Source organism: Ptychodera flava, chromosome 4 (genome assembly GCF_041260155.1).
Source record: "Ptychodera flava strain L36383 chromosome 4, AS_Pfla_20210202, whole genome shotgun sequence".
In the NCBI taxonomy this organism is placed as follows: domain Eukaryota; kingdom Metazoa; phylum Hemichordata; class Enteropneusta; family Ptychoderidae; genus Ptychodera; species Ptychodera flava.
Genome location: NC_091931.1, coordinates 30,976,212 through 31,241,597, shown reverse-complemented (window position 1 = coordinate 31,241,597; position 265,386 = coordinate 30,976,212). Strand labels below are relative to the sequence as shown.

The 265,386-nt window shown below is 38.6% G+C and overlaps 11 protein-coding genes and 1 long non-coding RNA gene across 21 annotated transcripts in view; 5 read left to right on the top strand and 7 right to left on the bottom strand.

Moving 5' to 3' along the window:
* LOC139131481 (uncharacterized) overlaps positions 1–13,227 on the bottom strand; it is a 13,928-nt gene extending 701 nt beyond the window's left edge. Inside the window, exons 1-3 of the mRNA XM_070697541.1 lie at positions 13,067–13,227; positions 5,835–6,316; positions 1–5,208 (exon numbers count right to left, since the gene is read on the bottom strand). The exon at positions 1–5,208 is cut by the window's left edge and continues 701 nt beyond it. Coding sequence (XP_070553642.1) covers positions 977–5,208; positions 5,835–6,297 — 4,695 coding nt within the window. The 5' untranslated portion in view covers positions 6,298–6,316; positions 13,067–13,227 and the 3' untranslated portion in view covers positions 1–976. The remainder of the gene's footprint in view (positions 5,209–5,834; positions 6,317–13,066) is intronic.
* Positions 13,228–22,134: 8,907 nt separating this feature from the next.
* On the top strand, positions 22,135–96,564 carry LOC139131480 (E3 ubiquitin-protein ligase HERC2-like). 4 transcript variants are annotated; one of them, XM_070697538.1, is made up of 76 exons: positions 22,135–22,241; positions 22,388–22,593; positions 23,340–23,457; positions 24,728–24,928; positions 27,576–27,792; positions 31,077–31,337; positions 31,971–32,256; positions 32,709–32,873; positions 35,245–35,457; positions 36,413–36,564; positions 36,937–37,082; positions 37,582–37,695; positions 38,079–38,250; positions 39,176–39,449; positions 40,040–40,240; positions 41,531–41,759; positions 42,377–42,701; positions 43,501–43,688; positions 44,071–44,226; positions 44,673–44,858; positions 45,460–45,645; positions 46,098–46,189; positions 46,520–47,170; positions 47,501–47,696; positions 47,976–48,094; positions 51,417–51,590; positions 52,840–52,976; positions 53,465–53,790; positions 54,186–54,361; positions 55,054–55,246; positions 55,727–55,909; positions 56,699–56,880; positions 57,245–57,395; positions 58,120–58,331; positions 58,985–59,209; positions 59,737–59,905; positions 60,667–60,914; positions 61,550–61,880; positions 62,333–62,508; positions 63,227–63,388; positions 64,783–65,008; positions 66,635–66,743; positions 69,018–69,154; positions 69,727–69,914; positions 70,564–70,761; positions 71,375–71,662; positions 72,099–72,180; positions 72,694–72,837; positions 73,154–73,244; positions 73,900–74,077; positions 74,697–74,950; positions 75,427–75,571; positions 76,068–76,293; positions 76,770–76,938; positions 77,663–77,927; positions 78,335–78,526; positions 78,911–79,064; positions 79,531–79,638; positions 80,312–80,602; positions 81,114–81,298; positions 81,796–81,921; positions 82,993–83,264; positions 83,951–84,149; positions 84,670–84,884; positions 85,294–85,471; positions 85,905–86,158; positions 86,423–86,562; positions 87,299–87,394; positions 87,827–88,116; positions 89,787–90,012; positions 90,512–90,706; positions 91,109–91,243; positions 91,511–91,673; positions 92,639–92,744; positions 93,171–93,383; positions 94,161–96,564. In XM_070697538.1, exons 2-76 carry the CDS (start codon positions 22,516–22,518, stop codon positions 94,422–94,424), a joined length of 14,673 nt encoding a protein of 4,890 aa, XP_070553639.1. In that variant the 5' UTR covers positions 22,135–22,241; positions 22,388–22,515; the 3' UTR covers positions 94,425–96,564. The 4 variants fall into 4 exon arrangements, with proteins under 4 accessions (XP_070553639.1, XP_070553640.1, XP_070553641.1 ...); XM_070697539.1 differs by having other exon boundaries at positions 22,146–22,241; positions 22,354–22,593; positions 55,730–55,909; XM_070697540.1 differs by having other exon boundaries at positions 22,146–22,241; positions 22,354–22,593; positions 81,114–81,247.
* A 5,733-nt stretch (positions 96,565–102,297) lies between these two features.
* LOC139130495 (uncharacterized) lies at positions 102,298–106,782 on the bottom strand. Its single transcript, XM_070696274.1, has 3 exons — positions 106,349–106,782; positions 105,651–105,701; positions 102,298–105,316 (listed from the first exon to the last, which is right to left on the bottom strand). Exons 1-3 carry the CDS (start codon positions 106,514–106,516, stop codon positions 105,188–105,190), a joined length of 348 nt encoding a protein of 115 aa, XP_070552375.1. The 5' UTR covers positions 106,517–106,782; the 3' UTR covers positions 102,298–105,187.
* Positions 102,639–103,520, bottom strand: LOC139132234 (forkhead box protein G1-like). The gene has a single exon (XM_070698624.1). The coding sequence runs from the start codon at positions 103,518–103,520 to the stop codon at positions 102,639–102,641; it is 882 nt and encodes a 293-aa protein (XP_070554725.1).
* A 1,294-nt stretch (positions 106,783–108,076) lies between the features above and the next one.
* Positions 108,077–131,691, top strand: LOC139131479 (coiled-coil domain-containing protein 158-like). 2 transcript variants are annotated; one of them, XM_070697534.1, is made up of 22 exons: positions 108,077–108,530; positions 111,073–111,188; positions 111,560–111,646; positions 111,950–112,044; positions 115,585–115,791; positions 116,378–116,447; positions 116,770–116,879; positions 117,431–117,521; positions 118,091–118,407; positions 119,727–119,837; positions 120,739–120,973; positions 121,870–122,067; positions 122,675–123,539; positions 124,002–124,114; positions 124,557–124,715; positions 125,071–125,163; positions 125,430–125,756; positions 126,076–126,260; positions 126,956–127,140; positions 128,019–128,354; positions 128,649–128,755; positions 130,278–131,691. In XM_070697534.1, the coding sequence occupies exons 1-22, from the start codon at positions 108,311–108,313 to the stop codon at positions 130,290–130,292; spliced, it is 4,242 nt and encodes a 1,413-aa protein (XP_070553635.1). In that variant the 5' UTR covers positions 108,077–108,310; the 3' UTR covers positions 130,293–131,691. The 2 variants fall into 2 exon arrangements, with proteins under 2 accessions (XP_070553635.1, XP_070553636.1); XM_070697535.1 differs by lacking the exon at positions 111,560–111,646 and having other exon boundaries at positions 108,129–108,530.
* Positions 131,692–132,195: 504 nt separating this feature from the next.
* On the top strand, positions 132,196–145,149 carry LOC139131476 (dolichyl pyrophosphate Glc1Man9GlcNAc2 alpha-1,3-glucosyltransferase-like). 2 transcript variants are annotated; one of them, XM_070697530.1, is made up of 13 exons: positions 132,196–132,293; positions 134,292–134,370; positions 135,266–135,459; positions 136,523–136,644; positions 136,979–137,046; positions 137,577–137,703; positions 138,163–138,266; positions 138,841–138,961; positions 139,525–139,664; positions 142,988–143,127; positions 143,773–143,870; positions 144,218–144,290; positions 144,616–145,149. In XM_070697530.1, exons 1-13 carry the CDS (start codon positions 132,220–132,222, stop codon positions 144,890–144,892), a joined length of 1,617 nt encoding a protein of 538 aa, XP_070553631.1. In that variant the 5' UTR covers positions 132,196–132,219; the 3' UTR covers positions 144,893–145,149. The 2 variants fall into 2 exon arrangements, with proteins under 2 accessions (XP_070553631.1, XP_070553632.1); XM_070697531.1 differs by lacking the exon at positions 132,196–132,293 and adding an exon at positions 132,430–132,537.
* A 767-nt stretch (positions 145,150–145,916) lies between these two features.
* Positions 145,917–161,700, bottom strand: LOC139131477 (amine oxidase [flavin-containing] A-like). Of its 2 annotated transcripts, none has more exons than XM_070697532.1 (15): positions 161,638–161,700; positions 159,311–159,529; positions 158,691–158,785; positions 157,514–157,654; positions 156,648–156,749; positions 155,781–155,872; positions 155,271–155,424; positions 154,624–154,773; positions 153,887–154,046; positions 151,186–151,282; positions 149,883–149,936; positions 149,267–149,324; positions 148,373–148,470; positions 147,613–147,727; positions 145,917–147,130 (listed from the first exon to the last, which is right to left on the bottom strand). In XM_070697532.1, the coding sequence occupies exons 2-15, from the start codon at positions 159,366–159,368 to the stop codon at positions 146,927–146,929; spliced, it is 1,578 nt and encodes a 525-aa protein (XP_070553633.1). In that variant the 5' UTR covers positions 159,369–159,529; positions 161,638–161,700; the 3' UTR covers positions 145,917–146,926. The 2 variants fall into 2 exon arrangements, with proteins under 2 accessions (XP_070553633.1, XP_070553634.1); XM_070697533.1 differs by having other exon boundaries at positions 161,250–161,663.
* A 1,092-nt stretch (positions 161,701–162,792) lies between these two features.
* Positions 162,793–172,059, bottom strand: LOC139131475 (uncharacterized). Its single transcript, XM_070697529.1, has 6 exons — positions 171,902–172,059; positions 170,494–170,669; positions 169,885–169,951; positions 165,947–166,011; positions 165,041–165,262; positions 162,793–163,930 (listed from the first exon to the last, which is right to left on the bottom strand). Exons 1-6 carry the CDS (start codon positions 171,993–171,995, stop codon positions 163,478–163,480), a joined length of 1,077 nt encoding a protein of 358 aa, XP_070553630.1. The 5' UTR covers positions 171,996–172,059; the 3' UTR covers positions 162,793–163,477.
* Positions 172,060–176,174: 4,115 nt separating this feature from the next.
* On the bottom strand, positions 176,175–185,253 carry LOC139131474 (E3 ubiquitin ligase Rnf121-like). Its single transcript, XM_070697528.1, has 8 exons — positions 185,112–185,253; positions 184,329–184,369; positions 183,057–183,198; positions 182,077–182,231; positions 180,452–180,680; positions 178,553–178,686; positions 177,473–177,574; positions 176,175–176,439 (listed from the first exon to the last, which is right to left on the bottom strand). The coding sequence occupies exons 1-8, from the start codon at positions 185,184–185,186 to the stop codon at positions 176,319–176,321; spliced, it is 999 nt and encodes a 332-aa protein (XP_070553629.1). The 5' UTR covers positions 185,187–185,253; the 3' UTR covers positions 176,175–176,318.
* A 4,961-nt stretch (positions 185,254–190,214) lies between these two features.
* On the top strand, positions 190,215–207,553 carry LOC139131473 (sucrase-isomaltase, intestinal-like). 2 transcript variants are annotated; one of them, XM_070697527.1, is made up of 27 exons: positions 190,215–190,305; positions 191,293–191,425; positions 192,020–192,239; positions 192,785–193,081; positions 193,573–193,842; positions 194,082–194,215; positions 194,451–194,599; positions 194,874–195,042; positions 196,930–197,026; positions 197,305–197,417; positions 198,514–198,639; positions 198,952–199,083; positions 199,483–199,596; positions 200,054–200,170; positions 200,473–200,557; positions 201,127–201,244; positions 201,686–201,819; positions 202,161–202,195; positions 202,464–202,580; positions 203,379–203,527; positions 204,209–204,293; positions 204,545–204,601; positions 204,796–204,926; positions 205,105–205,193; positions 205,750–205,799; positions 206,386–206,541; positions 207,397–207,553. In XM_070697527.1, exons 4-27 carry the CDS (start codon positions 192,934–192,936, stop codon positions 207,457–207,459), a joined length of 2,838 nt encoding a protein of 945 aa, XP_070553628.1. In that variant the 5' UTR covers positions 190,215–190,305; positions 191,293–191,425; positions 192,020–192,239; positions 192,785–192,933; the 3' UTR covers positions 207,460–207,553. The 2 variants fall into 2 exon arrangements, with proteins under 2 accessions (XP_070553628.1, XP_070553627.1); XM_070697526.1 differs by lacking the exon at positions 190,215–190,305 and having other exon boundaries at positions 191,239–191,425; positions 207,397–207,552.
* Positions 207,554–210,215: 2,662 nt separating this feature from the next.
* LOC139131472 (small ribosomal subunit protein uS3A) lies at positions 210,216–217,081 on the top strand. Its single transcript, XM_070697525.1, has 6 exons — positions 210,216–210,310; positions 210,607–210,831; positions 211,065–211,159; positions 212,797–212,984; positions 215,969–216,252; positions 216,963–217,081. Exons 1-5 carry the CDS (start codon positions 210,281–210,283, stop codon positions 216,235–216,237), a joined length of 807 nt encoding a protein of 268 aa, XP_070553626.1. The 5' UTR covers positions 210,216–210,280; the 3' UTR covers positions 216,238–216,252; positions 216,963–217,081.
* Positions 217,082–248,974: 31,893 nt separating this feature from the next.
* LOC139131471 (uncharacterized) lies at positions 248,975–254,779 on the bottom strand. Of its 3 annotated transcripts, none has more exons than XR_011552131.1 (6): positions 254,459–254,779; positions 253,399–253,500; positions 252,987–253,071; positions 252,154–252,298; positions 250,723–250,895; positions 248,975–249,305 (listed from the first exon to the last, which is right to left on the bottom strand). It is a non-coding gene; the product is annotated as an uncharacterized lncRNA (long non-coding RNA). The 3 variants fall into 3 exon arrangements; XR_011552132.1 differs by having other exon boundaries at positions 250,723–250,887; XR_011552133.1 differs by lacking the exon at positions 252,987–253,071 and having other exon boundaries at positions 254,459–254,778.
* Between the last annotated feature and the right edge of the window lie 10,607 nt (positions 254,780–265,386).

Genomic DNA, 265,386 nt, shown 5'->3' with positions numbered 1-265,386 from the left:
TCAGTCCCCTAATGACGTCACCACACAGCAATCACCACAATAATCATAACGTCACCGTCGGCAATATTGCCACCACCATATTATTATCATCGTCGCTTATTTTATCAACATTATTTAATACATACCTTACCATAAATAAACCTAAAATATCAAAGCATTTTTCACGAATGCTGCAAGGGTTTGCACTGATTTCAGTCCCTGGTACATTACAGTAAATAAATGCTTTAAATTTCACCGTTTCTGAAGTACAAACCGTTTCGATTTAAGCCCGCACAAACGTGACTACAGCCACAAGTTCTCTATCGAATACTGGTACGAAACTTGGCGCCTTTTACGAAATTTAAATGACAAAACAATCGTCAATACCCCCCTCCGAAACTATCAATAATAATACCCAATAGATTTGTAATTCATGCAGAGATGGTAACAATGTCAACGACCCTCATTTGATAATTTGAGAAAATTGTCAATAAAGGTTGAAGTTTACATTTAAATAGGACGGGCTGTCACTTGTCATAAAGATTAGCACTTTTCTGAAATATGACGAGCTGAAAATTCTAGACATTTTTATCAAATTACTCAGCCACTGCGCTTAATCGTGTTAAAATCATAGATTACATAAATTTGATAACGACTGTTCCAGTGTTGGTAAACCACACCGTTGATAATGGACAAGATACGGCAATATAATATAATGTTATATAATTATTGTCACAAAAATTTACACCAAGCTGCATATACATATTTGGAAAATTTCGGTATTGTTCCTTTGGGATACGTCGACTGCGGACTAACGGTGACTGCCTCATCCACAAAATCTTGACTGGCGAAATGATTATCACATCCATAAGCAAATACAGATCTGCATTCACGACATAATCACACGGTGCTGTTGATTGAAATTCGGTTATTATCTGGACGGAATATCAATGGTTTAAAATATGGACGGAAATTTCCGAGCGCCATTTATCTGTTCCTAAGAAGAATCGGTGTCTCCCTCGCTGCTGTCCCCTCCGTCGTCCTCTCTCACAAACGCTTCCTCGAAAAAATCCTTTGCCTTATCGTGGTCTCCAAGGTTCTCCCAGACAAGGCCAAGACTGTGGAGGGCGCTCAACACCAGAGGGTGCTCAGTCTTTTCTCCAAAGACCTCTCTTCCCATCGCCAGCGCTTCTTCGTAGTAAGGCAGGGCTTTCCTGAAATCCCCCGCTTCGTCGTGTGCCGAACCGGCGTTGTAGAGGGCCGAAGCGATGTCGGCGTGGCGGGTGTCCTCGCCATAGATATTGCGATACATTTGCAACGCCCGCTCCTGATACGCGATGGCCGATTGATTGTCACCCAATGCCTCCGCCACGTTTCCGATATTCCCGAGTGACGATGCGATGTCGACGTGGTCGATGTCGCCGTGAATATCCTTATAGAGTTCCAGTGCTTGTTTGTGAAATTCTATCGCCTTTTCGTAATCACCGTAGGAGTCCCAGGCATTGCCGATGTTATTCAAAGTGGACGCTATGTCCAGGTGAGCGCTTTCATCCTGGTGGCATTTCCTAAAAATTTCCAAGGCCTGCATGTGGTATTCTATCGCCTTCTCGTAGCGGTCCATAGATGCATAGTCATTTCCTAGATTACCCAGCGAGTTCGCTATGTCGGTTTTGGCGTCGTCGTCTCCGGCGAGCTGCATGTACATGTTCAGGGCCATCTCGTGGTACGACACGGCTTTGTGGTGGTCCTCTAAGGAACCCCAGCTGTTTCCAAGGTTGGTCAGGACGGCCGCGATGTCGGGATGCACTTCTTCGTCCCGGTACACTTTCTTGTAGACGTTCAGCGCAGCATCGTGGAAACCGATCGCCATAGTGTGCTCGCCCAGCGCATCCCACATATTGCCGACATTCACATTCGACAAAGCCAGGTCGGCGTTAGCGGCTTCGTCGCCGTATAGACGCTTTCTGATCCGTAGCGCCTGTTCATAGTAACTAACGGCTTTCCTGTACTCCCCCAGACAGGTGTAAGTGCTCCCTAAGTTGTTGTACGTCGTTGCTAGATCGGGATGAGTGGACTCCTCGCCATACGACAGTCTGTAGACTTCCAGAGCCTCGAGGAAGTGCTCGATAGCCTTTTCGTACTCACTTATAGAGTCAAAGGCATTGCCAAGATTATTCAAGGTCACACCAATGTCAGGGTGACTCAGGTGCCTCTTGTAGCACTCCCGCTTCATCAAAAGGGCTTGCTCGTAATAACTAATCGCAATTTCGTAATTCCCGGAAAACTCGTGAACGTTCCCCATACTGTTGAGACAAGATGCGATGCTCGGGTGAGAAGCCCCCTCTCCGTACAACATCTTGTACATGGTCATGGCCTGGCTGAGGTAACCTGTGGCTAGTTCGTTCTCGCCCATGGCGGCTTTCACGTTGCCCATGTTGCACAGAGACTCCGCTATGTGTGGATGAGGCGTCTGTGAACCGTAGTACATGTTCTTCGTGTCGAACGAATGGCTGTAGTGCTCGAAAGCACAGTTGAGATCTCCGACTGCCTCCAGGGCGATGCCGAGGTTGTGGAGGGAAGAGGCGATGTCTGGATGAGGGAGGCCTCCGTTGTAGATCTTCTTCTTCACTTCGAGCGCTTTCCTGTGGAAGTGGATGGCTTTCCTGTGGTACCCCGCGACGTTCCACGCGTTTGCGGCGTTGTTGAAGGAAGCTGCAGTCCTGAGATGGGCCGCGTTGGGCCCATAAATGTCGCGATACATATTCATGGCCAGGACGTGATAAGCAAGTGCTTTTTTGCTGCTGTCCCCAGAAGCTGCGTACACGTTTCCGATGTTAGTCATAACCGATGCGATATCCGGACTCTTTGCGTCTTCGCCATGGATCTGGTGGTACATTTTCAAAGCTTGATTTAAGTAATTCAGCGATTTTTCCTTCTCTTCCATAGCTTCGTAGGCAAGACCTATTTTATCGTACACGTAGGCAACGTCGACGCAAGCGTTCTTCTCACCGCAATCCGATTTCCAGATCATCAGGGCGTTTCCGAACCAACCGAGCGCTGGCTGCATTTTGCCGAGATTGTAGTAGCACAGACCCAGACTTGCCATCGAATTAGTGACATGGCTCGGTAGGGAGCTCTCGAAGTCTTCATCCCTTTTGGCGAGGTGAACTTTGAGAATTTTGTCGGTGTAAGACAACAGCTCCAGCAGGCCCTCCTGCGTTTTCGCGTCTTCCCCGAGCTGTTCGAGGGGAGACAGCGACGAGCCCCTCACCACCGTCGGTTTGTGGTTGTCGTTGATCTCCCTTTTCCTCCAGACGTTGGCAATGTTCTGCAGCTGGAGTGCTGGGATAGATGTCGGTGGTTCGAAAATCTTTGCTGGGCTTCTTGACTCGTCTCTGCTGTCCATGATCGTTCCGTCCGCTATGTGATTGGCCTGGAATTCTGTCGACTGTATGGTCTCCGATACAAAGTCTAAAATTGCACTGTGGTCAGACGCATCATCCTTTATTCGTCCCTCGAGTATCTTTTCAATCTTGTCGTGTTTCTGCAGTATGAAACACACGTGCAACCTGTTGCTGATGCTGTCGTCATAGAAACGCTTTCCGGAGAACATGTGGTCGTTGGCGATGCCGTCGCCGTACAGCACTGTCTCGACGAGAACTTCGCTCAGAGGTAGCATAGTGAAGTAAAATCTGAATAGAACTTCGTCGCTGATTCGATGGTTTGCCTTTGTGGTGGGCCGTTTCCCGATGTGCTTCAGATACCTTGACGACGGTCTCTTCGGGGGCTGTCTCTCCTGAAGCGACATCCTCATCTGGAGTTCAAATGCAGCGCTCGTGGCCACCCTAAGGTTGTTGGCAGCCTCATTGTCGAGGACTTTCCGGCCCTGCATCTCGTCGATGACATCCCAGGGCGTTTGCGACGACATACTGAAAAACTGCGTCAACGCTGCCATCACAGAACTCGTGAAATTGCACATGTCACTTTTGATGTCGAGCTCGTTCCTTTCGGGACCATGGCCGACGCGCCTCTTGCAAAACGTGCTCAAAACAGGGGCGGCTATTTTCTTGGCAAGATCTTTCCCGACCGTCTTCTGTTCGAATCGGATGCCTCGAGGCCCCGGCGTTGGCTGTCTCATTCCTTTCAGTCGCGGACCACCAACAATCGCCTTCAGCTTACTTTTGTAAGTTTCCACCAATGTCTGGTCTCCAGACAGGTAACTGCTGGCCAATAGGGTTTCCGCTAGACAACGCCCTCTATCAGAGTTTGAGATCTCAGCCACCAGTGTGGCCATCTCCGTCGGCGTCATGATCAACATGCTGCGGGAACCGTTTGTGTCCTTTCGCTTTGGTTTAGAATCAACAGTGGGAAAATCATAGCGAATTTCGAGCCCGCTTTCGGTCACGGAATCGTAGAACCAGTTCGATGTATTGTCCGTTGGGTCGTTCAGCGATTTTACCATCATTCGGTGAACGGGAGTTTCTCCCATGTGAATAATTTTCAGTTGCAGCAAATGGAGCAGGCTGACAGCGAATTCTTTGTTTTCCGAAGTCTCGTCCTCGCTGTCGATCAGTACGCCGATCTGCACGGGAGAGTACGGCGTTATTTCTTCCCTGGCAAGCTGCCCGAGTGCGACAACAGCGAATGAACACGGTGCATCCCCCAACGCCCGCCCGCATTCATCCAAGAGAAGACCGAGAAATCTTTTCAGCCTATCGGCAAAATTATGATAGAGGCCGCGGATCGCGTGAGCACGCTTGATGGATATTCTCTCTGCCCAGTCCGCGTTCCCGCCAGTTACTTCAGGGTCGCAGTTTCTGTCGATTTCCACCAGTTCTTTCGTACACTCCTTCCGCATTCTGTCTAGCATTGCTTTCAGGCCCTTGTCAGTCTCGTATTCACACACCATCTCGGACCCGACTTCTCCGAACAGCATCTTCAGCAGGGACGTTTCCACGTCCTTGATACGCTCGATGGAACTGTCCACCTGGGACTGGTTATTCAGCTTCTTGTTTCTGTTGAGGGCGGCGTTGTACAGCGCCGAGGCTTTCATGAAGTCTCCCCCGTCGCTCGTCAGCTTCCCTCTCTCCAGGTACACACGACCGAGTGACGTTAAGAGACGGGCCTCGCCCTCCAAGTCGTCCACATCGGCCAAGTTGTTCAGTTCCTCAGCCAGGTTTCTCTCCATATCCCACAATGGCGGTTTTCGCGTGTCTCTCTCGCCAGAACCTATTGCATGACAAAGACAAACGCGCTTGTTAGTATCATGCTTAAAACTTTCTTTGAAAGCGTATTACAGTTCATTGGATTTCACTCACAGTGACTTACATCTAATTGAAACAAATTTAGTAAATCTCAGCTCGCATTTGGTTGTACGTTGGTATCGCTTTTATATCCACTGTACAAATTTGAAAGATCCTTGACAAGTTTTTAGACAGTGCCACATAAAATGCGGGCATTGCGGGGGGGGATAGAAAGCTGTCGTTTCCACGGCGAAATTTAAAATCCCACTTGAATCTAATTTCTATATAAAGGTATATAGTATGCGCCTCGAAATGATCAAAGACTTGAAATTTGCTAAAACTTCCCTCCTTCCCTTACGAAATCAAGAATAAATATCACCACCCAGCTAAAGTTGACACTAAAAGAACAAATTACATCATATTTATCGACACCTTAAAATTCCAAGTGACCGCCATCTATGTTTTTAGCTCTCTGGGGAAAATTATATATTTGATGTTTATAGAACTGGACACACCTCAGCCTCACTCGGTTGGCCATTTTGACACGACCTGTGGCATTGTTGTGTTTCATTCCCAAATTACCACAAATATGTAACATAACTCCGATGTTACCTGATATTCCGCGTTTCTTTCTTGACTTCCACGTTGACGACCCCACGGAATTAGCACTATCGCCCCTCTTCCCGGAGTAGAACCGGAGATTCTCCGCCTCCTCCGACTGCGAAGGGTGCTTGAAACGAACAGCGCCCTCAGACTCGCTCTCGCCTTTAGCAAATCCCTGCGACTCTCGCCGGCGAACATTGGCCGACGTGGGTCTGGACTCCCGGAAAGACTCATCCAGCTGGTGCAGCGGTATTTTCATATCGTCGATGAAATCGTCCTTTATGCTAAACATCAAATTCCCGTGTCCACCGACTGAACTATTGAAAACATCCTCATCTTCCTCCTCCGCCGATTCGATGTCATCATAATCTTCGTCCATGTCATTATTGTATGCCATGACGTCATCTATTGCGTCATTGATTATGACCGCCTCCTGGGCATGCTGGAAATTTACTTGTTTTGTAGCCGCCATATAGCTGGTACTGTTGGTCCTGTGGCGAAAGAACATACAGTTCTGTCAGATTTTATACAGCAACATCAGAGTTGCCCTCTCTGATTTTTATGCATTATTTCAAACAGAAAATCATTAACAGTTATTCTTTCTGTACGCCCTAATCAAAGGAGGATAGATCGACTGGTATTGTAAATTTATTGGAAAGTGTACTGAAAGCATGCGTGCTTCAAAAATAATGCTTGCAGCCGAGCGCATTGAAAACTTCAACTTTAATGCAAAAGGTCTTATTAATTTTGTTTTACACAGCTTTTAAATAACAGGAAATATTGTATATGGACAGACAAGCGACATTTTTCGCTGGATGTAGCACACCGTTATGTATCTCCCATTTCCCGGGTTTAAATTCTAAATTCTTTCGGGAAAATAACGATTTCATCCGCAACGAGGATACTTGCAGTCATACTGGAAAATTCGTGACGTTTCCCTGTGCTTGGAATGGAAAAGCTACAATCTGCACCCATTCACACCGGTGCATGTAGCTGTACTTGATCGCTCAATGACTAATAAAAATCCGCCATCATCCCAATCCAAATACACCAAATGCAACGTCATACAAAGTGATTCGCAACGCCTTTCACCCTGCGGCAGTGTGCTTGTACTGTTTCGAAGTAAACAGTCGAACCACAGTTACAGTAAATCTCTCGTCTGTTTTCTCAAGAGCTTACTCCTTTGCCCGAGAAAGCTTCTTTCACACCACGGATCTCTGTCATAGTTTTATTTGTAACGCAAGGTGAACGTGCCAGGAGGGACAACTTACTGGTTTTGTCTGTCATATTGACACAGCAAACAGTGAGATATTTTTAGATAATTCCACTCAATTTGGGACAATTTTATCGTTTTAAGCGGTTATTCGGTAAACCATATAGACTTAGCTTCTGACGGAAAATATACCCAGATATCGATAGTCATTACGCACGGTCTCGATTTTTTGTACTTTCGATGCAATTCTGAGGATTATAATGAATAAGACAATTATGTGTTATAGTCATAATTGCTGACAACTGGCCGGTTGCAGTATTTTTTGTTTCTTCGACGCATGAAACTTTCTTCTCGTTTATATAATTACTGCAGTCCACTTTCGCAAAGAAAGACATGCGCGGTGAGTCAACACACAAGCATTGTTCGTACTCAGTTGCTCCGGACTTCGGCATTTTTGGAGCGTGTTACAGAGGAGAGTCGAGGCGGAGACGACAATCGTGACTGTCAAATCTGGAATGTCAACTATTTTCACACCGTTGTATGAAAGAAAGCTTTCCTTCACTACATGGAATTAGAGCCAATCGGCTGGTGAACAAATAAAAGTAAGCAAAACAAAAACAAAAAAATCCCCCACCAGACAAAAGCACACCGGCAGTCTTTGCTATCCGACTTTCCGTTCATTCCAACAGGATCACTCCATAACATCTGTAAAATTTTGGTTCTTTTCCGCAAATCACTTAAAAGGTGTTACATTGCCTGGACAGACCCTTGTACGGGCATAGAATAAGCATCAGTGGAGAAAAAAAAAGTGAGAGAAAAAAGTGAATCACAGTGCTTGACTTTGCATTCATATTCATTGAGTCTGTCCATGGTTGGACGAGCTGCGACCTTGCACCGTGACTGAAACTGTTAAGTCACATCTGTGTGTGTAATATTAGATATAGCGCCATTTCAAAGATTTAAAGCAAAACCTGCGTGTGATTGCCTTTTGCAGAATCCGAAAGAGAAGTGAATAGATTTACACGCAGAATGGCCAATCGGGTCGAGATCACTCAATCGCAGCTCATCACTACCGTTTTCAAAGTCAACGTTTGAGGTGGTCATGTTGAATCGAAAGTTCAATAAACTTCAAATGACAATGAAACACTTTTGCTCTGAAATTTTGAGATTATCGAGCATAATGCAGTTTCACACCGCTGAATTGTTTTACATCCGATGATTTTATTGCCTTTTTGACCCCGAAAATGGGAGATTGACTTGGACAAGCGGGCTGCGGCGTACCTGTTGTGTTGTGGGGGATCGGTGTGTTTGTATTTGTCTTGCATACCGATCGATCGTAACCTAGTGGCGGTATCAGCTCCACGGTGCTTGATGGCCCTGAGTTGGCAACGCCCTTTCATATATCATTGTACAGTTTGAAAGCCAGAACACAGTTATGGAGGTGCCGTAATTTTAAGGAAATAATGTACGACTAGCGAATTAAAGGATTTCGGTATATTCAGAGGTATTTTGTGTTTCACTGAGTACGTGGCTTTATTTTGACGACTGGCAGGGGTGTTTAAATTGCATATATGTGAATGATGCAGACTGAAGGCAAACACATGTTTAAAAAGTTCGCACTCAATATTTATCCTTTTTCTGTCAACGCGAGTCGAAGACTGCATTCAGATTTATTCTGTCAACAACAAGCAGTGCGTACAATATGTATGGATGGGGTACCAATGTACTGGTTAACTCTGAACAGAAGGTATTTACTACACAAGCAGGAATAGTGATATCAACGCCATTTATGTTTATACGGCGTATACGTGTGCAATTTCGCGCAGGTCTGGGCGAGTTCTAATTCGAAGTTTGACCTTTATCGCTGATTATATTACCATGCCCTGCCCGTCGCATTTTGATTGGTCGAGCTGAACCACGTGACTGACCACAAATACACAGTAATGGTCTGTTTACATGCCCGTGAATATGAATAATAAGATTAACAACTCAAAGTATCGTAACTTTACAGCTCAAATGTAAATCATAATCAATAACAAAATAAAATGGAGCACTTGTAGGTCAAGTTGAGATACTTTTTTCTGAAAACATCCCCAGATTTGCCAATTTTTACAGCGCGCGTGACAGTGCGTCGCGTATTGCTCAGTTTCTGGGGCCTAGTTGTCATTCGCTCCGGAAATTTTTGCAATTTTTGACGTTTTTCTCGGGTTCGCTGATAATATAATGGAAATAACAGACTCCGCTCTGACCATTAACGTTTATTTGTGGGCGCGGGCTCGAGGAAAGCCAAATTAACGGGCTCGGCAAGCCTCGCCCGTTAATTTTGGGCTTTCCTCTCGCCCTTGCCCACAAATAAACGTTAATGGTCAGCGCGTCGCCCGTTATTTCTATAATAACGCGTGGGTCATGCAGAACAAATGGCACTTACGGGCGATGGCCGGTCATATATAAATTATTCAATGTATTCATATTTTACAGCTGGTTATATGTACACATAATATGACACTGTCAATAGGGCGCTGATCGTATCAATGATTCCATGTGCTAATATTGGTACTTCGGAAGCACAAAACAATCGAATATTTTTTTTTCAAACGTGACAATCTCTGTACTTTATAGGCATTGTTTCAGAATGCTAAGTATTTAATTTGACTCTATATGAATAGTACGTTTTAACCATATGGCCAATTTAACTTTTATTTCAGTCAAGTAAACTCTGCTTGGATCATTAGCTATTCACAGCTTGTCGAATAGGGATCGGTAATTCCTTGGTACGTCGTGTAAGCTTGTTCGTCAGCGACGGAGGTACTGTACAGCGTTTCTTCCGAAAGAGAACGGCGATGCGAGACAACGATCATAATTGCATATCACCAACGATGGAGAAAGGCTGCGCGAGCATCATTGCCAAAGAATCTTCGACTGTGTTACCAGTATTTCTGTATACAGTTCACGGGACCGATTACGTGCGTGGAACAGGCGGTAGGGTTATGTTTGCCAGTAATTAATGAAGTGACAGGGCAGAAGATCTCTTTGAGTCTTCGGACGACAAAAGGTGGATGAACATAATGGGTAAATGACCTGAGCATGCCTGTACATGCTCAATAGGCCGCAACTCTCTCTCTGACGACACAATGTGTAATTTGTGTCTCATTTCATCAGGACGGTCCAAGCTATACTGTGCACACAGGAATCATGGCGCAGTTTTTTTGCCGCTAAAAGAGGACTGGACAAACAGTAAAATGAGATTACGAAACCCCCTTCCGAACAGCAGCACACATCGAAATGTTTTCTTCGTTGACGAAAGCCGCAGCGGCTTTAAAGCGCTTTACATACGTTCTCAAATAAAATTGAAATACCGACGAATTAACGAGAAAGTAACCCGGGTATTATACCTCGGGCAGTGCTTCAGGCGTAGGTAGAAGATACAGCTTACGATAAAATGGCGCTAGCAGTGTGTCTGTCGTCAACTATTTACAGTCATCAAACAGAGCGATTTTAGGTCGCTCATTCCTTCTGTTGATGTTTCACTCTTACGAATGAAGGAATCAAAAAACGGTAAAATATAATGTTATCTGTGGTCGATCAACAGGTGTCAAAAACCACTACCGAAGTTCTCTAGATTCTACGATTGAGGTATCCATTTTTCTGGACTCCCAAAATGTTTTATTTATTTTTCCCGCAATATTCGCTTGTTCTTGTCGGTTAAGTTCTCAAAAATTCGGACCGTTTATGCTAGATAGACGTTAGAGGAAAGAAAGGGAGTAAGCCAAGCGACTGTAGCGGCCGAAATCATCACAAAGCCCTCGAATAAGGTCCAAAGTTTATCCGTGTCACAACGTATGTTATTATTATCCCATGTCTCACAAACAAACATGTACGGCAAGAATGTCACGGTATATCTGTATCCATCACAGTTGCCTTGGCCAAAAGTTGAAATATAAGAGCGATTTTAAAGTCCCACAATTCAGTGCGGAAGTGAAAGCTCCGTTAGGCATTCAGTGATTTTCGCTTATATGTCTTTCAATATTCGAAAGTAAATGGACACCGAATTCTGAGGTTGGATTGGAGCATTACGTCATAATGGTACAGTCTTATAGCGAATCATTGTTTGAAATGCGAATGATGTATTGGCATATATTTGAAACACACGGGTAAACGGCCGGGAAATGTTGATACTTTACCTATATTCCGTTTGGGCATTATTTATGTTATGTACCAAAGAGCGCGTTGCTATGGACAATGGCAGAAATTTTTGAAAAAAATCTCAGACAGAATAAGAGACAGCCTCGGTGACTTTACACAAATATACCACAAATTGGCGTGTATCCAAAATTTGCGGGTTTCATACTTCATTGTAATGTCAACAATATTGGGTTTGGTCTTAAACGCTCAAGGCTGTCGTTTCGGGTTAAAAGGGGCTTGCTTGGGGCACCTGAACATTCGGAAAGTAAGCTGTGCTAATCCTACCAACCCGAACGAGAAGTTTTGGCTACCGTTCCTCCGCAGGGAGAGTATGAGTGCCTTTATATGCGGAGGTTAATCCAAGCTCAGGGATAAGCTTTGAGTTGATCGCATCGGTTAGAAGCTGGTTTTAAAGTGTACACAGCAGCGGGTTCACGACCTGTACGTCGCACAGTGGCACGGATAGACGACATTATTCGCATACAAATCAACACTTGACAGAATAAGATATTCGAATGCAAAGCAAACATTGTCCAGCCATTTTAGCTTTACTTAAACAACCAACAAAAACTAGATGTCGGTAGGTAAATTGAAAGTATTAAGTTATAGCCTGGACACAGACAGACGAACTTCAAAGTTCCCCGCGATTTAGTCTCTGTTTCCACTGTTCGATGGCAGGGCACATCAAAAAACTTGGGTAGATAAAACGTTTTCGACAAAAATGTTTCAGGCGAACTTTGTAATTCGGGCAATGCTTGCTCTAAAATTTCCTGAATGACGATCCAAAGTGATCGCATTTCGTCAGAGGATCTTGTGGAGAGGAGATAAACTACTGCGCTCTACGATAAGTCGCATGGTCTGCAGTTCGTCTGTCGTGACCATGCCCGCATGTTGCCCTAAGCATGCACTCTCAAGTACGGATGGAGCGGCAGCAACCCGTTTATGCTCGTAAAAGCGGTGAAGGCGATCACGAATCACTTCTGCAATGGTTTCCTTTTGTCTGTCGTAATCTGCCGCTTTGTCACGCAACAGCAATAAAAATGCGCGGACACAAAGTTTAATTAAACGCCAGCGAACGAAGACTCCCTCGCTTTTATTTTCTGAAGTAAACCTGCTGCCGTCACCGACACGCATCTGTAACCCTCGGTGTTGATATAGATACGTATATGGAAAAAGGGAGTTTTGTCTCTGGAATAATTGCCACCGTCGGTGTACCCTGTACAACCATAGAATTGGTATCGCAGATGGTTAAAGCACCTCTAATAAATTTACCTTTCAAATTTCGGCGTCACAACGGACGTTCTTGTACTAGTAAGTATCATCCTGATACACGAATATTTTAGAACCGACAATGCAACTGCCCAATAAAATCACTTTGTTTTTTCTTATGTTACCGGAACCTCGACGTTTGTGATCGAACGGAGAGTGGTGATCAAATCGTTGGGGAAAACTGTTGTGGATTCTTTACCTGATAGCGGAAAACCCATGGCACGGCAACTAGCGGCCAACATTACACGGCCAGCAAGGTTACACATGCAGGCGGCCAACGCAATGTTTCGCTGTGTTTAGCTCGGGTTGTTGGCAACCGACTTCAGTTTACCGAGTTAAAGTAATTGCCGCATGTGCAGCCTTCGATACGGCGGAATTGCTTATCCATATACCTCATTGTTTGCCAGCGGATACTGGCTACCGTTCGATATAGCTATTTCGGATGTGTGTGGATCTAGGTCACGCAAGCTACAGCCTGGGTATATTTGCCATTCCTCCCGTTTGACGCAAATTTGACACCACACCCCCTCCCTACCAAGCAGTCGGAATGGATGGACAACAGTCTTTTGAAACTCACCTTCGCAGGTAAAAAGACTCCCAGACGGGATTCGATCTTCAACTGGGACGACAGGGCTACTTTTTTAAGTCCACGGACGAACAGGTAAAGGTGCGCGACTCGGTCTCCAGCGTTCTATTTACATGACTCGTGGTTGCTAATGGCCAGTGTCCAGCTTGAATGAACCTACTCGTCCCTTCGGCGCAGGTGAGGAGGTCAAAGTGCAGAGCAACCGACAAAAGGATATGCAAATAGGAGAAAACAACTTCAGTGCCGTGCAGTGCACTGATTTTCTACGCCCCTCTCAAGGAGAACAACTGTCGTCATGGCAACGTGACGCCAAAGGTCAATCTGAGGGGCAAGGAGACAACAGACACAGGGCAACTTAATTCGCCTTCAATCCGTGCATGCAGAAAAGTTTATGAGAGTTTGTTCAGAGCAGACACTGCCGTCAACAGCCATATTATTATTCGCCTAACTTCCCTGAAGACGCTTCTATATAAAGCATGAGTGTAAGTGCTTGTTGCTCGGCCATGTGGACAATGTATACACGTACGTAGTTGCCTTGGATGACAAGACATGAATCGAGGGCGTCCTACAGCGGACAGGAACCACATATGAAATGAAATTAGACGGGATGAAATTGGTTAATTAGAGCGAAACTAATTAGATGACAATTAATATAATAAAGAAATGTGCTGATGAGTAATATTTTATTATGTGTCGCAAAATATTTTTTATTATCTTTCCAATTTTCTGCACTGTTTACTCAAAAGTGCATCTATTATATTATATCCAGGAACGTTTGTACTGAAATGAAGAATTTTTAGGGGCGGAAGTACTAACTGTTTAGCAAAAGTGGGAGTGTTCGATTGGACCAAGGCTTGGATTGGACCAAAGATCAGGTTTTTCTCGAGGGTCTATGATCAGTCCTGATGATTGGACATGGATGATGAAATGGAGAGCGCCCTCGGCGGTTAGAGAAGCAAGATTTTCTTTTGAGGATGCGTGTTTATTTTTTTTTCGAAATTTCCTGTTCCACCATCATCCAAGTCAAGTGTCTTTACCCCTCATAGTGCATTTTGAATAAACTGACAAATAGCATAACATATACCATCTCATCAAGGCCCATATATTCATAGTTTTAAATCATGGGTTTTACGTTACTCAACACTGAACACTCCATTCACCTGAGCTGTAACCTGCACCGTAGACGTCTATACCTTCACCTATATTTCGACAAACGTAATTGTTTACACGGCGCTTCAGTACGAATATGTTTGCAGCCGAACACGTTTCAAAACGCTACCATACAAAATCGACTGAATGTAAATTCTAAATGAGCACATTTGCTACCCCTATACAGTAGGGCCTACAAGAGGTAACAAGCAGTACATTTCATCAATTTCGCAAAATCATCACCAACTATACTTTGAGGGCTGATACACCGATTTTAATTCTTCACCTTGACCTAAAATTTGGAGGGGAAAGTAGAGCTGTTCGTAACTGGCCTCCCACTGGCATATACGGAAAATGTGCCCTCCCATTGAATTTTGATGCCCACTGTCCTCGAGTATCCATGGTCTGCCCGATCCCCACTCCCCACAACAATTCAAGCTCCCCACTGCCCTCTCTCCACTACTGAAATTCCCCAATTGTCAAAGATGTCAACTAGGCGATCCAGATCAACGCAAAGATGTGCAAGCAATTATACATTTTGTACCTTACAACAGTGCTCCTCTATAAGCAGTATAAGTTAGGCAAGTAATTTGTTCCCCCAAGTTCTATCAACCACGGCATTCCCCTTCCTCTACGTGTTTTCCGGTACCCACTGTCAAAAATGTTCTACCCGCCCACTGAAAAAAAGAAACTTTCTTCCCCGCCCATAGTAAATATATATTTTTTCTCTCTGCCCGCTAATTAGTTTTCAAATTTGCCCGCCCGCTGAAAAACTGCGCACGAACACTTTTTGTGCTCGAATACCTCAGTTGGCGGCACCTGAACAAGTCACCATGTTGCAGTATAAGTTCTATTAGTGCAAGATGTGGGGTATAATGATATTCAAATATGCAGATTACATTAATGAGCATTGTTTCGGTATTAAAATTCTATGCTAATGACCCTTAATCAATGTGGAATATTCATGTACCTCGGATCTTGCATTGTATATATAAGTTACAGGCAAATTTCAACATTACTACACTATATCGTACAAGTTCCATCCCGTCGTCCCTGTGTGTTCGTCTTTATAAGCATGTGACCTAAAATGTAGCGATAGCGATATTAAAGAAAAAAGATAGGGTCACCATGTTCAATTTTCTAAATTTTCATACTCACGTAATAAAATAATACAAGTAAAACTTTGAACAGTAAAGACTAAATGAAAACGCGTGACTAAATGGAATTATTTATTTCTTAACCAAATTTGCCATTATTACACCCAAAATTTCAGAGATTAAAACATTTATTTGATGGAATATTTTAACCTTCCAGGATTGTCAATTTCGAGTAGCATTTAATTCATATATGTCTTGTACTTTTGAAACACATTTTTGGTGGGTCACTGTACTCAGTTTTTTACAATATGGCAATTAGCCAGAATTAACAATTTGCATACTCTCTCATGATCGTCATTTTGTGTGCTCTTCGGCAGGAGCAATTGACCAGCCAGAGTTGGATTCACTCAAGTTGGCTTAGACTGATAAATCCAAAAAGTTCACTTGATGCGTTTAAAAATGAATCAATTTAAGAACTTGCCTTAGAAATATGACTTTACAAAATACTAATAACAGGTAATGCGCACATCCTTTACAAATATGCGTGCTTGTCATAGTTTGGGGGGGACTTGAAAAATTTTGATCATGTAGAGGGGGGCATTTGAAATTTTTTTAGGGTATTGAGGGGGGATCTGAAAAAAAAAAATTCAATCGCAATTCCTCCAGCCCCCTAATCATTATTTGTGAACGCAGCCTAACATTTATGTGACAGTTTTACGGGAATTCGATTCAACGGCCGAATGAAACTTGAAGAATGACATTACAGCAGGGTCTATATTATCGCAAGATGAGAACTTTGTCCGTTTTAGGAAAAAAATAATCAGCAGGGAATAAAATCTCGCGTACAATCAGTAATGACACATCCAGTATTCATTGTCTTAAAAAGCACTCCAGTGCGTCACATTTTCTGCTAGGTCGGCGTTTTCTATGACCTTTCTTGATATTGCTATTGATATTGAGTTTATTTAAACACAGGGCCTCTGTCCATTGTACAGAGTATTTACAGAGAATATACTTGTAAGCGATGGTCAGTGAAGTTATAAGCTGCACATAAGCAAAGAAAAAGTACACTCAACAGCGACATACGGAGAAAAGAGAATGTGCAGTTTAACAAGAGAGTATTGCAGTGGTACTATTAATGTAATGAAATCACGTTCCGCTCAGGTCGGGAACATATCATCTCGCCGTTTAAAAGCTGACCATAAGGCTACGTTCACGTAAAATGGTTGGGGGTGGAGGAATTCAGGGGGATTCGAAAATTTTTGGGGTAGTAGAGGGGGGACTTGAAAATTTTGCTCTACCTGTAGGGGGGACTTGAAAATTTTTTTGGTTCCCTTTTATGTTTTACATTTTCCAATTCCAAGTTTTTGTAGGTAATTCAATGAAAAATGAATACTATTTTTATGTCATCCAATTGTTTAATGTTAGTAACAATTTAAAAAATCTAGAACCATTTTGCCATATTTCATTTCTTTTATTTTGAAAAAATCTCAACGTGTGATTTGTTGTAAAAAAACAAACTTGAGCCTTGTAACAGGGTAGAAGCTGCAACTGCTGATGATTTTTGCAATATTTCTATGTAATATATCAACTACAGTTTCTTGCTGTCTCCTTACAGCATGCTCAAACACACGATCTATTCAGTTTGTCGAAAAATCCTGTATATATAAATATGTATTAGGTGATAATTTAATTAGAGTCCAGACTGACAGTCAGTTGTCAGTGATACAAATGCATGGTACAAAAACACAGGCTTTGATAGCAAGCTGAATACTGGACAGTTCAACATGCTTTAGGGAGTAGAACAAGAACACAGTTGTATAAACTGAACAAAAATATTGCCAAGATTATCAAAGTTAATACAGCTACTCCCTACGGGCAGTGTCACTATCAGGTACAGCCCTGCTACTGCAGTGTCACTGTCACTGCATACCTGAGCAGTGACGGATATAGCTCTGACCCTGATGTACATGGTAGTTGAAGAAAGAGATTGGGTCAAATGACACGAGCGGAACGGTGCAATGCGTGTTTATTTTTTCTGTGGATACATCCTTTACAAATATGCGGACTTGTGATAGTTTGGGGGACTTGAACAATTTTGATCATATAGAGGGGTGTATTTGACATTTTTTAGGGTATTGAGGGGGGATCTGAAAAAAACATTGGATTTCAATCGCGATTCCGCCAGCGCCCTCTAATTATTATTTGTGAACGCAGCCTAAATACTTAGAAAATTGGCAACTTATGTGTGTACGCGTTTTGAGATGATAAAATAAATTTATCATTTGATGGATTTAATTTGAGAGACCTGGGTATGTACTCTAATATATTCATAAAGTGGACAGATAATTACAAAATGGAATTCATTTCCGACAGCTCGAATATCGTTTATATTTTTATAATACATAGTAGTATTTATTTATTATTGTGACCTGCAACTCTCAAGTTGCCCAGCCCGATAGACTTATAAGTCACCATTTACATCTTAACAAGTACAATAACAGAAAGTGAGGAATTGATAGATAATCTATACAAGTGAACCATATCAAAATTAAACATACAAAATCTCACTCCTTCTATAAAACGCCTTTTCAACAAAATTTGCAAGCTGTCTTACTGGACCAGAAAAAAAGATATTCCAGCTTCTCTTCATTTTGCATCCCTTGAATAGTCGTCAATATTTGACCAAGATGTTGTTGACGTATTTCATCATATTGGTGACAATCAAAGACAAAATGACTTTCATCCTCAATAGCATTCATGTTACAAAATCTACAAAGTCGATCATTTAGTGGTTCACGTCTAAATCTACCTGTTTCAATACGAAGTGGTATAGGATACCCATACGCAACTGAACAATTAAAGACCGTTGATTTCCTGACCTTTCCTGATACGGGATCTTGAAATGCCGTCCTGTTTCAAGTTCAACATTGAGTTTGTGGCAAGAACACAGGGAAAAATCGACAGCACAAATATATACCTCTGATTCAGAATATACCAGTATCTTTCAGGTTCAAGTAAAGAATTAAATTTAAAACATACAGTGTTACTATAATTTTGATGAGTATGTGATCTCTTGATGCCATTCTTGTCTATAACAATCCCTGATCCTCTAAGTACATATACTCAAGAAAATATCTGGATTTCCAACTTGTTTTTCAATCCAGCCAATACCAAAATCATATGTATGGAATGAATTTTTAATTTGAGCTGCCAATGTTTCTCTACCGGCATCATCTATGCTTTCTCTTCTCCGTATAGTTGAAAATTTCATCACGACGACCCAAGGACATTGTTACCCCTGTGTCCGGCGAGGAAATTAATTTTTCTCTCCATTGTAAGCTGCAATTATGGGAATTGTCTTGCGGCTCCCATTCACACAATTAAGTATTCTGATTGAATGTCAGAAATCACATTTTGTAACAATATAAAACATGGTGTCAACGATATAAGCAGTTTACCTCTGTGCGGATTTTATTGCAGTCCCTTTTAATAAATTATTCAATCTAAAAGTCAACCAATTATGTGAATCAAGGCAGTGTTCCACAAAGGAGGCAGAAAACACTGAAATTGCCACCATTGCCAACAGGCTTCACATTTGGACTTTGAAACTGTCGTTGGTGGTCCGGGTACCACCATGACCTCCCATCGATTTTTATCCAACATTATGCAGTACAAGGCCTTTGTATTTAAGGTTTTTGGAAGTGTCGCCCAGGATTTTGCGTTGGATCTACATACGGTTGAAAACTCAAAGTAGAGACCATCTAAGATCGAAGTCAAATTAAGGGAGCTATATTCTTACCAACTCTGATCCCATAAGGAACTGTACGAGTGACACGGTTGTAAATTGTTTAGAATTATTCGAATTTCATCGTTACTATTTTTGTGAGGCCGAGATGTGAGCCGGTACAATGACCTACAGAGGAACCAGTGCCCCACTGAGCGAGCATGAATTCTTGAAATGAAATTTTAACCCAAATATTCTTTCCATCTTCAACAGCTCGTGGGATACTTTTCCACAAATGTTATACTTACGTTATTTGACATAGTACGGGTTCCAAGGTTACGGAGACAATGTTACAAGGATTTCGACGGACAACAATCGTGGGTTCGTGCGAAGCGGGGTCAGTGTTCGAACGACCAAGAGTTGACATTCCAAATAAACAAAATAACTTCGAACAAGAAAGCAGCGATTGTAATAATTTCACAACAATACACAATGCGTAATCGATGCATGGAGGAGAGCGTTATGCTAAAAAACCACCGTTTGTCCGTTGTTCTTCTAGCAGCTCAGAGAACCCGGACAAAGCATGCAACGAATTCGTCAGCTGATGCATCCTTTATCGTGACGTCACGTGCAATTTTAGATTCAAAATGTCGTTTTACAGACAACACTGAATTTATTTGTAAAAAAGCAGAGCCACGCTTATTCCTCCTTAGGAAACTGAGAGGCTTTAATGTCAGCAAGAATACTTCAGTTAATGTGTACTGTTTCCTCGTTGAGAGCATTTTAACGTTTAATATTGTCTCATGGTACGGGAACCTCTCAAAAAAGATTTACACAAGTCGTCAGTCTGGCAGGAAAGATTGTGGATATTACCAATCTTTGAAGAGGAAAGCCATTCAGATTCATGATCAAACACATACACTCAGCACAGTATTCAAAATCCTCCCGTCAGGTCGACTACGTTGAATTAACACCGCTTTCTTGTCAGCACTACTTCTTATGAAAGGTTTGCTCTACAATTCATGGAAAAAGAAAAGTTAAAGAACAAAATAAAAATTGCCATTCCACTTTTCTGACCAAGTAACGACATTCACGATACATTTTACTGGGTCCATACTATACAATCAAATGTTTTCAAGAGTTCAAAACGTTACACTGACTTCGCACTTTGCGAAATTTAACGTAGCTATGTCAGGCCAAAAAAAATAAATTGTGCTGTTCCGATAACATGGTTTTCAAAAATATGGTAGGTAGGTTGGCAGGAATTTTTTTCCAAAATATTTTTATTTTTAAATATGCATTTTAGGGGTTCAGGGCGGTCAAACACTGGCCACATTTCCAGAAAAAACGTATCATACATATAAATGGAAAAAACAAAAGACATCTTCGTTCAAGCAAACATCAAATGCCATATAACGAACGCGTGATTTTACGGTTTTTTTCTTTTTTTTTTTTACTTCCGTGTTTACGTAGCTCTAAAAAGTTAAGGATCGGCAAGTAAAAATAGGGTAGGTCGGGTTATCGAAACAGCACAATTTTTTTCGTTCGGTCTAATAAAGGGATACAGTCGTCGGAACTGAGGGAGTTAAAAGGTCGTATGGGACCCATGCGACCAATGTAAACACTTTATCCAAGGTACAATGGTGATTGATGACAGTTAAAACATGTCTGTCATAATCTACATCGTATAACTTAAATGTTGCAGCTATGATGATGAGGTGCATCTAGATAGCATACACTAAATAATATTGTTTGTAAACAAGAAACTCGCACAGGCGCAGTTCCGACGACTGTTTCCTTTTAATACACCTTCGGATATGTGTGCAATTTTCAAACAGCTCAGGTTATCCACTGTTTTACGGAGAAAAATATTGCTTTGACACATATTTCGTCTTTCATACACAAGCATACCGCGACGTGTTCAGTCATGAATAGGCAACCATTACAATGATAATAGAAGATGATCCCAGGGTAAACATCAAATTGTTTTAATCCTTTCAATGGCAATCATAGAATACATGAAGAAAAACGTAGTAGTGGCCTCGGTACTTCTTTATGAAAAGGCGTTAATGATTCGGCGGATTGCCGGAAAATACCGATTACTAGCTGAGTTTTTTTTCATCAATATTAACGTTTTTGTTTTACGAAATGCTTGATGATGTTTTCGGCTATGCTTTCGTAACAGGGTTCCATAATCTGTGAACAAAAATGTAAGGGAAAAATGTAAGGGATAAATGGAATTTTCCGACAATGCTAAAAGTTTATCTTATACCAGAATGTAACTGTCTGAAACAGGCAAGACTTTGATATCAGCACACGAATACAACTTATTTCCTCGATTATTTTCTCGTTTGTTATCGATAGCTACATTTGTCGTAGTTGTCTTCGTCTATTTGCCTTTCAGTTTGATTCATGTCAAACTCTCACTGTAGGGAGTATATTTTTTTCTCAGACAGACACATTTGCACTAGCTGCGTTTGCAATACAACAAATAAAGAGAGCTTAAAAAACTCTTTCAAGCTCTTTTCCCAGGAACTATGGCGCATATTGTTTTACTAGAGCAGCAAAGTACCTTTTAATTCATGGTGATCGTTTTCTCTAAACAATTCTATCGTGCGTAAGTGTATCTCTTGCAGTGATGTCTTTGCTGAATTTTCTCCAACCTGTCACGAATTCTCCGATGTGACCTAATTCTTTTTTTTTGTGTAAGCAAACTCGAAGACAGTCTTTCTCGCGTATTTTGAAAATTTCTGCAATTACCAATGCAGCAAGCCTATGCCCTTCTTGTTGACTGGTATCTGTAGCCTACACTTTTCCATTTCTTAGTCTCTCGCGTAGACTTCCAGTTGCATCCTATCCATTATGCACATCTTTAATATCACGTTACGTTTCCTATTTCACAGCGCATAGTTGTGAAGTAGCCTCGCCCAATTAAAAGACTTATGACGGAAGTTCAATTTCCATGACCACATGCTCCCCCCCCCCCCCCCAACGATCGTAGTGAAACCTAAACCAGCAACTTCCTCGAACTCGTGGGCTGCCGCTCAATTAGTCTAGCTAGCGCCCTCAACTTGCCCAGTTAGGTTACCCAAGATTCAAGATCTAAGTCGCCATTTTGTTTGAATATAATCGCATAGTAGAAGCTAATAATATCGTCAAAATGGGAAGAATGAAGTAGATTTTACTAAACCAGGTAAGTGGGCGCCGTAATATTCAGCCAACTTCAACTCAATATATTCATTTACCGTAACTTTCATTTTTATGCTGTCAGACCCTAAGGCCATGCATTCATTCTCACATTACAGTGATATATAATTTCGCTCCGTCATTTATGTACAGTCGGAGAGAGGTCCTCTTAGTCATCGAGGGTGAAATTCGTGCTCCGTTGTTGGACATTGACCGAGGCGACGATATCCTGTCAAATGCGCCCGTCAAGTAAAAATAGTTAGTTGCTACATTGGTACAACATGGCTTCGACGACTATTAGACCAACGCTCCGAACACAATTACGTCTGGATTCGAAATGGCTCAAAACAGATTTGCAGGTATGTAGGGTAATACTTCATAAACCAGGCAGCAGTGACAGCCTGTTTCAATGCCTGCACACGATTTGCTTGTGCCTAGATAGGCATTCAGTGAAACATTGGGATCTCCCTCTTGCGCAGACATGTACTGAATACTTTCTATTGTTGGTTTTCACAAAGGTTACATATAAAGTTTGGTTTGTGAAAAAAAAGACATGTGTTAGCTCACAAGCACCACCTTTCGTTTTTGGCTCAGTACAGCTGGCTTGGGTAGGGAAATGGGCTGAATTTTAAAAAGATGTTAATTTGGTTCAAACTCTTTTAAACTGAATAGTGAGGATTCGTTTTGGGGGCCCAAGTTGCGATACGTGAATGTAAACATTTGTATACGAGCTAAAACATGTTTCCTTGGGAGCCCTCGGCTAGTAATCTGTGCCTATCCGGTATCCCTTTCGCTAATGACTCCCTAGGTCACTAATGAGTAAGATGGAACGATTTCCGTGTCCACTAATCTTTACTCTAACCAACCAGCAGGACAACGGTTTTTGCTTTCATGTATGAGGACTTTGACTCTGAGACAAATATAAAGATACACAGTTGAGCTATGTTAAATCTCGTGTGTTTGTTGCACTGAGTGTGTATAGTATTTGAAGCGTTGTAACTACCAACTTTTCCTGCCAAGTCATAGTGATCAAACAGTTTTCAGAAATCTGTCCAGTATCTCCTCCATCGCCATTAAAACTATTTTCGTTGATTTCTTATTTCAGGCTGCATTTACAAAAGATGGCCTGAGTCGCCTGTGGAACGAACTGGTGAAGGATGGGGAAATTGCCACTGGTAACTCTGATTCTGTCATCAACTGTGTCGGAGTTCCAGCCCGCAAAGGTACACTCGATGCCATAGTTCAAAGATGGCATAAATTTTACAGCTTGCATGCACATAGATGTAGTAATGAGCTCATTTATGGGGTGATAAATGTCTTTGTGTTTTTTTTTTAATGCCATGATTGTTTTTCTTTACTTACCAACCAGCAGGACAACGATTGAATTAATGGAAAAACTTTGAAATTGGTGTGCCAGATTTATAAGCAGTCTTCTATATTAGGTGTAGTTTTCTACTGATTAATTACAATGGAATTGAATACATTATATGTAATAATAATGATAATCATTTATTTCTATAGCGTCTAAATCCACATAAAAACAGTGATCATAGATGCTTAAAATACACTTTAAAAAAGTAAATGAACAAAAGCAATTTTAAAAATGTCTACAAAATTGAAAATTCAGGTATTAAAAAAATTAAAATCAAACACAACCTAAAAATCGAATTTAAAAATGTAAAAATCTAATTCTGAAAGTGAAATTACTAAGAAAATGGGGTTTGAAATTGGCTTTTTTTAATATGGTAGTCCAGTTGGAGTACAGTTCCTGGAAATTTTGGGTCCCCAAAGTGACCAGGGACTGCAGCTAACCTAATTTCATACAGGTTTTGGCTGAATACCACTATTTGCTGACTCAGCAGATGGGGGAAGTGATAGGCCTGGTAGGACAAAGGTTATTTTGTAGTCCTGCCAGGACGCGTGAAATGGAAAACATTCACAAAGGGAGGGCTAATATTTATCATGTAGGTGAAAGAAGTGTCTCTTTCACTTCTGTGATTTGATCCAAGCCAATTGTCCTCAATGAGCTGGGTTGTGACCCACATAAAGAACAAAGGGAGTTCAAAAGGTCAAAATGTTATCTTTTAGGCAAAGGACCTTTTGACATCTTGCTTTGGTCGGCTGATTACTAAAGACGTTGAGGAATGGCTATCAGGGAATAACATCGTTTGGGGGTGAAGTTTATTGTGGCATAGAAAGTCAAAGCTTCTTTTATCAAGAGGAGTTTTATTGAATGTGTTATTGACACCCATGATGTCTCCCAAAGTGTGAGTTCAGAATGAGTTCTGATAAGTACTTTTTATATCGGAATATTGTAGAAGATAGTTTGACCTGCATATTCATTGAAAATATATTTGTACATGTAGTTTTAAGTAGATTTACCAAGTCTGGAATCATGAACTGTGACACTCATGGGAGAAAAGGAACTGAGATGTGTTTAATTGTTGGTGTTCTGAGTCATTGATATGTTTTCCTTTGTTGTATGACTTGTAGGGGAGACTGGCCACTATTACTGTGGCATGCGAGTGCTGTCCTGCAGCTGCTGTGACGGTCACTGTGGTCCCGACAATGGCTGTAACTGTCCACCGTGCCAGAAGCTGGACAAAGAAGAAAAAGACCGCAAAGAGGAAGACGAGAGCAGACCGCCATCGGCACTTTCTCTTATTGAGTCTTGGACTTGGGGAAAACAACCAGGTACTTCTTGACTAATCACCCTGCAAGTTTTGTAAATCTTTTCGAAAGGAAATTGAAAAAGAAAAAAAAGCATACCAACGTGCTACCTCAGTCAGTTTAATGTGCCACTGACTCAAAGTTTTCTCTTCGAAGCACAGAGATGATACATTTTGTATTTATTCTCAAGGAAAATTCAAGAAAATCCAGAAGTCTTTTCAGAGCTCAGAAAGTTAAGACTTTCGAGGACACATTGGTGTTTCTGCCATTCCATACTGAGCTATGTCATTGTCATTTCGAGTCAGTAACTGCAGAAACGCTTAAGTTAGGCAAATTTAAGAAATTTCTGCCTGAAACATGCATATGAAAGTACGCTATTGTCAACACTGCAGGGGGCAGTAGAACTTAGGCAAGTTTAAGAAATTTCTGCCTGAAACATGCATATGAAAGTACGCTATTCAGTGTTCTCACCAGAAAAAAAATTTTGTGGGACATTTTGTCCCGCTTACCAAAAAAAAGCGGGACAATGGATGATTTTTGTGAGACAATATATAAATATGTTAAAAAAGTCAAACTGCAAATACGAACCTTATTCTATGCATGGAAAAAATAAAGGACTCAACAACTCATTCAACTTAACAACTTTTTTGTAAACATTCGGTGAAAATATCAACTGATATTGAATATCAGTGCCTTTTAATGAAAAGTCTATGGGACTTTCGTTCTTTCCAGTGTGAAAGTCCATTTCAGGGCCCTCTACAATAACAGTAGTTGCTGGAGTGTCCAGTCGTTCAGCTCCCAGTTGATTCCTGTCATTAGTTACTTTTTTTTCGCACACTAAACCCCCTTTCACAACCAGCAGAAGGAATAGGCCAAGTCAGCATTTATTTAGATCAGGAAACATATCCCTATGATGTTTGTAAACAATCATCAACTTTTGACGTGAAATTTTGGTCGCCAGCCAAGGCTACAAATTTTGTCAATTGATTGAAGCATGGAAAAAAGACGCCCATGTTCTCACGTATAAGTTCGCCAGGAATAATATACTTATCACATGCGCAAGCCAAGAATTGATAATTGTTTGCATAATAAGAGAACTTTCCTCCAACTATTCCACATTTAAACTTCGGAACTACTTTTGGAATAATATCATCAATCGGCAGTGGGCCAGTTGTCGATCATTTCCAGTCGTAGGTACTAGGTCACGTGCCGAGGAACGGAGCAAATGCCTGATAACATCACACAACACGTATCTCCCGCGAAGTTTATACATGATTCCAAACATAGCAAAGAGCTAAAAATTATCTCAGACAAAGTTGCGTTATTTTTCGAGAACAAAAATTCACTGAATCTCAACGGCACGAACACTATAACGTCGTTCCCGTCAAGACCCTGGTTGCCATGCGGAACTCACAGTATAATGCTACCAGCTTCGAATTCGTTGTTTTCGAAAAATGTTCATGTAATTCCTTAGGGATATACAAGCTTTACATTCTTGTGTTTTCGTAGTTCGGATTATCGTTGTCGTAGCCTATGAAAATATTTATCATGCCCATGACGCCTCCAGCTTCCGCGAATTCCGTGGACATGTACCGGTATGCATGCAAGGCGAACACCACGTCCAGTGCGTCAGACTACCACAGTCTCGTGTGGTTCAATACACGACGGCCGCTGTGTGGTATACGTAATGATAATGCATCCACACATCGGCCATCATGTATCGAATCACAAGTGACTGTGGCTTAAGTACGCCCTCTGACGGGTATTGCCTCCAGATTGCCTCGGTTTCAACCAGGAAGTGTAATTACTCGCGTCAATCATTTACGTCCATGGTGAGAAGTATTGGCTGTATGATACGGCCGGCCGCGCCGCGCCGTACGGCTGGCATCACGAAAGTTTATAATTTCAAAGGCGCGCCACTATTGGCGCGCACGCCCAAGAAATCCGCGACAAAACAGAATAATACGCGAGAATGTCGCGGAATCGCGGCCTGGTGAGAACGCTGGCTATTGTCAACACTGCAGGGGGCAGTAGAACTTAGGCAAGTTTAAGAAATTTCTGCCTGAAACATGCATATGAAAGTACGCTATTGTCAACACTAAAAGGGACCGTAGAAGTTTTATCACATAAGAAATAGGGAAGTAACTATATTGTTATATTTCAATTTCAAATTAGTTTGTCATCTTTTGTGTTTGGTTCACCATGCACAATTTTAGGCCACTTATCTTTGTCATTGTCAATATCAGTTGATTTGCATACTCAAAAATTGCTCATAAACCCCTATCCTGCTAAGTTCATACGTCACTGGGTCAAGATGGCTAAAACTAAAACTAGTGAAGCATAACATGTCCCATATGTTGTATTTGGTCAAAGACTTGAATATTCGAAGTTCCTAAAAACAGAGATACTGTAAACAGATATTTTTAATAACAAAACCTGCTGTAACCACACCAAGTAGGTTATAATATGTATAGGTCTTGTTCAACACAACTCTTTGCTGACCTAGCAGAGATGGGAGAGTGATAGGCCTGGCATGATAAGGATAAGCACACTCTGTATAAATGAGAACCACCTTTTCAGTATTAAATTTGTTGTGAAATATACAATACAGCCCTCTGTCAGTTAACCACTTTGCTCAATTTTTTTCCTCTGTCACTCTTTCTCTACAAAGATGTGAGCCAGTTGCAAGGGTGCCTCCACTCACTGGTCTATGAGCAGCAACAGTTAGCCTCTGAGGCAGCCACTACCACCTTGTCATCGACAAGACTGCAGCAGAGACTCACAGTCTTGGAGAGGTATTTCATTGCACTGGCAAGACACAACCCAGAACAGAAACGTGCAGCTTTGAAGAAGAAACTGGAATGTCCCATCATGAAGAGCAGCAAGAGGTAGGAAGCACTGTTCCTCACGGTTTGGAAAAAAAAAGTCTTGTTTATATAACAATGCATAATTTGCATATTCTTTTGTTGGGAAAGTATACTTGTTGCAAAAACAGGGTAGCTGGTTTACATAACAATGCACAATTTGCATATTCTTTTGTCATGAAAGTGTATTCTTTTGTGGATATATTAACATACAAACAGATTGCTCAAAAGACAGAAAGGGGCTGACCCCTTAAAATTCACTTGTTGACAGTCATGAGGAAGTTAAAATTTAAATTGTAAAGGACACAAAGGGTATGCATAAGTGGTACAAGTCAACATATCCCATGACAATTCTGTAAGATTGGTGTAACAACAAGGGTTCATGCTCTCAATTGAGCATTTTCATACTTTTAACCAGCTTTATTTTATAGTGTGTTTGCAACACTCCTTTTATCCTATAAATTAGATACCATCAAGGGACATAATGGTTAACCGTGCCACCATACTAACAAGTGGAAATACTGTAGAGGAGGAAATTATTCAAGGGGTTAAATTTTCGCGCTTTTCGCGCGGCGGCAAGTGCGCGAAATTAAAACTCCGCCAATATTGTTTACACTGCTGCCGTGAGCTTGAGTAGGGGTCATTTGGGGGTCACACCTCACTACGCACACTCATAACAAGCACTACACAACACATGCAACTTCGCAAGCAGGACGACACAAAGAAAATGAAATTAAACATCTTGCTCTTTATTTATTACACATTAAAAATTGTTATTTCACAGAGAAATACAGACTAAATAGAGATAAAAACAAAAAGTAAGGCAGACAACAAGCTATCACTAAAGTGTACCGATATTGTAAAAACACTGCAGAACTTGCTCACTCACAGACAGTTCACATTTATGAAAACAAGACATCGTTTTACAATGTTATCAAATCTGGCAAAAATTCTTCAAGGAAACTCGAGAACTGATGATAAAAATAAAATATCAGATACAGATAACAAGCACTCGCACTTTTCAAAGAAAAAAATCAATACATCGGCGATTTCAATTTTCATGCAATCTCTGTTACATGTGTTACACACAATTTCTAAACGAAACAGTCAAGAATGCCTGCCTTCGAAAAACCCTCCACAAGTTCATCACGGCGCTGAGATACATTCTGGACGGCGGACACCAACCATTTCGCGTGGAGAAGTTTAACTTCCGATAGACGCAAATCTAAGGTCGGATCTTCATCACCATTTTGCATCGCTGTACACATTCGATCGCTATACCAATGCTGAAATTCGTGCTTCATGATGTCCTTGAAAACTTTGTTGGCAGCTAAATCCATAGGCTGAAGGCGATCAGTACAAGATGCTTGGACGTAGACGACGGAAATGTTGTGGTTGTTGAGTTCTTTCAACAATTCTTCACTGCGATGTGCCTTGTATACGTCGAATATGGCGATGGCTTGCTGGTTGGAAGGGAGTTCTAGCAGAGATCGAGTAGCGTCGACATACGGGATGAACACCTTGTTGATGTAGCGCATCATGGAAGCGTGATTCGACCAGTGGCTTTCTGTGTGGAAAATGTCCCAAGAGTCCGGAAACGCGTAAGTGGGGTGACAGCGATCAGTCTTGCCCTGATATAGAAGTTGCGGCGGAAGAAAATCACCAGCTGCAGACGAAGCAAAAACGGCCGTAATTTGACGCTTGTCATCCAAACCCACGATGGAAACTTGACGACTTCCTTCTTCTTCCATAGTCCACTGGCCGACAGGAATGATGGACACACCAGTCTGGTCCCAGTTTATGACGAGCTGTGGGGGTACGCGATGCTGCTGAATGACATTCCGTATGCGCTGAAGAAAAGTTTCTTTGATTGATGGAAAGTCGTCGACGTTCGCCTTGACAGCTTTCGTTCCCTTCCGCTTCACATACCCCATGCGGCCTAGCAAAGACATTGCCCAGTCCACAGTCAGAGTCATGTGTCCGCCAAACTCTGCTAATGAACTACGGTTGGTGTGGAGAAGCAGACCTCGAGCAATGGCGATGCAGACTGATGAATTAACGACACCGCCCTTGATTCGAATCTGCCGAACGTATGACTGAACTTTCGAATCAAGGTCACCACCGAGCATGACAGGACGACCACGTGATGATGCTAACTCGTCTATGTTTTCTTTACCGCTTCTCACTGCCCGGATGTACGCTTTTTTCATGCCGCGAACGGTACTCTCACTGATCGGCGTGGCCAGTTCTTTCGTGAATTTACGAGCTGCGTTCATCACACCGTTGTCGATGGCAAACTTTGCGATCTTTGCTCTTGTACCATTGTCGTAATGTTGATAATTACCGCGCTTTCATTTCCTACTACTCGATGCGGTGATTTCTTCGTTGACAGCAGCGATGGCTTCAGGTAACAGATCACACATCTTTACGTCTACAACATCGTTAGGGTCAGGCAAACCGGGTTGGGTTGGAGTCGGCAAGGGAGCCTTCTTCAACCATTTCAGCAGACCAGTAGACATCGTGACGTTTGTAGAATACAAGTACAGTAGTTGATCTGACAGCGAGAGATGTGACACAAGCGACGGCTAGACGTGTACTGACTTCTAGTCAAAAATTGTTCATCATTTATAGAGAATTTTACTTTCATCTTGCGGTTGTGAAAGACCTATCCTTTGACGGTCCTGGCAGTTTTGGTTTGTTTACAGGAAAAATATCCTTTGTAACCCGCAGGGTGTGAGCGTTGTTTTGTCATTTCAGTCAATGTGAAAAAGGTGTCAACAACATGCCTATTAGTGGAACTGCGTATGACAGCGTAGCTTACCAGTATGCTTATTACAATAAAAACATCGTCTTTGTCGGCACGGTCGGTTTCTTTGTTCAAAGGAAAAGTTACAAGTATGTGACAACGCTGATGAACTAGTGCTGAGCGCGAATTTAAAACACCGCCAATCGACGCGATCGTGTGAGTGCGCGAAATATTAACCCTGCGATTATTCCCCTCTTTACAGTATGCATTTTATCATATGCGCTATCTGATCAGGCTGGATTTAGCTACTCTACTGCCCAGCTTTGAATCATGTAATTTGCATATCAGAATTGTGTACATTGTCACATCACTGTACTCTAATTGACATCCTTTAGTGGATCTGTATTGCAGTCTGCAAATGAAGCCAGCAAAATTCAAAAATTGCAAATTTACCTTATTGATTGTTCTAAATCAGATATATTATATCATATCATACAACTGACTTAATTAAATGAAAATACCGGTATTCTCTTTCCTCACAATGCCCTTGTATTCATTGCAGTGCAAGTCATATTGGTGAGAAAGCAACAACAGGTCTAGCAAGGGTTGGATCACGAGCCGCTCTGTCCTTTGCGTTCGCGTTCCTACGACGGGCGTGGAGAACTGGTGAAGACGCTGACCTTTGCAGTGAACTCTTACAAGAATCTCTGGAGGCAATGAGATCTCTTCCAGAAGCCACCTTGTTTGATGAAGCCTCAGTGTCAAAAGTTTGGCTGGAAGTTGTTGAAAGAGCATCCAAATTTCTGAGATCAGTGGTTCTTGGGTAAGTTTGGTGTTACTATTGCTGTACTCTTAATCGGACATATCCAATCTGATAAATTGGACTGAAGAGTTACTATTTCATTCCATATTCTGTACATATACATAACACATGTCTGAAGGAGCATTTTTGAAATGCCACCAGGATGATATTTTCAAATATTTCCTGTGGGTGCATGACTGCTGAAATAAGTTGATGGAAATATTGATCCAAGTACAGAAACATCTCTTTTTAGTACCAACCGGTTTGCCCACCTACTTTTGGTCAAAACAGTGAATGCATTCTCTCAGGGTAAGCCTGTCTTGACAGGTGGTGTAACTTAGAAAATTCCAACCTTTGTGTGCGTGCCAGAGATGATAGGCCCTATCAAGGTATAAGTGTTAAATCTGATGGATTTGATGAATTAAAGTACAACTACAAGTCAATGGTTTATCTCCTTACTATGGTTTGGTATATCCTCAACTTGTTGATGTGTTAATATAGTAACTTCCATTTCTTATTGAAAGGAACAAAACAAAGTTGCACTTTTCAGGAGTCATATGTGACTCACTGACACTACAAGCCCTATTATTTTAAACATTTCATCTAGATTATGGTACTTCTAGTGAATAAACTTTGTCTTTTTCTTCCAACCAGGGATTTAAATGCAGGTGCCACAGCCAAGGGGGCCAACACGATACCGGTGAAGGACCAACACACTGCACTGGCATTGCTACTAGAACTAGCCGTACAGAGAGGAACTCTCAGTGAACTGCTCAGCTCTGTGCTGCTTCTACTGCAACTGTGGGAGTACGGACAGCAGGAGACTGACAACCGTAGCAACTCTGCCGGTACCAGTGCTCCCATAGTGCCGCTGGTCAGGAGATTTCAGGACATCTCAAAAAGTAAATCCAAAGGGTCAGAAAGTCCAAAACTGGAAGAGGTAGGGAACTGATATAATTTCCCATATTATTGTCACAGTTTGAGAAAATATAAACTTGTGTGAAGATTAATCCCCTTCCAACCGCACTCCATAGACAAACCATAGAAATAAATACAACTTAGGAGAAAAAGAATTAACATCCTATATTTTGTGAGAATGTTTTTTAAAGTAGTTATCTGTACAGAGATTACTTGGTAGCTGTGTCAGTTAAAAGCTATGTGGTCTTTTCCTAGGCCTTTTAGAAAATACAGTAAAGGTCATTCTGGACATTGTGTTATTTTGAAAGATTAAAATGCATTCACACATTTATTGGAAGTCTGTTTCTTTCCTCTGTTTTGCCAATTAAACTACATGTCTCTGATGCAATTTCTTCTGGTTTTCCAGTTTTCACCTGTGCTGATTGTGCTAAAAGATTGCCTCAATAATCATGAAATGGTAATTTTCTTGTTCAGTCGACAGGAAGTGTGAAAGTTAGTCCAACAGAGTGTTTTCTTAGATACTTACAACTTCCCCAAGATGATGAAGCGTCTGTAGATCTACGACAAACAGCAGTGGTTATCATGTCACATCTTGATAGATTGTCTGTGCCCTATGCACCACCTTCATATGCTCACAAGGTAGGTTCAGAAATCCACAATGCTAGAGCACTGTCATACAGTATGCGTTGGTAGTTGGTGTAATAATTGAGATGAAACATAGTTGAATATTATGTAGAAGGTTCCAAATCATGTGAGAGCTCTATCACTAATGTGCATAAATAAATGTATACATTTGTCCAAGGGTTTTGAAAGAACTTTATGAAATGATGTGCACAAAGTTGGCCGTAACAGTGAATTTTTACCGCCATTGTTGTGATGAACACCGATGAAAAACACGTCAATCGCTCCAACCGCAAGCATCAGAAAGTAACTCGGGCACCGTATGGACAAACTTTCTCCAAATTTTGTTACCAGTGATGTATTTAACAAGAAAACAACTACAAACCTATTTTAAACTGCCGTACATAATTAACTGATGACCTCATTCCCAGGGATCACTTTGGGGCGCGATAACGCGATATTTACGCTCAAAAATCAGAAAAATCGCATTCAGAAAAAGCAATTGGGCAAAAAAGTCGCGCCGATCATTCAAATAGCGCGTACGTGATACCTTTACGCGATCTAAATTCATCGGTAACATTTGGCAGGTTTTCAGTACAGAACCACTCATTGTGTCGCCGTAGAGAGCGCTATAATTACACTAGAAAAAAGCTGTTGCAGAGTTACCCGTTTCAACAGCGTTTGTGATTGGTTGCCAACAGGAAGTTTTGCGTTCATTGACAAATCATTGGAGTCGATACAGCAAGTGTTCATTGCTGATGTACAGTGTATTGTCGTCGCTCAAAATGGCGCTTTCGAAGGAATATTCGTGTCCAGTACGAGTGGTAGTGCGAAGAAAAAACGAAAATGCACTATTCTGGACTACTGTACTTCTGTAACTCCCGCACCAGAAAGTATGGATTCGATCGCCTCTGATTACAACTACACTCAGTGTGACAGTTTTCTGACAGGGTAGTGAATTTCGCCCAAAGCCGTTTCATAAATGACGAGCACAACGAAATCTTATTATCATACGGTACCTTTAGAAACTTTATTGTGTTTATCCTCAAACTGTTAACACCAACAGAAGTGGCATTTAGGGGGTCAAAGTTGCCAAATTTTTGCCCCCATGTTGAGTGCGTGTAATCGGACTGCTATCGCAGTATAAATTGGACGTCGTATTTTGAATGTGATAAGGGGCTAAATATTGATATTTTGAAACTTCGAACCCCGATTTTAAATTTCGATTTGTTTAGAAAACTATATGGAAATGTTTCGTGATAATTAGTTATGTTTAATCCATGGATGACGCAACTATATTTCAACGTGTATAGCGCTTAGATATCGGACACGGGCTGTCCCTGTGTGTTGCGTTCGACACCTCGTATCGTAAGCTTACGGTGTGGCTAACTTCACCAAGTTTGTAGCGCCTGAAATAGCTTCAACCAAAAGAAAAATCCAAAACAGGACGGCAGCGTCACCTGACTTAATATGCTGTAGCATGACTTGTAAAACGCTATCAAAACGGAGCGAAGGGCGTATAACGAACAGCATGTCATTAAGTGTCTGAAAACTGAGGTCATCCAAAAACTCTCACTGAGTGTATTGTTATGCAAATTAACCAATATGCAGAAAATCAGGGAAAGTTAGGTCCGGTTCGCACAGACTTTGAAATTCTCCCACAGTTTTTATTTATGTGCGATTTTATCTCGTGTCGTTCTTGAGCCAGGGTAATCCCTGCATTCCAAAACCCAACCACTACAGGGAAGGCTGGTTATTTGATATCACCTCTTTAACAATGATGAGGAATGTAACATTTGGATATGCTACTGGCAACAGAGTTTTGCTTTACACAGCCACTTTATTGCAATAAAGCATCCTTGTGTTACCAGTATTGTAGAAAATAGGCATGAACTGGCCAAGCTAGCATCTAGCTGAGATATTTGTCATCTTATCACTTATTAGTTTTTGAATGCTTGTTGGTGTCATACACCCTGCCATGGCACTATGAATTCAAATCTAAATTACTTAGATTTTCCAAAACAAATATTGATGAAAAACTTCTTATAGGAATTTGATTACTTCTGGTAGGAATTTGATTACTTCACATAGGAATTTGATGACTTCTGATAGGAATTTGATTTTCTATTAGCAAAACACAGAACCTACAGGGGTGGTGTGAAAGCTTCAAGGACACCCCTGGACACTTAATACCCACCAGACAACCTATTGCTAGCCTTTACTAATGGATGGGAAATGTCAGGCGGTGACTGACCATCCACATACCATCTTTAACGATATGTTCATGGAGTATTGGACCCATGTTTGATTAAAATTCTACAAATAAAGCACAGACTGTAAATCTCTTGTAGGACAAGGATAACCACACTGCCTCTTTCGTTTTCTCTAGCTATCGGCATCCGCAGGATCAACGACATCCCAGGAAGTGTTAGGCTGGGGATGGATTGCCTGGGCTGGAGGTAGCACTGCTCCCTATGGTCCCTACCCAATAGATGCCCTGAGTGAACTAGGTGTAACACAGATATGCTGTGCAGAAAGATGTCTGCTGGCACTAACCAGTACTGGCAGGGTGTACATGCATTACTACAGCTCAGAAACACAGGTAGGCTCTCCTTCACACACTGCATGTTTTCCACACAGACAGAAGAAGGCAATACATTCTGGTCAACTCCATCCAAAATAATTTAGTTTGAGTAACTTCACAGCGGAACTGCTGCCGAGTTTGAAATCTGTCATTCTTTGAGTAAATTTCCATACCTTTCAGAGATTATCTGCTGAATATTTAATGTGACTATCAAGAGAATTTATGTGTTCTTGAGTGTCAGAAGTGTGATATGCTGACCTTAAGGGGCTGCTTGGTGACACTTTATGCATTGTTGTGTTTCTGGTAGGGTATTTTCACATGGGTATATCAAGTAGTCACGGAGCATCTGGAACATTTCTACATTATGATTGCTTACATAGACTAATTTTAACTAACTTGTGTATTTTTGGTGCAACAATAAGATGAGAATAAAAGAACTAATGTAATTTACATTAGCTTACTGTGCCATAAACACTCTTATTAGCTCATATTTGGTATGTATATATATACCATAAAAGAGCTTGTATGGTGAGTTGGTGGCATCTGTATGTATGTATGTATGTGTGGATGTATGTCCATCACACGAAAAAGCTCCCAAACCGCCACACCTACCATCTCAGTATTTGGTGTACTGATAGACCCAGGGGTTGAGATGTGACATTGTTCAAATGAACATGTCAGTTTCAAAAATATGCAAATGAGTTAAGAAAAAGGGGAAATCCTGTATATGTGCAGGAGTGGTGGCGTTAACTGAAACAGCCCATCTGAATCAGAGTTTCTATGATCTCAAACCTATTTTATATCTGTAGTGTTTGTGAAATTCATTGCTGTACATCAAAAAAAAATTACCGATATATTGAAATATCTGTATGAATATGATCAGAAAAAGTCCCATGTTAAAGGTTGTTAGAAAAGTGCCCCTAGCAGTAATTGATGTAATCCTTCATCTTGTCTGTTTTGATTGTCTTGCCAGGGTCCACAGTTGATGGAAAATCTCATAGACAAGGAAGTAGTGAAGATAGCGGCCCATCCAGAAGGCAAGCACTACCTGGCAATGACGTCAGATGGTGAGGTGTATTCCTGGGGAAACGGAGATGGAGGCAGACTGGGACATGGAGATACTAAGTAAGTTGTGTGTGGAATTGAATAAAACTTATGTGGTGAATTTTTTCAGCTTGTGTGAAAGAGCTTGTTGAAATCCATAAGATAAGATATACATGTGATGGATGGACTTGATATCTCATCCTTGGAGCATAATGTAACAGTATTCACGTGTGCAAAGTACTGTACATTGAAGAGTATTGTGTAAGACTTGAAATCTAATGATGGTGACACATTTATCAATATTGAATATTCATATATCAGAGTTTGTGAGCTTATATAATCTGATAGATAATTATGTCAAGTATAGTGTTTTTCAAGCAATCATGTACTAACACACATTTCAAACCAGAAAGCTCTGGTGGTTGTGTTCACATTTGTTATTTTGTCCCGCAGTGCCAGAGAAGAACCGACACTAGTGGTGGCGCTGTCCGGCAGACATGTGATTCATATCTCCTGTGGAAGTACCTATTCAGCTGCAATCACTGCACAGGGTGAACTCTTCTCATGGGGCAGAGGAAACTATGGCAGGCTAGGACATGGTAAGTATGGACTGATTATAGCTTTAACAATGTACAGACTCAATTTGTTTCTTTCATCCTGTGCGATAGGCAAATGTTGAAATGGAGATATGTGTAGATCGTAAATTTTCTACTTATCCCCTTGATCATTGACTCGATCATGAAATATTGATATTATTTCATTGTAAGCTTGTTTGTAGCACTTGTCATGTTCACTGTCTTAATTTCATTATTTTCACTAGTCAGAAGCCTCTGCTTAATTTTACAGTCTAGCAAATATGTAGTGCTATTATAGCTCATTAGAGCTATTTTTGTGTCACTAGCAGTTGTGTTTATGGTAAATCACTACAGGTTAAACAGACTACCACAGCAACTCGGGGACAGTTCCTTTGTTATAAGCAAGGTTTTGAACCAAGATTGTTAAATTTTCAATCACTTAGCTACCTCTGTGTGGAAAAACTTCATATATTTGTCAACCGTAATATTTGTAAGCCCGATGTGTTGATTTCTTGCCATACAGGAAGTAGTGAAGACCACAGCACCCCAACCATGGTGATTGGATTGAAAGGTCAAAGGGTCATTGACATTGCGTGTGGTAGTGGTGATGCGCAGACTTTGGCAGTCACAGAAGATGGTGAGTGGGCGGAATATATTGTTTGACGTATACCGAGATGTCAGACTTGTTTGAAGTACTACGTTTTCACAACATCTTAAACAAGAATATTTACTCTGCTAGCAGAGAATAGGTGCTTTGCTACCACTGCATACTTTGCCACAATGCAGTCAACAGCTTGTATACAAGATACAGCATTGATCACTTTATTGTATGTTTTTTTCTGTTTTCTTGAAAAAGCTTGCAATTGCCTTTCACCAGTGGCCGAAAGTTCACATGGCGAGTGGTTTAGGAATAATGTTAAAAGTGAGAGAAGAGTCTTTTCCAAGAATTCATATTAATCTTTTTCATTTATAAATGAACCAACGGTAAAGAAAAGATACTTATGTTTATCTATTTACCAGGTTCTGTATGGTCATGGGGTGATGGTGATTATGGCAAGCTGGGCCGCGGTGGAAGTGATGGCTGCAAGACCCCCAAAGTAATGGAGAAACTCAATGGTCATGATATCATCCGTGTCTACTGTGGAGCTCAGTTTTCAACTGCATTGTCTAAATCTGGAAATATCTGGACATGGTTAGTTTGGTGGACCGCTCACTCTGTCTGCTGGCACAAGACCACTAATTCATTTCCCATAGGCCACCACAGTAGCGTTGAGCTCGATTTTCCTATTTTAAAACATTCAGTGGCACGAATCCTCTTAACAGGTGTTAGGTCAATGTCAGCTTGACTACTGATTAATTTTTCGTGTGGACAAGTCCATGGAAATTTTGAGATAGCGATGAAAATAGCGCCCTCAGTGGTGTTTTTGACAAATTTCAGGCTTATTGTTATGATTTCTATTAGCCCTAGAACTCCTCATATTACCACCAAATGCTTCAGCCATTATTCACAACAGTCTGCATTTTGATTCAGGCAGAAAAATATCTTTACAAAAATTCTTGACGTTAAAGTTCAAACTAAACAAGCATCCATGCAGATATCAAAACTTCAAGGTCTGCACTATTTTTCTTCCGAACTATCTTCGTGGGTAACGAACCCGGAAGTGAATTAGTGATCTTGTGCCATTTTTCTGAGAGAGAGTTTCAAGATTTATTGATTATATGATGTAACTCAGGACACAGGGCAAGAAATCAGGATATTGTACAAATATGAAAGTCATGAATGTTCATGTGTATTAGTTTGTTATATATCTGTCTTTCTCATATCAAAGGTACATGAGTATGACCAATATAATTTTGATTTTGAAATGCATCAGACAAAGTCAAAGTATCTGCCATTGTTGTAGGAAGCCTGTCCGAAGTTCCTTGGAGCATTTTCCATAGGATATTCACCACTGCACCATAACTTTTTGACTCAGCAAGTACCTCACTGTTATTTGCGCTCTACATAGGGAAGCTGGATGAAAGTGTTGAAATAGAGCTTGGTATATTTACCCTTGGACTTCATTCAGCCAAATTTTATCACCGAATGAAAACATGTCTCATCGTCTTCGTAACAGGGGCAAAGGAGATGGTTTCCGACTTGGCCATGGTAACGAGGAACATGTGCGCTATCCCAAACTGATAGAGTTGCTGCAAGGCAAGAAGATAGCCGACGTCCAGGTTGGGTCAATGCACTGTTTAGCAAGGACTGAAGATGGGGAAGTGTACTGCTGGGGCAGAAATGACCAGGGACAGCTGGGTGACAACAGTCTGAGTACCAAGACAGAACCAACGTTGATGAGTGCCCTGGAAGGCAAGAGTATCACAGGGATTGCATGTGGACCATCACAGGTAATGGTTTTCTATGGTGGTGTGATGATTTCTGTCAGTGCCACCTTTTACCCATCATTGCAGTATTCCTGTAGGAATCCTTGTCCATGCTAGCTGCGTGTGTAGTTATTATTTTCCTTGTATGTTATGTATATTAGAACATTTTTATACATGTACAGCAAGAAAGTTCTCTTTAGAAGCTTTTGTTCTGTGTGATTGACTTAATGTGGCTGTCTGACTGATACCTACATGATGTTACTTTGAAGTTATCTGCCCTGGATTTCCTCCTGTGTTGTTTTAGTCAGCTAGCCAGTGACTCAGAGCTAAAGGGTTTGGTATATTTTTACCCAGGGTTTTAAAATCAGGAATTTATCGAAACTGAAGTAAACCATTTTGAAGTCAGAAAAGTGGAGAACAATCGCAAATTTTTTTTGTTAGAAGTTATTGTCTTAACTAAAGTTTCCCCAGCACAGATTTGACATTGTTTGGTGTTTATTACTATATTCAAATTCCTAGCTTCCCTGTTCCATTTTAACTGTTGTTGTACAGATTCTTATCGCTCATAGGAAAATAATTTGCATTTCACACATTGCTTTCATCTCATCTTTCAGAGTTTTGCCTGGTCATCAAGTGGACACTGGACCGTAAACCTCAGAGTACCATTCTGCGTAGATGTGTGCAAGACAACGTTTGATTACCTTAACCAACTCCTAGAGCAAGTGTGTGGTGATTTAGACGGGCGTAGTGATTGGCCGCCCCCACAGGAGAAAGAATGCATGGCTGTGGCTGGTTTGAATTTGCTTAGGTTACAGGTGAGACTTGCTTTGTCTGTGTTTTTATCTCTGCCACTATTTCATGTATAAAATATTGTTGGTTTAAGTCTGCCTTTGAATTTTAATGAACTTTGACCCTCTGAGTGCTGTAATTTTTCCCACCAAAATTTTGGTGCAACATTTTACCGTGTTTTGTGAATTTTTCTGTCATTCTAATTTGATAATTTTGGACCAGATGGACATCACATTTCATTGGCTACAGATTTTTATCAAAATTTTGGCAAAAGTATGAAAAATTGACTGGGCTACATTTTATAAAGGCGTTCAAAGGCCTAACAGCTTGTTTCACCACTACTACAGCATGAAAACATTATCTGAATGTTATCATTTAACGTTATCTTTCGATAGTGCTGTTTTTCATCATCTGTCACAGCGCCCATTGTTCTTCAATCCCAGTATCAACAGAAATGCATAAAACCAGCCACTAGGTGTCATTTAAGTATAGCATTAAAACTCACAGGGAGAAATTGTAAAGATTTCAGGTTTTTGGTGCTATTATTTGTTTCGACTTCAGTTCTGTAGAATAAAACCTTTTGCAATACAAAATTCATTGTTTGTGGAACTGTGAAGTGGATGATGTACCATGTACTACAAAATGCTCTACTTCAAGTATATGTATGTATACAACTTGGAAGTACTTTGGTATCCAGCTCTGCCAGACTTCTCTTTTTAAGAACAGATTCAACATTGCTTAATGTCTCTAACAATATTTAAATTCATAGCTTACTTATTCCTTTTTAACTTTTTGAAAAGGCATGTTCACATCCTGCCTTTATTTGTACAGGTATATCCCTTTTCCTGCCAAGTCCATATTTCACCACCAGGTCAAAATGGTTAAACTTAATGAAACACAACGTATTCCATATGATGTATTTTAACATTATACTGTACATTTGAAGGCTGTTGAAAACATTATACTGTAAAGTTGATTTTTTGTGGACAAAAGATGCTATAACATACCAAGCCAAGTGGGTGAAAATACGTCATTTTTTGGCTCAATACCGCTTTTTACTGACTTGGCTGATGGGGAAGTGATACAGTTACTACTGTCTGGCAGGAAAAGGGATATTGAACTGTGATGCATGATTAATTATTGCATCATTGATGGCCATTTAATTGATTGATGGAACATAGAGATGTGATACCTAAAAAAATTTCAGTGCAAAACACTGAAGGAAGTGATAGTTTGTATGAGGAATGTCACAGGTTTGGGGTTTTGATTATTTTTTAAACTATTCAGTAAAGTAAACATTTCTCTTTACCTTTCAGTTGCATGCAGCAATTATTCAAAATGAAAACTCTGAAGATTTAGGCCTAGGTTTAGGAGGCTCATTGCTGTCAAGCCTCAAGCAGCGTGTGGTGGAACTTGCCAGCAATGCAGGTGTCTTATCAACAGTACAGTCGGCAGCCCAAGCCACCCTTCAGAGTGGATGGTCCATACTACTACCCACCGCCGAGGAAAGGGCAAGGGCATTATCATCATTACTACCAACTGCCGGTAAGACAGGGCTGTCAGCTACAAGTTCTATCAGAATTTTAGAAAAGTGTATTTAGGTGTGAATATGTTGGTGACTGTATTGTAAAGCACCCTCCATCATGAAGAGTGATATATGGAAGTGAAAAAGGAATGTTGTCAGTAATTCTTCTGGAACATTGTACTGCAGGAACAGAACAAGAATGTTGAATATCAGTAACAAAAGTCAGCCATTTTGACTTTGTGTATATTAGATGATAGAGGGCGCTGTTGACTTGTTTCACTCCGAGAGCCAGTAATGTTTTCAAGTGTGTTGATGCTGATGAAAGAGATAGACTTATCTAAGATCAACAGGATCAATGTCTTCACTCTTGCAAAAGACCTACCATAAAACCAGAAACCTGAAGCACTGTGGTCACGTATTGATGATTAACTTTATTATCTACAAAATTTTAACAGAGAGTCTGTGTTGACTTTTATGCTAGAGGGAATTGTCACAAATCTGACCAGCAAGATGATTGTATGTCTTGTCAAAGTACCATTAAGTATGCACCAGCTCTACAGGTTTAGATGAGTAAGAACACTGATAATTGAGTGTTTGCTGAACAAAAATTTCAAATTATGCTGCCTTCCATGCACAGCCGGTGAAAACGTGACAATGACTCCGGGAAGGAGGTTCATGATGGATCTACTAGTAAGCAGTCTCATGGCTGATGGGGGACTGGAGTCTGCACTGCAAGCTGCCATCAAGACGGAAGTCAAAGACATCGAGGGAAAGAAAGAAAAAGACACAGAAGAACAAGGCAGTGATAAGGAGAATGGAGACGGACCAGGACTGCCGTCAGCTCAGAAATCTGACGAGAAAAAGAAAGAAACTAAAACAAAAGCAAAGACGGAAGCTTCCAAGAAAGAAGTGACCAAGATTACTAGTATCCCATTGCTTCAATTAGTCCAACAGTTACTGAGGTAAGCAACCTGTGCAGCTTGTACAGACATTTTTGTTCATTTTAGATTCATATCTGAAAATTTACCAATGTGAGATGCTGAGTCACTTTAAGTGTTTCTGTGACTGCTTGTCCAGGCAAGTGCTGATAGTTCATAGTTTCTGTCGTTCATTAATTTTACATATATGTAGGTGCCACAGTTTGTTTGAACTCAGTTTTTAAGCTGTAAAGAAATTGATTATTTAACCTTATTTTCGTGAAAAGTAACCAGTCAATTTTTACCACAGTAGACAAGGATGCAAATATTGCTCTTAGTGCAAGGGGCTGATGTGCAGCGTCTCGGAAGCTGATGTCCAGTCGGGAGGCAGAATCTTACTGTTATAATTAAAAAATATCACAAAAGACTCACTAAGTTGCTGTGAATAATGACAATCGACCAATGACATATAACCTTCCGAGCACGCTGCACATCAGCAGGGTGCAAGATGTTGGATTAGTATTCATTTATGCAAATTACATTAATGAGCATTGTTTTAGTATTAAAGTTTTATGCAAATGATTCTTTATCAATGTTGAATATTCATGTACCTTGCATCTTGCATTTTATAAATAACTGATGTACATTAAAGCAGAGCAGCTCAAGTACTGGCATTGACTGAGAAAACTGTAGTGTGGAACCATATGTATCTCATAATTTTTAAATGGAAACCTGTAGAGTTTCTTCATGCAAACATGGGCAACATTTTTAGACTTTTGTTTTGAATTGTGTATTTCACGGAAAAGATTTGCACTCAATGAAATTTTTATTTCACTTGCCATAGGAATGCTGCCAGTACAACGCTGACCAAGCTGCAAGACTTGACCTTCGGCAGCCCCACTGAAGAGAAACCCAGATCGGTGAGGGTTGAGAGATCAGCATCGCTAGAACTCTTACTCCGATTCCAGCGTCTTCTTGTTGGTGAACTCTTCCCTGCAGAAGATGAGAAGACAAAAGCTGGTTCCACATCAGGTAGCTGTTCGATTTCGGGAGATACTGGAAATTTTATTGGATACCTACAACCTGGCATTCAACATGATGTTTTATTTCAGCCCTTTTGTTTCTTTCTGATTAAGTGAAATGGTGAAATTGATGAAATTTTTGTGATATTTGTTCTCTTTTACTCAAGAAAATGGTAATATTACATGTATTGGTATAGGGCAAACTCAGAGAAATGTAAGGAAGTTCCCACACTGATTCAAAGAGTTCTCAGGAATCTCAAGATGTCAGACTGTATACTGAATGGTAGTTTATGTCACCTGAAGAGTTGTAGATGTCAAATATGAAAAAACTCAAGTAACAGAGAAAAATGGACTGTTGTCTGAATACACTTGTGTTAATTTGTGACTTTCAGATCCAGAACTGCAAGGGGCAGCTTCTCTGCTGTGCAAGTACATCTCTCTTCTATGTTCTCATGTCAGTGATGTTCTGCTGGTTGCCGTCAGCTTGGCAGACTCAAGCTCCAAACACTTTGCTGCAGTGGCTCACCTTATAGAGTCTGACATATCAGGTCAGTCCATAAAGAGGCCCTGTTTTTGTAAAACTTTTATGATTCTTGGTGTTATAATTCATAAGTGTTTGTGAATTTCAAGGGGTCACCTGTTTCAACAGAATATTTCGTTTCCTGTCGATTGCTTGCCCGATTCCCAGTGTTTGTGATTGTTAATTTGATGACTTTTTTTCGTACAGTATATGATAAAATGTATACTGGTTTTATACAATGTGTAATAATTTAAATTTGATCTGTTGATGACGCATAGATATATTTCAAAAGAAATTTATAATGATGCAGCAAATTTTTCAGGCTGTCCAGAAGTTTTTTCATCTGAAGTGGGTATCCCTCCTTTAATTTTCCATTGAGAAAGCATAGCTTTAAAGGTGTCTTACAGTATGCCTTCCTGATCAATAAGTTTAGCTGTCCTCATCACATTGAAATACATGTGTCTCCCCTTTTAGGTGTTCTCTTGCCTGAGCTAGTGGTGTGCATGGTGATTCTTCAAGTGAAGGCGTCATCTATCATGCAATCGTGTCTTGCCATACCCATGTTAGGCAACCTGTTGGAGCTACTGGACAGATTCAATAAACTGGCACCAGGGTTAGAGAAGGAGGACTCTGAAGACCTGGCATGGCCAGGTATCATTGGTAAGGGGAAGTCTCATTCAGACATTTGTGTCTGGTGTTACGATATTATATGTATGTATGCTCCGTAAACGTATTCCTGTATGAACATTTGTCTGTGTGTACATATGTAAGCTTAATCTTCTTTTTTCAGCTTGCCGAAGTTTGTTTGACATCACTTTCCAGCATTTCACTTCAAAAATGTTACAACTTCAAAGGAACTCAAAATTTACATGAGTGTTTTTGTGTTTCAAAAATATGAGTTTACAGTTGCACAATCGATTGGGCACTGAATAGATAAATTGTCAAAGATGGTCAAAAAGAAGATCTAGTGGATAGTTTTGATTTAAAGTTCAGTGAAAGTCTGTCTGACTTTCAACTTTATTTTGGTTGTGAACTGTAACCCCCAGGTGAAAGATGGCCAATGATTTAGTTTTCTTAGAAAATGGTGATAAAAGAAAGAAGAGGCTGGATACAATGGTAGAGAAAAGGGTTACAGCCATAGAATATCCAACAACTCCGATTGACCTAGGACTGACTGATGCTGCATGAAAATTGCTGCAGTGCATATTTTATTTACAGTTCAAGCTGAAACTCTTCTGTTTGTCCTATTCTATTTCTATAGGAGGGAGCAACATTTGTAATGCATCTCACAGAGGAAATGACGATGTTCCACTCATCCGTAAAGCTGATCTGGAAAACCACAATAAAGATGGCGGACTGTGGATTGTCATCCACGGAAAAGTGTACGATGTGAAGGATTTCCAATCTCAGGCACCCTGTGGCAGTGATAGACTCCTGCAGTTTGCTGGTAATTGTTCAATGAATGCATGTACTATGTGGACTATGAGAAAAAAACAAAAAATTCACTGACTGTTGGCTTTAACCTATTCATCCTCAACTTTTGAATCAGACTCATTCTTGTCCATGGCAAAGACAGACTCTGGGAAATTGGTGACAGGGTGAAAGCTTCTGACCCCAAAGTTTGGTACACAATGTTCGCAAAATTACCAAAATCGTAAAGAAATGTGCATCGCTTTTACTGTTGGTACCAACGATACTTTTAATTTAATCTTCATGTCTTATTTCATAGTAAAAACATTTCCCATACTTTTGAAAACAATGTGTTTTGACAAAAAGTGACAGTTATTTTGTTTGAGCTTGTATTCCACAAAAAAGTACTAAAAATTGTAATAGTATTTGAAGGTTTCAATGAATATAGTCTTGGTAACCAACAATATTTCATCCTGTATTTTTTTTCAGCTCGTGATGGCACTGAAGCATTTGAGCAAGCCCAGCATTCAGCAGAAGCCAGGGAGATGATGCAGGCTTTCTTTGTTGGAGTCTATGTGGAGGTAAAGGACTGGTTTCTCTTGCCATTCTCCATTTGTGTACCTGATGTTGTATTGCTTAGACTCTACTGTGTTCATGAAATGGTATACAGCTGGTGGATGATGATTGTAAAAATCATTTGATTCTGTCAGAAGTTCTTTTGTAGTGTATATATGGTTTACAGTTGAGGATTTTATAAGAAAATGATGAACCTGCAGTTAGTGGGTAAACCGCAGGCCTTTTGTGCATGATTTGAAAAATGTATATATCAGAGAGCTTTATTACTGTTCCTGTAGAATGTCGATTCTGTTTTTAAAAATATGTAATGCTTTTCTCTGTTTTCCGTGTTACAGCCTGAACAGGACATGGTTGTTTCCATAGATACCAGCAGTGTGTCATCCCCATTGATTGATGCAGAGCGTGGTCTAGGACTGTTGCTTGGTCTCCATGCCAACCACCAAGCCCAAAGCTTGCCTGTGTCAGGCGTTGAGGAGGAGTGTGAGGTCTGGCTGAAGTCTGAACTCTTTGCTGGCGGGCTGCAACCCCCTCAGCTGTTGAGCCCCTGTGATGAGGTCAAAGGTGAACCCAAGGCCTCGGCTACGTGCTCGGCAACGAAACATGAAGAGAATCAAAAACTGTTTGCCCGACAGGTCTCGCAGGCAGACGCCGCTGGCCCCTTCCTGCAGGCCATCGTTGACGGCAAGCTGCATGAACCCCACGTGAAGACGTTTCTCTCCTACTGCGAGAGATACTGCAAGCATCACAACCTGGTCATGCCCATTGACTTTGCAAGTGACCATCCCGTTGAGGAGGTCGGTCGCCTCTTGATGACCTGCCTGATGAAACACCTTGATTTGGGCCATGCAGCACTGGCACTGGTCGAGCACGGCGGTCAGGGGGACATTGGCGGCATTTCTGGAGGACACCACAGACACATCACCTTGCCCAGGTCCATCGTTGAAATGTGTAAAGTTGTATACCAGGCAAAATGTTCCTTGATCAAGGTATGCATTGCTGTTGTTTTCCGTATGTTGCGATAATATGTGATAACCACTGAACTGCATGTACTATGAAACACGCTTAACTCACAAACTTTTAACTCTTGATTTTATTGAACAAAGACTTGAATAAAAACATTCAAAAGTGTTTCGAGAATAATAGAGTTGTCACAGCTTTTAAACGAATCATATAACACAGTCTAGTCACAAACTGCAAAAGTAATGTGTTAGTGCATATGTACAAAATGTGAAATTTTCTAAAGTAAGCAAATTTTGTTGAAGACAGCTCTACATTACAACACTTCATGTAATGTATGAAACCTATTTCTATTACAGGCTCATCAAGACTTAGGTAGATCATACAAGGAAGTGTGTGCACCAGCATTTGAGCGCTGCCTGTTCATCTTCAATGAATTGAGACCTGCTGTCGGCAATGAGGTATCGGCAGTCTCCAGGCTGAAAATACTGAGTACTCCACCACGGTGGAAGAAGATCACACACAACATGATTAGAGATAAACGCATCGCAAAAGGTAATAAACAACCCCTTTTAATTTAACCCTTTCACCACCATGGTTTGGCCCAAAGTCATTGTTAGCAATGGTGACTCTGGACCTGTTTACAGGGAATTGGGGGTGAACAGGTTAAGATTGTTTAAGTTAGATTAAGATTTTGTTTTGACTCTCAAACTTTTGCAATGGAGCTCATTGAGTCAATAAAAGTTTTCGCAGGCTTATTTTTATGATATTGAAAATTTTATTTTGACCGATAGAGTTAACACAGATGACTTGGAATTTTTTTGCACTGTACAGGATCAAGCAAGAGTGACAAGAGCAGTGCTGAATCCACTGAAGGAAAAGCAGACAGTGGTATGGTAGTCAAGGTGCTTGCCAAACAACCTGCAAAACATGAAAAACCTGCAAAGGATAAGGTAACGCTCGTTTTGCTTTGCTTATAAAGTTGTCTGTTCACGGTGACATTGGTAATATCTATTGCTGGTCAGAATAGCTTCCCCTACTGCACATTGCAAGCTTTGTCCATTTCCTTGTCAGGTTCATATAACTATCACATCAAGTTGGTTCAGGTGATGTGGGCTTTGAAACTGATAGACAGAGTTTAATCTCTACAAAATCTTTCCTTAAGGGAACTTCAAACCATTCACTTTCACAATGAACAATAAAAATCAGGGGTCACCATGGCCATGCAGAGTCCAGGATTAACTGAACAAATTGCCTTTGTTGAGATCAATACTAGGTATAGCAGGTATACAGTGTGCAAGACATAAACTATTAGGGCATATACTATTCAGCTTTGCTAGGCAACTTTTTAGCTCCCATAGCCATATGTATATATGGCAATGGAAGCTATTCTTATAGGCTAGGAAAATGTCTGTATGTCTGTATGTCTGTATGTCTGTACGTCTGTATGTCTGTATGTCTGTATGTCTGTATGTCTGTCCGTCAACATCAAAAACTCCAAAACCGCTGTACATTTCATCTTGATATTTGGTTTGTACATGGATGATGGGCTGTAGATGAGATTTTGTTCAAATGAAGTTGTCATTGCCAAAAATATGCAAATTAAGTGAAAAAATGTAAAAACAGTCAAAATTGAAAAAACTCAATAACCACTGAGCAGATTACATGAAAAATTAGCATGTAAGTACTTTGGGCTGACATGAAATGATTGTGCACATCTTGGGTCAGTATCTTGGACTTGCTATTTTTCATGAATTTTTTTGTAATTTTCTCCCATTTTTGGTCAAAAAATCTCCTGCTCTGAAACCACAAGTCCGATTGATTTGAAACTTGGTATGGAAGTGCATAGGAGTGACCTTTCTCAAATTTGGGCAAATCGTGGTGAAATTTGCATATTTTTAGTTTACACGTCCATAGACTCCCATGTATAAGGCAGATCCATAGACTCCCATGTATAAGGCCACAAAAAATAAAAATTTAGTTTCTCATCATATTCATATTGCAAAAAGGATGCAGTGACACAATTTTTAGTCCCCACGGATGAAGTCCAGTGAGCTTATAGATTTGGTCATGTCCGTCTGTTCGTCCATCCGTGAGTCCATCCGTTCACGCAGATATCTCGGATATTTTGACAAAATGTCATGTGACCTTGATGACCTTTGATCTCAAATATACATATTTGTCCATAACTCAGTAACCACAAGTGCAACCACCCTTCATATATGGTATGATGGGACAGCTTATGACGCCACAAATTGTACCTCATTAATTATGCACATATCTAATTTTGAGCGAGCCAATATAGCTAGAGGTCTGATTTTTGGTATATAGGGATAACTTAGCAAAACAATTTTTTTGACAAAATGTCATGTGACCTCAGTGACCTTTGACCTCAAATATACATATTTGTCCATAACTCAGTAACCACAAGTGCTACAGCCTTCATGTATGGTATGATGGGACACCTTATGACGCCACATATTGTACCTCATTAATTATGCGCATATCTAATTTTGATCGAGCCAATAGAGCTAGAGGTCTGATTTTTGGTATATAGGGATAACTTAGCAATACAATTTTTTTGACAAAATGTCACGTGACCTCGGTGACCTTTGACCTCAAATATACATATTTGTCCATAACTCAGTAACCACAAGTGCTACTCCCTTCATGTATGGTATGATGGGACAGCTTATGACGCCACATATTGTACCTCATTAATTATGCACATATCTAATTTTGAGCGAGCCAATAGAGCTAGAGGTCTGATTTTTGGTATATAGGGATAACTTAGCAAAACAATTTTTTTGACAAAATGTCACGTGACCTCGGTGACCTTTGACCTCAAATATACATATTTTTCCATAACTCGGTAACCACAAGTGCTACACCCTTCATGTTTGGTATGATTGGACACCTTATGACGCCACATACTGTACCTCAATAATTATGTGCATATCTCATTCTGAGCGAGCCAATAGAGCTGGATGTCTGATTTTTGGTATATAGGGATAACTATAGGAGAGAAATTTTTTGACCAAATGTCATGTGATCTCGATGACCTTTTACCTAAAATATATGTTTATGTCAATAAATAAGTAACCACAAGTGCTATGTCCTTTGTATTTAGTAGGATGGGAGACCTTATGACAACACACGCTTTACCTCATTAATTATGTACACATCTAATTCTGGGCAAGCGAATAGAGCTAGAGATCTGAGTTTTTGGCATATAGGGATTAATTAGCAATATAATTTTTTTTTTCAAAATGTCATGTGACCTCGATGACCTTTGACCTTGATTATACATATATATGCATATTTCAGTAACCACAAGTTCTATACCCTGCAATTTTGATAGGATATTAGACCTTAAGATGTCACATCTTGTACCTCATTTATAATGCGCATATGTATTTCTTGGCTGGCCAATACTGCTAGAGGTCTGATCTTTTTTCCCGATTTAGAACCATAACTTAGACATGCCTCATGTGTTTCAAATTGGGAACAACGACATAGACCTATGTGCCCATAGATCTCAACATATACACTCCAGTGATACTTCTTAATGACCACATTTTCCTGCCCCATCAAGACTAATACTCCTATTACAAGTGGGGACTATGTCATTGTAAATGACTTGTTGAGTTAATGGTTGTATCACAGTATTCGATATATCTAATTCTGTATTTTTTCCATTTTATATTCTGAATAATTACATTAAACATATTTCACTGTCTCCAGTACATTTCATTTAAGTATTTTCACTTCATGTACTTTATCCCTTTCACACATGTTCAAATATCTGACCAGAGAACAAACACTAAATAGTCCAGGATGGGAGCTACAGTGTCATTGAGGCTATTTTTAAAGTTATCTGCCCAGATGCCTGGTGATTACTTTACACAAGTTTCAAGCTACTTTAATTTTTATGACTTTGCTAGAGAAAGGTTGATGATGTCAACATGATGCAGAAAATTGTGTGAAGTTTGTCATCTAGACTGTTATTGACAAAAATCAAAAACACCCAAGATAATGTACAGTTTTTCTTTGTCATATGTAACTCACCAGATTTCGAGACTCCCATCATCCACGAAAACAGAGAAATTTTCATCAGCACCCTGAATTGTGTGTTTGATATGGGCAGCTTTTGACTGCAAAGAGAACATTTTCTTTTTGCTTGATTACCATACAGGATGAGAGCATACTGGGTGACAGCTAGCTGTTAGGAGTGATCAATTCACTTCAATTTTATTTTCCATTTCCTTTGCACAGGATTCATGGAAGTCAGTACTGAGTGCAATCACCAGTGCCAGAAAATTCAAATGGCTGAGACAACGCATGACTGGGGCATCTACTGAGATGGCCCTGATGCAGAAGATTGTTGAATTTGTCATCCAGACCGATCCTTTCAATGTGGAGAGTCTAAGAAAAGCACTGCACACTCAGGTAATGTGCCGATAAATGGTGACTTGTTGTATTGATGTTGAAAGGTCATACAAAGTACAGTACAGTGTTCTCCCTGAATAAGGTAACAGGGGCGTGGCGCCCTCTTGTAAATTCCGAGCGCCCCCTCGCCAGAAATGAAAAATATTTATTTTTTTTGAAAAATAAAACAATAAAATGTAAGGGAAAAAAAGTTGACAGTGATTTACAAGCAAAATGGAAGCATGATCGTCGATCCTGCAGGCTGCAAACGTAATTCTCATCGATCTTGCAAATCTTGCGAGTTTGCGATGTCATCCGAGATCATAAGCCCATGTGCAACTCATCGATGGCAGCCATATTTGCATGGCTCAGGCCGTAACGTATCGTTAGCCATGGTCCCTATGGCATTAGGTAACCGACTTAGCTGAGTAAACATGCCAAGGAGCTTAAGCCGAACCAAGGACAGCAGAGTACACTGAAGTTTTTATAGGAGGTTAGAATTTCGCTTGTGTATTCCTTCCCAAAGCAAAACGACCTATTTTTAGGCTCGGCCAGAGGATGAGAACACGTGAGTGCTATGGTAATAATTTTGACATCGATGAATAAATGTATGTCTGTCGCTATGTTTTCGTTTTCAAAAAATGTAATCTTCATTGAAATCAGTGAACTGGAATAAAAGTTGTTGAACACTGTCTCAGATTTCTTTTCCTTTGAGTTTTTTATACGAAAAAAATCTGAAAAAAATACTCCCCAAGTGCCACCAAATAACACCATTTTAATCTCTGTTTTTCAAAAGCTCCAACGGCAGGAGGGGGGACACCCCCCTCCTGACCTCCCCCCGCGACCACTTCACACCACGTCTTCGCCCTCTTGTAAAAAAATCCTGGGGAGAACACTGACAGTATGTGTGACTTTACTGACTGTATCATAAAGCAGGTGTAGAGAAAGAGTCACACTTAATTTCAAGATGTTATTTTCAGAGTGGGCTACCCTGCAGATATTAAAGAAGTGAAATAAATGAAAAAAATTAGATGGTATGACATTTCTGTCATCATACATAGTTCTGAATGTCCCTTGTTAGGCATGTGAATTACATGAAACAATGAAACGTGGACCATTGTAAATTGTTTTGAAAGGAACCAAAATTAGAACAATCATTTTGTGCAAATGATCATGGCAATTCGCTGATTGCAAAAGATGTTGTGTTATGTGTGGTACCACATACCAACACTTAGTTGTGTCTCTTCAATCTTGCATTTCTACACACCAGGTTGAAAGAGCCCAGATCAGACAGAAAGGAGTTGAAGCAATGCTTGGACTGGTAGAGAAGGATTTCTTGATTCCCTCAGTCAGATACAACATTCTGTGTGGCTGGCAGGGACTGCTACCTTTGACAAAGTCATTCAGGTGAGAATCTGATAAGAAAAAATGACTGAAAATTTTACAACGAAAGATGTAAATACATTATCTGATGTTACTTATAAATCATGTTGATTGTATGCTTCAAATGTATCAGGACAAAAAGAACGAATACAGTCACCATGGTTTGTACATTGTAATCTGTCTGTCATGGTGATAATCATATCTAAGATATTAGACACAAGACAGGACACTTTGTAAGACGACCATTGAGCATTTACGACAGTAAGTGGCTGTTTGGTTCATAAACATCTTATGTAGTATTTGCTATTCCAGTCTTTGAGAATCTGCTTGGAGCAAGCATTACCTAGAGCCACTTTGATGCATTTTGAATTAAAGTATTCAATGTACATTTGTCAATAGGTAAGATGTTCCTGTATCTTATTTTCAAATTAAAAATTATTATAATTATCTTCTAGAATTTGAAATGTTTTAACTAAAGTCTAGCCTGATGATGTTGCAATGCTATATTTCAGTGAACCACTTCCTCACTGTCTGGAACACATCTCACTCATTCCCACCTACAACCGCATGATCATGGAAATCACCTTTGCCAAGCTCTACACCTGGGCCATCAACACTCTCAGAGAAGCGGTGCTCAACGCCGACTACCTCTTCAAGACGTCCGGCATCAACCCAAGCAGGGCTTTCAACAACGGTAACAGCCTGGGCACTCTGCCTCAAGCCAGGTTCTTGCTGGCTATGTTGACCATGCTGACGTCTGAACACCAGGCTAACAGCCTGAGTCTGCTCTTGAATTCTGGTGTGTTGGGCCTGACTCAGACAGTACTAAGACTAGCAGGTATGCATTATACCATCTCTTATCATGTCATTGTGGTGAAGGTGACACATGATCTTATTTTACTATGCTAAAAATGTCTGACAAAATATTTGTGTCCATCTAGTGACTGACCTACCATGATATGATGTGAAAAGAATCACTTTGCCAGCTTTGCAACATCAATGTTAAAAGTGCTATTTTTACCCAGATATTATATAAATATTATTGCAAGGTAGTGCAGTATCAAAAAATAGCTCTTCTTGGTCGTCCATCACCATAGCATGTCAACATTTAGACAAACTGTAAATAACTAGCAATCAATATTTACATTGAGTCCAGAGGTAATTGACAGGTTTCAACAGCTTTGTCTTATCTATTGTTATCTGAGCCTCTTTCATCACTCACTTTCTGTGCAGGCCCTAACCCTGAATACCGTGAAGAAGATGAAGAACCGCACGTGGCCGCCGTGGTGGAAGAGACCAAATCGCAGCCTCAGCCAGCACCCCTGCCAACCAGTGGGCCAGACCTGGCTGCGATGATGAAGATAGGTACCAGGGTGGTCAGAGGACAGGACTGGAAGTGGGGTGATCAGGTAGGCGCTGTACAGGGAGTTAGAAATATTTCAGAAAAATACTGTGAAATCTGTTACTATTTAAGGTAGAACGCACCTCGGGGACAGACGTTCGGACTCTCAAACTTTTACAGTTCTCTTCTGATATACCACATGTGGGGGTTCATTTTAAAGCTCTTGGTGAAAGAAAACTTTTCACCGGTTTAGTTTTTTGAAATTCGAAAATTTTTATTTTTCGCCATAGAGTTAACACAGGGATGGCGGCCATTTTGAATTTCTAATATCGGTAAATCTTGGGTTATTTGTTTCTCTAGCACCAAAATTTGCATGGTGACCCCCCATTTTTATTCTTGATTTTGAAAGAGAATGATTGAAAGATTCCTTGAGGAAAGTTAGAGCAAAAGTTTAAGTCTTTCACTTTCGAGGTGCATATTACCTTAATGTGAGTAACAATGTAGAAGTTTTGTCTGTAATTGAGTTCCCTGGTCGAGATACCAGAAAAATTGAGAATTTCTCTGCTATCACTTGTCTCTGCGGTAGACACCACCTCCATCTATGTTAACATGTTCTAGAACATGCTCACACCTTGACCAGGCTTTCAAAAAGTCTGTCAACAGTTATCTGAACTTTAAACAGAATAAAAGTTACAGAAACTCTTGAGTGCAATGAAGATGGAATCTTACCTCCTCTTACATTTCATTTTCTGGTTCTAGGATGGTCCTCCACCAAGTGAAGGCAGGGTGATCGGTGAGCTGGGTGAAGACGGCTGGATCCGTGTACAGTGGGATACCGGCAGCACAAACTCCTACAGAATGGGGAAAGAAGGGAAGTATGACTTGAAGTTAGCCGGTCCACCACCAATGCTGAACACTGAAGAAGATGACAAAGAAATAGATATTGATCCAGGTAATACACTGAAGTTCCATTTGACTGCTGTCACTCCAGCTCTCTGGATGTAAATACTGAAGATTACCAAGTTTAACTACATACAAAATTGGTAGCACTGTCTCTTTAGTGTTTTGATTAGGTTTCAAAATATAGGTAAGTGATTGTTGTTGACCCCAAATATTATTGCAACAACCAGCCAACCAAGAGGGACCATGGTACAAGGATAGGAGAAATATACCTATATCATGGTGTCTTTGAAAAATATTTTCCTCATACCTGCTTTGGTCAGACCAAACCTTAATTATTTAGGTGTATTCTGATGCATTTCAGATATAGTTACAACAAACTGTAAGGTGATCTGCGACATTGATTCACTATATGTTGTGTTCAAGCTCAAATCTTTACAATGTACGACTTTGTTGACCAATTTTTGCCTACCTGAAAACACATCAATTCTCAGCCATTCCTTGTCTGATAGCTGTCTTGCCTTGTTGACAGCAGTGGTCCACAAGAGAGAGAGTAACCACCCAACAGTGCTGGTCCACTATGCTGGTATACATCTGCTGAGATCCCTGGCAATCTGTACGGGGATACACGCTGAGAACATGCAGAAGGAGGCAGTAAGGACTGTGTGTGGGTTGTTAAGAACTCTGGTTGATGCCGGCTGTAGTACAGATGAGAGTAGGTGTTTTGCCTTTATTGGAACTAACCAGCTCAATGCTTATTTTAGGGTGATCAACAATAGGGAAGCCTTCCCTAAAGCAGGGAAAATCTAGTTACCATGAGTTGTACATATTTGAAAGCTGTACCAAGTCTTTGCATTCAGTGGATTCTAACTGTCAGATGCTGTTCTTTTTTTCGCATCTCGGTGAAGATTAATAATCACAAATACTTTACTGACTTCCTACATTCTCTGCTGCTCAGCCTGCTGGCATGAAGTGCAGCATTGATTAAAACGATGTCGTTCAAAATTTTGATTTGGAGCAAATATGGAAATGTAGACCTAGACAAGGAGAGTAAAGCCGTGACGTCAAAGAATGTTTTCATAGTTGGTGTATGTATTCACTCCAGTAGGCTATTTCAGAGTAGATATATATGAATGGTTAGTTAACCCATTCCTCACCAAACTTTTGGTACAAACCCATAGTTTTCCATGGCAAAGTTGGATGAATGTAATTGATACTTTTGGGACAAGGCTGAATTGTCACCAAATGTACATGGTCTACACAGACAATTTGTCAAGCACCCATTTTAAAGCAGTGGAAAAGGAAGCCGTCAGACATAATGTGCTTGAAAAGTCACAGAAAGGTATTATAAGTGTGAATAGCGTTGCTAGAAATCCATCTAGGGTATTGAATGTTTTAGCCAAAGAAATGAGGACCTTGAAGACTGGGATCTGGTTATAGACTTGGCTTCCATGCTAAGTGATTTGTTTCACAAACAGCTTTGCTATTATTTCTGTTTTATCAGTTTTACCATCCAGTATTGCATACCAACAGTACTGTGAGTGGGCCACACTTGGTTTCACCAGAAGCATAGCGACATCGCCAGCCGTATGCTGTGCGCTGAGTACTCCACAGTGGATAGAACAGCTACTAAGGGTCATTGGAGAACGTAACAATCCCCCTACTGCCCTCGCTCTGCCAAGACAGGTAAGGGTCACAATGGAGGAGACTGAGAAAATGGTACACATTTAAAGATTTGAGTAATTTTGCAAATGCAAAATGTGAGAAAATATAATGTCATCTTTCAGGGTTGTGTACAGTGTATCAGTTACCTTTAAAATTTCTGAAATCTCTGACTCATCTAGGAATTTCTTACATGTAAAGTTTCTGGAAGTCAGCCCTGTTCTAGTTGATGTAACATGGAATATTTTCTTGAGTCAAAGGAAACACACTTTTGTAAGGAAAGCATCAACTTATCTCAGATGTCATACCTGTCTCTTGTAACAAAATATGAAAAACAATAAGGAATGGTGTTAAGATGTGTGAGTGCACACATTATGTGTCTGTACAGGTTTTGGCACTGAGAGTGCTACGTGCAGTGTTACCATCCTGGGATATCTGTCAACAAGTAACCACCATGAGGCATCTCGTCGATGAACTCTTCAGTCTTCTCGGCAGTGTCATGCTGTCATGTGCACAAGATCCATCATTGCTGTCTTCAGGTGAGTCAAACTATCTTCCCGAGGACAGATTTGCCAAGTTCACATAGGCTTTGCAGATGGGTTTCATTTTGTGTATTGTGTAAACTACTGTATGTCCATCTATAATAAGAAGCACCACCTCTGTTTGTTGAAATGCAAACAAAAATATATTTTTCAAATTCTAAGAGACAGTCATTCTTTCATGTATCATCAGGTAATTTCTTGCCCAAAGAATATGTCAGTTAGTTACGATACAATAGTAGATATTTTGATATTTTTTATATGTTTTACAAACTTTTACAATCTGATGTATCAATACAAGAAGAACAGAGGCAAAGGAACTACTCATCCATTATTTATTATGAGTAAACACATGCAAACCGTATTAAGTGGGCTTACAATGTAGGTACATGTTGCCTTATATCTGGTTTTAAAGGTATACAGTCAGCTGTAATCTAAATATGCCCATATATGGTCAAAGGCACGTTCGTTAGTATTCAAAATGCCCATGTGAGGGCGCTGTTTTTAAAAAGCGGCCACCTGCTTAAAATCTTTGATTGGTTAGATTTTCTCTTTCCATGGTAACTTTGGCAAAATTGGAACAGGTGACAGTATACCTTTAACTCTAAACATGAAAGTCATGTAGACATTACCAGAAAGTCGTACTGCAAATTTTGGGACTGTACCCTAATGTGCCATTGCCAATGATACCAGGATTACCAATCATATGATATGCATGATGCAGGTGACAGTGCCAAGAAGAAGAAGCATCCGAGGGCGCAGGTCTCCCTGACTGCCTCATTCAGCAGTACAGTTGCTGAAGAACTGGTGTCTCTGATGAGAAAGCTGCATTCTCTAGATTCGTGGAGTGAGCTCATCAATGACTATGTGTCCATCAGGTTGAACCTCATCAATGACATGGTGGCTGAGAGACCTAGTGGTGTTGTCAGTGATGAGGTACAGTGTAAACAGCTATCTTTTCAAACCACTGTTTGTGAATGTGTGTGAGTGTGTGTGTCTGTGTGAGTCAGTGTGTGTGTGGTATTGTCCATTTTAAGAGAACAGCTATAACTTTTTAAATATTATTGCCATTATTGTTGTTTTATTATATCAGTACTTTAACTCAATATTGTTCTCCCCAAAATATATTCAAATACAAAGTGTTGGCCAGGCAAACACCCTACATTGTTAACAAATGGGAAAAATTACATAAGGTGCCATGTATCAACAGCAACATGATGGGGAAACTCTCAAAATGAAAAACCTGTGCATCAAAAATCTGGTTGTGTTTGCTGTTCTTCTCATGATTTTGAATGATTTGAAATATGACGTCAAGCTCTCCTATATAGGATGAGCAGCCGCTTTGCAATTAATTCCAAAAAATGAAGATATATGCACAGATGTCAGCCTAGGTTTAAGCTAGGCAAGACCGATGAAATTCTATTTTCTTTTCGTATACCTGTGTATCATCTGCAGGAATGCTGTGAACAAGGGACACTTTAATATCAACATCCACTTTTTTGGTTGCGTGGGGTAATGAATACTACTGGACAAAGTTTTGCTCTGAACGTAGGACAGATATTGAAAAATATATTATTTTTCAATCACAGCATTCTGTAGATGACGATAGCAGTGCGTTGGCCAACCAAGGAGAAGTGATGGCTGTCTTAGCTGTGATTGGTGGCATTGATAGCAGACCCCGTCTAGGTGGATATGTGCGTCACAAGGAATGGGGTCTGGGTACCGTGGCTAGGATCTCCGGCAATGGCAAGCTGACAGTGCAGTGTGACAGCCAGAGAACCATGAAATTATGCAGACTCAAGAACCTAGTACCGGTGAGTAGGAACTGCCAGTGTCTTTGTAAATGGCTACCTTTTCGTCTCTCTGTCTGTCTCTCCGTATCTTCATTAACATAAAAGCTGTTTCTATAGCTGTTGTGGCGTATTCAATGTTCGGATACTTCGAGCATGAGCCTACAGTAAATAGGTTGATACTTGTTTCACAAAGTTGAATTTAGTGGAAGTCCTTTCTGTACCCATGACATAGCTAGGTGTGAGAAATTCAAGTTCAGAAAAAGTAACTATTGTAAGACATTTCATTTGTAAACACCTATATTCAGACTATTGATGCACGTGGAACATATGACTTTGTCAAACCAAATTATACTTGTTGAAAATAAGTTTGATCTGTGGGCTCTTCAAAAATTAGAATACCTTAAACAAAAATGGTTGAGAATACGAAATTTAAAAGTCAGAGGTAAAGAATGTGTGTGTAATTTAGTATCGTATTTAGTCAAGCAGTCAGATTGTATTTGTATGAACATTATAAGTGGTATCTGACATTTGTATCTTTGCTTTGCCAGGTGCCAGTAATTGGTTTCAGTGTTGAAAAACTGCTGATGTCTGAGAACATCCTTCACACCTGGGTATCCCTGGGAAGTCTGGTTGGTTCGGGATTCAGAGCGCCCAAGATGGAGGCAGCGTCGTTGAGTCGGCCAAGCAGCTCCTCCTCATTTAACACATCTGATGCAGGTAAAATTGTAAACACCTAAGCGAATCCTCTGTAATCTGGACAGAAAATTCCTTTTCAGTGAATTTTCCCAACCAAAATTTGTTTCTACATGGTTGATATTAAATTTGTGATGAATACAAATATTTCATTTGATTTGGGTTTTGGGGGAGAAAGCAACTAAGTATCAGACAAAACTTTTGGTCCAGCAAGACACATACATTTGCAAACACTTCCAATTGGTAAACACAACTGTATTGATAAAGATACAGTGTTTCACTTCACATTCTGATGGTGGGATGTCTGTATACACTGTACAAAGAGACATGAACTATAGATTGACAGTAAACTATATAGTGTAACTTAGTACAAGGAAGATCTCTGATTTACATTCTGCCAATCTTTTTGATCATACCACCGTTTACACCTCAATACCACATATTGGTAGTTTTCATATACAAGTTAGGACCTCTGTAAATGGCAATAAGGGGATGAATAGCCTACATCAATATACAAGCAGTAATCTGCAACTATGGGAACCAGTCCTTTGAATGAGTTCAGTCCCATGTATCTATTGTAGCCCATCACTGATTTTCACTTGGATGGCCATACAAAAACAATTACACCATCAATACTGTACAGTGCTGTTTCTGTGAGAAAACACAGCTGACGTGCATCTTTTACCATATATGGGTGTATGCAAATTCTCTGTAACCAAGCAACCATGAGCTTATGATTACTTCCCTCCCCTGTCACTGACTTACCTGATCTCCCTGTTCTACAGACTTCATCAACTGTAAACTGCTGAGAAAACAGCAGATACGTCTTGGTGTCCTGAAAGCTGCCAGGGTGTTGTTTAGTAGACAGGGCAATCTCCGCCTCTTACTCTCCCTGATGACAACTGTGGACTCACCAACATCAGAAGATGGCAGCGAGACAAGCACGTCACAGATTCTACTGTTGCAGCACCTGATGGTAGCTGCCACCAAACCATCTCCAATCAAGGCAGTGTTTGACAGGGAAGAGTTAGAGGTATGTATCAAAGTCTGCGCAGGCTGTTTACCCTTCCACCAACATGGTTTGTCCCAAACCAATTACTATCAATGGTGAGTGTGGACCTGTTTACAGGGAATCAAGGGTGAACGGGTTTATGCATCTCTGTCACTCGGCAAGAAGAGGAACAATATGATGCGTGCTATACAAGTTAGAGCAAGACACACCCACCTTTCACAAGCAGATGATCTGTGTATTCCTTTGTATAAGTTGTGCTCTCAAGTTGGCAACTTTATCAGAAAGCTGTGGAGAGTCACAGTGTTCTGCCAGTGACACTGCTTTTCAGTGTGCCATTTTAACACATTTTTGACAATATTTGAAAGATATTGATCATTGTACATAATCAGCACTATCGAGTAAATAGTGTTACTAATCTGTGGAGGTGCAGAAGTATAATTGCGGTGTTGCAAGTTTGTTTTATGAGCAGGTAACTGTTTCAAATTGAAAAGAAAAATGAGTCATTTGATTTAGAATAATTGGTCATTGCAATTGTAAATAAGGTTGACTCCTTGTTCCAAAACAAGTCTTGGTTTAGCAAGGCTTGTCTATTTCATGTTAAAGTTGCATGAAACTCTTTGGAAAAGTGATAAATTTGTCTTTCATCTTGCCAACAGGCTGCTGCACTGGCAGTGTGCCAGTACCTCGCTGCTGAAGCCAGCCAGCCAGCCAGTGATGACACGCCAACTTCTACAGAGACACCATCATCCACACCCCTGAGTACGTCCACCACATCGACTGGTGCTGCTGCTGCCGTAGCAACCACCACTCCTAGCACCATAACCATCAACAACAACGCCACCAACAGTGAGAGAAACAGCCATGTCAAGAGTATCTATAAACACAGGAAGAGAAAGCCCTCTCCAGCCCGGCCTTCACCACTGATGCAACAGTTGATGGAAATGGGTTTCCCAAGGAAAAATGTGGAATTTGCTATAAAAGCACACAGTAAGCATTGGTGTACTTCTGGTATTAAAAAGACCAGTTTACGTATATACTTTGCTGTAGTGTAGATTCAAAGAAGAATTGACAAATGTATCCTTGGTTCTTAAGTGAATAGTTAATCTACTTTATCCCTGATCAGATTTAGTTTGAAGAAATGCCAATATCAGGTGCAGAGCAAACTATCTACCACAAGTTCCACAGATGCAATCAGTCTAGTGGTCACCCATACTCTGATTGTGTTTAGTGACTTTTGAAAGAACAAAACTACTCATAATATTGCATAGTGATACAAACTTAAATTTGTGAACATTTTTGAGATGTTATGGATAGAAAACTTGACTTTTCAGCAAACTTCGACTTGGTAACATAAAAGGTTTTATAAAAAATGTTCATTGTGTATGTATTCAAGTGCATTTACAAATTCAACAGTGTTTGTAATACGTGTTTGTTTTCAGGTGGTTCAGGTGACACACCATCAGCTGAGGTTCTGGTGAGTTGGTTACTGGAGCATCCAGACCTCCAAGTTCCTGACTTGAAATCGGACTCTGAAAGCATTTCGTCCTGTGATGACCTGTCTGACACCGACTCAGTCTTGGATGAATTTGAAGATCTAGAGAGCGCTCTTGACCAGGTAAGAGGCTCAGCTTTGAGACTCAACTCATAGGTATTACCCTTCAGTGATGGTCAACTTGCATCTTCTCAAGTCGTATTGATGGTGTATAACACCAAATGGGTCAATTGTACTCAGGAGTTGTTCAATGAATCTTGCGACAAAACCACCACTTTGTAACTTCTGATCTACTCAAAGCATGATGTATTAGTATTCATTTATGCAAGGTGTATGCAGTGAGCATTGTTCAAGTATGCAAAATTTAGAGATTTAGTCATCAATGGAACACATTCATGTACTTTTGATCATGTCTTTTAGTGTTGTGTGGCTAGCCTTTTAAATTGTGCAGTTTTGTATTCACTGAACCTGTGGCTGTTGTAGCAATGTACGTAGGCCATTGAGTCAACAAGGCACTATTTCCATATACATGTACTAACAATATTACTTCACTGACAATGTTAGTTTCTGTCACTGTAAGATATATCAAGATATTGTGTACATTGTGGCAAGAAAACCAAATATATATGACAGAGTTTTGATTTTGTTTACCCTGAAATATCAAATAGTTTGTCATTACGTTTGTTAAAGACCAGTCCCTCTACAGGAGAATGACCAACTTGCAATGTCTGTATCATCCAGTCAAATATCCCTATTGCAGGTTGGTTTGTGTTACTCTAGGCTAGTAACCAGCAAATGATATACACACTCACATCTGCAAATGTTTCTTTCTTTCCTGCAGGCAGCAGAGGAGATCTGTCCGGTGTACAAAAAACGCGGGGATCTGTCAAACAACGACGACTATGCCACGTATGTGAGAGACAACATCCAGGTGGGCATGATGGTCAGATGCTGCCGTACCTATGAAGAGGTGCAAGAAGGTGACATCGGCAGAGTTGTCAAGGTAGTTAACAGTGGTCTAAAACTTTGGTAACATCCATGATTTCACCTGCTAGATTTGCCTGCTGCTCCTTTAGTGTAACACAAAGTAAAGCACAAAGAACCCTGTGTAAAAACCCTGAAAAACCCTCCCTGACAAACCCTCCGTGTACCTGTATATCACAGTCAAGTACCCCATAGCTTCATGGGATACCCTGTTATACCCTCTGTATCTCCCCATTCCCACCCATTCTCTGTTGCATCATTAAAATACCTGTAGCTCCTGCACCCACCACACATCAACCCTTGTCAACCCGTTGCCTCTGTAATAGCCACACTCCAACCCTTGTTGACCCATGGCTCCTGAAGTAGCCACACAACAACCCTTGTTAACCCATTGCTCCTGTAATAGCCACACACCAACCCTTGTTAACCCATTGCTCCTGCATCCACCACTCACCAACCCTTGTTAACCCCTTGCTCCGGTAATGGCAACACGCCAACCCTTGTTGACCCATTGCTCCTGTAATAGTCACACACAAACCCTTGTTGACCCATTGCTCCATAGCCACACTCCAACCCTTGTTAACCTATTGCTCCTATAATAACCACACACCAACCCCTGTTAACCCATTGTTCCTGTAATAACCATACAACAACCCTTGTCAACCCATTGCTCCTGTAGTTGCCTCATAGCACATAGTAAGGCTCCCAAAGTAACCATAACTTCCTGCAACTCCTTCATGTAACCCAAAGGCCGCTTCACACCTGTAGCGCCATCAAATAACACTTGTTTTTTCCCCATTGAATATTCTCATAGCTTCGTGGGAGGGTTCAGGAGGTAAATGCTTTATTTCGATATCCAGCTTTTTTTTGTGTTGAGACATTTTGAGTTCATTTCAGCTCCCGTTAGCTCAAACACATGTGAGACTCTGATTTCAGTTTGTTTATTAAATATTTAAAAAATCGGTATTGGTAACGATCATGCTGGCAACAAAGCAAATATCATTTTACGTAAGATTTGTGTTGATATCGGCGACATTTCAACCTAGAGCCGTGTATTCTCATCAACTATTATCCGAAAAAGTACCAAAAAGCTTTTGGTTTAGAAAACCCGTCACTAACTTATGAAGATGATTACAGTACAATACTTTTCCATGACTATTCATTCTGCGTTGTGATAACAAAATGGCCAGTGTTTTCCTTTTATCCAAAGGGGATTTCAATACACAGTATTCTATAGATTTTACTTCTTTTATGATAGTCCTATGACCCCCATTTCCCAGTGCAGTGATCCAACTTCACCATTTAAAGCAATATGACAGGACCAAACCATCTTTGTGTAAGGGTTAAAGTACCCAGTTTAATTCATCACAACTTTAAATGTACCATCATTGAAACCTCTTGAATTGCTTTCAGTTGGACCGAGATGGCTTGCACGATCTCAACGTCCAAGCTGACTGGCAGCGCAAAGGCGGGACGTACTGGGTGCGGTACATCCACGTTGAGTTGCACGGCCACACCACACCGGCTGCAAGCGGCACCAACATCAAGGTCGGAGACAGGGTGCGAGTCAAGCAGAACATCACGTCACCCAAGTACAAGTGGGGTTCGGCCACCCACCAGAGCATTGGAACTGTCACGGGTATGTGCAGTAAAGTTCACTTTCAGTCTGTGTGACAGGAACATGCAATTCCTTGCAATTATTTTTCTTCAACTTCATCCATTTCATGTATATTGGCAATTTCAATACAAGTAAATCATCAGACAGATTCTGAAAGTGTCAAACCATGGTGCTAAAGATGCCAGCAGTAGCAGTGCACACCAATGTGAACTGTCACACACTGTCTTTACACAGCTTGTCCGTTTGACATTGCAAATAGCTCTGTATCTTTGAAATCACTGATGATAATTGCCAATTTGCTGTTGGTCAGAGGCTAGAATGATCTTTGAACTGAAACACAAAAGCCTGAGGTGCAAAAACATGACTGTGTGATTGGATAATTGAAGAAGATAGACATAGCTCAAGAATTCTCTGCACCTTGAGAGGCCACAGTTTTATGTGTAACCAACATACAACCCAGTTTGCTAAAGAGTCCGCTGTCTGATGTTTGGACACAAAAATAATTGAGTCTCTTTCAGGCAATTTATGGTCATTCACCTTGCATACCTAACTGGTTCAGCTATGTCTCAAGTCCGTTCATAAATTGTTATCTGACATGGTCCGTGCTATAACCTTTCATATTTAATATTTTAAAAAAGACACACATATAAACAGAATTTCTTTCGATCTAAATTATGAAAAACAAAAGAATGATTGAATGATATGGTTAACATAGAAAAAAATATTTTGCCTCATGTTATATTATTTCCTGAAATTTATCTTTTTATTATTAAGGGAAAAATGTGGGAATGCATATTGGATTTTGATGATAAAAAAGAAAAGAAAGAGGATGTTGGTGTGAACTTCAACCTTGACTCTAATGATATTGTAACATACTTACTGTGTTGACTTTGAAATTATCACTAACTGTAACATTTCATCTGATATAATATCTTACAAAGTGTTTTCTTTGAACATGTCATGACTGGACCCCCTAGTGTGCCAGCTATGCTAACATCTAGAATCTGACCAACAAAAGTATAATGTTGAATTGCATATTAATAATGGAAAGGAATAAGAAACAACAGGCAACATGCAAAAACTGTTTCCTGAATTTGTGATTGAGTGGCAATACACTGGTGTATAGGGTTAAGATGGTGTGTGCCTTGAAATTAAAAACTTTTGCGCAAACTTTCCGCAGGGAAAGGTGATCAAAAATTTCATTACTCTTTGAAGCTCAAGTGGTAAGACGAAAACTGTATTGTGAAAGTTTGAGAGTCCAAGTATCTGTTCCCATGGCGTATACTACCGTGTAAATCGAAAAATATTGATTTTGAAGGTCTTGCAGACTACTGTCTTCTATATGAGTTTGTGAGAGAGAAATGAGGGGGAAATATCTGAATGGCATTTTTTTGCAACTGAGAAGTACTGAGAGGGTAGGGCACTGCTTTGGATGGATGGATTAGGGCCAAACAAAATACTTTGCTTTTGTACATCATAATTAAATGCTGTGGCAGACACTCAATCAGAAATCACAAACAGGAAACTTTCCATCAGAGATTACTTAACATACCATCATTAACAGTGAAAAAAAAGACAGGCATCTGATCCACTTGTAATTGACATTGTCTGCACTGGTGCATGCGTCTATTTCTATTCACATTACAGCCATCAGTGCTAACGGACGAGACATAACTGTGGACTTCCCACAACAGTCCCATTGGATTGGCTTTGTTTCCGAGATGGAGCTGGTGCCTAGCAACCATCCCGGCGTCACGTAAGTGTCCTCCTACCCTTTCCCACCTTATAGCCGATTGATTGTGGTTTTCTTGTCTGTTCCTTTTTTTCTTTCTTTCTTCCTACGTTTTACGTTGGGCTCCGGATGTAGCTGTGAAAGCGAGCAGCAATAGGTTTAGAGCCACAGTGCTGGACAAGACTCCGCACACAGAGTCGGAACCCAGCAAGCCTGACTGTGCTCATTCTGACCGATTGTAAGTTCTCTTTTGTACCTATCTTCTCTGACTTCAGCACCCATTATAAAGGTTAACTGCATGCATTTTCTTTGGAAATAATAATGAAATAAAACCTAAGACAGGAAAAAACTTCTCTTAACAGTAATTTGGCTAAATTTTGCCTCTTTTTGTTTTTGTTCGAAGCATCAGAGTTTTGTTGTCAAACTTGCTAAAGCATGATCTTAGAGTTTATCCACCCATTTGCGACAACTAAAACAATTCCCTGAAAATTGTACTGCAGTTAAGATAAAATTCACATGCACTCATATGCCTTTGTACGGATTTGTGTTATCTATAACCGAAATTCCTAGCTTTTAAAACAAGCTTTTGGAGCCAAAATACCAGTACAGAAGTTTCCAGACAAAGTTTATGGACAAACTGCCAAAACTTAGTCCTCACTTCAGTTTTGGCAAACCATACCTATGAACTAGTAAAAAACCAGCCATTTCTGAATAAATCTTTTAAGTTTCCACTTTCACACGTCTCTCCTAATCATGCATTTGTGTACCATTAAAAATCAAATTCCGTTTGTGATATAAAAAGATTTAGTTTTCTTTTAAAATTGAACTAAAACTTTCAATATCAAATACTTTCGGTCAGTATTAAGCATGTCAGGCTTGCTGCTTGCGTCTTGTGCCTGTGTTGTTAGTGTATACCTGTGGCTGTAAAAATTCCTCTTACTCTTTTCAATGAATGCCTTGTATTCCATCTCAAATATGTCAGCATGAATTTAACTTCTTAACAGCATTGTTTACTTGTTTCTTGTTCGAATATATGCACTTTCACTAAGCATCTTAAGAATGTCTCTCGGTCCGCTTTCAAATCTCTGTGTACTTGTACCTTCTGTCAGTGTTTTTCTTTCCCTCCTATTCTGCTGTTGGGTCAGAGATGAAAAACGTGACGAAGAACTGCCCAAGTGCATAGTATGTATATATGAGGCTGCGGGGAATGGACACAAACTTCACTAGAATAGAATGGTTATGCAAAATAAACATTTGTATAGCATTATAGAATAGAATGGTTATGCAAAATAAACATTTGTATAGCATTATAGCATGTATTTGCTATACACCGTGAAGAAAACTGTAATACCAGTACCGGTACTTGTCTTAACCATCCCCTTTGAGTCCAACATACTCAACATTGAAAACTCAGCACTTGATAAATTGTGCACCCCTGGCAGTATCCTCAAATTTCAGTTACAAATTGATATTTCATTGTTAAAAAGTAGGTTAATCAACACAGATCAGCGGTAATAGTGATACTTATCACGTACTTGTTAGAGTGAAAATCTGTTTATTGTAACATTTTTTGCAAGATCTTTACCATCAAACATGCACTAGATTACTATTGCATTTTCCCTGCAGTAAGACCTTTTTGCCTGAAATCTGGTTAATCTGGACGTGTAGCTGATGCAAAGTGTTTTCATGATAAAGTTGTCCTTGAAACGGAGATGACATGTTGAAGAACGATAATCATACAACATTGAGTAAAATGTGTTTTGACATTGGTCATAGACTTTCAGTTTTGGATTTTCCAAAGTTACATCTAGCGATAGGGGTTTCTATTTTGATAGGGTTGCTTTTTAAAGAAATTCTATTCTGCCCTAGTGTATTTCCCCTGTCAGTCAGAACAAGCGTCAAGGAAATGAACCAGCAGACTTCAGTGTTGCTTTTACCTCAAAAACACAGGAAGTATTGTTTATCAGTCGTGCGTAGTATTACATTTATTAGTAACCAGACTACTGCAACTTATCTCATAACACTATTTTTTTTGCATGCTAAGTTGACAATTTTTTAGTTATTGATACAATTGTCATCTATTTGTGATCCAGAATTTGTAATATGTTGTGTTCCCTGTACTCCTATGCTTCCATGTCACAGCTACAGTGGAGCTATACTGGTATCCAATGGTAAAATAGGAAAAAAAGGGACATCTTTGGTTTCAAAATTCCCATGCAATATGTTTGTGTTAGTATCATAGGATGCCTCGGCTTATTACAGTTTTTTTCCCTCTCCACTTTTCCTGAAACAAATCAGTTGTGACGGATGCAAGATGTACCCCATCAGTGGACCTAGGTACAAGTGTAAAAGCTGCGATGATTTTGATTTCTGCGAGAACTGCTTCCGCACCAAGAAAACTCACAAACACCCTTTCAATCGCATCTCAGAGCCAGGTGAGTGCTGGCATCGCTAATATGGACGTCTTCAGCAGCATCCACAGTATCCTAGATGGCTCTTATCCCCTTTGTTGATTTACCTAAGAAGTACTAGGCTTTTTCATCCATTCTGTATAAAAATCATATCGCTTTAGTGTACCAGTCAAAGTAAATACAGAGAAACCAGTCCAGAATCAAACTGGTTAATTTGGAACTCCCCAAATTCCTAACTTGTGTCAGTGCATGAAGGTCGCATTGTGGAAATTGTAATTTTGACAGGGGTGCAAATAAACGTAATATTGTTATAGTAGCTGTAAAGTACTCCACAGGATAATATTGAATTGTATTGTTATTTGGTGCAGTCTTAATATTCTATAATCATGTACTTGCATACTTGCTTAAATGTAATTAGATTTTTTCCTGCCTTAAGAAGCACAAAGATATCCATTGTTACCTTTCATTCTGATGAAATATTTTGTTCATAATAAATCATTGAATTCAAAAGAGATTGTTGACAACTTCAAAGAAATTGTCCAGCCCTGTGAGTGTGATGTTTAGTGATAGTCACTCTGTGTGTGTTGTATTGTTAGGTGCCAATCCGGTCGTCGCTGGTAGACCAGGCCGTGGTAAGAAGAGGATAAACCCTGCCGGTGCCCTGATTGAAGAGTGGGGTCGGTGTGTCAAACATCTGTCAGTGTCCAGCAGAGAAAGCCAGGCCTCCAGGTTGATTGATTGCAATCCCGCCACCTATTGGCAATCATCAGGTTCCCAAGGCAAGGTAGGCTGTGACACACACACACAAGAAAAATGCTTTCTGTTCAGAGTATAGTTGACTAGGTTGGAAAATTTTGGAAGCAGTAGATGATGCCATATTCTACCAATCTAATTTTGCAGTGATGGCATCTCTGCTGTATAGAGTAGCAAGGTAATATCACTACTGGACAGAGTGGTACACAAATGCAGCAGATTTCCAAATTCTGCTGAGCCAATTTGGAAATTTCTCAAAATTTCTTTATAATAATTAATCCTGTATCAATACATTATAACATGAAAAACTCCCTCATAGAGTAGCTAGGAAAAAATTTGATGATAAGATACAGCTGTACATTGAGCAATTACTAGATTAGGTCTTCATTGGTACTTTGTTCCTAAATTTACACCATTAGTTGTAAACATTATTGACTTTGCGGCATCACCTTGTAGGCTGGAAAAAAAATGAAAAGTGATATGTAAAATGAAAAATAAAAATGATATATAATTGAAATGATACCTGAAAAAGGTATTTTGCCTCAATGTCCTTAAGAATTCCGAAAAAAGTCCGTGAAAATCCTTAAATTTTAAGGGATTTTGAGTGTATGGATTCTGCTACTTGGTGTAGTGCGTTTACTTGTGTTTACCAATGTAACTGGTTCTGTACGTGCCTGCAGCATTGGATACGCATGGAGATGCAGCCGGACATATTAATCTACCGACTTCGCATGACAGTTGAGCCCACTGACAGCAGCTACCAGCCATCCCTGGTGGTGATATCTGGCAGAGACACAACGTCTGCCATGAAAGAGCTGAACACCGTCAATATCGGAGCCACAGAGTCTGTTGTGACACTGCTACAAGATCAGACAGAGGTAAATTCACACCTGTATGTTATCTGTTCACGTCATCGCCTGTTAATGCCAGTTTTCTTGCCCAGTACCTGTGTAGCAATTGAAGACTGGTTCTGCATTGCCAGACATTGGCTGACTCTACTCTCCAGTACAGCTAGCCCACAGTGATATGAAAATTGTGGTTTGCATAACTTACCATCAGGCTGGTCACTTTGTAATTCAGAAACATTTCTCATCACCTTCTGTGTCATTTGATAATTTGATGTAAATCTTTTTGGAACAACAGATATCTATTCTCATAGGAAATAATTACTCAATGTTGTATGACAAGCAATAAACCACACTGAGTGATGGTATACCGCAAGATTTTGACTTGTTCACAACATATACAGAATGAACTGGTCAAAATCGAGTGGTATACCTGTTACTTGGATGGTTTATTGCTATTGTATTATAAAACAGTATATTGGAATTCTGATGTTAAATGTTAAAAAAGGAGATCGCTTGTGTTACAACTGTGCTATATTGCAAATGTAGCACTGTTATTTTCATGTCTTCACCAATCAGATCAGATCACTGGATTTGTGGCATCAATATACTGGTATGATACAATTCATTATTTTTCATTGTGCAGTACTACCGATATGTTGAGATAGCCATTCGTCAGTGTAAGAGCAGCGGCATAGACTGCAAGGTGCACGGCATCCAGGTCATCGGCAGAATGAAAGCTGACGATGACGACATCGCCGCCAGCTACTCATTCCTGGCCTCCGACAACGAAGAGGATGAAGAACGGAGCAACAATAGGACCACTCAGAGACAGAGGGCCATCGGTATCTCCTCGGCCAATGAAATCCAAACCAAAGTGTACATGTGGGGACTCAATGATAAGGATCAGTTAGGAGGGCCCAAGGGATCCAAGGTAAGAAGAACACATATGAATTTTGTCGGAATTTGTGATCCTGTTTACGCTGTGAAAATATTATTTCCATTGTCGTATAGGCTACATCCATTGTATGGTTTTGGAAGTTGTTAGGGAAATTTAGTGATTTGTACTCAAGCAGAAAAAGGAATGCCATCTCTTTTCAAATGATGGATGAAATTTACACAGTAGAAATTTATTTCTCAGCAACTATGAGCATTTATCATCAGTGGTTCTAATACATCTTTGTCATGTATTCTAGACTGTGCATTCTGTTTTGATACAGTGACTGGATTGACATTCTATACAGTGAAAGTAAAAACTTATTCTATGTAGTTATGCAAGTGTCTTTTAAAAACCTCAGGGACAGAGCCCTGTGTAACGGTACTGATAATAGTTGTGATCTCCTTTTCTCTGATTTTTTGTTTTACTGAAGATTAAGACCCCAGTTTTCAATGATACACTGTCAGCGTTGAAGTGTGTTCAGATTTGTGGAGGATCCAAAAGTCTTTTTATTGGTGAGTAAGGGAAATTGTTTTGCTTCCTAGGTACTTTCTGTATTTACCAACTTGCAAGTTCGAGTTCAGTGAATTGCAACTTTTCATTGTGTTCAGAAATTGTGGACTATCTTATACATACTGATATGATATCCAATTGATAACAACCAATTTCAGAGCTGTTTATCGTCTACATTACATAGCAATACAGCATTCCCTTTCTAGCAGTAACTCATAGGAGTAACATCTTAAAGTTTTTTTGGAGGACGAGCATGATGCTGCTCACAATTTCACCAAAATACACTCCATGGCATGTTATACATCTTAAATAAACCTTAACTGCAGGTATCTTATAGCATTACAGTAAATGAATCACATGCATACAAAACCAACTTATAACAGGGAAGTCGCCATATACTTGTATTGCCATATTTTAAATGTTTAGACATAATAGAAACATGACTTTTGTAGGGCATACTATTTGCCACCGAACAGTGTTTTGTGAATTACCTACCCGGTATTTTCTTTCACCAGTTACACAAGAAGGCAAAGTGTTTGCATGCGGAGAATCTACCAACGGCAGGTTGGGACTTGGTGCTCTGTCAGGCAATGTGTCTGTACCAAGACAGCTGACATCACTATCCCAGTATGTTGTCAAGAAAGTGGCTGTACATTCAGGTAGGTTTAGATTTCAAGCAGAGCTTGACATTTCTATGAATTCTCTTGCTGAATTCACGAACATTGCCATCTTGAGGCAGGCATTTCAGAAATACATTATTGTCTATTAAATTATAGCTTTGTCAATGTCAGTGAATTTTGCGACGTCTGCCCTCAGATTATTACTGATAATAATCTGATTATCTGGCATTGTGGACCAAAATGTTTCCTACATCTACAAGTACACTGGCATTGCTGAAATTATAAGATAATAAGCTATTGTGAAATTACTGCCTGAATCCAACGAGTCAACACTTTATCTAATTTTTCCATTCAGGTGGGCGTCATTCAATGGCATTGACGTTAGATGGCAAAGTCTTCTCCTGGGGAGAAGGTGATGATGGCAAACTTGGACACTTCAGTCGCATGTGAGTACACTCTTCAACCCCCTTCAACTCTGCACCCCCCCCCCCACCCCCCCATTTGCCTGTACATAGATCAACCCACTCTTTTTAAAGCAGTTGCAGTGTGCCAAAAGTTTGGGGTTAAAGGGTTATAGACTCTCTTAGCTGTATGAGCTTGATTCTATGTGAGTTTGTTCATGTTATGTGGTATTTAAGATAGTTTGCTACTCAGGAACTGGTATGGACCCGCAGATTTTACAACAGGTTGCAGATATGGGCTCATTTTGGAGACAGTAAAGTAAATGAAGTTTTTTACCATCTTGTTTCTGTGAGAATTTAAAACGACATTTTTGCCCTCCCACTATTTCATAGCTGGAGGGCAAAAATAGCCATTTTGAATCTCAAATATCTATAAATTTTAGGGAATTTGAAAGATGTGGTACCAAAATTTGATGACCCTGGATACTAATGTGTGATTCTGACAGAAAATGGTTTAAAGTTACTGTACAGAAAGTTTGAACAAAAGTTGAAATCTTTCAGTTTGGAGGGGCGCACTACTTCCATTGTACTGTATTCTCAGCACTCTCTTGGTATGTTCCATGTTGTAGAATGGAAGATTGATATGATTCTCACGTATGTTGTTATTACAAGCTGACTCTGCAATGTGTTATTTTGGCAGGAACTGTGACAAGCCCAGGTTGATAGAGGCTCTGAAGACCAAGAGAGCCAGAGACATTGCATGTGGTAGTTCACACAGTGCTGCCATCACATCGGATGGTGCTCTCTACACCTGGGGACTTGGTGAATATGGTAGACTGGGACATGGAGACAACACAACTCAACTCAGACCAAAACAGGTACAAATCCCCCTCCCCCTGTAGTAGGACAGTATTGACATGTAATTCAACAGTCAACCATGTAGGCCAATGATGAGTCAGAGCAATGGATCCACTTACATTGGAATGTAGAATTGGTGGTCCATGTAGCAGTAATGACAAAATCAGAAGTCTGTGTTTGTTTGTCTGCAGATTTAACTGATAGTGTTACGTTAGACTTTATCTGTAACTTTAATGGCAACTCTAAGTTTTGAACTATTTTCAAGTATTTTTTGTTTTAACTGATGCATGTTTTCTCAGTCCAGCCCAAACTAACGTCACAATACACTACTCTCCAAGTTTGTCAATTACAACTTTTATGTTCGTAATGTCCAATATTATTGCTCAAAACTGAATTTAAGTCAGGACTTGAATTCATCTGTCAACAATGACATTTTATATTGGACAGAATACATTAATTGGCAAGGTAAATGAAGTACTTTGTATCTCAACTACTGTGGCAAGGAGAATAAGTAAATGTATTGTTTTCATTAGACAAAAAATAATGAAAATATTATCAGAAGTTTATACAGCTGTTATCCATTCAAAAGAAGTGAAAAATTCAAACTTTTCAATAACAAATCCCTCATGCTTTTTCCAGATCAAAAGCCTTATTGGCCACAGAGTAGTACAAGTAGCCTGTGGCAGTCGAGATGCCCAGACTCTGTGTCTCACAGACGAGGGTCTTGTCTTCTCCTGGGGTGATGGAGACTTTGGGAAACTTGGCCGAGGTGGCAGTGAAGGCGTCAATATACCTCACAACATTGAAAGACTTAATGGTCAAGGTGTGATACAGATAGAGTGTGGGGCTCAGTTCTCACTGGCTCTGACTAAAAGTGGACATGTATGGACGTGGTAGGTGGCTGTTGTACTACTGCCTTGTACTGTGTTGTTAAATTTACTCAGATACCTCTGTTCTGATGGTATTCAGCTAAACTCTAGCAATTTTACTTCATGTTTTTGAGAAACCATACTGTTTAAACTCCCAACTTGTCTTATAGAAGCAGTTTCTTGGGATTCCATCTGTCATACTTCTGCTTATTCTGACTTGCAGTCCTTTCGGTAAAGTCCAACAAAAGATTGCAAATAGAATTATCTATAATACGATGGATGAAAGTGTTAGTTTACAGAATATCACTCTTCAATAACCCCATTACATTCCAGGAATTCAATCCTGGTGCATTGGTGGTTTGTTTTACCAATAAAGATTTGTCAATTACAAAAATTATGCCACATGAGTCAAACTTTGTTTCGTACAAAGACATTGATTGTTTTTTTTGTGTTGAAGGAAATACCTTTTGTACGACGTCAAATTTGTTTGATTCTTGCAGGGGCAAAGGTGATTATTTCAGACTGGGTCATGGAACAGACGCACACGTGAGAAAACCACAGATGGTGGAAGGTCTTAAAGGAAAGAAGATTGTCCATGTTGCTGTTGGGGCTCTGCATTGTCTGGCTGTCACTGATCAAGGACAGGTGAGTACTCACAGAGTTTTGGCAGTGTCTTCCATCAACATACACTCAAATGAAAGATGCTGCACTTTTGTCTTGTACTGCAGCAAGTGGACTTTTTGTTCTCTGTGTGTTTCTCAGAGTTTCAAATGTGAAAAAGATAGTCTTCATCATCTGAACAAGAAAGTTTTTTTCGGTAGAAAGACTCAAAAGATAGGTGGTTTTTGCTTTTCACTCTTGAGAACAGGTCAGGAAAGCTATTCCTTTTTAAACTGCAACCATATTTATTTTCTTGAGGGAACAAGTATGCTTTTCTGCATGTATGCATTTCTATATATATGTATCTTTAGTATATGCGTGATATGTGCAATTATACAAATGCCTACATTGGTATGGTTGCATGGGAAAATATGAGTATGTGTTGATGTATGTATAGTAAGTGATATATTGAGGTGTTTATGTTTACTTCTACATGCATGTCTGTCTGCACACCAATTTACACAGCATCTTTGTGCTGCAGGTGTATGCATGGGGTGACAATGACCATGGCCAGCAGGGTAACGGAAGCACCACAGTCAACAAGAAGCCAGCATTGGTGCATGGACTTGAGGGAGTCAAGATCACCAAAGTGGCTTGTGGATCTTCACACAGCATAGCATGGTCTACTACAGATACCAGTGTGCCGTCGATACATGAACCTGTCCTCTTTACCACACCCAGAGATCCCCTAGGGGCATCTGCTGTAGGTAGGTTGCCTAAACCATGTTAAAGGAAACCCTCTTGATTGGTTGTAAAATATACATTGTTCATTTGATGAAATAGACTTTTACCATCCTACGCTGGAATATGAATGTGCTTTCCAAATTTAGAATACCTATCAATTACGCTTTTGTCATCATCTTCATGTCCTAACAAATCCTCTAGTTAAAAAAATACTGAACTGATATCCAGTAAGATTAATAAGCAAAGAGTTTACTATAACAAGAGCCGCTAAAGTGAGTCTTCAACTCTTGCTGCTTTTAACATACCCATGTGGTTACAGATTATATCTGTACCATGAAAGTTTGACCCAGCTGAAATAAGGGATTGCGCCACCATTAAGGCAGGAATCACTACAGTTCATGATTGTATTAAGCAAAATAGATTTTCAAGTTATGACTATTTTGGCAAAGTGAAATGTGACACATGCATTTCTCACAAGTTGGCTTTTCTTTCTCTCCAGGTATCAGTGAGGGTCTAGAGAGTGCCAATCAAAGTGCCAGCAGCATGGCAGGCTCACAGTCCAAGCAAAGACCATCACTGGCAAAGATTGTCCTTTCACTGGAAACCAATGCCGCCAAGCAACAAGCACTGACCCATATATTAACAGCACTACAGATTATTTATGCCAGGTGAGTTAAGGTGATTGGTACATTTAAGGTAGAATGTGCCTCAGGGACAGATATTTAGACTCTCCAACTTTTACAACTCTTTTCTGATCTGCCACTTGTGGGGGTTTGTTGTAAAGCAGCTGGTGTAAGGAAACTTGTCACCGTTTTAGTTTTTCCAAAATTGGAAAGTTAATTTTCTCCATAGAGTTAACACAGGGATGGCGGCCATTTTGAATTTCAAACATATTCAATCTTATCCTTATAGATGTACTTTTAGGGTACTTTCTATTTTGTGTCTTGTGTGTATATCTTTGTTTTTTCTATAGATTTTTACTTTCACTGGTGAGGTTGAAAGAACAGTGGGCCCATGTTAATAAAATTTATCACTAAATTAGGGGATAAAACTAAATTAGGGGATATGTTTGTGTTATTAGATATGAAAGGCACCCTCAGACAAGCAGTGATGAATACCCCTTTGTGTTGGACTTTAAAATACTCATAGGAAATTTTGTATGTATGATGTGTGTATGATGTTTTTTGCTCAGTACATGTTTGCCATTCTGAATGGGGGATGTTCACATATTTGTCAAGAGGCGATGACTAAATTTTGGGTTACTCTATGATGTGACACGGTTGCCATTTCTGCTTATCCTGACCATACCATGCCACATTAAAATTGTTGGGACAAACTCAAGTATGGTACAGGAGGACAGCTACATAGTAATGCTGCATCATTGCATTCCAGGTACGCCGTGGTGATTTCCCTCGAGAACGAGATCCCACCGCGGCCCACGTCAGCCACCACACCTAGTGACGCTACACATACAACAGCATCAACACCGCTGGACGTAGGTGATGTGACGCTGGAGATGAGCGAACCGCCGACCCCTTCGTCGGAAGTTCAGTCACCAGGCGATGGGACTCCTGCGGGCAGATCTTTGACATCCAGAGTGCCACCGTCAACCTCATCTTCTGGTATCGTGCCAGAAACTATCACTACAACTGAACAGGTTTGTTATGATCTTGTTCACATCCATGAATATTTAAGAAAAAATATGTCTGTTAGTAAGATGATCTTTCTCTGCATTTGCTTATCAATTGAATCACAATATGCCATTGCACTACAATTTCCCTACCACATTGTAAAAATAAAAAATCTGATTGTGAATTAAGTAAAGAAAGATGTTGGTAAACTCAATGATCCTTGTACAGTGTAAGTGTAATCTTTATTTTTAAAGTTCATTTATTACATGTTTTTGTCAACAGAATCTGAAACTTGTCTTAAAATCGACCACTTTCTTTCCATGCTCTATATTTTATGTAAAATATGTGTTGTGACATCTTATGTACAACTTTTTTGAGTGAAATTTGAAGATTAAGTATTCAAATTTGAAAGTATGACATCCCTGTCATGTAGGTTACGAGTCCTGATGACACAGAGCCGCTAACTACCCGTGGAGGTCTGGACGAGTTTACATCCAAGCTGACGCCAGATGATGCCAGGATACTGGTGGATCTGCTGAAGCTGGCAGTGGCTGATAGAGCAGGTGCTCACGGCAAGGAGGCTCTGTCGTCGGTTCTCACAGCACTTGGAAAGACATACCACCAGGTAGGTGCTCTGTTCTCTGTGTGAACAGCTAACATAAGGTTTTATAGCCGTGGCTTGTATTAGGAAATTTTTTTACCACCCTTTTGGGACAAGTCAGAAAGCCATATGGGGCTTCTATTACATACATTTTCTACCTGCAAATTTGAAAGTCATACTGAAGGAAGGCTATGCCAGCAGTGCCAAGACTTGCGTCTTGATGAGGTTAATGATTAACCTAGCCTATGCTATATTTAGTCTTCTTTATATAGTTTAACAATATTTACTGGTCCGCAGGGCACTACTGTGACTAAATTTCCAATTTACTTGTCCAAGCCAAAATATGTGTAGTCTTAGATTAGTACATGGAATGATTACTAAAAGTAAATGGATTTCTTTCCTTTGAAGGTTGCTGATATGTTGTTAGAGCTGTGCGTCACTGAGTTAGAAGATGTGGCTACAGACACTGAGAGTGGTAGAGCGGCAATGCAGCCACAGTCACAGGAGAGTAGCCATCCGTACTGTGACGATATATCAACATCTGGACAAGTCAGAATTATTGGTCAGTTTGTTTTACCTCAACGTCTCAGTAAAACTATTGTGTCTTTGTATTTTTTATTGGAACAGTGTTAGAGTGGAAAGGATGTGTTCCATGCCATCTTGAAGTGGGAATGCATTCAAAGATATATTTAAACACTTTGAGAACCTTTTTCTGTTTTGTAAAGATTTAGACTTTGCAGGACATACTACGAGTCAAAGTAAACTGATGTGATTAGTGCCACAGTTTGGCAATTTGCTGTGAAAGTGTGATTCAAAGAAGGGTATAAACTGATTGCAGTGTTTCACAAAAGAAAAATGTAATATTGTCTGGATAAAAAATGATAAAATTCATCCATCCATGGGTTTCTTTGAGTTCACTGACAACATACTTCGGGTCAGAAAGGCGTGATTCAATTTGGGAACAACTCTCATGCTAGAGCAAATTAGGGGTATTTACTGAAATCTGTTCGATATGATTATAATTTCAGGTGCTGAAGCTCTCAGAGTTGAATTTGATCGTCAGTGTTCAACTGAAAGGAGACACGATCCATTGTCAATAATGGATGCCGCTGGTAGAGTGATCTCTGTAAGATCAGGTAAAGTAATCTCACTTGTCTTGCTGTGTATCATAAGTTTAGTATAGTTTGGTCTCTGACAAAGATGGTCCAACATTTAGAAATCTTTGTTTGTGCCTGAGTTGTCACATGCCACGTATGGTAAGTTGTTTTCTTTTCAGACAATCTTGTGATTGCTCCTTATTCCAATCGTGGCTTCACTTTCAGAACAATGTACTTAAGGGTGTTGTGTCAACGGTCAGCAATCTTGCACAAATTTATACCGAAAATCACACCATGAATATCAGTTTTAATATTGCACAACTGACTGCGATAATGAATGTATCTAGCTGTCTTATAAAATTTTTCTACCCCAGTGTGGATAACCTTCCTTCTGAAATACAGAAACAGCTTCAAGCTTGGCCAACGCAATAAATGACCTGTAACTCCCACACTGAACTGTACTAAATTTCATGTATATTTGCCCGTGCTAGTTGGCCATAAGTTTGTGTGAAAACTTCACTCTATTCATGGAAACCAAATAGTATTTGTTTGGCAGATCCAAGCGGAAGCATTTGGCTTGTATGACTGTCATATTTGCAAAGTCCTTGCTATTGGTTAACACTGAGTGTTATGCGTCATATCATATCGATATATTACAACTGGAGCAATTTCAAAAGTGACCCTGTTTCATTATTGTGTGTTTTCCACACAGGAAGAGAATGGTCAGACTGGTCCCAGGAACTCAGAATTCCCGGAGATGAGCTCAAATGGAAATTTACAAGCGACGGATCAGTCAACGGCTGGGGCTGGCGATTTACAGTATTCCCTATCATGCCGGCTGCAGCACCGAAGGATCTTTTATCAGACAGGTCTGTTCTTTCCAGACCGTCTGTAGACTTAGTAACGTGTCTGTTGGACTTCCGTCTGGAGAGCGTCAACAGTCACCGTATCATGCCAAGACTTGCTGCAGCACTGGCAGCGTGTGCTCAACTCAGCTCACTAGGTAAGAACCTGTTTCAACTGTTCGCTATGTGTGTATGTTTGTCTGGTTTTTCTCTTGTTTCGATTTCCTTTTTTGCATTTGTATATATATATATGTATGGGCAAATATATGTGTATCTGTGTGTGTGTGAGGATGGGTCGGCAGTTGAATGTAAAGCTTGCGTATGTACGTTTGCATGTATGTACACAGACAGTATATTTTACATGATTGCGTGCTTCCTGAGTCAAAGAACACACTTTACGTAATGTATGAATAAATTCATCCACATGACATTTAGACCTTGTGTACTTGCTGGTATCTGTTTCAACTTTTATCTGTGTCTCCAGGTATGTTTGTCTTACAATTGAAAATTTCCAACAGTTTACTAAAAACAGGCCATAACAGTTATGATAACTATGCTAGGTTGCAATTGTTTATCCATATCGTAAAATCTATCAGTATGTATTCTTTTGTTGCAGTTTGTGCCTCGTAGAATAAACCAATACTTTCTGCTTTAACTTTTGTTACTTAGGTGCGGCACAGCGTATGTGGGCATTACAGAGGCTACGGAAGCTGATCAACACGGAGTACGGTCCAGCCCTGAATGTGGACGCCATCATGGATGGCCACGACATCATAGAGGACGTGGCCAGGCCAACCATTGCTGTAAGACCCCATGGTTTTAATTGGCCAAACCTGGATTTGGAACACCCCCCGGTAAAAGCAGAAATGTGCATCATACGGCTAAATGTTGTGTTTACCGGGGTACTACATGCAAAACTGTAGCATGGCTTCATTTTCTCTGTGCAATGCTTTGGTGTACATGTATGTTGATTGTTAGCTCAGACTGCATTTTCACAAGTTGCTGCATATGAAGGCATCGTTTGCTGCCAGTTTTTGCTATATTTTGTATCTCTCTTCTATCCTACTTTCAATCACTAACCATGCATGAAAGAAGAGAATATATATATATTTAACTTTTCCTAGAAAATTTGGTTCAGCCTTTGTTTTTTCAGATGTGTAGGCAGGGGTGTAACTGGAAGGCAATGAACTGAATATTCAAACCATAAAAGTCAGTTTATTTTAAAAGAGAGGGTTTTTAAGCCCAAAATGTTTTGAAAAAGTTGCAAGACTTCTGCATTCTCAGGGATGTTATGTTTGCTGTGTTGTCATTGTGGTACCGATTTTTCTTTATTTTCTGCATTGTTTTCCAGTCTTTCAGTGGTACAGCACTAGTGGCACTGGTCAAAGGTCTGCCTGAAGCACTGCAAAGACAGTATGATTATGAAGATCCAATTGTTAGAGGTGGAAAACATCTACTACATAGTCCATTCTTTAAGGTAATGTAACATTGAAAAACTCCAAAGCCCCTTCAGCAGTTTTCAATAGTTATTGTTATCACCATTATCATATTATTGTACCATATTCCTCTTCTTCGCCCTCCTATGTGCTGTTAGTGTTGTCATCATATCATTGTAGTGGTCATCATCATCATTGTAGTGGTCATCATAATCATTGTAGTGGTTATCATAATCATTGTAGTGGTCATCATTATCATTGTAGTGGTCATCATCATCATTAATGGTCATCATCATCATTGTAGTGGTCATCATCATCATTGTAGTGGTCATCATAATCATTGTAGTGGTCATCATCATCATTGTAGTGGTCATCATAATCATTGTAGTGGTCATCATAATCATTGTAGTGGTCATCATAATCATTGTAGTGGTCATCATCATCATTGTAGTGGTCATCATCATCATTGTAGTGGTCATCATCATCATTGTAGTGGTCATCATAATCATTGTAGTGGTCATCATAATCATTGTAGTGGTCATCATCATTGTAGTGGTCATCATAATCATTGTAGTGGTCATCATCATCATTGTAGTGGTCATCATAATCATTGTAGTGGTCATCATAATCATTGTAGTGGTCATCATCATCAATGTAGTGGTCATCATCATCATTGTAGTGGTCATCATAATCATTGTAGTGGTCATCATCATCATTGTAGTGGTCATCATCATCATTGTAGTGGTCATCATCATCATTGTGGTGATCATTATCATCATTGTAGTGATCATCATCATCATCTTCATGTCATTCCATTTCTGAATAGTTCATGTTGTCCTGTTATCGTTGATGTCGGCACGGTAATGCATCATCACAGATGTCTTCCTCATCATCTTTATTAAGATAGTTAGTGTCAGTATTGTCAATTTTACTCTTTATCTTGTCTACCATAATGAGGATATTTTATCATATCCACCATAGTTCACTTGTGGTCAGTTGTCTTCTTTACCCGTATGTCTCGTTTGTACATGTGGACAGATGCAAAGCAATATCAATTTCTGTTCTTGCATATTCAAAAGAGTCATTAATCCAAAAACACTGGTGCATTTCAGGTTTTGGTAGCCCTAGCGTGTGACCTGCGACTGGACGCGCTGACCTCATGTGCCATGTCACACCGATGGGCCTGGTTCAGACGTTACTGCACTGCGGCCAGGGTAGCCCAGTCTCTGGAGCAGCGCATTCCCCTGCCGTACAGCTTCCTTGAAGAAGTGATGAAGAAGATCCGGGAAATCACGGCAGATGGAGAGGACGTTTCCAGAGATCATGAAAACCATCAGGTTTTCCACAAAGAGCATGATGAGCAACTATTGATGTGGATGAACAGGTAAAGTTTGCGGAGACAGATTGTCTTTCTTTTATTTCAATGTTATGTTGAGGGTATGATTGTTGGGAAATCTCACCAGGGCTCCTCTTTGGTATATGATGGTCACTCCAAGCATTCCTATCAGGAGGTAGTAGGAATGTGATACATGTCTCCATATAAGTTAACCTATATATACAATTATATTATAACTTTGTCAATACCAGTGAATTTTTGTGATTATTACTGATAATTTATCTGATTATCCAGCATTGTGGCCCCAGATGTTTTCTACATCTACAAATTCACTGGCATCGCCAAAACTACAAATAATAGCAATAATGTACCCCTCTTTGCCAATAATGGATGCAAGCAAACTTTGCATTCCATAATGCACGAGGCAAACCCTCGTACATTATGGAATTCAAAGTTTGCTTTCGTCCATTATTGCTCAAATCATCGTTAAATGATCTACAGTGTGTGAGTATTCATAATTTACAACTCATTATGAAAATCGGATTTATATACATAATATACCAGTATATTTTGCATATCAAATATTCACGTCAAGCGCTAGATGAAGATAATACTCTGTTATCTACAGGTGCCTGATAAAATAATACGGTAAGTTTCTTATCTTTGAGAACAGTGAAATCATCATTTCATGAGTTTTCAATGAAAACTTTATTTTCTGATAAATTACTGAACAGGAGACCAGAGGACTGGACACTGTCATGGGGAGGCAGTGGCACAATCTATGGCTGGGGTCACAATCACAGGGGTCAGCTGGGTGGAGCAGATGGTGCAAAGGTCAAGCTGCCCACACCCTGTGATACGCTGTCTACACTCAGACCCATACAGATAGTTGGTGGAGAGCAGACTCTGTTTTGTGTTACAGCAGATGGAAAGGTGAGATATACAGCTATTTTTACAGAAACACTAGGCAGCTGTTTGGCATCTCAGTCAAATGACATATTGACAGATAAACCAGCAAGCTTCCAAAGTTAACTTGATACACATGTTGAAAAAAAGTCTTTCATTGTCATAAAATCTGAACAACTTTCAGCAGCATCTTCAATAATTTTTCTTCTCTTATTTTTCTTTTCTTTTTATCGTGTTCGAAATGAATTACCCAATAGCAATTTTTTGCAGTTCATGGTGAGATAAAACTGATAATAGACATAGCCTTTCATCTGGACATGGTGAATATAGCTAATGTACTTAGCATATGGAAAATTTACATTATTTAAAAATTTACTTGCAGCAAATGCTAGAAATTTCACTATTTCAATTATTGGACATGTTTCTTTGAAAGTCCATACAAATTTTGTGACAAGAATTAAACATTACCAGATGTGTGTGTATCGGCCATTTCCAATACGCAGATGTGCCAGGTTTTGTCATCTCTCCATGTATAATTTGTTCCTAGGTGTATGCCACTGGATATGGTGCTGGTGGTAGGCTAGGCATCGGAGGAAGTGATTCAGTTTCCACACCTACTCTGCTGGAGTCAATACAGCATGTTGTTATCAAGAAAGTGGCTGTCAATTCCGGCGGCAAACACTGCCTGGCGTTATCCCAGGAAGGGGAGGTGTATTCCTGGGGAGAAGCTGAGGATGGCAAGCTGGGCCATGGAAACAGAACGTGAGTGTTTTCTCTTCTCAGGGAAAGTTTCTGAGACAGTTGACTACCTCCACAATGATGTTGTGGGAAGTGAATGCCAAGATGGAGTGTGTTCCAATTACATTACAACGTGTCTCAATAACTGCAGAAGTACACTCTAATGACACCAGTGAAAATTTCATTTTTTTCCCTTGTACATTGAAATTCTTTTTAAAAAGTTACTTCTATTCCCCATGCATTAAGTCTACTTCCAGTGATGGATTGGTGTGTTATTAAGATTACAATCATCAGTGTCTCCGTAATCACTGAAACTGAGTGCAACCGTATTGTTTCTTATGGCATGGTTGGGCATCTGTAGAGGATAATAGGAATGGAAGAGTCCATTCATTACACTCATTCATTATTCTCATTTGTTGATTGTGGGTTTCAGACAATGTGATAGACCAAGGGTGATAGAATCCTTACGAGGCAAAGAGGTCACTGACATTGCTGCTGGTGGTGCACACAGTGCATGTATTACGTGTAGTGGTGATCTGTACACCTGGGGCAAAGGTCGATATGGCAGACTTGGGCATGGAGACAGTGAAGATCAGCCTAGACCCAAACTAGTAAGTTCAACTGTGGGGATCACTCATAAAATGAAAGTGAAAAATCACAATTCTTTTAATATCCTTTATACAAAATGAGTGATAACAAAAGAAGATATATCATTCCAACTGATCACTTTCAACTGTAAATGAATACATTTTACAAGTCTCTTACCCATGTTTCCATAAGTTCAAGAAATATATCTAAGCCAATCACAGTTGAAAACAGTTACAAAAAATCTAAGAAATGCTTGATCAACTGTTCAGTTTCAACTATAAGTGAGGACATCTTATGAGTCTCATACCGATATTTCCATGAGCTCTTAAGAAGTATTGCTAAGCCAATCACGATTGAAAACAGCAACAAAAATTTTAAAAAATACTTCATATGTCACACTTACATCACCACAGAAATCAGTTTAATGTTCAATTATGTATTCTGTGTTCATTGCAGGTAGAGGCATTGAAAGACTACAGAGTAATTGACGTTGCCTGTGGCAGTGGTGACGCCCAGACACTGTGTCTGACAGATGATGACTGTGTGTGGTCATGGGGTGACGGTGACTACGGCAAGCTGGGACGCGGTGGCAGTGATGGCTGTAAGACACCACAGAGGATAGAATCGCTCGTCGGTCTTGGTGTTTGCAAAGTGGAGTGTGGGTCACAGTTCTCGGTGGCTTTGACAAAATCTGGTGCTGTTTATACATGGTGAGTGCCCCAGCAAGACCTTGAAAAATGTTTTCTCAGCCAGTCAGTTGAGTGTGTTTTTTCTTTCCTCAGCAGAACTGTAGGTCAGTGTACTCATATGATAATCAAATGTAATAATTCACTTAACGCTTGCATCTTTCTCATTGTAAATGCAATCAAGAAAGCTCATTATAGAATATGTACAAATTGTCATTCTGAGACACAAGAGCCATATCAAGAAATCTGCCAGAAGGCTTACAATCTGTTTTGGTTTTTCTCATGCAGGGGTAAAGGTGACTATCACAGACTTGGCCATGGCACTGATGACCATGTGAGAAGACCAAGGAAAGTAGCTGCACTGCAGGGCAAGAAATGCATCCACATTGCAACTGGATCACTCCACTGTGTTGCAGTCACTGATCTAGGTATGAAGATTTAAACAACATGAGATAGTTTCAAATAAAATTTTCAATGGTGTAGATTTTTGCTGTTGTCAGCTGATGATCACTTACAGCATGGTAACACAACTTCTTCTGCATTCTTGATTCAACTAAGACTTGAAGTCAATCCTACTCTGAACACAAAGGATTGTTTCAATTATGGATTCATGGAAGTGTACACGATGAATTAACCTGTATCTTTATCATATGCAACCATCAGGTTAACTTTGTTAAAGTCTGTGAGGCATAACATGTCTAATTTGTTGTATTTGAACACCGGCTTGCACAATTGAAGGTCGTTGAAAAAAATACTGTAACATGATTTTCACCAACTTAATCCACTATAATTTACCATGTCAAGTACATGTAGGTGAAAATACACTTGGTTTTGACTAAATACTGGTTTTTCCTGACCTTGTAGATGGAAAAGTGACAGGCTTGGTAGGATAAGGTTAAGTCTGTTGAAATTAAAAATAAATTAAGTTTATTTTACAGAAAAAGAATAGTTGCATGATATGTAGCGGAGACCTACACTTACATATAGCATCAAAGATGACCCATTTTCAATGGAACCTGAGTCTCATGATTATTTTTGTGAAGTTTTTTAGGGAATTGAATGACTTGTAGGCCAGACTGCTGAGTGTTTGAAATGCAAGTTGCTTTGTCTTGTTCTGAACGATAATACTTTATAATCATAGTGTTGTGATATTTTGAATTGTAGGGGAAGTGTACACCTGGGGAGACAACGATGAAGGTCAGTTGGGTGACGGCACAACCAATGCCATTCAAAGACCAAGACTGGTCACTTCTTTACAAGGTAATTACCATGTGTACAGTTTATTGCCAGGCATAGATTCACTATTGTGCCTTGAGTCAGAATACACAATTTTGTACAAGTAGTTGGCCAATATTACTTACCCAATATCTTCTAAAAGTGCATATTCTTGTTTTTGTGCATAATAATAATAAAATGTTATGTAATGCTAAAACAGTCAGACCTGTTCATTTTTCCCGCCAAATAGTTGTGTGTAAACAGATACAACAGAAGACATCAGTTTTGTGATGTTTTGTTAGGCAGATAAAAACTATGTCTGGGGTTTTGTATATCATCCATGGTAGCAAAGATTTGAAATCTATCATCATATCCATTTTGTAGCTGTTTCATAGTTCTCTATAGAAGTGGGGGCTACATACAAAAAGTTTACCCCGAGTAGAATACCTAATAAGGTTTGTTTGTTTTTATCCACAGGCAAGAAGATCACCCATGTGGCATGTGGTTCAGCTCACAGTCTTGCCTGGTCCACCAGCAAGCCAGTCAACGCTGGCAAACTCCCATCCAAGATACCCATGGAGTACAACGTATTAAAAGACCTGCCCATCTCTGTGCTGCGCAACAGACTGGTCTTGCTGCACAACTTCTCAGAGATGTTCTGCCCGTGCATTCCAATGTTTGATCTCAGAAGCAAGACTGAGGAGGTTGATGGTGGATCGTCTGTGGGCATGGATGCTCTCAGATCTTTGCTGGTTTCAAGTGGGAAGGTATGGTGTCTTTAAGTGCATGTATATATCTAAACTGAAATTACCTGTGGAGCACGTGAGTGATGTCTTATGAAAACCAGCAACATTTACACTCACTGAAAAACTCTTCTCCACAGCCTAGTACCGGTATAGAACTTCCAGTCTACATTCTAATTAATATAAATACTATCATTGTCATAGTGTAAACTTTTTGAAGTAGAAATGTTTTGGTCGCTCCGGTAATTTGGAAGGGGGGAACTATATTTTAAAACCAAATGTTTTTATTGAAGTTTTTTCATTAAATAGCAAACAATAAGTAATTAAACCTTTCAGTAACAGGACCGTTCTGACACAGCATTTAACAACGTTGTGAACGCCGTTGTTATGGTAAACAACGACGAAAACCACGTGTGAGAACAGTTAACGACGGTGCTGCGACGGCGTCGATCTACGGCGTCGAATTTCGTCAGACCTGCAACGGCGCGCCGACGCAAATTGTGTGTCAGAACTGTTAACGACGGTGTAAACGCCCTCTCGCGACGACTTTTGTCCAAAACATTACCTCTGACCTATCAGCTCGAGTGCACAGTACGCATAGCTGGACTCGACACGAACCATGGAAGACAACAGATCTCTCGCTCCCGTTCAATGCCCTCCAGCTTTCAGGGGAAATAACTGGTCGGAAGATGAAGTAGCCCTCCTGATTTCCATCTGGAAAGATTCTGGGATTCAACAGATGATGGACGGCACGTCAAGAGACCATAAGCTTTCCCCACACAAACAAAACATTACCGTACACACTAATCCAAACTTCCCTACAAATATCCGAGGCGAAACAAACATTTTTTATTAACACAAACAATCGGATAAGAATGTAGGAACACATTTTTGAAACGAACCAAACACAAACTCGACAAAAAACATTTTGGATAGTTAGGTGGGCAGCCTCTTTCACACTTTATACATACGACTGATTGCCACCAATTATCTGAGCGTTCTCTTGTCCAGAATGCTCGGGCCACTGGCGTCAATGCATTGTTTAAATGCTGAAGCAGCATGTACATGAAACGCATGGTCGATCGCCTACGGCGTTCTTGAAAATTTCTTGCGTACTCGTCATGGTCAAACTGAAGTACGTTGTGTCCATGTTGCTGGGCATTCCTGAGGCGATGATTGAACTGTTGAATCCGTCTGGATCGCATGTGAAGGTGAAAATACAGGAGACACGCCGCTACAGTTGCGTCCTGGACATCCGCCATATATTGAACGTAGAGGGCGCAAAACACCGGTGTTTTCCTCAAAACACCGGAGGAAATTCCGTGTATGGACATAAGTAGAGATTAAGGGTTAATCCACAGGTGTTTACCAATCAAAACCGTTAGTTACCGGCGGCGTTGGTTTGGCTAGTGGGAACACAGTATATGATATGTAATTGCATCTTTTTTTCAAAATTTAGTTTCCTGTGTTTATTTATCAGTTTAGTAAATATGCCTTGAAAGGTGTGTACTTCTTACTTCAGTTGACAGTGCAGCAGTTTGAACCATTGTTCTTTAACCCTTTCACACCCCAGTTCCCTGTGTACAGGTCCAACTTTACAATAGAAAACAATGGATTTGGGACAAACCATGGTGGTGAAAGGGTCAATGTCCCTATCAATCTTATTCATTGACTTTCCTGTTGCACCATCACAGGAAGCTGCATTCAGGAAAGTTGTCCAGGCTACAATGATTCGTGACAGACAGCACGGTCCGGTCATTGAACTGAACAGGATACAGGTCAAGAGGTCACGAAGCAAAGGCGGACTGGCGGGACCAGACGGCACCAAGTCGGTGTTCGGCCAGGCCTGCTTCAAACTCAGCAACTTTGGCTCGGACAGTCTGCTCCTCCCACACAGGGTATGGAAAGTCAAGTTCATAGGTGAGTAACTATGTGTGTGGTTTCATGGAAGCATAATCTCTGTTTTGATTTTTACCCCTTGAACTTACACGCCAGCAGAGAGGGTTTGATCATTTGATGTTTACATACATGAAATAAAAGTACTGTACTATTTGAAGGGATCATTGATCACCATTTATGCATACAGATGTTTTCCGCCATCCAAACATTAGAATTGCAAAAGATAACAATATTGTCATAAACCTCTAGCCCCTGTACAGCAACTGCTGGTCATGTCACGTCAAATTTTGAATTGCATCTTGGAACAGAAATGAAGTTCTGGCTAACAAAAATGGGGTAATAAAACATGTGTTCATATAGAAGCTAATCAACTAACTGTGCCAGTTTGAATTTAAGAATAACATATCACATCCTGATATGTCCATTCTGTAACTTTCTCATAATTTGTTACATATAAAAACATGCTAGTTTTAGTAAAAATGTTATTGCCACCACTCACTTGGCATCATGACATTGACAGGTGAGAGTGTTGATGACTGTGGCGGTGGATACAGTGAATCCATAGCTGAGATGTGTGATGAGTTGCAGAACAGCTCAGTGGCATTACTCATAGTGACACCCAATGGACGTGATGAGTCTGGTGCCAACAGGGATTGCCTGCTCCTCAACCCACACCTCAAGACAGAGACACACAAGAAGATGTTCCAGTTTCTGGGTGAGTACACGGGCTAATTGCTCCAGACTGTGTATGCTATATATAGACAACAAAACGTTATCTGCAACAAACTTTTTATGGCTACCGCTTTCAAATGTACTTAAGTATATGGTGGATGCTCAGCAATGCTCACCTGATGTTGAAATCTAGACCATTGTTGCATGTAGGAATAATAATCACAGCTTCAAGATTGTAGATGTTTCACTTCAATAGTAGTTTCACCCCTATATTATGGTTGAATCCAATTGTGTGTGACAATACAGCTGAAGGTAAATGCTGAAAAGGAGGGATCTCAGGGTTCATTATGAGTAAATCTGTATTTAAGGGAAATTACCATGTGAATTAATTATGCATTGACAACTGAGAAAAAGTAATGAAAAAATGATTTTTTTTTCTTTCTAGGTATTTTGATGGGCATTGCTATCCGTACAGGAAGCCCTCTGAGTTTAAATCTAGCAGAACCGGTGTGGAAGCAGTTGGCTGGTATGCCATTGACCGTGGCTGACCTGACTGAAGTAGACAAGGATTATGTGCCTGGTAAGTATGGACCTGCAAAGCTATTTCAAGTGTCATGAAGCCAAAAGCTAGTAATAGGGAAGCTTGAAATGGTTGAATATTAGCAATGAGAGAATGAAAGTGCACAAGTTTGTGTGCTTTAGGAAAAAACTGAATAGGTGACGCATTTTCTCAATTTCATCAGATTCCGTCAGGTCAAAACAATTATTTCAATAAGTTTCAAGAAATTCTCTCAGACTTTTCTGATGCACATACAAAGAGCTCACATTAGCAAACTTTATAATACAGGTCTGATGTGTATCCGAGACATGGAGCCCAGTGTGTTCAGTGAAATGGAAATGCCATTTAGTACACCGAGTGCCAGCGGACAGGAAGTTCAGCTGAGTTCAAAATATTCACGTATCACTCTAGAAAACAGAAATGAGTATGTCAGGGCAGCTCTCAACTACAGGTAAGCCTCTCTGTGAAAAATAATTCAATACTGTAGTGTGCATTTTTGATGGATACTGGGAATAGCAACAGTAACAGTATCTGTTGATAATTTTTTTCACTGTTTTTGTTTTTAATGTCGACTACAGTTTCTTGTTCTACTCTTCAAAGCATGTTGAGGTAATACAGTATTTAGCTTGTCAACCCAGCCTGAATACATGTGAACTGTATTGTTATTGTTGGCAAGTGAATTCTGGTCCGGATTAGAATTCAAGTGTAAACAATAACAGAACATTTTGCAGGTATAGATGATGTGTTCACCAGCTAGGTACACGCAGTAGGTGTTTCAACATACTTTGGGTTGTGGAAACAAGATCTTGCAATTGATGTACAGAACAAATGTAATAGTGAAAAAATTAATCAAAAGTTACTGCAACTGTCTGTTCAATACACTTTTCCTGAAGCAAACTTGTGTTGGATGAGTGTTTTCTCCTGTCTCATTAAAAATAGTAGTGCTACACAATTTTACGTTCAAAACAGCCAGTAAGTAGTCAGTGTAATTTTGATACTTCAAAAGTAAATATGTACGCTCAGACTATTGATGGACTTTGAATGACCTATCAAATCAGCAGGAAAAGGCAACGGAGTGTTTAAACTGCAAGATCCTCAAATAATACCTTTCAAAACTGCAAGTTATTCATAAACATTTGGCACGCGTTCAGCAAAATTTAGCCCGACAGTTGTGAACTGTAACTGCTAGGCAGGAGGAGGATAGCACTTGTGTCTGTAAAGACAGCCCGTTTCTTTCACTCTTATTGTGTTGGGCAAGGTGTTGTAAGTGTTGAGAAGACTTTGGACTTACAGAAATATACTAAAGAAAGACCGATTCTATTTCGAGTGTACAGCCTTGATTCAAACATATCTGTCCAAATGATGATGCTTACCATACTAGACTGTCTTGCTAATATTGCTGTGTTTTTGTGATAGGCTGCGTGAGTTTGACGACCAAGTTCAGTGGGTCCGTGAAGGCATGGCCAAGGTCATACCTGTACCGCTGCTGTCCTTCTTCACTGGCTATGAACTTGAAACCATGGTAAGGATAGCTGACTGTCACACCTACCGTTTGCTCCCTGAAAAAAAATGTCCGAACCATTCAAAGTAAAATTGGCTACATCACAACTTTGTTGTGAAAGGGGCATCCTCACTTGTTATTTTCCGGACATTTATACCCATATCAGCATTGATCAGTATGGAAATGTAGTTTGTAATTGGAAGCAAGAGAATGATTGAAGTTTCAATACTGAGATGAATTTCAACTGTCGTACTATCAGGACAAAGAATACTTTGTCTACAGCAAACAGAAAGGAAACAATTTGATTATGTTTCTTTTCCTTGTCAATGATTCCCAATAAAAAGTTTGCTACAGATTAGTATTGTCAATCAGAACTCTCTGAGGCTACTGCCAGTGAACTTGTCCTTCGAATGTACACAGACAATCTTCATATTTATCTTATTACAGATCTGTGGAAGTCCTGATATTCCCCTGCACTTACTGAAGAGTGTTGCCACATACAAAGGGGTGGACGGCACGGCCCCTCTGGTATCATGGTTCTGGGAAGTCATGGAAGAGTTCTCCAACACAGAGCGGTCTCTCTTCCTTCGATTTGTGTGGGGTCGCACGCGACTGCCGCGTACAATCGCCGACTTCAGAGGCAGGGACTTTGTGCTTCAGGTAGGCCTATGTGTTTGTGGTTTGTTTGGCTGTATGCAAAAAAGTGCTCCAGATATGGGGGAGCTGAGAGAACATAGTTTGTTTGATAAGACAACATGTTCCTATTACCTGGTAGCAGTATGTTTTGTGGTCCCAGAATTCCTGCATTTGTGTTTGTATCTGATACGAGGAGACACTGGACCAAAAGCCCTCTATCTACATTCGTTACCTTTTCACATATAGGAAAGCCACATTCAAACAGTGTACTATTTGTTCCAAAAGACTCATTTCTATTGCATAATACCATACCTTTGAGACAAACGAATTGCCATAATCCGTGTAGGAAAAAACGATCAAACATGGAATCTTCTCTGAAAATTGGAGAGCCTTGATGTGACACCATTGGCCCTCTTCGTACTTCTATTGTTTTGTGTTGTTTTTTGTGTAGCACTACCAGAAGACTTGCTTTCGTATGCTCTCCCTTTGAAGGCTTCTGCTATTTTTGACAACCACTGAAAAAAGACCTAAAAAATGAATTATAACAATTGTATGACATTTCAACGTGATCTTTTGTAAGATCACAAACCTAGGACATGGACAAAAGATCATTAAATTTTTGGAGTGGGCATTTTCCCAAATATTACCTCCATTTGAAACTTTAAAGTTTTCAAGTTTGACAGTTGAGAGTTGGCACTTGCCTGAGCATAGACGCTTATGTGGCTTAATACATTATTTCAGATTGAATCAAAAGTACCCTGTTAATCAAGGTTCTTTAAACTTGTTTTGATTTCTTCACAGGTTCTTGACAAGTACAATCCACCAGATCACTTTCTACCAGAGTCCTACACATGTTTCTTCCTTCTCAAGATGCCCAGATATTCCTGCAAGGAAGTCCTGCGCGAAAAACTCAAATATGCCATCCACTTCTGCAAGTCCATAGACACCGATGACTATGCCAGGATTGCGCTGTCTGGTGAGCCCGTTGGCGACGACACCACTGACGAGAGTGACGATGAGGACATTGACAGTGTGGAGTCAGACACTGAACCAGATACAGATTAAAGGGCGAGGATTACACTGTTGAATTTGAAACTGAATCAGATTCTGATTGTGATAAACAAGCCGGTCAAGTTAGACTCGGCAGACCCGGCAGAACATGTGGGAGGGATTGTTGTGTGAAAAGTTCCGGCTGTAATTGACAGTGTATCCAATTTCTGGAACATGTTCTTTGACCCTGAACCTCGGACTAATGAACCCTTTTGATGCTGTCCTTTCTTTGACTCTGTGTGGCATCAGCTTTCGATTCAGCTAAGATTCTGCATCAAAGTCCATGGACTATTCAAGAAATCTCAAGGAGAACTCTTAATCAAGATCCTGCTCATCAACTAGATGTATCCATGAATTTAACAAAGGCTGCTCATCTACAAGCTTACCCCAGCTGTATCACAGCCAGTATGATATAGCTCATTTGAAATCTTCTGATGATGTCACACACATAGGTGCTATATTATCATAATAAGTAAAACTGCATACATGCATAGCTAAGAGGAAAACTTGCAAAAATGAAAGCATTTCTTTGGAGGTCCTGTTCCACATAAACAAACATGTTGTGTTTATGACTGTTTGACACACACGGACAGTGCATTCGAGAGACTGACATGCCTCAAACAAAGAGCTTACTTCACAGTGGCAGATTAAATAAGGCTTGCTATCATCAGCTGATAGTTTACAGCAAGATATATCTCTGTTTTTCCCCGGAGGATCAATGAAGACAAAGGAACGTTGAGAGCAGGTACATCCATTAATTGATGTTTGCCTGTATCTGTGTATAAATATACAAGAGGTAGTCCTGAAATTATTTGCTTTTGAAATTTTTGTGTTTGCCACCCTTTTGTTTTTTTCTCAATATTATACCTCATAAGAGTGTGATGTGTGAATGAATGAATGAATGAATGAATGAATGAGATGCCATTGACTTTCAGGAGTCGGTATGTAGGTTGCTGTACTGAAAAGTTTGTGGTCATTGCGAATTTGCATATATCTATATATGGGAAAAGGAGGGTTGTCAGCCATGTTGACTCATCATAGAACATCCCATCCTCTGGCACTATACCATATTGGTGGCGCTCTTGTCGAGTTCCCAAGTGAAATCTGTGACTGGCTGCTACCGGTATAGGTGACCAAGTCCTTAGAAGTACAGAAATTTGTCAAGTTCCATGCCACCTGTCTTTCTGCATTATTGCTGTAATGTGTTTTTATGTCTCAGTTGTCAAGACAGAGCTGCTGAGGTGACAGAGGAAAGTCCTCTTCTATCTAGTTTTGTTTTATTGTTATCAGAGAGGGAAAGTTGTTTTTGGAAATTAGGTTGTAGGAAAATGAAAATGTTTGTTTCCTTGTACATGGAAGGTGAAATGTTTGAAGCACTTCTTTTTGTGGTGTCCATGATTTAACTAATCTTGCTGAATATTTTCTCGTCTGCCAAAGTAGTTATTTTTGTCATTTTCCTGCAGAAACAGTAATGCTGCAAATTTTCAAAGGCAGTGCATGAGAAATTTGAGGTAGAATGCAATAGATAGCAAAAAAAAAAGGAGAGAGGGGAAAAGCATAATGTAAACTAAAGTATTTGTTGTGTGAATTTTGTATTGTTTGTGATTGAGCTAGTTAGATACGCATAGCTATCAGTAAAGCATTTTGCCTTTACCTGGCAGTTGTACAGTGCATTTTGAAGACTACACTAGACTAGAACTGTTTGTGATCGAAGGCATTTTGACATCCTCATGTCGTGGTTTGCTTTTGAGATTTGATTCAAATGAATTGAGATGTGCATTTACAATGTAAGGGGTAGGGTGTGTGACAGGGCAGGGTGGGGTGGGAAAGGGATTGTTTTTATTTGCGCATATTGTGTCAAATTAAAATTTGATGAACCAAATATTTTACCAAGGCTTACGAAATCAAGATACACGGAGTTGCTCTATCATGCTCTATTTAAGAATTGAAAATATTTATGTAGGAAGCATGACTTGTAAGAAAAATTGTCCTTTGAGTATATCTTTTTTTTCAAAATGAAATTTTCCTCAACTCCAATCTACTTCCACCATTAATTGTTGTCTTGGTGTAATGTTCTGTGATCTCACATCCTACTCAGCAAATTAATTTTTTGTATTCCGTATTAATAAAGGCATTGAAAATGTTATTGGCAAAACTTGTGTACTGTCTGTATTACATATAAATCTTCTCTTCATCCTTTACGTAACATTTTTGCCCCTGCATATTCTTCAGTAGAGGTCAACTTTCACCATAGACAAGTCACTGTCAATGACAGTCCCTGCCAAATACTGTCAATGACATAGTCCCTGCCAAATATAAATTTTGCCAATGTGCAATAGTAAAAGTGTATAAATGTAATTGTAAATGCAGTTTCTAAGTCAAGAAATGCCAAATACACAAAAGAATGTTTCCTTTTTCTCTGTGAATTGAAGCGGTGACATTCTGGAAGTGCCTTTGTGTTCATATAAACAAATGGAATCAGAACATGGAAAATACAGAGATGGCTGTAGAGGGCGCTATCACAAGTGTATGAAGAGAGTGTATCTTAAGGTAGTGACTCAGTTTCGTTGACACATATTTTCAATCAAAAGTTTCACATAGAAAACAGGGTCTCACACCCAACATGTGGTACATTTTCTAATAGGTCTATATTTGAAGAAGGTAAAAATTTTGTTTAGTTGTCAAAACATGCATTGGTATGTTTGCTTAAGTCAAAAACATGTGATTTTGAATTTTTTCACTTAAAAGAGTATAAGTAAGAATTGGCAGCACCCCTAAGTGATCTGTTAACGGCACTAGACAGCTGGATATACAGGGGGAAAAACCGTGTTTTGGATTTTTGAAATTCGCTTTTGTTTCTGCACAGTGAGCCTTGGAAGTGTGAACTGTCGGATTTTCGCATAAATTATCGGCTTTGTTCACGTTTGTCAAGTTATCGCCACTTCAGGGGGGTTATCAAAAATCTAAGACACGGTTTTCAGGTCTATTCATGAAGTGTTAGCATGCGAAGAATCGGGGAAATCCGCCCACGCGTCGCCGACTTACACTCATTTGAAAGTGCGTATACATAGCAAAAATCGGAACTGAGAAAATCGACGATTTGTGTAAACGTCCCATTTTCACACAAAATCGCCGAAAAAAGTCGGATTTTTGTGCGTTTCAAAAAAAATCATTCGATCTGGGTCTAGGTTAAATATTGGGCATCAGGTTAGAGAATTTCTGACAAGTCCTAAACATTAGTTCGCCTGAAAATGATGAAAATTGTGTGTAGAAACGTGAGGCTGGTCATCGTAAGCGGTGGGTACTATTTACACGATAAACACTAGAAAGATAATTCAGGGCATAATCTGTTTGTCAAATACGTATCTAGCTTATAATTATATTAACTGTACACTGTTTGGTAACGGTTAGAGTCTGGTTGCAAGACAAGAAAAGTTTAAAAAAATCATACAGCCGGACTGGTTTACAGGTCTGCGTTCTGCCGACGACGCGCGCTCGCTTTCTCGCAAGCTCCGGTCTCACAGCCCGTAATTTATGCACGTACCAAGTGTGAAATGGTTGCCTAGTTCATTTTAGTGCCGATTTTTGTGCCCATAGTACAAGGCGTCACTTGCTTGCTTTCCGGAGATGAGACGACCAACTCTCGATGCTCAAAAAATTCTGTAGTTGAGAAGTTCAAGGAATACGGGCAAGTCGCACTTGTTTACGTAGTTTTCACATGTGATCTGCTGCAGTCTTTTTGCTCACCATCAGGAATGATACCGGGTTTTTCGTGGGCTATTTCGCTTTCGACTGTGACATGTACTATTATGGTCCCGGGTATGAAACCAAAATAAACTTCAGTTACACGTAAAAGCGATTCTTCATCACATAAAATAAACGACTGAGGCGATACTCGACAGATTCACTGATTGTAAAATTGAAACGGCGACGTATCGCCTCACCCAGCGACACTCTCTTGACCACAGATAGAAACAGACCGGCACCGATCGTGAAGGGCATCGTGAAGCGACGTTTCGCGTAAGTTGCTGTGTATAACAGTGTCGGATTGACAATTTAAATACTAAGTCCAAAAGATGGGCTGCTGTTTTAGAACGTTATTTTCCAGTGAAGATTAAATAGAGTCTCGTGGGGCGGCAGTGTAATCTACAGTGCTGTACGTTCGCGTGTGTATGGAGTCCGGGTATGGAACTATAGCTCGCGATTGTGCAATACCTTAGTCCAAGCTTAGCCATGAAGCTTGGCGGCGAAGCCCAGAAAAATGGTGAGCCCAAGGTTAGCTGAAGCTTATCCTTGCACACCTTTGTTGAAGCTTAGGGCAAACTAACCTTTATACAAGCTTCCAAATATTGTTCTGAGCTTGGGCAGTAAACCTTGGGCCGAACTTTACGGATAAGCTTTTTATGGTCCTCGTTTCTACTGTAGCTTTTGGGTCCTTGACCCATCCAGCATTTGACGTCAGCATTTTTGCTTACTTTAGGGAGCCGATTTTGCTGCCGAGTCTTGGCAAATTATTGGTTTGAAAGTTATGACCCGCTTTTAAGTATAAAATATAGACCAGTAAGCGGGTTTTGGATACAATAAACACGAATGCGTTAAAATTTTGCGTTGAGACCGACATCTCGACAGGAATACCTCTTATCATCGTGGTCCCTCTTTGTCTGCACAGCTGAAGAGTGCGGCTTGATCGACTGCATCACGACTTTTATGAATGAACCGCTATATGACAAGTTTCTTGTTGACAAGGTTTAATACCGATGTACTGAATTATATCGAGTATAGCCATAAATGAGCCACGAAAATCCGGCTACACTTCTGAAAATACACGACAGCGAAGAGATGCACACACCACACTTTACGATTCATAGCGACTCAGAAAGTTCGTGATCCTGTTCCTTGTAAGTTTTTGACACAAATCATATTTCTAGTAAAGATACTCCCAAGAAAGACAAAACTTAAATGTAGGTCGTTTAAACAAGTTTAGTCATCATATTTAGGTAAGCCAGTGACAAAAATATACGAGCAGACGATGTATATTTGAAATGATTTATTCGTATATTGACAAAATGTATACACAGTATACAAGTTACGAAGAAGTACTGCACTCACTTCAAGTATTCCTAATCCGCTCACAAATTCCTTTCTAAGATGGTAAATTCAGCATATTGGGCGTGTAAGGAAGGGCATGGATCATTCTTGAAGATGAACTGACTGGCACAAGTAATATTAAATGTACATCCGCGTTGCACTCGTACATGCGGCCGTACAGATTTCTGTAGGTTTTCCTCCGGGAGCTGCGCGAGGTCGATTTTGACCGGATTTTTGGTGGGCCTCGTAACTTTCATGAAGGGCTGTGAGTATTTTTCAGAGCTGAAAAATTTCTCACTTTACACACTCCAGCCTATGTTTCACATTTAATGCGGTACTTCACATAAATATAAACATCCTTCAAATTATGGAAACCCGGATTGACATCTTTATAATTAAATTGTTTAATTTGAAATTTTACCACAACCACCAGTGAAGTGAAATATCCCAAAAGCGGAATAATATCAACAAGTGAAACGGTTGCCATCACTCCTTCGCAAACAACTTACTATATGAGTACAGCGCGAATAATGAATAAACAAGGCCTATTTCTGTCGATTTCCTCGCCAGGGAAATGGTAATAATATGTATGCATGTATGATAAAGGGGTTATTACATATAATGCGTCTGCATTTTGGGTACAACAGTCTAATTTTTACATCCATGCTCGAATACAACGCGATATCGACCAAACTGCGTGTCTGCCTTTTCCGGTCATACGTAACAGCTCCGTTGTTTGTCTTAGGTGAAGGTTAAAATGCCAAGCTTCACTGAAGCTTAATCCCAGGTACGCTTGATTTAAGATTTGGCAATAACCCTGTTCCAAGCTTTGGACAAAATCCTTATCTCAAGATTTGCAAACAAGATTGGATTAATCTTTATCGACATCAAGCTTGGCCGAAGAGCATTGGCAAACCTTCACCCAAGCTCAGAGTACCGCCAAGCTTGTAAGTTGTAGTAGTAGGCAGGAGGATAATCGCGTGCTCAACATGATCACGCGTGCAACCATGTTACCATAGTACCAACAAATGTTTCAATGGCAGTTGTGGTATGAGCTAAGTTCAGAAAGTTTCAAATCGGTCCCAACGCTCGCGTCCATCAGCTTTCCATTTGCTTCTTTGGCCCCCGTTTACGTTTTCTACACCGCTAGCTGCCATGTTGGAATAGCGTCTTTATGAAGACGTGCGCGCATGCGCAACATAGTGCGTAAAATTTACATAATCTCCTTCAAGGTATAACGATAACGCTGACAGTAATCCGGACCGTTAAAACAAAAAGAAAATAATAACTCGCGCAGTGGTTAGAAGGCCGTGTTTCACTAAAATTTCAGACCTTTTTTAGTATAATGTTGCCTCACAGTTTTCTCTAATAGAAAAATCATATTTCAAGGGTTCAGAAGATGAAATAATCACAAAATTGCTAAAATTGACCAACAAACCTGAGTCACTACCTTAAGACACCGGCCAAGTAATGGTAGTGTCCTTGTAGCGTTTCTTATGACATCTACGTTACGTTTGAAACATTAACGACAACACAACAGTTATGTTCGTCGAATTTTATTGGTCAACAACAACACGACTAATAAACATAAACAACAATACAAGGAACAACAACAACCACTAATGTCGAGCAAGTAATGGTAGTGTTCTTGTAGCGTTTCTTTGACATCTACGTTACGTTTGAAACATTAACAACAACACAACAGTTATGTTCGTCGAATTTTATTGGTCAACAACAACAACACATAAACAACAATACAAACAACAACAACCAGATGTCTGGGTTCCCTATGCTCTTAGTGACGGTTCTAGACAAAAAATCTCAGGAAAATGGTCGCCTTGCGGCTATGTTAGATCCTATCACCAAACAAATCGACGTATATTATCCTTGTACCAAGTTTGAAAAATTGGGCCGGGCATGTCTGAGATATCTGCGTGGACAGACGGTCGCATGCATAGGGACGGAACCCAATCTATAAGTAAGCCTACCCTGGACTTCGTCCGCGGGGACTAAAAACTATGAAGTTTGGCCAAACCGTAGTTGTGAAAGGGTGATGTTGGTTTGCAAGTTTATGTATGTTTCTGTACGGACGGGGACAGTTCAACTTTCCTATGAAAATGTCTTGGTGATTGTGTCACTACAGTGCAGCTCTCACATTATTTCACATCAGCATTGCATCTAAAGAATGATTGTATGATTGTACAGATTCAAGAATCCCCCAATATTGCATCACATTACATCCTCGTCGCGTCGGCAACGCATCTGAAGACTGATCGCATATAATGCGACCAGAATGCAATGCATACATGATGCAAACCTAAAGTTGAATGCAATGCTAAAGAGGCCAGACAAGCAAAGGTGACAAACATGATATGATGGAGATACGGATGTGATGCCTAAGGGATGTGAAAAGTGTGAGAAGTTGCACCGTTGCCATACTTGCGCATCTCTGATGTGATCAACTTACCGGTAGAACGTTGCAAAATTTTCCCGCTTTTGGAAATGCATCCAAATTCAATGTCATTTATACATAAGACGCCATAATATACCATTTTCGGTGTTTCCATGACAATTGCGAGTGTACATTACTTTAGGATATTTACCAAGAGTGAGCTCGTGTGAACACATGATCTGTTCAGCTTGACGTTTACCAGAATACCATAGCTGATATATTTGAATGGAGAATGCCACCAGGATATATAAGAATACAGTCTGAGTATATTAGCCAATTTTGATTTTAAAACTGCAAATAATCTGCATCAAGAATGAAGAGTAACGTTTGACGCTGTGACAACCTTATTTTAATACTTGTACTTATTTTATTTCTTGTAAGACTGATGAAATTCACATAAATAAATTTGCACTTGCAAACACGTAATATACATGAAAAATTAAGCAACTAAATATGTGTTATAGTTTAAAAAATCAGACCAGTCTTGTTTTGTGTCTCAGAATATCGATGTCATACCAGGATATGTGGGGACAGGTTCCTGATTCCAGGGAAATCTCTCAGCAGAATAACTCCTGATTGCTTCTGGTGTTCTATGGATTTCTACTCAACGAGTTTTCAGGACAAAATAGATCATAAATAATATTTTGTCCATACTGGATGTCATGAAGGGCAGTGCCGTTTTTAAAGCATTACCAGTGTAAATCTGCTGAAGATTGCAAGTCTTGACAATCGTTACCATAGTTCCCAATCGGAGTCTGTTGTCCGGGAGATTCAAGCAAGTACTGCTGATGCGCACTCCAGGCTGTCATGTCTCGTAGATGTTCACTGTGCACGGTGCATAGACATGATGGCGACCGACATTGCCGGCAATGAATCATTGCTGAACTAGCGTCTATTGTTGGATCATTGAGAGTTGTATTCGGTGATAACGTTTGGTCAAGTGACGGAAAAGATTGGTTGTTCCGTCCGGCAAGGAATCCCTGATGATTAGTCCTCACTATGAAATTGCAATCACGCTTTTCAAGTTCATAGGAAGGAGTATTGTCGTGAAACTGTCCATTGTAGCAGGAAAATGTTTCTTCGCAGGATCTTGACTGGTTTGAAAAACCGCGATGTTCGTCACAGAGCGGGCTTCTCCAGGCGATTATTGTTTCTGGTCGTCTGCACAATGCCTTTCCGAAGTGCCGGACATTTCTGCGTCTCCTCCTTTTTCTGAAACCGCCGCTACCCTCGTCAAACATGACCTCCCATCCTTCTTTCAATGCCCAGAGGTTGCCTCCTCCCATGCAGCCGTCACCGTTATATTCCACCCTCACGAAGTGTTCGTTCAGTGAAAGATTTTGTCTGACCGAGTTCCTCCAGTGGTGCTTGTTATTCCGATAGTAAGGAAAATTGGTCTCGACGAATTCGTAGATACCCTGCAAGCTGATCATCTTGTCGGGTTTTGATCGAATGGCCATGATAGTCAAAACAACGTAACTGTATGGTGGCCTGGCTTCCTTGTGTATGTGAGTGGAATAGTTGTCCAGCTTATCAAGAATACTGTCCACCCAACACGTCCCGTCCACCATTCTGTATTAGCGCCGTGTTTAAATACTCGGTTACCAAGAGATTTAAAAAACCATGAGTTGGATTTGCTGCTTAGAATTGTCGTGTCATCGAGTGCGCACCTTTCCCAGTGCAGCTGAACGCTTGTCCGCACCTGATAAAGTCCGTAATATTCAATTAAGACGTGTGATTTGCATATCTCGCAATTTTGGGTATGCACGTAAAGAACGACAATGTCCATTAAAGGGGAAAGACTTGCCTCAAAAAAGAAAGTTTGAGGTTCCAGCCATAGTTTCGTCACGGAAACTATGAATGTGAACAATTGTGAAATCATTGACTATCACTTGTTGTTGCTCTTGTTGTTTTTTGTAACATTTTTAACTACCTTGTGTTTGGATAGGATCCGAAGTAGTTCAATGCATAACCTTGTAAAACTTTTAGCCAATTGCATTCATGTTCATTCCTTATTTTTGAACCAATAGCCCAGTTTCTTTTCTCGTCATTTAGGGAAAGCGGAAGTCACCGTGTATTTTCTTACAATTCCATACTCCATGTAGGATGGTAATGATTGATACCCTTTCTGTACAGTCTATAGCACTAGTGTTCTCCGTAAACAGTTAAACAGTTGAAAATAGTTACGTTTTTGTTGTTAACTATTGCGAGTACGGTTTACATCTGAAGTAGACGTCCGATGTAAAAGAACCCGGGCCCTTCCCCACAGCTTTAAACCATTCCCTTGCGTGATAAAGAAACACATATCAGGGGTCGCTAAGCAAAGTTTTTGAATAAGAGAAACGAATTACCGGTATTGAAAACTTACTGATATTTGAAACTCAAAAATTTTCACAAAAACAAGACGGAGAAGATTGTATTTACCCAACAGGCTTCAAAATGTATCCACACAAGTAATAGGCTAGCAAAGGATTGTATTAAAAAGGTTGAGTGTCTGAAATTTGTCCCCGAGACGTATTCCAATTCATTACAGCTCCATTTTCTGCATCTTTGGTGTATTTTCGTTTATTTTTGTATTTATCCTACTCTCCAAATTATGTGGGATTTCCTAATGTTCAACCCATGAACAGAGCACGTATAATATGCCTATTACATGTAATATTCATATTATTGTTGACAGCCGAGTTCGAGTCCGGACCAGAGTTTCTTTGTCACCAACAATAATATGGCATATTGTAGGCCTACACAACTTGGTGTGTTTGGTTATCATTTTCTGTATTTGAATATTCTCTAGTTAGACAAAATAAGAAAATCCGTTTGTTTAATGTACAATAAATGCAATTATCATGAAAAGTGACAGCTAGTGTTCCTCCGATATTCATGTACACCCTCATCGTAACGTCATAGAATTTGGTAAGGAATTGTCCAAAAAAGGTGACCTAGCATTTTGAAAGAAAAATATTCGTGGTGTTGCGAGTACGACTACTGTGCGCAGACTCATGCCACTCTTTCACTATTGTTCTAGTAAAATTTTCGGGGCTCCGTCTTGCGTGTTACTCATTCAATAATAGTACCATCGCTATGGTATCTGTAAGATTTATTTTATGTTTGTATTCCTAGAATTCTCCAAATGTCAACAAAAACAGCTAGTAGCCTAAAAATTGTAATTTTTGTGAAACCTTTAGCAAACTATTGATGGCTTTGTGTTCTTGAGAGATTATATGCCGGTATTTTTGCGTCAACTCTTCACTTCCTCTGTGCTAGCGGAGTTGTTGTTATCGTCGCCAGCCGATGCCATTGTCTGGGCATCACCTGCTTCGGGTGGCATTATTGAATTCAGATCGGTGAATTCCACCAATGACTGGTTCTGGAACCGAAAGTAACCAGAGTAAATTGGTTAGATAGCTCCGTGTTCAAGTCGGTGAAAAATAATGTTACATTACTTTGAGTAGGAAAACAGGGGAATTCTGCATTCGCTGACATATCACTTTGTCACTATGTCAATATGTAATAATTATTAATAGATTTATAATTATGTCTAAAATCGTCTTCTCAAACCCAGTGCTGTACTTGAATCAAACCCATGGCATGTAGTGGGATCTCTATGCCCAGTGACACAATTGCCCATCATACAATGAACTATATAGTTTATACCCATTTACTACACTTAGTATAGAATATAACACGACCTAACAACTCACCAGTTTCCTCCCGAGGTTTGCAATTTGATGTTTTACACTTGACCGCCAGGTCTACAAATGCATTCATGAAAAGATACAAAAAAACAAGTAAAGTTAGCTTTTTCCATATTTTTTTTTCAGTCCGAAGTATATTCTTGTCGTGTCTGATAAAATCTTCCAGGCGTACAACCTCTGTACATTATATTAGTTTCTTCTACTACAACTATTACTACAGTGAATACAAATTAACACTCACCATTTCTATGTGTGCTTATTTCTAGCGTGTCATTTAATTTTATATATATGTAGATTTTTTAGATGTACTGTTAATCTTGTTCATATTGAGTTCTTTTACTCATTATGGTACTTTTCAACTTTACAGCGTATGGAGCGAGTTTACGAAACCCTCAATACCCAGACTTTTTGTTTACAATATACTACAACGCGTCGAAGCATCTGTGGATGTACTCTAAATCTTGTTCATTATTCATTGTATCAACCACAGGATTTTTTCCAGTTTGTTTGGTATGTATTCTACGTTAGAAGATATTGCTGAGAACGGCAGTACCCTTCTTTCTTGTGTACGCCTCCTTTCTCATGTTGCATATATTTTATCTAGATAGTAAGTAGGAAGGGTGTGTGCATGAATGGTCAATATGAAAACTTAGTCTACTGACAGCACGCCAACACAACTACATGTAACTCTGTTGGCAGCTTACCTCCCAGGGTTCCCGTCTTTCCATGTAGCACTCCTTGACCAGCGTCCATTGCTTTGGGAGAGGAACACGGTCGTCTCCCCCACCGCTGCTTTGCGACGAGAGAGAAAATGAAATGCTTTTTGATGTGGTGGACAAGTACGGAGCAATTCGGTCTGATGATGACGCCATTTTCTGAACGAATGATGTGTGTTATATCGTCGTATCCTTACTAAAGTATAAGGGAGTTTCTAACGCGTTTCAGTTGTCCAGCGTTGTAGCGTGTATTCAGAACACCAGTTCCAGAACGCAATCTTTCTCGTCGAATATACGCCTGCTGACACGCAATCGAAATCGACGCGCTTGCACCGTTATCGTCACAGCAGCCTGGGGCGAAACGATGCGCTACAGTAAGAGAAAACGGGCAAGTGTTTCATGAAGCCGTTTTGTTGTTGAGTGAAATAAACACTGTATGACCCGGGTGTATGACCTGATACAACACACTGTAAACTATGCCTGATGTAACTTATATGACCACTATGTTATTATTATAAAGTTTAATTTTACATCATGCATAGTAACCGAACTTAGAACTGAGGGATGAGCTGCATTCTCTCTGTGTCACTGTTTAGAGTGATCAGAGATTGAATTTCTGAAACTCTCTTCAGTATTTATGTAGAATCTTAGACTATTATACCACACCCAACAACCCATTTTCAAAGCTCGCAAACGCGAGAAAACGGTTATGGAAGTATCACATCCAAGGTCCAACCCATGCATGTACACCCTCTTCTACTATACACATCTTTCAGCGACAGGGTGTAAGCGGGCAGTGTCTGATGCTGAATATTTGTTAATTTGGGCACGTAAGTCGCTATGTTTATAAAATGATATGTTTTATATTACAAACATAATAACGAAAAATGACAAGCCGAATACCAGGTAGATATAAGGAGTAAATTGAGAACTCCCAATTAGCTGATAGACAGAAATAAAACATTGACAATATTAATCGTCGATCTCTCGAATTTGACCATATCATCACACTTGTGTTAATCGACTTCATTGATTTCCGATTAAAGCTCGCAATAGAGTCAAGAATTGTACCTGACGGACTCAATATTACATTAGGCCTATATGTCAGGTGAAGATGTTCCAGCCAGAAACCAATGGTTCGCTGACAAGTTATATATTGTGCCACCAAAGGCAATTTTATTAAGTCTAATGGTCAGAGAGCATTCTCTGTTTGTGCACCCTTCCTATGGAATCCATTATTGCTATTAGAGAGTCGCTCTCAAACGAAGTTGAATGTTTCAAAACACGGTTTGATAGGTCTTTTATTTACTGGGTTTTATTATTATATGTGATTTTTATTAAAAATTGCTAATGTCGTTTCTTAGTTCGCGTCGTTTTTATTACTTCTCCGAGCGTTCTTTATGATTTTTTTACTTGATAATTTTTCGTCTGTTTTACTTTTCTGGCGATTATTTTTGCTCAGTACTGACCATTTCGGCTTATTTTTATTTTTATTTTTATTCATTTTTCATTTTTAAATGATTTTTTTAATGATAATCAAAAGTTAGGTGACTGTTTCTTTGATATATATTTTAACTTTATTGTCCTCCCTCCCATCCTCCTCATCTTTCCGCTGCCTTGGGTGCAGCTTTGCACAAACGCCAAAGACCCACACACCGAACCGCGCCACCGATTGGCCAGAGTTGGAGAGAGGAAAACTTTTTGAAAATAACACGCATGCGCTCATGCGAACGTTTAATGCCATGTAAACATTGCCACTGACGGAGTGTTTCAGGGATATTACAACATTTGTATTTGTTTTCATCATTCCAGCCTTGTATATAATGTTCATTAATACTTGCTGATGCACAAGGTCTTGTATTTTGATGCGACTCCACGTAAAGTGACTACATTCAGCAGGTGCTTCCGTAACGTTGTTGTCAGTCAAGTGATGACCCCGGGTCACTGAAAATGGCGACTGCTGCCCCGGCTTCGTTAAATGAGAGTACGACACCTTCCACTGGCAAACAGACACCGTCCAAATCTAAGAAACGTCAGTCCAGCGTAGACTATGGCGAACAAATTAGACAATTGGAAATAATAGGCCAAAGACTACAATCGTCGAGCAGTTTGCCTGACCTGACAAGCGATGTTTCCATCGATGCAAACAACGCTGGCAGCCTACCGACTGGTGAGTCCCCTTATTGTCATTATTTTGTTGCTGCACGACAAATTCAACTAGACGTGTTTTCTGTATTTAGATCTTCAATATTTCTCCCCGGCTTTATTTACGTTTCATATATTCCATCACATTCAACGCAAAAGTGGAATTTCCTCCGTTGACGACGGCGAATTTAAATTAAAACGTAAAGTTGTTCAACCTCGGCAAACATGTTTTAACACGCATTTCTTGTCATTATTCTGTTTTTGAGTGCATCGGTGCGTTTATTTGGGAGTCCTCAAATCTTAAAAAAATCATTCCCTCATATCTCTGTTCTCTTCATACTAATTGCAAGCTAAATACAGAATTCTCGATCCTACCAACCATTAAAAACCAATAACATTACACATACCAGCATTCATAAGACAGTCACGGTTGTGGATCGTGCTGAATCGGCCTATTTTGTTCACGCCAAAGGATCAAATGATTATCTGGTATTGCATTTCCTGCAGATCTATTCAGCTCGCAAGCTTGTGCCTGTAAAATAAGGCCACAGCTTAAAGTCGGTAACTGTAATGGGAACATGAGGCATTTATAACAGGCCGGCCTAAATATGAACCTATAGGCTATTTCTGCCACTATTGGCTGGTACTGAAACATTGCACGTAAGAATGTCAGCACTAAATTTATGGCCAGTCTTTAAACCATGGATCGGTATGTGCTATCTGTATGATCTTACCTATAACAACTGGTAAGTCACAGAGTTTGTAATTTGGGTCATTATGTCGTAGGATCGTGTTTTCTGAAAATTTTAACAAAACAAAAAAATTTCCCCTGCATCATATTCTTAAAAAATGTAAGGGAAAAAAAATATTGAGTAAATTGATAGTTTTTACATGTTTTGTACTTTTTTACATTTTGATAAAGGAGGCAGCATTTCACACAAGAGTTTGGCCACAGACAATAGAGGGGAACCTTTATTGTCTTTGATTTGTCGCATAATTTTGAAGAAGTTTTGTCCAGCAAGTGACCACAATCACACAGTATACCCGTGGGACAATCTGATGGCTAGTACCATTTAACCTGTTTTAGGCCATTAACGGCATGGAGTATTGTTGGCAACTTTCCAACACAAGATTGCCATAAACTCTACCAGAGACAAAGTAGTCACTGGACTTGTCCTGTTTTTCTGCTGATTGCACTCACCACATTGAAAAAACCCAGAATGAGTCTGTTTTTTTTGGTTGAAAACTGTGACAAGTGCTCTGTGTTTGAAAATAACTTGCAGTGAAGTGGCTTAATAACCTGGTTGGGAAAATATCCCAAGAGACACTCTTTAGAAAATGGATTTTCATATCGAGTTTGCAACTTACCTTTGATATAATAAAACACAAATTCTCGGAATGATTAACAGACCATATATATGCAAAATTTTAAAAATAATGATAAGTGAAATAAGATTTGTAAAACTATACTAAAAGCTACTGCCTTGGTAAGTGAAATATTTCAACATTTAACTATTTAATATCTGCAGATTGTCTATTTACTGAATTGACTTATAAATAATCAAGTTTCCCTTAAAATTTATTTTAAAATAAACTTGACTGTTTTGTGGTGACAGGGATTTGAGTTACATTAGAGTGGCAAAGTGAAGTGTACACAGAACTCCCAGTAATATTTTAAATGTTTGACCAGGGCTATAAGGGATTACACTGGATGATACTGTAAGACATTTGTTTTGTCAGAACTTTGTGCTATGTTGCTATTTTCTTTTTCTGATGATGAGCTTTCTGCTAACCACACTCTCATGGACAAATGATCCGGTAATTTGGAGTCTTGTAAAAGTTTACATAGCGTTGTTGATATTCTGACAATCTGAGCAAACAGTTATATTTACAGTACATTATGTAGTACACAGGCTGCTGTTGTGTATTTCAACACAGTGATTTCTTACAAGATGAGGTTACTTATCACATTACTCTAAAAACGAATCGATTCATGGGATTAAAATACGCAGGAAAGCAAAGATTGAGTGTGAGCGCTTACCTTCTCTGGCTGGCTGTTTCTCTCAAAGGAGAAACAATTTTCAACTGACATAAAATACAGCATTAATTTTTACATATTTGCGCAGTGGTAGTTCTAAACTTCCAAATATTTGAATTTTGAATGTCTATTTACATGATATGTATTTGATTTACGTCTTCAGTACATTATGTTTATTTAGTATGTATGATGCTATCCATGGTCAGTGACTTTGTCCCTGGAGAGACTGTGATGTACTCTAGATTGCGGAAACACTGTACGTTTTCTGCATAGTCCGTGCTCAGTCTTTCACAATAATTCACAAAAATCATTGATGCCTGTTGTTATTGCTTCAAGAAGAAGTTCAAACCACCGTCATTATCAAACACGTTTCTTGAAACAACTGACTTATAAATGGGTCATTGGCTAGAGGCTGAAATCCATCAAACAGTTTGGCTTTCCATATGTATTTAAATCACATGACGATATGTTTGCATCTGTGGTTTGATCCCATTCATTGATGTGTCAAGCTGTGCTGTCATTTCTCTAGGTGGTGGTGATCAAGGCATTGGCAGTCAGATCAGAGCCAGTAGTTCAATTCAACTGGATCTCACCAATAGAGTCCACAGTGATCTCGATGCAATGAAGAGTGACATGCAGCAACAGGTTTGTCAGCATCACCATTTCACCCCTGCACACCCCTGTTTTCTTTCAAGTGGAATGATCCAACTTTGCGAATGCAAGAGAAAGATCCCAAACAAGCAAATAATACAAGAAGAATATTTGGTTATGTATTGCAGTGGTTATTTTGCAAAGAGACAGCAAAACAGTTTGTCATAAACTAAGAGCAGATGAAACTGAATTGGTGTTTAAAAAGAAGACCAGATTTCTCTTCAGATTGCGTGTATTTGCAGAGCTATGTCACCATTGTACAGAGCACCCTTATGTTCCAAGCACCTCAGTTAATGTTACATTTGAACCAGAACAGAAAAACCCAAATTAAAGTTTTATTCTTTTTTGTATCACCTTTAAATCAGGTTGACAAGCTGAAAAATTTTCAGGAAGAGCTAGGCAAAACCACAAAACAGATGGACACACTGAAAGCCGAGCTGAAAAAACAACAGGTACACAATTTCTCACTACTGATTTGTTTTCTTCCCTCGATGTTTTCACTTTTTTCCTCTACTGCAATGTGCAAAGCACTCCTTTCTACCTTTCATCACATGATGAGAACATGGAATACTTTACTTATTTTGTATTGAGCGACAGTTATTCACCGTTTCTACCCCTGAGTTTTCACATCTGTTTCTGGCATGGACATAACATACAGTGTGAAGGGAGTATAATGCTCTTCTCTGCAGTAGTATGCCAGTTACTGTTAAGTTTTTGATTGACACTCTGTTGTTCTGGCTTGTATTTTTCCACAGCAAGAAGACGATGATTTTGTTCTACCAACAGTTACCAACCCTCTGGCATCTTTGAGTGGCCTCTCTGAAGATAGACACACAGTATCAAACTTGAGGTATTCATTTCCTATCTCCTCATATGCATCAAGGTTACAATACAAAGACTAAATGAACCACTTATTATGCACATTCATACATTCTGTCCCATCTGTTTCTTAGCGTTTATCTTTCCATTGCCCTAGAGATCAGAGAAACTTGAAATTGACCCCTATCCAACAAAGTTCATATGTCATCATCAGGTCAAGTTGGTTAAAACCAGTGAGGCATATTAAAACATGTCCCTTATATCACATTTCAACCAAGAATTGAACATTTGAAAGCCTCTGAAAACCTTGATTCTTTAAATATGATGTTCACCAAGGATGATTTTTACATATGTGCTAGCTTTGTGGTCACTAACCCCGGAAACGCTATTTTCGCTATTTATAACTTGCAAGATTTTTTACGAAAACGATAGAAATAGTACAGGAAGTTGCCCATGTAATTTGAATCATGGGAAAAAGTGCCAAGCTTGGAGCTTGCATAATGTGATATGGAAGGGACCATTTTGCCATGGGTATGGCATTGTCCACTCACCCATGCTTAAACCAGGCTGTGAGTATTTACATATTATATTTTTGTTTATACTGAGTATCCTTGCATAAACAATGAATCACTTATAATAAACTTTCCACTGTCAGATTTGTGTTGCTGTTTACTACTGTGTTACTGTGAGTGGACAATGTGGGGCCATACCCATCCAAAGATGGTCCCTTCCATATCGCATTATGCAAGCTCCAAGTTTGGAGCTTTTTCCCATGATTCAAATTACATAGGCAACTTCCTGTACTATTTTATCGTTTTTTGTAAAAAATCCTGCAAGTTATAAATTGTGAAAATAGTTTTTCCTGGGTTAAAGACCACAGAGCTACCACATATGTAAAAATCATCCTTGTTGAACTTCCCCTTTAAATATGATTTTTATTACCTTCTTGTGTCTATTTATAGACAGAGAAGGTATTAGAGTTGAAAACCAGTATGCTGGTGTCAACTTCTACTTCCGTCTGTCAAGACTTCCGTCTGTCAAGATCCGTTGAGGTCATACCATTGTGATGGGTCATATCATAAACTGGTGGGGGTGTTCATGGCTCAGGTTGAGGTGTGGGAGAACGATTTTGAGCTGTGACAAAAATCAAAAGGGACTTAGCGGCATAGCCACAGTGTTAAGCCTTTCTCCAAGGTTTCTTGGTTGACTACGATCTATTACAGACTACTGAGCTGACGTTAGGGTATACTGGGTACTCACTTTGTGTTTGCTCACTCTGTGTGCGCTAGTGTTTGGTACTGAGTTGCGTGGATATCCCCTCATGGCCTCACGTGATATGGGCCTGTTGCATAATCTGCAGATGATCATATGCCTAGCCTCTGAGTCTGAAAACGGTCACTGTGTAAGCCTGTCGGCATTTTCCTTGCATTTTTTCTCATTTAATTTAGCAAAATATCGGCGAGTACCTCAATATTTCAAGATAACTCTTTCTTCCCAATCGTTTCCTGAAGTTTCAGAGTCATATGAACGAAAATGAGTGAAAGTTTTAGACAGGAAAATCGGACGTCGGCCATGTTCAATGTACAATCAGAAGTTTATGTGGAGGAAATAACTAACAAACACTGTTCATGATACCCGCCCTCTAGAGGCAGACCTTCCTATATGAAGTACCACATTTGATGCTTGTGGAAAGCTTTACCACACAAAGGAGCATTTAAACTTTTAGAAAATGACAAATTGAATAAGAAGGTATTCTGAAAATGTCAAATACTGAGGAAAAATGCGCAAATATTCAAAATAAACAGGTTAACTGACTGGTCAGCTATAAAAAACAATGAAAATGTTTATGATCAAAAGTTTTTGAGATGCGCACATTTTAACAAATACAGAAATTATTAACATTATAAATATAAGACCAAACTATTTTTTCAGGGATGGGACAGGTTGGAAATTAGGGGTGAGAGACAAAGGCACTCCTATTGTTGCATGTGGATGCAGCCACACCATTTCATTTACAGCATACTTATTCACTATGTTGTGTTCAAGTTCCATATTGTACTGACTGTCATACAAGGATAACATAAGCAAATCAAATCAAATTAGAAAAGGATCAATGCTGTTGTGTGGATTTTGCTGAACATGGCTGATTTTAATATTTCGCCCTATATATTTGGTATCCAACCAAGGCATATTTTGATGTAAAGTCAACACTACATTGCTGACAATATATGTTACCTTTCTGCATGAATTTTTCTTTGTTAAATTATAGTATAGTAGTACTTCGAACAGATTAACAATTATCGTGATGTCAACCCATAATTTTACATCACAAAGACTGTAATTCTGCCAATTTTTTTTGTTTTTCAGTCATTTTATAAATTTTGCACTGCACAAGATGATTGAACAAATTGCAATGTTTGAAGGATAAAAATCCTTTGGTCACAGATTAAATTATTTTTGAAAAGAAATTTACTCTTAAACACTTTTAGCATATATTCTTTACACGGTCATGTATTTCAAGGAAAATATGCCTATTAAAAACAATAATTTCTTCACTTTCAATTTTTTTATCAATACTATGACAATTATCAGCCATGAGGTTTTACAAACACAAGACCAGATAAGCGTTTTTCATCATTTCCACAGGACTCTTTGGAAAATCCATTAAAAACAGTTAAAAGTGACTTAAAATGTTCACTTGGTATACATTTAATTTACAGATGCCAGGTTGAGTATTTCACATACACTCAGGTCAGCAGGGAAGTGCGTCATTACTATTTTGGACTGTTAATTCTTATTTCTGAATTATTTAACTTTTTTTCCACATTGAACTATCTTTAGGCAGTTTATACTGTAGCTTAGAATTTTTTTGATTGATGTATTTAATCATCTTTTGGGTTCTTTGGGTCCATATCCCACCTCATGCCCCTACATCATCAACTATTTACCAACAACTCCATGCCAACAACCAATTACCTGACCTGGCCACACATTAGAGAAGGTACAGCGTCATTGACGGTATTTTAATGACTAACTTGTCAAGTAGATGAAAATACAACATATAGGTTTTCTGCTCAATACTACTTTTTACTGACATTGCAGATGGCATTTGACAAGCCTGGTAGGAGAGGAGAGAAAGAAAATGTAAAAAAAAACCGTATAGGATTTACATGTACATACCTTTACTGGTTATTACACTTTTGAAGGTGTGAATTTACAAAAATAGAGAAGTTATAATTCTCATTCATCATTTATATTTCATTGTGTCAGTGCAGTAATGTTGTAACTGCAAATTTAAACTTTAACCGGTGTGCCAGAAAAAGTCAATTTTTTAATACTGGAAATTATAATCTGAAAGCAAAACATGTTTTAATAAATACTGAATGATGGTTCTACACACATATTTTATTTTGTTTTAATTTTAGTCAAATTAACAAGTCATTGCAGATGCTTTACAGAAGAAGCGTGATTTTTGTCAAAATGTAAGTTACAACCTTCTTGCACTGACACGTTGATATGTGAATATTTAAATATTTATTTATTTGTTTATTTGCATAATTGTTTATAACAGAAGACAGCTTGAAAGGCAAACAGAGGAAAACAAGCGACTCAAGAGTGAAATTGCTGACGTCCCTTTACCCTCCTATCCTCTGACATCAAGAGCTGAGTTTCCAAAACTTCCGTCCCTATCAAACACTCTCCGCAGGAGTGATGCTTCCACCGTCTTGCCACAAGTCAACATTGAAAGTCTCAGGCAGTCATATGACTATTCAAATGAGTGAGTATCACTTGCTGAGTGTACAGAAGTGAATTTGAAAAAATTAAAGGAATTTTGTCAAGTTCAGAAACTTGTAAAGGGCCAGTAGCTGTAACCATAGACAGTGGAGCAGAAGACTGCTCCACTCTCTATGCTGTAATTTTTGATAGTTTTTTCACTATTTTCGTTTTGTTTGTCAATGACAGTTTCTTGTTCTACTCTCTAAAGCATGTTGATATGTACACAGTATTCAGCTTGTCAACTCCGCTGATGTATGTGTAAACTGCATTATTATTGCTGATAAGTGTATTCTAATCTGGACTAGAATTCAAATGTCAACAATAACAGTGCAGTTTATACTTATACATGTACACGCTGTGTGGGCAAGCTGAACAGTGGGTGTTTTAAATTGCCTTTGGGAGTAGAACTAGAACTTGCTGTTGACATAGAAAAAACAAAAGTAGTGAAAAAAAAATCGATCAAACTTACCAGAAAGCTCTGTGTGAGATGGTTTATGAAGTCTGATAGAGAGAGAGAAACACTGTAGTTTTGGATTACATGTTGTTATCATTATCACATTTTAATTTTTTATGGGGTATTTTTACAGGGCATCAGTCGAGAGGCGATTACATGAGTCCCAAGCTACTGTTGCACAGCTTGAAGAAAAATTGAAAGAGGTGAGAAAAGAGTGAGAGCCAAACACACCTTTGGCTAGGGCAAAAAGGAATCTTAGGCAGAATTAGATTAAGGAGTTGGGAAGAGATAGCAAATGAACAGTAGGAAAGTAAAATCAGGAAATAGTGGCCAGTTTGGAAAAAGAATTGGCATCAAGTAATAATTTACAGTTGTCAATTTTTTCTAATGTTTGCATCAATCACTTTGTTTCATAAGATCATCTGTGTTGGACACTTTTCTCAACAAATGAATGTAGGTGACAACACACAGGGCCTTTCTCAGTGTAGTCTTACATGTAAAAAAAATTGTGTTGTGACTTTACAGTGTCAGGACATCTGTGAGCAGCAAAGGAGGCATTTCAGACTCTCCATTGAAGACTTACAAACCAAACTCAATGAAACCATCATTGGCAGGGACTCTGTGCTGGATCTGAGGTGAGCTTTGTTCACACACTGGCCTGTCGCAGTTGACAGCTTTGTGAAATTTTTAAATGTAGCTGAAGATTGAAAACAGACTAAACTGAACTTTAGACACTTGTCGGTTACACTCAATGAACAAACAATACAGCCATTTTCCTGTCACACACGTCCAAAATACATTCCTTACGTTCTGATTTCTAAATATGGGAGATTCTTTATGAAGTTGGTTTCCATCTTCTGGGTTGTGATTATGTAGCATAGATTAAGTGATAACATGAATCAGGTATCTGTAAATACCTGATCTACACATCTCTGAGCCAAAATGACAAGCCGGTAATCTTATATTGCACAAGTGGCATTCAGCACTACTGCAGTGTTGCTTATGTTTCACTACCTGAAGTACTAAGGTTTAAGCAGACAGGTTTGAGTAAAATACCAAACTTACTGAAACTGGATGTATGGTACAGTTGTAGCCAAAAGTAAACTGGTTATGAGTGTTGTGCTTCATTTGTGACTGTGGTCATCAACAAAAACTAAAATTACAGAAATACTGATTGACACTTCAGGAGAAAGGAATCCATAGGACAGGAGAGAATGATCAATCAACTCCAGAACACTCTCAGAGAATTCGATGTACGCAACAAAGACCAAGAAGAGGTAAGAATGTCAGTGAGTCAGTACACTCCTGTGAGATGCTGCTAAGATCATAAGTAATAGCATGCTGAAAGCATATTATCCCTGTTTTTTTCTCAGTTTAGGGTATTGTCTATGGTTAAGGAACAACGGTGAGTTGTTCAGGAACCTCAGCAATGATTCTGCTGTCCCCTATTGTCTTTGCATTGCTACATATACCGAGGGAAACCTTCGTAAAAATTACTGACCTGCTGGCCTTTGGAGAGACTCGGAGATAGCAAGGACTCTCATAGTTTAACGTAGTCATGTGAAGAGATGCTTTCTGCTTCAATGGAACATACCTGAATCCTCAGGGTATCTTCACCCTATGTAATCTTTTCACCATCAAATGTTTGTGCAGTATTCTATAGCAGCATTGGACTTCTGTAAACAGAAATACAGAAAAGGGTTTGACCACAAAGATTGGTCACTGCATGTTTATTAAGCATTACCTATTGGAGGTAATGCGGATTATTAGATTCTGTTCTGTGTTCATTTCCTCTTTGGAGGGGAATTTCTTCCCTCTAAAAAGCCCTTTCTTGCCTTTGTTTCAGGCGATGTTTGACATGAACACCAGAATGGAGTTGATGCAACAGAATCTGCAGGTGGCCAACTCCGCCCTCAGTCAAATCAAAGGAACCCTGATCTCAGAGGAGGAGAAGCGAGGCAGGAATTCCAGTCTCAACACGGACACCGTGGTGGAGCAAAGTCCCGCCATGCTAGCCCATCTCCTGCAGAGGTGTTTCCAGGACAATGAGAACGAGCTGAAGGTCACCAAGCACAAACTGCAGCAGCTTGAGACCGACCTTGAAGAAGTGAGACTGACCGGAGAGGAGAAACATAAGAGTACAGTAGCAGATTACAAACAACGGTACTTATGAACTATTTAAGTTACAGCAATGAAATTGTGTTTTTCATATAATTTCCACACAGTCTAACCTGTCACAGTTGTCACCCCAAGAGACAGGTCACCTCTCCATGCTCATGACATTCAGGCAGTCACGTAGAATGTTGACCTTTACAGAGCAGCCTGCTCTCCTATGTGGGCAGTAGCTATCTGTACCTATCGCTGTTCTAATTTGGTTGAAGTACCTGCGTGTGATGATTAACATTTCTGATTGATTGACAAAAATATTGATACTTAAAGCGACAGCACGGTTCTGTTGTGATTGTTTTCATCGTTTCATGTATGAATTTGGTTTCAGATATGAGAAAACACATTTACCATTGTGTACACCATCTGCTAATAGAGTAAAACCACACATGCCCATCTAAGAAAAGCTACCTCCATACAGTTTCTTTTGTCCCATGAGTTCTTGCTATGTACAGGAAAGACTGTAGTTTGAGTTATCAAAAGAATTGTAAGTTTTAGTTCCATGAAAGGTTGGAACTTTATTTGTAGTTTAAAAAGGCAGAATATCTTGTAATTGTTCTATGACAGTTTAGCCCTTGAAATTTACCCGTCTAACACTGAACCCTAGCCTAAATTGTGGATGGGAATTGTACAGATGGCAAGTTCCTAGGGGTTACTGATCTAGTTCTGCTGTAATACAAGAGAATGTAATGTGAAATTACTCTGTCAGATTTCACAATATTCGAATGCAACTTAAATTTTTTAACTCCCCTGTTCCCAGTGTACTGGTACAGGTTGAACGTCACCAAGGAAAACGATATGGGTAATGAACAAAGTAGTACCAATGAAACCATTTTATCTTTGTGTGTGTTTTCTTTGCTGTGAATTTTGTGAATGCTGAAATGCTTTGTGTCAGCCACCCATCATGGTATACTTTACATCAGCATTCTGCAGCTTGCTTTTCTGCAAGGTTTGATCTTGCGTGTCATCTGCTTGCCCAGTTAGTGCAGAGGTTCATCTTTTAGGATGCTGTTTCACCAATGTAGATCCATCTCATTCAGATCTCTAGACTATGCCGTAGATATCATGGCTATTTCTCACCAGCAATCAGAACACGCAAAAAAGTGGGAATTTTGAGCTCATTTGTGTTTTGGTGTTGGGTTTTCTTTCAACGCAGTATATATCAAACAGATAGTGAATTTTTTCAAAGTGATTTCTGTTTTTGCTTCGTTTGTTGTGTATACCTGGCGCATAAAGCACTCACAGAAAATGATGGACAGACATCTATATAAATACAGAGCACTTTCACCATGGTATTTCCATGTTGAATGTTACAGGATACAGCAGATGACAGAGGAACACGATAAACAGATTGAAAGCCTTACAGAGAGATCCAGCAATGCAAGAAAGCAGGCAGCCAGTCTGAAATCACAACTCAACCTCCTTCAGTAAGTACCATTGGACATTCTATCTTCATAAAAGTGTCTTTTTTTCACAGAATTATTCTGAGGTACTTCTTAATATTAAATGTGATCAGCAATTTGTTTGTTTTCATAGAAATTTTCAGTTTGTAAACATTTCTGTTGTAGATACACTCCTGATATTAACTCAGAAATACTTTTGCATCAGCAGTTTGCATGCTTCTCTTCATATCAATTGTGGTGATGTGTTAATCTTATGAAAAAAGAGTTGTTGTGTTTCTTCTATATGGACTGTTTACAGCCGCAAATGCCATTTTGATCTTTGATTTCACTAAACTCAAAATAATTCAATTTTTTGTTTCTCATTTTAAGTCTCTTATAAAAATAATGCAAAGACAGGGTTTTTATCTTGTCAAGTTTAGTTTGATCCAACAAGATTCAGGGACATGAAAATATCAAAATTGGGAATGTTTACAGTGGTAACTCTGACACAGAGCATGATGACAACAGTGAGTTCACTGTTCAGAACTGTACAATGAGTACATGTGAACTTACACATATAACATGTTACATTTTCTGGCATTCATAACATAATTTCATTTTCAAAAAAGTGTTAAGCTAATGGCAGGAAATAGGCTTACACAGCTTGTCTGGAACAATGTACATGAGGATAAGAAATATAGCTAAATAAATGTCAAGTTATAAATGTCCCATGATTTTGGACTGAATAGTCCAGTATTTGGACTGTGTCCTTGTACCAAAGACGCTGAGACCGTATGCCTTATGCACACATTAATCATATCTGCAAAAGTTGCAATATACAGCACTCACTCACGATAAATACTAAATGGTCAGTTTGGGCGGTACACACTAACAGTCTAGATACTTGCACTAAAGTTTTTGTCTTTTGTTTATTTTTGATATCCAGAGAGCAAACTAACTCACAGGTAGAGGCCAAAGAGAAACACGTCAAAGACCTGGAGGGCAAACTCAACGTCGCCAGGCAACAGTGCGATGAGCTGAAAAGAAGTGGAGAAGAGAAACAACAAACACTGACGTACAGTGTTGAAGACACCAAGTCTGAACTTGCAGCCATGAGAAAGGAACGTGACCGGTTACTAACGGCAACAAAGGATTTTGAAATTGAATGTCAGGATGCAAAGGTAACGAGTGGTTTTTAACAATGTATTATTTCAAGGACATAAATCACAAAAAGATATCAGTGATGGTCCCGAATTTAACTTTGATGTTGTCAGAAACTACTTTTACATGTATTTGGTTGTAGATTGAATGTTTGTCAGGCTACTTCTGTGAATTTAGGATATTTTCAGTAGAGTGTTATTTTTCTGTAATGTCATTCACAGTCATGACTGCAATCTTGAACCTGTACTGACATTTGTAGTACACCCTGTGAGCATACTACGACTTTTAAAAAATCAGTCTGGTGGTCACTGTCCATGAGAGTTGACAGACCTAGCACTAACTTGCTGCCTTACATGTGCAAAGATTAAACTGCATTCAATTGTCACAACATCGTCATTCATGAAAATATGACCTTGTACGGTAGTAACATCCCAATTCAAACTAATGAGTTTCAGTTTAATGGTAAATTTCCAGTAAAAGTCGTGGATGACTGAAGTAAGGGATACCCTCTGCAGTTTATCAGGAATAAAATATCTTTTCCGTTCTGATTAAGATTGAATGCACCTCGGGGACAATATTCGGATTTTCAAACTGCAACTTGTGGGGATTCATTTTAAAGCGCTTGATCTAAGAAAACTTTTCATTGCCTTAGTTTTTCGAAAATCGAAAAATTCCCTATAGAGTTAACACAGGAATGGTGGCCATTTTGAATTTCACATGTCAGTAAATCTTGGGTAATTTGTTTCTCTGGTACCAAAATTTGCATGGTGAGCCCCGATTTTTATTCTTGATTTTGAAAGAGAGTGGTTGAAATATTCTTCTAGGAAAGTTGGAGCAAATTTTTAAGTCTTTTACATTTCAAGGTGAATATTACCTTAAATTATCATTCTCATCTTACTTTCCCTGAACATGACAGCAAAAGCTGTCAAAGTGTCAGGCAGAACTTGAAGCAGAGAGAGAACAGAACAAGAAACTGTGGATCAGAGACGAAGAGAACAGCAAAAAACAGACTGAGTTGCTGTACGACAGAGACTGTAAAGTGACAGAGATTGAGAGACTTCAGAAGCTTCTTGAAGACATCAAAACTGAATCCAAAGCTCAGTTACATGAACAGGTGCGTAATTATCTTCAAAGTCCCTGATGTCCAGGTAAGAAAAATGGAGTCGTTTGCAATGTGACAGTTTCAGTCTGAGTTAAAATTAGCAGAGCCAGCTTGTCGGTGGAAACAGACAAAGCAAATACCAGTGAATGGTTAATGCATTTTGCAGTAATATGTGTTTGGAAAGTGTATCACTGGTCTGAAGTGCATGGATACTTCATTGGGTAGAGATACAGTGAGGGACCTCTTTTGTAGAGAAGATGCTGCTTTCAGTATGCAAGTAAGGGGTACCTGCGTTTGTGTTGTACGTGCACTGCATTTATTTTTAGCTTGACAATTAACAAATTGATGAGTAAATCACCAAATTTTTGCTGATAATTTTGCATTAAAAATTTTCTCATCCATTGAGGGTGATACTCCCTTGAACTTTCACCTTTCCTAACCTATCAATGACAGTTTGTCCCTGTTTGAAAAAAAATTGAACACCTGGATGTGTGTTTCGTAAGCAAGAGTGTACTTTCCTCTATCTTTGACATATAGTCAGGTTATGCAGATGTGAAGTCAAAAATTTTTTTTTGTTTCTCACTTTGGCTTTCCTGTAAATGTTTCCTCCCTGTGACAGATTGAAAAGATAGAGAAAGAGGAACGATCCAGAGCTGAACAGAGAATACAGGAACTGTCTGCCCAGCTCAGTGCTCAGAACATAAACTATGAAAAAGTGCAGCTTGAACTGGAACTGAAACAGACTGAACTTGAAAATCTGCAGAAACAGAAGGAAGACTTGAGTGCAATCCACACGGAAACGACAAACCGCTTACAGTGTGTGCTCAGTGAGAAAGGGGATGTGGACTCTGAGCTGGCAGGGAAGACGAAAGATGTGGAGAGGCTCACTGGGGAGAGGGACCACTATTTCAGCCTGTTGGAGGAAAGAAACAAGGAACTAATGGACGCCAGAGCTGCTCAGGAGAAACTACAGGTACAACTGGAGGAGAGGGGGAAAAACTTGAGTGCCCTGCAGGAACAGAGTGTGAACATGACCCAGGTAGTGGAAATGACAAACAAGACCAACATTGATGTGAAAAGTGAGAAGGAAAAGCTTGATGCACTGTTGAACGAAAAGGTCAGCGAACTCGAAGAAATCAAGAAGTCGAAGGAAGACACTGTGAGGAAACTGAAAATCAGGGAAAAGCGGGTGCACTCCCTGGAGGATGAGAGGGGTCAACTCCTTCAGGACGTTGAGGAAAAGTCTAAAAATCTGGCTGAGGTGACCGGGCAGAAGGATGAAATGTTTTCAGAGTTGAAAGAGTCGAGGTACCACATTGCTGCCCTGACCAAAGAGAACGATGAGTTGAAAGAGGAACTTGAACAACTCAGTGGGGAAAATGACAAACAGATGAAGAGACTGGTCTCTAGGCTGCACTCACTAGAGAGTGACTGGGATATGGCTCAGAAAGCTCTCAGGGCAAGAGACGCTGTGGATGGCAAAGGTAAGCCACACATGATCTGCTAGTTGGGGGTGTGAATTTATGAAAACTTGTATGCTGAACCTGTTTTGTAGCTCTGTGATGATGTTTAGAGTTTTCACCTTTTCACTACCATGGTTTGGTCCAAACTTGTTGTTATCAGTGGTGAGTGTGGACCTGTTCACAGGGAATCGGGGGTGAATAGGTTTATTTATTTGAGTGCTCATGTCAGAGTGTTGTGCAATCTCTTTTCACGATCAAAGTTTTAATTTCTGTAGCAATCCACAATATGATAGGGATAAGACAGTTACATGCAAAAACTTCCTCTGAATGTTCTCATACACAATCAGACCACCAGATATTACAAGAGTCATGTCGGTATCATTTTTCAATGAAAAATTTTGGAAAAAATGTAATCTCTATAAATGTCAAGATACTTCACTTAAAAAGTCATCAAATTTTATATTTTTGTGGTCACTTTTGTAGCTGTTCAAGTCGCTGAAAGCATGCAGAAGGAAGTGACAGCAAAGCGGAGTCAGATTGACACACTGCAGAGTAAGATACACTGGCTTGATGAACATCTCAGTCTGGCTGTCAAGGTAAATCTATACATTGATAGTATCTAAGTGATAGAGAGCTGAGAATTCATTTAGGTACAAACTGACTTTTGAAAAGTTTCCCTTTCCACTTTGTGTTCAATCTGGTAGTGATCAGTTGTGTATTTTATTGTGCTTTGCAACAATATTACAAGTGTGATATATATGTTCACATAATTCAGGGTAAAGAATTTCAGACAAATAGATTCTAACAACCTGTATTTTGCTCATTTATTTGGGTATGGCATACCCTAATTCTGTGTTTTGCTTTTTTGAGTTTTAAACAAGAGTTTTATGTGCTGTTAGTGTAGCTGCAATATCTAGGGTGTTCAGAAACGTTCACACCGTCTTCAAAAGTCAAAACATTATGTCACTAAGACTCAATATTCTAGAGCATCATGAAAACTGTGTGTTAATGTCTTTTCTTCTTCTTTTCAATCAACAGGAGAATACTTCCCTGAAGGAAGAAAACAACAAGCTGGCTTCAAAGTTCAACAAACTTGAAATGCAGAATGAGAAGGTGGAAAGGGAAGTGCAGTCCTTTGTTGATAAAAGCAAAGAGCAGAAAAAACTCATCACCAAGCTGGAAGCAGCTCTTGAAAAAGTATGCACCACTCTGAATCGTCCTCTACACTTTAACTGTTTGACCTTGGTCTCTCAGTTTAAATAACATTCTATGCAAGGGAAAGGGTTAAAGTTCTTTGAAGACTGACAGAGCCTTCTAACTTTTTCATCTCTGTACTCGATTCAAGTTACATTGTTTTAAATGGCTGCATTGGACCGGTATATCAGAATGGATAAAGAGAGAGGGGTATCTTTGAACACTTCTTTTTGAACATGAGGGATGTTTGTATGAAACCTGTTTGTCCATATATGTTTTTTATTTTAATAGAAAAAAGGAAACTGTTAAATTTCTATCAAAAATTATGGTAATTTGTAGTTTTTGTCACATGTACCAGGCAGCAGTGAAACATGCTGCAGCCCAAGCTTTGGTTGAACAACAGGAGCAGGATATAGCCAGGCTTCGACTCAAACATCAACTTGAACTCAAGGTAAGTCTAACACATGCTGAATTGCTTGTATGCAAAAAAATTATGATTTTATGCACATTTTTCCCTATTTATATTCATTCAGCAAGAATGCATGCAAAGAATGGGTCTTTATGATGACGTCAAGTACAAAGGAAAACGAAGAAAGTATTTCAAAGTTGTTAATGATAAAACTAAAAAAAATTTTATGACACAGTTACCGTGGTGTCAGAAGTGGCTGATAGTTTGTGGTAGAGTATTCATACATTGATTCAATAATTTCTGTCCAGGAGTTGCAACACATGAATAATGCCAAGGTCATCAGAAAGAGTGTGGCAGCACTGACGGGGAAACCAGCCATCAGGACGGACACATGTATGGCCATGAACTCAACAGCATCAGCACTACAGCAGGTGAACAGCAGCCAACAAGTGCAGCAGCAGCAACAACAGCTAACGCAGCAGGCGAACCAAGCCAGCCAAGCTGAAAGTGAGATGTCTGTGAGTGCATCTACTGCTACTGTTGCAGGGCCTACAGTAACAGTGACAGCTACAAACACACAGACAACACAGACGTCAGTAGCAGGGGAGGTTGAAAGGGTCCCAAAACCCACAGATGTAAGTAAAATCAATCTTTTATTTTTACATATTATAAACACAGAAAAACTTATTTACATCCAAGTTATTAATTCACATCCATGTCATTTACTGCAAAATTGGAACAATTCGAGAATTTTACTTTGAACAAAACAGTGTGTGTTGTTAGATAGAAAATGTAGTGGTAATTTGAGAAGATTAAAGTCTCTAACATTAATGAAATACTTCACAACAAAATAATGCAATGTTTGAAAATTAACGAAATATTTTATATCCCAATTATAAAACTAAGTTGGGAAATGAGGGACAGTGATTAAACAGTGACAAATCTTATTGACAGGATCACATACAAAAGCTGGCTGTCTTCAGTGAAGTTGGTCAGGACTTGAAGAGACTTCTGAGTGAAATGAGAACATTGATTGCACAGGGCCAGCAGAGACAGGAACAACAAGAACAGCAGCCCCAAGCACCGGTATCACCATCAACTAAACTCACCAATGGCCTTGGACCCCACACACACCATAGGTATGGCACTTACAATAACACACCTAGAGTAGTGTTGACTTTATTCATGCACTTTGTATCATCTTGTCAATAGTATTTTTCTTGCCAAGGACCATCGTAGGATTCTGTGTGAGATTGACACAGCCAAACACAAGTGACTCTGCTTTTCTGGACAATTTTCATCGATATAAGTATTCATAGCGACAGCTGTGTCTCGTGCAAAACATTACATCAACGACAGCATATTAGCATGTACAGCTTGCACTTATGGTGCATCTGCCAAAGGTTCTGAACTCATATCTATAGCAATGCAAAACAACACACTCTTAGCATTTGATATATAGTTATAATAACTTCAGGAATATAACATGATTCATACAGCTTAAATAAATGAAAGGGATCTAAAGATAACATACTCTGTGGACTTGTGGAATATCAGCAGTCATATTGTTGTCATGGTAATTACAATATACTAGTATTACACTGTAAACTGAGCATTGTGACACCCAGCGCCTGACACATAGATATCTACAATACCATTGTAAAGATATCTTAGATATCTGTACTTCAGACATACTTATTTTATTCCATTCACACACAAGTCACGTTTTCTTACCATCAAGATTGTCTGCCACTGTGCCTGGACAATGTGTGGTCATATATTCATGTGGAAGATCAAGCTCATATGTACTGTGCTTACTCTTGTCTGATTTCAGTCCAAAGTCACCGTCGACAGGCCCAGACAGTTTCACTGATGCTGAGGCTGATCAGAGCATGGCGTACACGGCCAGTGTCCCGTCAACATACTACTCTGGTGCCACCACGTATTCTATTTCAACATCAACCATATACAGCCAGCCCCTGTACATGATGTCATCCAACAGTACTGGCCAAAGTCTAGGTAGGTTTCTTTAACTGGTATGTTCAAGCAGCTTGTACGGTGATAGCCAATCAGATTAAAATCGCATGTACATGGTCCTTATGCTCCTGGAAAGTCTTGAAAGTCCTTGAATTTTATAGTAAAGCCTCCTGGAAAGTCCTGGAAAATGATGAAACTGAGTCCTGGGAAGCCTTGGAAAATTTCAAGTCCATCCACAGTTTTCAAAAAAGACAAGACGATCAGTTGTGATATCGTAAAAAATAAGTAAAAATGATACATTGTAAAAATGATATCTGGAAAGGGATATTTTTGACCTCAAAAAGTCCTTGAAAGTCTTTGAAGTTTAAGTGACTTTGAGTGTATGGACCCAGTATGTTCTTTGCTTTTTGCCATTTGAGGCCATTGTATGCCATCTCTGTGTTTGATTTTTAACCAGACTGTGTAATGGTGTACTTGAGGTTACTTTGAATTCTTCCAGTCAGCATGCAGACTATACCATATTTCCTTCAACTTTTAGGTTGAGAGTTTTGATGCCTTTGAAATAGGTTACCAGATGTACCTTTGAGCAGAGACATGGTTACTGCTTGTGAAATACTATATTACCACGTTGTATGCTCCTTTAAATACATCACAGTCTTCCTTTCATATTTTATGTTTTAAAATAACACAAGCAGCAATTAGGTAGGGAGTATGCAACATTGAAATTGCACATTTACCCAAACCCAAATGTGTCATCTCTAACATTTGCTATTTAAGCATAGTCAGATATTCATAAAATTGTTGATAACTTTTTTACAAAGAGTCGCTGGCATAGTCATTACTTTCTTCAATAGAATCACACTATAATGTTATATTACGTTCATGAATCGATAACTATTTTACATTTTTTTAATCTCAAGGTTATGATGCGTACAACTACTCCCCTCCATTCAAACGACCAATCACAACAAGCTACTACAGACAGCCCTCTTCGATGTCTTTCAATTCTGTCGACACATCAACCAGAGCTTCCTCACCGGTCAGTGACCTCCTGACCTCTCCGAGAAGCCATGCTGAGCCAATGGGAAGGAGGGTAACAAGAAGGGACCCAGTGATTGACAGCTCTGGCTCTGAAATGGAGAGCTTGGTCAGTGAAGCCAGCTCCTTGTCATCCAGAGATACGGTGAAAAAGAAGTCAAGGACTGCAGCAGTGAAAAAAGAAACTGCAAATAAATATACGAACAAGAAAGCTAAAGGTACAGTTACACAACTCTGGGTTTCCTACAAAAATAAAGTGTCAACACTGGCGTGATGTATTAATGATAGAGCTATGATGTTATTAGAGTAAGCTGTATTCCAATGATTGGATTGCCATGATTTGTGAGACTGTATTGCCTGTCAAATGAAGCTGAACAGACCTTTCCTGCCCTGTGCAAAGCTAGACAGTTATAAGGAAAGGCAATGTTTTGAGTCTAGGGTAATTCATTGTGAAAAGATTGTCTTCAGCACAGATCTGTACACTGTCCATGACCAGCAGTTTCCATTTGCAGATAAAACCAGAGCCAGCAAAGACGTGGCCGATGAATGCATCAAGAGATTGGAACAGAAGATGAAGAACTTGAGCAAGATGGGTGACAGCTACAGAGAGAAAATAAAGGTATAGGGTGATTAGTCCCCACGGACACCGTCCGGGCGGACTTATAGGTTTGGTCATGTCCGTGCGTGTGTCCGTGCGTGCGTGCATGCGTGCGTGCGTCCGTCCGTTCACGCAGATACCTCAGAGATCCTGGAGCGATTTCATTCAAACTTGGTACAAGGATTACTTCATATGTCATACAGATGCACGTCGATTTGTTTTGTGATACGATCCAATATGGCTGCCAGGCAGCCATTTTATTACGATTTTTTCATGTACAGAGCCATAACTCAGGCATATCTCAACCGATTTTATTCAAAGTTGGTACCAGGACATTGACCTATGTCATACATATTATGCACGTCAATCTGTTTTGTGATACAATCCAATATGGCCGCCAGGCGGCCATTTTATTACGATTTTTTCATGTACAGAGCCATTTCTCAGGCATATCCGCATGTTTCAACCGATTTTATTCAAAGTTGGTACAAGGACATCGACCAATGTCATCGCTATGCACATCAATTTGTTTTGTGATGCGATCCAATATGGCCACTGTGCGGCCATTTTGTTACGATTTTTTCATGTCCTGAACCATAACTCAGACATGTATCAAACAAATTCATTCAAAGGTATTTTTATCACAGACCTAATGAAGAGGACTCTATCCTCTCTGAGGACCTGTAATCAAATACCTATTAACAAGTGGGGACTGTGTCATCAACGATGACTTGTCTTTCTAATGCTTTGGTTTTTGAATTGCTAAATTTTGATCTCCTTTTAGATGCTACTACTCTGATTCAGAAAAAACAAAAATTCAGGATTCTAACTTCCTATATCAGTATTTTTCTGAATACCTGTACCTATGTAAATTTTACTGTGGTTCCCCCTTTTATGTTACTGGCATTCCCCTTGATATGTCAATCATGATCATCAAATATTGATCATATCAAAGGGACGAAAATTAATACCAGGGTCTCTGAACCATTTATTTACTAATCTTCTATAACTTGAGCAAAAAGTTTTTTATAGGATGTTTATCATTCTACAGATAATTGTGTATGGTGGTGGGAATTTAATAAATTTGATAAAAACAAGTTTTTAAAAAAAATAATGTGCTCGAATTTGACTTTTCTGGAAGAATGCCAGAAACACTTTTACAACTGATATTGAATCTCACTGACTGATGCATTTAACCCTTTGAGTGTTGTAATTTTTCCTTTCAAAACGTTACTGCAACATTTTACCAATTTTTATGAATTTTTCTGATTTCTTTTTGATAATTTTGGACTAAATGGACATCAGATTTCATTGGCTACAGTTTTTTAACAAAATTTTGGCAAAAATCTGAAAAAAAAATTGACCAAAGTATATTTTATGAAGGCGACAAAAGTTGACTTTTGCGCTCAAAGGGTTAACCAAATTAGACTTGACTACAACTAAAGAGCAGTTAATGAAAAAGTTATGATTTTTAGAAAGATATAACTACAAATGTAAAAATGTAATTTAGCCAAAGTCAAGTTAATTATTTCATTGTTTACAGCAATGGAAGCCATGATCAGATCACATGACAGTAAACTCAAGAAATGCCGGCAGAAGGAACTCAGTGTACAGCAGCAAATACTTCACAAGAAGAGATAGCAGCATCAGTTTAAGGAGAACATGTCTACCACATGTAGTGGAGTTCTGAGCTGAATAACTGTGATTTCTACAATTCATTATCTATCCACTTGTTGTCACTTTCAGTCTTTACCCTGTTTGTTTCACTGTGAATATCTCTCCATACCTGAGTTTAGCAGTGGAAAGTTTAGTCACACAAAAAAAATGTGATTGTCAAAGAAGATGGTAATTTATATCATCGAAAAGATATCTATTGTATTTATCTCTAACCTGCATTGTTTGCTTTTAGATATCTCATCTATACTAATTTTGAATTAAAAGCTGTGCTTAGACAAAAATACTGTGGTCGAGGTAATATTTGTTTGTGGAAAAAGAAACGTAATATTTATATTGTGAGAATTTTTGGTCCTTTCACTTATTGGATTATTATCTTTGATTGATGTTTACACCCTTCAAGCAATCTCTCAGAATTTGAAAATATGCATCCATCATGTCATTGTTGGATACCACACTCTATCTAGCAAAAGTACTTCAGTCAATGACCTCTTGACCTCTCAAGCAAGGCAGCACGTACTATGATATAAGTTAACTGTATTATTTTCTGTATGACTCTTTCATAATTATATGTAGAACTACATTGTATAAAAGAATGACTTATGTTGCATGTTTTCAGTCTCAGTATCATCTTTGATTCAGCTTGTAAGTTATGAATTCTTTTCTCTGGTCAAAAGATGAACATGCAAAGTTTAATTTCACATTTTTTTATTTAAGTTTTTATACTACAGCCTCTGTCTCCTAATGAGTAAGTTATTTTAGCCCTACCTTAGCCTGAGAATATATATTTTTTCACACATTTCAGAAGAGTAGAGATTTTTGTCTGGAAAATTTGTCTACAGGAACTTTTTTTTAAAGTAAAGAACTAACTGTTATTTGAATAGCTGTCCACTTGCTGTATGTTAGTTTATCACAAACTCTGTCTGTTGCCATTTTGTTTATGTTGTTTATCTCTATCGCAGCTCTTTCAGAATTGCATTTCCACTGTAATTTTCAACTCCAAACTTGAGAACGTCATGTGAATTTACAATGTAATTCTTAAGTGATCAAAATATTATGTAAATTGTATTTATTTATAGTCATTGGTGAAAAAATAAGTCTGTGACAGTTGAAGCCAATCTCACAAGATGTGGTTACAAAACTAGATACCATTTAGTTTCATGTACATGCCGACGGCATATATTTTCTTCCAGCAATTGTAAATATCATATTTTATTTCATGATTTCTATTTACACTGTATATATTGTTACTTGTTGAAATAAATGACAGAATTAAATTTGAAGCCTCAGCTTTTTGATTACTTTTGTTTTATAGAAATCAAATCACCATAAAAAATTACAATTGTTGTTCAATGAAAGAAATTCACAAAGTAAACACCTATTAATTACTTTTATTGTTAATGTCAAATAAAGTTTCCTGCTTCTACTTCACATAAAAAAATTATGTCATGTAATAATTTATATATAACAATTGTACGAACAGGATTCTTAGCAAATAAGACCAGAATGTTGGCTACAAAAATGTATAAACGCAGAGATGGTGATACAATGGACTCGTCCCAGTCGCTTGGCTTTTCTCTGCAGAAGTATTATATAGTTGCTGGCCTCTGGGCCATCGTGTTTACCTCATGATCTATGCAACAGCCTACAACTAATACGACAGCAGACTGAAGTTTATTCCTTCAATTTAATCTGTTTTTATATGCCTACAGACTTTGAGCAACAGTTCTAGCTACTTAAATGGCGTATACGTTGAGGGCGCTAGCCGAAATGCAATTCCCAGGGGTCAATTCAGGTCATTTCTTTTCAAGATGGCTGCGTCCATAGGCTTTTGGGGAATCGTGGTATTGGTGACCTTCATTAAGTTGCTTCTCATTCCTTCGTAGTAAGTGAAATCTCAAAAGTTGTCATAAAACCTCCTTTGTTTTGATTAGTGGTATGATTACTGCAATTGCCGAAGAGTGCAAAGTTTGTCCAGCTACTTTTCATAGATGGACTCCGTACTCACAGTCAATCACAGTTGACTTGACTCGATGAGGTACTAGGTGAGTACTAGCACGCGTGCAGACCGCCATGATAAAATTAATATTGCCTTAGGACCGCTTTTCACCCCGAACTATTTACTGCAGGTATTTGACAATTTGCTTATGAGGGATTTTTAATGAAACGAAGAACAAGTTTTTGTGAGCATTCGTGTGTTGTAATTTTTTTGTTGTTTTGTGATGTTATCATTGCATTGATAAATCAAGGGAAACTTTTCAGTTTTGCAGTTGTGGTCCACAACTTTCTTTAGTGATTTTTGGTGATGGGCCCACCTTTCCCCACAACCAAAAATCGCTAGAGAAAGTTGTGGCAAATGGTACTGCTGCAAGAGAAACTTCAGTAACATAACATAACTTAGGAACCCCGGTAAAATTTACAGGGCGAGACTCTTCATCCCAGACAAAGTTGTCCAAAAACGTGTGCCACTTTGTCCTAAGCCATTTCACCCAAGGAGCCATCTCATCCAACTATGGAAGTATAAGGAAAGATACCTCCATTATCCAACACCGCTGGCACCAGTTCCAACATCACTTAATTAATTTTGACGTGAGACTTTTTGAATGGATACTGCGGTCTGGTTAAGTTTTTGTCCTTCATACTCGTAGTCTGTTTCATGATGAGCTGAACATGTTTTATTTCAAACGTTGGACAGAGAAGCCTTCCAACCATACCAGGACATAGATAATATTGCACATTTTTTGCTGCAACACTTAATTTAGACTATCTTGCTCGTGGAAAAAGTGTTATTTTGGTCTTATAAAGGCATTTCAGGAAAGAGTTGAATGAAATCTTCAAGATTGAGGATGGATCATTTTACAGCCTTATTTCTTCATATTAAAGTTCAGTTATGGGCCGCCGATAATAATGCTGGTGCACAAGAAATGTAATTCCTTTGTTTTACTTGAAACCCCCTCCCCTTCAAAAACCTTCTCCCCCTTCAAAACGAAAGTTCTTATTCGAAATCAATTTCATATTATGATGTCGTTTCTGACAAAGCCATACGCACCTCTTCAATCCGTACGCCCTTGAAAAATACTGGAAGTTCACATTAATTAATAAACCTCCACTTTACGCGTTTCACTTTTTAAGACACAGCACATTTTAATGTATTTCGCACGTAGGAAAATGTTTCACGTACATGTTTCAGGTTGAAAAAGCATACAAGTTTTTATTTCACATTTATGTCTTTTCGTTGCCTTTTTGTCTCTGAATTTTGTGGTCATTCTGTTTTCGATGAACGCGACGGTAGTATTGCGTTGAAAATGTCAAAATGTTCAAATGTCGGTTGACCGCACCGCGCACAGCACGTGTCACTGAACTGCGCAGCTCTATACAGAAAAGTGTTTCAATTTCAATTCAAAAATAAAATTGCAACAGTGTTTCTTTTGTAATTCATGTTTGAACTCTTTTTTTTACTCCACAATCCTGCAGTAAATTCAGCTCCGCATTTTTCCACAAGCGCAAGTGGTCATGGTTTAGAAAACAATAGACGAAAATCCTTATGCGATTTGACGCACACAAAACGAAATGAGCTTTTACCCCCTCCCCCTAAACGAAAGAATTACGTTTGTCGTGCGTCAGCTTTTATTATCAACGGCCCCTTAATAAAAGCTAAGTTCACTTTTACCTGAGATGGTTTGGGACAATCAGTGGAAGACACTTATAGATGCAAAGTGTATACATGGACAAAGTAGTTTTTGGACAGTGATAAGAGATGAAATGGGTTTTGGATGAAGTGACTATGACCTGTAAATTCACTCAGGGGTACCACTTTGAACACAATCACTTGTTTGTAGTGACAATGATTTCATTTGTGAAATACCCTTCATTTATTTTGCAGTCGCTCAACTGACTTTGAAGTACACAGAAACTGGCTTGCCATAACACATAGTCTACCTGTGTCTAAGTGGTATTATGAGGTACGTACTCAAGAAATGTCATTTAGGTATTAAGGTAGAATATGCCTTCGTGGCAATTATTCAGACTCAAGCTTTTACAATACCTTTTTGATCCTCTACTAATAGGGGTCATTTTAAAGCTCATGGGGTAAAAATTTTCACCTACTCACTTTTATGAAAATTGAAAATTCAATTATTCATCATGAAGTTAACACAGGATTGTCGGCCATTTTGTATTTCAAGTGTCGGGAAATATTGAATAATGTGTTTCTGTAGTACCAAGTTTTACCCCTGATTTTATTCTTGATTTACAGAAAGTTTAAGCAAAAGTTCAAGTCTTTCACTTGTTAGGCACACTATAATAAGAACAACTACAAAGTCATGACGAAATGTTCTAAAATGGATACCCCCGGAGTTTATTGACAAGAATTTAAGAAATAAAATTAGAAAATCAAGACAGATAAGGTAGAAGTTCAAACTATGGTATATCACTCTTCAAGTTAGATCCTGTTTGAAGGATGATTTACCAATGATGCTCATAATACAAAAATCTGTACTGAAAGTATTCAGTTCAGAATAGCTTTTGTGTACTATACAATTCCATGATCTGTGTTTTGGTTGTATGTGCTCATCAACATTCACCACAGTGTTTTGAAGTCTGAAATCTGTCGTCCATAATTTGCTGGGACAGTTTTGGCTTGGAGAGAGATCAGGTAGCTAAAAAGCTTTAAAAAATTTGTCTCTGCAAGTTTAGTAAGTTTTATTCCACAAAATGGTTGTATATATCCTAGCCACTCCAGAAGGAAATCTTCAAGGAATACAGCACATAGCATTTGAGCAGGAATATTCTGGTTTTCTGTCGGAAATTTATTCGTTCTGTAAATGCTTACCTTTACAAGCTTTGTTTACATTGCAGGACACCTCAGAATGGACTCTGGATTATCCACCACTGTTTGCTTGGTTTGAGTGTGGTCTGTCCTACTTTGCCAACTTGTTTGATCCCCAGATGCTTGTTGTGGAAAACCTAAACTATGCCAGCAAAGCAACAATTGTTTTCCAAAGACTTTCAGTGATCGTCACTGATCTGTTGTTCATCTATGCAGTAAAAGAGTAAGTGTTTGTGGTTAAAGAGTGAGTATTTGTTGTAAAATAGTAAGTCTTGCGACGAAAGATTAATGGTTGGACTTTTATAATTAGTGCTCCAGTTTTACATAAAAAGCCCCAGAAGGTCGACTTCCTCCATCATAGAGAAGCAAAAGTGACACTGTGCTTGGATGGACACCAGAGGGTGCCATTCAGTCATAGATTGAGACAAGTCTCTCAAATTTGATACAAATACTTTCTTGTTTAAAACCACTTGAAAGCAGCATTATGGCTGATGTCAAAGGTTATCCTTGTTTTACCAAGTTAGATTTTGTTTAATATCTCTGCCGGTTTATGTGTATGAATGCCCTAAAAATATGGGAAATTAAAGTTAAACAAAATCACTGACAGAAACTTTTGACACTTGAAAAGTTATTCTGATTACCATCGGTCATTAATGGACAGTTTATCAAGTGCAGTTGAACTTGTGGAAGACACTAAGCTTGATCTGCAAGTTCTTCAAATATTTTGCATATTCTCAACTTACTTCAGTGTGGTGCTTGTGAACTGAAACTGTTTAGTAGAAGAATTGGGATCAGATATTTGAATTTGTTTCAAAACCTGATAATTTGCAGGAAAATGTCCACTACAAAGACAACCAACAAGAAAATAGCAGATTGTAGATATTTGGATGTAGATGGATGTAGACACTTTGAAATGCCAGGAAACACGATTGTGTCATATTGTTTAGCTTTAAGTTTCAATAATTATTACATCAAAGGCATGGAAGCTTGTGTTCTCCGATGTATATGTTTCAATTTATTTTTCACTATGCACAGCCAATGCAAAAGGAATGAGGCTAAAATCATTTTCCTTTTCCTCACTTGAAACAAATATCAGTGCATGATGTCATATTTGATCGCAAGATCGACCCTTAAGATACACAGAATTTATGTGGTTTATAATGCTTGCAGAGCTGAAGGTAAAATTGGGTTATCTGTCAATGTCTACATTTGGGAGATGGTATGAACTTTGCACGCTATTCAATTCAATTCATTATTTTTTGCCTTTTTCTATTTTTGCTGCCCAGGTTTATCAGTACAGTGCCAGTTAAAAAGACAGCAGACAACTCCAGGGCTGAAATCACCTCACAACCTAAATTTATCATCACTATCTTGATGGTTGGAAACTTTGGATTGTTGATCGTTGATCGTATCCTTTATGACCGATTATTATCAACCCTGCAGGGATAGTTATGACAGACAAATTCTTTTAGGAATTATTTCCAGTTCTCAAGATGACAGTGTAGCACTTCAAACTCTTCACCTTGAATGCTGAAATGTGTCAAGTTTGCAGTTTTCAATTTCCCACCCAATCTGTCTTCTCAGTCTCAGATTTTAGTGAGGGGAAAGCTTTTAAATCAATGAAAAATTCTCACATTCTATGATACAGGAAACAATATTGTTGTGCTAAAACTTTGGATGAAGTCAGTATGCCATTGTTCCACCTTTGCAGTAGTTCCCATCCTTTACGACTGATCTTTCAGACATCCACTTCCAGTACAATGGTTTTCTCTTTGGTTTTATGCTGCTTTCCATTGCAAGGCTTGTACAGGTGAGGCATCTGTGTGTACCATTCTTTGGCATTGTCCTATTTTGTTACTTTCACATTTAATATGTTGGCAAGAAGCCAAGTTCATCTGACATTATGACAAGAAAGCACAATTGATCCAAAATACACCTATTCTTGTTTCCTGAGAGTAATGTCAACAAAATTTTTTGGGAAGGTTAATGTACTATACTCTGTATATCAGCTTATAGATGGTTTGTCATCATACAAAAAAGTACATTATCAAAAATTTGTGATTTAACCAAAAAGAAATGCATACTGTTTTCCAGTTTGCTTTACTGAAATATATTGGAACTTGTACATTTCTAAGAGCGTTTGTCAAATTATTAGATGTTGTCACTTATAATATGTTAAAAACGTTCTCTTTACCAAAATTGCTGACCAGCTATTAGTAATCCTGTGAATTTTTTCCATCTTGTCAGATAATTATGCAACTTGCCAAATATCAAGAGCAAATGAAGAAAACCCTATTGAATGAAGGGAACGGTTAATTTTTGACGGCTTTCTCTTTACAGGGTCGCAATCTTGAAGGTGCACTTTGGTTTGCAGTACTTCTAAATTTCAAACACATCTATCTTTACATTGCTCCAGCTTATTTCATCTACTTGTTGAGGTGCTATTGTTTCACTGACTCCTACAAAGGTAAGAGGAAGACAGCATTATAAAGTGTGACTTTGTCTAAGGGAAAACCATTGAACCCAGGCAGTCGAGTTGGATGAAGTGAGGTCCAGTAACAATCCTTATCATTAGATTTTCATGTAATGGAGCATTATTTCATCATCTCAACATTGAACTAAATAAATTTATCTCACCATTAATTGTGACAATATGATAATGATTAGGCAGGATGAGTTCATTATTACAATGTTTGATGTCTGTGCTTTGTCACTGTACATGAAAACAGTAAGCCAACAATAAAATGGAGTTGGTGTTTCACTGTGTGCATTACCACTCTCTACCCCCTCCCCAGTGGCATCAGAATGTAGGCCTATATGTGCACAGTAATATAATTAATTTCAACCAATTTGATATTTTCTCCATCATTGACTTCTCATGATATTCAGAATCAGTATTAATCTTTTAATGTTGGATCTCCTGCAGATAGGAGTGTGGTGTGGAGCAGTCTGAAGTTGCAGAGGCTTGTCAGTTTGGGGTTGATAGTGATTGGTGTGACAGCCGTGTCGTTTGGACCATTTATCATGATGGTAAGTCATTCACTGTGTTTTACAATGCTATCTAAGCTACTGAGTAAATTATCATATCATAAAGTCTGCCATATTAGGTCAGCTGTCAACAAATCAGTTCTATATTTGAATACCCAAAGGATTGGTATCAAAGTTAATCCTGTGTCCCTCAAACTTAAAAATTTTCTGCTTTCATCAGTAATCGTATAGTGTTGTTCACATTTGAAATCCATCTTTCTAGATAAAAAAATGCAGTAAAATAATAATAGTTCTTAACTTCTCACGTTAAACTTTACTGATGAACAATGAGTGATTGAAACTGTACTATTATCATGATACAATGTGAGAGGATAGTATACAAAGACCTTCAAAGTGACACTCTGATGAGTGTTGGTCTGCTTTCTAAACAGTAGCAGCATAATTTCAGTATATTTACTGAATACATTTTTTGGCACCACTGCAAAATTCTCACTTCACACAAAAACTTATTCTCTTCCTTGTAATCACTGCAAAGTATACAACCTCTTAGTGATTCCATGTGATCAGACTGAGTCACTGAATGAGATAATGACCATACACTGTCTCATTTTCACAGGGCCAGATTGAACAAGTTCTCTCAAGGTTGTTTCCTTTCAAGCGAGGGCTATGCCATGCATACTGGGCTCCCAATTTCTGGGTTTTCTACAACATTGCGGACAAAGCCCTGACTACAGTCAGTAAGTTGATGAAGCAAATTGTAGATATTACAGCAAGACTCTTGTTTGTCTTTTCAAAGTTTGGAGATTTAAGTTCTTGAGAGAGAGTCCCAGATAAAGAGAAAATATTCCATTTATCTACCTAAGACACAGAAACGGTGATGTCAAGACTTTGAAACAGAAGAAGGGAGTCCCTCTTGATCTTAAGGGAATTTCAGAACCAACAGAAACCAAAATTTATGCAGCAAAGGCACTTTTGAAAGAATATTAACAAACCTGGAACAAACTTCAGCAACTTCATAAAGAGGATACTACACAAGAGGGTAAAGAACATTCAGAATTTTAGTGGAAATAATGTTCGACAGAAACTTTGACCAAGCCAATGAAAATGTCAAGGACACATTATCAAGGAAATGTTTGGATGATTTCTTTCATTATGAGTCAGAGTGACCTTGTTCCAGTCTGATATCCCTTTTAGGCTTTATTCCTTTCTATGAACAATGAAACTGCATTTTTATATTTTCCATGTCCAGACTTCTTTCAGACCACAAAACCTACCATAACTCTACTTTGTCCCTTTGCAGTGTCCAGATTTGGTGTGGTATCCGGTGATGCCATCCAGAAAGCCTCTATGACAGGAGGATTGGTCCAAGAGTCTAGCCACTCAGTGTTACCATCTGTATCACCAATCATAACACTTGTTGCAACAGTGTTATCAATACTGGTATGCAAACACATGATATGCAAAACTTCATACTTTCTGTCATTCTCCTACCTTTTTATGAATTATTTTTCTGATCATGAAGTGATCTCCTTCAAACTTAGGAAGTAATTCTGTTAAGAATCAAATGCATGAAGAGCTATTGAATCTATAGAATGCTGTTTTTTATAAACAGTACCACTTTTTGCTCACGTGTTTACACACGTGAGTATATGTCGCAGCGATGTCTGTCTGTCTGTCTGTCTGTCTGTCTGTGTGTCTGTCTGTCTGTCTGTCTGTCTGTCTGTCTGTTGGTCCGATATCTCAAAAACAGCTTATCAGATCAGAATCAAATCTGGTACATATATTCAGTTAGCAAATGGCAAGAACTGATTAGTTTTTGGTGGGTGTGGCTTGCATACTTTTTTCTCATTTGCATAATTAATGATTTTAGAAAAAAAAGGGATATTCATTAAAAACGACTGCACACAATTTGATTAGATTCGCTACAAATGTTGATCACACCAAGATATATCAGTTGGGGGAACCATTAAGGATGATATAAAAGAGAGTTGCTTATTTGCATATTTAATGAACTTTCCTAATTAGGGATATATGTCTGATTTGACTCGATCAAAATCGACAAAACTTGGTATGTATATTAAAGATACTATGATTTAACATTATTGAAAGTCATTAAGCGTTTTAACTGCAGCCAATTCCTAATTTACATATTTAATGAACTTTGCTAATTAGAGATATATATTTAAATTGACTTGACCAAAGTTGATGAAACTTGCTACATGTATTGAAGCTACTATGATACAACATTTTTGAAAGTCATTAAACATTTTTACTTCAGCCAATTCCCAATTTGCATATTTAATAAACTTTCCAAATTAGGGATATATATCTGAATTAACTTGATTGTAGTTGTTGAAACTTGCTATATACATCAAAGATACTGTGATATAATATTATTGAAAATCAAAAAACATTTTTACTTCAGCCAATTCCTAATATGCATATTAAATGAATTTTCATAATTAGGGATATTTATCTGAATTGACTTGATCAAAATTGATGAAACTTGCTATGTACATTAAAGATACTATAATACAATATTATTGAAAGTCATTAAGCATTTTCTCTTCAGCCAATTCCTAATTTGCATATTAAATGAACTTTCCTAATTAGAGATATATATCTGAATCAACTTGACCAAAGTTGACAAAACTTGCTACATATATTGCAGATACCATGATACAACATTAAGCCAATTCCTAATTTACATATTTAATGACCTTTGCTTATTAGGGATATATACTGGATTTACTTAATCAAAGTTGGCAAAATATGCTATGTACATTGATGATTATACCAGGTTAAAACAATATCAAAAGTCATTTCACATTTTCATGTCAGCTAATTTATAATTTGCATGTCTAATGAGCTTCACAGCTCGGCATGTATGGCTTGAAGGACTTGGCCAACGGTAATTACACTTGCTATATAAAGTGGTGATACAATGACAGCAGTAAAAGAACTTTGATATTTTTATTTCAGCTAATTACATATTTGTATACTTCATGACCTAATCGGCGGTGATTATTGTTCATTACGTTGATCATAATATTTTCAATGAAGTTGCAAACATGTGGCAAAGGTTAAAATTTACACATAACTGCAATATACAATGAAACACGTGAGCATTTTCAGTTCATATCTGGTATGTTGTGTCTCAATCTCCAATCCTGTTTCTTGTCAGTTTCCAAATTTACATCATAAGAATATTTGACATGTAGAACTAAATCAGGCATAATAAGTGATACAACTGTTTATAGTCCCCGCGGACGAAGTCCGGCGGGGACTTATAGATTGGGTCCCGTCCGTGTGTCCGTCCGTCCATCCGTCCGTCCGTCCGTCCGTCATCAACAGTTTCTCAGATACTGCTGAACCAATTTTGTTCAAACTTGGCACAAAGGCATAGCACTATGACCTACAGATGCACATTGATTTATTTTGCGATACAATCCAATATGGCCGCCAGACGGCCATTTTATTACAATTTTTTCATGTACGGAGCCATAACTCAGACATATTTCAACCAATTTTATTCAAAGTTGGTACAAGGACATTGACCAATGTCATAGATATGCACGTCAATTTGTTTTGTGATATGATCCAATATGGCTGCCAGGCGGCCATTTTATTACGATTTTTTCATGTACAGAGCCATAACTCAGGCAAGTTTCAACCGATTTTATTCAAAGTTGGTACCAGGACAATGACCAATGTCATACATATGCACATTGATTTGTTTTGTGATACGATCCAATATGGCCGCCAGGCGGCCATTTTGTTTTGATTTTTTCATGTACAGAGCCATAACTCAGGCATATCTCAACCGATTTTATTCAAAGTTGGTACAAGGACATTGACCTATGTCATATATATGCATGTCGATTTGTTTTGTGATACGATCCAATATGGCCTCCAGACGGCCATTTATTAGGATTTGTTACAATTTTCTCATACTGAGCCATAACTCAGATATATTTCCACCAGTATCATTCAAAGTTAGTACAAGGACATTGACATATTTCATACATGCTCGTCATTTGTTTCACGTCATGTAGCAGTATCATGTCAATTATTGAAGTTTCATAATTTGGCTGATATGTCAAGAAATACTGCATCAAATTTCATGAAACTTTGTACAGATGTTAAGCTCACATTGCTTCAACAGTGAAAAAGACATTTATCAGTGTCATTTTAATTGATTTGTAATTGCATATGTAATGAACTTTCCTAATTAGAGTGATATATCCACAAATACAACGTCAAATTTGATGAAACTTGATACAGATGTTGATCTCATAGTGTTGTAAATACTGCATTAAACTTTATGAAATATGGTACCGGTGATAATCTATTAGTGTTAGGATAGTATGAAAAAATGTTTTGCAACATCCTGTCAACTAATTCCCAGTTGACTCATTTAATGACCTTTAGGATAGTGGCCTACATTGGTTTTATGTTTTTCATCACAATGGAACTCATTCTTGGCCATTGAGTGCCATCTGTATCAAAGTATTTTTATCACAGGACCTGTAATCAAAGTACCCATTAGCAAGCGGGGACTGTGTCATCAACGATGACTTGTTGCATAGAGACAGAGGTGTTTCTGTTACTCATCTAAACTGTCAGAATGTATTTACTTTTAAAATGAACACATTTTTAAAAAAGTGATTTTAGAAAGTTTGATGGCAGTGAATCTATGAGACTGAAATTATCGGTCAAATGTTACCTCGAGATACCTTACTGATGGCTATATTATTTTGCAGCCGGCTATGTACAATCTTTGGAGATATCCAAGAAATGCTAAAAGCTTTATCCGTTGTCTTACGCTCTGTGCATATGGTTCATTTATGTTCGGATGGCATGTCCATGAAAAAGCTATACTGCTGATTGTACTACCTATGTGGTGAGCTACAGATTACTTTTGCTACATTTTGTGTTTTTCTTTGATAGATGTCATGATCTAGTGAATTGATGAGAATGGTAATTGTTATTTTTCTGCATGGGACCTCTGTCTAATGGTTCTACTCCGGAATAAAAAGGACGCGATGCGTTCTACAGACTTGGTACGCCCAAATAATCACGTGATGCCGGTACAAACAAGCCCACATGTGTACTGAACGCGTATGGAAATACACGTACGTCTAAGCGCGTTTGCGCACATGGCTTTGTTTGTACCATGGTCGATTCGAATTCCGGTTTGGCCTATTTTCGTTCTACTTTATTGATACCTGGTTACCACTACAAAGTGGAAAGCGCCATTCACTCTACATCTTTTGTACATCACATAGATCATGTCCCACATCTCCCCAGTGTGATGTATTCTGTATTGCCTGTGCACTTGTAAATTTCAGACATTGTCCTGGTCTTCAACTTGTAATACATAGCTTTGTAGTGTAGTGTCGACACTGACAAACAATTTATTAGATTGAGTATTTCAAGATTTTCCTTGTGACTGAAATACTACAGTTGACAAATGTAAACTGCTGTTGTAAAAGTGAGGTTTCATTTTCTCAGCAAATTCCATGGTTTCTATGTCCTTTCATTGTAGTTTACTTGCCATAGACAACAAAAGAGATGCCCAAACATTCCTGCTGTTGTCAACAGTCGGGCACTATTCATTGTTTCCGTTGCTGTATAAACAGGCTGGTAAGTTTTCAAGTATCTACATGCTGTTGGTTTTTATGCTTGGCTGTGTCAAGCTCCATTGGTCAATCAAATATGGCTGCCTGTGTATATTTGATGGTTTTGATGAATATGTATTCAAACTGGACACTGTATGCTGGATGGCAGTGAAAATGAATTTCATGCATTGCAACCTGTACTTTTTCTTGAGTGGTTTTACCATTGGGTTACAGTAAGCAATTTCAAGTATTCTGTTTTGCTTCACACAAAATGGAAACAATTTGGAGCTAATCAGATCTTTGGTCAGACATATTGCATCTGATAACAAGTCTACTGAATGTATTACCGAATTTGACGTTCCTCTCTTTTAGAAACCCCTATCAAAGTCTGTTTAATGCTGATGTACTGCCTGTTAGCCTTTACATGTCTTGGAAAATTACACAGGTGAGTTAGTGGAGACTGGCCAAGCTGTAATGATGCTAATTGAAAGTAAGGTGACTGACACTCAGAAATTCTATAATTTTGCCATGTGTTAAATTGAATGTACTATTATGCTTAAAAACTTTAAAATTATAATTTCTGCTCAGTTATTCTTCATTACTAATAAGATTAAAGCAAAATTCAAGATTATAATTTTATGTAAAAGCTGTATCCTTGTTCAAGTAAAATCTTTGTAAAGAACAACATTATAACAACAGTACTATGTGTTGAGAAGATGCTGTTGAAGAGACTGACAATGAGGTAATTATGTTTTATTTTCTCTTTCCAGAACAACTGAACCCAAGAAAAAGAGCAAACAGAAAGCTGATGCAGTCACAGCTGTAACGCTTTTACCAATGATGGAAAGTCTGTACTTATTAGGTTTGATACCGTTTTTTGTCGTTTGCGACATGATTCTTCCGTTTCTGAGTCTGACGCGTCGATTACAGTTCTTGCCATTGATGTTGACATCGTCCTACTGCGCTCTAGGTGTTACCTGGTCCTGGTTGAGATTCTACTGGGACACTCTGTCCGGTAGTTCCAATATTCACAAGAAAATGAGTTGAAGACATCAAGATTATTACTTTTCAGTGTGGACAGGAAGAAGAAAGCTTTTTAAGTTTGAATTATTTCTTGAAATGTGACAGGGCAGATCAAAGTAAAACTTCAGTCTGTTACATAGAGAGATCTGGTTGATAGCAAGCTAGAAATGACCATGTGAGCAAAACGTTATAAATGTCACATTTGTGCAATAAGGATTCTACATGGCTAATCACTGTAATTTTTCGTTTTTTTATCAAAAATAAAAGTGACAACCAGCTTATTCTTTATGTGAATGCGTTTTGGCATGTGGGATTTTTACCAAACATTTTGCTCGATAAAAACATTGTTGGTAAAAAGATCTGAACAGGAATCAGCCAGGCAGATTCAGATTGCAAAACAGGTGATGCCATAAACTTTTACTGTTCATCAACAGCAAATCTATCAAAGGGAATCAGGAGTGATTTTACCCGTAAATATGCTATTCTAACCCAACCTTTATTTTGAACAAAATTAAAATTTGGATGAATCAACGCCTGTTTATAACTACTCTCCTGCTACTATTTGACAAATTTTCCATTCCACCAATTAGTTTTTCCAAAGTCCAATCCCCAAATCTTCCCACTTCCCCTCTCCCTATTCACAATCGTCTGTAACCATCACAAATGTCACACCCTTCATTTCTCCGCTTGCCGAAGTTTTGAAGATGCCCATGAGAACCAATTCTATTTCACTGCCAACTCACTTGCCAAGACGATGACAAGTTCTTCAACCTGTCATGTCCACCCACGTATCTCCCACAACAGAAACAAAACTGTTCTCTCCCCAACCGAGAAATAGTCTATGAATGGCATTTTGTTGCACAAATAGTATTATTGGCTGCCTTTTCATCAAAGGAAAAGATGTTACACATAAAGTCATTGACAGGCAAACCTGGGAACTTTGAACATAAACTGTCATGACATTCCCATTCTCAATGATCAATACAGAAATTAAATGCTCATAAGAAGCAAAACTCTGATAAAGAAACAATCAACTCTTCAATACTGATGTGTTTTCATGTTTTATTCTAGATTCAAAATACATTGACTTGGAACTTTGAATATTCAAAATATTCAATTGTACATATGACAGCAGATAAAAGAACAGAGAAATGTTTCTTCATAAAATGTAGTCTCATAACTTTGGGTTTGTTGTCAGTGTACCATAAATTAAAATTACAGACTGAAGTTTTGCAGTCTGAGGTCACCTTTGAGGGAAAACTATACAGGTAAAAATACTATATTTCATTTTAGAGAGCCTTGCCTGACATATTTGTGAAAAATTGCCTTAATTCTTTGAAAGAACTGAAAATCCACTGTATTAGTAGTGTTACTGATGCTATATGCTGATCATCAGTGGCAGTTTCAGCTTATCATGTACATGCAGTAGGGTAATGACAGCCTCCGGCCCCATGTGCACGATGAAAATATATGAAATACTGACTTGATAGATATAATATTAGGTCAACAAAATTCAGGCGTACAATGATAGAAAATTGCAGTACAGAGGATGAGTGCTGAAAAAGTAGCAAATTTATGTTTGAATGTGATGATGCAGGTGTTTTTAAATACCGTGGCTTTGCAAACAAATTTACAAAGTTTAAAAGGTTTTCTGGAATTTGACGTGCTCATTATTCTCATTAACTTGTCACAGTTTGCTCTTTCAAAGTCTACCATGGCAAAACTTTTTGAGTCTAACACTGTTATACAGTGAACACAATTGAATGTAAGCTTAAGATCAATACATTGATGATTTGCTGATGCTCAGCAGTACAGATGAACATCGAAAGCGAGAGAGCAAAGAAATAAATTGTCATTATATGGTAAAAGTCACAGTCCCACCACCCGGACTGTGGTAAAGTATTTCTGGTTTTTAAAAATCTTTAACCCTTTCACCACCATGGTTTGGCCTAAACCCATTGTTATCAATGGTAGCTGTGGACCTGTTTACAGGGAATCGGGGGTGAGCAGGTTAAAGGAAAGCACGACAGTTCATCATTGAAGTGCAGCGTCCCTTCTTCAATCAATCTGTGTTTTCCTGCAACTGATATAGAGACCTCCAAGAGTGCAAAGCAGAATCAGAAAATTGATCATTTGCAGAAAACTTTGCACGGACGGGATAGCTCTTTCTTTCCAAGTCAACACTGCTTCTGGGAACATGTTTACTTCTTCCCCTTCCTGGCTGGCATCTTCTCCGGTAATCCTGCCACTCCTGTACAAAACCTGAGAAAACATTTTTCGAAAATTTTACTTTTACTAGCTTTAAAAAAGCTGATATATCAGGTCAAACTTTCCAAGGAGATGCAGGTCATATACTCAATCACATCTACAACGATATTGAAAAATATTATTCATGTTGTTCTGCTTTGAGAAATATGTTAAGATGTCTGTTGAGACACAGCCCTGCTTTCCTTTCACCTTTTGGACCGGGAAAAAGGAAGAAATAATATCTGTAAGAATACACACACACATATTGTTTTGCAATTCATTAAAATCCATTGGAAGGACAGCTTTGTTACACAGTTGGGTAGCCTAAGTTAGACAACTAGCACAGGCGACATCTTGGTCCACACTATTATAATGAACAAAAGTTGGATAGGAATAGTTGGCAGGCGGCCAATTTTGTTCCAATAATGTTGAGATTCATGTCATCCATTCCTTTCAGCAAGGCATGGCGCATAAGGATATCAATGTTCTATATGTACCTGTCTCGCTGCTTGGGATCCGGCTGCGATGGCGCCATTCATGCAGTAACATGTGAGCAGCCGTATATTGTCACCTGACGAAAAATGAATCCTCCCATATGATGACTTAACGCTCCTGGAACGCACAATGGAATATTAAGAGTGAAAAAATACCTGACAGGAGAGTCAGTGTAAAATGGAATACTTCATCATGTTAGAGATAGGCATTAAGAAAAGGTAAACGTTCAGTGTAAATCTAAGATTATTTAGAGAACTGTACAAATTAATTTAAAATGCAGCATTCACTTCCAGGCCCTATAATTCTGGACACTTCTCAACATCAAAGTGCCAGGTATTGTGGATGTTTCCTTCTCAAAGTGAATAAATTATTTGACTGTTTCTATCGTATTGTTATAGAAATGATAATTGTTGCATAGGATTGAATCCAGTAAGTTTGAGCCTTACACTGCCAATATGTGTATTTTCCTCAAATTGTGTGTTTTAATGATGGTTGAATTTTTTAAGGCGACTGTACAAATAGCAATAATGGTTTGTTCCATATGGGCTTTTTGCTTTCATTTCTATCTGTAGCAATGTCTTTTATGTATACCATGACATAGCCACGATGTGCTGGTGTACATAACCATATTGTCACATATTTACCAGTTCTCTAACTCGCCATCCTCTAATGGTGAGACCGCAACCCTAACCCCATGGTGCCTCCTAGGTTTCAACTTTGTACAAAACAAAACAACACAAAACAAAAACAAAGAATTGTTACCTTGCGTAGTTTGTGATGACTCCAGGGGGATAAAAGGACGCAAAGCCACCCTCAATGTATTGCTCTGAGGACCAATCACATTCTATGTAATCTATAGGCTGTTGACAGAGAAGGGAAAAACGACATTCCGATATATCAGAGATCATTTTGAGTAAACTAAAAACATCTCATTGTTACAAGAAAGTGCTGACAAAAAGGGAAAACTAATGTGGTTGCTGTAGAAGCATCAATAAATCTTACATTGCTACATTCCAATTAGAACATGCCATCCTGAAACAAAAGAACTCTCATATAACACAATTGCCTATACACATTAGCTGTGGCCTACAAGTATCTTTTTAATCCACTAAAGTATCTCTTCACAGTGCTGTCAGTCTAAGCATTCTCTTCTTTCGCTCAACCTGCCACTGGGCAGTTATGGACTCAAGTGTGATGCAGAAGACCCCATGGTGATGAAGTCTTATCATATACACTGGTGTGTACATTCCCCTGCGTATACTTATTGTCTGTACATCATGATGTAACTATCATAAGTGATAGTTATTCAGGAATATCCTTTCTTTTGAGGAGTAAATTTGTTTTTTATGATTTATATTTTACTCTATCATTCACTGGGTGAGACGTCCATTTACAGGAAAGGTCATCCATTATCTGCAACTAAATTGAGCGATGAGGAGTAAAGTGCATTGTTCAAATATTAAAAAATATGCTAGTCTTGAACCCTCCATGCATTCTCTTGTAGTGAGTTTGCTAGTCTCTGACCTCTGACCCTGATCTCAAACTCAAAGTCCTTTGATCATGAGTCTGGTACCCTAACCACCGGGCCATGATGCCTCTATGTGCAATTACAAAATATTGCAAGGCTTACAGAAGTGAAAACAATATCGGCCTCACCTGTTTTGCTTCTTCAGATCCAAACACTCTAGAATACAACTCGTGAAGCGTCTGCTTCCTGTGTAGGAAATCATTTGAAAAGAAACTATGAGAGTTGAAGACAACATCAACAAATGCCTCACTGACTAGGATTAAGCTGTCTGGAGAATATTGATTCCTCTATTTGGAAGGTAGAGATTAAAGTACAAGAATTTGCAACTTTTGATTTTTTTTCCCTTATTTTTGTTTTTAATGTCAACAATTGTTTCATTTTCTACTCCTCTAGGTCTGTACATACATAAATTGTATCATTATTGTTGACAAGTTAATTCTGGTGTGGACTACAATTCAAATGTAAACAATAACACTGCATTTCACACGTATGGAAGCTGTGTTGACAAGCTAAATAGTATTTCAACATGCTTTGGGAATGGAATAAGAACTTGCAGGAGGTGCTGAATTTGTTCTCAGGCAAACTCAGCTTCTGAACAGATGAGTATCTATGTCTGATCATGGTATTTGTTTGACCAGTGAGAAGATGCACTTTCGTAATGATGAATGTTTTTAAATGGACAAGATTTGTGATATAGCCAAGAAAATCTGGTACAATAGCACAGAAGTATCTTATGGCTATTACCTTTCTTTTACGGTATACGACATCAGAGTTCTTGCTTTTGCAGCTGTGATGAAACTGAAAGAAAGTCAAATTTCATTTAAACCCTTTGAACATAAGGTAATATGCAACTGAACACAGAAAGCCTTACTCAAATGTTCTGCTCAAACTTTCCCCAAGAAACTTTGACCATTTTCTTCCATGATCAAGATTCAAAAATCATGAGGCTCAACTGAAGTTTTGGATTCGAGAAACAAATTGCCTAAAATTTACTGATACTTGAAATTTAAAATACCAGCTGTACCCTGTGTTAACTTTAGGGGAAATAAAATTTCAGAGGTTCACAAAACTGGTGAAAACTTTTACTTCACATGCCTGAAAATGAGGTCACACAAAATGTAACATCCTGAAAAATCTCTCTTGGGGACCAGAATACTCTATCTCAACCAAGTGAGAAACAAGTGCCGTGCTTATACCATTTGAAAACTAATACATGTGAATGAATGGAGAATTTGAACTATAGGCCCCCCCCCCCACACACACACCCACACCGACACATACACACACACACTTCATGTAAAAAGATATTCATAGACATACATCATGGCTACACCAACTACTAAGCGTACAACAATAACTTTTTAAAACCTTGTACACATCCTTCCCTATATACATTTATATGTATACATGTAAGGTATTCTCATTTAAACAGGAACTTCTCCTATAAAGCTGGATTATCGTAAATCTATTTCAATGTAAAAAAGCCACGCTACTGATCAGACATGCCGTGTTTGGTCCCAGAATCCCATAATTTTGACATATTCCAGGCATTCATTGTAATTGAGTCTTGCATATGATATCTGTGAATATATAGTGACTAAACTTGAGTTGAAAATAAACTGAAAAAATGTTCCGCTTTTTGTCGAAGAACGCATATGTTTTGAAATGTGTTCCCTGTATGACCATTTGACCCCTCTTTGCATATGTCAAGTGAGAGCTGATCATGATTATTCAAATTTATCATACGGTCAAAGCGATGCCACGGGAATTAAAAAACTCCCGCCCAGTGTATGTAAATGGCTGCGTCATCAGTAATCCCCCTATTGTACGCCGCGCCCATGGTCCTGTAACTTCCCGTTTAAGCAATATCTGGACACTATAAGAACATATGATGATGGCTCATGTAAGAGAAAAATAAACAAACGATAACCAACAAACTAACTGAAGGTATATGCTGAGAAATATAAGGAACATGTTTGTCGACTGATTGGAATATAGTCAAATGTATGAGTCAAATGAGGAAATACCAGCTATCACTTATTCTTACCTGAGAAGTGCTGGACATACGCCATCAGGTTGGGTGTCATCTATGATGAAGTTAACTGGGGCATCATCATCGAGTACGACACAGCTACCAGTGAGCCCTGCTTTATTCAAAGAGTAGTTACTGTTAGTTTTCAGAACTGTTCAGGGTGTGATAATATGGAAAGTGTCTATGTAGGAACGTACTGTTTGTCCTTTTTAGCAAGAGGTTGATTCAGGCAAACCAGTTTAAGTGCATCCTTCAGGTATTCAAGAGAAACAGATTGACTTGCATACACATATGCATGTGGTGGTTTCAGTGTCTGAATTTTGTACCAAATGTACCAGGGAAAGACACTAAGGTTTGTCCGATTGCCCGGGGCAAGTGAAAGTCGCGTTCGGGCAAGTGAACCTCCGATGCCACTTGCCCGACGGGACAAGTGAAAAAATAATTACCTAGAAATCTAATTCACGAGAGCGATTTTCTGGTGAGGGAACACGGACTTAAACAACAAAAATAATCATATTATGTCATTGTGAACATTTCCATAAGATTTTTCATAAAATTGCATGAAGAGTTGACGAAAAGAATCATATATATAATAATCGCTGTCAATAAAATCCAGTTCAAACAATACACCGGTACCCGTAAATTACCGTACGCTGATTTTGCATATGAAAAAGCTGTTCAGCTGGTGGGACGTACGTTCACCAAAGTTCATTGCATTGACTGTGAAGTTACGGTGTCTCACAATATGTCGATACGGTAAAAAAAGAAACACAGCGGTTTTTGTGCTTTGTTTGAACTTTTATAATAATGTAAAAATAAAGTCCAGTGGTTAAAATCACCACATAAAATTGGACTTTTACTAAACGTACTCTTCAATGTTAACTTGTTGAGGGACAGTGAGTGGCAAGACCGCATGCAATGAAGTCATAAGCATGTTTGGTGTCAACGGGTCAAGTCTTTGAATTTTCAACAAACACTGACTTAATTTTCAGGTCAATAAGCCAAAAGTTACTTGTCCGTGGCGACCAACCTCTCTGTTTGTGAATTTTCCCATTCTAAAATGACTGTCAAGAAGCAATTGGAGCGAGTTTGACATCGAGAAATTCAGCTTTTACACACATTGAAAAACACCGACGCCTTAGGTTGTTGGTTTTAATTCTATTTAGTCTGCGCATGAGCAATAATAAGACCACCTAGGTTATTAGAAAAACATAGGATACTGGTATAGTACAATGGCAATCCAAACTTTATAGGGCTGGTGTTGATATAAGCGCAGTAAAAACATGACAAAGAAGTACATTATTTTTCAGAAGCTTCAAAACATTCCTTTATAGCTACAGATTTTTTCTTTCTGTATAGATAAGTTAAAACTTTTAAAAGCAAAAAGACCTTGAAGGTACAAATTGAAATGGCTGTTATTATTTGTACATTAAGCCCCAAGAAAGTAAACATACAAACATATGAACTGTTAGAATTTTTTCTATGAATATGAAAGCCCCATTAGCTGTAAATCTTGAAATTTGTTGACCTAAAAAGGCTTCCTATTTTCTCTGTTTTTCTTTAAATTCTACCCATTTACAGGATAAGCTTAAAGTCTTTTACTGCTTTACAAAACATTCTTTAGTGAAAAATTGGACAAGTAAATTTACATTTTAAACGTTATTATGATTTCCCACATACTAAAAAGAAAACAAAGCATGTCCCAGTTGAAAACATTCAACACTATGCATTACATTGGACTACTCTGTTGTTTCCGTGAATATTCAAATGCATATATGCACGGTGTACACTGGTTTTGCTATATTTGCATGGGTGCCATTTTACATTTGGGCACATATTATTATTTTTCTTGTTTAAAATTGCACATGCAGTCTCACTGGGCAGTTAACAATACTTGTATTCCAACCCCTGAAAGAGCAAATTCCAAAAAACTTGTTTTAGTTCAGAAGTAAAATCACATAAAGAATGCTAAAAGATACAGGTAATGGAGCTTTAGTAATTAATGGAATATAAATGAGCCATCCAGCACGCTTAGAAGTGTGAAGAGAACCCTATGAGAATGTCTGACATTTTCTCATGATAACATAATTTTCAAAATAAAGTGAGTGAAATAAAAAACCAATGTTTTAGCTTTTTTCAAACACGTAAATTATACTGGGCAAGTGGTTTTCCAATTCGGGCAAGTGAACTGAACCCCCACTTGCCCGAAGGGCAAGTGGATAAAAAAATAAGTGTCTTTCCCTGTGTACAGCAAACCAGCTCAAGGATGTCTGAGAATTAACACACTGGCTGCAGTGGTTTGTGTACATGTACTCTGCACATGTATGAGAAAGTCTAAAATGACATTTTGAGACAAAAACTGATCCAAACATCTCACCAAAAGTCACCCAGACTTCACTTGTCTGCAAGTGAAGACTTAGTGACACGATTTTGAAACAAAAACTGAGCTAAAAATCTAATTGAAAGTCACCAAGACTTCACATGCTGCAAGTCCCTACGATGACATCAAAGATACTATATAAATCTAAGAAAAAGTTATTGAAAGATATTGTAAAAGTATGTGAATCAATTACTTCAAAACTGTCAATTATGAAGACATTCTTCTGAATAGAGAAAAGACCTTACTTATTTAAGTCTGTTACAAATCCTGTAATTATTAAGAATTTCTCAGTCATATTATTATTATTAATATTATTTATGATTATATTTTGCTTGCCTTTGTCCTGCCAGAATGCCTTGGAATAGTAGGTTATAGTCTTGATACATGTTCCCATGGGAATTCTCTGATAGGCCTGGCTCTGCAGACTGGGCAGTGGTGGTGAGAATATGATGTGTTGAATCATCGGTATGGGTACTGAGCAGATCACATAGTCTGCCTATTGTAGGCAAAACATATACTGCCAACATTTTACATGAGATAGCTATTTGATATCCATCAGAAATGACAAACTTCCATCAACAATAAACATTTTACATTTCTTTTGGGAAAGTAATCTCACAGTCATTTTTTTTGCACTTTTTCATTTCCAAAGACATTGGGTCCCTATATCTAACATACCAGTGTAGCATATTCAATACAGGTGTGCTGGAATGGATATTCATCTTTGTCAGGTACAGAGAAATCCTTCTTGATGACTATGAAATTAGTAAAAGAAATGTATCAATCATCAAACAGACTTTAATATAATTATTGTCTTCTTCTGTTTTTCAAAATATGTTGCTATCAAATTTGATGAAATGTGATAATTATTTCATTTCTGTTCTAAGTTGGACATCTCAATTAAATTACAAAATTTGCGGTGAGTTTAAGCAAGAAGTTTTAATGAAGAACAACCATTGGTGAAACTTGTAGCCTCTCGGCATTAAAAAAGAGGGTCTTGCCCTGCTAGGCCAGACAAGTTGAAAAAACAGACAGGATTTCAAAGTTGTTGCCACATACTACATTGCAATTACCTCATAGAAGTTACCATTCTGTGTTTTCACGGTAACCTTCTTTCCATCCTGTGAAATCTCTTGCACTGGACTGTTCAAATGGACCTGGCTCTTGAAGGGAGCAACCATTTTCTTACAGATCTGTTGAGTACCGCCTATAAGTCTTTGTCCCTAAGAAATACACAATCCAAGGATCAGATCATTATTATCTTATGATGAACATGCACAGTACGACAAGGGACCTGTAGTGTCCCCTAGGGTGCCTGTACACAGATGAAATTGACATTTATTGGAAAACGGAAAATCCAAAACCAAAGTTACACTGGGGATTGCAGTCTCTTGTGCCATCTTTGTTTATCATGCCTCAAGCCTTCTTTCTTTAAAGTACCTACTCAAAATAGCAAATGTCATAGTCAAGAGCTGTATTAATTAATTAATTAACTTTATTTGTTGCAATCTTTTTAACATAGGGACTCACTATAAAAAGCATTAGGAGCACCTGTATTGCATAGATATTCTTTTACACACAGATGAGTACTAGAGGTACATGCTATCGGCATTAGGACTGTTTTCAGACTATTACCGCAATGTCTTTCGCTGTTATAAAAATGAAACAAAGGCTAAAACAGAACAAATGTTGCCAAAAGTCTCAATCAAAATCAACTCACATCAATTTGAAATGTAGGTGGAACACAGAAGAAGTGGTCATAATACAAACGACTGATATTTCCCCGAAACCATAACAGGAATAGAAGGGAGAGCTCTCCAGGCTCAACACAGAATGTAACTGACACCAGAGCTGTAGCGACCTGTTTCGCTGTTCTGTGATTGACAGAAAAAGGAGACAAAATGATAAGCTTTACATTGTGACACAAGTGTTGGTTTGTGCCAGTGCTGATCACAAAAGTATTCCGTAATCTATACTGGACCTTTTTGACACTTCTAAATTCTTCAAACTGAGAACGGGCTAAAACTATCACCGAAATGATATCTACATGATTGACTGTACCATGATGGCAGACAGCGATAATCAATATAAACTGGATGAAGCTCATATGGAAGTTGTATTTTTATGCTTATAATTGCCATCGTTTCACATCCTTCACCATGCATCACTCTCCGTTCATATCATGGCAAGTGGGCCTCTGCAACATGAAAATAAATCTCAACTAACTTACTTGGTGTAGCAAGTTTTTTCTATCCACTCTTTTGCAGTCATTTGGTCCAACTGTGCAGCGTTTTTTGCATTCCATGGCGCAGTCCTCGGTATCTGCATTGAGTAATGATGAAAAAGGAAGAATGACTGAACCACGCACTGACTCAGAAACAGATATGCTGAGGTTGACCTAACAATAGCTGTAGATTTTTTATATGTTTTTTCTATAAAACAAGTACATCTCATTCTTTCTCCCTCAAAAATGTTGAAACGCGAAGCACACATCTTGCAACCACAATTGTGCAATATGCTGTATTATTGTTGACATCTACAATAAATTCCGGACAAAAATTCAGTTTCCACCAAAAACATTGGACATAACACACATGTAGCCATTATTGACAAGTTGGACATCAGGCAATTTCAGTATGATTGTGAGAGAAGCACACGTCTTTGTTTTTTTAACAGAACAAAAACAGTCAACACAAGAACATACACAGAGACTTACATACAGCTAATGGAGCTTTAATGATTATTAAATATGAAGGTTTTATTTAAAGAAACAAAATCAATGTAACTTTTTATCATACGCCTACGTTGCCTCAGATGATGTTTTCTTATGTTTTTCACAAAGTTTTGATGAAGGAAAAGTCGTTTCAGTATACAGGAAGTGGTGCATCATCCTGTTTGACCTTGAGCAAAAAGAAATCACATGGTCAAGTAATTTTCTGTGGTTAATAAAATCTGGCAGAATAACACCTTTTCTTTTATCTATCTTCAAAACCATCAGCTAAGCCATACTCCAGCTAACACCACATTGATTCTGTTTCTACAGTTGAGGAATTTCTGCAAAAGAATCAATTTCACAATCAAACTATACAATTCCCACCTTGGCTGATTCAGTCTTTAGTGCACGGAAAAAGTTGTTTAAATCCATCCAAATTATGGGATTCCAAATCGGGAAAACTGTTCTGTAGGGTACGGTTCTTCCCTGAAGGAAGAAAAACAGGATGAGAGATGCTGGATGAGAATGATTGAGTGAATTATGAGTGAATTAAATCCTTTAACCCCCATTTCTCTGAGTATAGAATCATCCATCCTTTCAAACAACAAAGGGATGTTCAAGTTCTGCGATGGAAAAGTGAAATTGTACATTTGTTTCTCATCCTAGTTCTTCAACAAAAATGATACAGCGACGTGTTTTTCTACTTTGCTTTCAATTTTTTTTGCTCAAAAGATCTAACAATCCACAGATGAACATCAAAACAGAAATGTTCACATGCAATGGTAATTCTGACACACGGCAAGATGACATTAATTTAAGTTCAGTTTAGAACCGGATACAGTGCATTGATGTGGTCCTCCAGATATTTACATTTTCTGCCATGGGCAGCACACGATTCATTTCTTTTATGTATATCTTTGAAAAGCAAACATGAAAGGAAGGTTGGCATGGCCAGTCTGGATCGGCATGTGTGAGGATGGGAAACAAAACTCTCTCTTTCATAGCCTTGAGGTTTATGAGGGAAAAATATTCTTGCCGTACTATTATTTGAAATGTCTGGAACAAACCCTGTCATTTGATATGATGAAGTTGGATTAATACAGCGGGAAACTAGAATTTAGATGAAAGGGCAAACAGACTTAGTAACTGTGGTCCATTGCAGACCAAAGAATCATGCTCTGCTGTTTTCTGTGACATGTGGTGAATGCATACATTCCAAAGTTCTCTTTCATGAGGGCTGTACACTATACCTGTGAGTGGAAAGCAAGACAACCAGCAGGAGGTGGTGGTTTGTAAATCTCAACTCCTAATTCTTCACACAGGTCTATAACTTTGTGATCAAGGGGGGCAATGAACTCCCCTCCTAAGTTTGTATATTCTGATGTTGAAGTCTGAAATATGACATGAATAGTATAATTAATTGAATGAAATGTACCTTTCACTAAGTTGAGACATGACAGAATCTATGCAGTCTTTCTGTGCTATTTTTGTTTCATAAAAAAAGGATACATTTCAACAAGGTTAAACTTTCTATACAATGTACATGCACGTACACTTGGTCCACATTAATTATTGGACACCTAATGTTGAGCTTGTCAGCCAAGTTTCATTTTCCAAAGCTGAAATGCTCATACTGGAATCTTGAAAAACTTTTTAGTCAATTTGGATTTGTAAAATGTTACATGTGTTAATTTTTTTAAGACAAATTCATGATCAAAAGAACAACCAGGAATTTCCATAATTACAAATTTTCTACAACATTGTACAGCTATATCTATGCAAAGTTAAATACATGTAGTAATATAAAGATACACAACGTCAAAATTAACATGCCCCATTATGACAGTTATTCACTGTTTTCAAATTCAGCTTATTTCCATTTATGGAATTGCCTTCTCAAGTTTCTTTTGGGCACTTAAACCCCCGCTGAAAAGGCCCAGGATCGGGATTGACTGAGGTGTTAAGAAGATTATGAGGCATTTCTGTCTTTTGTCTTCTTTTGAAATTGCAATCATTATATAAATATGTTGCTAGATGGGATTAGGTCCCAACGGGATTTAGTGCCTTTCAGCTTTATGCAAGAGACAGACATGTCTGTATTTGATGCAGATGTGATGTGCGGCAACTGTAATTTTGTTCCCTGAACAGAGAATTTATGATTCCAGAGGCCATGCAAACTAGTTTGAACACTGGAGGAAAGGTGTATGGTAAAAATGTATACAGGACTACCAAACTGGGTTCGATGATCAAAAATTGGTCATGGCACCACTACCATGGATTGAGTTGCCTATCCCTGCTATACATCTCATTCCTAGTCACATCTATCCACTAAGATGACATTATCTTTCTCCCAGGAACAAAGCAAAAACAATTAAAAAAAAAAGGAGACATCCAAAACAGACTTACTGACACTTTACAGTCTTATACCTTTATCGTGTGAACTCTTCCACCAACTCTGTCCTTGGCTTCTAATACGATAACATTAAAACCCTCTTCATGAAGAATCTTTGCTGCTGTTGTGCCTATATGTTTATGAGAGACATAGTGAACACTGTTAAAAAAACATTTCCTGGGTGTAGATGATGATGATAATTGAATTCTGAATCAAAATCTGAGAACAGTTCATATGTCATATTTTCCCATGGTCCCTTCTCCGTGACTGGGACTTGCGTTGTGAATTTGAGCAAGGTCACATACATGCATTGGGTGACCTTGACTTGATATTGATCAAGTATCAACATCAACTATTTACGGTTTCTTGATTGTTTCAACAAATTACATGTAGTATAAATGCCGTATAGAGGGTCATATCATTTTTCCAACTTCAAAATTTGAACTTGGTTTCAGGTTTTTAACACTTCTACATTGCACTTCGATATGTAGAAGCATTAAGAACTTGTCACTTCAGAATTTCCAACTTCTCAGCGTTACACCAAAATGGCGGTCTTGATTGCGTTCAAACTGTCACTACTACTAAATTGAGACCATTGGGATCAAAACCAGATTTTCGTGATAAAACTGTACAGAGAGTCTAAGAGCTCATTTACCTGTAATGCCGGCACCAACAATGATCACGTCTGCCCTTTCAATTTTGGTGGATTCCATATTGATTGATATGAGACTATGCAGTGTACAGATTGTTCCTGCCAGAAAGAAATATACCTCGCCACTATCCTTCAGCAACTAGTTGACTTTGTAGTGTTGTTCTAGCTTTCCTGCCTTGGATTGCAACTCACTGTATGCTGTGAAGCTCGCCTGATGGTGATCTAAAAAATCACAGAACATACCAAATATTGAGTGAGAGCAAAACAATGATTATGGGATACACTTACAGGCCACTACTCTGTGATGATTTGTATTAGTGTGGTCCTTATTCAGCCAAGATTTATTGCAGCTCAGACTTAACATATTTTTCTAAAGTTCCCTTATGGACACCATGAAGGGAGTGTGGTCATGGTTGCACCATCTCACAGTCCCCTGGTTCACCTTTAATCTTTCTTCACAGGGAGCTGTCATTTTTTATAAGAGGAGAGGGCTGGCGAATTTGCTTTAGGTGGCAAAATAACCTCTATTGCAATTAATCCCCGACTTTGGTTATATTATAGCTTTGTCAATTCCAGTGAATTTTGTGATGTCATAATTAGCCTAAGGTTATTACTGATAATATATCTGATTATCCGACATCGTGGTCCCAGATATTTTCTACATTTACAAATTCATAAGTATCACCAAAACTAAAAAATAATAGCAATAATGTACCCCTCCCAGCCAGTAATAGACTTGAGCAAACTTTGCACTCCACAATGTACTTGGCTTCACCTCATACACTATGTCATGCAAAGTGTGCTTTCACAAATTATAGGCAAGAAGGGGATACATTATTGCTTAATTAAGGTGGGGCTGCATGTTGCCAAGTTTTTTTCAAAGCAATATTCCTGATCAAAGATGACAAGGAAACCCCCTAATATGATATATTTTCAAAAAGCAGAGACTCTGAAGTTTATGGTAGCAATAGTTTACTTGAAGGATGAAGTGGTTGTATATTTTGCCTAAAATACCTCAATTTTGGCATTAATGATAAAAATTAAGTAAAAAACTTGACGCTATTTTCTAAAATGTAATACTTCGCTTGAAAGAAGAGTATGTGTAGAACAAATGACTATTTAATATTGCATTATCTATCCTTATTCTGAAATGGTATGGATTGAAAGACTGACTCTCAAAAAAATGATTAAAATTATGATTGGTAAAATTAAAATGCCTCTTATTCAAAATGTAAGCACTTAATCTGTTAATTGCCAAACAAAATAGTCGTTTTTTTTTTAAATAGCATTTAAAGAACATAAATATAATGTGAAAATTTTAGAGAATTTGACCCAGCCAGAGTGGAGTTAAATTCTTTGGAAATCTTGAAATTGGGAGAAGAAAGAAGCAAGGAAATTGGGTGATTTGCATAATTTGCATAAATTAACACTTCTTTATCACGTCACTTGCGACTGTTTGACAAGCTAAAAGATGGACCCATGGAGTTAGCTCCATGGTGAACCCAACCAATGTTTTAATCTTGGGTTAACAAATTCATTAAAATTAAATGAATATTTGCGAAAAAGTTATTTTTTTTGGCAAAATACGTTGTCTTGGGTGCATTGACCCTTCAACAAGGATTGATTTTAAGTTCATATGTAGGACTAAGCAGCATATACACAATGTCATGAGATATTGTTACTTACATTTGGTTCTAGTTTAACTCAGGATAACAAGTTCAGGTTTGCATCACAGTTTTAATGTGATTGCACCATAATTATGTTTCAGCAAGAAGTATGCATCTATGGCAAGGTCCAATATTCTGATCAAACTTTATTATAATCGTACATGTAGGTGCTAAAAATAACCGTTTGCCCAGATGTAAAGGGGGATGTTTAGAGCCTACTTTGTAGCTTTTTCCATTATGGTATAATGTATTGCAAAACACAGAGGCTATTTGACCTTGTACAAAAGTGCGCCGCCAGCCATATAGGCTAGACAGACTCAGACTGTGAGACATGGAGAAGAGCGAAAATGTCGCTTCCTGACTTGTTGGGGAGTCCTGCATTTAATACCAAACCGCTGGCACCGCATTTTAATATGGACATCAGGTGTGGGCGAAGCGACGAGGTCTGGAAGCTAGCGAGACTAAGCTACGGTTTGCCAACGTACGACGTTTTACGAGAGATACAGCAGTATTTGTATGGTTTACTGTAAATGTACGTAGTGTATTGCATGGGGCGGCGGTGGCAAAAGTCGCCCCTGATGCGATACTGACGGTACTCGGCAGTCGCTGTGTCCGTTGGGCGGCAGGCAAATAAATACTCAAATAAATGAACTTGACCATTACCATCGACGTGAGCATGAATGACCTCTAACGTTGACTCTGACCTCTGACATTCTCTGGCCGTCTGTTCGAATTTCGCTACTCCACAAAACGCCTACTGTGGTCTGCAAAGGAGATTACTTTGTTTTTACATGGAAAATCTCGCATAGTGGGTTGATTTTCCAGACTAAATGTCTTTTATCATGACCAATACTATAGCAGAGAAACACACTTTGTTTGACTGATGTTTCGGAAACCTCAGAAATTCCAGATGATCTTATCCACTGTAAAGCTGGATATCAAAAGCCCCACATGAGAAAATAGTTCTCTTTTCTAAGATTTTGACAATTGCGAGATGCATCAGAAATCGGCTCTCAGGGCGTTTTTATGGCATTGGTAAGAAAGCTTCTGTGACTAAAGTGATATGTTGCTGTAAATATACTATTACTCTAGTCATGTTAGTGCCTTGGAAATATAAACATAATATCAATATCAATTTTTACATATGTTATCAGTACATGACTTAGAAATGACATATCTTACTTGAATGCTTGTTCAATGTATGTTATGAGATAATTGTGGTAATATGTACTATATATGATATATATCTGAAATTAAATTTTACATAGAAAAAAGCAACGGTATTTTTGAAATTCTGAAAATGTATGTGATGTTCGGTCATCTATTTTTGTCAGATCAACTACATAATGATTGTTTCTACTGGTAATACTTAGTGATATATAATGGAAAGCAGGAGCATTGTCACTGCTCTCCTAGCGTGACTTAGTCTGTCTTAAGTTGTTTGTGGCCCTGAAGAAAGAACAAAATTCAGAATCTACAGTTGGCTTTTTAAGAGGCATGGAGGATATATAAAGTAGGGACGTTCGATAATGAAAGGCTTGTGGTGAACCTCAGAATATGAAAAAAGTTAATTTTCAATTCAATGTAATACAAACAAGTTTGAACTTCTATTGTTCATGTCAGACTATAGAGAACACTGAAATTCTTGTGTTTGCTCAATCCCTTTGGCTCAAGATGTTCCTCTGTAACTTCTTTCTCTTGTCTGTAGATTTACTAGTAGGTTCCCCATGACAACATCAAAGTCAACATACATCACAATGCTGTGTAAGTTGGATGAACCAGACGGTATGTAATTTCAACTGATAATCATAAAACACGTACATTTGAAGAAAATCAATTTATTTTCAACAGCTTGGAAAAATAAATTACATAACAATACACAATTTACATATTCTTTGGCAATGAAAGTGTAATCTATTGCAGGGTCATTAACATATGAATTGACTGCTCAAAAAAACAGATGGTTGACCCACCAATCAAAATCCCCCTGGTGATCCACCAATCAAAGTCCTTCACAACATATTATGCTTTAAATGGTACGCCATCATTGGATAACATATCGATTTGACGTCTTGATATTGGTATTTTCTGCAACACACATTGTGATGCTGGAGTTCCATTTTAGTTGAAAGTCAAGTATAAAGTTCAATTGCTATCATATAATTGTAATCATTTGTGCAGCACTTTTACGCTGATACAAATTGAGCTTTTGGTTTTTCTAATGTTCTATTTTTCAACCTAGAAAGACAGAGTCTTTTAATTAGGTACAAGTAATACTGGTAGAAGTGTCTTTCAAAAGTGTAACCTATTGCCCTTTCATTCATAGATTGTGGTAGTGTCCTACTGTGAATCTGGGCATTTCTCTCTACATTGCACTGGTGATTAAATAAAACAAATGATCACTGATCCGTCAGAATTTCATATTGCCCAGCTGACAAACACTGCGATGCAGAAATACGATTATTTGAAGCCTGGTTGTTGTATCCAAGAAATCTACAAAGCCTTAGCGTTTCTTGAAGAGATGAAATGACACCATCCATTCATTCCCTCCTTTGAAACCAAAAACTTCCGAGCAGTAGATGAAGAACTTTCGCCAATTTGCGATTTGCTGGGGTGTTTCCTCTTCGCCATATTTTGCATCAAAGATACGGGTGACTTCTCGCTTGTTGAGGTCAAGTTTATTCAACCACGCCTCCAGAGTCTTGGAATAGTGTTTCCCATTGACCTTCCAGAGGTCAACCAGGACTACATCATTCTGGAAGTACAGGAAAAGGTCGGTGGAGGGCATCGTCCCGCCGGAGAAAAAGTTCCTGGCCATCCACTCGGTATCGGCACCCTGTTTGACGCTGAAGTTGTACGAAAATTCTCGATGGCAGAGAATCTGCGTAAAGAGCAGGCCGTCAGGTTTCAACCAGCTCGCCACTCTAGCAAACAGCTTTTCATAGTTCTTCATGTGCTGAAAAACAGAAGTCGGAATAACAATGAAGTTGTTCAGCCGTCACCTTGACAATGGGAGTAGAGGAATCTGTTAGACTATTGGTTACTATTGAAGGTCTCACAGAATGGTTTCGTTAATTACCTTTGAAATTTGAACGCAGGATTGAACTTTGTGGTATTTTATAATGGATCACTTTCTCCATCACACCATGGGCTATCAACGAAGCAATACACTGTCACATGACACACAATCAAAAGTTGCATCTCAGAAACATTTTCAGAAACATGAAAAGAATTTTTTTAAATATTCTGAAGCTCAAACGATGTTCATCATTTCATGCGTACCATTGAAAGAATAATATTCCTAATGAAAAGACTTTTACAAGTAATGAGTAGTCCACTGGGGCTTCTTTGATTTTGTGCTTTACTGTGTGATGAATATTTTGAATTCAAAATTTAAAGCAAAACTTCAAACCACTTTGCCAGAAATTTTGGATTTCAAAACAGTGGCAACATATTAACATGTCACATATCTAGTTCTCCAATTATTAAAGTTTTGAATCTGGTGATCTTATAGAATACTAAATTAAGAGTGGAGGTGAATGCTGGACCTCATTTTCACTGTAAAAACACTCTGGCTTAGGGGGCCTCCCTAGCTTTGTGCACCAACGTGACCTCTTAGTATTATGGTGTTTTGTTCAGTATTGATCCAGTATTCTGGGTTCCCTGGACAAGAAAAGTTTGGCAATTTTGTGGCAAGATGTGATGATTTGACACTGTCACAATTCACCTCTGATTCGTTTAAAAGTTCTCACTGCAATGATCTAAAAGGTAGTGGTAAACTGTTTGCATGGATGTTTTGTATTTGCATTTGCTGAACAACATATGAAATAAATTCTATGACAGTAAAAGTGAGGATCCCTAAAAGTTTGCTAAACTTACATGTATCAGACATGCCTTAATGTGCAGAAACCTGTTAGGGGACTTTGAGTGAGCACAGTCCCTGCATGGACGGTGGTGTGAGAGAAATTTTGCAACTGTATCATCTTGAACTCTTTTGTACTGACAATTAAATGCCGTAACAAATTTAAGACATTACATTTTTAAACTGCTGAAACATATAACATACCTCAAACATTTCAATGGACATGATGCGATCAAACCGTTGATCAGTATCCAGATTATTAGCGTCACATTTTAGGAATTTCAGACGATCGGAGTATCCATGTTTCTCTGCTTCTGAGAGGATGTGGTCACCCTGGGTATTGGAATTGGAGACACAGGTGACAGTACAGTTTGGATATTTTTCACAGATCCACAATCCCAGGGTACCCCAGCCACATCCTAAATCCTAATGGAAAACAAACAAAAAATAACTATCATTATTAGTAAAATTTATTAGAATAATCAATATGGTCCCATCGATTTCTTGAGTTGGACTTTATTTTGATAAGACATCAGGTGACGTACTATGTCTAATCAAGTATTGTGGAAATTACAATGTTTGGATTTTATATCATAGACAGTAGAAGCAAGATCTCTTCTACTGTTTTGATTACATTCACAGAGAAATAACGGGTATCTCACCACCTGCTTATCTGCCTTTGCTAAAAACATTCAGACTAATGGTTAGAGGTACGACGTTTCCAGGAAATGGATGGCTGAGTCACCTGTTGTATGATCACTTCAATCCAATTAAAATCTGATGTAGCGATGGGTCAATCTTTGTAAAAGTTCACTGTCCACTGTGTAAAAGGCCAACCCATCCCTTCATCAGATTTTAATCAGATTGTAGTAAGGGAAGGACCACAGATAAAAAGACCGTACTACGATGGTGTAAAAGACCGACTTATTCCTTCATTGGTTTTCATCAGATTGACACCACTTTATGAGACCAGTTTCTGTAACCATGGGAGGAGTGAAGACCCATCTACTGTTTATGCTGTAACTTTGACGATTCTTTACAACCATTTTGTTTTGTATGTTAATTTAAAGTACATGTGCTTGTCACACATGAATCCTTGCATGCACCTACCATGATATTTTGACCATCTTCCACTCTTGCCTTCTCACAGTACAGCTCTAGCATTGCTTCTTCAGCTGAAAGCGATCAGTGAAAATTTAATTCAGCAAATTTGATGTTTAATCAGCTTCAATCTTTGAAGCCATTTCCATACTTTTTGCTTTGATGTTCATCTTGTCAAATATATCCTTTGGGTATCCTACACAATGCCTTGTGTTGCTTATCATATTTAAGGCAAAGAATGAAAGTGATGTAAAAAACATTATCAAACATTACAGGTATTGTCCCTGTCATTACTGACAAGTCTTATTGTCTTTGATGATGAAAAATCTTAGACTAAAATGCCATACAAAAAACAAGCGACCTAGCCGCCGATATAGCTCCGCTGTGTTTTATAGAGAATAACTATTTTTGACACGTTGATGAAGGAGGTGGAAATCTTTGATAGCTTAATGCAGTGGCCAGAAAAAAGTGGCAAAAATAGCTGCAAAAATACACAATTGAAGATTTCATCATACTTTGAATATATCACAGCGGATCATCCCTAAGAACATGTCAACCAAAGCTATCTGATGAGTAGTTTTTTGAGAACAAAATTTTCTGACCAAAAATGGCAACAATTGCCCCCAAAAATAAAAATTGCAGATTTCATCATAATTTCAAAAGATCAAATTTGGTTCATCTATAGAAACCTGTATACCAAATTTCAAAGCTGTTAGACCAGTACTTTTTGAGAAACACATTTTTTGACCAAAAATGGAAAAAATTGCCCCAAAAATTCAAAATTCCAGATTTCATCATAATTTCAACAAATATCATTTAGTTCATCTATAGAAACCTGTATACCAAATTTCAAAGCTATCAGATGAGTAGTTTTGGAAATACACATTTTTTGACCAAAAATGGCTAAAATTGCCCCAAAAATACAAAACTACAGATTTCATGAGAAATTAAATATATATTACTTAGCTCACCTGTAAAAACCAGTATACCAAATTTCAAAGCTATCAGACCAGTACTTTTTGAGAAATACATTTTTTGACCAAAAATGGCAAAAATTGCCCCAAAAATACAAAATTGCAGATTTCATCATAATTTCAATAAATATCATAAAGGTAATCTGTAGGAACCTGTATACCAATTTCAAAGCTATCAGACCAGTACTTTTTGAGAAACACATTTTTTTACCAAAAATGGCCCCAAAAATACAAAATTGCAGATTTCATCATAATTTCAATAAATATCATTAAGGTGATCTGTAGGAACCTGTATACCAAATTTCAAAGCTATCAGACCAGTACTTTTTGAGAAACACATTTTTTTACCAAAAATGGCAAAAATTGCCCCAAAAATACAAAATTGCAGATTTCATCATAATTTCAATAAATATCATTAAGGTGACCTGTAGAAACCTGTGTACCAAATATCAAAGGCATACAATGAGTAGTTTTGGAAATACACATTTTTTTACAAAAAATGGCAAAAATTGCCCCAAAAATACAAAATTGCAGATTTCATCATATTTTCAATAAATATCATTAACTTCATGTGTAGGAACCTGTATACCAAATTTCAAAGCTATCAGACCAGTACTTTTTGAGTAAACATTTTTTGACCAAAAATGGCAAAATTGCCCCAAAAATTCAAAATTGCAGATTTCATCATAATTTCAACAAATATTATTGAGGTGATCTGTAGGAACCTGTATACCAAATTGCAAAGCTATCAGATGAGTAGTTTTGGATATACACATTTTTTGACCAAAAATGGCAAAAATTGCCCCAAAAATACAAAATTGCAGATTTCATCATAATTTCAATAAATATCATTAAGGTGACCTGTAGAAACCTGTGTACCAAATATCAAAGGCATACAATGAGTAGTTTTGGAAATACACATTTTTTTACAAAAAATGGCAAAAATTGCCCCAAAAATACAAAATTGCAGATTTCATCATATTTTCAATAAATATCATTAACTTCATGTGTAGGAACCTGTATACCAAATTTCAAAGCTATCAGACCAGTACTTTTTGAGAAAACATTTTTTGACCAAAAATGGCAAAATTGCCCCAAAAATTCAAAATTGCAGATTTCATCATAATTTCAACAAATATTATTGAGGTGATCTGTAGGAACCTGTATACCAAATTGCAAAGCTATCAGATGAGTAGTTTTGGATATACACATTTTTTGACCAAAAATGGCAAAAATTGCCCCAAAAATACAAAATTGCAGATTTCATCAGAAATTCAATATATATTACTTTGAGCATCTATAGTAACCTGTGTACCAAATTTCAAAACTATCAGACCAGTACTTTCTGAGAAATACATTTTTTGACTAAAAATGGCAAAAATTGCCTTAAAAATGCAAATTTGCATATTTCTGCACAATTTGAACAAATCTGAAATAGATCATCCCTAGGGACATATGTACCAAATATCAAAGCTATCTGACTGGTAGTTTTGAAGAAGAAGATTTTTAAAGATTTTTTTACCAAAAATGACAAAAATTGCCTTAAAAATACAAATATGCAAATTTCCACATACCATGATTTGAACAAATCTGACTTAAGTCACCCTAAGTAAACTGCATATCAAATTTCAAAGCAATCGGACAAGCGGTTTAAGAGAAGAAGATTTTTTTACCGAAAACACCAAAAAATGCCCCAAAAATACAAATATGCAAATTTCACTACGATTTGAACAAACTTAAGTGAGGTCACCCCAAGTGAGCTGAATATAAAATTTCAAAGCAATTGGACTTGCGGTTTCAGAGGAGAAGGCAATTGTTGACGGATGACGGACGATGACGGAAAATCAACCTATTTGATAAGCTCCGCGTCGCTGACAGCGGAGCTAACAAAACCAAGATAAGGCAATAAACTAAAACTGTAACAGCCTAAAGCAACATAGTTCGTGACCAACTCTTTAAAGGTATACTGTCACAGAGTAAGTGAGGCTACACACAATTCTCCATGATCTGTACACACGGAGATCACTCGCTGAACTGAAGCAAGTTTCTTCTGTACACAGAACAACTCGGTCCATATTTCAAAATTCTGGCAACATAGTTCAGATCATCATAATTTTCTGATTTCTCACTGTGAATAATGAGAAGATCAACCCCTTTTCCGCGGAGGAGATAGCAATTTTGTACTCTTGTCGACATAGATTTTTGACAGCCGTACACAATATTTTCAAGGAAACTCAGGGAATAAGTTGCATCTGTGTTGGCAAAAGAAAGCGTATTGATTTTTTTTTAATGTTCGTAACAAAGGAAATTTGCATGTCTGACAGGTGGTATGACGAGACCATCTTAGTTGCTGATAACTTTATCTTGACAAGTGTGCAATTTTTAGCACCTCCAAACATCGACTTCTCATTCAATTTACTCTTGAATTTTAAACATAATCAATAATTTTGGAACATAGTTTTAACAAATAATCCTGAACTTAAATTGTAAGTTAAAAATTGTTAAGAAAGTGATAAAATTGAAAAAGCCTTTGGCAAAAAATGTCTGAGTGAACAAATCAAGGGGAATTGTGGGTAGTCTCACTTACTGTGTGTCACCTGTTCCAATTTTGCCTCAGTTACCATGGAAAGAGAAAATCTAACCAATCACAGATTTTAAGCGGGTGGCCGCTTTTTAAAAACAGTGCCCTCACATTGGCATTTTGAATACCAAGGAACGCCCCTTTGACCATATATGGGCATATTTAGATTACAGGTGACTGTATCCCTTTAACAAACTAGAGTTACTGTATCATTTTAGATCACAAAGCCATCCTTCGGAATGTAGTTGACTAATTTCAAAAAAAAATTTACTTTCTTGAAACAGCCTTTACTACATGCATGACCATAATTTGCATCACAAATATGGAGATATCTTGATTTAAAAAAATTTACCATGATATTTGACCTCCAATGTAAAATACCTTTCACATACCTTGATCTATGTTTGTGACGCCATCTGGCCAATAACAAGCACTGTATTTAAGTCTCTTTCCTAGTACCTGTAAGATAAAGCATTTGTTGTGAGATGAGTAGAGCCACATTCCAAAAGTGTCTCATTGTTCTTGGTCTATTGGGACTTCCTGACCTCAGGCTGTTTTTGGGACGATATTTGGGGAAAGTTTCCCTGTTTTTCTGAGTCTCTTGCACAAGGTAACCATTTGAAAATATGCTCAACAACACAATCAGGGAGCCATCATGGGACAAAAAGTGGTAAGCTCAAAGTTATGAAAATAAAACGTTGAAACAATTTGGATCAATATTAGCGTTTTTTCTAAAGTTGTTTAGGTAAGCTCCATTCTAGTAAATGAAATGCAGGTAAAATTTTCAAGGGTCTGAGAGCATTTTATTGAATGCATCGGCATAATAGGGCTCTGAGGTGAATACTTGCCATGGCAATGAAAAATTTCTACAGTTATGTTTATCTCTGCAGAAGAGGTTGGCAGTATACACATCAAAAGACAGAGATATACTCAATACTTTAATACCATATCATTGAGATATCATTTCATTTTTCATTTTTCAACACTGTAAATTGACTTACTGTCTTGAAATACTCAGTCGGAACTTCATAGTGCTGTTCATTTGCAGTATCAGTTTCTATAGCAACAGGAGCATTTTGAAGCTTAGTGATGAATTTCCTCTTGTATTCGTGTTGTTTGATGGCATCACCATAACAATAAAGTTTCCTCAACCATTTCCCCAGACTGTAACGAAGGACTGAAAAACAAAGAGATTATACTCATATAGGCTGTGTTGATATACTAAATAAGCTACTTGGCATTAAATTACAGTTTAGAGATTCAATGCAGAAAGTGTAGGGAGACCACAAAACAAAAGTTCTGAAAAAATGGCCAAAAGATAAAGCTTATGGAGCTTAGCAAGATACAGCACCACAGACTACTATAGGAAGGAGACCAAGAAAATGTAGGGATACACAGAACAAAAGTATTTGTAGCTTTTTTTACACAAAGAAGAAAAATAATGGAATATCAAAACATTAAAATTTCCCCAAGCAATGGGGTAGAGGGTCATCAATTTTTCTTTCTTTATTTTTTTATTTATATTTATATTTTTTTATTTGACTCTGGTACTTTTTTTCTACAGATTAAAAAAATAACATAACTTTAACTACAATGTACGAAATTATTACACATCTCTTAAAATGCTTGAGTTCACTCAAAAGCTCACTTTTTATCACTATTGTGGATGGAATATATAATCTTCTGACTGGGTTATCATTTTTTGGGGTGGGTAGCGGCTTTTGTTATTCTGATGAAAGCACAAGAATAATTAGCTTGCCCAACCCCTGGCTATTAAACTGAACGCTCCCTTATTTGATGTCCACAGCTTGTCCGCGGAGTTAAAGTGATCGCTAGGGAATTTATAGTTGAAGATTTGATTTCCTCATAAGGGTGTAACTTCATAAATTTGCAAGATGTACTAAATTTATTAAATAGAAACTAATCGAGTTTGGGGAACTCGTAGTCGCTCGCTACTACTAAATGTACTAGTACCTGTGTCATTTAGAACATATACCACAGATATATATAGGCACTTGACCCGTCGCTTCGCGATCGGTACTGATTCACACTGTTCACAATAACAGAGCTAGAGAGACAAACGTCTTTCTGTTTACTGTGAATCAGTACCGATCGCGAAGCGACGGGCCAAGTACCTGTGATACCATACTACCTCCATGGTCATACCATGTAGTAGGTGGCGGGGTTGAAATCATAAAAGTCAAAATCAGCCCGTAAAAGGCAGGAATCCCGTCTGAAAACACCACAGCTATGGGCCCACAGCTATAGGCCCGTGGGCTACAATAATTGCAGCTTTATATAATCATTGTATGTTAAAGGTTAGCCCGGCATGTAAAACTGCGACATGCATCTTTTTCGGTCGCTACAAAACTCTGCCGAGAAACAATCGTGCAAGAACCAAAGCATTACCTTCACGCAGAATCCTATCACCAAATAAATTCTGCACAACATCTCTTGCACACTTGGTGAGATACGCTCCGAGGTATGCCACGCTTGCCGCCATGCCTGAGCTGACCACGTATCCACCGACCTACATTGACCTTTCTACTTTGACCATACCATTGATCGTGACAACTGTTAGGGGTCCTTCATTTTTTTTGAGGGCGGTGCACGGTGGAAGTTTGGAAGGGGTGAGTTTTACAAAACAGTTATTCAGGGGGAAGTTCAAATTTTACAATAGATAGTTTGAGGGGGTATGTTCACAGGGAGGTCAGGATAAACAAAAAGTGAAATAAAAAACCAAACAAACAAGTAAACAAATGAACAAATAAACAACAACAAATCAAACAAAAGAGTACATGAGAAAGTTGTCGAGATGAACGGGATAGAAAGTCAAAAAATTTTTACCCAACACGCACAGATACTAATCAGTTCCTACTTCATTGCTTTATCTCAACAATTACAGTGTGAAACAACACTATCATCCGTCTGTTGCTTGCCGCCACTCAACTAAAATTACCGATCCTGTAGTAAATTTTGAAACAACTTTACAAACCAATTACACAGGTGTGATAACATTTAGATCAATTTCACTGTCCATTCTTATGTGAATAAGACAGTAAAACAAAATGAAGAGGCTGTAAGGGGAGAACCATTTGATTTCTGGGGGGATATGGAGGATTTTGAGAAAAAAATATTTGTCACCAGGTGAGAGAGAAGAAAAAAAAAATTGATCCTGTCATGGCCTGAGAAAAAAAAAATTGTCGTAACAGACAGAAGAGAAAAAAAATTGTCACAATGCAACAGAAATAAGCAAAATTTGGAAACCTTATTCTCATGTATTCTTTGCCAGCGCGCCGCCATAGGCGGCGCAAATGTTTTACCACAAGCAATTCTTATGTTTCTTTTCCCAGCACTTATGATATAAGCATGCACTACATAGATCTACCTTACATCTCAGTACACTCAATGTTTTCCTTCCCTTTTCTGACCCAAGAAATCATATTTCAGGATTTCTGTTGCAATATCTCAATGGCATAGGCACTATTAGCTGTGGAAACGCAGCTATCTGTTGGCGGGGTAGCGGGGATCGCTATGCGGGTCAAAGGTCAACCCCGCCACGGATATATCCATGGCGGGGTTGACCTTTGACCCGCATAGCAATCCCCACTACCCCGCCAACAGATAGCTGCGTTTCCACAGCTAAGGCACTATCTAAAGGGGACTATTTGACTTTTGTAAATTGTGAAAATTTAAAACACAAGAACAGGAGTCAATAAACTAGTGTTACATGTAAAACCAATATATTATTTTCTCAATATAAATTTATTAGAAAGATGTACCTTGACAATGAAAAATTGAGGAACAACAAATATAATGAAATACAATGTGTCAGCCTTGTTTTTCTGACCACAAACACCGGATCGCAAACATACCATATTCAGGCTTTTCATTAGAAGCTGGCAGCTGGAGAAATGACACAAGAAGGTCACAGATTTTCCGTTCCTGTATATTCATTTGTCTTCAGTCTCTGGCAAACAGAACTGTTTTTCACACATTGTATTGTCATTGTTTGGTTGTTGAATATTGTGACTCAAAAACTGATCATGCAAAAAATGTAAAAAATATCAGTGTTCAATGTCATTTTCAAACAGTTTTACCGAGTGCAAAATAAACTGAAACTCCTCTCAGATTGCACCATTAAACACATCAATTTCTCAAAATTTCCAATACGAGAGGGGGAACCCTCCCTCTCATGCTCTCCCCTTTGGGTATTCTAACAGTTTCACTTAGTAAACAAATTAAAAAAACTCTCAGATTGCACCAGACTGCACCATTGCACACATCAATATCTTAGAAATTTCCATGCAAGATAGTGGAAAGCCCCTGTGACACTTTCCCCCTAAGCCTCTCTCATGTTCTCCCCCTGTACTTTAAAATTCTGCCCAGTCAGATATCTTAGTGAAAACCCTGTCATAATATCCATCAAAATTAAACAATATACTAAATGATTAGATACTGCGTGATCTTTTATATCTTTATTTTATTGTGACTTTGAATTTCATTTTGATGTGTTCACCTTTTTTGAACCATCATGAGATAACTGCTGATAGTCTAGCAGAGTACATCAGGATTTGAAAGGTCTTTACTGTTGCTGTATTTTGTAAATTTTACAATTACATGTATTGGTATTTAACTTTTCTAAGTGGGGGATTCGGTCAAAATTTAAGAGTTACAGAGGGAGGTTACTCAAATTCATCATGGTTGGCGAAAGGGGGGGGGGGCGCTCGAAATTTCGGAGTTTCAGGCCGTAAATAATGATGGCTCCCTTACATACAACGCATTACAAACTTGATGACCAATAAAAAAAAATTTGCACTGCTACTCCATTTGGAAAAAAAAATTGATGCAGGTCTGACAGTAGAAAAAAAAAATTGCTGTCACTCTGACAGGAAAAAAAAATTTGCTCCCATACCCTCTTCCTCCATACCCCCCCCCCAGAAATCAAATGGTTCTCCCCTAAATGGTGTATCGTGTCCAATCATAGATAGCCGAGTTGTAAAATTGAAAATTGAATGGTGCTACAGCAAGTCAAGATGAATGTCGCGTTGTAAAACTGAAATTCAGAATGTAGAATGTAGAAAGAGACATTGAAAGTAGAGTTGTAAAATTGAATATAGAATGACAGTACAGAAGGCTAGAGAAATGTTGAGTTGTTGAATTCAGAATAGTAAAATAGGTAGTTTTGTCATGGACAAGACATCATAAACAGTAGTCCTTCCTAGGTAAATTAGTATATGTTCGGTTAAAAATCACTTTGTGTCATTTACTCTGAATATAAATATACTTAACCACTATATCTTCATAGTACATGGGGTATGGAGGGCATGCGTGCTCCATCTACAGGGGCAGAGTGAAGACTGAATGGGATCTTTCATTTGCATAACAATTGTGCGATGTGCATATACATTTTGCGAATGTAAAAAGGGAGTATGGCAAGTGGGCATAGGTGAAGGCAGTGATATAGAAAACGCCGCCAACAGCAGAAGCTGACTTTTAGGCAACATTATTGGCAAGTGAAATTCTCTGTATAATGGGGAAAAAGCAAAACTATGAAAGATTATGAAGTAATGTTGATATACCGTTCGTTGCTGGAGAAGATTTGAGATATGGGATGGGATGAAGGGGATGCATGCATTCCGGTTATGCTGTTAGCGCTGCACGCATCATATGGGTATTAGGGACTTCCCCTCCATACATGCATGAACACAGAATTAAACACAGTAGATTAATTTTGTTTTTTCAAGTACATGATCAGAAATTGCTACTGAATGCATAAGGGTTAAAGGCGCCCTTCTTAATCCAAGCTTCTCGCATTAGCGAATGTGTTAACAGCCCATAAACAGTTAGTCATTCTTTTGTTTTCCATTGAATATTTCATCAAGTACATAATATTTACATTAGATAAATCTGATAATTGAGCGGCGGCTTTAAGGAACTACTAGGGCTTGTCTACAGCTTGTGTGCAATTATTTTGAAACTTGCAGAACCTTCATTAGACTGGAAGATCTGTCGCTCAAGGGCACTCTCTACGCTCCCCCCTCTTAAGAGGAGGAGAGCGTACGGAGCGTCCTCGAGTGACTAATCTTTCAGTCTAAGCCTTCATAGTCTTTTTTTTTTGAGAAAAATGTAAATTAATGTATTCCCACTGGGTTTATGAGAGCATGATAGCTTTATAGAATTTACTGTAAAATACTGGAAATGAATTTTGCCTCTCCCATCCAAAAATTTGGATTGTGATCCTTGATTTCCGTTCTTGATTTTCACATTTAACCCTTTGAGCGCCAAAGTCAACCTTTGTCACCTTTAGAAAATATGCTTCAGTCAATTTTTTTCAGATTTTTGTAAAAATTTTGATAACAAACTATGGCCAATGAAATGTGATGTCCACTTGGTCCAAAATTATTAAAAAATTACAGAAAAATTCATAAAAATTGGTAAAAATGTTTCACTAAAATTTTGGTAGGAACAATTACAGCACTCAAAGGGTTAATAGCAGGAAGTTTACCTGTGCAGAATAAACTGTCGTTTACAGTCCAATCTGTTATGGGACAGGATTTATTAAGTGAAGAAAATTCTCAGAGAGGAAACTTGTATCCTTGTGGCCATCATGCTTGAAGGAATAATTTTCACGAATAAAGGATTTTCAGTCACACTGTAATAACTGACAATAGTGACAAAATGTAGTGAAACAGTGGAGACTTTTATTAAATTTTACAATAATTAGGATAAAATCTTGGGTACAAAAGAAATTATACATCAGCTGAGTAACTGGTATACAAAAATGGGGAAGTATGTGGCTAACGAAATGTAGGATGAGTTTTCTCTATTCCAACCCTAAACCATAATTGATGCCTTGTACGATCATGATGATGACAGGTTGCCAGGCGACCAGGTAGCGCACCCAGTCCAAGAGCTGCCCGTAGAGCACATGAGGTCTCTCCCATCTGAGCAAATCTGGTCAAGGAATGAAGTCAGAGAAGAGCCTGAAGATCATAGTTTTGCTCATTTTGCATCAAAACTGAGGATGAAATTTACAATCTTGATGTCACACAGCTGTTTACTGCGTATATTGCCAATTGAAGACATTCTCATTCATTGCCAGAAATGCACCCTGTAAATTCCTAAAAGCCATCTTTTTATTGATAAAACAAACTCGAAATAATATTTTTGTGCAAACTATCTTGTGTAGCATTCCTTCCCAGATTCACAGGCAGTGCAAATCTTTTCATCAGAGCAAAGCAAATAAAACATTCAAACTGGGAAATATTGTGCACTCTATTGATTGCAGAGAGAGCATCTGATTAATAGTGCTGAAGAGAAAGCACGGTTTTTACCATTAAATATCTAAAGTGTATCTTTCGCCAATTCTATGGGAAATGTTTTAGCCACTGTAAGCGATTGCATTTGCAGGATACTTTGAAAAGTCAATTTTATAACTGTGCATTTCGGCATTGAAAGCACTTTGTGTTTAGTCATTGATACAGACTGTAAATACAGCAGTTGCCATCTTTTTCTTACAAAAGTAACTATCCTTTTCAAAAATCAATCATGAAACACTTGGAAGTGATGCATTTAATGATTTAAGATAGGCTAAAGTATTGCAGGAAGATAAAAAAATATCTTCCTTTTAATTTACAGGAAAACTGTTATCATATTAATTTAGACATTGTTATATTTGAAGGATTATCAAATGGTACTCTCGAACAAAGAGCCGAAATAATCTCACAAAGGTCAAGGGGAACTCTAACATAGCTTGAACTAGACAAAATCTGTGCAACAGACTTTTGCTGAAATGTACTGAAGAATTCCACACAACCTTGATTCCTATCGACATACAACTTATATTTCAACATGTAGATTTATGAGATGAATATCTACCAGTAGAGGGCGCAATTTATGCACATCAAGTGTGTGCAATAATTGCTCTGGTCACTGGGTACACTATAAACATAATCACAGCATGTAGATAAAGGATACGGATTGCAGAACATCCTCTTCAGATCCACCTTCTCCTTGCAGTATGGACACGTCTGTTTTTTACCCACGATGCACCAGCCACGTATACAGAACTCGTGGAATCTGAGATAAGTATGAAGTCAAGGAAATACAACACAGGTGATAGAATTCATCAGAGTGTTAATTTACAGGGACCATCTAATCCTTCAAGCATGTCATATTAGTATTCATTTATGCAAAGTGTATTAACAAGCATTGTTTCAGTATGCAAATAGAGGATAATGATCGATTATTGATGGAAAGAATAAATGTGCCTTAATCATACATGATATGAGAGTCACAGTCACCTGTAGAAGTGTCCCTATACAGAGAATGTATTTTTGGACCGTGTAAACGATACACTGTAACTCTTTTGTACAAAGAAAACTCCTATGCTTTGCAACACATCAGCTGGCAATATCCCTTTCATCAAAACATTTATTTGTGAAATCGTGAATAAACAAAATATTGCCAATTCAGGATAAGATCGGCTCATTTACAAAAGGGCGGCAATGGCGTACCCAGTGACTTTTTATGCTTTCTGAACTTTAAATTCATTGAGGAATATCCACGTTTTTCATGCAGCCAGCCCGATAGCGATATTTGTAATGAATGGAAGTTTCTTGAGTTGAGCAGAATACCTTTGAGTGAGTGTGTATGTCAAAATGTCACGGAGGACACACTGGCTGACATGTTCTACATCCTCCATCTGAAGACATGGAAAAAATACGACTACAGAGAAAGCAAACACAGACTAACTTCACATCATGCTGAGATGAAACACCACAGTTATTGTTGTGAGCCCTGCTCCTTGTTGTAACATATTTTTTGCATGAAGATATTTTGCCAACATTATCACACACCGTTGAGAATTATCAGAGACTTCATGATAACATCATCAGAAAACTGTAAACTGATACATTTCACTTTCTGGCAGTACTTCACAGTCACAAAAAACCAACACTACGCCGCCTCACAAAATTTAGTTCAGAGCCTGTGTGCCTTGCGCTCCAGCCCACTAGGGTCATGTTCATCAAAAGACACGTCTGAGATAGAGGATACACATGATTACAATTGAGTTTGTATGCTTTTTCTACAACTTCTTCGTCGTCGTCCGGTCTGTATATTGCTTGTCCACACACGGCACACACGTTTGGCTCAAGGTTCCTGCCAGGAAGTCCTGTTTTTGTGTAGTACTGCCGATATACAGAAACAATACAGAACACATACTCAGAAATCATGACACAAAAATCAATGGTACTACAGAGAAAGCAAAGGTGTGACGGGTACAGTTACATTTGGTGTTGGTACATTAAACCTTTCAGTGCCAAAGTCAATTTTTGCCACCTACATAAAATGAACCACAGGCAGTTTTATTCAGATTTTTCTAGAATTTCAACCAAAAACTGTAGCCAATGATAACTACTTGCCTTTTGTCCAAAATTGTCAAAAACATTACAAAATCTTCGTAAAAAATCGGTAAAATTTTGCAGAAATATTTTGGCGGGAAAATTTACAGCCCTCAAAGGGTTAACTAGGTTTGGAGCATATGTAAACAACTGCTAGAAGGCATTGATTGTTACGTACATTTGGTCAATCAGAGGGAAAATAGTGAAAATTTACAAAATGTTAGACTCTACAGAGGATTTCTTGACTTAGATTGTCTATGAACACCTGGGGATCTTTCTTTGCTCAAAAGAAGCTTTAAACCTTTTAGGTAGCTGGAAGAAATTCCAATAAGCTTGTGTTTTCTTTTTCTCTGATTCTGATACTGAGAATCAAGTTATTTTTCCACATTTCAACATTGAAACTAGTACCTATAAGCTTCATGGGATTTAGAACAGTTTGAAAATTCTTCTGTTTGGGTGCCAATCTACCCATATGTGAATAAGTGGATTTGTGAAACAATGGAATATGCAAATAGATTTTCAACCTCCATTATTATTGGAAAATTATCTTTCTTTCTGCAAAAAGACAAACTGTACCCTTCCAATTATCTCATTGTGGCACATGTATTAATTTACATTTATTGAATGGCATCATATTGAAAAATTTGTAAGATTATTTTCTTGAAATTGGGAATGACCCCTTCACTGCTTTGCGTATATAAGTTGTTAGACTATAAATTGCATGTCCTTGTCAGCCTATTAAATTAAGCCCTAACACAAATACATAAATTACAATTATGAATGTCTGAATTTGATAATCCATGATAAGAAGTAACCTAAATTCTCTGACATGTCATATAATCTGGATTATTGACACTGACGGTTATAATTATCTATCATTTTAAATCGTGAATTATCTTTCCTTTCCCATCTTTTTTTTACTTGTGATTTTTTGGGGGCTTGGAAATTTTACATTCAAGTGAAGAATAAGTCAAATTCAGCCAAGCTGTCTGATAAAAACATTTTTGGAGCAAAATTGAAATGAAATTATTTTGTGCTAAAATGAAATAATTTATGGATGTTCAGTGAAATTTATGGCATTACTAAGCCCTTCAGAGAGTGGTTTCTTCCCACTAACTCAGGGTAATTTATATTGCGGAACACAGAATGACTAAACTGAATTCTGAATGCGTAATTCAAAAGCTAAATTCTTTCTGAAAAACGTGTTTGGTTTGAAAACAGTTTTCTACAAACTTCAAATTTGTAGACCTTCATGTAAGTAAAGAAAACTAATTCAACAAGTAGCTTTTTTAATTAATTTCAACAAATTTGCGGCAGAGGCATCTGCAGATGTATATTGGGGAATAATTACTATTTAACATCTTCCGACAAAAACACTCTAAAAGCATGCTTAAAACATTCTCAACACCAGAAAAATAATTATGCATATCAGTGAGAAAAAATATTTAACTTTAGAATTTTTTCAATTTCTCTTCTCGTCGAAGAACACATACAGAATAAGCAAAAAACAATGAAAATGATAAAACATATTTGAAAATGATAGTGTCCTTACCCCTATTTGTGATGCCATGGTTTCTGAACATATTTCGGCAAAATCTCTTCCTAACACGCCATAATACACACCATAGAATAGTACTAAGATTCCAAAGTCCATGGACTTGTCCGGGCGTATGGCAAATATTAAATTGAACCCAAACAATGTAAACATGACGACTATATACCCCAGGATGCCCAGGGCGTAGCTGATTTTATAAATCAGAAGAAAGTATTTGTACACTAACCTGTAAAGATAAGAGAAAAGAGGATATTGCACTTATATTAATTGAAAGGATGGATAACTTGTAAGCAGACATGCTTATCCCTGTATGAAGTGCTTTTGTGTGGGAAATTCGCCGGTAAATATTACTAGAGTCATCCAATGGCAAATAAAGGAAATCATATTCCACCAACTGAGGAAGCACACCAGTACTTCCAAAATTATTCCCAACCTTTATACATAATACTGCAATGTGTCTAGAAATTCCATAATCAATGTTATGTGATGGTAAGTTACACCTACAAAACTTTGTGAATAGAAGTGTGATCTTGCAGTGAATAATTCACATGTGACAACAGTGTAAGTCCATTGCAAAAACCTCACAATGATTCCCACTGACTTGATTTGCACATACACGTAGCGGCTATCAAACTCTCACCCCCCCAAAAAAAATTTTTCAATATCAATATTTGTTCTGCAATGTTGACATTTCACTTAACATGATTTAGTTCTTTTGAAAATGGAGGTATGATACAGTATTTTCGAAGGTGAACAGAGCACAGACAGATAATATTCAACAAGATTCGGCTTGGCTGGACCATGATGACCAATCATGGAGCCTTTGGCAAAGTGTTGATTTTGCTCATTGTTACAGTACATGTAACCAATTAAGACAGTCTCATGCTTTCCATCACTCCATTTGTCCGCAATTCAACACTGAGCATTTCAATATTTAATATTGATGAGTTCAATGTTCATGATTCTGTATTAATATTTATGATTGCAATATTTAATATTAACAATTCAACTCAAAGATATTCACTGCTTTTCAATCCGTATGATACGACTGGGACTCGGTCTTCCCAAGCCATGTCACCGGAATCACCACTCATTGTCTGCTACATCAATAATTGTGAGGTAAAAACAACAGAGATACACAAAAGTTTCAAGTGTACTACCTGTAGTATTTACCCATGTTGTTTCCATGGTCATAGCAAAATGTCTGATTGTTGTTCCACTGCCTGAACAACTTCATCTCGGAGAAAGAATGAACATCAATATTGTCATTAACCCTTTGAGTGCCATGTCAATTTTTGTCGCCTTCATAAAATTTAACCCAGACAATTTTTTCAGATCCAGACAAATTTTTCAGTTGATTTTCTCCGAAATTTTGATCAAAAACAGTAGTCAATGGAAAGAGTTATCTATTTGGTCCAAAATTATCAAAAATTTACAGAAAAATTCACAAAAAATTTGTCAAACGTTGCACCAAATTTTTGATAGGAAAATCACAGCACTCAAAGGGTTAACCCTATTCAACTGTCCACACAGAACTTTCAATACAAAAATAAACAATATCTAGGATTCACAACTTCAACACACTGTGAACGGTTAATGTACACAGAATGTGAGTAACTTACCTAGGTGTTGTACCCGGTAAAGGTTTTCTGGTTGCTTTAAAAACTATGAAACTTGTGATGATTGAGAAGATGACCCAGGTCATGATGAAACGATACCATTGTAATCTCAAACAAAATATGATAGGTATCACCCACATGCCTACCAATGTCACCATCTGTGAGAAGAGTGACGAGAAATGTTGAATTTATGACCAGTGTTCTCTGTTGATTACGTACATTCACAGTTGAAGTTTATTGGTAAAATAGCTCAGATTGCCTGAGCTCAAAAAGCAAAGTAGCCGTAGTTATGACTTTTGACAATAAATAATATCATTATTTTTTGTTCTAGTACATAACCTTCTTTCTAAAAGTGTGTTGATACAAAGTTTTAGCCTCACAAACACAAAACACTGTGTACAATGACAAAATAATGTTACAGTACAATAGGTGAAGTGATTGTCCACAATCACATTTTTGTCTAGAATAACTCCAAGCTTTGTCAACAATATCATTAGAAATGATACACATTCAAGTTGTTGCAACAAGTCGAACCCTTGGTACTTTGACATTATTTCTAGAGTGAAACAAGAAACTTTCACAAACAGAGCAAAGATACACGTACTAGAAAATACAACAGAGGGTAGAGTTGTATGGCTTTGGTGACAAGCCATGACGTTAAACAATGCGTATGATATGGTGACTGCCAAGTCATTAATGCCAAGGTTTACAGTACATGTATATCATCAGGTCATTACTATGTACAGTATTACTGGTAGATCCCAGAAACCATAGATGTATATGAAAAAGTTGAGTATATTTCTCTGTAAACTACTGTTCAAGACAACTTTTGTCAACTACCGGGTACCCTTTATGCATGTTTCTGGGTACCAAACTTGGATTACATGGCCCACATCTCAAATGGTACCAAAACTGACAACAATCATTTTGTGTGACACTGACTCGTTCCTGTATGTTTCATTAAACAATTCTATGATACTCACTGTGTAGGACTTGAAGTGTCTCTGTTTCCATTGTACTAGCAGCACCTGAGCCACTACCAGAGTTGCTATGAGTATGAGCACCATCTCGGCGTGCATGGCTTCATGGCCCTTGTGTTTGGCGTGGAGTCTTTCATGTTCGATTCTGATGAACAAAATTGTTTAAAAAGAAACACGTCACTATCAATGTACCTTGGAAACGGTGAGTCTGTGACAGATCTATGATAAATGTCAAAATGACGGAGGAAAAGATAGCACATAAAGACATATTCCCTCCACAAATGTGGATAGATGGATTGTTGGGAAAAGATAAATGGATGGCATGATACATAGGGGAGGAGGACGAGGAAGAGGAGGAGGATAATGCTGCTGCTGCTGCTGAATAGCAGTTACATGTAGCAAGCATTTCCTATGGACAGACGAGGTTGAGAGAAAATCACTGGGCATTATATTACCATGCTCTGCCCGTCGCATTTTGATTGGTCGAGCTGAACCACGTGACTGACCACAAATACACAGCAATGGTTTGTTTACATGCCCGTGAATATGAATAATAAGAAAAACAACTCAAAGTATCGTAACTTTACAGCTCAAACACAATCACTCACAAAATAAAATGGAGCACTTGTAGGTCAAGTTGAGATACATTTTTCTGAAAGCATCTTCGGATTTGCCAATTTTTTTACAGCGTGCATGACAGTGCGTCGCGTATACAGTAGCTCAGTTTCTGGGGCCCAGTTGTCGTTCGCTCCTGAAATTTTCAGAAATTTTGACAGTTTTCTTGGGTTCCCTGATAATATAATGGAAATAACAGACTCCGCTCTGACCATTAACGTTTATTTGTGGGCGCAAGCTCGAGGAAAGCCAAAATAACGGGCTCGGCAAGCCTCGCCCGTTAACTTTGGGCTTTCCTCTCGCCCTTGCCCACAAATAAACATCAATGGTCAGCGCGTCGCCCGTTATTTCTACAGTATAAATTATGAAACAGTACTTTACCCATTGACAGTAAGATGTTCTCTACCGTATGTGCTTTACCATACATTTTCTCAAAGTTATATAAAATATGCTAGTCATGTTTGATAAAATTGTTCTTTAATTTCCTTCACAACCAATTTTAAAATTTTCCACCCCTCTCCTATAAATTACTATAGTCAGGCTGAACGAAATATGCAAGAATGGAGGCGAGATGGCAGAAATATGTGCATGTCTACTATGACAACGTAAGAGTGCTGTGCATTTCTTCAGAAAACTGACTTATAATATGCTCCAACTTACTTCCACCTCTCTTGATCTGATAACTTGGACAAATCTATTGTCTGAAAGGGAACGCAGAGAATCAACAAAGTGTAAGTGAAGTATTTCTCATTTGAAACATGACAGATGTTCACCATTATTCTGGAGATCAAGTATATTACTAGTACATGTTATGTAGTAATAGTATGTGCTCAACCTTGACCTTGAACTTTTGATGTGGTGTGAAATCTACTTGCAAATTGTCTCTTTACACACATGACAAATCGTAAACTGTATAAACAATCCGTACCCTAAAATACAAACACAGACACTCATCGTGAACATACAAGCCAGCTCGTACTATGATGTGGTGAATGACCAGGGACAGGAGTTTGAACACATCGAGAGATCGAAACCAGCTACCGGCTTGTTCTGGCACAACACATCGAGCATTCTCTTGTCATTCATTTCGCTTACAATCAGAAAGCGAAACTGTATGGGTTATTCCGTGTGCCGTTTTGTATTTGCTTTAAAATCACTCCCATGAACCTCTAACAACTGCTGTTTATGTCAGCTAAAATCGTGGTCTGTAATGATTCCTTTTAATTTCTGATTGACACTGCAAGCGCTAACAAGTAACTACTCACTAGCAGTTGCGTACGTGGCTTCGGGTATGCCGATGACACAGTTGCTAACGTGACAATAATTTCATCCTAATAGCGAGCGCTAGTGTCAAAGCAACTACATAGAAATTTCTAAAACGGTGCTTCACGTTTGATTCTGGGCATGTAAATCTGCACAGACAGGGACACATGTGTTACTAACCGGCTTAGCTTCGATATGTTCGTCCTGCACAGGCTGCAGCGCTAGCGGTTTGTCATCCGCCATTTTGAATGACATGGCACATCCCTAGCTTACCGAGGTAAAATAGAGACCCTCTAGCTTTCTAAATAATATCGGTGTTTTTGTTTTCTGTCCATGCGCAACATCGTCGTAAATTGTACACCCTTTTACGACAACAGCTCTAGCTCGCGAGAATGATGCGCGAGGAGGCACACTCTCTGTGGGTGTGAGCCAGTTAAAAAGTGAAAGGGGCGGTTAATTCTCTGAAGTTCGCAATTTATACATGGAGCTCACTATTGTTTTAAGGTTTATATTTGAACAACTGATAAGCTTAAAATAGAAATAAAATGATACAAATAGTTTGGTCTGACTTCTACATAAGTGTTATATCAGGCTTAGAATTGATAATTATAAAGTCAACTGACTTCCTTATCGGCTGCAAAACAATGTACTGTACAAATTGCTAGCCTCTATAAAGTGTGTATATCAGACTCATTCTAGCCCGGCTGTATTCTGTGATACAGACATATTAGATTAGGTCAGTGATAAAACTTGCTTCCTTAATTACTTTGTTACAAACTTTAGCGGCAATGTGTGTATTTTATTGCATCAGAATTCACTCTTGGTCTCGACATTTCAAAACTAAATCGAGAGAGTTGCACGTACCACCTCATTCCTGTTTCCAATAAAGGTAGGCTGCGTGCACAAATAATGGTTGGGGGGGTTGGCGGAATTGGAGGTTGGCATTGGGGGTTGGAGGAAGTGACCTAATAAAATTTCAATTTCCCCCGTCTATGTGATCAAAATTTTTCAAGTCCCCCCCGCAATTATCATATAGCCGCATACTTATTAGGGATGCACGCAAAGAAAGAAACATGTATTAAGCAGTTCTACTCGCAGATGTTCGACACTACCTATTAGGCCTATTAGCAGTTTGTACAGCCATATCCCCGTAAGACAAGTTCTTAAATTGATTCGTTTTTAAACGCATCAGTGGATTTTTAGGATTTCTCGGTCTAGGCCGACTTGACTTAAAGGGGTACAGTTGTCGGAACTGCGCGTAAAGGTCGTATGGGACCCATACGACCAATTGCAACACTGTATCCAAGGTGCGATGGTGATTGGTGAAAGTTAAAACATGTCTGTCATAATCTACATCGTATAATTTAATTGTTGATGCTATGATGACAAGTTGCATCTAGATATCGTGTACGAAATACATCGTTTGTAAACAAGAAACTCGCACACGTGCAGTTCCGACGACTGTTTCCCTTCAATCCAACTCTTGGCAGGTCAATGGCACGTGCTGAAGAGCACATAAAATGACGATCATGATGAGAGAGTATGCAAATTGTGAATTTCTGGCTACATTTTGCCAAATTATGAAAAAACTGAGTAAAGTGACCTACCAAAAATTTTTTTTTTTCAAAAGTACGAGACATATGACTTAGAGGCTGCTCAAAATTGACAATATTGGAAGGTTAAATATTCCATAAATAAACGTTTTCATCTCTAAAATTTTGGGTGTATTAATGGCAAATTTGTTGGAAAATAAATAATCCCACATTTTTTCATTTAAAATTAGACCTTTTACTGTTGACGTTCAAAGTTTTACTTTTGTGTTATTTTACGATGAGAATGTGAATATTTAGAAAATCAAGCATGGTGACTCCATCTTTTTTCTTTAATATTTGATTATTCTCATATGCCAGAATTCAAAAATCCCCGATAACTTTCAAGTTTCCTGGTCTTCCATGTGTTGCTCTCTGGTCTGATCTTATGTACAAGTAGATTTCACTGTCATGTGCGTCATTTGACCAAAACTCTTCTTCAGCTACATCAGAGTCAGAGCTATCTCTGTCATGCTGATATGCAGTGACAGTGACACTGCAGTAGCAAGGCAGTAGCTGTATTAACTTTGATTATTTTGACAATATTTTTGTTCAGTTTATACAATCGTGTTCTTGTTCAAGTCCCTACAGCATGTTGAACTGTCCAGTATTCAGCTTGCCAATACCAGTGAATGTATACCATGCATTTGTATCATTGACAAATGACTTTAAGTCTGGACTCTAATTCCATTATCATTCAAGACATATTTATATATACAAGCTTTGTTGACAAACTAAATATTGTGTGTTTCAGCATGCTGTACAGAGACGGCTAGAAACTGTATTTGATATATTGCATAGAAATATTGAAAAAATTATCAATAGTTGCAGCTTCTGCCCCGTTACTAAGACCCACTTGTTGGCTTTTTTAAATGAAAAATCACACATGTTTAGATTTTTTCGAGATAAAAGTCATGAAATGTGACAAAATGGTTCTAGGTTTTGTGTAATTATTACTAACATTAGAACAATTGGATGAAATGTTATTCATTTTTCATTGAATTACCTAATAAACGTAAAGCTTAAAGGAACAAAAAGATTTTAGGTCCCCTATAAGCATTGCAAAACTTTTAAGTCCCCCTCCACTACCCCTAAAATTTTCGAATGCCCCTGAATTCCTCCAACACCCCCCCCCCCTTTCACAGTGTTTTTTTGTGAACGCAGCCTTAGCTTAACACCGGCCCGTCATTAATTTTCTCACGCTGAATGAGTCTTACACATTGCCTCATGTTGTCGTCTCACGGTAATTATAATATCTAAATACCATGATCAGTCCAATTTTCCAGCAATTAAACACCAAACTAAATTCATCAATCAGAATTGTATCAAAGAGGCAAGGCCGTTTTTTATGTCGATGAAAATTAAGTGCCGAAACGATCATGAGATCCATCACCGCTTCCAACTCAACCCAGGCACTGCGATATATCCATAGAATGAGAGGCGAATTGTGATCTCTATTATAATGTTTAAAGGGGCAGTCTTCAATCCCTGGTTCTCGCATTAGTGGGTGCCGACACTGACTGTACTTTGTTCTCCATTGAAAGTTGTGCGCAGTCACTCAATTTGCCTAGAGATGAAGTCGATAAAAAACCTGCCGCAAGATGGTGAAAATGAGTTTTCTCGCATTTCAACTCAAAGCACCGCTGTATAATATTTGCATTTTTCTTTGGTCAAAGCTGTCGTAAGGAAAATGTTTGTTGGACTCATAATATGTTTTCCTCTGCAAATTAAAATGTTCGTGGTCAATCACCTGAAACGTACCATACTGTAGATAGTTTAGGCCTAAACCTATTTCATGCCAGTTATTGTGTAACGTCTCAATTCTTCTCATTGTATCGTCCGTCATGCTACATCTTAACATGATGAAGCGATAGTTCGGAAATTAAGTTTCGCAACACAGAAAACCAATGTAACGTCATATTCTACTATTGGTCGCAGTAATGCAATTCCGTCATGATATGCATGAATGAATAATTGTGAAGAGGTATTAGATTTTTCCATTGCGGAAATTATTCCATAACAATAATTGACATCGAAAGCGCTGATGACAGAATACAATTTTTGTGCAAAATGTGCACCTTTTTTAATAATTGTGAATACCAAATACCTGAAGAGTACATATTATCCATCTTAGATCTTTGTATCTCTAACTTTTCGACGTATTGTTTTGTCTTTAAAACAACAGTAGAGGGGAGTGCACTAAATCTTCCTTTTGTATGAAGAAGTATCTTAATATTTTTTACTGTTTTAGGAGAATAACGCACAGGAATTCACTAGCAAATCACAACGTCGCCATACAAAAGTGCATGCTCCCCGACACTGCGTTAACCAGCATTACGCTAAGGTAGCAACAGCTTATATTGGTAGTTTTATATCACAACTATTTCATGTACGCCTCAAACAGTAGGGTGCAAAGACAGACTTTATCACACATGTTTGACATGCTGAGGTAGAATGCTCCATCACAGGGACAGATGTTCAGACTGTAAAATTTTCACAAAACTTTACTGATCTGCTGTAGGCGTGTTTGGGATCACTTTGAAGCTCGTGGCAGTGGAGTAAAGAAACTTTTCATCGATTGATCTTCGTTAAAAATATTAAACGAGGCTCTGCAGGAAAAATGGTCATTTTGAATTTCAAGTATCGAGAAATTTAGACAATTGATTACGGTGACCGGTGATTTTAATTTTGTTTTTGAAAAAAAAAGTTGTGAAAGTGTATGGTGGAAAGTCTGAGCAAAAGACTTCGTTTAAATCGTTGAGTTTTGAAGGACGTTCTACATTTAAATGTGAATATAGGACAAGGAGAGTACTAGTCATGTGCAGAGGACATTGAAGGAACAGGACTCGTAAATCTTAAGAACTAAAAAGGCTGGTTTATATTACAGACGCAGGTGGTGACCGACCGCATATGGCAAGGACTTATAATAGTACCATACACATGGCATATGGAAATAAAACGAACGAATTATTTACACACTGAATATGCTCACTGGGCACGGTTTCTTCATTTCCCATCGTGCTTCAGTTCAACTTTGCTGAGGTTGGCGAAATTAAAATGTACTAATCTTTTTTTTTTCCGAACGCCCTTTGCTTTTTTCCAAACGTTGATTGAGGGAGTCTTCATTTGTTACGGGATGGGTCTGTGGCAATCAGGGAGGTTCGAGTTTTACAAAACTGTTTGGGGGGGGGGGGGAGAGGTCAAATTTACATGAGAGTTTTTACCAAGTCATATTTTACAAAAGATGTGTAAGCTTATGGATATATGGCAATAATAGCAGAAGTGAACGAAGGGGTTACACATAGGACATGATTTCACTCTGTGTAAATATTCGTAAACAATATAAACATGATGATAACAGGTCTAGTTTTAATTGTAAACAAACAACAAAATGCCAGTTTACAGCATCACTAATATGATACCGATAGTTTGATATGGGTTTATGACAGTGTTGGTCTGAAAAGAAATTGTGAATATAGGATGCAGTCTATACATAAATCCGTGTAGGTATAAACGGAAAAATAATGGGTATAACCCTAGCAGTTCACAATGTTTGCATCGATTCACCTGCCATTTGTTAAATTTAAATGTGGAAGTAGTCTCAGCGGTTTAGGCAATCTATACAGCTGTAACAGTTTACGAGCTCTCTATGAATAGAATTATATCAGTTTCAAATCGGAGAAGAAAAGTCCACTGGTGATGACACTTGATCGAAGCAGTCGATTTTGACAAGTTGCTCCGAGCATCAAATTCAACGATGTCAGCTGCGTTTTTTATACGGATCGGTAAGCTGTCAAATTTAATTTCAACGCCACACTGGTCTGTATACTTTAATTAATACATTAATATGAGTAATTTAGCCTCAAATTTCAGATACTGATAAATAGCATTTGCCTTTTTTTATTGACCATAACCGAAACGTGGTCTCTTCACCAGTCACTTGATTAATTTTGCATTCCCATGACTTCATCTGGTGTTCGTCATTGTTCCTTGAAGTGAAGGCTAGAGATTAGTTCAGTTGTAGTTCGACTGTTGTGCGTTACAGTATATGTTATAGCTTTATCAATACCACTGAATTTTGTAACGTCATTCCGCCAAATATCTCGATCATCCAACATTGTGGTCCAAGATGTTTTGTACATTTATAAAATAAAATGAATTCTTGAGTATAGCATCCAGATTTTTCCCGTTTAACAATATGATTAAAATGACCACCAACGTATTGACTGGGCGAGTCCATCGCAACGACGACGCGAAAGTAAGTAAAATAATGGATATTGTAATCACAGAACAATAACGAAAGGTCAAAATAACAAACAAAGTATATAAATAAGACAGATACACAATAATCATGACATAATTTTGTCTTGGTGTTTGTACACCGCACGCTTTGTGGCAATACTTGCTTATTAACACCCCTGGTTATAACAAATTCAGAAGTTAACCCAGTTCTCCAAGAGTACCTCCCCAGCACAGCTCAGACGTTGCCTCGATTCTAGGCCAATGACAGTGTGCCCCGACAAGTAAAACACTGAATTTCTGGTTTCCACAAGTGATTTTCTGATAAAACGTCATTAAAATGACATGCTACATATGCAGGGACGATACTGATATGTTGTTATCTTCAGTGAATCAGGGATTAAGAGTCGACCAGCCGTTTTCAGTCAGGACGTTCCCATGTTGCTCACGCAATATATTCGGCTAATTTTCTTGCCTTGGTTAGACCAACCGCAGTCCTTCAACCATGTCGTATGGTCGTTTTCTCTCGATAGGAGCACTTCTGCTGGCCAGCACGCTGCAGGCCCTTGCGGTTGCTCCAAACGAGTGTCCGACTAACGTACCAGAAAACGACAGACAAGATTGTCACCAAGAGTCAAACGCCAGCGAGGAAAGGTGTCTGTCGAAGTAAGTATTTTACATATAATCCCGGCTGTGATGATCGAATCAGCACCATGAAGTCTATTTTGAAGGGCGGTACGATGTAACATTTTATATAACATTTCAATTGTATTTTTGTCGTAAATTTGACTTGTTTAATAATGTTTTATTGCATTTACAGTCAGAATGCAACCGATTGCCTTTTTGTCGTTTAGTCCCGATATCAGAATAATAATGTGAGTCGTTCACTGATAGGATGGCAGACAGTAGATCCGATCAAGATTTTGGAACGACGCGAGTGGAAACTGTCCTTTTCGGTCACGAGAGCACATTTTCACTGCTGCAGTTTCCTCTGAAACTTACTCCAGGAGTATAATCCAAGTTTTCTTGTTTTGGTGTCAATATCAACATCATTCGTTTATTTTATACGCAGGTATTTGCGCCTTACGCTATGGAAGTCTCTTGCATGTAGCTGGTAGAGCTTTGTTTCAACATATGTATTTGTTCGCCATAGAAAAATATTCATGTCATTGGCATACGATTTGATTTACTGCCACAGGAACAAGTTCGTCGAGTTTCTGTACATGCAGGTCTTTTTTTATATATTCACTCACCATACAGAGGGTGCACCTGGTGTGAAACTTACCAACAAGGTCCGCCATGGTGTTTCCACAACACGGACCCTGCTCAGTACGGCGACTGTCCCACCTACCAACATCCTAGGACCGAGTTGACTGTCACGCTGATTGCTGCTCGACAAAATCATCATGTGAAGCCAGGGGATGCCTGTGGTGCGAAACTTCCTACAACGGTGCTCCCTGGTGCTTCTACCCCGACACTGGTAGGTTGTACGTAGGTCTTTCTGCAATATTTGAAGTGCTTATCCACAGTTATTTGACTATTTCAGCCAGAAACTTAGGTGCAATTCCTATTTCATATGCGGAAATTTGTTACTTCTGTTGAGCAAAGTGGGGACTTGGGATTGAGCGGTCCAATATGATATTGGACAATACTTCTGCAGGGGGGGGGGGGACTGAAACGTCGTTTGTCGTTCATAAACACTCGAAAGAACTTTTTTATTTTTCTGTAATATATATTTATGAATTGACTCGGGCCTGTAAACTGGCCATGGCTCATCAAGAAGTGCACGGTTTGAGGAACATGGATATTTTTCAGCGATCACAGATGATCATTTTCGTTGGATTTGCAAATAATCATCCATAGGCTTTCCATAAATTGCCTCTGTTAAGTCGAGCTTCAGGCATTAGACTGATACTCAACCAAAGTTCGTGAATTCAATAAAACATTCGAGTCCAATGGATAAAAAACGGTTCTTGCCAAATACTCAACTTATATTAACCCATTTGTCGTCCAAACTAAACACAGGAACACCGCCTCCCGGACAGACTCAACCACCCGTGCCTTCTGCGGCTCCAACTAGCGACGGTTGTCCCACCAGCATTGCTCCGAAGGACAGGGTTGATTGCCATCCAGAAGCAGGTTCAAACCCAAGCAGTTGTGCAGCCAAAGGTTGCATGTGGTGTGAGGACCACACGCCGGGTCTAAATGTGCCCTGGTGTTTCTATGACGGTCCTGCTCCGACAGATTCTGACCCTGACCCGCCCGTCGATCCAGGTTGCCAGACGACCATTCCCCCCGAACAACGAATTGATTGTTTCTCAGGTATAATAACTGTGTCAATATTTTAGAAACTGCACAATGCTACCAATCAGTATGCCATGTTCAATTTCGTTATTTGTGCAATCATTTCGTTAAACAAATTGTAAAGTAATAGTTGTCATTCTTCTTTATATTACATGCATCACCGTTATAATATGTCTTTCCTTGTCCCTACTGATCTTTGCCTCTATCCGTAAAATGCCTATCAATCTGTATTCGTTCCGAATAATCAATCTATCGATCCGTCTCCGTCCGTCTCTTATTCTGTACTCTTTTCTTGTCTACCTTTGCGCCTTCTATCCCTGCCTCTGTCTGTCTGTCTGTCTGTCTGTCTGTCTTTCTGTCTCTCTTTGTCTCTGTCTCTGTCTGTCTGTCTGTCTGTCTGTCTCTGTCTGTGTGTCTGTCTGTATCTCTGTCTCTGTTGTCTGTCTGTCTGTCTGTCTCTCCTCCTCCTCCTCCTCCTCCTTCTTCTTCTCTTCTTCCTCCTCCTCCAGACGGTGGTGCAAGTGAACCGGCGTGTCTTGCTCGTGGCTGTCTATGGTGTCCTGACAACACTCCAGGACTGAACGCCCCATGGTGTTTCTACAACGAAACCTTTGAAAACCCTTTCCCCGAGTTCGATGCCTATCGCGTGGACTGTTTCCCTGAAGGCGGCGGCGGTAAAGATGACTGCGAAGCCAGGGGATGCTACTTCCATTCCAGCGGGATTTCTGGATCTCCGTGGTGCTATTTCCCACCAGATAATAGAGGCTATACCATTGTTGGTATGTCTGTTAAAATGAATACAAGTGACTTAATTTGCCCTTAGTGCTGATTCTTGGTGACAGTATACTCAATAATAACTTGGAACCAAATATCGACTTACTGTTATGGGCTATTGACCACCTCGGGGTAAATTTATGAACAGCTCAGAACTACAATGTTAGTCTCCTATCACACAAATTTAATACCTATCTCGTTATGTATAAACTAATTAATTCAAATTTCATCACTTCTCTTTCAGGAAACGCTTCTGAAACCAGCTTCGGATATCGCATCGATCTCCGACGTTCCCATACTTACACGCTATTTGGCGGAGACGTCGACGATATTCGCATAGACATCGAATTCCAATCGGATGAGCGGTTGCATATCAAGGTCCAGAATTTTAACTTGTGCCTGCTGTATGTGTGACTGAAACATGTGCCACATGGAATAAAATCATTCTATCTGTTATCCTTACTATCTTTAAATGGCATTAGCAATAATGATAGTATGATAAAGAATTGCAGCGTAGACTGAAGAATGAGAAATGGTCAAAACTTACGTACTGGTCAGAGCTTTAATTAACGTTAGTTATAAAAGCCTCGTATCTCGTATTATTGTTTTACAGATATACGATCCAAATTCACAACGGTTTGAGGTGCCCCTTGACATGCCCCAAGCTGGACCAAAAGCAACCAATCCACTGTATAAAGTTGCGTTCAGTGATGACCCTATCTTCACCTTAAATGTCACCAGAACGGACACTGGTACAGTCATGTGAGTTTACCTTTTTAAAGTTCATGCACGTAGTTCAAACGTGTTGTCGGGTTTTCACACATCATTGGTGTTCCGTTCTGACCGAGCTCATCAGCTGTGGGTGCCCGGGTGACCGAGATTGCCCCTTTCTTATACCTCAGGGTACTTTCCCATGGTGGCAGGGAAAAACATGTGTTACAGTATTTTATCAATGTAAGAACTGTGAATTTAATGGAATTTCGAAAGTCTGATTAAGTCTAGACAATCAACTAATTTAGCTTCATTGATGTTACAGCTGGGACACATCTATCGGTGGATTGGTGTTTGAAGACCAGTACTTGCAGCTGGCCACGAAGCTGGGTTCGTCGAGCATCTACGGCTTCGGTGAACATGAACATCACAGTTTCAAGCATGATCTCAATTTCATATCCCACGGGATGTACTCCAGGGATCAGCCTCCCACGGTAAGGTTATCCCTTACACATGTAGGTAGAACGAGCCCAGAGAGGTATTCTGAGTCTTAAATCTTTACAATATTTCTTTCGTCTACTGCGGCTTGCGTGGGTTGATTTTGAGGTTCGTAGAGTAAATGAAATTTTTACTGTCATTTTCTCGTAAAAATGGAATATTTGTATTCTCCCAACCTCTGTGGGGCCATTCTAAAGAGCGTGGTTAGGTTTGTTACTAAATATAGGAAGACGCGTGTGACATTTTGCTGCTGCCGCCAGAAATTCTGACACATATTTTGTCTTTACACACCATGTCCTTACATGTATTGCCTCTATACACTTGTATTCGTACCCTTAAGCACATACTTTATATTGTTTCATTCAGAACACCAGTAGCATCAATGTTTTCAAAATTGGCAAATAAGTTGTATATGACTGAGCCCCAGTGATAGAACCCTGACGTCATGAGCCACGATTCCATGTGTCGGCAAATCCTATGCAGTGTGTTTGACACCGGCACCGCACGAACGTTTGCACGGTGGCCCATGATTAAAAATCTTGATCTCAATAAAGAATGGATCAAAATTTCATGGAGGAAAGGTATAAGCGCAAAAAGTTTAAATCCTTTACTTTTGAGGCGCTTTCTATACTACATCAAGCCAATTACTTAGGGTGGTATCACATGAGTAGACAAGCTGCGAGTCGGCGCATGTACCCCCGCACGTTATACAGTGCCTCCAAACGGTCGATTTCTCGGCGTAATCGAAAAGTTTCCGGCGGCAGGTGACCATATCCCAAACCGGACAATTCACCTCCCTCTTATAGATGCACAATTCAACAACTTTGCAGGCGATAACTTGAGAAAAGCCTGGGCTGCACTTATTTTTGCTTGCCTCCGGAAAAATAAGTCAAAATAAATTAATATCACTTTAAATTGGAGATATTGCTCCCACGTTCGCGGTGGTCGACAATTGAAAAATGTTTTACCGAAAAATTGAAAAAACTTGTCATCTGTGATGGGGAATTCTGTACGTGTCCGTCAACTTGATCAAAGTCATGACGTACATTCAGAACATTGAGGGCGCTTTCACTATCCTGCTCAACAAGTAAACAGAGTTGCTCTGATCGTGTTCTGTGTTAATTCCGTGAGACTGTGAAAGGACAAACAGCTGTTCATACGCCATTTACTTAATTAGTATTTCACAACAACGATCTGATTAGATAGTGCAATCTTTCCTTGATAAGTAATAATTTCATCAGCAATTCATGCTATAAATGAAATACATGTATTATGATAATTTCCAATCGGCAGGTATTAATTTCAAGACTGGGAGCTTGGTCTAAGTTCCGACCACAATAATAATTATTCAAATATGTAGAACCAGCGGAGATATTGATGTATCTGAAAATAAGATTATTCGTACCTTATAAGCATGCACGCCAAGAGTTATGTAGCAGTTACTTTTAATTAAAAATATTAGAAAATACCGAAGACTTTATTTCTGACTGCCATGCGACCTCAAACACTATTAATTATGACGTCTGAAAATAAATGCGTTGCAGTGTTTACAATTTAAGAGTGTTATTTCATTCAATTGCCAAAATGAATCATGTGTATACAACATGCTGATGTTGATTAACATGTCATGTTGATACAGATCTAATTTATGAGTTGATGTGCTTCTGTGTGCCGAGTAGCTGACAAATCACCATACGGAATATGAGCCCGCGCTATCAATACCAGAGAAGTCCGATGGTTGTACTCACAGGGGTCACTGCCCTTTCTATATTCATCGTCTATTTCCATCGACATAGAACATATATTTCTTCCGAAAGGCTACAGAATCTATACAGTTAGCAAACGCGAATGATATCCGGTGCATTTGTTTCTTCTAAATACAGCACACAGGCAACCTGTATGGTGTATATCCGTTCTATATGAGCGTGGAGGAAGACTTCAATACCCACGGGGTGCTACTGTTGAACAGCAACGCTCAGGGTAGGTTACGCTATTCGTTGGTGCCTGTGTAAAACTATTATTTTGGCCCGTTTCAGCGTTTTTTCTTTGTATATGCATGATATGCGTTATGAAGTTCTCCACACAATAAATCACTGCTGCATCTATAAATCACCTCATGTCGTAAAGTTTCAAGGGTGAATAAGATAAAACATGGCACAATCTGTATAGTTTTAACTTTTCCGATATTTACTACGCACATCGCCGAAATTTCGCGCTTTTATACTAATTAAATAATCTCATGTTATCTCAATTTTCAGATGTCACATTGCAGCCTGGACCGGCCATCACCTACCGAACAATTGGGGGCGTCCTAGATTATTGGTTGTTTCTGGGGCCGTCCCCTGAAAACGTGGTGCAGCAAATGACAGGGGTAATGGAGTCGAGTATAGATATTTATAGGTTTGATGTCGGAGTGTGTATATTGGTTGTAATAACAATTTCATACCGAGCTCTCTGGTATATCTATCTGTCTGATACTAAATGTCTTGGTAGCAGCGTATATTTCTGTGAGCAAAATGGCTTTGATACGTGTAGCTTTTGTCCTGAAAACAGAAAATATGATTGACCATGTCATGGTTCCTTGGGGACATTCGTGAGCGAATGTTGGTAGATTTATGGCCATATTTGACAGGAAAAGTGACAAAACAACACATCACAGTCCCTTGGTGGGCTATTCAGCTCTGGGACTATTCGCCCCATAGACGAGTGTACAGAAGCAAGAAACACTCGTCTATGGGGCGAATAGTCCCAAAGCTGAACAGCCCACCAAACGACTGTGACCACATCAACGAAATAATGCACGTATGGCAATAATGCATTCATAGTCCAATCGCTCCTACGCTCAACGGCCAAGGGATTCAGTCGAATTGTTGACGTGAAACACTCACAGAATATATAGTAATAATTTTAAGATGACAGGGTATTGATACTTCCATGAGCGTATACATGATTACACAAATATCTACATACATGTACGCAAACATAGACGATCGATGGATTCATATAAGATAGATAGCTAGACGGGTAGGCAGGCAGACAGATTTATATAGATGAAAAGACAGATTGAAAAATAGACGATGACATAGACAGACAGACAGATAGACAGATAGATAGATAGATAGAGATGTAGATAGGAAGATATATGATTTAGTAGCTATACCGACACACATACATAATACATACATATATAATACATACATACATACATACCTAATACATACATACATACATACATACATACATACATACACACATACATACATACATACATACATACATACATACATACATACATACATACATACATACATACATACATACATAGAGACAGACAGACAGACTGACTGACAAACAAACAGACAGACAGATAAACAGATACCCCATAGTTACCGTTATAGTATAGCTCTCATTTTGTGAGGATACAACAAACAAAAGATGAAACTTTGTTCACTTTTCTGCTCATCAAGGCTGTCGGGCGCACCTTCATGCCACCGTACTGGGCTATGGGATTCCAGTTATCGCGCTACGGCTATGATCACATCGACGTTGTCAGAACTACCGTTAGCCGTGTTCAGGCTTACGACATACCACTGGTAAGTGTCTCACTGATCTGAATATCACTTCAGACGATTCCTTTGGAATTTCGCAAATTTTGAATATTAGGAAAGCAGAGATTCAAGCGAGGAAGGTCGCATGATGTTTAATGCCCTTTTAAGCATAGATGTGAGACGTGAGGTTTTACTGGCGACATTGTTTGCAACATTGTGTGTGTGTATATCCATATATGGGAAAGGTTATCAAATTATGAACAAGCAAGCCACCGTCAATGTGCTCTGGATGCCTTTAGGGTTAAATACTTGTGAACTCTGAAAAAAAAGCACATATGATTACAATCTCTCACTTAGGACGTACAATATGGAGATATCGATTACATGGACCGTTTCATGGATTTCACGTACGACACGGTGAACTACGCCGGACTACCAGAATACGTCAACCAACTGAAATCAGAAGGAATCTATTACGTCATCATCTTGGTAAAGTATTGTGTACTTTTCATTCCCGCGTTTACAGAAATGAAGTTTTAAAAATTGCGAGAAATCTCGGTCTTCATTTGGCATGGGCTGTTTTAGACTCATGTAAGTCTGGGTTTTAGACTATTGCAGACATAAAAAAGTATAGGACACTGCAAAAAGAGACCGAGAGGAGGCGCACTTCAAAGGATGAGCGGGGACGATTGGACAATAAAACTGAGACACACCGAAGAAACGAGCCTTCAGAAAAATTGTCCTCTTTAGGGAGAATTGTCAAATGATGTCACATTTTGACAAGTGGTCATCAACACCTCTAAATAAGATATACAGAAATAACTGAAATTGATTCGGTTCCTTTCATGGAAAGTGATTGGCCATATTTGTTGTCGTTGAATTACGCAGGATCCCTGCATTGCCAATTCTGAACCCCCAGGCACCTATCCACCGTACGACGAAGGCACAGCCATGGGAGTGTGGGTTAACGGTACCGACGGGGTCACGCCCATCGTCGGTAAGGTAAGTGCGTGAAGCCACAGTTCGGAGAGATTGGATGAAGTTCATGGTCGAAAGCGCCGGTAACATCCATTTTTCAATGATGAAAGATCACAAGAGAGTGCAGTAAATATGCTCTTGGGCGATTTTCGTCATCGCATCGATATCTGATCACTAGGCTGTAAGTGTCCGGGCACGGTTACTCTGGGGTAGAGTAACCGTGGTCAGGGCGACCTGAATCATGGACCTAAAAAAGAGGGCCATGCTCGTTTTTAATTTTGAGAGACCACAAATGGCTCGTTTTTACATCCGCCACACCCACACCAACGAAGCTTCAATTTACTTGAGGATAAGTTGAAAATACACGACGCAATGATTATATTTAATCCCAAACGTACTCCGGAGTTATTAAGATTACAGTAGTTTGTTCTCAGGAAAAGTTATACCATGCTCAGTTGGCAAACTATTTTTTTACGTGCAGGTGTGGCCACCGGAGGGCGCTGTCTTCCCTGACTACACCAATCCTGTTTGTCACGAGTGGTGGATCAAACAATGCCTCGACTTCAAACAAGTTATCAGTTACGATGGACTGTGGATTGTGAGTAGAATTACATTTACGTCATAGGTAGCGTCAAATACTTCCAGAACGTTTTCCAAGAAATTTCAATCATGGATCTCAAGAAGGCGCATTTTAATTTTGTTTTCTGATTAATACAAATTTGGACAGAATTGACCATTGCAGCGTTATCAGTCCTTGATATTATTATTTGGCGTTGTAGTCTTGTGGTCTCTCAAATTTAAGAAAGTTGTGCAAGTGTTGACTGACATAATGCCAAGGTAATTTTTGATTTACATATTAATTACCATTTCTAACAATGTCGAGTTTTTACATTGTCCAAGGATATGAACGAACCGGCTAATTTCCTAACAGGCTCGACAGAAGGATGTGAGTTCAACACACTCAACAACCCACCGTACAAACCAAGTGAGTCTTCGTATAGTAATTCTTTGTACTTTAATTTATGAGCTTGATTGCAAGAATCAACTCCCTCGAAAAGCATCATTCTGTTTTCTCAGAGTTTCAAGCTGTGTCAACTTTTAAACACCTGACGTCATTTCCTGTTGTTTTTTTTTTTTTACAACTTAAATCCACGTACCTTTCTTTCCTCGGTTTGCATCTATTGTCTCATGTCAATCCATTTTCTCTGTGAATTTTCGAATGTGTAAATAAGTGGCTGCGGCAAAGATTTTCGAACTTGTCATATGGGTGAGTTAACTTCTTTTTCGTTCACCCTGCGTCTACATCAATTGTATATTGTACAGTGTACAGTGCTGTAGTGTTTTTGCATTTTCCACCGCTGTGGTGTTTGGACCCTTTATGAAATGACTGGAATTGCTGATCGTTGTTCGACTGACTCAAATATCGGGCGGATAATGTTTTCCATTGCACATTAAGATGCGACGTCGCATTTCTAATCACGCCATTTAACACTGATTTTAGGAAGGTAGAGTGATGAATACCAATTATTTACTTTCCTTTTTCTGCTCGCTAAGAAATCTTTGGCGATGTACTGGCTGACAAATCGCTTTGTCCGGACTTCGTGCATTATGCTGGCAAACACTACGACGTACACAGCTTATATGGCTGGGCTGAGGGATTCCCTTCTCTCGAGTAAGCTGAATGCTTATAATACTATTTTCTATCGGGTTTGCATTTCCCGTAAAGCAAATGCTGGTATTAAAGTCTAGAGGGAAAAATTGAAAAAACAAGAAATAAAATTATGTAGAGTTTTACATAATTTGAATGATTTTCAAGTCAGTCCTTCCTTCCGACGTATTTGATGTGAATATTTGTGTTTGGAAAAAAAATATTGCACAACTTGACAGTAGAGAGAGTTTGTTTATATAATTTGCATAAGCGCAAATATTTCAGCTCTGGTTGTGATGTCAACTCTCTCTTCCGTTTGATGACCATTGCCGCCAACAGATGGCATCAAGTTTGCGTCCGGCGGACAATTTGGTGTCCTTCTGAAATTGCATGTTTGCAGCATATTCAAGATTAATGTTTAGAAATCGCCCATGAGAAGTAAAGCTATGTCTTAATTTGTTACAGGGCAACTCGTCAAGCCACCGGTAAAAGAAGTATTGTTATATCTCGGTCCACGTTCCCTGGGGCTAGCAAGACTGTTGGGCATTGGTTGGGCGACAACTACAGCCAGTGGACGAACCTACATTATTCAATCATCGGTCAGTGTTGAACTGTCCCATCCCACCATTTTTCAACTCTTAATCTGTACAAACGTGTAAAGGGGTCACCCTTTTAAAATTTTAATGCACTGCCACATGGACATATTGCGACGTATTATAGAATCGTAAAACGACCCAGCGACATGTGCTCACTGTTGCCAAATTTCAACTACATGTATCCGCACAACTATGATACAATCTCGAGATCACGTCGAGAATCGAAAACTCAGTTCAAAGTCTACTAAAACAAGGCTGAGAATAATTTGCAATTATACATGCATCTCATAAACACAAACATTCCATTATTTTTGACAAACTATACCATGCAATTCCCTCTACAGGTATGCTTGAAATGAGTCTCTTCGGGATGCCTTATGTGAGTACCGATCTTTGCATTGGAATCATTCATTCATGTTGTTCAGTTTCGAGTTTGAAATAGTTGACACTATCCTATTATCGTTGTGCTAATTACATAGCAGTGGAACTACTCGGAAATTCAGGATTCAACACGAGTTGTTACGCTCATTTTTCAGCCCGAGAGAAGTATTTTCAGTTTTGAAATTCGTCAGGGCGTCCTCAAAAGAGAAACTGAAAATGATATCAATTTTTTAAACCCGAACTTTTCGATCCCCCCCCCTCAATAGATTGGAGCTGATATCTGTGGGTTCAACGGCGATGCCCAGTATGATATGTGTCTTCGTTGGCACCAACTGGGGGCGTTCTACCCGTTTGCCAGAAACCACAACGGGTACGGATACCGGGTAAGCATTCCACGTGTCATTTATCGGTTACCCTCCTCTGGTGGACAAAAAATTATAGCTGTGTGTTTACAGACAGTAAATGCGGTATCTGGTAGTCAAAATTTCAAATTCAAAACGATCACAAAAATGAGATACAAACCGATGTCTTTTGCCGGCATGTCACATCGTATGTGACCTCCTTGTACAGTTTTGTGGACAGCTGTTTTGAGAGAAAAAGGTCATCTGGAAGATCTCTGAAGAAATTGCCTATATTGCAGTATCTTCGAATGAAGTATACAGAGAATCAGAGAAATACAAAAGACTATATAATCTTTGTGTCTAGTGGGTAGCTACGGCATGGCAGGGGTCAGCATTTGTTTTACCAATACCATACCATACCGTACCATACCATACCATACCATACCATACCACACCATACCATACCATACCATACCATACCATACCATACCATACCATACAACACCATACAACACCATGCCACACCTTACCATACCATACCACACCATACCATACCATACCATACCACACCACACCATACCACACCATACCACACCACACCACACCACACCATACCATACCATACCACACCATACCATACCATACCATACCACACCATACCACACCATACCACACCATACCACACCACACCATACCATACCAGACCATACCATGTCACACAACACCACACCATACCATACCATACCATACCATACCATACCATACCATACCATACCATACCATACCATACCATAGCATCTATGTATGTTTGTTGATGTATTTTTATCGTTTGATGTCAAGGAACAAGATCCAGCGGCTTGGGATTCCAACTTTGCTAACAACGTTCGTGACATCCTTCATGTCCGCTACACGTTGTTACCGTATGTGTACACCCTGTTCCATCAGAGCCACGTCAACGGATCTACCGTTGTCAGACCCGTCATGCACGAGTGAGTATTACAGCGGAGACCGACGCAGGTGTCGTTGAAAGACGCAGAAGTAGAAGATGTCAGTCTTGAGAATGGATGTGTTGGTCAATGTATGTGTCGCTAGATCGGTACAAGGTTGGATGGATGCATGGACGGACGGACGGATCGCATGCTGTAGGTTGACGATATAAAGATATGTCAACTTGAATGGATGGGCGTTGTAGTGCAATATCATCACTTTCGTTATACAGATAGATAGATGGAGTCAGACGACAATTGAGAAGACAGATCGACGAAAAATTGAATCTTAAATAATTATGACTACATTGTGTTATGTACTAAATAGTCACAAAGATTACTGCATATCAAAGGTCATAGTTCAGCTTTTAACCTACAATTACAAAGTTGACAGTATTAGTATATTACAAGTATAGCTTTTTCACCTAAAATGTTTGAGTTGCAGTCTCCAAAATCTTTTTGTTTTTTTTTCGCGTATTACTTGTCTGATTCTTTAAGTTTGGAGAAAATCAAACATCACAATGTTTAACTTAATAAGATTTTTCATCAGATATGTATGACTCAGCGCATAGTTTATAGATTTATGAATCCCAGCGAGAGAGTTGACAATTGTGTTATGATAATATACCTTGATACCTTATCCTTCCATGAACTAATCAATATATTAATGCAACATTCCTTCAGGTTTATCACTGACGTCAATACCCATGAGATCGATAGACAATTTCTATGGGGACCAGGTCTGCTGATATCACCCGTGCTGGAACAGGTATGCGTCAAAGCAGTTGTCGTTGTTATTGAAAACGGGCACTTTTATAAGTTTGGGTGTTTACCTTGTCGATATAGAGATATGTGAACGAAAGTTGTGCCTCCGATCGAATACCGACTTCGCAGAAGCCGTGAATGTTACAACATATTAGAAATCAAAGAAATCTTATCTCAGAGATGTTCACATTACCTTGTCAGGTATTAGCTACTTTGCTGTTCCTTTAATCGTTTTCTTTTAACACACTTTTGCAGGATGCAACATCTGTCGATGCATACTTCCCAGATGCCAGGTGGTACGATTATTACACGGTAAGAACATATACTTCGGTCGTAACGCCGAGAAGGCTGTGTAACTGGCATAGAACATCTGTATTCAACTTTTTGGTGAAATTCCGAATCAAAATTACGACCCGGACGAGACTTTTTGTAATATCATTGTGTGTTAAAAAGAAATTCCGAATGCCCATTACCCTTTTCGTTTGATTCCTCCCTTCTTTCCGCAGGGCTTAGAGCTGTCAGCATCAAACCGCGGTACAACGACCACAGTCAATGCACCAATGGAATATTTGCCACTGCACGTACGTGGTGGCTGCATGCTCCCAACACAACAGCCTGGCAGAAACACCATATACACGTAAGTGATGCGAGGTGTTTTAATATTCATTTATGCAAACTATATTACTATACATTGTTTCCGTATTAAAATGTTATGCTGACGATTCCTTATCGCTGTGGAATATCAATCTTGCATAGTGTATCTTTTTTGAGATCATAGCTGTATGAAATGTATTTCTTTATTTTTTACGTCACAGTCGATCTCTCCCGCTCGGTATTATAGCCGCCCTTGACGATACCGATTACGCCGAAGGAGAGATATTTTGGGATGATGGAGAATCAATAGGTAAATACCGATATCATTGACATTTGCGTTCATGAACCCTGGATTGACCTTAGATGCTAGTAGTACTTTTGTTTTCATATACGTTGTTTTGTTTTTTGTCGTCCTGGTATTCATGTTTAAAAAATGCAGTTTTATCATTTCGAGATAATAGAGTTTGAAGTTTAAACCGCAATACGAATACTATAAATGATTATTCTTGGATTTGATATCAAATCAATTAACTTGTACCAAAGAAAAACGACAGGTCGTATAGGGTCGAGCGGGGGGGGGGGGGGGGGGGCATTCACGGACTAGTTCATCGTCTCCGTTACAACAGCGCATGTTGCTTTGGTCGTATAAAAATCGATCATCCATTTTTTTTTATGTTTGAGAGTTTCGTTGCAGAATGAAAATTGATGCTGACATTTTGTATTTATCACAATATCTGTCGAGTGCACCCAAGTACATTTACATTAAACTCCATGCAATTTAAACACCGAATGTGATCTTTTAAGTTGAAAATTCAATCGTAGAAGTTCTGAAATCTTTATCGATTGCTTCTGCTTTTTCTCTTCAGATACATATGAGAATGGCCAATACTACCATGCTGAGTTGCATGCTAGCAAGGTACACAAGTTTGATATAAGTTATGTCCTTTCGAAAGCCTTATACCGATCTTTACAAAGTCACTTTTCATGATTACGTTTCTTCGAACAAATGAACAGTCGATCGATTCAAACATGCAGGCCTGACTACCATCCAGGAATTCAAACTCTACCAGTGTATAAGGGTACTCAGAGGTGGTTTGAAACATACTTGTACATAGTTCACGTCAGGAGGGAGGTGCTATCATTCGTTACGCTGTCTGGTCAGCTTACAGACTTTAAAATCTTATGAGTTCCAGAAAAGAATGGTTTGCACCTTTGCATCTATACATGTAATAATGTCAGTATGAAAGAATTCATTTACCAATAAGTAAATATATCACAGATTTCACAGAATTGTTAGTGGTATTGTTTGCAAATTCGATTCGGGTCGGGCATACGGCACAGAAACAGGTTTCTCTTTTCACTAAACACGGAGAAAACTCTTGCTATCCTCTTCCCGCCCCTTGCACTTGCATTTCACGGCAAGATTCTGTCAACCAACAAAGGTAGTGGCCGAAAACGGTAGAAAACTGAGCACTGAAACGCTCCGCTTTCTTATTTTCCAGGGATTTGTCGACGCCATCATCACACATGATGGCTATAGAGGTGTGGACTCCCTAGTTTGGGGTACCATACGCGTGTTTGGAGTAGGGGCCTCGGTATCATCGGTGACGGTCAACAGCGCATCCCACGGAGACTTCTCCTGGAACAGCGGGACTGGGGTGGGTATCAAACTGACGATCACTTTGTTGAATCAACGAGTTAATTATGAGAGCCACCGTTATCGTTTTCAAGCACACCGCGGTATAGTATTGTAGTCTCTCGCCGTTCTGGCAATGCCACTCAAAATCTGAATATTAATTTCAGGCACATAATTTACATTATTAAAATTTCTACCGATCAGATTTGATGCGTGATCTACGACATTATAGAACTAAGTACCCTCTCTGCAGAGGGTATTATTAATGTTGTTTATATCTGCACAGTAAACGATAAATACTCTCCAAGGATAACGAATATGGATAATCCGTGCATTCTGTCAGGGCTTACAATAATATATATATATATATATATATATATATATATATATATATATATATATATATATATATATATATATATATATATATATATATATTGTAAGCCCTGACAGAATATATATATATATATATATATATATATATACTATATATATCTTAGTGATGTAAGACGATTCACATTCTTCGAAGTCGAAGAATATAATGTATGAGAGATATGTTGTTAGTATAATTGATCTAGCCCTGTCAGTATTTTTGAAATATTTTTAAATTTGAAAATTATATTTCGTATTTAAAACAAAATGAAATAACTGAGTGATGGTAATTTCACTTACCGATGGTATTAACAAGCTAAACTAAGCCTGAATCCTCTAGAGGACGCCATCGATTATGCAAAACGTCAACATATTAAAGTTTACTCGTTAAAATGACATTGTAGACAAAATACTGAAGTAACATTCCCTACAAGCCTCCGCGAAAAAGGAACAACGATCAATCTACGACGTACGTGACATGTTTCCATTTTCTTTCGTTTTGCAGGAGTTGACCATCAACAACATGAACGCTCCAATGAATAACGATTTAAAAGTCGGATGGGTTTAGTGTGTCCCGGGATTCCTGCGTCAAGTGCACTGGAAAATATTTGCAATTGTAATTTACCGTGTTTGAAGTGAAGAAATACAATTTCATGCAACCTATTTGCTCCTTAGTGTATTGCGGGTGATTTTTTGTCGAGTCAATGTCGTGTGTGAATGCAATGCCTGCTATCTGTGTGTACCTTGAATGATTATCTAACTAGTCTACATACTCTTAAAGGGACAAAGTCGGCCATTTTTCATGAATTTTGTTTGATACGAGATTATATTCTTTGACATGTTGAAAAATAGTGAATGAATGGGTGACCATACATATATTCGACCCCGGTTTTAGACAAATTAAATGAAACCATCACGAAAATGAATTAATGGTCGAATATATGCATGGTCACCCATTCATTCAGTATTTTTTAACATGTCAAAAAATATAAGTAGTATCTCGTATCAAACAAAATTCATGGAAAGTGGCCGACTTTGTCCCTTTAACGTACAAACGGCTTAGTTCAAATATCCATATTCTCGAAAACATGAATGGGCATACCATCCGAATATTTGCTGCTGTTTCAGATTTTCGAGTAAACAAACAACGCCCTAAAAACAAAAGGAACAAAAAGGAACAAAAAACAAGTACAACAAAACAGTACTTTACTATTTACATAGAGAACTTGAGTCAGAATTGACAGCAGGCATGTGAATCTCTGTCTTCACTTTCAATTTGTGTCAAAGGAAAAATGCGAGCTGCCCTACATGAACTTGATGATGTATAGTCGGAACTTTAAGAATGGTACAGGTTTCCAAATTTTTAAATCATGAAGATCTTGTTCTATTTCGGACAGGAGAATAATGACTATTCTTTTCCTTGGGTAATTGAAATTTTTACAAAGGTGTATGCATAATTAATAATGGTCCAAAAGTTGAATTCCAATACTGGCCAATTTTTGATGAACGAAATGGGGCACTGTAAACATGACAAACTTATAATGCAGCTATTTTTCTGAAGTACTTCCACCTATCATTCTCGAAGATCAGGCAACCTCTATGAAAGGCAGGAACCATAATGCGGAAAAGATTAAAGCAGCGAAATACCATTCTTTAGTAGATTTAAACAGTCACCTGATGGTCTCGAATATAATCTGATGTATAGAGATTACACTTGCGTGGGTTTTGGAAATGGTACAAACATGTACAAATGTAGTAATTTGTGCGGTTGGGAGTAGTTTATCATGCGAGCTGGTTCATCAAAACTTTACCAATGCAGCAGGGTTTTAGATAATTGCATGGGCTTTAAAGTATTCTTTGCATCTTAAAACGCCTTGGGACAACCCGCCTAACTTTTTTATCAAAAATCGAAAGACAAATAATGCATAGGAGTATATATCAGACATGACGATAGACAAACGAGACATTTTCAGTTACTGTTTCCGAAAAGGATTGAAAGTTGTATAATATCAAGAATGCGACGGGGAGAGGTGATCTAGAAAGAAGGGGATCTACACAGCTCAAGATGAGATTTCACAAATCTTTTGCAATATCTGATATGTTACTACCGGTATTAGTGGCATGACGTTGTTTTATAAAATGTCGTTTGAAGATGGTATAAATTATACAATAGATGTTCTATCTTCTTGAAATGGGAGTCTTTTTTCTGTTGTTTAACATTCATCAAAAGTTCAATATGAAAATCGATTACGTAATAGAAAGGGCGTAAGTGTAACGATACACAAGAAACTGAAATAAATATTGAACAAAAATGAAAGCGTTATTCATTTCCATGACGAATGTACAACAGGGAATGTACGCAGAACATGGCCGTCGAAAAGTCACATCACCTGTGACTTTATAAATTTCAGTGTCCGTTGCTATTCTACTTGACTAAAGTTTTTGTACTACCCTCATGGCAGTTTGGTACATCGGGGATCAAACTTTGAACTATGACCTGCATAGTTTTGCACATAGGCAGACGCGAATGTCATGTATAATTAATTCATGAACGACGACTCTGACTTCTTTAAAGTTCTTTTATTGAAAGTGTATTAACATTCTGTGTTCTAATTTATATTAATTTAATCCTTTATTTCGAAGCACAAACTCAAAAAAATGTTAAGAAATTTTTAAAAGGAAGCATAAGAATCACAAATTAGTAGGAACCTTCAAGAAAAATAATAAGAAGAATGAAGAAAACTAAGAGCACTCAGAAGTCATACATCGGACGACTCTAAATATATTTTAAATATAGCCTGTACAGTAACTTGAGCGAAAAGAAAATATTTTGTACTGAAGGCAAAGTGAATGATCATAAGGTCTGATATTCACCATCAATTACGCCAAGAGTCCGACATTTTAACGTACGGCCGCCGTTTTATCTCTCCATTGTAAAACCATGAGAGAAAAATTAAACGTTTTTATTAGGGTAGAATGCAGCTCGTGGACAGATATTCGGAATCTTAAATTTTTCTTGCCTACTTCTTGTTAGGACTCATTTTGAAGCTGGTGGAGTAAGAAAAACAAATACCGGCTTAATTTTTTAACTTGAATGTTATTTCCCCTCATATGCCATTTTCAATTTTAATTGAATTTCAAATATCAGTAAATCTTTGGTAACTTGTTTCTCTAGTACCAAACTTTGCCAGGTAACTCCTTACTTTTATCTATGACTACTGCTTTGTTAATTTTCAATCATATAAACAATAAAAGATTACATTGTACGATGACCCTACGTTTATCCGCCTATTGCAGTTTTGGTATTTTTAAAGTGCGCCGCTACAGGCGGGAACTGCAGATTACGGGTAAACATCCGGGTATCTTCCTCTTTCCCAAAGCCAGTCAAGATGGCGGCTCAAATATCGAAGAAGAGAAAGGTAAAACATACAGAAATGATAAATCACACCGTTTTGGTGATAAATATACCTATTAAAAGATACTTTACATACTACACATCATTTTGGCCACGATTCTAGATTACGATGTGCAACACAAAGATACGATCATGACGGATTGTAAAATAGCTTCTCCATGAGCTTCTCGTCGCCATGCTAGTCCTTTGCGCTCTCACTCATGAATTAACGCAGTTCCGATGTTATATACTCCGTTATGTGCGTTAGATTGTCAGTCCCACCCTCGGGCATGTCATCTTAAGTGTCCTCCGTCTGAACAGTTTGTTGCAGATGGCGTATTTAAAGCAGAATTGAACGAATTCTTCACTCGAGAGCTTGCCGAAGATGGCTACAGTGGTGTGGAAGTTCGAGTAACACCGACAAGAACTGAAATTATTATTTTGGCCACCAGGACGCAGAACGTCCTTGGTGAAAAAGGTCGTCGTATCCGTGAGTTGACCGCAGTTGTACAGAAGAGATTCAATTTCCCAGAAGGTACAGTGGAGGTGAGTCGAGATGCGGTGTTTACCTTTTGGACAGCGGCTGTGACGTATGTTTTGAAGTTTCCTAAAACGTCAATACTTGCTCACATCTTTCAGTGACACGTGTAATTAACAAATCTCGTTCGTAACATTGATCCTCGCGAGGAGCTGATTAAAAATGAACCTATATTAATTGTCATTAAAGTGAGTGATAATGCGATGACAACATCACCTATTTTACACGTGATTTATTGCAGCTGTATGCTGAGAAGGTAGCAGCCCGAGGTCTGTGCGCCATCGCCCAGTGTGAATCACTGCGTTACAAGTTACTCGGTGGTCTTGCTGTCAGAAGGTACGTGTAATTGTTAGCTGCAAAATTGTAGCTCTACGGTTAGGTGGTCGGCTAGCTGCAAAATTGTAGCTCTCCGGTGAGGCGGTCGGTGAGTTTTGGTTTTTGCGACATCGCTCACCAGTAGAGCTACAATGCCGAAGGCCCTGAAGCATACAAAATAAGCACGCTGCACATGGCATGGCATTTTGATGTAAAATCCCATATATTTACTGCACTTGGTCATACTGATTTATCACTACTGAAGATTAAACACTATACTACACTAACCTTGTCGTGTATGGGGTTTGGTATTTGTTCAAATACGTCGATCGCGTTCCAAAAACATTTCTTGGAGCCGCCATTACCAACTTCCGGTAATGGCGGCTCCCAGAAACACGCTCAATGTTTATGGAACGCGATTGACGTGTCTGTGCGAATACCAAACCCCATAAACGACATGGTTAGTGTAGTATAGTGTTTAGTCTTCAGTAGTGATAAATCGGTACGACCAAATGCAGTAAATATGTGGGATTTTACATGAAAATGCCGCGCCATGTGTGGCGCGCTTATTTGTATGCTACAGGGCCTTCGGCATTGTAGCTCTACTGGTGAGCGATGTCGCAAAAACCAAAACTCACCGACCGCCTCACCGTAGAGCTACAATTTTGCAGCTAGTGGTCGGCGAGTTTTGGTTTATTGAGACCTTGCCCACCAGTAGAGCTACAATGCCAAAGGCCCTGTAGGGTTCAAAATAAGCGCACCGCACATGGTGCAGCATTTGGGTGTGAAATCCCACATATTTGCTGCATTTGGTCGTACCGATTTATCACTACTGAAGACTAAAAACTATACTACACTAACCTTGTCATTTATGGGGTTTGTTATTTGTTCAAGCTCATCGATCGCGTTCCTTGAGCATTGAGCGTGGAGCATCCGTGTTTCTTGGAGCCACCATTACCGGAAGTTGCTAATGGCAGCTCCCAGAAATGTTTTTCAAGTGTTTGAACATTGGATAAACCAGGGGCCAACTGTGAATCGTGTTGACCTAAATCAATATGTATCACAAGTCAGTTTCACCATCAAATGAAAGAAATCAAGTATACAGCACATCCCGGCCTTTAAGTTCAGAGGAAGATTTTCAGCCTAAGTTGGCTCATGGCTTTTAAAAGGCTTTTATTATTACCCACCTTTAAAAAGTCACATGCATTACCTCTGTGTGGAACTTGACCAACAAGTTTCACATGGTAACGATTGCTTAGAGGGTACTACATGGAACAATTGAATGACATCATACAACACTTCCTGGTATTGCATTAAAGTTTTCGTTTGCTATACCAACTGTAATGTCACAAATGTCTTGGGTGAGTGAAACAAAAACTAAATACAAACCTACTTAAAATCAAACCTTTGCCATCCCTTTCATCTAAAATGGTAAATTTGATGTACGACACACAATAAATATGATCAAAGTCAAATGAATGTGTTAAATGTTATTTTAGTAGCTTGTTCAGGTGTGACAGTATGACTAGCTTATATTTCATGGCAGCAAGTGCATACCTACAATGAATGACCTTAACTTTGAGTGGCACCGAGAGCAGTTCTGATTTTTAGAGATGTTACGATAATAACAGTGACTGTTGCTCATTTCTCTCGGACAGAGCCTGCTATGGTGTACTGCGTTTTATCATGGAGAGCGGTGCCAAGGGCTGCGAGGTCGTTGTGTCGGGTAAACTGAGAGGTCAGCGTGCCAAGTCCATGAAGTTTGTAGACGGGTTGATGATCCACAGCGGTAACCCAGTCAATGATTACGTAGACACAGCAGTCAGACACGTCATGCTTAGGCAAGGTAAGTTATAATGTGTCTCTTCAGGTTGGTGAGTGTTGATTCAATTCAGCAATCGTCAATTGTCTCATGTCTCTGTACACTCTGAAATGGCTGAAGTTTCTGCAGGAGGTAGTGTGCTTGCCATCAGTTCACCGTTGCCATAGAACTAAGCATCTGACATCTCATCAGTGTACACCAGGTTAACATCCGTTAGATCCATGTTTCTCTCAACTTGCACAAATACCTTAGGGTTGTTATGTACGTGCAAGAAATCGCATTAGAGCATTTTTGTGTTCATGATTTCAAAAAGACACTGGAGGGGTTTCCAGAAATGAAATTTGCAATCCTACAGAAAGTATAATTACTGAAAATAATGCTAAAAGATAGCAAGGGTTCCCTTAACCCTGTTCACCCCCAATTCCCTGTATACAGGTCTACAATGGCCATTGATAACAATGGGTTTGCGCCAAACCATGGTGGTGAAAGGGTTAAATAGAGAATTATTCTGACTTTTGTAGTTGTAACCTGACAAGGAATACTGCATTGTATTAAAGGCAAGTGTTCTTTTGCAATTAATATACGGAGAAATGTTAAGAATGTCCCCGATTACAACAATGCTGCAAAACTGCTGCAATGACTTGGATATTCAGATCTCAACAATGCCCAGTTAAAGGGAAACAGTCAGAACTGTGTCAGTTTCTTATTGACAAACAATGTATTTCGTGCAGGATATCTAGATGCACCTCATCATCATAGCTGCAACATTTAAATTATACAATGTTGATTATGATAGACATGTTTTAACTTTCATCAGTTCCCAACGTACCTTGGTTACAGTGTTTACATTGATCATATGGGTCCCATACAACCTTTCAGCACAGTTCTGACGACTTTGTCCCTTTAATAAAATAGCAAACCATGGGACTCCTTTGTCAGGGAGTGCAGTAGATAAGTTTTAATATGAAGGCACACTGTACAGGGTTCGTACGCTCCTGGAAAGTCCTGGAAAGTCCTGGAATTTAAAACCACTCCTGGAAACTCCTGGAAACTCCTGGAAAATCAAAATTTACTCCTGGAAAACTCCTGGAAAATCGCTAGTTACGATCGCACACGGTCGAGAATGGCCTGATCGTAAGGGCGAACGTCAAACAGTATAATTGTCGAATGTCAAAATTGCAAAAATGCGAAAAGATGTTTTGCGACAGGTGGGGAGCCCTCCCGAGACAAAATTTGGAAAGCGTAGTAGTGTTTCTTAAAATGTCGTAAAGGGGTACCCTTGTACTAGCGTGGGCGAGACCATGTTGTGTATTCCATTATCCATGGTTTTGCACGCACGTACAGTGACATCGAAGTATGCATGAGTAGGTTGTGGAGGGACCGTGTTGAAATTTAAAGCTTGTTCGGGTCACCAGTCACAGCAATGCCTCCTGCAAAGTGTTTATTCAGCGATCATTGGTTGAAACAGCCGAGTACGTACGATGGCTTGAGCGGGCGCAAGATAAATTCGCGGCAAGATGCAAACTTTGTGAAAAGACTTTCGATGTATCGGAAAGCCTAGCACTACGTATGATGCTCCGTGTTCCCGTGGCTTGCCATTCGGCACATTCATGCGAGATATTGCCGGCCTTTGTGCCCTTCACCGTGCATTACCAGCAAACTTATGGTTTTTGACGTCATGCGAACAGTTCTTTTTTGCAGTCTGTGAGCGGTTGAGTGATTCGGGTAGGCATAGATTGGAATCGAGTTGATTTCGGCCGAAAGTAGTTAGAAAAGTAGTTTTTTGTGTGCGGTCCAAAGTGGGACCGCGTGTCTATGGACCTCAGCAGGGCTGTAGTGGGACGCTTTATAATATAATGCAGGGAACACATAGCATCATACGCGGAGCTATGAAAAGCCATGCTATAGCTACAGGAGCAAAACATCGAGCTCTGGTAGGAGAAAACAGGAGCAAGTAAATAAAAAATTAATGATTTCTTTGCCCGATCTTCATCAAATGTAAAGTCGTCGACTAATTCTAAGCCTTCCCTGAGTTTATCTTTCCTGACACACACTCGCAACTGCACAGTAAGTGAGGCTACCCACAATTCCCCTTGATTTGTTCACTCAGACATTTTTTACTCAAGGCTTTTTCAATTTTATCACTTTCTTAACAATTTTTAACCTACAATTTAAATTCAGGATTATTTGTTGACATTGTGTTCCTAAATTATTGATTATGTTTAAAATTCAAGAGTAAATTGAATGAGAAGTCGATGTTTGGAGGTGTTAAAAATTGTACACTTGTCAAGATAAAGTTATCAGCAACTAAGATGGTCTCATCATACCACCTGTCAGACATGCAAATTTCCTTTGTTACGAACATTAAAAAAATCAATACTCTTTCTTTTGCCAACACAGATGCAACTTATTCTCTCTGTTTCCTTGAAAATATTGTGTATGGCTGTCAAAAATCTATGTCGACAAAATTACAAAATTGCTATCTCCTCCGAGGAAAAGGGGTTTATCATCTCATTATTCAAAGTGAAGAAATCAGAAAATTATGATGATCAGAACTATGTTGCCAGAATTTTTAAATATTGTTCTGTGTACAGAAGAAATTTGCTTCAGTTCAGTGAGTGATCTACGTGTGTACAGATCATGGAGAATTGTGGGTAGCCTCACTTACTGTCTCAATCGTCAGCGATGTTATTCAAGATGTCATCACCGTCAAAACCTGTCAACTCGTCATTGACTGCATTTGTCAGCAAAATGATGTCTTATGGGCTGAAGTTTTGTGGACAAGGAAAACATTAGAAACAATTAGTATATGATTCTTATTAAAATTGCAAGCTTTATTGTGCAAACACTCCTGGAAAATGGCATTTTTCAACCACAAATACTCCTGGAAAATGGCAAAAAAACTCCTGGAAAGTCCTGGAATTTTGATTTACTTGAAGTGTATGAACCCTGCTGTAAGTTATAGCAGTGAAGCAGCATGTTGACAAATTCCATATTTTTTCTTTCAGGTGTGCTCGGAATCAAAGTCAAGATCATGTTACCATGGGACCCAACAGGCAAAATTGGCCCAAAGAAACCCCTCCCAGATCACGTCAGCATCGTTGAACCCAAAGAGGAAATCATCCCGGCGCAACCAACGTCGGAACAGAAGGCTGGCAAACCAGACCAGCCTCCCACGCCAAGTTCCGCTGCTCCCGCCGCCCCCATGGTGGGAGTTGGACCACTCCCCGGTCAGCCCGCTGCCCCAGCGCCACAGCCGCAGATGAGTGCCATGTAAAGGACAGGTCAGTTGGTAAGTTGCATTTTATCATATGATATGTTAGTACTTCAGTTACTGTTGCATTTCTGGTAAATTTTGTGTTCAGGGCTGCAAGTCAATCAAGGAAATCTGTGTAGAGAAAACATAATTTTTTCAGTTGCATTCTTGAGTTTAGTATTACAGGGATGTGTAAACCCTCTAGTTTGATGTCAGGCGGCTGAAATGTTTGCCCAAGACAAGTGGATGTTTGATTATGTAGCTGTGTACATTGTCTACTTGAAAAACACCTGTAGCACCTTGATGGTTAAAACTGTGAAAGCTGCCAGATCTTTGTATTGAAATAGAAAGAAATATGGATGTGGGGACTATCCAGGGTACAGTTGCATAGGGAAGACACTGCTGTTGTCCCTCATAGTTCCCGCATGATAATCAATTTAGACTTGAAGCTTTTCAAGTATTTCATTCGGCAGACACACCTGCTCTTTCACCACGAGGTAACTTTGATTTAAACACTTTTTTTCAACAAAACTTTAGCACAGCTTTAGTTGAACCTGTAAAACAGGAGAAAGGAGAATACAGGGTTGATAATCCAAGCATAAGTGTGTGTCATCATGACTTTCGACATCCTGGTCACCCCAATTCCCTGTAAACAGGTCCACAATCTCCATTGAAAACAATAGAGGCATCGGGCCAAACCATTGTGGTGAAGGGTTTAAAATTTCTTGTCTTTATTCTGTTTGCAGGACATGAAAACACCGGTTTGATTTCAGAAGTACCGAACAAGACCAGCAGTACGATAAAAAAAATGCAATTGTAATATTGTACAAGAGAAAAAAAATAAATATCTTCTGACTTCAGATAATCATGAGTGGCAATGCTGTACTTTCTCACTGTGTCACGGTGACTGAGACTGGTAAATTTGCATGTGTGGGAGACAAATATGAAAAATTTTCATCTTTATATCGGAAGTATAGTTTGTAAATCTGTAAAAACCTTCATTAGGATATAGAAGGTACAAAACTGTTCTAGTGTGAGTATAAAATGGTTAAAATTACAATACTTTAAAAACAGATAAAAACACTAGGTGCAGAGGATAAAAAACCAGAAAAACTGCAGATAAAAACACTAGGTGTAGAGTTATAAAAAAATTAATCCTTTGCACCTTGTGTTTTTATATGCTGTTTTTCCTGTATTTTGACTTCATCCGTGAGTTATAAGTCTGATGCAAGCAATTACATACATTCCTGGTATCATTGATCACTGCAGGCATGCCAGAGTCCATACATTCCAGGAAATTCCTTGATTTTTAAAGCTGCATGCAAAAGTCCTGTAAAATGAAATTGAATCATGGAAAATCTATTACAAGTCACCTGCAATGTTCTAAAATCTCAAATGATCAGTCATAAACATGTGAAATCATCCATAAAGGTATTACATCATACCAGTATATTGGTTGTGCAAATACCGTACTCTGATTGTTGAGACATGGAAGTAGCTATGCTGTGTATGTGATGTACTGGAAGTATGGCTGGAACATACGTAGGTTCTCCACCTAGAGAAAAATCCCCCCCCCCCCCCCCCCCCCCAGTTTAATGCCACAATTTCATTATACTGTTATGATATAATGGCAATAAAGCACCTGGGCAATGGGTGTACCTTTCGCTGTTCCACATATGCATGCACTTTTGCATGTGCAAAATTGGTGGTATACTATCACTGAGTCTGGATATTGCTCCAATATACCTTGAAAAAATTTTGGACCTCAAAAAGTTATCAAGTTGTGGGCGACCTTGAGTTTGATCCTGAACTATATGAAATCTCGCTACAAATGTGCATGCATCTCTCATACTGGGCTGCTACCATGAAAAATGTTGGTTTTTGCCATCAAGTAAATTCAATGAAATGTTTGATCGTATCCTGGTAAATGTTATGGTGGTGTAATAATTGTAAGTAGAAAAATATTTTTTTTTGCAACCAGTAACGTCGTAGAGGAATGTTGATGACTTGCCAGTGTAGTGAAAGAGTTTCTTCAAAGGGAGCTGTTGGCGGAACTCTGCTCAAAGGTTGCCAGGGACCCCTACAACCGATGTAAATACTGTATCTAGCGTACGTTGGCGATTGATGAAAGTTAAAACATGTTTGTTTCAATGTTGCAGCTTTATTTACGTGATGCATCTTGGATATCATGCATGAAATAAATCGTAAACAAGAAAGTCGCACACGCGCATTTCCTAGGACAGCCTTCCAAGTTGTCCTGTACTGCAAAGGTCCTGTAGTTGTAACTGTTGATGTGTTTTCACCATTTTGTTTTATGTATGTCAACTCTGCTGCCACCAAAAGCACCTTAAAACATGCGTTATCCAGTTTGCCATCACAACGCGTATGACTTGTAAAATACTGTCTGTTATTGACAGCTTTGACCAGATTTTACTTTTTGGACAGTGCAGTGTCTACTTTAAACATGGTGAGATTACAAGCTGTATCTCATAATGTTTGAGGGAGTAGAGCAAGACACAAAAAAGAAGTGAACAAATCGAAAGTAAGGGCTTGCTTACCCTGTAAAACATGGCAGTGATGTCTGATTTAGGGAAGATAGGTTCATTGTCAACTAACAAAGGCCACACAGGGATTTTTTTTAATTTTGCAGAACTTCAGCGTGTACATGTAGTGATGCATTGAAGTACATCCATTGAAAAAAAGATTTGAAATATCTCGACTAGTCTGAAAGCACTGAACAAGACATGGTTAGTACGTGTATTTACCCAGTCTACGGCAAATTAATAAAGAGAAAGTTCTGTAGTTTGGATGCGAGACCGCGCACATGGTTTTGTTTCCCCTGGTACATGCGCAACGATTAGGACGAGCTTCGTCGAGAAAAAGTAGATGGTTTAAGAAAAGACAATGCTCGTTTTGACAAAAAAATGTAATATATAGTATGTTTCCGATCATGTACAGCCTACAGGTCTGAGCAGTGATGTTATCGCCATCTTGCTGTTTGTCTCCCAGTGACTATCTCATGAATGTTTATTTTTACTTTGAGGCTCGAATATTTTTTTCTCCGTCAGTTCACTTAATTGACAAACAACCTCCTATACTGATGGTAAGTTTTTCTTATATCGTCAGTTGAGGGTCCGATCAGAAGATGTTTAGACGGGTGGTCAAAAATTGGGGTTGGGGTGGGGGTCCTGCAGAGATCAAGACAGGGTTTAGCACGGGTGACCAGTTGCAACAGATAAAGTTGCTGGCGTGGAGGTTGCATCGCCGTGGCCTTGAAGTCAATGTTTCACGGTTCAAATTTTCTGGAGTGGCTTCTCGTGAGACGAAAATCGGGGACTTTGTGTTTGTCTGCGGTAAATGCGTGTAGCGTTGAATCTCGTAAATATAGTTTAATGGGTCTCGTATAAACAGATATCACCCAGTTATCATTCAGGGTGCTAAACATTTTAAATACCGATGACCATCTTTTACTCTCTGTCCAGTTCGACAACTATGGAATGGACCATGGGGGGGGGGGGGGAGCCATCAGGAAGCCTTCGTGCAAATTCTGTTTTTGCGCTCCCAAATTAACCTATAGTTACGTTTACACTGTTATGTAGTTCTTGTTGTGATTTTTTAGAGAGCCGTGTAATGAAAAAATGAACACACTCAGCTGTAAGTTTCAGTGAATTTTCTTGTCCTACTCCCCAAAACACATTTATATGTGCACTTTTCAGACTCTGCCTGTACTGCATGGTCATTATTGACAAGTGGATTGTTGTACAGATTAGAATTCAAATGAACACAAATAACTGCGTATTTATAGATGTATAAAAATAGAGGAAAAATCCGCACAACTGGGCATTCAACAGGTTTGCGAAAAACAGTTACAGTAAAAGAGAGTGCAACTTTATTCACTAATAGGCGACTTCTTTATTTCGCCATTGAATGCATATTGCACGCAAATATCAGAAAATTTCCTAAAAGTGTCAGGTAAGATAAATCGACAATTGATATGCGTAGCGAGACGCTATGTAAAAATGTAATTGCAACAATCAGTTGTTTGGTATCTTAAAGTTCTTAAATTGGAGGGCGATCTGAACAGCATTTCTGCATTCCAAAATTTTAGTTCACCGTCCCTGAGCTTGACGTTGGCGATGGTAGTTACAGACACGAACAAGGTTGGTTGGATTTGGGCGGCAGAATGATGGATCATCGTGCTTTAGCTCTGAACGAAAGACTTTACTAACAATAGTCGATGCGGGACGGAATGTGACTGCTGTGGCCATCTGCTTCGCCTTTTTGGTGATCTTTACTCTTGTTGCCAGGCCTGGTTCCCCCGGGTGACAGTGGCTCATCTGAGAACGGGTGAAAACGTCTCCGATCTGACGGACAGTGGCTCTGCAACGCATCCTTTTGCCTCTTACGCTGCATCGCCAGAGAGTCCCATGTGCATACCTGGTCCCATGCTTGACGGTATACCTGTAGCCGTGGGAGTCGACCAATAGATCGCAGGTCCGTTGGGAACCGCCCTCGATTAAACTTCATACCGGATATCGTTCGGTTGACGGGATACAGAAGAGCCTGGAAGGACGGGTCTGTTTCGGCCTGGTGAACATTCTTTGCGTTCCAATTCAGCCTCTTCTGTGGGTCTTTTGATAACGTAACTTTTTCCACTGTCGTAGCGTCCGCGCTGGAATCTGTATTAGAGACGGATAATAAAACAGGGTATTGCAAGCAACATTCGTCCAGAAGTTATGAATATGATCAATACATGTCATGTATTAAACTTTGTTTTCATTATACGAGCCTTACCTGTATCTAGTGTGTGCCTATTACTTTACCCTCGCTATCTCTGTATAGTATTTCAAAGAAAACAGTCCATATCAGTTAATTGCCCTCCCTAATCCCCTTCAATATTAAAGTTGTTCTGCCGGTCACCGACGTGGGGGCTTATCGCCCTGACCAAATAACTCGTTTGCAGCTCATAAGGCAGTGGACCACAGGGTAGCCAGGAAGAACAAACAAACAAATAAACAAACAAATAAATAAATAAACAAAAACTATACAAACATACAAAGAAGCATACAAATACATAAATAACAAACAAACATACACACAAACATAAACAAACAAACAATATCATGAATTAATAAACATACAAACAGATAAACATCTATTCATATTTATATTCTATCTATCTATATCTATATTTATCTATCTATCTATATACATTATACATATATATATATATATATATATATATATATATATATATATATATATATATATATATATATATATATATATATGTAAGAGACAACAGCATATCGAAAAAAAGACTGAAATAATTGACTGAACCGCTCATGCCACATATTCTACCACGGCGGTATCACTCTTCCGTATTTAAGCACAGGCGACCCAATAGGTTCTGAGTTTTTCACACTGTTTTCTCTATCATTTTCTCTTCTTTCTTCATGCTCTGAATGATCGGAATAAATAAAATAAATGGTTTATATAACCTAACCTAGCCTCTGTGACTCTTTATTTATTTTACACTCCATTACAAGGACGTATATCTCTCATACACACATGCTGTAATTAATTAGTCAACACACAGTCCCTCCACCAAAGTGGTCAACACAACTAATTATGTTAATCCGTGGACTTATCAGGGATTTTACGGGTTGGTCAACATCGCGAAAGATAGGAATGGTTACTAAAACGGGCACTTTTTCATTAACATCACTATCTTTCCGATGTTGACCAACTCCTGATAAGTCCACGGATTAGCATAATTAGTTGTGTTGACTAATTAATTACAGCATGTGTGTATGAGAGATATACGTCCTTGTAATGGAGTGTAAAATAAATAAAGAGTCACAGAGGCTAGGTTAGGTTATATAAACCACCGTCCCTCCACCACGTGAGGGACGGTGTATAAACCATTTATTTTATTTATTCCGATCATTCAGAGCATGAAGAAAGAAGAGAAAATGATAGAGAAAACAGTGTGAAAAACTCAGAACCTATTGGGTCGCCTGTGCCGTATTTAAGGGGTCAAAGTTGCCAAATTGTTGACTCTATATTGAGTGCGCAGTAATCGGACTGCTATTGCAGTAATCGGACGTCGTATTTGGAATGTGATTATAGGGGCTAAATATTAATATTTTGAAACTTCAAATCCCCGATTTTCAATTTCGATGTGTTTAGAAAACTGTTTGTAAACATTTTGTGATAAATTAGTTACGTTCAATCCATGGACGACGCAACTATATTTCGACGTGTATGGTGCTTACATATCGGACATGGGCTGTCTCTGTGTGTTGCTTTCGACACCTTGTATCGTACGGTGTGTTAACTTCGCCAAGTTTGTAGCGCCCGCAATAGCTTCTACCGAAAAACTTACTATTCAAAACGGGACAGCAGCGTCACCTGACTACATATGCGGTATCATGACTTGTAAAACGCGATCAATACGGAGCGAAGTGAGTACAACGAACAGCATGTCATTAAATGTCCGAAAAATGAGATCGTCCGAAAATAGTGACACTGAGTGTACGGGGACGATCAGTTGAAGTGGGACCGGGCCGGGTTCGTTGCTGGCCGTAGTCTCTTGTGTTCATACCGAAGCCATAGTATTCACGTGGTGTCGCCGTTGCTCTCGATCATGACAGAAAACTGTCAAAATTTTGAAAGCTGTCGGATTTAATGCAACATATATCGGAAGAGATACGGAACCAGAGGATCTCAGACCCTGAAATCTCGATTGTGTACACACAGACATAGCTGTGGGTCCATAGCTGTGGTGTTTTCAGACGGGATTCATGCCTTTTACGGGCTGGTTTTGACTTTTACGATTTTAACCCCGTGGTGGCGGGGTTAAAATCGTAAAAGTCAAAACCAGCCCGTAAAAGGCATGAATCCCGTCTGAAAACACCACAGCTATGGACCCACAGCTAACACAGACAATGAGAGGCTTGTCTGTTGTATACGATTCGTGATTGGCTGTTCTGATGATATGTTCTCATGAATAATTAATTGCCCCCTATTCATACTTCCCCAGTTTCCCAGCGTAATGTGCCCGAGCTTGATTTTTGCGTAGGTCAGCGGACCGGAAATTATTGCTCTGGCTCGCGAGAATGAGATACCACAACCTGTCGACAGTGTGAGGTCAAGGACAAACGCACGCGACATGTTCTATCCACCGTCGGAATGTCACGGTAGGGTAAAAGAACTAGACCTAAATGTCATCTGCTTCGTCAACCAGCCGAATTTTAGAACTGTTGTTGCCAGAGGTGTTTCTACACAAAAACACAACATCAAAATTGATTGGAAATAACACCTGTGAAATTGTAAAAACTGAATAAAATCTATTCGTAAGATGTCAAAGTTACGAAACCTGGAAGACTCCACTCAGGTTTAATGCAACGTGTAGATTACATGGATCGCTATAGTAGAAAACTTTTTTTTTTTTTGCATTCGCAACGTGATACGGTATGTAGGGCGCTGCACTGTCTGTGTGACATGGAAAGAAGCGCCTGTGGTAGATCCAATTCTAATGAAAGGATTGATTTACGACCATGCCGACGGGTAAGTGCCAATTCCTTTGAATTGGCTTGTAGCCAAGCACAACGCAGTCAATAGAAACTCAGACAACAATGCCTGTTTACTAAAGTATGTGTAGAGTTGTGAACCATGAACGTGGTGTGCCTTTTCGAATCTGGACAAAAATCGTGACACTATTTCAGAGGTTGTTAAAATCGTGGCTGCAACAATATGTGTCATCGCTGTGCAAAAACGTGGACAGAAAAAGGACGTCCGTCTTTTCTTTACAGTATAAGGTTAAAATTTACTGGAAGAATATCTCCAAATTTTAGTGAACTGTTGAAGTGTCGCCTGGCCACTGAATATCTGTAGCTGAGTAAACACATGGCTGCATGTGATGCACGATGCTGGCAAAACAACACAGCTAAAGTGTACGGAAAAAGTGTTAGGGCATTTAACCAACTTTTCCTGGCTTAGCTTTGTCGGTTTGTTGGGCAAAACGGAACTACATCTTTATGCAGAACGTGTCTAGCCTCGAAACTCAACGTTTGAAAAAGGGTGTTTGAAAGTGCAGACGTGAACAACAAATGTGATATTGGATTTAATCCAAGAATATCAATTCACCTCTCATGGTAGTGTAGGGGCAAACTTTTAAACATTTTCGCCAACAAAACTGGCTATATCTGCGCATTTATAGACCAATGTCGTTCAACAACGTGACTGACTTTTAGGCTGTAATATGTTTCTCGACAAACAATAGTAGTGCTCTCTGTACAATTACAAGCCAAACTATAAATGAAGGTAAAAGATTGCTGCTATTATTCCTTTTGATTTTTTGATAGTCAAGTGCACTGCAAGTAGTTGTGATAGACGTATTTACATGAAAAAATCTTGCATAAAAATAATTATTTGTAAAGGTTAAAACGTATTCGCCAGACGTTCAAAGGTCAAATAATAAATAATGTGTTCATTAAGATATATGAATTGAACTTTGACATGCAGGGGAGGGTCACTGTTTTATGCACACGAAAATTGCAGAGGGTCACTCGCTTTCTTGCAAACACTTTTGAAGGGTCATTATTTTTCGCGAAGCATTATTTTGAAAAACATTGTCCCTTTTGTAATTTCTATCCAGTCCCTTAACTGTGTTGTTTTCCCCAGGAGAAACACAAGGCATATTTTTAAAAGTGCAAACCACACTGTTATATTCGTAATGATAAGTTTTAGTGTATCGCAACTGCGCTGAGGTGTTCAGTTATATCCAGAACCACAAATCAGACACACAAACCAGACACACAAAGCAGAAACACAAAGCAGACCTTTCATATTTGTTCTTTTCAATATTAACCTGTCGGTTCCTCACAACCATCCGGCCAAGCGGTCTCCTAAGCACCGAACACGTCCGCGGACTCGACAACACAAACTGCACAACTCTGCACTTCAGAGTTTTCACCTGTCCACGCGGTGACATTTTGATAGCCATGAAAACTCTCCGTAAATTCGTAGCGCTGGTTGTGCTATCAATTTGCTCATCTGTACTGCTTTTTAGACACACGTTCGTGTATGACACAATTCGTAAATTCATTGACACTTTTAAGTCTGAGGCGACGTGCAGTTGTAAAAATGAGATCATGTTGGACGAAAAAAGCAAAGGACGACGTCGTGTTGAATCAGAAGATTGGGAAAGACTGTACGAGGCATCAAAAGAGCCCATTGTTCAATGTCCAGCACTTACACCATTTCAGTTCATCGGATATGGTATCACCGTCCAGCCATTGGAGTCAACGAAACTTCATGGACTTTCGTTGAGCAGAGCTATCTCCAACGACCCGTTGAGCGTTACCCAGCTGTCAAGAGAATGATATCAAGTGTCCATAAGTTTTATCCTGGCATTACAATTCTTATCGCTGACGATTCTGAATTTCCGGAGAAAATCGAAGCCGCGAATGTGAAACACTACATCATGCCATTTACTGAAGGTTGGTTTGCAGGCAGAAACCTGTTGGTGAGTCAAGTCAGGACAAAATATTTTCTGTGGGTTGACGATGATTTTGTGTTTACCAGTGGAACTCGGCTTGAAAGGTTTATTGAGAAATTTGAGCATCCTAATGTGACAGTTGATTTTGTTGGGGGAACATTTGGAGACGAATTTGGGAAAGAGAATGGCATATTAGACTGCTATGGATGCCGACGCTTGGAAGTCCAAAATGGCGACGAGGAAGGAGATTGTCTTGCTATAAGGAAAAACAGAAAGTATCACAAAGTTGCAGAGTTTCCACAGTGTTTTTGGGCAGACGGTACCGATAACTTTTTCATGGCAAGAACAAACTCTATTAGAAAAATCGCTTTTGACCCATTCTTTGAAAGGATAGGACATTCAGAATACTTTATCGATTCTTTGGGTAAACTACGGATTATGGGGTGTACTGATGTGAATATCATGCACAAGAGCGATCGATCAAATGCAAAGTATAATAGGTTCAGGAAAATCAATCCCACCGCCGACAAGAAGAAACACATGTCGTTCAAAAATAATGTGCAATGTATCAATTTATTTTAACATAGTTAAACCTTAGTTTAACAACAAGCTTAGTCTGCAGCTTCCCAGCTGTAAACTCGTAGGTAACTAACAATAGTTATGCCAGCTTTTACAGTGCCCTCTTCTGAACAATATTTTAATTTGTGACACTACGAATAGAGAGAAAATTTGAATATACAGTATGAGAGCAGTAACCCCTCAAATAAACACCCCCGGAAAAATGCCACACAAACGATAGCTGTTTTACTGATTTTTAGGCATAGCGACAGAGGTGGCAAGTAATGATTTTTTTCACGAATAATACCTAATAATATTTTGATAGCGAAGGCTGAGTACAATACACATGACTTGAGAGAAATGGAATTTAAAGTCTTTACAAAGTAAATGATTTGCATAGTAAAACAAGATAATGTAATAGACATGAAGAAAAAAGTGCTGAAAAGTACAAGGATACAGATGTCCTGCATGTTACAAATGATAGAGATGTTGCACTGTAGTAAGTCGTCTCCATCGAGTGTAGTTGAATGTTGATCTAATATTCGACAAAAGTAGAAGGGGCAATTGAATAAAAAATCTTTATTTTTATCGGACTTTGATAGCTCTTGTATTTGTAGCAGAGCCAAAGAGTTCACATTACTCTTGGCACAAGTATAGAACATCAACCAATGTTTTGGGCTTCGTAATTCCAAATTGGGTCAGCTTCTCTGTTGCTTTGCTTCCTTTGCAAGTGAATACGAAATACTTACACAGAAAAGATTCAACAGACGAAGAATGAGGACTGGTAGAAATTTGAATATACTGTATGTATAGGTCAAGGCAAGGGTGACCTTTGCTCTCTGACAGGGCCATGTTTTCGCATCCGGTAACAACATATAGCCCTGCCAGGCAGGCTACCCGGGTGACATTCTGATGACAGCGTCCATGCAGATTGTTACATTTGCTAACTTGGGCGCACAAGGCAATCGAACACACAAGATCATAGTAGCAACAGGTGTGGCCGGCAACACCGTCTCAATACTGAAACGTTACAGGAAAACGCTAAGGTTCAAAATCTAGAGCTAAGATGAGACTAAGACGGTCCATGGCTAATGATGGCTAAGTAAAATTCTAATATTTCCTGAAATCTAAGAATTCGGTTCAAGGCGTAATTTTAATTTTTGAGGTTAGTTTACATTCAGATATTGCGTTTTTCTACTTATTATTGAAGAATTTGGTACGATTTTCAAATTTGGTTCGGTATTATCTGTCTCGGAACTTCAAATTCGGTTCATTAAATTCAGAAATCAACATCCAGAAACCAAACGAACAATCTTATCTTTCTTTTGGATGCGTGGGAGCCTCGATAAAATGTCACATTTTGGTATCTGCAGTGTAGCGAAGATAAATTAAAGGAAAACGTTACAAATGTTACTGGGTCTGTCTGCATATCTTATGCTAATTAGACTCGATGATTTAGGGAGACACACATGGGCGACATCCTTGAAAAACATTCTTATCTTAGGGACGGACCTTTAGATCGTGGGAGGGGGTGGTCAAAAACAGAAAAACAATTTCAGAGCAGAAAGTTAGGAAAAAAAATCTTCAAACTAGTTTGCAAAAAAAAAAAAAAAAAAAAAAAAAAAAAAAAAAAGATTTCACGTGCGTAAAAAGAAATTTACAAAAGTCTTAAAAAATCTTGAATTTTGTTTAGATTATACCGACAGGAAGCAACTTTCTGTATTTTTAGTACACCCTCCAGGCACATTTTAAATTTTAATTTATACATTTAGAGTGACTGTATCCCTTATACTGGAAGTTGTTATTATCTTATCTTTTCAGGACTTTTGTATTCTGATCACTTGAAAATTATAAAATTATAGAGCCTGTTTTTTACTTGTTTCCTGCGTACAAACCAAGCAGGTACACTAGGTAAAACATTGAAACTATGGTATGGTTGTAAAGACAGAAAGTTATATTTGCGGTTTAAGATCAAGGTGAACAGATGCAGGCCACATCAGGTTCATTTTTTTCACAACATTTTATTGCAATGATGAATGCAAGAATGGTGTGAGCAAACACATCAATAATGAATAAAACAACATATCAAGTCATATGTATCATTTTGCTTTTAAAAAGGCATTTTCAATTCTTTTTTCTCAAAAAACAGCCTTAAAAACAACAGCAACACATTTTTTAACATTCAACAATACACTACGTAGAATGCCATCTATCCAACAAATTCCGACACAAAAACACACAAAAGGGTTGAACTTTGAAGGTTTCTCTATAGCAAATACTGAATAAATCTGCGTGAATAATCATTTGTGTGTAGCAAATGCTGAATGACAATTATCTGAAGAATTTTTCCACCACAAAAAAGAGCATGATTTTAAAAAAAGGGAATTATGTAGCAGATTATAGGAAAATGGAAAACCCTTTCAGGGAATACAGATTTTTTGACCATAAATGCCATAAATTGCCCTAAAAAGACAAATATTGAAATTTCACCACATCTATACACATCCAACCAATTTGGACATGCTGCTACAGAGAAATAGATGCTTTGATCAAAAACGGGCAAAAAAAAATATTCAATTTCACTATATTTTGCAAACAGCTTCTCAGCTCGTCAAAATCAATTGTAAATCATGAGATATGCATGATGTTTGGTGGGGTGAATGTAGGCATCTCACCATGCAGTAGAAAGGGAAGCCGGGAAACTCAAATAGTCAATTTTCAAAACTATAGGAAGCTACAGAGGACCAAGAAGACCATGTTTCAGAGGAAGATGTGTAATCTGAAACAATACTCCCCAAGTGCCACCAAATAACACCATTTTAATCTCTATTTTTCAAAAGTTCAAATGGCAGGAGGGGGGCACCCCCCTCCTGACCCCCCGCGACTGCTTACGCGGTCGCTTGTGGTGCTTTGCACTACAACTGATGGACAGATGGACTGTCATTGGTTGTGTAAAAATCAGTCTCTGATTCCACCACTTCTTCATTTCCTTCTGTTCCAGTATTAGGCAGTACTGTTGGACATTCAGTGCGCAAGATGATCTGCAACATTTCGCGAAATCTATCAGCAATATAAATCACTAGGCCATATGTATGTTGGGGTTACAGCACACAATCTTATTTGCGCTAGTTATATGGATGTACATTGTATCCTCAGACAGCGTCGAACTAAAAAAATTATAAATCTGAAAATTTACTCAGAAAAAAAAAATTAGCACAGCTTTACTCATTTGGAAATGTAAAAAAAAATTTTTTCACAATTTCATTGTGACCACCTCCGTCCCCAGATCTAATGGTCCATCCCTTATGGTTTTGGATATGCCTGGGTACTTCAGGAATTTGGCGACAAAAAGATTTTTCTCTCAGAATTTTGTACTCGAGTAGCTGATGTCTGTAAACAACAATAGCAATACGGAATCTCCCTAAAATCGAAATTGCGTATTTACTCAGGTTTCAAAAGTTTACTGGAACCTGAGAAATATTTATCTTAACTTGTAACAGAAAATACATTAACGCATTTGCCCGTTTCCGATGTTCCACTTTGTTATTGGCAATAGAAGAAGGGAGGCACCATAATATTGATTTAATTGACAGAGTCTGTAAGTTTTGAAACTTGAGAGAGGTAGAAGATGAATATCATTTTCTTCTTATTTGCCCTTATTATAGAGAATTGAGATAAAAATATTTTCCTCCATATTTTTATTTTGAGGTGAATTACGACAAGTTTTACAGTCTTATGCGAACTCAGCATCCAGATATTTTAATTAATCTATGTAAATTTGTTTATTATGCTTTTTCCAAAAGAAATAAGAATTTGTAAAATAGCTGATTCCAGAGCTATGTATGACTTCATCTTTCCTTTTGTTGAGAGTTTTAATGTATATTGGCCGGAGGCCTTTAAATGCAATAAATAACCACTCATGTACTGGTTACTGTACTGTACTTTTTTGAACGATTTGAATTAATTTGGCATAATTGGATGGTGAAGTACTGTCTATTTAATCTGCCAATGTAATCTCATTTGCTTTTCTTTTCAAGTTGAACACTTGTTTTATGAGTAATTTGTGATATTGCAACACTCTTTTTGAGAGTGGGGATTTAGTCGAGCGGTTCTCTGTGTGGCCTCTCCACTAGGCGACTGATGCCATATGTTGTGGGTTCGAACCCGATTGAAAACTTGCCGTATTGCAGCATTAAGCCATTAGGCACCTAATCTTAACAATTTTGAGAAATTTCAAAAACATGAAGATCCAATTATCCCAAATTAGGTCCCATCATGTTAAGGAGAGACACTCATGGTTAGATGGCAATTGTCTGTAAACTATTTCCATTATACAGATTGTATATAGTAGGTGTCTTTACGAAGACCAGTACTTAAGGGAATGGACAACACCTGACAGGATGTAAAAATTTTGTATAAGAAAATAAAATTAAACGGTGTTATTTTTGAAGATTTGTGTTTCTGTTTCTGTTTCCCGACATCTCGCTGACTATTCCCGAAGGGAGATGGTAAGCTGTAATGAAATGATAAAAATTTGATATAGAATACCGTCCGGTGTAAGTCATTTTCAAGGCTTTCTTCATCGCACAAATATTAACATCGGATATCTCCTTGGCCTATGTCAACTGAAAACAGCGGCCACGTTTGCGGCCGGGGGCATGTGTGAGGTCTTAACACACCTATCATTGCTTTCTTAGTTTTTGTTCATTTATCCATGACTTGCCCACAACTATCCGGTCAAAAGGTCACCAAAGCACCAAATCTGAAGTGTTTTTATCTCCCGCTGGTCGGTCAATTTTTATTGTATGCAGTAGTAAAGCTGAGTTCCTGTTTGACAAAAGGAGCAAGGAACGTCGTCGTGTTGAATATGAAGACGGGAGAAGATTGCATGAGGCATCAAAAGAGCCCCTTGTTCGATGTCCAGCACTTTCAAAAGGTCAGTTGACCGGGAATCGTATCACCGTTCAGCTATTGGGTCAACGAAACTTCACATACTTTCTTTGAGCAGGGCTACCTCGAACGACTCGTCGGCTGTGTCTAAAATTAAGCTAAGGTGTCACAATTTTGTTGGCGTATTGAATGTACCTCATGAGGACCATCGTCAGACCATTTCTTAAAACAAGACGACTGAATGAACTATAGTGGTCAACGGTGTCGTCGAAACGACCTTAATGGAGTTTTTTTCGACAATGAGATACGAAAGCACCGTTTACAGTGTCGGACACCGTTCTTTATTGACAAATATGAACACAAATACAACTCTTTATCGATTCTTTATTGTTTATGTAAATAATCATACGTAAAAAATGCCCTGCTAGCAGTTTGGTAATACAGGACTAACCGACAAGTTGCGAAGCGACATTTTCTGCTCTACTCTATGTCTCATAGTCTGTCTTCATTGAAGCCGTAGTGACAGCTCTGGTGCTATGAAGACCACCATTTTAGTGTCACGTGGAGAAGTCGGACATTTAGAAGTGCAATGTAGAAGTGAGAAGCCTGAAATTGAGTTCAAATTTTGAAGTGGGTAAAAAGATATGGCCCTCTATGGCATTCATACTATTCTGTTGACTCAACAAGTGACATTCAGTAGTTGATGTTTATGCTTGATCAACATCAAGTCATGGTCACTCAATCAATGCATTGTTGTTATTTTTGATGTTGGTAAAGTATTTTTAAAGGTATTTCCACGATCTAGGTATATTTTTTAGTCGCTAGCTTGCCTAAATGGTCGAGAACTAGAGTTTGACTTTCAGAAATCTAAACATATTACTCTGCAAAAGTAACATTGGATCTTCAGAGAACATTATCCTGGCCCCTCAATATATATATCACTGTGCAATTCTGCAAAGTATGTGAATCTTACAATTTATTTTAAGCTGTTTTAAAATTTATCATCGTCTTAGATTTTCGAAAATCGAAAATGTAATGTTTCTAAATAGAGTTAACACAGGGATAGCGACCAGTAAATCTGAGGTAATTTGTTTCTCTTGTACCATAATTTCTATGTTGACCCCTGATTTTTATTCCTGACATTGAAAGAGTATTTTTGAAAGATCTTTTAGGGAATTTGAGCAAAAGTTTAAGTCTTTCACTTTCGGGGTGGGACCTAGCTTAAATGCCATTGAATTCTGGGTAGTAGGATTTGTACACAATGTAATTTGGCATAATTCAAGAAATTAAAACATCAATTAATGGACGTAAATAACGGGATCGCAAGTAAAAGAGACCAATTTAGATCTTACGCGACCTTAACTTTGGATCATTACCCTAAGGTGCGCATGTCACGAAAGAATTCGTATAAGATTCGGTGCAAACTATGTTTATTGCATGACAACTTTCGGTAAAATTTTCAGTGATGCGATGTTTTTATTTATCTACTCAAGCATGATCGCGGCTATCGCTGCTTTGGTGCTTTACTGTAATCATAGAGTTATACATTAGTTATATATTATTGTAACGATAGTTACTTATGGGTGGAGTTTTGGCATTGAACGCTCTTCAAGGTGATTTTCCCTGATAAACTTTATCTACTTGATAAGTGCTGGTCAAATTATAGAATACGGCTGCTACAGAAGCACAAAATAACTAGTCTATTAAATCATGAAAAAAGTTTACTTCTTTGGCAGTTTCTATGCGCTCAAATGTTAAGATAGTCTCCAGTTTGCCTGTCATCGCTGTAAGCATACATGTACCTTTGCATGACCAAATAACGCGTTTCCTGTTAAACAATAGTCACATAAACCAAACAAAAAATTGCCTAAACAAATTCAATTTTTGAAGTTACTCTACTAATAATTGCCTCTACGGCAACTAAAACATATCAAATCGGCTTCGAAGGACAACACTGAGATTCATTCAGACACTGCCAGGAGACCTTTTTTTGTTCATTTACTTATCGGTTGTGCGCAAGCATCTGGTGAAGGTCACCTAAGTACTGAGTATTAATACGTCCGCGGACTCGACAACACGAACTGCACAACTCTGCACACCAGGGTTTTCATCTGTCGACACAGTACAAATGGCCATGAAAACTTTCCGTAAATACGTGGCTGCATTTATTGTGCTATCAACTTGCACCTCTGTACTGCTTCTTAGTCACACCTCCGTGCCGTGTATGATACCGTTCTTAAATCATTAACATTTCTAAGTCTGGCCATGGAGCGACTGGCTTTAGGGACTGGTCAGTTTCTTCGGCCGGGGGGGGGGGGGGGGGCGGTGGATTATTTTTTGCCGACGTCAAAAAGTGGCTGACCCCCCTTATTCCAAATTTTGAAAACAGGGTGACCCCCCCTATTCCAAATTTCTAAAACAGGGTGACCCCCCCCGGGGCGCGACAAGGGTAAAACAAAAGATGGACATAAATTTATATATATATATATATATATATATATATATATATATATATATATATATATATATATATATTATATTTACATTTTACATATATTTATATTTTAAATAGTCATTCTATGTTTTAGTGAAATTGTTGACATGTCAGTTGTAAGATAGGAATTTCAAAGTGTCAATCTTAAAGTTTAAATACAGTACATTTTGAATGAGCTGTATTTTGAATGAGCTGTGAATGTATTTCACACTTTCTCTGCTTAACCAGATGTCCTGAACTGTTGTACAGAAATGGATGTCAATCATTAATATCAAAGAGGAAAAAGCAGTGAATCAAAAACTTTGATGGGTGTTAAGACTTGCCAACCATCCAATTAAATCTACTGAGGAGCCATAGAGAGCTTTTTTAGCCAAATCTGATGTGTACAGTGTCTGAGAGGACCTTTTCTTGTGTAACATTGAAACCATAAAAGCACAGCTAATAATGACGAAAACTGCCTTTTTTTACTGTTATTTTGTTCATAAAAAAGCATCTTTCTACAGAAAACCTATGAAACAAAGGAAAATAATTGCATCAATGAGAAGGAAAGATATCTTGTCATTTTTCTATCTCTAAAATAAGTCACTGTATCAAATATATATTCTGAAATATTTGTGCATGTTGCTTTCTCATACTGAATTCTCATAGAGAGAACAGAAAAGTATCAGGAATTTGTCATCCTTTTCATATGAAATGCAGATTTCATAATGGTACACTTTCACTTAGCAAACATCAAGATATCTCTGAAAGTATGGCGCCCGAAGGGCGCGCCAAAAAATATGAAACATCCTGATATCTCTGATATATATGCCTTGTATATTAAAGTCATGCACCTGAAGGGCATGCTGAAAGATGTATGATATATTAAAGTAATGAGCTTGAAGAGCACGCTGAAAAATATTGAACATACAGATATCTCTGATGTGTGTATGCTTGATATGTTAAAGTTGGGCATGCTGAAAAATATGACTGATTATTAAAGTTACGCGCCCGAGGGCGCGCCGAAAAATACAACTGAATGATGAATTTTGTGGCTGACACTAGCATTTTAGGCAATGATGAGCCTGTGTCAAAATTCAAAAAACACACTGATCCCCCCTATGGGCATTTCAAAAACATGGTGACCCCCCCTATCACCAAAGTCAAAAACAGGGTGACCCCCCCCCCCCATGAATCCACCGGCCCCCCCAGGCTGAAGAAACTGACCAGTCCCTTAGGTCCATAGTTGTGGTGTTTTCAGACGCGATTCTTGCCTTTTTAACGGGCTGATTTGACTTTTACGATTTTAACCCCGCCACCATAGACCATTGCTGCGGATCCGTAGCCCTACCACTCCCTTTGCTGGTTGTGTTCTCCCCCAACACGACCAGAAATCCGCTCAAAATTCACCGAAATATCACCTTTTTTCTAGGTTTGCCCGACATGACTACCCGGAGACCGCCATTTTGCTTGAGTAAAACTGTTCGAGGCTCCATGCAGCACGTCACTACAGTGACGTAGGCGATGACCTCTCAACTTCTGAACACAAACTGAAAGATTCATCGTGTGATCTCGATGACCATCGTTCGTCTTACGGACATTGCCAGTCTCACAAAATTGAAATCAACTTTTACTTGGGGGGAAAGAGTTCAGTCCTATGATCTGTGATTATTCATGGGGCACGGATGCTGGCCATAATCTCCCAGTTTGTGTTTAGAAGTTGAGACCCACAGATATGGACCGACATGCAGTTGTAAAAATGAGGTCATGTTGGACAAAACAAGCATTGAAGGTCGTCGTGTTGAATTAAAAGACGGGGAAAGATTGTATGAGACAACAAAAGAGCCCACTGTTCAATGTTCAGCACTTTCACCATTCAGTTCATCGGCAATGGTATCCACAGGTCCAGTAGGCATAATATTTGTGATGATTTTTTCGTATTATTATCATAAAAAATAATTATGAATATTAATAAATTATTAATATGAATGTTACAGAATATTAAAACTTTTTTACACACAATGTCGTCTACTTTGTGTAGGCCTAAATGCCATCTGGAAACTCCATTGTTTTGATAATTATGATTATGAATAAATTATGATTATGATTAATAAAGTCATATTTTACACATTGTAATGTGCTTATGTGAACAACCCTCTGGAAACCTTATATAGTTTCACAATCTATGCCAAAATATACAAGTGACACCATTGCCAAGGTTCAGTCTACGGCGACAGTTACCATTGCCCAGGTTCAGTCTACGGCGAGAGTTACTACACAGTGTATCATTATTATACACTGTGTAGTAACTCTCGCCGTAGACTGAACCTGGGCAATGGTAACTGTCGCCGTAGACTGAACCTTGGCAATGGTGTCACTTGTATATTTTGGCATAGATTGTGAAACTGTATGAGGGTTTCCAGAGGGTTGTTCACATAAGCACATTACAATGTGTAAAATATGACTTTATTAATCATAATCATAATTTATTCATAATCATAATTATCAAAACAATGGAGTTTCCAGATGGCATCTACACAAAGTAGACGACATTGTGTGTAAAAAAGTTTTAATATTCTGTAACATTCATATTAATAATTTATTAATATTCATAATTATTTTTTATGATAATAATAGGAAAAATCATCACAAATTATGCCAACTGGACCTGTGTGGTATCAACTTCCAGCCACTGGAGTCAACGAAACTGAAAGCAGACCTTTCATATTTGTTCATTTTTTTAACGTGTCGGTTTCTAACAACCATTCGGCCAAGGGGTTCCCTAAGCACCAAGTCTGAACAGGGTAATTGTAATCGACGAAATAGCGAAATGAGGGACCAGACAGAAATTACCAGGAGGGAGGGCTGGTGTTATCACGAATTAATGAGGTTCAGGATGTGACGCCATTAGGTGCCTCATCCCACCAAATATGCAGGCTGCAGCTCTTGAAGTTACTGATTTCTAGGCATATTGATGAAATCAAGGTCAAAGGTCATCCTGGTAACGTGAAATTTTAGCGGAAAACTTTGCTTACATAATCATCCCTGTCCACAAATATCAGATCTCTATCTCTATTGCTCTATTGGGTAGCCTTTAATTTCATAATTGTATAATAAATGAGGTACAGGATGATGAGAGTCAAATGTCACCAGAAACTCCAAATTTTAGTTATATGATTTCATCCCTTACCAGTCATTTTTCAATATGCACCAGCCCTCTCGGACTGTATGTAGGAAACGATATAATCACAGCTTTGCTGCAAGGTCTAGGGCAGGTGAAAGGTCATAGAAAATTCAGAAAAAATATCTTTCAAAATGTTAATCGCAAGATCAACCTGGACATGGTTTAAGACATTGATGTTTGCAATGTAGCAGCCTGGCCATATGGTCTACAAAGTGAATATACAGAAATTTGACTGATCAAGTATTATACAAATAAGGTCAATTTTAACATTAAAATCCAAGATGGCCACAAGAATAAAGGGTCTAATATTATTGATGTGGACTGTGACATGTAAGGGAAGGTCACTGCTGGTGTGCATGAAAATAGGGGAGGTCACCAACACTTTTGAAGGGTCACTATTTTACGCACAGCGTCATTTTGAAATTATGCCGGCCCTCCCTCCCTTTAATTTCTCTCACTTCCCTTACTCACATTAGGGCGCTGTAATACCAGGACAATGGAGAGCTTGTGGCGCAAGTGTTACATCGAATCGGCCCTCTGTTTGCCGGATTTGTTCATGCTATATATTTCAGTTTCTCATTATTCTTTATAAATTTCGCCATTTCGCAGTTTCGCTATTTCGTCGATTACAATTGCCGTCTGAACACGTGCGCGAACTCGACAACACAAAGGGCTCAACACTGCACAACACGGTGACATTTTCATAGCCATGAAAACCTTCCATAAATTTGTAGCGTTGGTTGTGCTATCAATTTGCACCTCTCTACTGCTGTTTAATCACACGTTCGTGTATGACACAATTCATAAAATCATTAACATTTTTAAGTCTGAAGCGACGTGCAGTTGTAAAAATGAGATCATGTTGGACGAAAAAAGCAAAGGACGTCGTCGTGTTGAATCAGAAGATTGGGAAAGACTGTACGAGGCATCAAAAGAGCCCCTTGTTCAATGTCCAGCACTTACACCATTTCAGTTCATCGGATATGGTATCAACGTCCAGCCATTGGAGTCAACGAAACTTCACGGACTTTCGTTGAGCAGAGCTATCTCCAACGACCTGTTAGATGTGTCTAAAATTCAGCTAAGATGTCGTAATCGTCTCGGCGTATTGTATATACCTCATATGGACCATCGTCAGAACATTGCTGGAAACAAGACGGCTGAATTAACTATAAAGGTCAACGGTGACATGGAAACAATTAATGAAGTTCTTTCGACAATAAGATACGAAAGTACAGTTTACAGTATCGAATCTCGTGATGTCGTCGATGTCAGCTGGAGGTCTTTTCACGTGTCCATTCATGTGCATATTAAAAGACAAGAGAGGCCATTTTTGTATGACCTAGGTGAGTCTGGAAACATAAATGCCAAGGTTACAGTTGTCACTAAGACATTTGAGCGTTACCCAGCTGTCAAGAGGTTGATATCAAGTGTCCATAAGTTTTACCCTGGCATTACAATTCTTATCGCTGACGATTCTGAATTTCCGGAGAAAATCGAAGCCGCGAATGTTAAACAGTACATCATGCCATTTGCTGAAGGTTGGTTTGCAGGCAGAAACCTGTTGGTGAGTCAAGTCAGGACAAAATACTTTCTGTGGGTTGACGATGATTTTGTGTTTACCAGTGGAACTCGGCTTGAAAGGTTTGTTGAGAAATTTGAGCATCCTAATGTGACAGTTGATTTTGTTGGGGGAACATTTGGAGACGAATTTGGGAAAGAGAATGGCATATTAGACTGCTATGGATGCCGACGCTTGGAAGTCCAAAATGGCGACGAGGAAGGAGATTGTCTTGCTATAAGGAAAGACAGAAAGTATCACAAAGTTGCAGAGTTTTCACGATGTTTCTGGGCAGACGGTACCACTAACTTTTTCATGGCAAGAACAAACTCTATTAGAAAAATCGCTTTTGACCCATTCTTTGAAAGGATAGGACATTCAGAATACTTTATCGATTCTTTGGGTAAACTAAGGATTATGGGGTGTACTGATGTGAATATCATGCACAAGAGCGATAAATCAAATGAAAAGTATAACAAGTTCAGGAAAATCAATCCCACCGCCGACAAGAAGAAACACATGTCGTTCAAAAATAATTTGCAATGCATAAATTTATTCTAACATAGTTAAACCTCTAGACATAGTTTGAGTAACAAAAAAGACACGTGTACACCAACTGAACGTTTGTATTTGATTGGTCATATTCTGCAGAGACTATTTTCTGCGCAAAAGTGTGCATAACATAGAAAACCTATCACAAATTACAGTACCAACGAGAAGAAATTGGATCCGTGTAAAAACAATTTGAAATACACCTAAGATGTCATGCATTTGGCTTTATCTTTGTGATTTGTATGATTAGTTTACTATTTATAACGAATGGATTTAAAGTAGCATGCAAGGTTATATACGCAACATAGTGACCTTAAACCTTCAATGCGTGTTTCAGAGCCACATGAAAATGTCGCATTAATAGCGTTGATCGCGATTTCGGGTTTGTTACTAAATATAGCTGCACGCGCGCGACTTTCGGACAAATATGCTGAAATTCGGACAAATTTTGTCGTATGCGGCTTGTAGTCTCAGTCATCAATTCATACGAATAAGTGTGACGATAAATAGCCTATCTAACACTCACAGGTTTTATTTTCGTCGTTTATGCGGAAAATGCGGACATATGTTTATTTATGCATATTAATGAGAGAGAACAGTGACGTCATTTGCGATCAGCGCTATTACCTGACCTAATTTTGACTCGTATCGATGGACTACACGTCACTGAGTCAACCAATGTCATACGCAGGTCTGGAGTGTTCTGCAATTTTCTCCTTGGATTGTGGTTTCAAAAAGGCACGAGGGGTAGAGAAAGTGCTATTGTAGGCCTGTATGGTGCTGATTCAATATTTTGAATGTATTTTGTGTCATCTAGTAACAGAGAACAAATTTTAGCTGGATGAACGAATTGAATTTAGGACTTGATCGGACAAAAGCAATCTTAGCCTTCAGCTTCCCAGCTGTAAACTCGTAGATAACTGACATTGGTTATGCCAGCTTGTACAGTACCATCTACTGAATAATATTTGAATTTGTGACCCCATAAATAGAGAGAAAATTTGAATATACAGTATGAGAGCAGCAACTCACTTAAACGAACACCCCGTCAAAACCCACACAAAACAATTGCTATTCTACTGATTTTTCAGGCAAAGCAACAGAGTTGGCATGTAAGTTTTTTCCAGATAATACTTAATAATATTTGGCAATGAAGGCTGAATAAAATATACATGACTTTACAGAAATGGAATTTACAAATACTGGTACTCTTTATAAACTAAATAATTTTCAGAGTAAAACAAAATAATTTAATAGGCATGAAGCAAATGATAGAGATGTTGCACTGTAGTAAATCGTCTCCCTTGAGTGTATTTGCAAGATCTAAGATTTGACAAAAGTAGAAGCGGCAATTCAATAAAGGATATCCTATTTTTTCGGCCTTTTATAGCTTTTGTTTTTGTAACAGAGCCATAGAATTGACGTTACTCTTGGCACAAGTAAAGACCACCAACCAGTGTTTTTGGCTTGGTAATTCCAAGCTTCTCTGTTGCTTTGCTTCATGTGCGAGCGATGATAATACGAAATACTTATGCAGACCAGATCCCACGGAGGAAGAATGAGGACTAGTAGAACTTTGCATATTAGGGGAAATACTGGTCTCCAATTTACCTGTATCATGGAGCTAAAAAGTTTTAGCTCCCTACCTGTATGTATAGGCCAAGAAAATGTAACTCTCTGTGACGGGGCTGCCAGTATTTTCGCATCCTGCAACAACACATAGCCCTGACAGACAAAGCTAGAGTGACCTATGCCCAGCGTTTTATTGGTTACCGCTGAAGCGCAGCGAAGCCCAATGTAAATGGTTGAATTTAGGTCATTTTTGCTGAATTACCTCACAAAGGTAGTACATGCCTCGAGATTGAAAGATTTAAACTTTTGCTCATGACAAACCTGCTGTTAGGAAACCTTAAAAGATCGTATCCTTTTGAAATCGAGAATAGAATTCATAGGATCACCGTACAAAATACGGTACAAGAGCACAAAATCACTCTATAGTTACGTGCACTTGAAATTCAAAATTGCTACCATATCTGTGTTAATTCTGCTTTGAAGTATGAAACTTACGATTCCACAAAAATAAGCCGGTGAAAGCTTTACTTACTCAAAGAGCTTTAAAAGATCCAGTAAGTGGTAGACCAAAGAAGTATTGTAAAAGTCGAGAGGCCAAATGCCTGCCTACATGGATGTATTCTAACCTAATTCCATATTTAAAGGCATGGTTCGGGCATCAGGTTGTTTTGCCAGGAAATCTACTTTCTAGATTACAATTTTAATGGAAAACAAAAGGCTATATCACCTTCATAACCCTCTTACAGACTAGAACAAACTCGATCCTTGGGATCGAGTCACCTACCTTAAAGGTATAAACACTCTTGCTGGTGCGTTCGTCGTCGACTCTGTCAAAGCTAATCATGTGATAATCTGATGACAGCGTCCACAGATTAGTAACTTACCCTTGCTTGCTTTGGCGCACTAGGAAAGTGCGAAAGCATCAGATAATAGTAGCAACAGCTCTGGCCAGCAACACCCTCTCAAAACCAAAACGTTATAGGAACACCGAGGTTCAAAATCCAGTGCTAAGATAATAATAATAAGTATTATATAGAAATGATAACGCGAATAACAAATGATAACGCGAATAATAATAGGTTAAATTTCAGTGAAAATTTCACCATAAGGGTATTTTGGGTCGAAAAGACCAAATATGATATTGATTTCACTGCCCATGTTTCCATGGTAACTCTCTCAGGGGTTGAAAATTTCAGTTTTTCTAATATCCCATGAAAAGTTACTTTGATTGATATGAAAATTGTCTAGTGGGGAAGTTCGGGTCAGAGAACACAAAAACCAGACATTTTAATGTTTCAAGTTGCCATGGTAACTATTTTGGGATTGTAAATGTTACTTTTTCCCTAATTCCTATTTAAAAACTATTGATTGATTGATGTAAAAAAATTATCATAAGGTTTTTTCTGGTTAGCATACCAAAACAATCACACTCATTTTAATGTGAGATGTTTCCATGGCAACCATTCAGGAGTAAAAATCACCAGTTTTTTCAAAGATTCCCCTAAACTCCAGTAATCAACAGAATGTGGTATATCAAAGGGATATTTTGGGTTAGAAAGACCAAATATCCAGTGTAAAAATCCAGTAATCTACAGATATATTATACCAAAGGGATATTTTGGGGTAGAAAGACAAAATATGATATCCATTTTTACTGCCCTGTTTCCATAGTAACCTATCTGCGTTTTCAATTATTCAATTTTTTCCAAATTAAAAGTAATCCCATTTACTATGCAAATGCTCTGCTGAGTGTATTTATCACAGCATGAACTCCATGTTCATCTTTGTTTTATGTTGCCATGGTAACCATTTTGGTAACCACAGTTTTTTTTATTTAAAACCATAGACCCTTGAGAGGGTCTATGTTAAAACATAATTCACTGTCTTTTATTTATTTTATGGATTTCGAGCAACACCTTTTAACATTTGTTCTATAATAATAATTATTGGAATTTTTTTGCCTTCATTCTAGGAAGATTAATAAAGATAATGTATATTTGGGCAATTCTGGTCAAAATTGTTTTTCGTTAATTTTAGTGTGTTAGAAATAATTTTATACAGACCAGAAATAATTTTTCAAGCATTTTTTATTTTGTGTCATGCAGTCATCCCAAATAAGTGTTATATAGTATAGTACTGACTTATTATGCATTCATCAAATTAAGTTTATGCCTTCAAATTCCTTCAAATTAATTTTATGTGCTAAAATTAATCCTACTAGTATCTCAAATTAATTTTATGAACCCAATTCCCCTTATCACCCAATGAACCATTATTTATCACAAGCAGTAACAGTAGCGCACAGTTTTTTTGTTTTATTTAAAACATAATTCACTGGAACTTATTTATTTTATGGATTTATAATTAACGACGTATTAATGTTCACTTTATTACAATTTATTTTGATTTCTTTGCCTCATTCCAGGAAGAATAATGAAGACAAATTATTTCTGATTGTTTAACTAAAGTAAAATTATGGCCATGTAGTGGTGCATTATTTTTATGTGTGACCTGGCGTGACCCCATAAACTCTATGATTAGCTACATCTCCCCTTTCCATGGTAGCAATGGCTAAATTTGATCATGGTGCCTGTATACCTTTAAACATTTTTTTTAACCCAGCAGGCCAAGACAAGGGGGGAAATATTACAAGTTTAATGTTTCATGTTTAATACTGCCCAGGGCTCGAAATTTACTTTTTTCCGTGGTAGTCCACTTGGGCTACCATTTTCTGAAGTTGGTAGCCCTGTGACAGTGCCTGGTAGCCCATGCATATTTTAGATAAGGGGTATCTTTTTTCGTTAACCAGACAAGAAAAGGCTATTTTACAAGATTCTGCCCATGAAATGAATTTTCTTGTCTTTTGATGTGTATACTTGCATACCTTTAATACCCAAGGAAACAGGGTTAATGGATGACAGTGGCATTCAAAAGTCCGTTTCACTCTTAGAGTTGTATGCAAATTTTAAAAGTCGCCATGACAACATGACAACAACATGGCCTTTTCAGCACTAAGACATATTGTAGCAGGGCTAAAAATAGACCATGGCCCTTCTGTTGGGAGGAGTCATAATTTCCGTGTCATTGTGATTGATACATTATTATCAAAACGCCACGAGAATGCATTTTTATCGGCCATCGTTTCCTGTGCCTGTCATTCAAGTACGTCAGTTCAGATATTGAAACTTTGTTGCAAAGTTCAACCGCACGACTGGTCGTCTTCGTAATTTCAAGAACAAAGTCATATTAAGCCTATGGCAAATTTCTGTGCCCTGCTTGGTTTGACTGCATTTATCTAGCTCGTCCTAAAGTGACGGACAGATCTTTAAGCCTTTCAGCTTGGTAAAAAAAAACGCATTTACAGATTCGCACAAAGGCCTTTGGATTCGCTTATTTTTACACAAGTGCTACATGGACATAGGAAAAAGTTCGACTCACTCTCTTGATTGTTGAATACACTGTTTCAGTGAATCCGCCATGATGAGAGTTCTCGAATCAAAAACTGTAGCCATGCTTGAATACAAATATGTCTTCTCATTAAACTATGTCATTGTTATACATGAGTTAGCATTCCAAAGTCTGTCACCCTGTTTTTTCAAAGTTTGGAGAAGGGTGGCATTGCCATCTGAATGATTGAACGACGTGAAACGCAAAATTTCATTGGATATTATCCGGCAATATGTACAGTAGAAATACTGTATACGCTGCAGGTACGTATAAGCTTATACTCCACAAAATGGCCACAGGCGGCGTGAACCTTCTGAAAAGATTTCCTAAACGTCCTACTTGTTACCTTAGAGACTCACATGTGATGTCCTGAAAAAAATTCTCTGCAGTAATTCCACTTTCTGTCAACATGCACATCATTTTAAAGCTCAACGACGACATGATAGCACAAGACGTAGTTCTACAGACTACACATTCACGCGCACGTAGCTCAATTGCGCATGCTCATATTGGCAGACTACACTGACAAACAAGTGAGCATGCGTGAAGTTATATTTGCAGCACAGATTTCGCGGAAAAATTCATGCCAAATTGCTCTATTTCCATCCCAAAACTTCCTTGATTGCTTACAGTTAACGCACATGAACTGTAAAGTCATGAACATGTGTCCTAGCGGCCGATATAGCTCCGCTGTGTTTATGTAGAGAATAACTATTTTTGACACATGTTGATGAAGAAGGTGGAAATCTTTGATAGCTCAATGCAGTGGCCAGAGAAAAGTGGCTATAATAGCTGCAAAAATACACAATTGAAGATTTCATCATACTTATCGGATCATCCCTATGAACATGTCAACTGAAGATATCTGATGAGTAGTTTTTAGCTACTATAGACTATAGTCTATAGAAGCTATTGGGATGGGTATCCGTCCGGCGTCAGTCTGTATGTATGTATGTATGTCCGTTTGTGAGGCGTCCGTCCACTCAAATATCTTGAGAACCGCAGTACTTACTGATTTGATATTTGTTGTGTAGATGAAAAGTATGATTTTGAGAAACTATTTTTTTAATATTTTGATGTTGTGAAAATAGGCAAATTAATGCCCAAAAAGGTGTTTTTGGTAAAAAATCTTCTCCTTCATAACCGCTGGTCAGACAGCTTTGTTATTTGGTATACAGGTCCCTAGGGATAACCCAATTTAGATTTGTTCATATTGTGATGAAATATGCAAATGTGTATTTTTAAGGAATTTTTTTGTCATTTTTGGTCAAAACTTGACTTACATTGTATGTAATTCTTGTACTGTATAAACCCTATCAATTCACCCAGAAAAAAATAATTAATATGATTTTAAATAATTGAATTAGGAAATCATCAAAGCCAAAATAATTTTAGTGTAGAATTATCAGAAAGTTCAACTTTTTTTGACAGTTCATAGTGAAATGCTTACCATCTTGGAGGATTAAAACATGTAAAGGCAACTTTCCTGAATCCCAACTTTGACATATTCTGAACCGTCATTTATTGTGCCCTGTATGTTATCTAAAAGAAATTGCTCAAAATAGTCAATAGAGATAGAGATAGAGATAGAGAAAGTTCTAATTTCCATTTATGGTTGACTTGGTAAGGATAAAATAAAATTACTTTTTGAGGAAAAAAATAGAGTGGTCAATTAAAAGAGTGGTCAAAGTGATAGGGTTTTTATGGTAAAGCTTGGCTGTAAGATTCCTCATGTGCTATTTATAGCAATTATGCAATCTGTGTAAACAGTGCAATGAAAGTTACATTATTCCTTATAATGCTTTTGATGACCTTGAACTTCTTAAGTTTCAAACATTTGTCTCTTCAGTGTGCTTTCTCTGAGTACGTACAGTCTCAACTTATTCAACAGAACTCACTTACAATCTGAATCACAGATATCCACCTTCTTCATCAATACATGTGTCACAAAAGGTTATTCTCTAGACTCTAAATAACACAGCAGAGCTCTGTCAACTGTTGAGTTGCTTGTTCTTTCAAAACCGCTGGTCAGACAGCTTTAATATTTGGTTTACAAGTCCCTAGGATGACCTAAGTGAGATAATTTCATACAGTCAGGAAATACTTAATTTTGTATCCATGTCTATAGTAGCTTCAGGGACTTTGGCCCTATGTTTTGAGAATAAAATTTTCTGACCAAAAATGGCAACAATTGCCCCCAAAAATAAAAATTGCAGATTTCATCATAATTTCAAAAGATCAAATTTAGTTCATCTATAGAAACCTGTATACCAAATTTCAAAGCTGTTAGACCAGTACTTTTTGAGAAACACATTTTTTGGCCAAAAATGGAAAAAATTGCCCCAAAAATTCAAAATTGCAGATTTCATCATAATTTCAATAAATATCATTGAGGTGATCTGTAGGAACCTGTATACCAAATTGCAAAGATATCAGATGAGTAATTTTGGAAATACACATTTTTTGACCAAAAATGGCAAAAATTGCTCCAAAAATACAAAATTGCAGATTTCATCATAATTTCAATAAATATCATTCAGTTTATCTGTAGGAACCTGTATACCAAATTGCAAAGATATCAGATGAGTAGTTTTGCAAATACACATTTTTTGACAAAAAATGGCAAATATTGCCCCAAAAATACAAAATTACAGATTTCATCAGAAATTCAATATATATTACTAAGTTGATCTATAGAAACCTATTTACCAAATTTCAGAACTATCAGACCAGTACTTTTTGAGAAATACATTTTTTGACCAAAAATGGCAAAAATTGCCTTAAAAATGCAAATTTGCATATTTTTGCACAATTTGAAGAAATCTGAAATAGATCATCCCAAGGGACATCTGTACCAAATACCAAAGCTATCTGACTGGTAGTTTTGAAGTAGAAGATTTTTAAAGATTTTTTTACCAAAAATGACAAAAATTGCCTTAAAGCGCAGTGGTCGTCGCGCTGCGCGTGCGTGATTATTTTGTTGATAAACATAAATGTTTGTAAACATTCAAGTCTTCTCAATTTCAATCGGAGTGAGATGGGAGCGGTCCCTCACTTTGTTAACGCCTTTGTAAGACTCAACATCATGCAATAGTAATTAAGATCGGAAACGAACTTCAGTGGTGTATTTCTATCTATAAACTCATGTAAGGCTACGAACATTGAGACACTGCACATTATGTCGCTAAGTTTACTGCACGCAGTCACAGTGAACAAATGGGCTTGATCGCGCGCGGTCACGCTGGTTGTACACAATGCTATGTACAGCACAGTAAAAATACATCACTAAAATGATCAACATTGTACATATATATGCAGACCAGCAACAAGCACTAACACAAACATTACACTCAAGACCATGATCGGCAAGCTAGAGCAGGACATTGGAGATGCTGTTGCTTCGATAGGGAGAAGGTCACCACGTTGACGTACACGGATATACCCGGTAAGAGAATCCGGTCCCACAACCAGATGCACAACGTACCGGCCTCGCAACGACTTGGCCCACGACCCACTGTTGATCACCATTTCTTACTTCTTCTAGTAATACGTGGCAAGAAATAGTCAAATGACAGGACACAATAGACAAAACGAGCAGGTTTTCACGGCATTTTGCAGGAAAATTGCACGGCTACACATATAGGGACATATTGAGAGATCCTGTGCACGGTCATGGCAGAGATCCAACGGCTAGCTGGTGTAGGCCTACCGGTGCTATGTAAACTTCATTATTGTACCTCCTGATTGCCGGGTAGGTCTGAATCCTCTTTCAAATGAGATAACCAACACATAACAAGAAGACCTATGAAAGGTCCTTCGCTTGACTTGATACCTGTACTTGGAATTCTCGTTTGCATCTCCAACGGGGTAAACTTCGTAGTGGAGTTGGATTCTCCACAGCCGAGTGTAGCGCGCCATATACCCGGTTCTCTTGACACCGACGTCCATGCAGACCACGGAACAGATGCTTCTTGCTGCAGCGGGCATTGCTCTGCGAGCTGTAGATTTCTGTAGCTTGCGTTTTTGTCAACTGTACTCCTGTTGGGCCTCTTGAAATGAAAGTTCTCGTCCTTGCTAGCGATGTCGTAGACCAGAGCCCAGTCATTGATAGTATGTTGGCATATACACGCGTACGGGTAAGTTTAGCTCCATGGCTCGAGCGAGCCCCATTCAACTGATTCAAGAAAATCATGATCAAATGTAATCTCAATCCAGCGTGTAATTACTGTTCAATATTCAGCAGATATTTAACTTAGATAAATTGACCTTTTATTGAGTGTTAGATTTGGTAAGTTGGTATGCTTGTGACAAATCAGCCGCCATATCAGCGGCAATATCGCAAACATAATAATCAACCCGTAACCTCATGCGGCATTCTCGGATATGTTGTCAACAAGAGGGGACCCCCTCAGGAGCATGCGCAGCGCCACGACCACTGCGCTTTAAAAATACAAATATGCAAATTTCACCACAATTTGAACAATTCTGACTGAAGTCACCCTAAGTAAACTGCATATCAAATTTTAAAGCAATCAGACAAGCGGTTTCAGAGAAGAAGATTTTTTACCAAAAACACCAAAAAATGCCCCAAAAATACAAATATGCAAATTTCACCACGATTTGAACAAACTTAAGTGAGGTCACTCCAAGTGAACTGCATATAAAATTTCAAAGCAATAGGACTTGCGGTTTCAGAGGAGAAGGCAGCTGTTGACGGACGACGACGGTGGAAAATCAACCTATTTGATAAGCTCCGCGTTGCTGACAGCGGAGCTAAAAAACAGACAACGTCAGCACAGGGAGAGGGTTTATGGTTTTCGCCACAACTCTAAATGCCATGCTGAAGATACGTTTACAAGGCCCTGCCGGTCAATGGACGTCATCGGACGTTAAAATTGTGCCAAAGAATGCAGTGTTGTATCAATCTTTTAAAAGAAATGTTGAAGATGTGACATGAAAATTCTGTTGTCAACTATTTTTCTCGGAAAATCAACACAGAGAACATTGTTAATGAAATTATTTTTATCTGTGGATTTTATTTAATGGACACCATAGTATATCATGTGTGAATTCCCACCATTTCATAAAATATTAAGTGTGTAAACTGACCACTACAAAGGATTGTTATGAAAGTTCAGAGTCTCTGGATCGAAGCATTCCCATCAGAAAATATCTCAGGATCCAGTGATGTTTCGTTTTGACAGTTTTATGACAGATCAATATGCATCTCAATCTATATGCATCTCAATCTATCCTCAATCTTTTTATTAAATCTGTAATCAGGTAAATATTAAAATCCTCACAACAGGTATTTCCTTCATTTCAAACTCCAGGTTTCCATGAGAATCTGTAAAAGTGAGAAAAAAGAAAGGATTAAGTTTGATATTTGTATACATAACACTATGATTGAGCCATGAACCCTTTCCATTTACAGCATATTTTGCTTCTCTATCTCCTTAAACTCTGTATCTCCTTAAACTCTCCATAGGTACCACATGTCAGTCATTATTTGAAGAGGCATGTGACGTTATTCAATGACAAGGTTGAATTAAGTTTAGAGTTTTGAGATAAGGTACAGAGAGAGCCTAAGGGCTTTGTAGCAACTTAGGCTTTGTTGCAAAATGGATAATTAACTGTCAATGTAAGTGTAGACTGTACAAATATTTCCATAACAACAACACTGATGCAACACATTTGGTCTATGAAGTTAAGAAAAATGTATTTCATCGTTATTTGAAAATGGAAAATTACACACTATGTATGTTCTCTATCACTGTAACAAAATTACAGGGAAATAGAGCCAAAAGTTGCAGACCATATGAAAGGTGATGTATTACTGTGGATCTGTTTTCTTTTCAGAATCATCACCAAGGTTTCCAGTTCTCCTGGCCAGATTCCAGGTTGATCTGTACAGGCATCGAATACAGCAAGAAAATGAGAGAGCTGCAGTTATCAGACAAAAATCTACCACTGCACTACATATTCTTGCTTATATGAGGTAAATAAGGAAACTTTACACGTTTGATCAAGCTAGTCTCAAAAAGTACATGTATTTTTTTTCTTATTAGTATGATGTATTGATGGTTGTTACATTGCATTCATTCATATCTAGTTGTTGATAAACCAGACTGCCATCTGTGATGGGAAAATACTGTCAATTCTAGACCAGTTTTGATGTCTACTTCTACATGCCAATGCAGCCGACTATAATTTGAATTGATCACAACCCTTTATATGGTTGTCGATGTAGTTTTACATTTCATTATGATACTGCTAGGATTTCGTAGAGTACAGCAGGAAATCTGCTAATCACACACTCAGTCATATGACACATACATCAGTGGTTATTATATTTTCTGTATCATGATTGAAAATAGGTTAAATCATTTTCACATGGGATGCAATGGGTGCAGCATTCATTTACAATTTCCAACTTTCATCTGATCATGTAATAGATCAGAAAACGGAAGTTATCTGTTTATTTAAACACATAAGATAAAGTTACTCATGTGCTTGGTGGTCATACCCATACATAAATGATTAATAACATGTGTTGTATTGACATGACAGATCTTAGTAACACCATGATGCCTGTCTATATTCAGGTGTGTGAAAGGCCAAAAAAGGTATGTTTGCTGAGGCAAGTTTTATGAAACATACCATTTTGGAGCGACTCACATTTCCTCATGCAGACAGCCATGCTGTTACCCTCATGACCAGTCAATATGCATATTTTCTTAATATCAGAATATCCTTTCACTTACCTTTATCAGATCTCAGAAAACAAATCAACTGCAGAAAGACTGTGGTCTGAATCTCCTCCAGCATGGCGTCTCATATGATAGCTTGATGGCTTGCATTCAGTGCGGCACCAAACACTATCACACTGAATAGATCAAAGACTGCTGCAGGGAATTCTTCAACAGTATCTTCATTACTGGAAAAAGCAAAAGAGGTATAGAATATTTTTAAATATATAGCACTGATTTTAGACATGTTACTAATTACATCCATCCATTCATGTTGTTTTGTGTTGTGTTGTGTTGCGGGTACAACCCTGAAAATGTTACTGTGAGGGAAGCTTCCGAAGTGCGCAAGAAGTTCTGAAGACATGATTATAGGACTGATACCTCACATGTTAGGGGAGGCAGAACTGAGGAGGGACTTGATAAAATGTTGGCACCTTGAGGGACTTGAAAATATTGTGGGACTGAAAGGGAGGATTTTTTAATTCTCTTTCCCTGTGATTTCTTTGTAATAACACCAGCATTTGTGTATATCTATTAACTTTCAGAGCAGACACCTTGTCACCCATCTCCTTGATGACTTTACCAACATTCAGACAATTAGCAAGGCAACAAACTTACAACATTTCAAGGTTACTAAGATGGCAACATCTTTGGCTGATATACACCCTACCATATTAGCACTGAAGACATGTGAAGCCATCCATTGAGTGGTCATGGTGAATACACGTGGCGGACCCAGAGAATGCCATGGGGGAATAGGGCTAGCTGATATTACAGCCATAATTCCTACACCAGACAAAACATACTATGATTCATCACACTTCAAAGAAAACCTCAAAAGACAAGTAGACCAATACCCCACTGTACATCAACCACAACAAACAAGAGAACAAGTTCACTGCACACAACAACATACACAGTACCAAACAACTAACAGGCAATGTACTCATTGTATGCAGACTGGGCATACAAAGACAACCAGAGGTGAAATTTCATGTCCACAGCTCTTACAGGACAGAGCTGAACACAATACACAGCAAAGTAACAATATGGCTACCAATTATAACATACACCCAAGTCTTCTTTTATACCCTGAAGGGGAAGTCAAACTGTGGGCTCTCCCTCACCACATATCACAATCAACAATTGACAGTCGCATGGGAAGCAATGCATGCACATTGATTTGTTTGATACAAGGCAACTCATTCTGGCATCACATAAACAATCAGACACTCCATGACTACTTACAAACAACATGGATGGATGCCATCCTAACATCACTACGAGAAGGAAACACCTGGTACTACCGAACAGGGCAGAAAACTACAGTTGCAGATGCAGCAAATATACTTTCATATCTCAGTATACAAAACATAAGGCCAGAAATTGCTGTTGACATTAATTGTCACTCCAGATGATTCTTCTGTTTCCCAAACACTTTCTCACCTGTTGTTGACCTTGCCAACCAAACCAGCTACCGTAGTATCTTTATTTTACAAGGAAAGTCCACTTTAGTATTAGCGAGCCAAGATGATCATATTGTGCTTTTCGATAGCCACACACATGGAAATGTTGGTGCTATTGTATTATGCTGTCAAAAAAGAAGAAAGCTTGTAGATAGAATGTTGCAGTACTTTAATTCATTATCAAATTCAACGCAATATACTCTTGGATCACTGACTGTTGTACAATACACATGAGTTTGGCATGCTTCTAGGTGAAGCATTACAATAAGCTAAACGATGGAATACAATTGAAATGTTTCCAGAAAAGTCTTCAGCCCATAAGGTTGATGAAATTTACACATTAATGTGGCTATCCTTTGCAAACTTGAGATGCTCTTATTTCAGTTACAAAAATAAATGAAAATGAAACAAGAAAAATTATTCTGATGTTTTTACATGAGAACTGTTCTTGGTCCTGATTTCTAAATTAATTTTCATGTACATATGTATTTATACTTCTCTCATAATTGTTGGCATCTATAGCATATGGCCAAGGAATATTAAAATCACATTTGATTATTTATTTTGTTATAAGATGGTGTCAAGTCTCTTTGTATGTAAAGTAACTGACTCACGATCAGAATATTGAAATTCTACAGTTATGCTTGTTACATGTATTTATAGGTATCCTACCTGCTACACACTGCATAACCCATTTATCAGTTTGTATGCAAACAACTGAGAATTTATTTAGAAATGAATTGATTTTAAAATTAATACAAACATAATTCAAATTGTAAATTCATATAGTGAACAATGATAAAATCTCCTTACCAATTAGTGCAAATGGGGATGCTTCACCTATTCATTTTGTAGGATCTTCCTCACATCAATCATGATTAGCAAATCCTTTTTAAATCTAAATGTGTAAAGTAAAAAACAAAATACAGCTAATGGATGTCTGTCTGTCATGTGTTCACATCTAGCACATCTAAATATTCAAATATGTCACCCTGATTAACTACACGATTGCAGTCAAAAGAAATAAAGTCTTAGAAACTTTTGGTGGTTAAAAAGTTGTCATTCTTAGATCATAGGCATGCAAAATTATGTCCATGCTTGGATTCACGCCTACACTGTACTCTCATTAATCTATAACACCGAATTATAGGGAGGAATCTTAGATATAGAATTTGACAAAGTATTAAATAGCAAGGTTTACAAATAAGTATTAATATGAACTTACCTGCATCATCCTTGGGTGCTTATATTCATCCAATAGATATGTACAATAAAGAGAAGTGACAGGTATCAAAGCAACCAACTACCAAGTGGTCAGACATAGACCCTGCAAGATTAATGCCCATAGTAATAATAACTTGAGAGTGAATAAATACATGCAGTTCAACAAATTCATGATGAAGTGTTGTCAGGGTTGGCCGTGTATACTAAAACATGACAATCATTTCTTTGATCTCACTTGTCAATTCCATATAAGTAAAAACAGATCTTGCCTGTTGGAAAAATAAATAAAACTGGTATCCTTCGTGAAGAGAATGGGACAAATAAAAATGACCCAATCGCATAGTTCATCTTTCAAGTTTTTTTAGTAACTATGTTGAGTGCATTATCTGCACCTACTTGCTTGGTTCTCAAAATGTGATGAAATTTCAGAAAGTTGCTTTCAAACAACCGCAGTTATGTGAACAATCGACATTAATTTGTTATCTAGTAATTGAATCGTCGGAACTTGAATCAATCTGAAAATCAGCCATATATGGGCTTCGTTGACAAGCATATTGATACTGAAAATCCAGGACATTATCCAGGGTATGGAATAGCCCTGCGTACAGGTCTGTGTGTTCCCGGCGTTATGGTGGAGGCCGTATTGCTGCGAAAACACGCCCTGCCACTCCTTGACGTGTTCTGCTACCACTCCAATGACCAAGCTACCCGAGTGGTAGAGGCTACGGATTCGCAGCAAGAGGCCGTATAACATCGGGAACACAGAGACCTCTTAGCCCTACTAGTATGGCGAGAGTGTCCGGCTTTGGCTACGCCACCTCCCACCTCCAGGAGGTGGGAGGCGGCGTAGCCAAAGCCGGACTCGCCATACTCGTAGGGCTAAAAGAGGTGGGAGGCGGCGTAGCCAAAGCCGGACACTCTCGCCATACTCGTAGGGCTAGGTATGGAATAGAATAAGAATCTGCAGTTTACACACAAAACAAATACATTGAAAATTAATCTTTTGACAGTGACACAGTATCTCAATACGGACAGTATTTGGCAACTGAAATCAAACTCACCCAGCTGGGCCTGGGCTTGCTGCAGTTCCGTGGCCCATAACTTTCCTGACCGAGTTGTGTGTGTGTGTGCATGTGGTCGGGATCCGCAGACTCCGAGCCATTGACTTTAATCATGATGAGCCCGTGGCATTCTGATGCAAAACATGGAATTCAAAACCACTGTCGAAATCTAAGAATCGTAAGGAAACCTCTCCTTGCATGATGTTGCCAACGAAAAGTAATCACTTTCGCTGCAAACCGCAGTAGTAGCTGGACGTTCTTCCGCAGTCATTCCAAATACTCACACGTGTGTTTGTTTCCACGCTTCTCAAGTAATTTTGCACATGCGCAGTACGTTTTGAAGCGATGTTACACTAGCGCCCACGACTGACGATGGGCCTGCATTCGAAGGCTACGCTGTGCAGCTCAGCAGCTGTGATCACGCGCTGCCAGACACAGCGACTGTCGGTTTTTGCAAGTATATGAATATTCATAAGGGTAGTGATGTCAAAAGAAACACCTAACTGGGCGGAGAGAATACCTACGACAATTAGAAGTCACAATTAAAATAAAGAACACCTCGTTTTCAGAATTCCCACAGTTCAATGAACTGTTATTAGATTTCTATATACTTATAGCCCCTAAACTTGTAATTAATATAATGTAAGTATTATATAGAAATAATAACGTGAATAATAATAGGTTCAATTTCCGTTAAAAATTTCACAGTTAGGGTATTTTGGGTCGAAAAGACCAAATATGATATCGATTTCACTGCCCCATGTTTCCATGGTAACCATTTTAGGGGTTGAAAATATCAATTTTTCTAATATCCCATGAAAATTTACTTTGATTGATATGAAAATTACCTAGTGGGGGAATTCGGGTCAGGGAACACAAAAACCAGACCTATTTTAATGTTTCAAGTTGCCATGGTAACTATTTTGGCATTGAAAATGTTCCTTTTTCCCTTATTTCTAATATTATATAGGGCTCAGCCCTTGGTGTCGCGCCAGGGGTTATTAAAGATTGGCAATGTTATGTGTATTGATTCATGATAAACTGTAATTGTTACTTCATAAACGTTTATATGACAACTACCGGTATGCCCAGTTTCCCTCTGATGAAAGCAGTTCACGTACGTACACGACGTCAAACCCTGCAGCAGGGCAGGTGTAGATTTTCTGTAGCGTGTAAAGATTTTGGACAAAAATTGGCAATTTTTACAATGATAACAGCCTATTGCGTTAAACAAGGGACGTATTATGCAATCATTATCGTTGCAATAGTACCCGCACTGCCCACCTTCCACTTGCAAGCTGAAAACTATAGCGTTCCGTCTAAAAACTGGCAATTTTTGAATCTAATTATTGACACAGGGGGCGCTCTTCTATAATTCAATCCCAGCATTCTTTGCGTATGCCCCCGTTCATATGCACGACAGTTTTCTCCCTTTATCTATATTAACGATATTTTGTATCGGCGACAAGGTGCATAATAACATTTACTGGCTAATAAAAGAGGTATATTTTATAAAAGGCATGTTATATAATGGTAATTTGTTTCGTATTTGTTTATTTACGAGTACTCAAAAAAAAAAAACATGGCGGCGCCCATCCCACGAAAGAAGGGTACACTTCCGGTTACTCGCATAGTATATTATGAATAAGCGCATGCGTAGTCAGTAAGCCGCTGGCGCGACTATTAAAAATGTACTCGGACATAAATCCGGTATTTTGGGAATAACCTCATTATTATATACCTTTTTAATCCAATTTTACCTCGAAAAAATCAAAATTAAAGCTTTTTTGGGGATGACCGTCCTGCACTGCACTGAGTGATCCTGAGCAAACTGAGAACGCGTTAAGCGTGTCCGCTAAGCGCACAGAACGAAATTTCAAACCCGCGCAGCGCAGTGTATGTGTGAGAAATTGTAGGCCGGCAGCATAATTTCACCCGAATTCACAGGCTTTTGATTCACCACTACTAACGTTGTGAAGTACCCAATGTTTAGAAGTATTTCCCCCTCATTGACGTAATGGTGTTTTGAGGTCAAAGGTCACATAGCGTCCAATAACACCAAAAGTTATTGTACTCCGCGGCAAAGTTATTTGACTCTGCGTCCTCTGATACCGAAATTTACTGTACGAAGAAAACTCCAAAGATTGCAGACGCAGGTGTATAATAATAAAGATAATGTACATTGGGGCCATTCTGGTCAAAATTATGTTTTCCGTTAATTTTAGTGTGTTAGAATTAATTTTATATAGACCAGAAATAATTTTTCAAGCATTTTTAATTTTGTTCCATGCAGTCATCTCAAATAAGTGCTATGTAGTATATTACTAACTTCGCATTCATCGAATTAAGTTTATGCCTTCAAATTAATTTTACGTGATATAATTAATTCTACTAGTATGTCAAATTAATTTTGTGAACCCAATTCCCCTTAGCACCCAAGATTCACTGGTACTTATTTATTTTATGGATTGACAATTTATGATTTCTTTGTCTCATTCCAGGAAGAATAATGAAGACAAATTATTTCTGATTGTTTAACTATAGTAAAATTATGACCATGTAGTGGTGCATTATTTTTGTGTGACCTGGCGTGACCCCATAAACTCTATGACTAGCTAGATCCCTTTCCATGGTTGCAACGGCTTAATTTGAACATGGTGCCTGTATACCTTTAAACACGTTTTAAAAACCCAGCAGGCCAAGACAAGGGGGAATATTACAAGATATCACGTTTAATACTTCCCTACTTGACATAGGGCTCTCACTTGTGCGAACGTCGTAGGAAACACTTATTGCAACAATTTACCCTAAATATAAAGAATCGGCTGTCAATTAAACTGCGCTTGCAACCAACCGGAGGTAAACAGTGAGACTAAACGTGCCCAGAAATACTAGCGCAATAGACTAATCGTTTTGGCGCGTGCCAACTCAAAATTATAGAAAACCGCAAAGACTAGTCGTTTTGGCGTGTGCCGGCTAATCGGCTAACAAAAAACAGGAAACCGCAAAACCGCAAAAGTAATAAAGAAATGTAAATAGCTATGGAATAGTTTCTATAAAAATCTCTACGTATGTATATCAACCTGGGGAATAAGATTTTGACCTGTAGCACGATGCTCAATGGAATAGCCAGTATTATTGTGAAAGGCGTTAGTCATATCAAACTACTGATGTGCTACAAAATAATTAATCTTTCCACCTTTCAGCTTGGTGAAAAACGCATTTATTGATTCGCCAAAGGCCTGTGGATTCGCTTATTTTTGCACAAGTTCTACATGCACATAGGAAAAAGTTCGACTCACCCTCTGGATTGTTGAGCATACAACTGACTGTTTCAGTGAATCTGACATGGTGAGAGTTCTCGAATCAAAAACTGTAGCCGTGCTCGAATACAAATGTATCTACCTCATTGTTATACAAGAGTTAGCATTCCAAAGTCTGTCACCCTGTTTTTTTCAAAGTTTGGAGTAGAGGGCGGCATTTCCATCTGAATAATTGAACGACGTGAAACGCAAACATTTCCATCGCATATGTTCCGGCAGTATGTACAGTAGAAATACTGTTTACGCTGCAGTTACGTAAGCCTATAAGCTTATACTCCACAAATTGGCCACAGGCGGCGTGAAGTTTCTGAAAGGATTTCCTAAACGTCCTACTTGGTACCTTAGACACTCACATGTGATATCCTGAAAAGTATTCTCTGCAGTAATTCCAGTTTCTGTTGACATTCCATCATTTTTAAAGCTAACGACACGATAGCACGAGATCGGAGACGTTCTATTGTCATGCGCACGCACTCTCAATTGCGCATGCTCTGCGAATCGCGTCGCGATCGCGCCTCTGAAGGGCACGCGCGTGTTCCAACAGAGAAGAACGCGAATCGCAGGGTCTCTGCCAGACCACAGGTTATCATTACGTTGCTTGGATAGTCGTTGGAGGCGGGCGGCTGCAGGTCGCCGTTGACTTTGAAAAAAAAGACCCAAGTAAACGGCGACCTGTGGTCGCCCGCCTCCAACGACTATCCAAGCAACGTTACGATAACCTGTGTGCCAGACTACACTGGTTAGATTTATATAATGAACTTTTAATAATACCCCTAATGTATGGAAAATATTCGTTCGGTGGTCGCAGCATAGCAATTTCACTGCAGAGAGAGAGAGAGAGACAGAGAGAGAGAGAGAGAGAGAGAGAGAGAGAGACAGACAGACAGACAGTTAATTTATATTGGAAATCTTTTTCATAGTCGTGACTTTTGATGGAAGAAAACTGCGCTGCACGTACATCAATGGGAAGTCACCCCTATTGACAAAATTAAAATATACAACACCTCTTTATCAGAATTCCCACACAGCCTCAATGAACTATTATTAGATTTCTATATAATACTTATAGCCCCTAAACTTGTAATAATAATAATAATAATAATAATAATAATAACAATTATAATAATGGGTTCTCATATAGCACAGATATCCACAAGTAGGGGCCTACCTTTGCTTGATAGGACCAAGCCACCCTGTGTATGCAATTATAAGATAAAATACGTCAAGTTCCCTAATCGGAAGGAATAGGGACTGGTAGAAATGTGTATATTAGGGGAAAAAAAGACTGGCCGCCAAATTACAAGTACCCGTGCAAGGGTGAACTTCGCTCTGCGTGGCAGGGCTTTGTGTTTTCGCATCCGGTTGCAACACATAGCTCTAGTCGAATTTAGGCCGTTGTTCATTTAAGGTAGTGAGTACCTCGAAATTGAAAGACTTAAACTTTTGCCCAAACCTTTCGTGAGAGACCTTAAAGAAGCATAGTCCAATAAAAATCAGGGCTCACTTTACAAAATTTTGTACTGGCGAACAAAATTATCAATATTTACCCACACTTGAGATTCAAAAGGCCACCATCGCTGTTTTGCCTGTATCGGGAAATATGAAACTTTCGATTACACAAAAATTCAAGAAGGAATCGAAATTTCTGGGGGTAGATGACGGTGAACTTGAAGGTTTTGCTCTGCCTATAGGGGACCTGAAAATATTTTTGGTTCAAGCATATTGATGTCATCCAATGGTTCTAATGTTAGTTATATTTAAACAAAATCTAGAACCATTTTGCCGCACTTCATGACTTTTATCTCGAAAAAATCTAAAACTGTATGACTGCAATTAAATTTTCGCAAAAACGACAAGTTTGTCTTGTAACAGGACAGATGATGCAACTATTGACAATATTTTGAATATTTCTATGCAATGTATCAAATGCAGTTTCTTGGTGTCTCTCTACAGCATGCTGAAACAGACATAATTCAGTTTGTCAACAATGCCTGTAGATATAAATATTGGTGATAATTGAATTAGAGTCAAGACTGAAAATCATTTGTCAATGATACAAATTCATGGTGCATGTATACAGGCTGTGTTGGCAAACTGAATACTGGACAGCTCAGCATGTTGTACGTAGGGAATAGAACAAAAACGCAGTTAAACTGAACAAAAGTATTGTCAAAACTATCAAAGTTAATACAGCTACTGCACTGCTACTGCTTACGGAGAGTGTCACTGTCACTGCAAACCGGCCGTGACAGTGATAACTCTGACTCTGATGTAGTTGAACAAGAGTTTGTGTGAGCACTGTACACAAGATCAGGCCAGAAAGCAGCACATGGAAGACCAGGAGACTGAACAGTTACCAGGGTTTTTGAATTCTGGCATATGAGAATAATCAAACATTAGAGAAAAAAGAAATGGGGTCACCATGCTTGATTTTCTACAAATGAACAATCAAAGGTCACTGTTTTTCATGAAAATCACTTTAAAATCAATATATAAAACCATAAATTTCAAGTTCATGCAGTGAAATTTTCATATCTCACCGTACAAAAACAAAGAAGTAAAACTTTGAACAGTAAAGACTCTAATTTAAATGAAAAAATGTGTGACTAAATGGAATTATTTATTTTTTACCAAATTTGCAATTATTTCCTGTACAAAACAAGCTATACCTGTGCTGTTATATATGTGTGATAATTGATATATACGTACTTGATTAGAATAAAGTGGTTGCAAGTGTGAACAAGAAATTTGACTTTTAGGAAAACTATGAATAGAATATTTTTTCAATACAAAACTAGCAATGTCTGTGCATTTATAGACATTGGATAATTGACATAAATGTACTTGATTAGAAAGTGGTGGTTATAACTGCATATGTGTACAAAAAATTTGATTTTGGAATTTCACATATACAAATTTCACTATACATGCACATAGGAGTCTATGAGAAAACTATAAATAATTTCTTTTTTACAATACAAAACTGAATCTGTGCTTTAATTAGTGTTTGACAATTGATACAAATGTACTTGATCAGTATACGGTGTTTGAAAGTGCAGACATGAACAACAAATATGATATTGGATTCCATCCAAGAATATCAATTCACCTCTCATGATAGTGTAGGGGCAAACTTTTAAACATTTTCGCCAACAAAACTTGCTATATCTCTGCAATTATAGGCCCATGTTGTTCAACACTAACTTTTAGGCTGTTATAGTGCTCTCTGTACAATTACTTGCCAAACTATAAAGGAAGGTAAACATTGCAACTATTGTTCCTTTTGATTTTTTAATAGTCACTTGCACAGCAAATATTGATAGACGTATTTACATAAAAAAAACTTGCATAAAAGTAATTATTTGTAAAGAACACGATCGGAACTAATTTGGGATAATTTGGTTTTCTGCGCTTTAGAGTTTTCACCTGTACCACGCGGTGACATTTTGATAGCTATGAAAACTTTCCGTATATTCGTAGCGTTGGTTGTGCGATCAACCTGCACATCTCTACTGCTTTTTAGTCACACAGTCGTGTATGATAAAATTCATAAATTCATTAACACTTTTAAGTCTGAGGCGACGTGCAGTTTTAAAAATGAGATCATGTTGGACGAAAAAAAACAAAGGACGACGTCGTGTTGAATCAGAAGATTGGGAAATGAAGCATCAAAAGAGCCCCTTGTTCAATGTCCAGCACTTTCACCATTTCAGTTCATCTGCCATGGTATCACCGTCCAGCCATTGGAGTCAACGAAACTTCACGGACTTTCGTTGAGCAAAGCTATCTCCCACGATTCATTGGATGTATCTAAAATTCAGCTAAGGTGTCGTAATAATCTCGGCGTATTGTACATACCTCTTAAGGACCATCGCCAGAACATTGCTGGAAACAAGACGGCTGAATTAACTATAATGGTCAATGGTGACGTGGAAGTAATTAATGAAGTTCTTTCAACAATAAGACAATAAAATATGAAAGTACAGTTTACAGTATTGAATCTCGTGATATCGTCGACGTCAAAGGTCTTTTCATGTATCCATTCATGTGCATATCAAAAGAGAAGAGAGGCCTTCTTTGTATGACCGAGGTGAGTCTGGAAACATAAATGCCATGACACAGTGTTTAGTAACTCTCGCCGTAGACTGAACCTGGGCATCGGTGTCACTGACTTGTATGCTTTGCATATATCATGAACTAAATATGGATTTCCAGAGAGTTGTTTACGTAAGTAGAGATTACAATGTGAAAAATATGACTTTATTATTCGTAATCATAATTTATTAATAATCATATTTATCACAACAATGGGGTTTCCAGACACAATCATAATTTATTAATAATCATAATTATCACAACAATGGGTTTCCAGACGGTATTTACGTAAAGTAGACGACATTGTTTGTAAAAAAGTTTTAAGGATCCAGAACAAGAAATGGGAGATTTTTTGGTCGATTTTTCAAAAATCTCTGAAAAGCTTCTATAAATATGGTCCTATCCATAAGCTTTGTCAAAATTACGAAATTGTCACACAGTTTTCCGTAAACATTCTGTATCATTCATATTAATAATTTCTTAATATTCGTAATCATTTTTGATGATAATAATAGAAAAATCATTCAAATAATGCCTTATCGACCTGTGGATCGACTGGACTTATCGGCAGCCCGACATCCCGGTACGCGCTTCAGAGATAGTGCGCTATTCGCGACATCCACTCCCTCCATAACTTTGAAATACTGAAAAAAATGCCAAAAGTTAAAGTAATTGTTCTTTTAAAATAGGGTGACTTAATTCCTAATTGCTGTTTTGAAAAATGCATGGGCGAGCTACTGTCTGTTTCTGTTGTCTTTTACATGAGTATAGGTAGAGGATTTAGATTATCCGGCACCTCTCGTTATGTAATAGGGAAATAGGCGAGCGGCAGACTCACCTATTTTTCACACTTAATGTACCCACCTTACATACGGCCACATCATACGTCATTTGAAAGCTTATTATCTGTACTTCAAGAATATTGACGATGTGGAGCTGCCAAGTAGGGCCATACCACCCTAATTTGCATAATTCACACGGGTATTCAATTTGCATAAATGCGATATAAAATTAGAAATTTCATTGTTAACTACTCTAAACATACTTTTAAACTATCGAGTGATATATCAAACAAAAGGTATTTACCTGAGGAATACAACATGGTTGTTCAAAGATATATTTGAATTGATTTCACTGAAATATTTCCATATTTATTGTGAAATAATTATTTTCCCCTTTTGAATAACAATATTTTAAAAATTTTAACACATGCAGCCACATCAAACAGCCACATCATACGTCATTTGGAAGCTTATTATCTCTACTTTATGAAAATGGACAATGTTGACCTGTTTAAAGGGCCATAGCCCCTAATTTACATAATTAACACGGGGGCCAATTTGCATAAATGCGATGTAAAATTATAAATTTACTGTTAACTTCTCTAAACATACTTTTAAACTATCGAGTGATATATCAAATTGAAGGTATTTGCATGTAAAATACAATTTTGATATTCAAAGACATATTTACATTGATTCCATTAAAGTATTTTCATATTTATATTGAAAAAATATTTCCATTTTTGAATAACAATACTTTAAAAAAATTAATGCATACAGCCACGTCATACAGCCACATCATACGTCATTTAAAAGCTTATTATCTGCACTTCAAGAAAATTGACAATGTTGAGCTGTCAAGTTCGGTCATAGCACCTAATTTGCATAATTCACATGGGTACGCAAACTACAGGATTTGATATAAAATTAGGAATTTATTAACTACTCTATGCATAATTTAAACTATCAAGTGATATATCAAATGAAAGGTATTTGCATGTACAATACAAAATAGATACCCAAAGAGATATTAAAAATGATTTTGTTGAATTCTTTTCATAATTATATCGAAATATATATTTTCCCCTTTTGAATAACGATATTTAAATACTTTTTACACATACAACTACATCATACAGCCACATTATACGTCAGTTGAAAGCCTATTGCCTCTGCTTCATGAAAATTGACGATATGCAGCTGCAAAATACAGCCGTAATTCTTTAATTTGCATAATGCACATGGGTACCTAATTTGCATGAGTCCTCTATAAAAATATAAAAATCCATTGTTATGTAGTCTTCACTTACTTTTCAACTATCGAGTGATATATCAAATGAAAGGTATTAGCATGTAGAATAGAAATATGAATTCAAAACACGTATCTTAAATATTCTTATTGAATATTTTTATTCAAATCGCGATATCTTGACTTATTTTTAATATGCATAAAATTGTGTAGTAAATACGAATAATGCCCGCACTATGCAAAATAAGAATAAAATATATACAAAATAACAATATTTTAGCTACACAGAGAACAAATATCGCTCCGACTGAGATTCAGAGACAATGTATGACTTTCATTGGAATCCAGCACGAGCTTAATAAATTCATATCAAACATAAAAATTGCATCCTACTCTGAAATGTTGAAAGCTCTTCTCAAAAAATCACATCTTTAGACCTCATTAACAGTGAAGGTCATCGATGCATCAAGTTAATATTCTCGACTTAAGAACACACACGTACAACCAACAGATACCAGATTCCAGTTTATGCAATCAAACGGCAATATTCAAGGATTTGTGAAAGGCGAAACATTACAATACATTAGAACGATAATGCCACAACAATACTATACAAAATGCAAGATTTTTTTGAGATGAAAGTAATCAAGTATAAATAAAGAGTAAAAGTAATTCTAGATCTTTTTGATTATTACGAACTTTAGAATGACATTTAATTGTTATTCGATTTTCATGGAATTGCCTTCGAAACCTTGGAATCGCAAAAAGTAAAGGGAACCAAAACATTTTTCAGGTCCTCTATAGGCAGATCACAAACTTTCAAGTTTCCCCTACTATCCCTCAAATTTCGATTCCACCCCGAATTCCTCCGCCCCTCACCCCCATTATTGTGACGTAGCCTAATCACATACATATGAAACAGAATATAAGCGTTACACCAATGCCAAACAAAACCTACAACAGCTCGATCTCCGATTCACTTGAGCATCCAAAACACAATCAGACCGAAATGGTAGATATTCTATAGCTCCTTACTTGAACAAACTTAACTTCAGTGAAACAACGTGGTCAAATAGTGCACACGTTTCACCAACCGAAAATGAATTTTAAGTGACTGACGAAGACAACTCTATTCTCGAAAGGTAGCATCAAAGGATTGCAGTGTTACAGTAGTCTTTCCACTCCAGTGCGGGTTCAGGGCAGGATACGTAGATTAGGGGTACGTCTCGCTGCAAATCAACACTTTACACAAAACCGCCAAACATAACATACACAAAATTCAAACAAGAATAAGATATGAACGATGTGTGGAGTTTGCTTTCTCTTATTACACTGTCACCAGTTGTGTCTGCTGTCAAATTAATCTTCCATGCACAAGGCAGCTATAACTGTGGCAACCCTTTCACTCATGACAAAACTGTTTATAAGAGGATGATGAATTTGTAGAATTACTAGATGAACTGGAAATGCATGACACTG

Coding starts and splice junctions, on each gene's coding strand:
- LOC139131479 (XM_070697534.1), top strand. CDS start 108,311: ATGGCGACTGCTGCCCCGGCTTCGTTAAATGAGAGTACGACACCTTCC. Junction 117,522..118,090: donor GCAACAAAGACCAAGAAGAG/GTAAGAATGTCA, acceptor CCTTTGTTTCAG/GCGATGTTTGACATGAACAC. Junction 125,757..126,075: donor GGGTCCCAAAACCCACAGAT/GTAAGTAAAATC, acceptor TCTTATTGACAG/GATCACATACAAAAGCTGGC.
- LOC139131480 (XM_070697538.1), top strand. CDS start 22,516: ATGGCTTCGACGACTATTAGACCAACGCTCCGAACACAATTACGTCTG. Junction 59,210..59,736: donor GACTCAAGAACCTAGTACCG/GTGAGTAGGAAC, acceptor TTGCTTTGCCAG/GTGCCAGTAATTGGTTTCAG. Junction 62,509..63,226: donor TAGAGAGCGCTCTTGACCAG/GTAAGAGGCTCA, acceptor TCTTTCCTGCAG/GCAGCAGAGGAGATCTGTCC.
- LOC139131472 (XM_070697525.1), top strand. CDS start 210,281: ATGGCGGCTCAAATATCGAAGAAGAGAAAG. Junction 210,311..210,606: donor AAATATCGAAGAAGAGAAAG/GTAAAACATACA, acceptor CCGTCTGAACAG/TTTGTTGCAGATGGCGTATT. Junction 212,985..215,968: donor ACACGTCATGCTTAGGCAAG/GTAAGTTATAAT, acceptor TTTTTCTTTCAG/GTGTGCTCGGAATCAAAGTC.
- LOC139131476 (XM_070697530.1), top strand. CDS start 132,220: ATGGCTGCGTCCATAGGCTTTTGGGGAATCGTGGTATTGGTGACCTTC. Junction 135,460..136,522: donor TTCATCTATGCAGTAAAAGA/GTAAGTGTTTGT, acceptor TTTGCTGCCCAG/GTTTATCAGTACAGTGCCAG. Junction 144,291..144,615: donor TGTCTTGGAAAATTACACAG/GTGAGTTAGTGG, acceptor TTCTCTTTCCAG/AACAACTGAACCCAAGAAAA.
- LOC139131473 (XM_070697527.1), top strand. CDS start 192,934: ATGTGGTGTGAGGACCACACGCCGGGTCTAAATGTGCCCTGGTGTTTC. Junction 205,194..205,749: donor GGATGATGGAGAATCAATAG/GTAAATACCGAT, acceptor TTTTCTCTTCAG/ATACATATGAGAATGGCCAA. Junction 206,542..207,396: donor CCTGGAACAGCGGGACTGGG/GTGGGTATCAAA, acceptor TTCGTTTTGCAG/GAGTTGACCATCAACAACAT.
- LOC139131474 (XM_070697528.1), bottom strand. CDS start 185,186: ATGTCATTCAAAATGGCGGATGACAAACCGCTAGCGCTGCAGCCTGTG. Junction 183,199..184,328: donor TCAGATCAAGAGAGGTGGAA/GTAAGTTGGAGC, acceptor TTTGTTCATCAG/AATCGAACATGAAAGACTCC. Junction 176,440..177,472: donor AAGAGGATGTTCTGCAATCC/GTATCCTTTATC, acceptor AGATTTGCTCAG/ATGGGAGAGACCTCATGTGC.
- LOC139131477 (XM_070697532.1), bottom strand. CDS start 159,368: ATGGAATCCACCAAAATTGAAAGGGCAGACGTGATCATTGTTGGTGCC. Junction 155,873..156,647: donor TAAAGACTGAATCAGCCAAG/GTGGGAATTGTA, acceptor TACTCAATGCAG/ATACCGAGGACTGCGCCATG. Junction 151,283..153,886: donor GGCATTCTGGCAGGACAAAG/GCAAGCAAAATA, acceptor TGAATAAAGCAG/GGCTCACTGGTAGCTGTGTC.
- LOC139131475 (XM_070697529.1), bottom strand. CDS start 171,995: ATGGCGGCAAGCGTGGCATACCTCGGAGCGTATCTCACCAAGTGTGCA. Junction 166,012..169,884: donor CGTCACAAACATAGATCAAG/GTATGTGAAAGG, acceptor GATCGCTTTCAG/CTGAAGAAGCAATGCTAGAG. Junction 163,931..165,040: donor TGTCCATTGAAATGTTTGAG/GTATGTTATATG, acceptor TCTGTTTTTCAG/CACATGAAGAACTATGAAAA.
- LOC139130495 (XM_070696274.1), bottom strand. CDS start 106,516: ATGGCGTCATCATCAGACCGAATTGCTCCGTACTTGTCCACCACATCA. Junction 105,702..106,348: donor AAAGACGGGAACCCTGGGAG/GTAAGCTGCCAA, acceptor ATGCATTTGTAG/ACCTGGCGGTCAAGTGTAAA. Junction 105,317..105,650: donor CAAACCTCGGGAGGAAACTG/GTGAGTTGTTAG, acceptor TTTCGGTTCCAG/AACCAGTCATTGGTGGAATT.
- LOC139132234 (XM_070698624.1), bottom strand. CDS start 103,520: ATGGTGGACGGGACGTGTTGGGTGGACAGTATTCTTGATAAGCTGGAC.